Here is a 244516-nt window from a genome sequence, read left to right as displayed (position 1 = left end):
ACGGGTATCGTTCACCCCCTGCCCCGCTCCTGCCCACTGCCCCACAACCCGCCCCTACCTGTGGGAGGTGATGACAATGGTCTTGCCGGCCTTGCGGGTGCGCGCCACAGTGTCCCAGAGCAGGCACCAGGCCACAGGGTCCATGCCTGTGGACGGCTCATCCAGGAAGATGACGGTGGGCTCTCCCAGGAGGGCGATGCCGGTGCTCAACCTCTGCTTGTTGCCACTGGGGGCTGAGGTGAGAGTCCCACTAATGACTATGGCCAGTCTGCAGTACCCACCCCACTTCTTTCATTTCCCTTCACTGGTCAAAAGAGGCACAGAGGGCTGGGGTGAAAATGCAGCGGGTAATCCCTATCTCCAGCATCATGTGCCCCCTGGCCCCTGCGGGAATGATCCCCAAGTGCAGAGCCAGAAGTAAACCCTGAGCACCACTCGGTGTGGCCTGAAAAACAAAACAAAATAAATGCCAGAGAGGCTACTGGGGGTCCTCAGTGGCGGGCTGCCACCCACCTCCTGCGGCCTGGGCCCCAGCATCTGCTCTGAGCGCAGAGGCCAGGCCAATCAGGGAGCTTTCTTTTCTTTTCCTTTTTCTTTTTGGCTTTTTGGGTCACAGGCAATGCTCAGGGCTCACTCCTGGCTCTGCACTCAGGAATCACTCCTGGCAGTAGCTCAGGGGACCATATGGGATGCCAGGAATCAAACCCGGGTCGGCCACATGCAAGGCAAACGCCCTCCCCGCTGTTCTATCGCTCCGGCCCCTAGGGAGCCTTCTTGAAGGATCCTATTTGGCTATAAGGCTGACAATTTCTACGTCATTTTGGATACTGCTGGTTTGTGTTGGGGGCCACACCCAGCAGTGCTCAGGGGTCTCTCCTGGTTGTGCTCACAGGACCATATGTGGTGCTCGGGATCAAGCAGGGCGGCCTCATGCGAGCCAAAGACCTTCCCCCTGCGCTGTCTCTTCGGCCCCGCTGCTGTGTGTTGTTGAACACACAGAGCACTTACAATGTAAAGTAAGCTGCAAATGTCAATTTATGTAATCCTCAAAAGATGCAAGGGGGTGTGAAAACTGACTCGAAATGGAAAGTGGCAGAGAACGAAGAACGGGATCAGGAGTCTCCTGACAGGTACCACTGCAAGCCTCGAGGGGGCGTTGTGCACACGGCCAACAGGCAGAGCAGGCCGGCTCAGGGCTGCCTTTCTCAGGTGAGGCTGATTGCGGGGAGGATGCCCTGGCAACAGAGGCAGAGGGATGCTGGCTGCTGCCTCAGACTGCTGACCCAGCACTGCAGGAGGTCCGTAGACATCTTTGGTTTTGTTTTGGGGCCATACTTACCCTTATTCAAGGTTTACTCCTGGCTCTGTGCTCAGGGATCACTCCTGGCTTTTTGGGTCACACCCGGTGATGCTTAGGACTCACTCCTGGCTCTGCACTCAGGAATCACTCCTGGCCGTGTTCAGGAGACCATATGGGATGCCAGGGATCAAACCTGGGTCGGGGTTCAAGGGACCATGTGGGGTGCTAGTGACAGAAATGAGGTTGGCCATGTGCAAGGCAAGTGCCCTATCAGCTGTGTTACTGCTCTGGTGCAACATAATTATTTTTTAAAAGCACATACCTGTATATACACATACATATATTGTTTTTGGGTCACACCTGGGGCTTACTCCTAGCTCTGAACTCAGGGATCGCTGCTGGTGGCCCCTGGGGGACCATATGGGATATTGAGGATTAAAGTCGACTAAGGTGCATCCAAGGTAAGGGCCTTAGCAGTGGCACCATCTCTCTGGCCCCCAGTTAGCGTTTTGATGTCACACAGTTACTGCACCTTTAACAACAGATGTAAAAAAAATGTTCTAAATTCTGGGCTACAGTACATGGTCTGTTTCCCAGTGAAAGATAAAATAGGCTTTTTAGGTAGTAGATTTAGTGCTTTAGTCCTTCCTCCTTCCTGTGAGGAAAGGCTCCGACCTTTCCCATGATCTTTTCTGATGCTTCTCCCCTGGTGCTAATCCCGCTCAGCCCGAGCTGAACAGAGGGCATAGGGCTGCTGGCGCTGCTCCCAGACACTCTTTCCTGTTCTTCCCTTCAATACCAGGCCTGACTTGGGGCCTCACACACGTAAGGCAAGTGCTTTATAGCTGAGCTATATCCCCGACCTCAGATATATATTTTTATCCATATTGTCTGAACAATTCCGCTTCTGGAAATTTGTCCCAACAATACAGTGAACTGTGGCAGTAATTTTTCCCTGACAGCTCTGTAAAAGGCAGTGCAATCTGCCACCTTTTGCTACGAGCACCTCAAAATTTAACAGCACAAACCCACACTAAACATCTGATCTCACCCAGTTTCTCTTCAGGTCGGGAATCCAAGAGAGAGACTTAGCTATATGGTTCTGTCTCTAGGTCTCTCCTGAGCTTGCAGCCAAGCCATCTGCCAGGGCTGTCATTGTCTGAGGTCATTTGAGGTCAGACGAGCCACCTCCCCAATGGCACCTTCACAAGGCAGTTCACAGTAGGCTGAACACTGAGTGCTGTGAGTGCAGCTTTGGCAGGAATGTTGGTTGGTGTTTTAATTAACTTCAAGATTAAGATGAAAGTGAAACAACAGAGACATCAGGTGTCAGAAGGCTACTTGTTCATCCATGAGGTAAGCAAGTTTGTTCTGTGGCCCCACCAGTGCTGCTTGGGCTTCTCTTGGTTCTAGGTTCAGGGACTACTCTTGGCAGAGCTCGGGGGACCAGGGGCAATGCCAAAGATCAAGCTTGGTGGGCTGTGTGTGAGGAAGCACCTTACCCCGTCTCCTTCCTGACCTGATCAGAGTACGCTGTATTGGCTCACTACGGATTGTTTTCTCCAAGCCTTGAACTTATCTTAGTGAAATGACTCTAGGGAGGTCATCTGAAGCATCACCAGAACACAGAGGGCAGATGGATGCCCCTGCCGCCTAGCTTCAATCTCCAACCTTAGGCTGGGGAAATAGTACAGTGGGTATGGTGCTTGCCTTGCATGCGGCAAGCCTGGTCCTATCGCTCGAACCATGTGTGGCCCCCCAGAGCACCACCATGAGTGACCCCTGAGAGCAGAGCCAGCAGAAGCCACTGAGCGCCCATGGATGTCACCCAGAATGCCCCCAGCAGAGCCATTCTCGGCAGGCTATCTCAAAGGAATGCAGGTGGGGTAGTGGGGGTGGAGTTAAGGCAGGGGAGGATACAGATGGAAAGTGTTTCAAGGAAGAAACTGGAGTCATTTTTGCCAAGAAAACCACAGTACTGATCCCCAGTGACCCCCTTTCAATATTCACTGTGGCAGCCAGGAGTGGACAGTCGCCATACTGAGACCTGTCATCTTGATCTCTTCAGCACGTGTCCACACAGGCCTGTGTCTCCCCCCCCTTGCAAGGAAGCCTGCTTTCTGCCTTAATACGTTTCTTTTTATGTCTCTTCTCTTTCTCCTCTCACATTTCCTAAATAAAACTATTTCAGTTCACTAAAAAAAGAAAAAGACACCACCTTTATCTGCTAGCAGCAGCCTGGGGGAAGGGGCTACTGTTTGCTGAGCTCAGACATGGCCCCTGCGAGTGAAGACGATCATTTCTTTCCTGGCTGCTCCTTTTACTCCCAGCAGGGTCAAATCTTAGGCCAGAGAAATAGTGTACGGGGTAAGGCACTTGCCTTGCTCACTGCACATCCTGGTTATGTTTTTTTATTTCTTTGTGCCACATCCGGCAATACTCAGGGCTTACTCCTGGCTATCTCTGTACTCAGGGATCACTCCTGGAGGTGCTCAGGGGACCATATAGGATAATGGGGATCAAGCCTGAGTTGGCCCCATGTGAGGCAGGAGTCCTGCCTGCTGTACTATCTCTCTATCCCCTATGTAGGATAACATTGGTTTGTCCTTTCAGCCTTGCCGCAGGGAGCTTAGGTTTATTGGGTTACTCCCATCACAGTGCTCCCAATCCTCTGTGTTTATTTGTAACTTCTCTCTTTGTGCTCTGTTAACTTGTGAATATTGTTTTTCTCTTCTCCAGAAGTCCTTTGCATAGTTAATTCAGAGCAATGTCCTTTTTGTATGGACACAAGAAGACAGTCAATGCTATGCTTTAGTAATGGGAGTCAATTGACTCTGAATGATATTTTCCTCCGGGGCATCTGTTTTCTGGACCTAAGCCTCAGTTATCCTTACTTCCTAGCAGCCCCTAAGCAGGGTCCCGAAGAGGGACTGGATGGACCCAGGGCAAGTGGTGAGCTATGTGCTACCCTGGCATCGAAATGGGCCTGGCCAAAGTGCCATAATGCTTAACTATAAGTTAAGAGCATGGTCATGGACAAATTCTGTCGTGATCCAAAAAGTAATAACTAGATTCGGACAGTGCTAGGGTTAGGAAGGATTAATCTAGCCTGAGCACTGTCGTCTGAGTCTGTGGCAAGATGTTCCCAGGAGAGCAGCTCTACAAGCCTCAATGTATCTCTTACTGTGTCCAAACAAAAATAACTAATATTAAGAAGTAGAATTAAGATGTTAATTAAGTTACTGGACTGAGGAAAGAAGAAAAACACCTTAAGTGATATTTTGCCGGTGAGCAAAGGGAGAGATTTTTTGGGTCACACCTGGCGATGCTCAGGGGTTACTCCTGGCTCTACACTCAGGAATCACTCCTGGTGGTGCTCAGGGGACCACATAGAATGCTGGGACTCAACAGAACCTGGGTGGGCCTTGCAGGCAAGGCAAATGCCCTACCTGCTGTGCTATCATTGCAGCCCCCCCCCCAAGGGCTTTCTTATGACTAGATGTAGCTTCAGCACAGAGTGCAGGGAGTGAGAGAGAGACTAGAGAGGAGTTGGGAGAGAGTTGGAGAGATGAGAGAGAGAGAGCGGGGTAGCAAGATGGAGCTCAGAGAGACTAGCACGGGGGACAGAGGGAGAAGAACGTAGGAGAGTACAGGAGTAGGGGCGAGGAGAGAGAGAGCCCCAGCTGCGAGATGGAGCTTGGAGAGATGAGCGGGAGAGATAGGAGGAGACGGGAATGAGGGGCAGTGTGAGACTAGAATGGGGGACTCAGAGAGACTGAAACAGGCACGTTGGGAGAATGCAAAAAACAGCAACTGATCAATCAACCGGCTTGGCACGTGTTTCCTCCTCCGCCTGCCCCATGGCATGGGGCGCCCCAGCTGGGTGAGTGGCCTGAACCACCCAACTCAGGCAGCAAAGGAGAGGGCCACCCAGGCCTTCCCTGGCTGCCCCCGGAGATTATATGCCCCATAACATTTTCTATTTTCAGGTAGAGGAAGAGCATTGCAATAAGCTCTTAAGAGAAATATTGACCAGCTGGCAGGCTGGAAGAAGGCAGACTCATGTACTCAAGGTGATAGTCTTCTGAAAGCAACAGTCTTATTTTTTCGCTGGTGACCTTTACACCCTCCTAGTTCAGGATTCGGGTAACAATCTTATTGCAAGCCTCCTAGAACATGATTAATCAAAACATAAAAATGAATACTCTGCAACTATCTTGATCTATCTGACTTTTTTCGATACGTCCCCTACCTATTATCAATGGAAATTCCAAGTCAGCCAGCTCTGTTGTTAGACTTAATAATGCAGAACCAGAATTAGATTTAGGAAGGACTGAGAAAAAAATTGCCAGTAATAATCATCTAAGGAATTGTGTTTATTTTTGGGGGGGCGTCGAGCTACAAAAGTGTGCTCAGGGTCTATTCCGGCTCCGGTCAGCTCAGCAGTAATTCCTGGTTTGCTCTGAGGATTGAATGTAGTGCTTGGAATGGAACCAGGCACAGCCTCATACAAGGTAAGTGCCTTAACCTTAGTACTTTTGGGAGAGAATTCCTTAGTTTTCCCCTGTCAGATGTCAGGAGACATTTCAGGCTATGCTCCAGGATCATTCCTGTTGGGTCTCAGTGAATCATATGTGGTGCTGGGGACTGAACCCTGCAAGGCAGGGGCTCTAATTGCTGAACTGTTGCTCCTCTCCGAAATACTTCATCTTAAACCACCTTAAAACTTCCATCACTCCACTGCCGTGCTGCCTAGTGCATGTCTGCAAATTACTGCGCCGAGCCAGAGGCAGAGTTTACAATTCTTTGCAGACCAAGGCAGGGAGTCAACAATCGTCCTCAGCCAGAAAAGGCAAATAGTCCAGAAAGTATCAACCTCTAAGGTCTCTTAGCCAGAAGCAGACCCTGCAGCTTCCAAAGGGCTCAGCCGAAAGTCAAAACAACATTGACACACAGTTGCAATGCAGAGCAAGAAAGTGTCAGGCACATCCTAGCTGAGGGGTTGAAGAGAGAGTGGGACAGACTGGTAAGGGAGCTTAACTGGCATGAGGCCAACCTAGGTATGATCCCCAGAACCCCATATGGCCACCCAAGGCCACCAGGAGTGAATCCTGAGTGCAGAGCCAAGGAGTAACCCCTGAGCACCACTGTGTGTGGTCCAAAAACCAAAACATCCAATTTGGAGATGTTGGGGTTCCCAAGCTTAGAAAGGTGTTTAAGAAGGGAACAGCATTGGGGCTGGAGCAAATAGCACCGCAGGTAGGGCGTTTGCCTTGCACGAGGCCGACCCGTGTTTGATTCCCAGCATCCCATATGGTCCCCTGAGCACCGCCAGGGGTAATTCCTGAGTGCAGAGCCAGGAGTAACCCCTGTGCATCACCGGGTGTGACCCAGAAGGAAAAAAAAAAGGGAACAGCATCATTAGAGCAGCAGGGAGCACCAGCAGCACCCAGAAACCTGTGGTAACAGCAGCCCTGGGGCCTGCTCTCTGGGCGGCACCCCTGTCCAGGTATCTTCTCTCTTAAATCTCAGCCACTTTCGCTTCTTTGTAACTTTGAGTCTCAGGAGCCAATTTTAGGTGAGGAGGTTCAGGGCAGACACCAGCAACTGCCCTTGCCAGCGCTGCGTTCTGCCGTGATGGCTTCCCGCCCCCCCTGCCCCCTCAGCCAGCATCTGTGTGGCATCTGTGTGCTGGGGTGTGCTGCTACTTCATGGATAGTCTCAGTGACCCTGAAGGCCCAATGCCTCTGGGTTCCTGGAGTCACAGTCATGATTAATCCCGGGTAGAGGAAGTGGACGATCAGAGAGGTCAAACTGCACAGCTAAGGGTTTGGTTCAAGTTGAAAACCGGGACTAGGGAGGACTGTTGGGTGGGCGGTGGCCAGGCCATGCCCAGGGTACGAATCCCTGGTACCACCTACGGCCTCTCAGGCCCCTCCAAGAAGGTCCCTGGAGGTCTGAGCTCCGAGCTTGCATGTGGCCCACAACAGAGACAACAGACAGAACCAAAGCTGAAACTGAGTCTTCCTGACTGGGCCCAGCAGGTCTCCGCTCAGGCAGAAGGGGGTGGAGCGGGGTGGGGCCGGGCACCTGCCAGGGGGCAGCTGGGGGCCTGGGGCAGACAAGGGGGGGGAAGGGCGGAAGAGGGGGACAGGGGGGTTTGGGGAGCGGGATGCGTTTAGTTCAAAGCTGCCGCCAGGCCCTTCCCGGGCCTGAGCGGGCGTGCTGCTCTGGCCTCGGCCTTTGGCCCTTCTTTCCAGAGACCTCCCAGGTCCAAGGCGACAAGGCGCCTTCTCGTCCACGGCCTCGGCGTGCGTCTGCGGCGTGTCCGCTCCGGACCCGCCTAGGGTCGGCAGCCCTTGGGCTGTGACGCGCCCCTGGGCACGCGCCGGTCGTCCCGGCACGCAACCCGCGCCGCGCGCCCCCTGGCGGCCAGGCCCGGCACTGCGCAAGCGCGAGATCGGGGGCGGGACGGGGCGTCCCGGGTGGGGCGGGACCACTAGTCCAGAGTGGGGAGGGGCGCCCAGGGAGGGCGGGGCGTCCTGAGGAGGGAAGGGGCGTCCCAGAGCGGGCGTTCCAGAACCGGGCGGGGCTTCCAGAGTGGGGAGGGTGGTCTTGGGGCGGGGCGGGGCGTCCTGGGATGGGGTGGGGGAGGTCCTGAGGACGTGGGGGCGTTCCAGGGAGGGGCGGGGCTTTCAGCGGAGAGGCGGGGCGTCCTGCGGGGGGGGGGGACATCTCCGGGGAGGGGCGGGTCCTCAGGGGTGGGGCGGGGTGTCCTGAGGAGGGGAGGGGCGTCCCAGGGCGAGGTGGGGCGTCCCGCGAAGGGGCGAGGCGCCCGGGGCGGGGCGGGCACCCGCAGGGCTGCTTCACCGCGCACGCGCGAGTCGGCCGGCGCGCCCCCTGCTGGAGTACGAGCAGCCGGGAGCGCCCGCCCGTCGTGGCTCGCAGGTGTCTTTCCCCGCCGTGGCTGCCCTGCCGCTGTCAGCACCCGCGGAGCCGAGGCGGGACCGAGGGAGGCGACCGTGCGCCGGGTCAGCGCGCCGGCCGCCGCGGCTCTGACGCCGAGGCTCGGTGAGTGCCACCGGGCGCCGCAGCTCCCACGCTCGCGCTCGCCCCGCCCGCGCCCCGCGCCCCGCGCCCCGGCCCCGCCGCGCCCCGGCCCCGCCGCGCCCCGCGCCCCGCACCCAGATCCCCGCGCCCCGCCGCGCCCCGCCGTGCCCCGGCCCCGCTGCGCCCCGCACGGCAGCCGCTCGCTCCGGCCTGCGCGGCAGGTGCGCATCCCGCAGCGCCCTCCCTGACTCAGGGCTTTGCGGGCTGAGCCCTGGGCGTGTCCCCGCCCCAGCTGGAGCGCCCGAGGCCGCCTCCCTCCGAGGAACTTGCTTTGCCCGGCTGGGACCGTGGGGAGCCCTTTGTGCGGGGCCGGGAGCTGGGGGCGCCCCTAGCACGTTCTGACCCCGCACATGGCTGCTTGGGGCGGGGGCCTGGGACCCCGACCCGGCGTCCGCCCCGCTCACGGCCTCCTTCCCGCGAGCCGCAGAATGGCGGGGCGGGGGCGCGGGGACAGGAGGCGCGACCCTCCTGGCCTGGGCGAGCGGCTGCGACCCCGACGAAGGCTGCAGTGAGCGCAGAGAAGCTCTTTCCAGGCCCCTCCCGGACGGGTGCTCAGTGGTCAGGGGTCTGGGGTCCATGTCTGCTGCTGCGTGACTGGGAGGCCCTGCACGCTTTCTCAGGATTGGATGCCAGGGACCTCCTGAGCACTGAGACCCTGATTGGATCTTGTTGGGGTCCGGAACCCCTGGAACTCCCGCTGGATGAGGCTGGAAGTGTGGAGGCTGGGCTGGGGCGGGTAGTTTCCCCAGCAGCTGTTTTGGGACATTGGACACAACGGTTTGTGATGCTGAAGAGCCAAGGCGGTCCTCCTCTGGGAAAGAGGCTGCCAAAGCCAAACGTTTGGTTCTGATTTTGTTTTGGGGGGCCACACCCGGTTGTGCTCAGGGCTGACTCCTGACTCTGTGCTCAGGGGTCACATCTGGAGGTGCTGGGATCCAGCCTGGGCCGGCTCTGTGCAAGTCAGGAGCCCTCCCTGCTGTGCTCTCACTCAATCCTGGTCTCCTTAGGGAATTTGTTTTTAAAAACTGAACCCTGGCTTACATAGCGGCAGAGCCACACCTTTCCCTGTGGAGGGTGATCTGACCAGACCCCCAGGGAAGTGGAGGGTGGGGGTGGGGTGTGTTTCTAGGCGACTTGGGGCCTCCTGCTGCTGTGCCAGGTGATTCCATGAGCCATTTTCTCGGTCTCCCAGGGAAGGCCCAGGGGAGCCCCTGCCTGAGTTCTACTGAAGACTCTGCTGCCAAGGAGAACATTCAGAACCCCGGGGAGGTGGGTCACTGCCCCCCTGCGTGGCGACAAAGGCACTGGATGTGGCCTGCCTGGGGATGGAGCCTGAGAATGACTGAGTCACAGTCCTGGTGACATCAGACTGGAGGATAGTGCTCTGAGACCTCCAGAAAAGCAGTGTCGGTTGGGGGGTTGGGGGGGCCCAGAGGCAGACCCAGTCTTCAGCCAGGCCTGCCTCCTGCTCTGAGGCTGGGCAGGACCTGAGGAGGTAGAGACGGGGGGACACGGTGGGGGCAGATGGAACCCCAGAGACCAGACCCCTGTGGGAAGGTGTGGACTGGGTCAGGCCCTGCCCTGGCACCCTGGAGCAGTGCCAGTCCCCCGGAATGGTGGGGGGAAGGGGCTCCAAGTTGGAAAGGATTTGGAGTTGGGGGTTGATGGACCTCTGCAGGGGTGAGAGACTCTGCCTCATTACAGAGGGTGTGTGTCCCACTCTCCCGGGAATCCCTGTCACCCGCTCCAGGGTGCTGAGTTCTTGCCCATCTCCCCTTTGGGCCATGCCTTCAGCTTCAAAATAAATACTTCAGTGCTTAAGGCATTGCTCACCACTGAGCCTTCCCCAACACAGAGCAGAAGTAGCCCCTCAGCACTTCCAGGGTGCCCCCACACCCAACAACTGTGTCTGTGGATCAGCCACCCACCAGGGGCTCCAGCGTGGGCCCTGTGACACCCCTGGCCCCCAGCTCTGGGCAGGGAAGCCAGCAGTTCAGCTCGCCCTGGGCAGTGGAGGAGGCCCATGGGGGCCTGGCTGCAGCCTGCGTCCCCTCCGACAGGCTGGGCGCTGCCCGCCTCGTCATGCAGGATTCTGCACCACGGCCAGGTGCTCTCTGCTGCCCGTGGGCACTTGACTGCATCACTCACAGAGCCACACATTACTGTCCTGGCCTATTCTGGGGAGGGCCTCTGTGCTCTGTGCTCAGGAGTGGCTCTGGCTGGGCACAGGGCCTGTATGTGGGTCTGAAACTAGGACGAGGGTCAGCTACTACCTGCAAGGCGGGTGCCTCCCCCTGCGCGATCTCCACAAGCTCTAGAACTTTCATCTTTTTCTTCCTTCCCGAACCTTCCCTTCTTTTTCTTTTTCTTTTTCTTTTTTTTTTTTTTTTGAGCACAGAGAGCAGTGCTCAGGGGCTTAGTGCTCCAGGGTCCCTCCTGGGGGGGGGCGGGGTTAGGCAGCCACAGGGCTCTGCTCTTCCCTGGCCCGAGGCTAGGGAACTTTGACCTTTTGGTTTCTGTCTGCACCCAGGTGTGCTCCAGGATCGGTCCTGAATGGCACAGTCTGGATGGTCCGCTGGGTTGTCACTGCAACTTCAATATAGAAATTTTTTGGTTTTTGACTTTTTTGGATCACATCCCGTGATGTTCAGGGTTACTCTTGACTGTGCTCAGGAATCACTCCTGGAGGTGCTCAGGGGACCATACGGGACGGCGGGCATCAAACCTCGGTTGGCCGTGTGCAAGGCAAATGCCGTATCAGCTGTACTATCGCTCCAGCCCAGTATAAAAATGTTTAAAGGGACAAGAAGCAAAGTAGGCAGGATTCACGCTCTCCTGGGATTAATGGTAAAATATGTTTTGTGAACACGCAGCCTCCGCGTCTCCAGCCTCTGTAGAAACGCTGGGCAGACGGAACCCAGTCCTGAGCCTCTGTGCTCTCGAGTCCAGGAGCACAAAATGTCCCAGGGCACTGCCCAGGGCGTGAGGGAAGACAGGTGGCACAGGAGGAAGCCACTCTGGGCGAGGGGACACGTGGGCACTCTGGTTCTGGAAGCTCCAGCCTGGAAACGCCCCGCGTGCCCGTTTCCCCCCAGTCTGTCCCGTGCATATGTTGGCTCCTTCTCCTTGGAGGGACAGTCGGAGTGTGCCGGCCCAGCAGAACTGAGCTAAACAGTGGTGTAGACAGCCATCTGTGGGGAAAGGACAAGGGCTCCAGGTGGGGAAATTTCCACGAGAGAAGACCTGACTGTCCCTGTCCCACGAAGCAGCAAAGGTCAGCCTCTGGCTCAGAGCAGGTCCTGTGGGGCGTCTCCTTTCTGGACCGGGAGGTGGCTGCGGCGGTGGCTTGACGTGCCGGGGTTCCGGCTCGATCCCCAGCACCACCACATCTCCAGGTCCCCCCGTGGAGAGGCGAAAGAGAACCGATCTCCTGGGGCCGAGTGTGCAGGCTAAGACACTTGCCTTGCAGGTGGCCAGCCCCGTTTAGACCCCCTGAGTGCAGAGCTGAAACTAAACCCTGAGCATAGCTGGGTGTAGTTTACCCACCACCGTCCCCCAAAAGAGAATCCCCTTGGGGAGCTACACCTGGTGGTGCTTGGGGGCTGCGCCCTGAGGGGGTCCGCTCTGCAGAAGCTCAGCACACAGCGTGTCCCCAGATGCTACTGGCCTCCTACACACAGAATGCCATGCTGGCCCCCTGAGCCAGATTTCCTGCCCGCTAAAGTCTTTATTTTTTTTAGCTTCTGGGCCAGGCTGGAGCGATAGCACAGCGGGTAGGGCATTTGCCTTGTATGCGGCCGACCCAACCGACCCGAGTTCGATTCCTCTGCCCCTCTCGGAGAGCCTGGCAAGCTACCGAGAGAATCTCGCCCTCACGGCCAAGCCTGGCTAACTACCCTTGAAGTATTCGATATGCCAAACACAGTAACAACAAGTTTCACAATGTTACTGGTGCCCGCTGGAGCAAATTGATGAACAATGGGTGCTTAGGACTCATTCCTGGCTCTGCGCTAAGGAATCACTCTGGGGGGCGCGGGTTGTCCTACAATATATGGTGGGGGTATGACGTGGACTGGCTGTGTGCAGAGCAAGCATCTTACCTGCTAGATTATCTCTCTGACCCAGGTAAGCCAAGTAAAGCCTTTTTTTTGCGGGGGGGGCACACCCAGCAATGCTCAGGAGTTTTTCCTGGCTCTGGGCTCAGGACTCAATCCTGGCAGTCCACAGGGGACCATATAGAATGCCATATAGGATCCAACCCTATCACTTGGACTGAAGTTATTTGTTAAATTATTTAATTATTTATTCATTTATTTATTTATTGCTTTTGGGGTCACACCTGGCGATGCACAGGGGTTCCTCCTGGCTCTGCACTCAGAAATTACTCCTGGCAGTGCTCAGGGGACCATATGGGATGCTGGGAATCGAACCTGGGTCGGCTGTGTGCAAGGCAAATGCCCTACCTGCTGTGCTATCACTCCAGCCCCCTTAATTATTTATTTTTTTAAATTGAATCACAGTGAGATACACAGTTGCAAAGTTGTTCATGGTTGGGTTTCAGTCAAATAATGTTCCACTACCCATCCCCTCACCAGTGTACGTTTCCCACCACCAAATTATCATGTATGTCCCTTTACCTACTTTCAACACTCAGCTCGTGTTCAGCGTGATCATTTCCAGCTGTTATTGTCATACTGGTTCCTTCTTTATCCTAACCACCTAAAGTGTTTTTTTTTTTCTTTTTGGGTCACACCCGGCGATGCACAGGGGTTACTCCTGGCTCTGCACTCAAGAGTTACTCCTGCCAGTGCTCAAGGGACCATATGGGATGCTGGGAATCGAACTCGGGTCCGCTGCGTGCAAGGCAAACGCCCTCCCCGCTGTGCTATGTCTCCAGCCCCACAACCTAAAGTTTTTTAAAGGAGAAATATGTGCCTGTTGAATTTCCCACCATTCCTTTACCCCAGCAGCTTGCCTGGACTCCCCAGGGCAGAGATCGGTGGGGGGCTTCCTGTGGGGGCTGCTGCTTCCCCGCCTGGTTTTGCTGTTGCTGTCTGTGCATCTCACATGCAGGCGCCTCTGGGTCAGACACATTCGTGTACTTGCTGGGTCCCACCCAAACCATCGATCGAAGCACATGCCTATCGGGACGCCCATCCGACACAGGGGCGTGCCTACCACGTGCCCCCTTGTGAAGGCTGCAGATGTGTCCCTCCAGCTCGGGCCCTGCTGCTCCATCTCCACGCACATGCACACGCATGGATCACATGCAGTCCTGCCCCCACGTGCCCTGTGATGTCTCTGAGATCATCCAGGCAGACTCTCCAGCCTGTGGCTGCCACGCCGGCCTCTGTCCTTGCATGCATGCCGGCTGCCTGCCGCCCTGCTCCCAGTTCTCCGAATCTCGCGTGCTTCTCAGCCGGCTTCAGTTCCAGCAGGCGTGTTGTACTCGCTCTGCAGGCTGTGAGCTTCCGTGAGTAAGTGCTGTGCCCGGAGCCTGGCAAGGTAGGACCATGGTTCTTTCCAATACAACGGCCCAAGCTTTGCGCCGTGGCAGTATCGTGGCCAGCGAGGTTTAAGCAAGGTGTGATTATTGCTAATTGAACACTTCCCACACAGCCGGGGTGATGGTACAGCAGATAGGGCACTGGGCTGCGTGTCTGACCTGGGTTTGATCTCTGCTACCACAGATGGCTCCCTGAGCCAGCCAGGAGCCATCACTCAGTGCAGCCAGGTGTGGCCCCAAGACAAAAGAACATTATGGAGTCAGAACAGTAGTACAGCGGGTAAAGTGCTTGCCTGGCAGGAGTGATCCATAAAAGCAGAGTCAGGAGTAAGCCCTCAGCACCACTGGGTATGGCCCAAACAGGGGGGGAAGGGGAAAGTTGTGAAAAGCACTTCCAGACCCTTCAGACCTGGGGCAAGTGGCCCTCAGCTGCGACTCCAGGAGGAATTCTGTTAGTTTTATATATATATATATATATATATATATATACACATATATATATTGCATAAATCCTAAACAGCTACAGATTTGCCCAGCAAACACCCCTGAATTGCTGGCCCCCAGATCTTTCACAGCATAGGTAAGAGGGGGCTCAGGATGGTGCCCTGGGCGGCCTGACCTGTGCCCAGGAAGTCCAGAGCAGAGTGCTGGGGCTGTCGTCTGCCCTGCTCCACACAGGGACCTTCCTTCCTGCCTCACCTTCCCCTCTCTGCTGACCCGGCTTCTGTGGCAGGGCACTGAGCCAAAGTAGGGTGGGCACAGTGAGGCAGAGGGGTGCCTGCTGCAGGCAGAGACATCTCTAGAAGCTTCCAGGCCTTTCTGGGCCACATACAGCAGTGAAAACTGTTCTGCACGCGCCCATAGAAATTAGGGCACTTCCCGGAGTAGGCAGTGAGCAGAGGGAAACGCAGCTGTGTGGACTCTGCCGCCCTGAGTTCTGGGGAGCTCGGAGCAACAGGTGCCGAAGGAACACCAGGGCTGGCAGGACCCTGAGATCCTGATGAACAAGTAACTGGAAAATTCCTTCTGTGGGGAGTCCAGTGTGCTCTGGAGTGCCTCCATCTGCCCTTGCCCAGACCACTTCAGCTGTTCACTCGTAAAGCAAACACTGAACTTCTCGGCAGTCTGCGAGAATGATGCTTGACATTTCTGCCGTGAGCAAACACTCTTCAGTAGGAAAGAGAAGCTCCCTCTCCTTCCTGGCCACCATCAAGGGGTTCTGGGACTTGCTCTCATGGAGGCCAGCCTTCTCGTGGAGTGTTTGTCTCAGCAGCCCCCCCGGGCTGGGTCTGGCCAGTGGCCATCACCACTTCTAAGGGCCCCAGTGTTGAGTGCTTCCAGCAACGGACACTTCCTTTCCTTGTGTCCATCCGCTTTCGTAATCAACAAACCCTCCAGATCGAGTAATTGGGGAACTCTCCCCTTTAAGTTCCCTCTACTCGGTCGGGCACAGGGCAACAAGGGACGGGCTTAGGGTGGCCTGGAGCGGGTGTGGCTGGCTTGGCCGTGAGGGCCCCGCAGGCTCACAGCGGGGTCAGCCAGCTCTCTGGCCCCCACCTGAACGCTCCGTCCTGGTGTCCCGCTCACAAAGGCTCAGGGAGTTCCCCAGCTTGGAGCAGGCCGGCTGCCCTCTCGAAGGTGATGCGCCTCGTGTCTGTTCCGCTCCTCGATTTTCTTTTTTTTTTTTCTTTTTTTGCTTTTTGGGTCACACCTGGTGATGCACAGGGGTTACTCCTGGCTCTGCACTCAGGAGTTACTCCTGGCGGTGCTCAGGGGACCATATGGGATGCTGGGAATCGAACCCGGGTCGGCCGCGTGCAAGGCAAACGCCCTACCCGCTGTGCTATCGCTCCAGCCCCTCCTCGATTTTCTGACCCAAGAGACGCTGTGCGGTATTTCCCCGAGTTTGGTTCACACAGGTTGCCCTAAGGTGTTGCCCAGGCCCCTCCCAATGTCCTGCCTCCAGGGTCACCCCGCTGCTCTCCAGAGACCACCCCGTCCCTCCCAGGCCCAGGTCACTGCCCGCACCCAGGCTGTCCTGCCTGCCACAGGACAGGAGGGAGCTGGGGCCAGTGCTGGGCTCGATTTTTCCAGAAAGGGACTTCTCTGTCCAGAAGGCTGCTTTGTGGTTGTTTTTGTTTGTTTGCTTGTTTGTTTTTCGTTGAATTACTGTGAATCATAGAGTTACAAAGTTATTCACGATTGGGCTGGCTGGAGAGATAGCACAGTGGGAGGGCGTTTGCCTTGCCTGCGACTGACCCGGGTTTGATTCCCAGCATCCCATATGGTCCCCAAGCACCGCCAGGAGTAACTCCTGAGTGCAGAGGCAGGAGTAACCCCTGAGCATCTCTGGGTGTGACTCAAAAAACCAACCCCCTCCCCCTCAAAAACGACAAAGTTATTCATGATTGAGTGTCTTTCTCTCTTATCTTGATTGAGTTCCAGACCTGTGACGCTCCAGCACTGTCCCTTCCCGCCACCAGTGTCCCCAGTTTCCCTCCTGCCCACAGCCTGCCTCTGGCACACTTTCTCCGTTTCTGCTTTCTGACGCTGTGGATTACAGTACCGTTACCACTAGGGTGTCGTGCCTGTCACTTTACTCCTTTCAGCGCCCAGTGCTGACCAGAGTGACCACTTCCCTCTCTCCTCCCCTCCCCCCCGCCCCCCACAGGCAAGCTTCTCACTAAGGTCCAGTTTCTGCTGCCACTGGCCTTCGTTATTCCCTTCCTGTGTTTTTTGGTTTTGGTTTTGCTCTGTTCTCTTTTGGGTCACACTCGGCGATGGCAGTGACTCCTGGCTCTGAACTTAGGAGTCACTCCTGGCGGTGCTTGGAAGGACTATATGGGATGCTGGGGATTGAACTTGGCTCGGCCGTGTGCAAGGCAAACGCCTCAGCCACTGTGCTGTCACGCTGGGCCTCTGTCTCTGTCCTGCGTGTAAGATCGATCATTGTGCCCGACCCTCTCTCTCTGTATGACACGGCCAAGGCCGTTGTTGCTGCCCAGCTGGCCTGGCCAGCCCGAGGAGGGGGGTGTCCTTGTGTGTCTTCCTGCGCTGTGACCCCTCAGCCCTTTCCCATCTGCCCTTCAGCCCGTGCCTCCACCTGGTGGACTTGGGGATGGGAGCCGAGGACTCCCGGGCAGTGCTCAAGGGCCAGCCCAGCAGCACTCGGCAGGTCTCCAGAGCCAAACCCAGCAATGCTGGGGATAGAGCTCAGGGCCCATGTCCCCAGCCTGGCATTATCACCCTGCCCCCACCCTGGTGACTTTAAAGAATATGTATAATTTATTAAGTTGTGCTAATAACACTTCACACTGTCTTAGCTTTAATTTCTCTTTTGTTTTCAGCCCCTCACAGCGATGCCCGGGGCTGGTTCTCATGGCCCTCAGAGGATCCTGTGCTGGGCTTAGCTCTGGGCCTCCTGCATATCCTGGGGCTGGAGAGATAGGACAGCAAGTTGCGATCTGGGTTCCATCCCCAGCACCGCATACGGCCTCCTGAACCCTACCATTTGTGATCCGACCTTAGCTCGAATTCCCCGGCACTTTAACCAAGTAACTCCTCAAAACCCATGTTTTGTTATGTTTAAGCTGCTCTGGGGCCCCTCCTTGTGGCCGTCAGCGCTGCTCTCTGCTCTGTGCTCGTGGGTCACTCTCAGACGGGGAGTGTGGTACTGTGGGGTCTCACTGGGGCTGGCCGTGTGCGGCACAAACACCCTCATCCCTATGCCGTCTCTGTGGACCCAGAGCTGTGTCCCAGATGCTGTGTAAATCGCCCCTGGTGCTTGTCCCTGCCATGCTGTTCCGAGCACCCTTCAGTGCAGACATGTGGCTTGCGGGCCTCTGTCCGCTGGGTGCTCGGGACCACGTGGCACCAGACTCACAATAACAACCTGTAATCCCAAGTGACACCTAGTGAGGCCAGCCATGGGGCACGGACGGCAGCGTGTGCCATCTGTGGGGTCTGACCCTTTAGCTGGGTGCTGTGGGTCAGGCCGGCCTGTGCAGGCACTAAGTCACCGCAGGGCTGGCCCGTGCCCACAGCCATTGCTATTTTGATTGGGTGCTCCCAAGAGCCTCGGCTTCTGTTTCTGCTGCTGCTCAGGCTTCCGGCCTCTCTATTGACCAGGTCCAGGGACTGTACCCACATGAAGCAGATCAGAGCCTGCTAGTGACAGTGGCTGCTCACTGTGGAGGCCTCTGTCCCAGTCCTCACAGTTACAGCAGGAAAAACTGGTTCTTGGGATTTGGGGGTGGCCAAGCGCATACATCGAGCATGCATCACGCCAGCCGGTCTCGCAGGGAGCTAGGCCGGCTCAGGGCCTCTGGAGCTCTGCAGCCCATGGCATCTCCAGCCCCGGGACAGCCCAGTACTCGCCCTTGACTGAGTGCGGCAGCCATGGGGTAGGCCAGTACTGAGACCAGCCCTTCCACCTCGTGCCCTGCTGAGTCGCTCAGGCGTGCAACAGAGCCGAGCAGAAGAGGGGGCATGGCCAGTGCGGGTCGCCTCGCACACACGCCGACTCCCCACGTCTGTCTTCAGGCTGGCCAACATGGCGGTGCTCCGGCAGCTGGGCCTGCTCCTCTGGAAGAACTTTACCTTGCAGGTCAGCGGGGCCCCAGTGGGGGACAGGCAGGGGAGGCCGGGCCTGGACCCTGGGGAGGGCCCGACAGGGACTCTGACCCCCATGTGGGGGCTTCTGCTTCTCCTCCAGAGGCGGAAGGTCCTGGTGACGGTCCTGGAGCTGGTTCTGCCCTTGCTGTTCTCCGGGATCCTCATTTGGCTTCGCCTGAAGATCCAGTCGGAGAATGTGCCCAGCGCCACAGTGTACCCGCGCCAGGACATCCAGAGCCTGCCCCTGTTCTTCAGCTTCCCGCCTCCAGGGGGCGCCTGGGAGCTGGTGTACATCCCAGCTCGCAGCACAGCGGTCCAGGGTGTTGCTGAGTCCGTCCGCCGGGCGCTGGGGCTCAACCTCCGACGTGAGTGCAAGAGCCCGGCACGGGGTTTCCCCGGGATGCTGGGAGGGCGCTCGGTGGGTCCCAGGGCCAGCCCCCAACGCTGTCACACTGGCCCTTTGCTCTCCCGCACTTGGCCTTGACCTCTCGTGACCTCTTGCGGCAGAGGCAGGTGGTGGGGCATCGGGGTTGGCTCTGGCTAGAGGAGCCTTTTGCAAGCTGGTGGCTGCCTGAGTAGCCGCACTTAGGAGTGGGGGCTGACCCTGGGCCAGGGACCGGGGGTGTCAGAGGCGTCCGCATGGGGCCTTGCTGCCTGCCCCAAGGTCTTGAGAGTTGCCTGGCTGCCAGTGTCTGCCAAAGCCCGTGGTCGCCCGCCACCAGCAGTGACTCGGGCCCAGCCTTTGTCCGTCTGTGGCCTGCCGTGCCAGGAGGGCAGCTCACAGATCCTGTGTCCCCGCAGTCCGTGGCTTCCCCTCGGAGAAGGAGTTTGAGGACTACATCCGCTACGACAACCACTCCTCAGACGTGCTGGCCGCGCTGGTGTTCGAGCACACCTTTGAGCACAGCCAGGAGCCGCTGCCACTGGCGGTGAGGCTGGGGCCCTGAGGGGAGCACTCTTGGGCCCTCCGGGATGGTGCCGGCCCGGCCTTGCTGCTGTCCAGGCCTCCCGGGCACCACACCTCCAGGGCCCTCATGCCACGTGGCCGGGGACTTGGGGAGGTGACCAGCTATGAGGGCTCCATCCCCAGGGCTGCCAGAAACAGAAAAATGAAAAGAAAGTTGAATTTCCGCCGCTAGATAAATCTTAAGAGTGGAGAATGTGGCTCCAGGCTCTGCATGTGAGGGCCCCCGGGAGGCTGAGTTCAGGCCCCAGCACCCCCAAAACCCCGGTTACTGCCCAGCTATGACCCAAAACAACTACTGCAAAACATTTAAGCTTTTAATGAAAAGATTATGGCTTGGAGTGGTACGCAAGGACCAAGGCACCAGGTGGGCCCGGCTTGATATATTTTTTTTTTTGGATCACACCCATTGATGCACAGGGGTTACTACTGGCTCTGCACTCAGGAATTATTCCTGGTGGTGCTCAGGGGACCCTATGGGATGCTGGGAATTGAACCCGGGTCGACCACGTGCAAGGCAAACACCCTCCCCACTGTACTATCACTCCAGCCCCCAGGCTTGATTTCTGGCATCACTCACGGTCCCTGGGGCACAGAGCCGGGGCAGCCCCTGACACCTCCAGCCTGGCCCCAAAGGCTCTGCTAGTGACTCACACATGAAGCCGGTGGTTCTCGGTCACCCGGGGTGACTGAGGGAGCACGGCTGGGCACATGATTGGGGGCTCGGGGCCCGTGTCCCAGGCAGGGGGTTTCTGGGGTGGTCGTGGCAGAGTGGTGACAAAGGCCCGTCAGAGTTCTCCTGGACGGGACACGCGCCATGGCTTCGCAACACCGTCCCCGCCCCCATCTGACCGGCGGGTCCCGGCGTCTGCCCCGCAGGTCAGGTACCACCTGCGCTTCAGCTCCACGCGGCGGAACTACATGTGGACGCGGGCGGGATCCGGCTTCCTGCGGGACACGGAGGGCTGGCACACCACCTCCCTCTTCCCGCTCTTCCCCAGTCTGGGCCCCCGGGAGCCAGCAGCCCCTGACGGAGGAGAGCCGGGTGAGAGCCGCAAGGACACTACCGGGGGTCAGGCCGGGCAGTCCCATCAGCTGAGCTGACCGAGGAGGGGCCCCAAGGAGGGGTCATTCTCACCGTCAGCTTCTTCTGGGCTGTTCACGCCCCTCATTGTGGCCCACCGGGTCGGACCCATCGGGTCGGACCCATAGTCGCACAGCCACTCATTCAGAGCTTGTGACCCAGAGGCTCTGGGGGCTGGCACCTCACCTCCCCCTGGGGGCCACAGGAGGAGCGGGCTGCCAGGGAGTTGCAGGGCAGCAGTGCTAGTGACCGCTGGTCTCGGAAGCAGGATTGTGGGGGGTCCCTCGTGCAGGCCAGGTCCCCTGGGAACAGAGGGGGGCTGAGACAAGGGTGGGAGCAGCCGGGCCTGCCCCAGGATGGCAGCATCTGGGAGCGGGGGCAGGGAGCTGACAGAGTGCTGTGCCCCCCTCCTGCACAGGGTACATCCTGGAGGGCTTCCTGGCTGTGCAACACGCCGTGGACCGGGCTGTCATGGAACAGCACGCCAACGCCTCTGCCCGCCAGCTGCTGAGCGCACTCACCGTGAAGGCTCAGCGCTTCCCCTACCCGCCCTTCATCTCCGACCCCTTTCTCGTGGCCGTCCAGTACCAGCTGCCCCTGCTGCTTATGCTCAGCTTCACCTACACAGCGCTCACCGTCATCCGGGCCGTCGTGCAGGAGAAGGAGCAGAAGCTCAAGGTACTGGGCCGGGGCACCCCACCCAAGAGGTCAGGCTGGGGGAGCTCAGGAAGGAGCCCCACGGGCCAGGAGTGCTGAGGAGCACGCTGGACGCCCAGCAGCTCGCGGGAGGAGGATGGTGCCCTGGCTCCATGCGGTGTTGGCAGGGCCAGGCACAGAGCGCCCGGCAGCACCGACCTCCAGAATCTCCCCAGCTGTTGCCTCCTTGTAGTGGGGACCTGGGGGCTGGGCCCACACTGATTCCACTGTGCTGAGTCTAAGCCACCACAGCCAGGACAGGGAAGCCCAGACAGTACAGAGCACACACAGTGCACAGCACACACGGTATACAACACACAGTACACAGCACACAGAATACACAGCACACGTTATACAATACACAGTACACACAGCACACACAACACACATTATACAGTACACAGCACACACCACACAGTACACAGCACACACAGTACACGCAGTACATGCAGCAGGCAGTACACTCAGCACACACACAGTACACGTGCACAGCATGGGTAGGTGTTGGGTCACGGCAACCATGGCATGCAGTTGTGGCTGGCATGGCTGTGGCGGGCAGTGGCAGGCATGGGCTGTGGCAGTGTGGCCATGGGGGGCATGGCCGTGGCAGTGTGGCCATGCCAGGCTTTCGTTGGCCCCCAGGAGTACATGCGCGTGATGGGGCTCAGCACCTGGCTGCACTGGAGCGCCTGGTTTCTCCTGTTCTTCCTCTTCCTCCTCCTCATCGTCTCCTTCATGACCCTGCTCTTCTGTGTCAAGGTGAGTGTGGGTCCCGCGGCCCTCACCTGGAGTCCCCGGTCCGCAGAGCCTGCCCACCCTCTCCCCGCGCAGGTGAAGAAGGACGTGGCGGTGCTGGCGCACAGTGACCCATCGCTGGTGCTGGTCTTCCTGGCCTGCTTCGCAGTGTCCACCATCGCCTTCAGCCTCATGGTCAGCAGCTTCTTCAGCAGAGGTGAGGTGCCCTGGGGAGCTGCTGGCGGGCTCCCTCGTCTGTGGCTCGTGAGCACTGAGTGCCGAGCATCTCCAGGCAGTCTCTGCTGTCACTGTGACAGAGGCTTTCAGGCTGAGTGGGATTTCCTCACTCACCCACATGCCCAGCAGCGCCCCAGCCCCCTCGTTCCCGGGGCCCTGTGCCTCGTCCCATCAGTGGCCTCTCAAGGGGAGTCTGGGTAACTCAGCGAGCAACATGTGGTCAACCAGGCTTTCCAGACCAAGGGACAGGCCACAGTCAGCGGCACCCAGGCACCTGGCCGGGGAGCGAGGTCCCACCCAAGGCGGGGCACAGACACTCCATCTCGGAGCACTGGAGGAGTGCCGCCCCTTGCCCTTGTCTGTGAACTATAAGGGGCGCGGACGGCTCTTCCGCGAGCCCTTCTGACCTGTGGCGTTTCCTGCACTGTGAGGCCCCTCGGAGGGACCCTCTGCACCCAGTGCTGTGCCCCTCATCCCTCTCTCCAGTCTCCTCTTTCCTTCCAGCCTCCTGCTCCTGCTCTGGGGTCCCTGTCCTGCCCGCACCCTGTGGGGGGGCACGTCCACGGCAGATGTGCAGCGCGAGTCTGAGGAGGGAGCAGGGTTGTGGGGGGTGAGCGTGCGGGCGTGAGGGACCCCATCCAGGGCTGCAGCAGATGGGGGTCCCCAAGCGTAGCACCCTGACAGATAAGGTTGTGGCCGAGCCCAGCGTCCTGCTGTTCTGAGCTGTGTCCCCACGTGGACGGGTGCGGGGCCTGTAGGGACCATGGGCTGACGCCCTCTGCGCCCCTCCCCTTCTCCCCAGCCAACATGGCGGCAGCTGTGGGGGGCTTCCTCTACTTCCTCACCTACATCCCATACTTCTTCGTCGCTCCCCGCTACAACTGGATGACGCAGAACCAGAAGCTCGTCTCCTGCCTCCTGTCCAACATGGCCATGGCCATGGGGGCCCAGCTCCTCGGGAAGTTTGAGGCAAAGGGTGAGTCTGCGTGGGCAGAGGGTCAGCCCCGTGCAGCAGCCCTGCGGCCCCCAGCCCCAGGGGGCCCCTCTCACCGTGGAGCCGGGGCCCACCCCAGCTGGGCGCATGAGAGGCGAGTTCCCTGCCCACGTGCCTGTCCCCTGGGCCCATGTTTCTGCTGTGGAAAAGGTTCCCAGAGGCCTTGCTGCCACGGCCTGGCTGTTGTGCGTGCCTGAGTGTGTACCTGTGTGCTGTTTGTCATGCATGCGTTGTGTGTTGTGTGCACACGTGTGTCGCGTGTGCTGCTGTGTATATGCTGTGCATGCATGTGTGCCCACTCCTGGGGTAGCTCCTGTGGACCAGGGTGGGTGCAGGACCTCGTGTGTCCGCAGGTGTGGGCGTCCAGTGGCGAGACCTGCTCAGCCCCGTCAACGTGGACGACAACTTCTCCTTCGGGCACGCGCTGGGCATGCTGCTGCTGGACTCGCTGCTGTACTGCCTGGTTGCCTGGTACGCGGATGCAGTGCTGCCTGGGCAGTTTGGAATGCCTCAACCCTGGTACTTCTTCCTGCTGGTGAGTCCCCTGCCTGTGCCCCAAGGCCAGGAAGCACCCCCTGCCCTGTGGTCAGCGTGGTCCTCTTCGTCCCCCTCCCCGCCAGCATGTGGCAGCACGCCCGAGGCCCAACCCCAGTGCCGCTGCTCCACCCCCAAGGGCCAGGGGACACCTCGGCCTCTTCTGCTGAATGTCTCCCGTGTGCCGGGGGTATAGCACAGCCTTGCAAGGGGAAGTTCCCGATTCAGTCCCCGGCACAACAAGAAACAAAGAAAATCCAGGAGTTTCTACCCTCAGCTAATATGGGTCTCAGAGTCATGTGTGCTGGAGGGCCTCGTCCACCCTGGTCCTCGTCGGTCTGTCTGCATCTCCTGTCCCGTGCCGCGTCCCCGCCTGCCGGGCACACCCCAGCATTTCAATGTGGGGCCACATTTGACAGTACCAGGGGCGACTCCTGACTCTGGGTTTGGGGTCTCAGTGCTGGGCCTGAGCGGGCCTCCACAGCTGCCACTCTGGCCTGCCCACGGGGTTCGTATGAAAGGGTGAGCACCTACCCAGACTCCGGGACCTTGCTCCATACTGGCCGGCACTCAGCTCCCCTGCGGGGTGGGGGCACAGCCCCACATGTTGCTGCAACCCCTGTGGCGCCGTGTGCGTGTCTGCCGCGTCACGGGTCACCCCTTCCTCCGTGCGTGCACCCCACGCTCTCTCGCCTAGCCTGAGCTGAGCGGCCCACCTCTGCCCCCAGGCGCGGAGGAAAGCGCTGAATGGGGTGGAAAAAGTACCCCGGGGAGGGCAGCGGGCTGCCTTGCTTATGCCTGGCTCCAAGTGTCACCAGGAGTGATCCCTGAGCACTGCCCGAGCAGGAAACAGGCCGAGGCTCGGTGTCTGAGCGCGGAGGAGCAGCCCTGAGCAGTGGCCTTCCGCCACGTGTCCAGTGCTAGGCAGCTGCCCACCCCGCGGCCCTGACTGTTGGGGTACAGTCTCACCCACACGTGGGCAGTGGGGGCTGCCTGCAGCGTCCCCTCTCTAGCAGGGGGAGGCCCAGGAAGGGCGGCTGACTGCTGTGTCACCCCCAGCCCTCGTACTGGTGCGGAGGCCCGAGAGCAGCTTTAGGGAAGGAAGATGAGGACGAGGACCCCGAGAAAGCCGCCAACACCGAGTACTTTGAAGCCGAGCCCGAGGACCTGGTGGCCGGGATCAAGATCAAGCACGTGTCTAAGGTGCCCTGGGTGGGCCTCGGGGGTCTTGGGGACTGACTCCCATCTCCTCGCGCCCAGTTCTCCGGGGCGCTTCTGTGGGCGGTTGGCTGTGGTAGACAGAGCTGGCGTCCCACTGGGGTAGGCAATGCTAGCAGCCCCCGCCGCCCTCGCTGTAGCTATTCTGCGTGGGGAGCAAGGACAAGGCAGCCGTCAGAGACCTGAGCCTCAATATGTATGAGGGACAGATCACCGTCCTGCTGGGCCACAATGGTGCGGGCAAGACCACCACGCTGTCCATGCTGACCGGTGAGAGGTGGCCCGAGCCGCGGCCCTTGCCCTGGGGGCGTGGGGTGTCCGACAGGGTCCCTGGGTGGAGTGAAGGGCACAGGTGTGCGTGAGGTGAGTACACGCCATGTGGCTGGAAGGGTTCTCAGCAGCCTGAGCCCGGGGGCCCCCCGTGGGCCTAGGTCTCTTTCCCCCCACCAGCGGGCGGGCCTACATCGGTGGGTACGAGATCTCTCGAGACATGGCTCAGATCCGGAAGAGCCTGGGCCTGTGCCCGCAGCATGATGTCCTGTTTGACAACCTGACGGTGGCCGAGCACCTAAGTTTCTACGCTCAGGTGAGGCCCCCGAGACTACTGCCCAGCTGCCAGCCCACGTCTGGGGGTGGCAGGGACGCTGACCTGCGCCTTGCCCTGCAGCTGAAAGGGCTGTCCCAGCACAAGTGCCCGGAGGAGGTCAAACGCCTGCTGCACACCCTGGGCCTGGAGGACAAGCGGGACACGCGAAGCCGGTACCTGAGTGGCGGCATGAAGCGCCGGCTCTCCATTGGCATCGCGCTCATCGCAGGCTCCAAGGTAAGGGCTGCCGCGGGCGCCCCCGGGTCTAGCCACGGTGCCGGGCCTCACGGCCGCTTCCACCCACAGGTGCTAATGCTGGACGAGCCCACGGCGGGCATGGACGCAGTCTCCAGGAGAGCCATCTGGGACCTTCTCCAGCAGCAGAAACGTGCCCGCACCATCCTGCTGACCACCCACTTCATGGACGAGGCCGACCTGCTGGGGGACCGCATCGCCATCATGGCCAAGGGCGAGCTGCAGTGCTGCGGGTCCTCGCTCTTCCTCAAGCAGAAGTATGGTGAGCGGGCGAGGAGGGGCGGGCAGGCTGGGCAGGGAGGGCAGGGGCGGGGCCTGGAGGAAAGGGGCGGGCATAGAAGGGAAAGGGCGGGGCAAGGAGGAAGGGGATGGGGTGGGGCATGATGGGGTGTGGTGTGGGCGGGGCCAAGCAACAAGGGGCGGGAAGGTGTGGTGGTGGTTATGGTGAGCAAGGGACCTGGAAAGAAGGTGGCGACACATGGTGGGCTGGCTGGGCGAGAACTGGGATGGTGAGCAGGGGCGGGGCACGGTGAGCAGGGGCGGGGCATGGCAAGGGGGCGGGTCTCCCTGTTCTGTTCTTCAGAGTAATGGGTTGGGGGGTAGAGGCCGACCACTGAGCGTTGGTGTGCAGTCTGGCTCTGAGACCTGAATACTCAAGGTCACTTAAGTCCACTGTGACTGTGGCTCCAGGCTCATCCAGACAGGCGAGCCCCCTTAGGACCTCAGGACTGGCTACTTCCCTGCACAGCACCCTGCCAATGCCATCACTGGATGTGGCCCCCCAGGCAGTGCTGGAGAGAGAAGGCAGCCTGCACCAGGAGGACCCCGCGGTTCCCCTCTGAGAAAATGCGGGGCTGGGCGCCAGTTTTGTCTGTGGTCACTGGAACCTTGGGAGGGAGTCTGCCTGGGGTCACACTCTTGGAGTGACCTGCACCCCAAGTCCCCTGCGGGGGTAGTCGATGAAACCAGGGGCAGTAGTGAGGGCCTCCTGTGTCCCCGGATCCCTGTGTGAGGACAGGGACGGGGATGCCGGCTCACCAGGGCTCTGCGGCTATAGGTGCTGGCTACCACATGACGCTGGTGAAGGAGGCGCAGTGCGACCCTGAGGCTGTCGCCAGGCTGGTGAGACACCATGTCCCCAACGCCACACTGGAGAGCAATGCGGGTGCTGAACTGTCCTTCATCCTTCCCAAGGAGAGCACCCACAGGTACTAGGGCCCCGTGGCGCGGGCATGGACACCCCATCCCTGAGAGGAGGCACCCCACCCTGCCATGGGCACCCCACCTCGCCAGGACCCCTGGCCGTAGAGGGAAACCAGAGTTCTGCCTGCTGAGGGAAGCTGGGGCAGGGCCTCTGGTGACTCTTCTGCCCATTGTCCTCTTATGCGCTCAGTCCTGCCCGAGGCGCCTTCCCATCAGCCGCCACCTGCCCCTTTGCTAGCTCCTCTTGCCCATTTCATGGTACTGGGACCCACCTTGCTGGTGACTTTCCCCGGTTTCCTGGCTCAGAACCCCTTTTCCTCCGTGACTCCCATGTCCTGTGGGTGTGGGCTCTGCCCTCAGAGTTCCTGGTAGCAGAGATAGCCTAGGGCCCCAAGCCTGGCCTCCCAGTGGGGTCATGGGCTAGGTTGTCTGGGGGTTGTCCCTCAGCCCACACATGGCGTTATAATGTCTTTAATGGCCTTGCCAGTAGCCCCTGCCTCCTCCCTCCCCATTCTGCACAAAAGTGATTATTCAGGAAAGAATTATCTAGAAGGGGCCTGAGCGACAGTACAGCGGGAAGGGCATTTGCCTTGTACACAGTCAACCTGGGTTCAATCTTTGGCATCTCACATGGTCCCCTGAGCACTGCCTGAGTACAGAGCCAGAATAACCCCTGAGCATTGCCAGGTGTGACCCCACTAAAAATTTTTTAAAAAATCATCTAGAAAGGCGTGAAGTGGTCGGGGCTGGAGTAGCACTGTGGGAAGAGTTTACCTTGCACATGGCTGACCGGTTTTGATCCCTGGCGTCCCATCTGGCCCCCCAAGTCCCGCCAGGAGTAATTCCTGAGTATAGAGCCAGGAGTAACCCTGGAGCACCACAGGTTGTGGACCAGAAGCAAAAAAAAAAAAATCAAAACAACAAAATTAAAGAAGGGTGTGGGTGGGTCTCACTGTCGGGGACGCCTTTGCAGGTTCGAAGGCCTGTTCGCCAAGCTGGAGCAGCAGCAGAAGGAGTTGGGCATCGCCAGCTTTGGGGCGTCTGTCACCACCATGGAGGAGGTTTTCCTGCGGTCAGTCAGGCCACGGCGAGGGCAGCTGCTTCATGGGCGGTGGGGCGGAGTCACCCCCGGCAGCGCACCCTGCCCTGCAGAGCGGTCCCCTTACCCCAGCTCCCCTGCTCATCACCTCACTCTGCCCCGAGCCCCTGAAACAGCCCATGTGGGGGGCACACACCAGCGAGCACAAGACTGATCTCATCCCTTCCTGGCGCATGCGTCTGGCACAGGGTCGGCAAGCTGGTGGACAGCAGCTTGGACATTCAGGCCATCCAGCTACCTGCCCTGCAGTACCAGCATGAGAGGCGGGCCAGCGACTGGGCAGTGGACGGCCAGCTGTGCGGCATCATGGACCCGAGTGATGGCGTTGGGGCGCTCATTCAGGAGGAAGGCGGCACCTTCCAGCTCAACAGCGGGGTGAGCATCTGAGACCCTGTCTGGCCTGACCAGGGGTCTGCTTCCCAGGGGCCCAGCGAAAGCGTTTTGCTGGTGGCGGCCACTCCCGGGCACAGGGCAGCATGTGGTACTAAGGCTGGAGCCAGGCTTCACTGAGCTGCAGCCCCTTCCACACCTTCCCCGGGCCCCAGGAGAGAGTGACTGTCCCAGTTTTCTTGGAACAAGATCCCGTCCAGAGCGCACGGCCAGGCTGGGTAGGGAACACAGAATTTTCTGCAGAGTGCGACCCCCTTCCTGAGGGAAACGGCCTCGCTGTCTCTATACTTGGTGGACAGTGAAAGGGGAGCTCAGGGGACAGATTCCCATCTCCTCCCATCGTGTTCAGCCCTGGGTGGGTGGCCCTGTTGGCTGTGCAGGGCTGAGCGCCTCCCAAAGCTCGCCCCCGAATGCGGCCCTGCCCCTGGCTGCCCGCTGAGCACCCCCGCCCCCCGCAGCTCGCCCTGCACGGCCAGCAGTTCTGGGCCATGCTCCTGAAGAAGGCGACGTACAGCTGGCGCGAGTGGAAGCTGGCGGCAGCCCAGGCGCTGGTGCCACTCACCTGCATCACGTTGGCCCTGCTGGCCATCGACTACTCGGCTGAGATCCTCGACGACCCTCTCCTGAGGCTGACGCTGGGCGCGTACGGCCACACGGTGGTGCCCTTCTCCGTGCCCTCCCCGCTGGGCCAGCGATTGGCCGAGCACTGGAAGGACATGCTGCAAGCCGAGGGCCAGGAGCCCCGCGAGGTGCTGGGTGAGGGGCGTCCCTGGGGCCCAGCCCCCTGCGTGCCCACTGCCCTTTGGCCTCCTCCCCCGGGGGTCCTCAGCTCCCGAGTTGCCTTGAAGGAATGTGCTGGAAGGTTTTCTCACTTGCTGCTCTCAGGTCACTTTCTGGCCAGCTGCTCGGATACTTCATTTACTGACCCTCACAAGTCCTAGCTGGGCCGGGATTCTTTTTCTTCCCTTTTTTGGGGGGCGTGGGGTGGGTTAAGGGTGGGACCATCCCAAGGCAATGCTCCAGGTTCACTCCTGGCTGGCTCAGGCTCTGCACTCAGGAACCACTCCTGGTGGAGTTCGGGGGACCCTCTTGGGGTGTGGGCGCCTCCCCACGCTAGCCTCTCTCCAGCCCCGGCCAGGACGGGGGGGACCTTGAGCAGAGCAGGAGGCTGGGCAACTGGAACCTGGCCCCGACCACAGGGACAGTGGGCAGCTGCCCCCGGCCCCCATATCTCGGCCTTGCTGCTCTGGGCAGGACAGGGATTTCTCAGTCACAGCTGCCCTGCCCGGCCCTGCCCTGCTGGCCGCTCCTCAGATGCTCTGTCTGTCTCACAGAAATTAGAGGACCAACGTTAGGGGGACACGCTGGGAGGGAGCCCCTCCACCTGCCCTGCCAGCGCCCCCTTCTGGAACTCGAGGTCTCCAAGCGGGTAGGGCTAAGAGTGTTTGTGGGGCAGAGGAGAAGCTGGCTCGTCCCTCTGACATGGCCACCGTCCCCCAGGTGACCTGGAGGAGTTCCTGATTTTCAGGGCCTCAGTGGAAGGGGGCGGCTTCAATGAGCGCTGCCTGGCCGCGGCGACCTTCCAGACGGAGGGCGCGCGCACGGTCATCACGGCCCTGTTCAACAATCAGGCGTACCACTCCCCGGCCACGGCGCTGGCCCTCGTGGACAACCTGTTGTTCAAGCTGCTGTGTGGCCCGCAGGCCTCCCTCACTGTCTCCAACTACCCGCAACCCCGCAGCGCCCTGCAGGCCGCCAAGGACCAGTTCAACCAGTACGTGCCCGGCTGCAGCCCCGAGGGCACAGGGCTTGTGCCCGGGACTCGCCCTGTGGGCTGGGCTGCTCTTCCCCGGGGTACGTGGCCTCAGAAGCCCACCCCCCTCGGGCAGCCCTCCCCTGGTGGTGACCGGAATCTCTCTGCCCCATCACACCTGAGTGGCCCACCCCCCACCGGACGCGGTGCTTCCGGGGGAGATGAGCCCCCCTCCTGCAGGGTGGTGATGGAGGGTGGCCAGCACTACCCTCTGGGGACAGGAGATCAGGGGAGTGGTTCTCGGGGTAGTTTCCTGGGGCCAGACCCTGGGTCTCCCTGCACTGTGTCGCTCCCATGCCTGTGCCCACAGGGGCCGGAAGGGGTTCGACCTCGCCCTCAACCTGCTCTTCGCCATGGCCTTCCTGGCCAGCACTTTTGCCGTGCTGGCGGTGGGTGAGAGGGCCGTGCAGGCCAAGCACGTCCAGATGGTCAGCGGGGTCCGAGTGGCCACCTTCTGGCTGTCGGCGCTGCTGTGGGACCTGCTCTCCTTCCTCGTGCCCAGCCTGGGGCTGCTGGTGAGGGCGGTGCCCCTGCACTGGGAGGCTGGGCGGCCCCTGGCACTCGCCGGGCAGCCCTCACGGCTCCCTGGCCCCGTGGTGCCCCGCAGGTGGTGTTCAAGGCCTTCGACGTGCACGCCTTCACGCGGGATGGCCACCTGGCGGATGCCCTGCTGCTGCTGCTGGTCTACGGCTGGGCCATTGTGCCCCACATGTACCTGCTCAGCTTCCTCTTCTCGGGGGCCGCCATGGCCTACACGCGCCTCACCATCTTCAACATCCTCTCCGGCATCGCTACCTTCCTCGTGGTCACCATCATGCGCATCCCGGGTGGGCCTCCCCACCCACCCGTCCGCAGGCGCAGCGACCCACCGTGCCCAGCTGATCGCTTTCTGTCCACCCCGCAGAGGTGAAGCTGGAAGAGCTTTCCAGAACCCTGGACCATGTGTTCCTGGTGCTGCCCAACCACTGCCTGGGAATGGCCGTGAGCAGCTTCTACGAGAACTACGAGACCAAGAGGTACTGCACCTCCTCAGAGGTGGCGGCCCAGTACTGCAAGAAATACAGTGAGTCCCCCACGGCCTGCCCGGCCTCCCCCCAGCCCCCTCACCTCTGTGTGCCCCCACCCCGAACGCCACCACAGCCTCGTGTCACCCGCACCAGGGCTCGGCACAGCCCTCTCCCCTCTGAGAAGTGCCCCCAAAGTCCCTCTCCCGGCCCATACCCACCCCCCCAGCCTCTGGTCTCTGTGGGTTTCTGGGACCCCGCCTCCCCCTCCCTTCTTGCCTGCACTTGCAGTTGGATTTGGGGCCACACGCCCAGGCCTCTCCCTGGCACCCTAACTGACAGGACAGTGAAGGCCACATTTCTCTGCACAAGAGCCTTTGTTGATCTGAGATGGCACCCCCCCCATATCCTGGCCATTGTCCCCAGGGCGGCTGCTCCCCACTGGCCGGGGGGACCTTCTGCAGCAGGGTCCTGCTGGGGGGTGGGCACCTAACAGGATGCCTCTGCATCTCAGGGCTCCGTCCCTCCAACCTGACAAAGCAAACAGGGCATCGAGGCACCCGTCATTGGTCACAGCCACACGGCCCCGCACAAGGCCTCACTGTCCCCCGCACTCGGGCCTCGGGAGGCTTCTGCCAGGCAGGATGTGCTGGGTGCTGCATGAGACAGAGGTGCCCCTCTGGTCCCCCCCCACCCCCCCAGAGATCCAGTACCAGGAGAATTTCTACGCTTGGAACGCGCCCGGCGTCGGCCGCTTTGTGGCGTCCATGGCCACCTCGGGGCTTGTCTCCCTCGTCCTGCTCTTCCTCCTGGAGACCGACCTGCTGTGGCGGCTGCGTGCCCGCCTCTGCACCCTCCGGGGGGGCCGCACACTGGTGAGAACCCCTCTCCAGGGCATCTCCACCCAGATACTGGCGTTCGTCTGGGGACAGACCAGCCCCCCTAGAGTGCAGCCCGCTTCCAGCAGGAAGTCACCCCCCCAGACCCAAGGAGGCTACATGTGTCTTTTTATGGAATAATTAGACAGAGGCATATGCCCAAGCGTCCGTGCTTCCCGAGGACCAGGATGTGGTGGAAGAAAAGAACCGGGTCATGGCCTATGGACCGGGCCCCCTGCCGGACACGCCGCTGGTGGTCAAGGAGCTCTCCAAGGTGGGCCTCCCCGTCTCCCCAGGGTGGGTGTCCTCCAGGAGCCCTGGCTCGGCCTCACCCCTTCCTGGTGCAGGTGTACCCACAGCGGACGCCCCTCCTGGCCGTGCATGGGCTCTGCCTGGCCGTGCACAAGGGCGAGTGCTTCGGGCTGCTGGGCTTCAACGGGGCGGGCAAGAGCACGACCTTCAAGATGCTGACGGGGGAGGAGACCATCACGTCGGGCGACGCCTTGGTCGGGGGCTACAGCGTCTGCTCTGACATTGGGAAGGTGGGTGCACCCCCAGGCTCGGGGCTGTGGGCGGCAGGGCGAGGCAGGGAGGGAGCGGACTCAGGGTCGGAGCAGCTTCTGGAGTGTGAGAAGCCCACGGGCGAGGACCACCAAGGGCTCCCCGGGGCCTCGCTACTCCCATGCCCGACCTCCCTGCAGCAGCCGACCCTCCCCCCACTCAGGTGCGCCAGCGGATCGGCTACTGCCCCCAGTTCGATGCACTGCTGGACCACATGACGGGCCGGGAGACGCTGGTCATGTATGCGCGGCTGCGAGGCCTCCCCGAGCGCCACATCGCAGCATGCGTGGAGCATACGCTCCGGGCACTGCTCCTGGAACCACACGCCGACAAGCTGGTGCGGACCTACAGGTGTGTCCCAGCCGCGGCCCTGGCACCACCTGCCCCACACTCCTCCCCCTGAACCCCGACACAGGGGCTGGCCTCGGGGTCCCTGCTGACTCTCCGGCCTCTTTTCTGCCCTCAGCGGGGGCAACAAGCGGAAGCTGAGCACCGGCATCGCCCTTCTGGGTGAGCCCGCCGTCATCTTCCTGGACGAGCCGTCCACGGGCATGGACCCTGTGGCCCGGCGCCTGCTCTGGGACACCGTGGCGCGCGCCCGCGAGGCCGGCAAGGCCATTGTCATCACATCCCACAGGTAGGGGCGGGTCACAGGGCAGCGGGACCGGTGGTGGACGACACCCATCCGCGGCGGGGGCAGCAGCATGAGGCGTCTCCGGGCTCCGGTCACCGACGCGAAACAGCTGGCCTGAGCCGGCCACCTGCCCCCTCCCCCGAGTGGCCGATGAGGATGGCGCCGATAGCTGGGGGAGGCAGGAGCAGTCCGTGACGGCCCGTCCCCCCGCAGCATGGAGGAGTGCGAGGCCCTGTGCACGCGGCTGGCCATCATGGCGCATGGCCAGCTGCGGTGCCTGGGCAGCCCACAGCACCTCAAGAGCAGGTTCGGCAGCGGCTACGGCCTGCGGGCCAAGGTGCGGAGCCACGGGCGGCAGGAGGCGCTGCAGGAGTTCAAGGCCTTCGTGCACCTGACTTTCCCAGGTGCGTGTCCAGCCGGTCGCCCCTGCCCGCCCCCAGCGCCCCCCCCCCGCCCCGTGGGCCCTGACTCCGCCTCTCCCTGGGCAGGCAGCGTCCTGGAAGATGAGCACCAAGGGATGGTCCACTACCACCTGCCGGGTGAGGACCTCAGCTGGGCCAAGGTGAGCACTGGGGGGGGGGGGGGTCTCTGACTTGGCTGGGCCATGGGGAGTGCCGTGGGGGCGTCCCTGACCCGGCTGGCCCACAGGAGCAGGTTTTTTTTTTTTTTTTTGCTTTTCGGGTCATACCCGGCGATGCTCAGTGGTTACTCCTGGCTCTGCACTCAGGAATTACACCTGGCGTTGCTCGGGAGACCATATGGGATGCTGGGAATTGAACCCGGGTCGGCTGCATGCAAGGCAAATGTCCTCCCCGCTGTGCTATCTCTCCAGCCCCCCACAGGAGCAGTTTCTGCACTCATGAGCCCTCGGGCTTTTCCCAAGGGGGTGGGATAGGAAAGGTTCAGGGCATTGGGGCCTGGACAGGACTCAGGGTGAGTGCAGGTTTGCACGCAGGAAGCCCCAGTTTGAGCCCTGCCCCGCACGGTCCCCCAAGCACTATAGAGAGTGACCCCCAAGCACTTCCAGGTGAAATGGAAGCGAAAACCAGTCTGTACATCAAGGGCTGTCCGGGAGTGGGCTGGGTGCGTGGGCGCTGAGTTGGCACCGCCGCCCCCAGGTGTTCGGCACCCTGGAGAAGGCCAAGGAGCAGTACGGCCTGGACGACTACTCGGTCAGCCAGATCTCGCTGGAGCAGGTCTTCCTCAGCTTCGCGCACCTGCAGCCGCCCCTGGAGGCCGAGGGCCCCTGAGAGCACGGAGGGCGCGGGCCCCCGACTTCTCTCCCTGCTCCTCCCTTCAAATTGCCCCTTTCTGTGGCATGCGACGACCCAGTGTGCCCGGGGCCCAAGACCGCTCCAGAACTCATGGTCCCACCGGGGCGCGGGCCTGGCTGCCAAGACTGCAGCCCCCGGGACTGCCCAGGACTGTCACGAGGACACACGGCCCTGCTCCCTGGGCATGGGGTGCGGGGAGCCGGCTGGACCGGGGGCAGCAGAGTGCGGCTGCCTAGGAGGCCCCGTCCCGAGGCCCTGCCCACGCTGCCCACCAGCGTCGCCCAGAGGGGCCTTCAGAGGGAGGGACGTGTCCTCCCTGCCCGCCTGGGCTTCTCCAGCACGCACTGGCCGGGAGTGGACAGGGGCACCTTGCTCCTGGCATTCTGTGAGGGGAATAAAGGCTGGGAGGGGACTGGATGCACTTGAACCATGCATGGCTCGGGGCTAGGGCTCGGCGCCGTGCGGGCACTGGCAGGGCTGGAAGATTGTCCCAAGCAGACTCCTTCTTCACTCTCTGGGCTCTCCGTCTCCGGGGTCAGACGCTGTGCCCTTGTTTCCACCGTGGAGCCTCAGAGCTCCGGAGACGCGCTTCTGTCCCTGGACTCGCTGTGCAGTCCCTTCACCATGTACAAGACATGGCTCTGCACACGTGCAGGAGGCCCAGGCAGAGGCTCTGGTTTGTCGTGGGTTGTCGGGGTCCTGGCCAGTCGACACTGGCACACTGGAGTATGATCCCCCTGGGGTCGCCGGACTTATTCCCTGTAGGAGAGGGAGTGGGAAGGGGAGAAGCCTCTGCCCTGGCTCTCCACGCGCCACAGACTCCCGCCGCCACCAAGAAAGAGCCACGTGGAGGGGTGAAAGCTGGTGGTCCAGCAGCAGTCCGTTTTCTAGATCTCATACAGGGGGTTTATACATACTTTCAGGGGGCAATCCACGTGTATCACATTTACCTTGTCAGGCTCAATACAGATGTCAGTTAATGATTTGCGTCTTCCACTCTCAGGGCCAGGTGTATTAGCTCAGGCAGATGGTGACTGGTACATCCCTCATCCTCAGCCAGAGTGCCTGCATGTGTGGAGTGCTGGAGCAAGCCCCTAGGCCCCCTTAACAGGATCAGCTTTTTCTTTCAGGGGCAGGGGATTTGGTCAAAGTCTCAGGCCGGCTACTGAGACCCCAAGAGTGGGTCACACCCACCAATGCTCAGAGGTCGCTCCTGGCTCTGCACTCAGGAACTACTCCTGGCCGTGCTGGGAGGGGGGGAGGCATACAGGATGATGGGGATTGAACCCGGGGAGGCCCTGTGCAAGGCTGCAAGGCAAATGCCCTCCCTCCCCCAGGAGGCTCGGTTTGATCCCTGGCACTGCATGGTCCCCTGAGCACTGTTGGTGTGGTCCCGAAACCAACTGAAGATGGTTGTGGTCCTACCCAGCTTCTGAGAGCGATACCTGTGTGTGTGTGTGTGTGTGTGTGTGTGTGTGTGTGTGTGTAGTGGGGCCACTCAGTCCCTGGGTCCCAGCCCACAGGCGTGCGAGGCCCTGGGGGCCATTGCCCCTCCTTAGCCCACACGACGGAAGCAGAGGCATCAGTTCCTTTCCTCCCAGACACCACAGAACAGGGCAAGGGAAGGGCCCAAGAGAGCTCACACGAGGACACGTGCCTGTGCACACACATGGACATACGTAAACATGTGCGCACACATTCATGTGGACACTTGCACACACTTGCCAGACACAGAAAGGACCCTGGGAGCAGCCGTCAGCCCGTGTCCTCCCCGGCCGCACTGCAGAGACCCAGCAAGCCAGGTTGACTGGTCCTGCTCTGAGCGGCCTGGTCAAGGGGTCCCCTGGCAGCCCCAACCAGGGCAAGAGGAGGGCAGCCAGACTGCGGGGAGCTCATCCTCTGGGTGCCCTGTCTGCCCCGTTACCCACCAGAGCCGCCAGGACTGGGCCCGCAGCACGCTGAGCTCCTCCGCTGGCTTGGCTTTGGGGAAGGGCTGCTGGCAGCTGCTCACCCCCAGAGGGTCCCCAAGCCTCAGAACAGGGGTCAAGGACAAGCTTGCCACACATCAAAAACTCCAGAAATCTGGTTTAAAGAGGAGATGAGGCGGAGTGATAGCACAGTTGGCAGGGCTGGCCTTGCACGCAGCCGACCCAGGTCCCATCCCTGGCATCCCATATGGTCTCCTGGGCCACTCAGTGGGACTTTTGGTAGGAATTCCTGAGTGCACAGCCAGGAGTAACCCCTGAGCACTGCTGAGCATGGCCCAAAGGTGTCATACCCCACCACGATGAGGGCTGGAGAGACGGTCAGGCTGGTAGGGCACTTGCCTTGCCTTGCACATGGCCACTTGGGTTCAATTCCTGGCATCCCATATGGTCCCGCAAGCACCGCCAGGAGTAATCCCTGAGCATTGCCAGCTATGGCCCCCGCCTCCCCCCCCAAAGAAAGAAAAAGGAGAGAAGATAAGGGGCTGGAATGGTAGCACAGTGGGCAGGGCACTTGCCTGCACACAGCTGACTCCAGTTCGATCTCCAACCACCCCACAGGGTCCCCAAGTCCTACCAGGAGTGACCACCTCCACAGATGTCTGGCAGCCAGCTGACCTGGCTTCCCTTCCTGGCTGCAGAGCCAGAGCCTGGGTCAAGTCCCAGCCTTCTCCCACTGTCTGCTGCCTAAAAGCAGGTGCCCAATGGTGGCAGCAGTCATAGGACGCCCAGGGAGGGACACAGTGAGTAGGGCTGCAGCAGGCAGGAGGTCTCCTCAAGTCCCGGCCCCAACCTGGAGATTCCCCTCACACAGGCTGAGGGGCTCAGAGCCAAGCGGCAGGGCAGGTCCAATCCTGGCTTGAGTCAGGGGTGGGGGGGAGCCACGGTCAGGAGACCTAGGGACAGGTCATCTCTACAAACTGTTAGGCTGACTTGCAGGGCTGAGCTGGGGTAGGGCCATAGAGGTCAACCAGGTCATGCTCCAGGGAGCCCAGCCCCTGCCTCTGCCCTCCATGTGGGGTGCTACTGAGCTCAGAGGCTGGGGGGGCGCGTAGGGGAGGGACAGGCTGCCCCTCCTTGCGGCAGTGACCAAACTCCAGCCTCTCCTGCATCCAAGAGGTGCCCCTCTGGCCAGACACGAGCCCCACGCCCTGATCGCCAGCTCCCCTAGGGGAAGGGAGGCCTGGTGGCTGTCCACAGAGGCGAAAGGCGATTGAAGCCTGAGAAGCCATAGCAAAGGGATGGCTGAGGTGGGGGCAGCCTCATCCACTGACTCCCCGATCCCAGAGCACAAGGCAGGCTCTACGCATCCTTCTGAGGTCCCTGTAGCTCCCAGGACTCTGGCCCAGCCAGCTCCGCACCCAGTACCCTACAGGCCTTGACAAGCAGCTTCTTTTCTGATGTCCTCAGGCCGACTGGAGCCGACATTCAACAGCCTCAGCTACCCAGTGCCCAGTGCCCCCCCGGACGCGGTGACAAAGGGCCACGCTGCCTGCAGCAGTGAAACTGGCTTGCTGGGTCTCAGGGCTCTGGCAGGTGACAGCCAGGCACTGCCCCGTGCCGCTCGAAGGCACCTTGCCAGGAACCGGTCCAGACTGCTTTGTCCTGGGTAGCGGGGGGAGGAGGGTGTTCAATTTTTATTTTCTTGAGTTTCTTCCAAACATCCTGCAGTGGCAACTGCCAAGATACTACAGCTTAGAGCTGCGCGCGTGTCGGCCCCATGTGAGGCTCTGACCAGCCAGTGCCCACCATGGTGCAGGGCATTCACATCCGCCCGAAAACGTGGTCGCCTAGGCTGTCCTCCACAGGCCCGCGAACGCTGCTGCCCGGGAGCGCTGGTGGGCAGGTCGCCTAAGGGTGGCCTCCATTCCTGACCTCGGCTCCGCCGAGTGCCACCTGCGTCTCTCCGGCTGGCCGCAGGGCTGGGTGCCAAGCACCGCAGGGCGCTGTGCACCTGCAATGCCACCTGCCATCTTGGCTTTCTGAGACACACCCAGAGATGCTCAGGGGTTACTCCTGGCTCTGCACTCAGGAATTACTCCTGGACCATATGGAATACCGGGGATTGAACCCGGGTCAACCGCACTGTAGCACTGTCCTCCCATTTTTCATCAATTTGCTCCAGTGGGCACGGGCACCAGTAACGTCTCCATTGTGAGACTTGTTACTGTTTTGGCATATCGAATATACCACGGGGAGCTGGCCAGACTTTGCCCTACAAGCAGGGATGCTCTCGGTAGCTTCCGGGCCCTCCGAGAAGGACGAAGGAATCGAACCCAGGTCAGCCGCGTGCAAGGCAAACGCCCTACCCTATCACTCTAGCCCCGGGTCAACCGCACGCAGGCAAACGCCCACCCGCTGCACTACCGCTCCGGCCCGGCGCTGGCCCTTTAATGCGCTCCGCGCTCGGGCTGCAGCTGCGCGCTGACGTCATCGGTGCGCGCCGGACGGCGGCGCCTTCCCGCGCCTCGGCGTGACGACAGAGCGGCGCGCGGCCCGGCGGCGGAGGAGAGCGGGAGAAGTGGCGGCGGCGGGAAGATGTAAGTGGGGGTCAATCCGGTCCCATCCGAGCTCGGGGAGAGGTCCGGCGGCGGCGGCGGGGCGCATCGCGGAGCCGGCCCGCCCCCCGGCCCCGCGGCGGGCATGGCGACCGGGCGGCGCGGCGCGGGGCCCGCGGAGAGAGTGTGGCCCGGAGGGGGAGGCGCCGAGGCCGCGGCCCGGAAGTGGTCGCGGCCGCGGCGGGCGGAAGGGCCTCCGGGCCGGGGCTCGGCGCGGCCGGGGCGGCATCGTGGGCCGCGTCGCGCCCGCCGTTCGCCCTCACTGTTTTCTGCTCTCTCCGCCTGCCCGCAGACCGCCGCCGCCGCCGCAGCGTGGCCTCGCCGCTGGCCGGGGCCGCCCCGCGAGCCTCCGCACCGCTGGGCCGTGCAGGGGCCGAGTCGAGCGGGCGGGGGTCGCGAGCCAGTGCAGGGCCCCTCGCCTCTCCCAGCCGCCCGCGCTGCGCTGGCCGGGCTGCCCCAACGGGTGGGCAGTCAGGGACACCCCGTGTTGTTGGGGGAAAAGCCCCCGGGTTTTCCCCGCCCCCTTCTCACAACGAGTAACGCCTGTAGGGCCCTTGCAGACTACAAGACACATGTCCTTGTGACTACGTGGTAGGCGCTGATGAGAAAGGGGCCCAGGAAGGCCTTCCTGCCGACCCTCCAGCAGAGTCCGGTAGCGTCCGGCAGGCCACGCCCACACGCAGCGGGGGCCACAGGCAGCCTTACTGGCCAACGGCCCTGGGAGAGAGGCGGCAGTGCCCTGCGTTTCCGACTTGAAATGTCCATTAGAATGTTTGCTCTGCATTGTGAACACCTCACCTTGATGTCCTGTCTCGGTGTGCTGTGTCCCTGTTACAGGCTGTCAGGAAGGTGGGACAGGAGTTGACACTGACATCTGAGACCTTTGCTTATGGGTCAGGAGCACCGTGCTTGAAGCAGCAGCCCCCAGGAAACAGGCACCGAATGAGTTCGTAGCTTTTGAATGATCTAGTGACCCTTTATTGAGCATACTGGGCACGTGCCGAACACAGCCAAGCCCCAAGGTGTGGATTCTCACCCAGTGCTGATAGCGGCTTTATGCCTAGAGTCGGGAGAATTATACAGTACATTGCCTACCTTAGCAACACTTGATTTCAACTACATTCGGTTTATCAGTGTCCTCTGTCGCGAATCTTGATACCTTTGCATTTCCGAGTTCCGTGCGGGCGGTCTTAAGACTGACTCCCCTGTCATACCTCCCTGCTCGTGTTGACTGAGCTTCCTTTTTTCACACAACTGTCCTGTTTTTTGTACATTCCCGTGGGACATCTTGCTTACATTTGGGCTATGTTTTGATCCTGGTGCCTCTCAGTTAAATGATTTTTCTGTCATGTCCTATAAGGAAATCAGAGGCACCAAACCGGTCCTGTTGTCAAATGCCAGGCACCACACGGGGTTAGCCTGCTCTCTACAGGTGCTGGGCTTCTCTGGGTGCTGTCCAGGGCTTCTCGTTAAACGGAGAGGTCAGGCATGGGGACTGAGCTGCTGGAAACTGTGGCAGTCACCCCACCACACCTTAAGATGAGCTGGGGTCCGGGCGGGAGGTCTCGCTGAGCGCAGGGAAGGTCCTGTGCCTTTTCGTGTAGTCAGCTTTGACTGCGAGCAGATTTGTTGCCTTCTCGACTCTGAACCCTTTTATCTTGTTATTAGGCTGCACTTTGGCGTGACTTGCAATCGAGTAGGGATCATTTCTCAAACTCGAGGTAGAAGTGAGAGTTCAGATAAGTGAGGCCTCCATTGCTGCAACGCCTCAGAAGGGGAGGATGGATTTATCGGGAGTGAAAAAGAAGAGCTTGCTAGGAGTCAAAGAAAATAATAAAAAGTCCAGCACTAGGTAATCCTTCCGTGAGATTTTTCTAGTGCTACTTTGGGGGTGCTCGCTGCACGGAACCCCCAGGGGGAGTCGGCGATGCCTTGCGCTGGGCAGTGAAAGTGTCCTCTATGGCAGGACATTCTGCTCTGATCATCCTGGGGGTCTTTGGCCAGTTGGATCCCTTCGCGCCGGTCGTGCTGTTGATCCAGGGACCGTTCGAAGGGCCTTGCTCTAACAGTCCTCCTCGTGCAGGGCTCCTTCTCCGACGAAGCGCAAAGACCGCTCCGATGAGAAGCCCAAGGATCGCTCTAAAGACAAAGGGGCCACCAAGGAGTCCAGCGAGAAGGATCGTGGCAGGGACAAAACTCGGAAGAGGCGCAGCGCGTCGAGTGGCAGCAGCAGCACCAGGTGGGCTGTGGAAGGAGTGGATGTGGGGTGCTCTGATGGAAACCGGTTGAGGACCAGCCTTCGGGGCTGGTGACAGCACAGCATGCGGCATGCTTGCCTCGCACGGTCTCTGCACCTAAGTGCATAGTCAGGAGTCACCCCCAATAACAAAGCCGGCCTGAGTGCACGGGGGCACCCCCGGGGGCATCAGGCTGCATGGAACTGTCTGGCCAGCACAAGGGCTCCTGCCCACAGGGAGGGAACACTTTCTTCCCGGAGCCCGTACTGGCCACTGCTGACCCCCTGCCACCACCAGGTCGCGCTCCAGCTCCACATCCAGCTCGGGCTCCAGCACCAGCACCGGCTCCAGCAGTGGCTCCAGCTCGTCGTCGGCGTCCAGTCGCTCGGGCAGCTCCAGCTCATCCCGCAGCTCCAGCTCCAGCAGCTCCTCGGGCTCTCCTAGTCCTTCTCGGCGCCGACATGACAACAGGCGGCGTTCCCGCTCCAAGTGAGCTCCCCGCTGCCCTCAGCCCCACACTCTTCCGTCCCGGGAAGTTAAGTCCACCACGTCAGGCCGTGTCGGGCTGACAGTGCACTGTGGTCGTCCTCTGGGTACATGGAAATGATTTCGAGGTGGCATGATACATGGAGGTGTCACCCATGCAAGGCATGTGGTCTGAAATATTGAATGTTGGGGTCGGAGCCGTAGGACAGCAGGGAGGGTGTTTGCCTTGCACGCGGCCGGCCCAGGTTTGATCCCCAGCATCCCATATGGTCCCCTAGCCATCGCTTGGTGTGACCCAAAAAGCAAAACGTGATAATAAAAAAAAACCAATAATAGAATTTTGGGTCTAATTGACTGTTCCTGTTGCGGGGGGTTGTTTCCCGTCAGATCCAAGCCACCCAAGAGAGATGAGAAGGAGAGGAAGAGGCGGAGCCCTTCTCCCAAACCCACCAAGGTGCACATTGGGAGACTTACCAGGAACGTGACCAAGGTGAGGCCTCGCAGGCCTTGTGATGAGAGCTGTGGGGAACCTGGTTGGGAGACCTGGGAGACGCACCCTCAGAGGCCGTGGCAGGTGGTTTGGGGGTGGGCCTTAGTGACTCTTCCCCTTTAGGACCACATCATGGAGATATTTTCCACTTACGGGAAGATTAAAATGATTGACATGCCTGTGGAAAGGATGCACCCCCATCTGTCGAAAGGCTACGCATACGTGGAGTTCGAGAATCCAGATGAGGCTGAGAAGGCACTGAAGCACATGGACGGCGGTGAGTGCAAGGCCGGCATCCCCAGAGCTCGGCAGGGGCGGGCCGCGTCTTGGCGCTGGGAGGTCTTTCCGGAACATGCAGCTTTGCAGGGAACATGTATTAACGTAAGAAACATTCGGCTTGGAAAGCTTAAGGAGCAGATGAGTGGTTTTATGAGGTTTTCCTCTTTGTGGTCACACCTTAGTGCTGGAGGGGACTTTGCTGTGCCAGGGATTAAAGCCAGACACCTATGCCAGGGCCTTCTACTGTGCAGTCTAAGAAGAAATTTTTGAATGAGGAAATGTCCATTTCATGAGTACGGTGCTTCACAGGAAGGGGTTTCTGGATCCTGTTGAGAGTGGTGTCAGGTTTGTCACCCCAGCAGGCTTAGCATTCCCTGGGGAAGTCGCCAATCGTATCTGTGTTCAGACCCTCATGTGTGAAGCGTCTGAGTTGGTCAGAGCCGCTTTCCAGCAGCCCACCGCAACCCGGCCTGTTGCTCCAAGACAAGTGGGGCTGGGGGCAGAGAGCTAGTGCAGCAGACGAGGCCTTGTACCCTGCCGACTCAGGTTTGGTCCCCAGCACCTCACCTAGTCACCTGAGCACCATCGGGTGTGGCACCAGTCAGCCCAGCTTCGTGTCGCGGTCGGGCCTTGAGCCAAGCTGCCCCTAGCCTGACCCAGAAGCCTGGGACCTTCAGAGCTGCTTTCAGAGCTTGGCTGTTGGGAGCCTCCGTGTGCTTGGGCCACTGAGACCTCCAGGGATGGGTCTGTCCTGCTTGGCATGTCCGTCCTTGTCCTGGGCGTTGTTCCTGTGCCCGGGCAGCATTTGTGGTCAGGGCACTGTTAAGAATTCTGGAGACTTGGGCCCACGGGTGGGCATCCCAAGTTCATTGAGGTTCTGGTGAGCCTGTGGGCCCCGTCGGGCTGGCTCCCAACGCTTGACACCATCGTGTATTCTCGGTAACAGAGATGGATGGCCCAGCTGTGCTGGCAGTGGGTCAAAGGCTGCCCTGGAACTGGCTCTGCGTCCAGGTCTGTGTCTGTCATACCTGTGTGGTGCCTTGATGTTCCCATAGAGAAGAGCCGAGCCGCTCAGAGCCTTCTGCTCTTGAGGGTAAATGCTCTTGAGGCACCACTGGGTCCTCTGGGGGCATGCTGGGCGTGAGGCAGCTGCCTGATATCGATCATTAAGCTGGATTCATCCCAAAGCCTGTGGTGGGTCTAGCTCTTGACTCATGCAGCCGGGCCTCCTTCCGTGTCCCCTCCTGTCCTGAGCGGCTCTGTCCCATCGCTGTTCCTCTTGTCCCTGGCCTCCAACACTGTCTTGAGGGGCTGGCATGAATGCTGGCACCCATGTGGTTCTCCAGAGACTCGCTGTTCATGGGAACGGGGGCTATCCTAGGGTTGCTTGCCTGTCTCGCCTTCTGTCTGCCCAGCATCTGGCATGAACCTGGCTGACGGCCTCAACTCCGGAGAAAGTTTGAAATTTCATTCTTCTCTCTGGCCACACCCAGCAGTGCTCTGGGGCTACTCCTGCCTCTACACTGAGGGATCACTCCTGGCGGGCAAGGGACCCTGTGGATGCCAGGAATTGAACTCATATCAGCCCCGCGCAGGGCCAGTGCCTTACCTGCTGTATTGTCACGCCGACCCCATAACATTTCATTCTTTTCCACAGGACAAATTGATGGCCAAGAGATCACTGCCACTGCTGTACTGGCCCCCTGGCCTCGACCACCCCCTAGACGATTCAGCCCCCCCAGGAGAATGCTACCGCCCCCCCCAATGTGGCGCCGCTCCCCCCCACGCATGAGGAGACGGTGGGTGTCTGGATTCTCGGGACTGTTGGGCCCTCGTAGGTCAGTTTTCCCAGACACAGTGGGTGAGGGTGCTTTGGGGCTGGGTTAGCCTGAGGCGTTGAGAAGGCACTGGCCTCCGGGAGGGAGGAGCAGGGCCCTGCCTGGCGCCGTGTCCCAGCTCCACTGCTTCCTCGCCCTGCCGGTTCCCTTCTCTGTTGATGATGCTGGGATCGTGGAGGTCACACTGGCACCCGGTGCATGTATTAAGAGAGTAAACTGGCTTTGTGCCAGACAGGGATTGCCCCCGCTGAGAAGAAAAAAGGGATGGGTTCCCTGGCAGAAGCGTGCTGGCCTTCCTTTGCAGTGATGTGAGCTGTGTTTCCTGCAGCCTCGAGAGGGGACGGGCGGGAGAGAGGAGTAGGTCGGGCGCTTGACTTGCATGCAGCCAGCCAGGGATTGATCCCACATCCCATAAGTCCCCTGAGCATTGACAGGTTGGCCCAAAAACCAAGAGAGGAAGAGGGCAGCCTCAGGGAACCGTCCCACGTGGTATGGGGTGAGAAGGCGGCTCTCGCCAGGCCCCAAGCTGTGGAGGTCCTCTGGGGGCGCGCTGGGTGTGTGCTGGGATGTTTGACGGGCTCTTTGCTCTTCACAGGTCTCGCTCCCCACGGCGCAGGTCCCCTGTGCGCCGACGCTCTCGCTCACCTGGCCGCCGCCGCCACCGGAGCCGGTCCAGCTCCAACTCCTCCCGATAAGCAGAGCCACCGGAGCTCTGTCCCCTGTAACTTATTCCCATCCAGCTCAGTTTGTCACTTTCCCGGTGGAAAGAAATCCCTCGCTCAGGGGCAGATGTCCAAGCCAGCAATTGAGATGCGTCCTCCAGAGTTCTCTGCAGAAGCGTTGGTTTGGAGGTGCCTGAAGATCCCCTCCCGTTGTCCGGTCGGAAAGCTCCCATGTTGCTAGTTCTGAGTTTGTGGCAAAGCCACTAGAGACAGCAGGGCCGTGATGCAGCACAGCCCCCAGCCCACTGGCGCTGGCCCTCCTTCCCAGCCCTCTTTCACTCCCAAGTTAGTTGCCATAAATGGTTGTTTCCATGTGTCCTCAAACCCCCTCATGTCTGCCTTTCTCTGAAGCGGGTGAGCAGGTTGAGAGCCAGTCCTGAGGCTCAGCGAGTCCCCAGATGCTGTTCTTGGTGGGCTTGCGGGTCACCTTGGCAACATGGACATTGCTATTGCTTTGGGAGGGGTGGGGGAGGGGCGGGAAGTTATTGTACAGTCAGTACCATAAAATTTGAGTTCTGTAACTTGTAGGATTTTAGATAAAGTGTACTCTGTTGTGAAAGGATTGTGTTGATTGAATAAACCTAGGATTAGAATGCAAATAGTGCCCGGTTCACTGCTTCTGTCCCTGGGTCACACAGAGCATCCAGGGCCAGAGAGATAGTGCAGGACTTAAGGTGCTTGCCATGCGTGTAGCTGACCCGGCTTCCATCCAGCCACTCTTCCCCTGAGCACCACCTTGGTGATCCCCGGACAGAGGGAGGAGAGCATTTTCTTGGTGCCCCCCCATCCCCCAGCCAAAAAAACTTGTGAGAAACTAAAAACACTGCAGCTATCTGAGACCTATGTCTCAGTTCATCCCTGAAGATGCTTCTAGTTTCCACCACAGAGGCCCTGGTCAGACCACCTGAGCTGGCAGGCAGACAGAAGCTTATTCCCTTTATTCTAAGAGCTTCCTGTTGGGCCTGGCTGTGAACAGGTGCCTTGGTGGGCCCCATTGGGCTCCTATGGGAAATGCTCAAACAGGGCTAGGGGCTTCTAGCTGGGCAGCAGGGCGGCACGTGCATGCAGGGGACAGGGCTCTATCTGCTGTATTTCGTGGTCCTGTGAGCACCAGGGGTAGCAAACACATATACGCGTTCAAGAAAGAATTGGTGCTCACAGGGCCAGCCCCTGTGCCAGCCAGGCTGCCCCACATCCAGCTGCCAACTTTGATCCCTGGCCGCCACAAAGGAGGAGCGGTGTCTGGGAACCACCCTGGTGGTCTTCACCCACATTGCTCTGAGTGGGAGAGGACCTAGCTGGGTGCCACGAACCCTTTAGGTTCTCAACACGGGGGTTCCCCAGGTAGGGAGCGGGCCTAGCTGCTTGGGCCCCGCCCCGTAGGTTCAGGCGGGAATCGGGGCGGGGCTAACCGCTGCGGCCCCGCCCTTTGTATCCTGGCGGAGGCGGGGGCGGAGCTAGCTGCTCGGGGCCCGCCCCCGCCGCCGGGTCGACCTCTGCCCCCGCAGCCGCGTCCAGTCAAGATGGCGCTGCTGGCGGGGCTCGGCGGCTGGGTGCGCGCGCTGCTCCGCTCGGGTGCGTGGCCGCGCGCGGCTGGCGGCGGGAGCGGGCGGTGGAGCCGGGCTGGGCCGGCCTAACGGACCTCGCGCTGCCCTTCGTTCGCAGGGGCCCGGCTGCGGGGCGCGGCCGTCGCGGAGCGGCGCTTCGGGAGCCAGCGGGTGCTGGTGGAGCCGGACCCGAGCGCAGGTAGGGGGGCCCCGAGTGCGGACGGGGCGGGGCTGGGGCGCTGCCCGCGGGCCGGCTCTGTGCCGCTCGTGCAAGTTTGGCACTTCGGTCGTGGCGCGTGACGCGGCGGCCCGCACTCGGGAGCGGCCCTGGGGTCGCGGGCGGAGGGGCTCGGCCGGGAGCCGCCGCGGAGCCGGTTCCGCTCCGGACCTGGGCTTGGCGGAACGGCCGGACCTGTGACTTGGAACGCCGCCGCCGCCCGGGAACCTGGCGCCCGCTCGGGGCAGGAGGCAGAGGGCGTGCGGGCGCTGGCCTCGTCGCACTCCCATTTGTTCCCGTTGGTGCCCTCAAGCTCTGCCAGAAGTCATTCCAGGGTGCAGAGCCAGGAGTAAATGGCTCCGGGGATGGGCTTGCCCGGGTAACCCACAAACTTAAAGAGAAACAAATAGAATGTTTGTATCCAAGCTCCCGCGGGCAGAACTGTTGCAGCAGAAAGTAGATCTGCACGCCCCACGCCTTCCAGGAATAAGCCCGCGGCTCTACAGGTGTTGTCCAAAATCAACACGACGGAACAGAAAGTAGATTGGCGCCCGGGCTAGGATGGAGCCCGCTCCTTGTCTTGGCGCTGGCCGCAGCTGCTCAGGGCTCCCTCAGGAGCTGGCCTAGGGCTCAGCACCTCGTGATATTCAAGTCCAAATTAGTTTCTGCCCACTCACGGTCACCTTCGGCCCCGTTACCTTTCCCCCAATGGCTCTGATTGTGCCCCACCAGGCTCGGGAAGAGGCCCCGGGGTTTCCTAGGCGCCGCTTTCCGGGAGTGGGGCTGTGGCCGCTCAGAACTGGCCTTTCTGGCCATTAGTCATTACCTCTCGCTGAGCCACCCGCCGCTGCCCCTGCACTAACTGCGGGTGCTGAGGTTCTTGGGGCTTGGTAGCCCTGGGTGCGCCCACGAGAGCTGCCTCCCTCCTACCTGCTGGCACACACATTCTTCACTGCCAGTGTGTGGAGTCACCTGGCCCCTGGTGTTTTTAGCCTCTGTCCTGATCTGGCATGGACCTGGGGTGTCCCACTGCCCATGCCCTGGCATCCAGGGACAAGGTTCAGGGCCCTTGTACGAGACTTGGTCAGTTCCTGCACCTTTGAGGACAGAGACTCCAGAGGAAAAGACCCCTGCGGAGGAGTGTACCCCTGCAACCACCCAGGAACAGTGAAGAGAAGGGGAGCAGCCTCCCCCTCCTCAGTGCTGTGCCTCGGTGGTTGCGCTCAGGGGCTAGAGTGGGGGCTGGAGGCGCTAAGGACCAGAATACTCTACTCCCCCTCAAGGACAGCCAAAACCGGACACTTGGGTGTCCTCGCTTTGGGCCCAGACACTGTCAGGGGTGCCTCCCAGTGCTGGGTGTGACTGGCTGCCTGGCTTCGTCTGAGCAGGGGTTGCAGTGCTGAAGCTGAAGAACCCCCCAGTGAACAGCCTCAGCCTTGAGCTGCTGACGGAGCTGGTCATCAGTGTGGAGAAGCTGGAGAATGACAAGACCTTCCGGGGCCTGGTCCTCACCTCGGTGGGTTCTCCTGTCTGGATGCTCTCATGGATGGGGCCCCTGCTCCCCCAGCACTCTGGACTCGCAAAGTAGGACTGTTCTGAGTTCAGGTTCAGCCTCTGGGTGGGGAGGCGGCTGGGAGGCTGAGTACAGGCTTTGCACAGGGGACTCCAAATTCAGTGGCTCCCTGGGCTGTCAGCTGAGGCCAGAAAGCCACAGCAGGCTGAGAGCACCACAGGCTAGCCGGCCAGGAGGGACCCGGCTGAGGTGTGGAGGCTGACTTGAACCTCAGCCCACTGCGGGCGCCAGGCTGGGCTGCAGAGTCTCCCAGCCCACCCAGGTTTGGTCCCCAGGAGGTCGGTCTGGCCAGTCCCTGAGCACCCTAGGTCTGGGCTGGGGACAGCGTCCGGCCAGCTTGAGCGTGACCTAAGGGCCACACTCCCCCAGGACTGCCCTGGGATCTTCTCTGCCGGCTTGGACTTGACTGAGATGTGCGGGCGAACCCCTGCGCACTACGCAGAGTACTGGAAGGCCGTGCAAGAGCTGTGGCTGCGACTCTACCTGTCCAACCTGGTGGTCATGGCTGCCATCAATGTGAGTGCTCCCGGGCCTGGATGCCGTCACCAGATGACGGGCTAGAACGGGTGGGACCCAGGGCCTGGTCGGGCCACATTTTGTGAGTGTCCCTTGGGCTGACCTGAGCAAGTTGGGGTGAGTGAGGCCGGGTAGGGGTAGGTTGGGGCCCGCGGCCTCTGGAGGGGTCATTCTGACCACGAGTCCCTCTGCCCAACCCCCAGACTGTGTTGTGGCGCCCCCAGAGCCAGTGTCTCCCTTCCCCTGCAGGGAGCCAGCCCGGCTGGAGGCTGCCTGATGGCCCTCAGCTGCGACTACCGGGTCCTAGCTGACAACCCCAAATGCGTCGTCGGGCTGAACGAGACCCTGCTGGGCATCGTCGCCCCCTTCTGGTGAGGCTGGGAGCTGCGCCCATGCCCTGCTTAGGCTCAGAACTGCCCACTTGGACCCTCAGCAGTTGGGTGTTGCCGCAGGTTCAAGGACACCTTGGTGAACACAATTGGGCACCGCGCAGCTGAGAGCGCCCTGCAGCTCGGCACGCTCTTCCCACCGGCAGAGGCCCTGAAGGTGGGCATCGTGGACCAGGTGGTGGCAATGGACCAGGTGCAGAGCACAGCGCTCCAAGTCATGGCCCGGTGGCTGGCCATTCCAGGTGAGGCGGTCCTGCCATCCCAGCCCTGCAGCTCTGGCCGGCTTTACCTCAACCCTGCCTGCCTGGCGCTCTCTGGCTGTTTCCGTGGCTGCCTCCACTGTGCCACCCCCTTCACAGCCCTGCTCGGCACACCTGCTTGCCACAAAGTGTGGCACTATTTCTCCTGAATTCTGTCACTCACACTGTCACAAAACGCTACCCTTCTGGTGGTGGCTTTTTATTGATTTAAAGTGTAAACGCTGAGCTGGGATAAATCACTTGCCTGTCACGCAGCCAACCAGGATTTGATCCCGGGCACTGCAGGCATGACCCCTGAGCAGAGCCAGTAGTAACCCTGACCACTGCTGGGTGTGTCCCAACACTTTAATTAAAATGTTAGGGGCTGGGGCTAGTATAGCATGTACGGCACTTGCCTGGCATGCAGCCACCTGACTTTGATCATTGGCACCACAATATGATGCCCTATCCCTGAGCATTGCCAGGTGTTACCCAAAACCAAAAAATACAATGTTGTGGGCTGGAGCGATAGTACAATAGGGCGTTTGCCTTGCACGCGGCTGACCCGCTTTCGATTCCCAGCATCCCATATGGCCCCCTGAGCACCGCCAGGAGTCATTCCTGAGTGCAGAGCCAGGAGTAACCCCTGAGCATCGCCAGGTGTGACTCAAAAAGAAAAAACTAAACAAACAAAACAATGTTGGGGGCTGGAGAGACAGTACAGTAGGTAAGGCCTTGCATGTGGTTGACCCGGATTTGATTCCTGGCACCTCATATATCCCCTGAGCCCTACCAGGAGTGATCCCTGAGCACAGAGCCAGGAGTAAGCCCTGAGCACCTTTGGATGTGGCACAAAAACAAACTACAAGTCTTCTTTTTAGCTCATCAGCTATGGGGACAGGTGTATGATAGCTGAAGAGAAAGAGCGTGTGGCATGGGACAGTGTGCCTGAGTGGGTAGAGAAACTGCAGAGGGGACACACGGGGGCCGCCTCATGCCTGCTTGCTGCTGTTGGGTTTCTCTCGGTGTCCAAAGAGAACCAGGCCGTGCCCTCTCAGGCGCCCCTGTCTTGTCTGCATAGGCTTTAAGAGAATGGGGGGGGGTATCCGCTCTTATTTTCCTCCATGTGGTGCTTATTCCGTGTCCCCTTGGGATGGGCAGCCGCCAGGGCCATGCTGCAGGCTCATACCAGACCCCTCCTCCCCAGAGCACGCCCGGCAGCTGACCAAGAACATGATGCGCAAGCCCACAGCTGACCGGCTGGTGAAGCAGCGCGAGGCCGATGTGCAGAACTTTGTGAATTTCGTATCCAGGGACTCCATCCAGAAGTCCCTACAGAAGTACCTGGAGAAGCTCAAGCAGAAACGCGGCTGAGGCTGGGCCGTGGGACTGCTCTGCCACAACAGTGCCTTATACCTGCGGACCCTGGGCCGGTGCCGGGCCCTCCCTCAGGACAGTCACGAATAAAGTCCTTGGGATTCCGCCTTCCCGCCACGGGGTTGCCTGATTGCTGGACACCAGCTGCCACTCAAACCCCTCAGCACCACCTGTCCCTGAGCTGGAGGCACGTGGTGCGGGGCGAGGGAATGGGCCTTCAGGGGTGCCCCAGGGTCCACGCACACTTTTCTCCACACATCTGCTGTGACCCCTGGGAGCCCAGTGCTTGTGGCTGGGGCTGGCGCAGAACCCTGACGCTGCTGCGAAGGGTCCCTGTTGTCGTGGGCCCACTGCCAGCAGCATCTGCCTTTTGCCCAGGAGCCCACTTGGCCTGCAGGAGGCCATGCCCAGTGGTCCGAGAAAGGCTGGCTGCGGCTAAGCAAGGACATGGAGGCCTGGCACCGCCTGGTCCTGGCTTAGCCTGCTCGTTTATTGGGCAAAGCCACCTCACATCCCTCACAGCCCCGGATGTGGGTATCAGAGTCCGGTCTACGCATGGGGGACAAGGCCCCAGTGACCCCAAAGTGTTCATGGCCACTTGTCCAGGCCCAGCTGCCCCTGCCACCTTAATGGGGGCGGCTTGCCACCCTGAGTTGCTTGTGGGCCCGTCCTTATGGCCAGTGTGCAGGCATTGGCCCAGGGCATGTCATCAGGCTGTCAGTGGGACTTGAGGGTCACCTCCACAGGAAAATGATCGCTGATGGCGAGAGCCTGCAGGGCGACAGGGCAGCCTCAGGGGCCTGCTGGGAGGCCATAGTCATCCATGGTGCTGCCCACTGTCCCATCTGCCAGGACCACCCGGGGCTCTTCTGGGAAGGCGGGCTGGGAAAGAATGCCAGGTAGAAGCCCCGGCAGCATCCCCGTTACGGAGTGGCCGTGGACAGTGGGCCCACGCTGCACTCACCCGGGCCTGGTCCAGGCCAAACGCCTCCTGGAAGTCATGCACCCGCGCAGACTGTGGCTTCAGGCTCCTGCGCAGGTGGGCACCACAGACCACGATGCGGTCGTAGGCGCAGTCCGAGTTGCCCACCGTGGTGTCGGCGCTATCCGGGATGAGCCACTTAAAGACCTCGCTGCTCCGCAGGCGAATGCCTGCCCAGTCCTGCACCCGCACGTAGCTGCAGTCGGCGTTGAAGTCGCCCAAGAAGAGCATGTCCTGCGGGCGGCCAAGGAGCCCGGTTGGGGACGTGGGGTGGGGGCGCGGGGCGGGGCGGGGCCGCGGGGCGCCGGGGCTTACATCGGTGCCCCACTTGTCAATCACGTCCAGGTATACGTCATACAGAGCATCGATCTCCGCCACTGCCCGGTGAGGCGCTGCGTGCAGTGGGACTAGGACCAGCTCTCGGGCGGCTGCGGGAGGGGTGGGGCATGAGGCGGGGCGTCAGGGGAGGGGTGCTGGGTAGGGGCGGGGTACAAGGCGGGGCGGGGTGGGGGCGGCGCGTCACCCGAGCCAGGGACCGCGAACTTGACCACAAAAGGTTCTCGGCTGAAGGCGTCCTCCGGGTCCGGATACTGGTATGTGTCCGAGACGGACACTGCGTCCTTCCTGCGGGGGAGGCGCTGGGTGTGGGCGTGTGGGGCCCACCACCTGCTGCACGCCCGCCCGGCCCGCCCCTCACCTGTAGACGAACAGGTACATCTCCTTGTAGTGGTCCCGACCAAGGGGCTCACTGTTGACAAAGCTGTACTCGTGTGTGGACACACTGCAAAGACACGGGGCAGCCCGCCGTCAATGCCCCGCGCCACGCCCTGGGCTCCCGCGGGGGTCCTGACTCCGTGCCCGGCGCCACACCTGTTAATCTGCTTCATGAGCTGGGACACTGCGCTCAGGTCCGGGTCCCGCACCTCCTGCACCAGCGCGATGTCGTAGCCAGCTAGGATCTGGGAAGGTGAGGGGGCAGCAGATGCAGGGCTCAAGCAGGCGCATTCGTCCCCTGCCCCCCAGCCCAGCTGCGATCCTGCCCTCAGTCCCTAGTTACCTGTGCAATGATGTCGCCGCACGCGGGGTCCGACACTTTGCTGTCGCCAAAGCTTTGGATGTTGAAGGCTCCGATGCGCAGTGTGCTGGCCCCAGTGGCCCCCAGTGCCCAGAGAGCTGCCAGTAGCACGTGGGGCCCACCCATAGCGAGGAGAGCAGGCTGGGAGGGGCAGACCACAGGTGAGTCTGACCCACACCCCCACCCCACCCCACCCCACCCCCTTTCTGATGCGAATCTGCCCCCCAAGGCATTTCCGCCTCCAATGTTCTGTCTCCTGCTGGATGTTCTCCAACTCGATGATGGGGAAACCGGGGCCCAAACACAGGAACCCAAGGCCCAGCCAACCCCCAGCCAGCCAGCCCCTGCCCCTCACCTGGGATGTGGGTGGGGCGTGGCTGAGTTCCGGTCACAGCAGGGGTCTGAAGGCCGGACTGAGTTCCCGAAAGGCACCAAGGCACCGGCTGCCCCACTGGCAGCAGCCTGGCACTGCCACCAGCTATTTGAGGCCCTGTTCAGGGAGGGGCCGGGAAGCACAGGTCCCGCCCCTCAACCGAGTCCAACAGGGCACTCCCGGCTCCCCCGCTCCCAGGAGTCTGGGACTAGGATGAAAGGCAGCGAGGGTCCCCCCGAGCCTGCTCTCATCCGCAAGCACATCAGAAACCCCTGCTCAGCCCCCAAGAACGGAGTCAGGTCTGGGGAAAGGGACAACCCCGCCATGGTCCAGGTCTGCCCTGGCTCCGCCCCCACAAACGAGGTCACTGGGCTCTCCCTCCTGGAGCCGCCCGCGGGAACGAAGCAGCCCCAGCCGGAAAGACGAGCCGAGGCCCCGCCAGTCTCCAGCTGCTTGGGAAGAGCCAGCCCAAGAGCAGCTGGAGCTTCCCCCTTCCGTACTGGGGGCACAGCAGGGGGCTGCCAGAAGCCCTGATGGGAGGTTGAGGCGAGGCTGGTGCTGCCCCGCACGGTGGTGCCAGTCCAAGGCTGCCCCTGCCGACATCACACGCTACGGGTTTTCATGTTTTATTGTGAAGCACCCAACCCGTTTCTGTGGTCAAGTCGGCGATGCCAGGGAGGGGCCCAGGGCCTGCCCGCTGTATCCTCACCCTCCCCATGTCCCACCAAGGCCCCAAATCTCTGGCCATGTCCTCTGGGCCAGGTCCGGCGGGCGTAGGCCAGACACTTGGGGTCCTGCCCCGCTCCCACCAGCCCCGCCACCACCTCCTCGTGTCCTCTAGACAATGACCGTCTGCACCTCGAGCTGGCCCTCAGGGGAGGCGATGACCAGCTCGCCTGCGTGTTCCAGAATCTCAATGTCCTCCGAGGACACCATGGTCACGGTGGCCTGCTCGGCACCATTCGAGCCGGCTCGGGCTGTGAGCACGGTACCCTCGCTGATGGCTGAGGCCAGGGTCATGGCGACCTGCTCCGTAAGGCTCTCGGGAGTGGCGATGGTGATGGTGTCTGCAGCGCCCGCCTCCGGGCCCAGCCCCGCCTCCTGGTCCATGGTCACATTCTGCACGATGATCTGGTGGCCGGCACCTGCCTGGTGCACGAGCTGCCTCACCACCTTCATGATGTGGCTGTCCACCTCCGGCGCGGCGCCCTCAATGAGCTCTGCCGCCTCACTGGTCTCCACGTCGTCCGAAGCGGCCTGTGGACACTGCAGTCAGCCTGACTGCCCGTGCTGCACCCCCGACACCCTCGCCTGGCCCGTGCCCACCTCAATGATGTACTCCTGCGTGTCAGCCACCACGGAGGAGAACTCTACCAGCACGGTGTGCGGGTCCTCGGACAGCACGGCAGCAGCGGGGCCCTCCTCGGCCACCAGCAGCTCCTCCACCTCCAGCAGGCAGCCCCCTGCGGCACGTGCCCATGAGCGCGAGCCTCTGAGCGCGTGCCCGCCCCCAGCCCAGCTCCCCGGCCAGTGGGTGGGCGCGGACCTTTGGTGCGCAGGTGCCGGTTCAGTGTGCCGTGCTCGGCAAAGCCGCGGCCGCACTTGTAGCACTTGAAGGGCTTCTCGCCAGTGTGGTGGCGCACGTGGCGCACCAGCGAGCCTTTCTCCCGGAAGCCACGGCTGCAGAACGGGCACACGTGCGGCTTCTCCTCCAGGTGCGTGCGGAAGTGCACCTGCTGCGCGTTCTGCGAGAGACACGCGGCTCAGCTGCCTCCGCGGCGGCTGGGTGGGGCGCGGGGGTGTGGGGGCGTGGAGGAGAGCACGGCCGGCGGGGCCCACCTTGGTCTTGTAGCGCTTGCCGCACTCGGGGCAGGGGTACGGCCGCTCGTCCGAGTGCACGCGCCGGTGGCCGCGGACGTGCGCGATGGTCTTGTAGAGCTTCCCGCAATCCCCGCAGCGGAAGCGGCGCTCGCGCACGTGCACCTCCTGGTGTTTCTTGAGCAGGTAGGCCTTGGGGAAGGCCTTGCCGCACTGCGCGCAGGGGAACTGCCTCGCCCCTGCGGCGCCCGGGCATGAGGGCCTGGCCACCGCGGCCCCCGCCCCCTCGCCCACCCACCGGGAGGACCCCCGTTCTGCCCACCTGCGTGGCCCCTCTTGTGGGCTTCCAGGGTGGCTGCCGATGGGAAGGTCTCGCTGCACTGCGGGCACGGGTGGGTCCTGGGCACCGTTGAGGCTTCGCTGGCCACCTGCTGGAAGGCCAGTAACAGGTTCGGCCACAACCACAGGCTATGCCCAGGCCATGCCCAGGCAGGTGGCGCAAGGGGACGGAAGCCACCACAGCAGACAACCATCCCCGCGGCGGGCTCACAAGGAGCTTGGGGGTCAGGCCAGAGTGTGACACCAGCCTGGGCCCAGGACCCCAGGAGCCTGTCTACGTACCGTATCCACCTGCTCCACGCCCAGCAGCGGCAGTTCTGGGGTGCCCAGCGGCTGCGGGTGGGATCCTGCTGGGGGCAGGGGCTCTGAGGCACCCCGCTCAAGGACGATGCCCGAGTTCTGCATGGCCTGACGCAGCAGGTTCTCACGGCCACCCTCGCTGGCACAGCCAAGCTCCTCAGCGCCTGGGGGCTGCACGGGAGGCCAGCTGCCCAGGTTGCCCAGGTCTCGGGGGCCACCACACACCCATTGTCTTTGCTCTGGAATCCCACCCAGCCTCGCAGACCAGGTGCCAGAGCGGAAGCCTGCCTGTCCCCACCTCCGGACTGAGGCCTTTCATGCCCAGGGGCAGCTCCTGCATCTGGACGTGGACTTCGTGGATGACCGTGCCCTTGGCATCCGTCACCAGGTGAATCACGGGTGATGTGTCCATGGACTCGCCAGTCACGGATGATGCTGGAACAGTCCCCATGGGGGAGGTGCCGGGCCCTTAAAGGCAGAGACAATTGTGAAGGGCACCACCAGGCCAGCAGCAGGGTGGCCTGGGTGGGTCAGGCCCCAGGGACGGACCTGCAGGTGCCTCCTCTTTCCCACCGACCCCGTCCTTGGTCAGGCCAAAGCGGATCTTCTCTGTGCAGGGCGTGAGGGACTTGAGGTGCCGCGTCAGCGCGCCAGACTCCCGGAAGCTCTTCCCGCACTTGGCACACTTATAGGGGCGCTCATCTGTGGGGGGCTGGAGTCAGTGCTGGCGCAGCCGGGCTGTGGGGTGGGGGCGGGGCGGGCGCTCACCTGTGTGCCGCCGGTGGTGGCGGATGAGGGAGCCCTTGGTGCGGAAGCAGGCCCCGCATAGCTTGCACTCGTGGTCCTTACGGCTGCTGTGGGTGGTCATGTGCGCCTTGAGGATGCTGCCCTGTGGCGGGGGGGGGGGTGGGGGTGGGCAAGCTCAGGGGCCGGCAGGGAGGGAGGGTGAGGCAGCATCCCCGCCCCTGCCCAGCCCGTGCCTCACCGTCTTGAAGGTCTTGTGGCAGAGCGTGCAAACGTAGCGGCCATCCTCGTTCACCAGCAACCGCACGGGCGCAGGCTCGCAGCTCCGAGCGAGCCCTGGGCTCTGCTGGCCAGAGCTGCCTGCGGCCTCCACCAGCTCGCCATCCCCCGGCTCCGCCTCGGCCCCCACAATGACCTCTCGGATGTGCCCGCCACCTGCAGAGACAAGGTGCCTGACACTGGCCCCAGCCTCATGCAGCTCCTGACCCCGTGTGTGGCACTGCTCCACACTCTGGCTCCGGATCACTGTGGGGAGCCGCAGGCCCTGGGGCAGTGGACCCGGGAACATCCGGTCCTTCTCCCGCTCCGCACTGGCCCTGGCTACCATCAGGCCCACATGCTGGAGTCAGCCACTGGGAGACAGCCTCCCAGTGGGGGAGGGAGAGGCACTGATGTGGCAGTGCAACAATGTGACAATGTGACAATGTGCAAGTTAAGCTGTGAACTGAGTGACAGGAAGTGCTTTTAGAGCCTGTCTCCAGAGCTGCCAGAGCACAGCTGGGAGGGTGCTCACCCTGCAGGAAGTGGATGGGAGCACAGGGTCCCCTGAACCCGCTGGTAGTGATCCCTGAGCTCAGAGTGGGAATCAACCCTGAACACTGCCAGGTGCGGCCAAAACCAAAGCCCTGCCCTCCAGCACAGGACACAGGGCTCCTGCATGGCTAGCGCCGTCCCCAAGTGACAGAGGTGTGGCCCTCGGAACCCAGCAGGTACCTCCCGCCCTCCTGCTGTCTGGGGCTTCATCGGGCAAGGCACAGCAGGGCAGGGCCACCACCCCTCTAAGCACCTGGGACTTCTACAGAGAGGGGCTCCCTGGGGTGCAGGAGAAGCCAGGGGAGCCTAGGGAGGTGCCCCCAAGCACCCAGGCTGCCAAGTGCGGGGAGGGATGTGGGGGCCTGTGGGGTCAAGCCCAGGACACCTGCTTCCTGTTTGATGCCTCTTCCAACCCTGCTGCAGGCCAGCACACAGCGCATTCCGCACTCAACTTCCTCCCACAGGGCCAGGGATCACCACGTTCTCAGGAATGTCAGGGGCAAGGACAGCTGTCCCTTCGCCTCCACACATCTTCCTGTCCCAGCTGGATCCAAGGGTGTTTCAGGTCAAGTTCTACCTGTACCCAGAACTTGCTTCCTGTCCAGCCACCTACTTACGCACCTGCAGAGGGCGAGCCCCAGGGCCCCTGGCAGCGACCACTGCCTTCCCGCTGCCCACTCCGCCCTGGTGCCCTACTCATGCCCCACAGCCAGTGGGCACCCCTCCCACACCCCGTGAATCAGTGAGGCCGACGCGGCCCCTGCCCGCTCCCACGGACGCCAAGTTGACTTAAAGAGCCGCTGCAGAGGCTTCCCAGGCGCTGCCCGCTCATAAAGCTGAGAAGCAGGACAGGCAGGGCCCGGGGCCTCTGACCCCACCCACCTGACCTCTGAGCTGATGAGGCCGAGCAGACGGCGCGAGCTGTGCAGAGGGTTACGCACTCCCCTCTGCAGCCCGGTTCAGCCTGTCCCCCTGCCATCAGCCTGCAGGGACGGGGCCTGTGCCTGCTCACCCACGATGTCAGGAGCCTCCACCACAATGTGGGCCACGGTGATGGGCGCGTCTGGCCCTGCCGCTGCCGGCACCTACCGAGAGGAAAGGAGCTTGTCTGTGGGGCTCCAGAGCGCCGTGACAGAGCGCTGGGGGGTGGGGGAGTGGGGGGGAGCTTGTGTCTCCCCAGTTAGAAGAAAGACGTTCAGCCCAGGTCCAGAGGACCCCCGACTCTAAGGGGGTCTAAGTCTTCCCGGAAAGCCTAAAGAGGCAGCACCCTACCGGCTGCTCAGCTGGCAACAAGCACTAGGGGCACAGGGCCCCTGCGCCTTGTCCCCTCCCTGACAGAGATGATGCTGTGTCCACAGGCAGACGTAAAGCACCGTGAGCTAAGGGACCAGAGCCAGTAAACCCCCCAAGTTCCAGCTAGGCCAGCCAGCCTGCACCACCCACAGGCCTGCCCCAGCTTGCCCCCCTGAGGATGGAGCACCGGCTCCAGGAGCTGCTTCCACGCATGCCGGTGTGCACACATGCGTGACCGTCCATGTGCATGTGTGCGTAAGCAAACCCGGGGCTGCGGCGGGGGGAGGGGGCTCACCTCCTGGCCAGCCGGCAGGGCCTCCTGGGGGGCCCGCTGACAGCCCTTCTGAAGCTTGTGCTGCACAAACTCCTCCAATGCCGTGAACTCGGCCTGGCAGCGGCCACAGCGGTGCACGTCGTCCTCATCTGCAACAGGCTTGTGATCAGCCCCCCTCCCCCCGCTTGGGAACGAAGAGCCCCATCCATGCGCTCTGAACAAGGGGTACCCAGGGAAACAGGGACGGGGTGGCCATACAGGCCATACACGAAGCCGGCAGCTCAAAGCTCCTGATACCAAAACGAGGGGTGGGGAGCGGTCAGCAAAGGGACACGCCTGGCCAAGTCAGTCTGTGGACAGCAGAGGGCTGGGACTCAGGGATCTGTGTCGCGCGCCTCACTTTCCGAGTCTGTCTTCCCGTCAAACGGTGGGTGCAGAGCAGAGAGGGGACACAGAGACACAGTGGTCGGGTCTAGAGCCAACCACAGGGTGGGCATCAGTGCAGGCCTTCCCAGCCCCAGTGTCCTGGCAGAATGCAGATGACTGCCCCCATTCCAGAAAAACTCAAGATTCAAGGTCACCTGGCGGTGTCTGGCATGAACCTGAAGGGCCAATGTGGGGCCCATGGCTCACAGGCAGGTGACATGACCCCCATAAGGGTACCACTCCAGAGACGGGTCAGGAGCCGCCAAGGCGAGAGGTCTACGCCTGCCCAAAACTGCCCACAGAGTTGCCCTGCTAGGTGGTGCCCTCTGGATGACGCAGACCACATCACAGTCACCAGCCCCAGTCCATCCCATGCACCAAGGCTTGTCCCAGCAGGGCGCCCAGGTCCTGAGGAGGGCACACCTATGCCACCAACGCAGCAACCAAGATTCCCAGCCTTCAGAGCCTCACCCCGGACAAAGCATGAAAACCCTGGGGGCAAAGACCACCACCCCAACACTCCTAGCGAGGCCTTGGGAGACAAACTCTGAGGGTGGAGACCAGCGCCCTTGGAGCCCTCCACAGCTGAGGCCCTGCCCCAAGGCCCCTCCACACCCACCAGAGACCCAATGCACATCCCTGTCCTCAGGACACAGTGAGGTGGCACCATCTCTGACCCGCAACCCTGTGGTTCCACAACATAAGGAAGGTCAGGAGCACGCGGGTGCTGGGGTGGTAACTTGGTCCTAGAGGCTCCGAGAGGAGGTGCATGGCGCCAGGCCCTGGGCCCAACAGGTGGAGAGCACGGGTCGCTGCCACCCCCAACCCACTATCCCCAACGGGGGCCCAAGGCCTGGCCCCAAAGCCGAAAATCAGCCATAGCCCAGGCCCCGGCCCCAAGACCCTGCCACACCAGGCCCCGCCCCCAAACCCTCCACACCAGGCCCTGCCCCCAACCCTCCACACCAGGCCCCGCCCCCAAGACCCTGCCACACCAGGCCCCGCCCCAAAACCCTCCACACCAGGCCCCGCCCCGAGAACCCTACAAACCAGGCCCCGCCCCCTAACCCTCCACACCAGGCCCTGCCCCCAGACCCTCCACACCAGGCCCCGCCCCGAGAACCCTACAAACCAGGCCCCGCCCCCAACCCTCCACACCAGGCCCCGCCCCCAAGACCCTGCCACACCAGGCCCCGCCCCCAAACCCTCCACACCAGGCCCCGCCCCGAGAACCCTACACACCAGGCCCCGCCCCCTAACCCTCCACACCAGGCCCTGTCCCCAGACCCTCCACACCAGGCCCCGCCCCGAGAACCCTCCACACCAGGCCCCGCCCCTAGAACCCTACAAACCAGGCCCCGCCCCCCAACCCTCCACACCAGGCCCCGCCCCGAGAACCCTACAAACCAGGCCCCGTCCCCCAACCCTCCACACCAGGCCCTGCCCCCAGACCCTCCACACCAGGCCCCGCCCCGAGAACCCCCACGCCAGGCTCCACCCCAGACCCCCATACCAGGCCCCGCCCCCAGATCCTCCAGCGCACAGTCCCCGCCCCACCAGTCCCCGCCCTAGACCCTCCTCACCAGGCCCCGCCCCCGAGACCCTCCTCACCAAGCCCCACCCCGAGACGCCCCAAAACCCCCCACACCCGGCCCCGCCCCGAGACCCCCGCCCCAGGCCCCGCCCCGGGCCCGCAGCGACACGCCGCGCTGTCAGGCGGGTCCGGGGGCCCCGCGCCGGGCACTGCCCACGCTGACAGGCCGGCCGGCACCGCGAGAGCGCGGCGGGCGGAGGCCCGTGGAGGCCGCCCGAAGCCAGAGCCCCGCCCGGCCGCCGACCCCGTTACCTTCCTCGCCGAAGGGGGCCGGAAGGCCCAGGAAGCCGCCGGGCGCCAAGGCGGCCGCCGCCGCGACCCCGCCCTCACCCGCGTCCCGCCCGGCCCCGGCCCGAGCCTCTGCCGTATGCGCGGCCGGCACCCGCACTGCCATCGCGCCCTCCATGTCGCAACGCGCCGCAGGAAGATGGCGGATTTACGACCGTGTCGTCATAACAACGGGCCGCGCCGGCCGCCGGAGAACGCGAGCCCGGCGGGGCGGGGCGGGGCGGCGCGGACGGCGCGGGCGCCTGCTCGCGGTCGGGCTCGCGGCGAGGGCCAGGCCTGGCTGAGCGACTGCGCGTAGCCTCTCGAGCGCCTTGGTTTTGTTCTGGGGCCACACCCGGCTGTGCCCGGGGCTTACTCCTGCCTCTGCCCACACCAGGGACCTGATGGGATGCCGGGGATCAAACCCACGTGCAGAGCAGGCGCCCGACCCGCTGTACTATCTCCCCGCCCTTCTAAAATCCTTCATTCTTGGAGATGGAGTGGAGAAGGTGCTCTCCTGCCTCGTAGGCAGCTGCCTCCCCCACCCTCAGCCCCCTTGCCCAGCGCCTCATATGACTTGCAGAGCACCGCCAGAGTAAGCCCTGGACACTGTGAAGTGTGCCCCATCTCCCAACCCCCCCAAACGAAACCAAATCAGCTTTTTTTTAAATTAAAAAAAAGTTTTTAATGAATCACTGTGAGATGTAGTTACAAAGCTTTCATGATTGTTAGTCATACAATGATCATGCACCCATCCCTCCACCAGTGTACATTTTCCACCACCCTCACCCCACCACACCGCCTGCCTCTGGCAGACAATATAGCCTCTCTATGAAACCCAAGCACAACAACTTGTAAGTCTACAACTGTACCTCATGGTGTTTCACTAATAATAAATAACTTAGAATACCAAATATATATATATATATGTAGCCTTCTAGCCTTCTGTATATTTCGATTTGCTCGAGCGGGCCCAGTAACGTCTCCATTGGAGACTTTGTTGTTACATATGCACCTAAATTGCGCCGGTAGTGGTGTTTGTTATATTCAGTGTGCACCCATTCCAGAACTCCCACATTACTGGTGAAGGAAGCGGGACTTCATTGGCATCGCTTTCCATCGCTTTCTTCTCCCCTCCTCCAGCTCTTTCCTGGAAGGCACTAATGTTTCTGTCTCTGCTTTGTCTGTTCTGGACATTGCAGGTTAATGGGATCAGATACGATGTGACCTTTGGGTGTGGCTTCTTTCATAGAACGTAATGATCTGAGGTTGTTGGGGACCCAGTAAAAAATTGTATACGCTCTTCCCTTTATTATTTATCTATGGTGTTGTGAGGAGACTGCTCACGCTCGTTCCTGCTGCTCACTGTGGGTGACTGGCTGGGCTCTGCACACACAATAGACTTGTACCCTTTGCTGTCAGTTGGGGAGCCCCAGAGGCCTGTGCTACTGGAAACGTGCGTGTGACTGCGACCTGCTAGGCAGCCCTTGGTGCTGAGCTGTCATCCTTGGGCCCCTCAAGCACTGTTTGCCTTCCCTTCAAGTTTTGGTCTGTTTTTATTTGGGGCCACACTCAGCAGTGCTCAGGGAAGACTCCTGGCTCTGAGTTCATGGATGACTCCTGACAGGGCTTGGGGGATTATATGGGGTGTCAGGGACCAAGCCCATATGGGTGCATGTGAGGCAAATGTCTTACCTGCTGTACTATCACTCTGGCCCCTTCAAGTTTTTGTCCTCCAATCTAATAGTTAATCATAGTCTCACATGGCTGATTTTTTTTTTCTTTTTGGGTCACACCTGGCGATGCACAGGGGTTCCTCCTGGCTCATGCACTCAGGAATCACTCCTGGTGGTGTTCAGGGAACCATATGGGATGCTGGGAATCGAACCCAGGTCTGCCGCGTGCAAGGCAAACACCCTACCCGCTGTGCTATCACTCCAGCCCCTCACATGGCTGATTTGCATGCGAGAACCAATTTAATTGCATATATATGGGAAGCCCAAATACTCGAGAGGGATTCCAAAGAATAAAGTGGGTGCAGGTGCCAGTCTGAGCTACGAGACAGCACAGGGCAGGGAGGTTTTAAAGCAAGAGCTGGTCCCAGGCTGGGCAGAGACTTGCTGTTTCTTTCTGGGTTTCTGAGGCCGTCAGCTCGGGCAAGGGGACCTTTCCATGTAGATCCAACCAAGGGGGCAAGGCAGAGGGCCTGCATGCTGGCAGCCTGGTTTAGCCCTCTGTACCCCCATCCTTTGAGCACTTTCCTCTCCCAAATTTGTCTAGGTAGAGAGAGGTAGAAGTTTCTCTTGAACCAACCAAATCTCAATTACTTCTTTTTCTTTTGTGAAACAATATAGTTTTTATTGAATAAAACTTGTTTAGAAAGACAGGGGAGAGAAAGAAAGGAGGTACATGTTCAGAAGAGAACACAGGCTTCTGCAGAAGCGAAAAAACAAGCAAGCAAAGATACATAGAGACAAGTATGGAGATACTGTTCAAGAGAGGACAGGCTTGAAGAGGGGCATGGAAGCTGGCTCAGAGGGGCTAGGGGACTGTATGCTCCCAGGCATGGCCTCCAGCTCAGGACGCCAGTGACAGGTGAGTCAGCCTGGTGGGGCTCCAGAGAAGTGCCCAGGTACAGGAAGCTGAGCGCCTTCGAGGGACACAGTCCCAGGTGGGCAGGAGCTGACTGTGTGGCACAGATCAGAGCACGGCAGCCGCTGTGCGCAGGGACTGGCTCACCACAACAGGGGTTCCAGCCAAGAGATGCCAGTGCGTCTCAGGAAGTCCCTCTGCCTACCACCCAGAAAAGGCCTGGGATGACCTCTGAGAGGAGGAGAGGAGCAGAAGAGGCTGTGGAGACCTAGGAGGCTGGTGGGCTTCGGGAGCATCCCAGAGTCAGTCAACCTGAGGGTGCCCAGACTGAGGGCTCCAGGGACTCTCCCTGCTCCCTCTGGGCCACACCCAGGACTCAGAGATCCCTTCCATCTGTGCTCAGGGAACTTTGTGGTGCTGGGGATCAAAACCAGGCCTTCGGCATGAGAACTCTGTGTTCCAGCCTTAGCCTTGGGGGAAAGTTTCCCTTAGGAAGGCCCCAGGCATGTTACAGCAGAAACGACCAGACTCTATTCACAGAAGAGATAAACACGTACTTCCCGGTGTAATTAAAGGCCAAGATCAGTGAAGAGTATGAACCTTCCAGATGTGCTGAACCGTAGCACAGGGACGCGCTGTCCAACCTTTTACTGGATGGTCTGAACAGCGAGGAGCTCAGCACAAAAGGTGAGCAGGGTTGGGGCGGTGAGAGCGGAATCTGCGAGGGGCACGAATAAGGTAAAGGTAAAGGTAAAGGCCCTCCCGTTGATCGTCGATTTGCTCGAGCGGGCCCAGTAACGTCTCCATTGGAGACTTTGTTGTTACTGTGTCTGGCATATCGAATACTCTCGGTAGCTTGCCGGGCTCTCCGAGAGGGGCGGAGGAATCGAACTCGGGTCGGCCATAGGACGGGGTTAATCGGGTTTTGGTTTGCTCTAGGTTGAAAACTCCAAGTATATTCGGCGGGGTGCCGCAATACACGTTAGCACCAAGACCTCCTCGGGGTAGGGACCGAGCGCAGTCGCTGAGCCGGTCCCAGACCATGCTTCCGGCCAAGGCCTTGGCACGAGGATGCCAGCTCGCTGGAAAGGACCAGGAAGGGTCACAGCACGACCCAAGGCCGGAAGAACGAGCCACTGCAGTAACTCCGGCCCTTCCGGAGAAGGGGGAAGGATCCCGACGAGGCACGCCTGGAGATGAGCCGGCCAATCAGAAGCCGGCCCTCCCCGGTCACAGGATTCAGGGCCTCCGTCACCTAGGCTGACCTTGCGCCTCCAATGGGAGAAGCGCCTCGCCGCTCGCGTTACGCCGGCTTCCCAGGCCCTGCGAAGCATTTCCGCGGTGAGCGCGCTTCCCCGAGTCCCGAGTGGCTGCACACCAGCCAATCAGAGGGGCGCTCAGTATCCCGCAGCCAATAGCCACTCGAGGTCCGGCGCCGACTCAAGGCGGTTGGTGCGGAGCCTCCGCCGCCCACGTCCAATGGGCGGTGTGCGCGAGGCGCCGGGCCAATGAGCGCGCCGGGGGCGGGGCCGGCGCCGCGGCGGGCGGCTACGAGGAGCGGCGGGTGGCGGCGGCCGGTGGCGGCGGCGGCGGCGGCGGCGCGGCAATGGCGGCGACCGAGGCGGGCGACGAGGACGCCCGCTGCGTGCGCCTGAGCGCCGAGCGGGCCCGCGCCCTGCTGGCCGACGTGGACACGCTGCTGTTCGACTGCGACGGCGTGCTGTGGCGCGGCGAGACGGCCGTGCCGGGCGCGCCCGAGGCCCTGACGGCTCTGCGGGCCCGCGGCAAGCGCCTGGGCTTCATCACCAACAACAGCAGCAAGACCCGCGCGGCCTACGCCGAGAAGCTGCGGCGCCTGGGTTTCGGGGGCCCGGCGGGGCCCGGCGCCCGCCCCGAGGTCTTCGGCACGGCCTACTGCACGGCGCTCTACCTGCGCCAGCGCCTGGCGGGCGCGCCCGCGCCCCGGGCCTACGTGCTGGGCAGCGCGGCGCTGGCGGCCGAGCTGGAGGCCGTGGGCATCGCCTGCCTGGGCGTGGGCCCCGAGCCGCTGCAGGGCGACAGCCCCGCCGCCTGGCTGGCCGCGCCGCTCGAGCCGGGCGTCCGCGCCGTGGTGGTGGGCTTCGACCCGCACTTCAGCTACATGAAGCTCACCAAGGCCGTGCGCTACCTGCAGCAGCCCGACTGCCTGCTGGTGGGCACCAACCTGGACAACCGGCTCCCGCTGGAGAACGGCGGCTTCATCGCAGGTCCGTGCGCCCGGGCGGCGGGCGGCGGGCGGCGGCGCTCGGACCTCTGCCCTCCGCCCTCTGACCCGGCCCGGCCCCCCTCTCGGCCCGCAGGTACCGGCTGCTTGGTCCGTGCCGTGGAGATGGCAGCGCAGCGCCAGGCGGACATCATCGGCAAGCCCAGCCGCTTCATCTTCGACTGCGTGTCCCAGGAGTACGGCATCGACCCCGCGCGCACCGTCATGGTGGGCGATCGCCTGGACACGGACATCCTGCTGGGCGTCACGTGCGGCCTGAAGACCATCCTGACCCTCACCGGGGTCTCCTCTCTGGGGGACGTGAAGGACCACCAGGAAAGTGACTGCGTGGCCGAGAGGAAGATGGTACCCGACTTCTACGTGGACAGCATCGCCGACCTTTTGCCCGCCCTCCAAGGTTAAAGCTAGAGTGTCTTTAATCTCCGGAATAAAAAAAAATTGAGACTTGGTTCCCCAGATTAATAGGTGGGCCGAGAGTGTCCGCTGGGCCGGGCGGTCCCCAAGGCCCAGCCTGGGAAGCGACTGGGCACAGGCTTGTTTACAGATGTTTTAAGATGCACTTTTTCTAGCTTATCTTCCCCCTCCCTCCTTTTTTTCACGGCTGGGGCCCAGACCCAGGGGCTCTCACGCGCTCTGCCACAAACCCTGCCCTAAGATGCACTTTTAAGCGTGAGGTCCTGGGCTCTGGCTGCCAAGGCAAGGGTTCTGGGAACCTTTGGGGCCTGCTGGTGCATCTGAGGTGGGTCCAGGGGATTCCCTCATGATTGACAGCTCCAGCCGGGGAGCAATCCCCAGGGGCCTGAGAGGAGGAGGGCCAGTTCTTTGCCCCATGGTGCAGGCCGCTGGGTGGAGAGATGCGGGCCTCTCAGCAGTATTGCTTTGGGTGTCAGCCTCAGCCATCATGTGCAGTGACCCTAGGAGACCTGCACCCAGCTCCAGGGCAGCACATGGCTAGGAGGGCTTCTAAGCTCCTGCCCAGTTCCAGCTGCCCTCCAAGGAGCTCGGGGCAGTGTGAGTACCAAAAAGCTCTCCAGCTCTTAGAAGTTTGGTGTGTTGGTGGAGCTGACGAAGCCCGGTCAATAGCTGTGCTCTGGCTGAGGCCAGGCAGCCCTGAGAACAGGAAGTGCTTTTCCAGGGCCACTGCTCTTCCTGACCTCAGTGTCCCGTGGGGGTGGGGACTTAGATGCCAGCAGCTCTTGCGCCACCTATCTTGGCCCCAGCTCCTTGTTGGTGGACCATGGAAGGCTTGGCAGGCACCACCTACATGCCCAGGGTTCTTGGCTGGAGGCCTTGGGCTCGATGCCCAGCTGACCCACTGCACTCCAGGCAGACTGGGGAGCAGTTCCTTCGCTGCCTCTCCTGGCGCCGTGGCCTGCCCTGGTGGCTCTGCATCTGGGTCATTCCCCGCTCTCCTGAGTCCACAGAGCAATCATGGGTGTCCCGGGGCCACAGTGTCCAGCTGGCCTCCAGATTAGGGCATGCCAAGTAGCTGCACGGCTCTGGGAAGTGGGGTGGGGGCGGGGTGGGGGCTGGCCTGTGGGACCCACAGGCAGCGGCCCATGGGCTGGGCGAGGGTCCTGCAGCTTGCTGTCCGCCTGCCCTTTGCACTGTGTGAACTCAAATGCACATTAAACTTCAGACCCTGTGGTTCTGGCTGTCTCCTCTCTGCAGCGCGTGGATGGGGTGGGAGTGCCCAACAGGTCTGCTCCAGGGCTTGTTCTGGAGCTGGGATGTGGGGTACAACTGCGGGGGACCCACAGCAGGCAGGACAGTGGCCTTCCAGGAGTCCTGGCGGACCTGGGGTGCCCCTGGGGGAGCAGAGGTGCAGAACCCTCTAAGGGGCGTTCACGGAATGTGCCTCGAAGGTCCTGTGCCCAGAGCAAGCCTGGGCAGGTCCCATCCCTGCAGGTCCCACCCCCCGCAGGCCCCGCACCTGCTGGCACAGGGGCCTGGGGACAGCGCTGCGCTCTCCCTTAGGGATCAGGTGGCTGGGAGGAGGTAGTGCGCCCCCTTGGCTGCCTCCTGGTGAGGGGTGCAGACAATCGTGCATTGTGACCTGGCCGAAGCATGGAGCGGGGGAGCTGCCTTCCAGTGCCGGGGACCCTCTCGGGGGCCGGGGATGTGAGCCCGCCCCTGCCTCTGGCCCCACAGGCACTCCCCCAGGGGGAGAGCCGGCATGGTCCCAGGGGCTGGACAGGCCGAGGCTATGGTCTGCTGCTGCTGCTGCTGCTGCCGCCGCTGGCCGCCGCAGGGGCTGTGGCCGGGGGACTGCTTGGCTTCGAGCATGGGCACCCCAAGGTGAGCACTGTGGCAGCACAGGGAGGGGAGGCGTCCCATAGAACCAGATTGTACTGGGGAGCAGGGTGGGTGGGGGAGGGGTGTTCCTAGCCTGCAGCAGGGCCGGGGGGCAGGATGTCACCCCCCACTCCGCTGACTCGGCCTTCGCTCTCAGCCACTGCTACAGGTGCCCCATGCGAGCCCGCTGCACCCCCCGGGTCCCCCAGCCAACCAAACTGCCCAGGTGGATGTCACCCGCCACACCGCAACCATCAGGGGGACCCCAGCGCAGAGCAACCGCAGCTGGGCCGTGCTGCTGGACGGGCGCAGTGTGAGTGGGCTGGGGGGCAGGGGGCGAGGGCTGGCCCTGCCTTACCCACCTGCCTCCCCAGGGCTGCGTGTGCTACCGCCCAGCCGAGCACCCGGCCTGCTTCCTGCGCCGCATGGAGCCGTGGGACCGTGCGACCCTGCAGCTGCTGCTCAACACCTCGGGGGTAAGCAGCGCCCACACAAAGGGGCCTGTGTGTCGCGGGCGGGCTCTGGTTTCAGGGGACAGGCTGCTCTGTCTTCCAGGCCAAGTGGCTCAGAGCAGCTGGGCAGGGCTGGCCGCGCGCCCACCTGCGCCTGCTCTGTAGGCCCAGGGCCCCCGCGGCACCCAGGCCCCCCGCCACACCCGGGAGCTGCTGGAGGTGCTGGGGAACCGCCGTGTGGACCCTGCCCAGGCTGGGGCGGCTGTGCGGCACCTCTGCGCTGACACCCCCGTTTACTGGGCCCGGCGAGCAGAGGGTGAGTTGGGAAGGCAGCAGGGCAGGAGCAGGAGCTGGAAGCCCGCGGGGTAACACAGCCCCCTCCCCAGGGCCCCAGGAGCTGCGGCTGGTCTATCTCTGCATCGACATCTGCTTCCCGAACAGCGTCTGCGTCTCCGTGTGCTTTTATTACCTCCCGGACTGAGCCGGGCGGCCCAATAAACCCCACCGCAGTCAAGGCGCTCTGTGGCCTGTGCACACGGGCGGGGGCCGGGCTAGCCCAGCACGCTGTCGTTGAAGGCCAGGCACACGACGGCTTTCTGGTGGCCGCCATACTCTCTCTTGATCTCCCCTGTCTCCACACACCAGAGTCGGGCCAGGTTGTCAGATGAGCCTACGAGAGGGGCGGCAGCTCAGGGCGGGCCCAGGGCTCCCCATCCCAGCCAGGGGGACAGGCTGGACCCGACCGGGGCAGGACTCACCGGTGACGATGTACTGGGAGTCCCCCGAGAAGGCGCAGCCCCACATCCAGCCCCGTGACGACTCCCCGGGGTTGCCGCTCCGGATGCTCAGCTCCGTCATCAGCGAGAAGTTAGACGTTCTCCAGACCTTGCACGTCTGGTCCGCTGAGCAGGTGGCGAGGAGGCTGGGCAGGGTCAGCAGGCGTCACTCCCACCCGAGCCCGTCCTGGGCTCCCCGCCGCTGCCCCCGTCCCCGGACAAGCCTACGTGGAGTCGGGGCTGAAGCGGCACTGCAGGGCGTAGCGGCTGTGTGCAGGGATCTTGGTCTTTGGGATGAGCTGCGTCACCTCGTCCCCAATGCCCCCCGTCAGGTTCCACACATAGCAGTTTCCCTGGGGGCAGCGAGCCTCGCTCTGACCCGGGCCAGGGAGGGCCACAGGGACCAAGGCGCTCAGGGCTGCCCCCCAGGAACACCCCCATGCCGGGAGTGAGGGACCCCCCCCGGAAGGGGGTGATGCTGGCCCAGGGAAGCAAGGGGTGAGGTGGGGACGACCCACTGCTCAGAGCAAGGGAAAGGCTGCAAGGGCTGAAGGGGTTCTGAGGACAGACAGGAGCGCATGGACCAGAAAGAGGCAGGACACTGACAGGAGAGGGAGAGGCCGCGAGGGCAGGGCACTGCCCCCACTCACGCTGCTGTTGACAGCCGCCATGTAGCTGGCGTCAGGGTCAATGTGGGCGGACGTGATGGACACCTCGGGCTCAGGGATCAACTGTTCGTTGTGGTCTGTCTTCAAGTCCCAGATGTGGATGGCGCCACTCTGGTCGCCCACAATTAGTTCAGCCTGGGGTGCGAGAGACGTGAGGCAGGACCGGCCCCTGCCCCAGGGAGGACGGAGTGGGGCGCACACCCCCCTCACCTGGTTGGGGTGCAGACACACACAGTTAATGGGCGCGTTCACCTGGAAGATGCGCTGACACTGCAGGTTCCGGGACCTGGGGCAAAAGACACGGGCTCCAGGGCACTGTCCCCTGTGGCCAGAAGCCGTGGTCACCCCAAAGGGGCGGGAGTCCCGAGCCAGCTGGCCCCACCTGAGGTCCCAGATGCGGGCGGTACAGTCCTCCCCGCCCGTGTACATCCAGCGGCCGTCCTCGTGGAAGCCCACAGATGCAATATTCTTGTTGACTCCATCGTAGCTGATGATGGGGTTGGGATTATTGGAGTTGAGGTCGTACATACGGATGTGCTGGTAGCCTAGGGCACAGCAGGGGGCACTGAGCACTGCGTGGGGGGCGGCGGGGTGGCCCCTTGGGCGCGGGGTGGGGTGGACGTACCTGCCGCTGCGATCATGCTGCGGTCCGGCGTGATCTCCAGTGCATTCACCTGCTGTGTGTGTTAAGGAGGGTGCCAGGAGGGTGCGGGAGGGCGCTGCGGGGACTGGGGCGGCCCCCCTGCCCCCCGCCCCCCCAGTCGCGTCCCCAGGATACGGAGTCCTGGTGCTGCACGGTGCGCGTGCAGATCCCGCTGTGCGCCTGCCAGAAACGCACCGTGTGGTCATAGCCCGCCGTGGCCAGGATCACCGGGTCGCTGCCCACCGTGCCTGGGGACGCGTTCATGCTGCGGCCCGGGAGCTCACGCGCAGGGGCCAAGGGTCAGGGCATCTGGCGAGCGGCAGCTCGCTCCGCCGCACGGGACCGCGGTGCCCGGGTCGGCAGCGTTGTCGCACCCGGCCGAGAAGGGGATCGCGGCTCGGAGGGCTGCGGGGACACGGCGGCGGTCAGCTCGGGGGCGCCCGGCCCGCGCTGGGCGGCGTGGCCCCGCCGGATGCCACCCTGCCCGCGGCCGGCAGGGGGCGATCACGCGCGCGCCGCGCTGCCGCAGGGGCGGGCCGCGCAAGCGCAGGGCTCGGGGCGGCCCGGCCGGCACCGCCGGGCACTGCGGCTGCGCACGCGGCGGGGCGGGGGGCGCCCTGCAGCGCCCCCCGAGCCCCCGGGTCCCGTTCGCCCGCCCGGCGCCGCGCGGCGCGCCCGCCCGCCCGCCTGCCGCCACGCCCGCGCCCGCGCCGCCGCCTCCGTACCTCACGCGGCGCGCGCCGCCCCGGCAGGACGACGAGCCGAGCGGGAGCGGTTCGAGCGTGCCGAGCGCAGAGTCATCGATGGCCCGTCCCGCCGCCGCGCCCCCTCCCCGGCCCGGCACCTGCCCCGAGCCCCGCGGGGAGTGAGCCCTGAGCACGGAGCCCGGAAGCAGACATGGTGCGGCGCAAAAACATTAAAAAATTTGAAAACGTTACTGGGAGTTCGTTTGAAACATCACCCGGAATTCACTTACACCGAAACGCCCGCGGGGCCTGGGGCACGCGAATTCCTGGACGTGCCGACGGTCCCTGAGCATCGCTGTGTAGCTCACAAACAAAAGCCACTCATCTTCCTCTGCTAATGGCAACCAGATCTGACCCCTGTGACCCTCCCAGCGGTGTCCCTAATGTCCCCTCTGCGGTCCACCCTGACCCGGAAAAAAGTCCTTGGAATCCACCGTCCCACGTCCCTCCCCCCTTGTCCTGCAAACACAGCCACACCCCCTTCCTTCCTCTGGCCCCTTGAGCCTGGCCAGGAGCACCACCGTCCACTCAGGCCTGAGACCCAGCACCTTCTGCACCTTCCCCTCCTCTCTCCTTCCTGCCATCCCTCTTCTATCCCCCTACAGAGCCATACGCCCCTCCTGGCCCAGCTAAATCCCGGCTCCAACTCAGGGACTGCTGGGCACTGAAAATGTCAATGCTGCCCTGGCAAAGCGCCTCAAAGCTCCTTCTCTCTTTCCCGCTGGGCTGGCGCCCTCTGGAGACAACTCTGGTCTCTGCCTGTCTCACTGGTCCAGGGGTGACCCTACTGGGTTGCAAATTCCTTCTAGTATAGACCTCAAAAGGTCACAAGAGGTGCCAGATAGTACAGAGGGTGGTGATAGTACAAGGGTGCTTCAATCCCAGGGTGCACCACACCTGGCCCCCCAAGCCCCACCAGGAGTGATTCCTGAGCACAATCAGGTGTAGCTAAAAAAAAAAGAGAGAAACCCTGAGTCTGACTCCTGAGAGCACGCAGAAGGCCCCTGCACCTGGAGCGTTGCCATGTTGCTCTCCAGACCCCCAGCTCTGGTCAACCGCAAGGACAGTCTGTTTCTGGTTTCTCTTCGACTTGGGGGTCACACCTGGGCTACTCCAGCTGAGTGCTGGGGTAGGGGGTTGCTCCTGCAGTGCTTGGGGACCTTTACTGAGGATTGGAACTGAAACTTCTGCATACAAAGTTTGCATCTTAGCCCAGTCCTGAGAGGCGCCTGCCTGACCTCTGCCTTCAGTTCAGGATTGCTCATAGACGTGGAATCCCACGGCCTGCGGGTCCTCTCTGTTCATGTCTGAGGTCACAGGTATCAGCATGAGGGTGCTCCATTTATGGCCGAGCAGAATTCTGAGCTAGGTAGACTCTGGTGAGCTGACTCTGCGGGCAGTTTACTCTACTGCTGCTGTGGCCTCCTGCCCAGACATGAGTGTCTTTCCAACGGCTGGAGAGATAGTACAGCAGGGCGGGCAATTACCTAGGTTTGAAGCCCAGCATCCCATATGGTACCACATGCATCTCCAGGACTAATCCCTGAGTACAGAGCCAGGAGTAACCCCTGAGCATTGCTGAGTGTGACCCAAAAAGAAAAAATGTTTTCCCGGGGCAGGAGAGATTGTGCAGCAAGCAGGACGTTTGCTTAGATACGGCTGACCTGGGTTTGACCCCCAGCATCCCATACAGTTTCCTGAGCACCATCAGAAGTGATTCCTGAGTGCAGAACCAGGAGTAAGAAGCCCTGAGTATCACCAGGTGTGACCCCCCAAAACAAACAAAAATAATCTTTCGGGTGTCATAGTATAGCAGGAAGGGCATCTGCCTTTCACTCAGTCAACTCAGGTCTATTCCCCGTTACTCTATACAGCCCTGAGTCCTGCCAGGAGTGATCCTGAGTATAAAGTCAGGTATAAGCCCTGAGCACTGCTAGGTGTGGCCCCCAAACAAAAACAAATCTTTTCCTGGGGTCAGAGCGATAGGACAATGGGTAGGACAATGCACACAGCCAACACAGTTTCAGGCCTTAGCATCCCGTAGAGCACCACTAGGAGTGATCCCTGAGCACAGGACAGGAGTAAGCCCTGAGCACTGCCGGGTGTGCCCTCCCAATAGATATCTTTCTCTTTTTTTTTTTTTTTTTGCTTTTTGCTTTTTGGGTCACACCCGGCGATGCTCAGGGGTTACTCCTGGCTCATGCACTCAGGAATTGCTCCTGGCAGTGCTCAGGGGACCATATGGGGTGCTGGGAATCGAACCTGTGTCAGTCATGTTGGCTGCGTGCAAGGCAAACGCCCTACCCGCTGTGCTATCATTCCAGCCCCTTTCCCTTTTTTGTTTTGGAGTCACATTGCAATGCTCAGGGCTTACTCCTGCCTCTGTGTTCAGGGATCACGCTTGGCAGGCTCAGGGGACTATATGGGATACTGGGGATTGAACCCTGGGTTGGCCACATACAAGGCCAGCGCCCTCCTTGCTGTCCTATCATTCTGGCTCTGTCCTCAGAGATCACTCCTGGGGGGCCATACGCTGTGTCAGGGATTGAACCCAGCTTGGTCACATGTGAGACAAATGCCTTCCCAACTTCCGGCCCCTCGAGGTATCTTCTCATTGTTCTAGATTATTCTAGGGTGGACCTGCCAGCCTTGTCGGACCCTGTGTTTAATTTCAAAGGAGCCTCCAAATTCTGTGCTGTTGGCCTGCACAGTGCAACAGCTCTCCACTGACTGCTGAGAAGACTTGGCTGATGGGACCCAGGTACCAAGGGCCAGACCTGAGTCCTCTGCCTTCTACATCGCCCCAGGCGCTGGCTGTATGTGTCCCCATGGCGTGACAGGCAGGGGCAGGGTCCCAGTGACATACTGCACAGAGCCAAGCAGCCGAGTGAGGCTGCAGCTACGGCAGTCCCCTGGGTGGGTCTCTTGTCAGCCCCTTTCACACCTGAGGGGCTGGGAGACCTGTGGAGTGCCTGGCCAGGCAGAGCAGGAGGGCAGAGGCCGGGGCCAGCTGGGAAACGTGCACTGGTGGAGGGATGGGCGTTGGAACACTGAACGAACAGCTTCGTAAAGATCCATCTCACAGTGATTTAATGATAAAATCTTAAAAAGAAGGAGGAAGAGGAAGAGGAGGAGGAAGAGGAGGATGAGGAGGACGAGGAGGAGGAGGAGGAAGAGGAGGAGGAGGAGGAACGGCCTCAGCAGTGGGGTTGCACAGCCACCAGCGACTTCAATGGAACCCCACGATTCTGCTAGCTCAGTGGCCTCCTTGGGGGCCAGGCGTGACTTCCTGAAGGGCTGCCCGAGGCCCAAGCCTCTGCATCCTCATCGTGGCCAGAGCCGCGGGCTGCATGTCCCCAGCCAGGCGGGAGCACCTCTCAGCTCACAGCCAAGATCAGGGCCTTGCCCAAGGTCACTGAGTCAGTCAAGGATCCAACACTCGGCCCAGAGTGCTCCTGTGGTCACCATCCCCACCCAGTCAGGAGCAACCCTTGAACTTCCCTGCCTGGTAGCTTCAGCCCACTCCCAGGGCCCTCCCCGCTCCCGGAGGTGACTGTCTGGGGTCTGGCACAGGAGCTGCAGCAGGCAGGAGGCCTTAGTCCCCAGACTTCGTCCCTGAACTCTCCTGGCCGTGGAGTCTGTCAAGATGAAAGGCAGAACACAGCGCTTTATCTCATTTAACAGCCTACATGTGACCTGCAGCGCTTCCCCAGGCCCAAGGATGCTTCTGCACATGGCTGACCCAGGTTCATGGGCCCCAAAGCCCCACCAGGAGTGATGCTGAGCACAGAGACAGGAATAGCCCTGAGCACAGTTGGGTGTGGCCCCCGAATAAAAAAAATAAAGTGACAGTCCTAGAGGACTTAGCAGGAAGCAGAAGGGACCAGCCAGCACAGACCCCGGGCTCCGGCTCAGCCTGAACTCTGGGACCTCAGGGTGTCCTTTCACCACACTGAGCCTCAGTGGCCTCACCTGTCAGCTGGGTCCCAGTGAGCAAGTCCAAGCTTGTCTGTTGAGCAGCTGGTGTGGACCCAGGTCCCACTCTGGGCGTGTCAGCCCCCAGGAGCAGGAGTGAAGTCTGGAAACTTCCCCAGACCCTAGGGTCATCCTGCAAGTTTCCTCCTAGACCTACTGGCTGGCCCAGGGCCACAGAGGGGTCGGCCATCCTGTGACCCTCCAGGGGGTGCTGGTCTGCGCCCCTGCAGTGAGGAAACCCTCCCCTGACCCTCTCACCCCCTCTAGGTGAGCCTGGCTTGGGATGGGGGAGCAGAGGGCAGCGCATAGAGCAGGGCTATCCAGTCTGGCTGGGGCCTGCGGGGTGTCACCCGCCTCGGTGCAGGGGGCTGGTGCAGGGCTGAACCCCTCTCTGGGGTTGCACCTCACTCGTCCTGGGGGGTGGGGAAGCTGAACGCGGTGGGCAAAGGCGGGGGGGCCGGCTTGGGTCGGCGGTTTGGGGTTCAGCCCGAGGCTGCCCGCGGGAGAGCGCCAGGCGGCAGAGGAGGAAGGTGGGGGGCGGGGGGGCGCGGGTTGCGGGTTCCCTGACACCGAATTCATTAGTGGGAGATCCCTGTTCGCAGCCCTCACACCTCCCACGGAACCCCGGGCCAGAGATGCCTGCGAGCGTGCGGGGGGCCGCGGGGCGCGGGTCTCGCGCCGGGCCCGCGCCCGCCAGCCCCTCCCCCGCGGGCCTGCAGCCTCTGGAAGCCGCTCCCGGGCTCGGCCCCGCGCGGACGTCGGGGTCCGGGTCCGGCCCCCGCGGCGGGTCCCCGCCCTGCGCGACGCGCGGGGCCGCAGCGGCCGCACGTGGGGAGGGGGCGCCTCGGCGCGGGGTGCGCGCGCGGGCGGACGAGGTCAGCGCGGCCGGAGGGGACCCAGGCGTCCGGGAGGCGGCGCCAGGTGCCGCGCCCCCGCCCCCGGGCCGCCCCCCGCCCGTGACGCGCTCCCCGCCCCCTCGGCGCCGGGCGCCCGAGCCGAGCCGAGCCCGAGCACCGCGCGGGGCGGCGGGCGCGGAGGATGCGGCCGGGGCCGCGGGGCCGCCGCCGCTGACCGCGCGCACGGGGCGCTCGGGCGCAGCCTCATCGCCGCGCCATGGGGAAGGAGCAGGAGCTGGTGCAGGCGGTGAAGGCGGAGGACGTAGGCACCGCGCAGCGGCTGCTGCAGAGGCCGCGGCCCGGGAAGGCCAGTGAGTGCGGGGCGGCGGGGGGCGGCGGGGGCCGCGGCGCGCCCCGGGCAGCTCCCGCGCCCGGCCCCGCACCCCTGCGGCGCCGGGCAGGGAGGGGGAGGCGGGCGGGTCCCCGGGGGCGGGGCGGGGCCAGCGGCGCCCGGACCCGCCGCCCGCGCCCTCGCTGCCCGTGCTGCGGGCACGGCCGGCCGGGCGCCCCCAGCCCCCGGCGCCCGCATCCCTCCGTGCCGCCCCCCGCCGCGGCGGGCTGACCGCGGGAAGTCCGGGCCGGGGCCTTTGAAGGGCGAGGCCGCCGCACCCCGCCCTCGCCGCCGCGGCCGCGGCGCACGGGGCCAGTGGGCGGCCAGGGCGACCCCCAGCTGACGGCCCCGTCCGCCGCCCTCCCGCGCGTGTTGATAGACGCTCCGCGGGGAAGGGGGGGCAGGACCACGCTGGGGGTGTGGCTGCCCAGGCGTGGCCGGCCCGGGCCGCTGACTGCCGCGCCGGCCCAGCCCAAGGTCGCCGGCCCGCGCGGGCGGAGCCCCCGACAGGTGCGGCCCGGGGCTGGGGGCACGCGAGGGCTGCGGGCCCGGCGGTCAGCGGCCGGGGAGCCTCGCTGGCGGGCTTCCCCGAGAGACGGGGGCTGGGGCGCCCGGGCCGGCGGGTGCTGGGCGGTGGGCGGTGCGCGCGCCCGGGGCCCCCTCGCGGCCCCCTCTGCCGGGCCTCCCCGGGGGGCGCCGGGATGGATGGATGGGCGTGAGGACGGCCAAGTGCGGCTGCGCGCTGCGGCCGTGTCGGGGCACCTGTGCGCGCGGGCCGGCGCGGCGCCGCGGCCCGCGGGGTCTGGGCGCCGCCTCCCCGCCGCTCCCCTCCCTCCGGGGTGGGATGCGAGGGGGCCTGTGAGCGTGGACTCGGCCCCCCGGCTTCCCCTGCGGTCGGCCCGCAGCGCCCCTGCGCCCGGGGGCGGGGGTGCGCGCGGGCTTCGGCTGCCCTGCGGCCCGTCGCTGGACCCGCACGCCGTCTGGGCCAGCTGCGGCCGCGCTGCAGGGGAAGGATGCCCGAAATGGAGGGCTTCTAGGCAGAGGCGGCCTGGACAGCGCCCGGGAAGCAGGTGGCGGGACGCGGGATGCAGGGAGGCGAGGCGCCCCCTAGTGGCCGCGCTCCCGCGCGCAGTGACGGCCACCCGCGGGGTCTGGGGACCCACAGCGCTCTTGGGAAGTGCAGTGACCCAATCCTCAGACGCGCTGGCCTGAACAGTGGGGCCGCAGGTCGGGGGCTCCTCCCCTTCCCCGCCGGCGCTCACAGGGGTCGGGGACCTTTCCCGGTACTTGGGTCTCCACCTGGTCTCGTGCCGCGCCCCGAGGGTCGCTGTCTGGGCGGGAAGAGCACCTGGCCTGGTGCGCCGGCTCCGAGCTGACTCACAGGGGCGGGTGCAATAAATCAGACGGAGAAATCCCTCCATGGATTCGCTCGGTTGTCATGGCAACGCTGGCCTGCTTTGGAGTAAGATGTATTTTGATTCAGCGAAGTACAGCTGGAGTTTGGGCCCTGGTGGGGCGTCCAGCGCTATCCCCATCCCCAAGGCCCCCCCCACTCCTGGGGTGTCCTGGTGGCCTTTGGGTGTGGGGTTTCCCGGCAGCCGCCCCAGCCTCTGCCAGCACGGGTCTCGCCCCACTCACCCCTACAGCATCTGTCCTTGAGGGAGAAGAGTGCTCCCTGGGAAGCTGCCTGCCTTCTAGCCTGAACCCACCCTGATTCCCCGCAGGCTTGTGGCCCCCAATTGCCTGTCGCATAGGGCGCAGGGGTGGCCTGGCTGCTGGAGGGGCAGGGACAGTGTGGTGAGGGGGTGGCCTGAGAATGACTGCCAGGGCATCAGGGGAGGGGGATCCTCGGGGCTCTGGCCGCTGAGAGGGCAGTGGCTGAGAGGGGCCAGGTGACAGCATGAGAGCAGGACATGGACTGTTTCCCCCGTGAGGGAAGAGAGGCCGGGCTGGGGGGCTCCCTGAAACCCCATTTGCCCCTCTCCTCCCCGCAGCCCCTCCTGAATACTCCTATCCAGGACACTTGCCTCGCAGCCCAGCTGCTGTTCCAGAAGCTTCCCAAGGGGCACGCACTGGCCCCCTGAGGCTCTCTCTGCTTGGAGCAGTTTTCTGGGGGGGGGCATCAGCAGGGTGTCCCCTTTGCGGAGACCCTCTCACTTGTTCCTGCTACGCTCTGGGCATCTATTCCTAGTGGCTCCAAGGCCTGCAGTGCCGGGCAGGGGGCAGGGGGCAGGGGCCCTGGCTGAGGGGCCTGCCTGAGGTACCTTGGGGAGAAGAGCTACAAAGAGGGAGTGCTGCAGAGCTGCTGGGGGGACATCAAGTGTGGAGTGACCCCGTGCCCTTCCAGCACAAAGTTGTGTCCAGGAGATTTGCAGTGAGTGACAATGTGGGGTGCTGGGTGCAAACACCAAGGACCCGGCTGGCAGCACCAGGGTCGAGACCCACCTCAGCCTGAGGGCGGGGTGAGCAATTAGCTGATGCCACTTCCTGTGCACTGAGGGTACAGTTCATGGAGCCCTGAGCTTTTGCAGATCTATGATGGAGTATGGGGGTATTTTTATATTAGCGGGCCCCTCATTGAACACATGACATTGGGCTCGAGGCAACAGGAACAAAGTACAGGGGTCACTGGGGGTGAGGTCCCCACTCCCCGCAGAGCATGCAAAGGCCCTGAGGCAGGGGGTGGTGGGGCTCAGGCACCAAAGGATCTGCAGGAAGAGGATACAGGGCTTGTGCCCCCGCTGTAGCTGGTGAGAAAGCAGGGGGGCGATCTGAGGGGCAGGGGGCAGTGTGTTCAGAGGCCACGGCATGGGCACTGGCCTGGGGCAGCTGAGAAAAGGGAAGGGACAGGGGCATCTGAGGGCGCCAGAGGCAGCAGAGGATGGGCACCCTGAGCCCGTGTGGGGGGCGGAGAGCATGTAAGGAAGCCCCCTGCTGCAGAGGGTGGGGGCGGGGCTCCTGTCAGCTAATGTTAGTAACCACCAGTCCCCGTGATGCTCCGCTTCCCGGGCGAGCCGCCCGCCCCTTGTTCTCCTGGCGCAAGGCTGAGGCTCGGGTAGCCGAGGAGCCCCAGGAGGGTTTGAATTCTGCCCATCAGACCCTGCAGGCCTTGCGGCTTGTGTGGGACCCTCGTTTTTCCCCGCCACTGCCACCCCAGCTCGCCACATAGGGGCTGTGCTTGCATCACCCCTGCAGGTCTCGACACCCTCCCGGGGCCGTCCTCCAGCCCCTGCCCCCACCCAGGTCCTGGGCCTGCACAAAGGGGCTTCTGTCCCGCAGCCCCTCCCTCACGGAGCGGCTGACCCACAAACGGGTTATATAACCGGGCCCGGGCTGGCAGGGGCTTGGCCAAGTCTGCCTGGCCCGGTGCCCACAAGGAGAGGGTCGGCGGGCTCTCTCCACTGGCAGACAGCTGCTGGAGGCCCTGAAGGGACGGTGGGTCGCCTGACCTCAGGCCTCGAGCCGGACACATGCAGTGGTCCTGTCCAGGCGACCCCACAGAAGGACCCACCTCATGTATCATACTTGCTGGGCCAGGCGGCAGGGCTGCCTCTGGAAACGCAGCTTCTGCCTCAAAGAGGTCCCGTTTCCTGGTGTTCCAGTCTGCCTGGGCTACCCCGGCCCCATCTGGGTTGTCCTCAGACTGGCCGCTCGCTCTTCCCACGGGCAGGTGTTGGGCTGCTGTCTAGGGAGTGTCCTGCATGTGTGAGTGTGGCCTGGACTCAGCCCAGCAGGGACAGGCTGGCCGGAGCCCGGCCTGCGACCCCAAAGGCACAGGGACCCTTCCGATGGGAGGGGGAGCCAGAAGCTGGGGACCACAGGGAGCACATAGCGTAGGCCGGGTCCCCTCATCCCGACGCCTTCCCTCCCCCCAGAGCTCCTGGGTTCCACCAAGAAGATCAACGTCAACTTCCAGGACCCAGACGGGTGAGTCAGCGCAGGGGGAGGTCAGGCTGTGGCGGACCCCAGCTCAGGGGGGAGGTCTGGCCCTCCCCTCCCCTGCTGGTTTTCCTGCAGCTTCTCTGCTCTACACCATGCGGCCCTGAATGGCAACACAGAGCTGATTGCCCTGCTGCTAGAGGCCCAGGCCGCCGTGGACATCAAGGACAATAAAGGCAAGGCTGCAGGGCCCAGCCGGGGGAGGCAGCAGAGGGGACCCCCTCCTGTGAAGTTTCAGGCGTCTTTGGGTATCTGGGTATCCTGGAGCAGGTGGGGTCACCACCAGGGCTGGCTCCTGACCCATTCCCCCCGCAGGCATGCGGCCCCTACACTATGCGGCCTGGCAGGGCCGGAAGGAGCCCATGAAGCTGGTGCTGAAGGCGGGCTCAGCCGTGAACGTCCCCTCGGATGAGGGCCATATCCCCCTGCACCTGGCGGCCCAGCACGGGCACTACGATGTGGTGAGGACAGGCACGTGGGGGTGGCTGGGCGTGGTGCTGGCTCTGTGCCTGCTGACCTTGGCGCCCGGCCCCTGCCCACAGTCCGAGATGCTGCTGCAGCATCAGTCCAACCCCTGCATGGTGGACAACTCAGGCAAGACTCCGCTCGACCTGGCCTGTGAGTTCGGCCGCGTCGGGGTAAGTCTCTCCTGTGGGCTGGGCTGGGCTCGCTGCTCTGCCCCCCCCAAGACCCACCCCCGCGAACCTTGCCCCTCCCTCAGGTGGTACAGCTACTCCTGAGCAGTAACATGTGTGCAGCCTTGCTTGAGCCTCGGCCCGGAGATGCCACAGACCCCAATGGCACCAGTCCCCTGCACCTGGCGGCCAAGAATGGCCACATAGACATCATCAGGTGCGCGAGGCGGGCCTGGTCGGGGCGGGACCGGCAGCCTCAGGGAGGTGGCTGGGAGGTGGTCAGACTTCTGGGGGCCCTGACCACCGAGGGGGCGCTGCAGGGGCCCTGCGACTTGGCGGGGTGACCCTGAGGAGAAATGGACCACCTCCAAGCCTCAGTTTCCCCATCTGGAACTAGCGCGGCACAGCGGTGCCCGCTCCCGGGTGAGACCAGAGGATGACCTGCCCCTGCGCCTGCCAAGCGCCGTCAGAATCCAGGGCAGGGAGGCAGGGAGGGCCCTGTGGCCCCCAGGGCTTGGGCCTGGCAGGGGCCAGCTGGCCGGAGGGCTCTGGCTGGAAGGCCCTGCCGCCGCCCCCTGCAGACTCCTCCTCCAAGCGGGCATTGACATCAACCGCCAGACCAAGGCGGGCACGGCTCTGCACGAGGCAGCACTGTGCGGCAAGACCGAGGTCGTGCGGCTGCTGCTGGAGGTGAGCGGCACCGGTGGAGGCGGGGCCTGTGGGCAGGCGGGGCCAGCGAGAGTGTGGGGCGGGGCCTTTGTGGGCGGGGTCAGCAGAAGCTCGGGGTTGTGGGTGGGCTGAGCCAGTGGAGTCGGTGGGCGGGGCCTTGTGTGGGGCGGGGCCGGGGGTGGTCCTGACAGCCTCAGCCTCTGCTCTGCAGAATGGCATCAACGCCCATGTGAGGAACACCTACAGCCAGACTGCGTTGGACATCGTGCATCAGTTCACAGCCTCGCAGGCCAGCAAGGAGATAAAGCAGCTCCTGAGAGGTGTGGTGGGCCTGCCGGACGTAGGTGGGCCGGGCCAAATGGGCCGCACTATGCGACTGGGGTTCTTCCTGTGTGTCCCCAGAGGCCTCGGCGGCTCTGCAGGTGCGGGCGACCAAGGATTATTGCAACAACTACGACCTGACCAGCCTCAACGTGAAGGCCGGGGATATAATCACAGTAAGGGTGCCCCAGGGTGCACAACCCCCTGGAGCTGGGCAGTGGGGCATCTTTCTCAGCACACTCCTGTCCTCCCTGGCAGGTCCTCGAGCAACACCCGGATGGGCGATGGAAGGGCTGTATCCATGATAACAGGACAGGCAACGACCGCGTGGGCTACTTCCCAGCCTCCCTGGGCGAGGCCCTGCTGAAGCGAGCAGGCAAGGACCCCTCCAGACTTGCACATCCCATGGGTAGGGTGGGACTCGGGGGAACAGCCGCAGCCCTCACTTGGAAGATTCCAAACTGCCCCACACCTTGAATTCAACTTCTGTGCCAAGGTTCTTGTACCTGCTTTCCTGCGGTTGGGGGTGAGACGGTGGGGTGCAGCTGATGCCAGAGGATGTGTGTGGGGACCCTCTTTCCCTTTTGGACAGGGGATTCATGGAAGGATCTGAGAAGTAGGGGGGAACCAGGTGTGCAAATGTCCAAGGCAGGGAAAGTGCTATGCACCAGAAGGGCACCCACGTGCCCATACAGCTGGTGCATCGGGCACCGGACAGCCCCGAGGAGCTTCAGAACTGGGGCATGGGGATCTGAGACACCTTGACAGTACCCACTCCTGCTGCACCCACTGACTATCTGGAGGTGGGGGGTGGGGCATCTCCCTAGGGCAGCAAGGTGCTCTCCAGAGCTGTGGGTTCCACTCCGGCCCTGATGGGCTGAGACTCAGGGAGGCTGCTGGGCACGCAGGTTCCCGAGCAGGGGCTGAGCCCAGTCCACCCCAGGGAGGCAGCTCGTCGGGGCCCTCTGCACCTCCAGAGGAGATCTGGGTGCTGAGGAAACCTTTTGCAGGTAGGTGGGGCGTCCCGGGGGTGGGGGCAGCCGTGCCTCCCCAAGGCAGCACCTGGCCAGCTCCCCGACGTTGCCCCCTCACACCGGCAGGCGGGGACCGCAGTGGCAGCGTGAGTGGCGGGGCCGGGGGCCGAAGCACCGGGGGCCACGCCCTGCACGCGGGTGCTGAAGGGGTCAAGGTAGGTGGGATAAGGTGGACCTGGCGGGGGCAGTGAGTGGGCTAGGCCAGGAACGCACTGCCAGCCAGTCCGTATGGTCACAGCTCCTGGCCACTGTGCTCTCCCAGAAGTCCGTCTCCGAGTCCAGTCCCGGGGACAGCCCTGTCAAGCCTCCGGAGGGCTCCGCAGGTAAGAGGGAAGCTGCAGTCCCCTGTTGTGTGGGGGTGGGGGTGCCCCTCCACCCACCCACCGTGCCCTCGGCCCCCCAGGTGCCGCCCGATCGCAACCTGCAGGGACCCGTGCTGGGCAGGTCTATGCAGAACAGTCACCCAAGAAGCTGGAGCCTTCGTCAGAGGGCAAGGTACAGGCCCCGGGCTGGCAGCGGGCTGGACAGCGCAGCCAGGGCCGTGGCCTGCCAGACCCCGTCCTCTGTCTGTGTGTGTCGGTCTGTGTGGCGTGTGCAGGGCATGCATGTGTAGGCATTGTCTATGCTGTGGGCTGTGCGTGTCTGGGAGGAAGCGTGTCACGGGCCTGTGGTGGTCGTCGCAGTGTATTGAGTGTGTGCGGGCACGGCCAGTGGAAAGACTGTGTGGGACGAGCAAAGATGAGCAGAGCTGTGCATGTGTGCGGGGTGAGCATCCGTGCATGTGTGCGTGCATGCAGGGTGGGTGTCCGTGCGTGCGTGCGTGTATGCGTGCGGGGTGGGTGTCCATGTGTGCGTTCCTGCGTGCAAGCATGCCAGTGGGGCGAGCGCTGGATGAGTGCACAGCTCTGGGCAGGCCCCCTGCGGGGAGCCAGGGCTTCGCCCCTCCCAGGGCGCCCCCAGAGCAGGCAGGGGGGACAGTCAGGGAGGACTGGCACTGGAGCAAGCTGGACCCTCACGGTGGAGAGACGAGGGCCGAGGCTGCAGGGCGGATGGTGCTGGCGGCGGCGGCAGCGGCGGCGGCGGGACGTGGACCGCGGAGGACAGGACCGCGGATGGCGAGGCGAGCAGGAGGCGGCACTGCGTGCAGGGGCGCGGGGCGGCGAGCCTGCAGCCGGTGCCTTGTGTCTTCCAGAGCGCCGAGGCCGTCAGCCAGTGGCTCGCCACTTTCCAGCTGCAGCTCTACGCCCCCAACTTCGTGGGCGCGGGCTACGACCTGCCTACCATCAGCCGCATGACCCCTGAGGTGAGCGCACCACAGGCCCGACACCTGCTGTGGCCGGAGCCTGGCCCAGCTGCCTGTTGACTGGCCTCTCCGCTTAGGACCTCACCGCCATTGGGGTCACCAAGCCAGGTCACCGGAAGAAGATCACAGCCGAGATCGGCGGCCTCAGCGTGCCCGACTGGCTGCCCGAGCACAAACCCGTAAGGCCCCCTGCACCCTGGGGGTGCCCGTGGGCCGGCGGCTGGCAGGCGGGCACACAGGCTCTCCTCCACGCCCACCGCCGGGCTCAGCAAGCTGCCTGGACAGACTGTCCAACTAGGCACCGGGACTGGCCTCCGGGATGGGGCGGGGGCTGTGGGGTTGCCAGGAGAGGACAGACCCCCTTTGTGTGACACTGCACCGGGTATAGTTTGGGGCACACACCTTCACCTGCGTGGCTGGGCTGGCCCTCTAGGACCAAGTGTACCCTGTGGGGCTGCACATGTGTTGTGCAGCTGGGAGAGCAGACCCAAGTGGTGCAGACACAGGCTGCCCGTGTGCGTGCGAGAGGCGTGTGCAGAGGGCCACGTGTGTGTGTGAGGCTTGTGTAGCAGCTGCCTGCATGTATGTGTGAGGTGCCTGCTGACACGGGAAACAGGCTGCAATGTGAGTGTGGCATGGAGGGTTGGCAGTGCCCGTGCTTGGCTGTGGTGCGGCTGTGCCTGTCACGTGTCTGGCTGGCAGCACCGTGTGTCTGCGTCCATCATGGACACTGTGTCCATGGCTGTGTCCCCATGGACACTGTTCCCAGGGTGGCTGGGATGGGGGAGGTGGTGTGGTCATCCCTTCTATCAGTGGGGTCCTGAGGGTAGCGTCGCTGTGAGTGTGGCACGTGTGTTTGTACATGTGTGTGCCAGTGTGTACATGTGTGTGCCTGGCCCCTGCCAAGGCTGCGCTGTCTCCCAAGCTGACTGCCCGCCCGTCCATTCGTCTCCTTCTGTGTGTCTGTGCCGGGCTGGCCAGTGCCCCTGTGGAGGGCAGGCTGTGGCTGCCAGCTGGGGCTGCCCTCCATGTCCCTGCCCCAGGCTAACCTGGCCGTGTGGCTGTCGATGATCGGCCTGGCCCAGTACTACAAGGTGCTGGTGGAGAACGGCTATGAGAACATTGATTTCATCACGGACATCACCTGGGAAGACCTGCAGGAAATTGGCATCACCAAGCTGGGTGAGGCCACTTCTGGTACCGCCCCCGCCTGGCCCCGCCCCCACCCTGTGCCTGACTCCGCCCCACTTCTGGCCACGCCCACTGTCTGCCGCACCCCCCGCGTCTGGCCCCGCCCCACTGCCAGCCCCCTTGCCCATGGCCACGCCCCCACTACCTGTCCCGCCCTGCGCCTGGCCCTGTCCCACTGCCGGCCACGCCCCGCCAGCTACCGCTGGCCGGATCAACTTTACTCCTGATGACGCGTCCCCCACAGGACACCAGAAGAAGCTGATGCTGGCAGTGCGGAAACTAGCAGAGCTGCAGAAGGCAGAGTACGCCAAGTATGAGGGGGGGCCCCTGCGCCGGAAGGCACCCCAGTCCCTTGAAGTGATGGCCATTGAGTCGCCGCCGCCGCCTGAGCCTGCTCCTGTGGACTGTCAGTCTCCGAAGATGACCACCTTTCAGGACAGCGAACTCAGCGGCGAGCTGCAGGCGGCCCTAACCGGCCCTGCTGAGGGCGCGGCCGCTGCCGCCCCCAACCACCTGCCGCCAACCCCCAGGGCTGCGGGGCGCCCGGAGCCCAGCCTGGGGGGGCGGGCACGGCATATGAGCAGCTCCCAGGAGCTGCTGGGCGACGGACCGCCGGGGCCTGGCAGCCCCCTGTCCCGGAGCCAGGAGTACCTGCTGGATGAGGTGCCAGCCCCCAGCACCCCACCCAAGGAGGCTCGGCCCAGCCGCCATGGCCACAGCATGAAGAGGGCCAGCGTGCCCCCAGTGCCCGGCAAGCCACGGCAGGTCCTCCCGCCTGCTGCCAGCCACTTTACGCCCCCCCAGACACCCACAAAGGGGCAGCCAGGCTCCCCCCAGGCGCTGAGGGCAGCTCACACTCCAGCGCCAGCTACTGCGAAGGTGAAGCCCACCCCCCAGCTGCTGCCCCCCTCTGAGCGGCCCATGTCTCCCCGCTCGCTGCCGCAGTCACCCACTCACCGGGGCTTTGCCTACGTGCTGCCTCAGCCCGTGGAGGGTGAGGCGGGGCCACCTCCGCCCGCGCCCGTGCCCACGCTGTGCCTGCCCCCAGACACCGACACAGAGCAAGGGCGGCCCAAGAAGCGCGCCCACAGCCTGAACCGCTACGCAGCATCTGACAGCGAGCCTGAGCGGGACGAGCTGCTGGTGCCCAATGCCGCTGGGCCCTACGCCACTGTCCAGCGGCGCGTGGGCCGCAGCCACTCTGTGCGGGCACCCGCGGCCACCGACAAGAACGTCAACCGGAGCCAGTCCTTTGCAGTGCGACCCCGGAAGAAGGGACCCCCGCCACCCCCACCCAAGCGCTCTAGCTCGGCCATGGTCAGTGCAGACCTGTCCGATGAACCGGCGCCGGATGCTGAGGCTGAGGGGGCCGGGCCAGATGATGGCCGGCTGGGGGTGCGGGCACAGCGCCGGAGGGCTAGTGATCTGGCGGGCAGCGTGGAAACAGGCAGCGCGGGCAGTGTGAAGAGCATCGCGGCCATGCTGGAGCTCTCCTCCATCGGGGGTGGGGTCCGCGCGGCCCGGAGGCCACCAGAAGGCCACCCTACACCGCGGCCAGCCAGCCCCGATCCGGGTCGTGTGGCCACTGTACTGGCCTCAGTAAAGCACAAGGAGGCCATTGGGCCAGATGGCGAGGTGGTCAGCCGGCGCCGCACACTCAGCGGGCCAGTCACCGGACTCCTAGCTACTGCCCGCCGGGGCTCCGGGGAGCCGGCAGCCCCCACCGATCCTGGGCACTTTGGGGACGATGGTGCCAGTCGGCAGCGGCCTCGCGGTCCAGCCAAAGGTGAGGCAGGCGGTGAGGGCCCACCCTTGGCCAGGGTGGAGGCCAGCGCCACTCTCAAGAGGCGCATCCGGGCCAAGCAGAGCCAGCAGGAGAACGTCAAGTTCATCCTGACCGAGTCTGACACGGTCAAGCGCAGGCCCAAGGCCAAGGAACGCGAGGCAGGCCCGGAGCCGTCCCCGCCGCTGTCCGTGTACCAGGACGGCGCGGGCACCCTGCGCCGCAGGCTGGGTTCCGAGCAGGTGGCGCCCCCAGACCTGCCCCCGCCGCCGCCGCCGGCGGAGCCTCCTCCTGCCGACCTGCTGCCGTTGCCCCCGCTGCCCCCGCCGGAGGGCGACGGCCGGAAGCCTGCCAAGCCTCCCGTCTCTCCCAAGCCCGTCCTGGCTCACCAGGTGCCCAAAGGCCAGGGTTCGCCCGCGCCCGCCTCCAAGAAGGTGCCACTGCCTGGCCCTGGCAGCCCAGGTGGGTGCTCGGGAACTTCCGCGCTCTCGCGGTCAGGGGGATCGAGGGGCGCGGAGGCTGGGCTCGCCCCAGATCCTGTCACGTGCCTGCTGGCCCGGCGCGGGACGGAGGCGGGGGGCTCCGGGAAGGGCCAGCGGCTGCCGCAGCCCCCGCCCGGGGGTGTAGGCGAGGGCGAGGACTCCCGGCTCCGGGCGGGTTTGCGTGGGGGCGCGCGCCCTCTGGCGGCAGCCGGGTTTCCCGCGCCCGGTGCCGGCCTCGGTCCAGGTGCCAGCCTCGCCCTCTCCGCAGAGGTGAAGCGCGCCCACGGCACGCCGCCGCCCGTGTCGCCCAAGCCGCCGCCGCCGCCCACCGCGCCCAAGCCGGCCAAGGCCCCCGCGGGGCTGCCGTCGGGCAGCGCCAGCCCGTCGCCCGCGCCCTCGCCGGCCCGCCAGCCGCCCGCCGCGCTCGCCAAGGCGGCCAGCACCCCGCCCTCGCTGAGCGCCAGCCCCGCCAAGCCCCCGTCCCCGGGCGCGCCCGCGCTGCACGTGCCCGCCAAGCCGCCGCGCGCCGCCGCGGCCGCCGCGCCCCCCGCCGCCCCCGACGGCGCCTCTCCCGGGGACAGCGCGCGCCAGAAGCTGGAGGAGACGAGCGCGTGCCTGGCGGCGGCGCTGCAGGCCGTGGAGGCGAAGATCCGGCAGGAGGACGCGCAGGGCCCGCGGTAGGCGCGGGCGGGCCCCGGGGCGTCCGAGCACCGGGGGCGGGGGCCGGGCGCAGACGAGCGCTCCGGGAGGGGGCGGGGGCGGGGGTCCCGGTGCGGCCGAGAGCTCAGGGAGGGGTCCCGGAGCAGCCGGGCCCGGCCGCTCACGCGCCACCCCCGCAGCCCCGCGGCCCCCGAGGAGAAGAGCACGAGCAGCATCCTGGACGACATCGGCAGCATGTTTGACGACCTGGCGGACCAGCTGGACGCCATGCTGGAGTGAGCGGCGCCCCGCCCCGGCCCGCGCCCCGGCCCGCGCGCTGACCCTTACCTCAGGACGGGCACCGGGCGCGGCGCGGCCCAGCAGGCCGGGCGGGCCCCGCTGGCATAAGCACAACGCGCGGGAGGCCGGGCCCGCGCCTGCGAGCGTCCCTGTGCGAGCTGCGCCCGCCCCTGGCGGCGCCCAGGGGCACAGCCGCCGGCCGCCCCCCTCTGTGGCAGAACACAGGCCTAAGCCCAGCACAGAACTGCCCAGTGGGAACCGCTGCCAGCCGCTCCAGTGCAGCACAAGGGGCCGGGGCCAGGACCCCCCACCCCACCATACCCTCCAGAATATAAGCTATCAAGAGTATTAATTTATTGGGAATCAGCCGAGGCAGGTTTCCCCAGAAAAACAAAAGGTATAACTTTAACAAATATATATTTAAAGAAAGAAATTTATTGACTCTATAGAAAACCATTTACCAACGGGAAGGGCGCTGGAGTCCAGCCGGGAACGAGCCCGGGAGGCCCAGGCTGGCTGGCTGTCCACCCACGCCCCCTCCAGCAGGAGCGACCAGTCCCGGGCATGTAGTTTGTCTGCCTCGGCCCCTCTGCTCCCTCCTGGTGTCCATGCATCTGGAGAACTCGAGGGACGTGCCTTGACCCCACAGGCTAAGGCCCCCGAGCTGGGAGGCAGTGGTGGCGGGCGCTCTCCTGACAGGGTGCCGAGGGCTGCACCCCAGCTTTGGGCAGTGCTGGCACACACTCCTCGCTCCCGGGGTCCTCCCTGGCCCTGCACCATTGCCTGCTGGCCCGCCTGCCCTCAAGTTCCCCAGGAGCTTCCGCTCGTGTCCAGGCTGTCGTGTGGTCCTTCCCGCCCGCCACCCCAGTGCTGCCTGGCCTGTTGTGTTTGCTGATCCATGTGTGTTGGGAGCAACTCTGACCTTTCTTAACAAAAACAAACCAAGAACACCTGAAAGCAGCTATTGTGATGTGGGAGGGGAGAGGGCACAGGCCGGGGGCCTCTGGGTGCGCGGGCCCTGCCAGCTCCACGCCTGGCACTCTGAGCAAGCGACGTGCCCCCCGTCCCGGGCACAGCTGTGGGCTATGAATAAACAGCAGAAAACTGAGCTTCCTGGCTCACTTGTTGGGGACTGGGGTTTGAGAGGGTGTGAGGGTGGCTGATGTCCTGGTTTTGGAGGATGGGACCCCCCAGCCCCCGCCCCTCGCTCAGAAAGCCTCTCCCCTGCCCCAGTTCACATAGCCTCTCCCCTGCCCCAAGCTCGCACAGCCTCTCCCCGACCCTGAGCTCAGCCCACTCGTGGCCACAGTCTGTGCAGTTTATTCCAATCAAGAGTAACCAAATCTATATACAGTCTAAAAACAGTAGAAAAGGAGTATAAAGGCCCGTGGTCCACCTGGGGTGGGGATGGAGTGTGGGTCGGGCCAGCGTCGTACCTGGCACCGACACAGGGGCCTGGGCAACTTCCCTGCAGCAACGGCGCAGGCCAAGCAGGAAGCTCGCCGGCAGGCCTGGGCCCCTGTGTGGCCATGCTGCGGGCAGGAGCGGGTGGGCTCCAGGAGCCAAGGCTGCCGGCGTCCTGATCAGCAAGTCCAGACCTGCAGAAGAAGAGCACTGTTCCTGGTGCCAGCACCCCTGCCTGGGCTGGCACCTATGCCCCTTGTCCCCCCCACCCCCGCAGCAGTGCTCTGGGTGGCCCTCACGCCCACTCCGGCACTGACCTTCACAGTGCTGTCCACCGCTCCCGAAAAGAGACGGCCTCGTGACACAGCCAGCGCTGTCACGCTGCCCTGGTGCCGCAGCAAAGTCTGCGTGCAGATCATGTTGTCCATGCTCCACACCTGGGCAAAGGCACGAGGTGTGTGAGGGTTGGCCTGGCCGCACCGCCCACCCCCCACGGGCAGGGACATACCCTGAGAGACCGGTCATAGGATGCACTGAAGACTTTGGTCTGGTCAGGGGTGGAGATGACCGCCAGGGCGTACACGGTGCCCACGTGGCCCGTCAGGGTCCTCACCTGCTCCTTGGACTCGATGTCCCACACCTGCAGGCAGACACTGGCTGCTCAGAGACGGGACGGAGGAGCCCATGAGGGCGCCCGCACCCCAGCCCTGCGGGCCCGGCCTCACGTGGATGAGGTTCTCGTAGGTGCCACACACGATGTGATGATTGGTCACCGCGATGGAGTACACGCTGCCGCCAGACGTCTGCAGGACGTGGATGCAGTCCAGGGTGCGGATGTCCCAGATCTGCAGGGACAGGCAGCGTGGCACACTGAGCAGGCCCCTTGGCGGGGGCGCCCTGGGCACAGCTTCCCGGGGAAGTGGTACCTTGATTGTCTGGTAGGAGCCGCTGTACAGGTAGCTCTGGGCGGCCACCAGGGCCCGCACCCAGTGGTTGAGGCCGGTCAGCTCCTTCTTCAGCTTCAGCTCGGTGCCCACAATGTCCCAGACCTGTGGGGATGGTCTAGTAAGCGCGGGCAGTGCGGGCCCTGGGGCCCCGGGGACACCCACAGCCGGCCTAACCTTGATGGCCTTCAGGGAGCCGCTGAAGAGCATGTTGTGGGCCGAGACCAGCGTGCACACGGGGTTGTCGTGTGCCCGGATGGTGTTCACCTTCTGCAGGTTCTGGATGTCCCACACCTGTGGAGGCCAGCCACTCAGTGCAGGTCTGGAGCCCCCCGCCTGGTGCTGGGAGCCCCCCACGGCCCCGCATACTCACGATGATGGTGCAGTCCGCGGAGCCGCTGTACAGCTTGCACCTGGGGGAGCGAAGCCGGAGCCTTGTGCCTGGCCAGCCCGAAGCCACACTGGCCACTGAGCACTGCTGCTGATTTCTGGCCCGGACTCAGTTTCCAAGCTCTGGCCCCTCCCTGGTGCCCGCCTGGCCTTCATCTGATGGGGTGGGCAGTGGCCTCCAGCAGGAGGAAGGACCTCAGCTCTCAGCCTGCCAGGTGATGCGCTCTCACTGCCACTGCCTGCTGCCTGCCCCCCCCTCAGGCCTCCAGAGATGGAGGGAGGCCCGGCCTCACTCACCCCTGGATGCAGAGTGCCAGCACGATGCCGTCGTGGCCCTCTAGTGTCTTCTGGCACTTGTAGGTGGTGCAGGTGTCCCATACCTGCAGAGACCGAGCGGGGTCAGGGGGGCACCCACGGGGCACTGGCAAGCCTTCCTCCCTCCCCGGCAGGCCGTGTGCAGAGCCCCCACCTTGATGGTCTTGTCAGAGGAGCCGCTGAAGAGCAGGTCCCCCATGGAGTAGACGCAGAGACACCACACGGGCCCCTGGTGGCCCACGAAAGTGCCCTTGCATTTGAAGATCTGCTGAGGGTCGTAGGCTGCGGAGAGAGGGCGGGAGCTGGGGAGGAGCCTCGGGGAGCCGGGGGATGAGGGGAGCGGCCCGGGGCCCGTACTCACAGCCCAGGATGCCCATGTTCAGCCTCGCGTTGATGTGGGACAGCTCATCCTGCGAGGTCAAGTGCAGAGCGAGGGCGTGGGCGGGGCGTCCCTGGTGCGGCCCCGCCCCTTTCCGTGGCCCCACCCACTCACGTTCAGCATGGACGCGTCCCTCCGGAACTCCATGAGGTCCTCGCTGAGCTTGCTCTGGTTCTCATCCAGCACGTCTGCGCCAGGGAGAAGGCGTCAGGCGCCCACAGGCGGGGTGCTGCCGGCCCCCGCGCCCCCGGCCCCCGGCACTGACCGAACTTGAGCTCCAGGTTCTTCTCCAGCTGGTCGATCTTCTCGGAGAGCTTGCCCAGCATGGAGCGCAGGAAGGCGATCTCCTGGTCCTTCTGCGCCAGCGCCACATGCAGCTCGTGGAAGCGGTCGTCCGTCTGCTGCAGGAACTCCTTCAGGCCCTCGAAGCGGCACGTCTCTAGATGCGTCTCGTACGTGTCCTGGTTCCCGATGAACGTGCACCTGCGGGGCAGGACAGCTGCTGCACGGCCGCGGAGGCCGGGGGGTGCCCAGGATGCCGCCCCCCTCCCGGGCCCACTCACCCATACTTGGAGTGGGGGCACTTGATGTGCTCGCACTCCTTGAGGTGGGCCTCCAGGTTCATTTTGAGCAGGGGCGGGCAGCTGGGGTTGTTGGGGCACCGCACGGGCCGGTAGTCACAGCTGCCCTCATGGTCCCTGGGGGCAGAGTAGGGGCAGGGCCTTAAGCGCCCAGCGTGCTGCGGGGGGGGGGGGGGGGAAGGCACAGGCAGTAGGACACTCACTTCCGGGCACTGAGCTTGATGGTGAAGGGGCAGCCCCGGGGGTCCACTTCGAAGACAGGGGGCTTGCCACTGCCAACGCTGCGGCACCCGTGCCTGCAGTGGATGAAGAGCTCCCCAATCTGCTCAGCCACTGCGATGTTGTTCACCACCACGGTCAGCTTGGCGTTGTCCACGGGGCACTTCTCTGTGGGAGGCAAGTGGTGCAGTCCAGGCTTGGCTGGCCACCTGTGGTGTGCGGAGCCTGCCGGGGGTCTGGCTGATCCCCAGGTACCCGCCAGGCGGGCTGCAGGCTGAGGGCAAGGGGGACTCGGAAGGGCGGGGGCCCGCCACCAAGGCCAGAGGCAGAGAGAGGACAGGGCAGGTCTCAGGGGCCTCCAGCCTGGGTACTCAGTCGCGCCCCCCCGGGTGGGGACCTACTTACCTGACTTCAAGGCACATCTCCGACAGAACGTGTGCTGTGGGGACAAGGGCAGACTTGGGGTGCTGCACACCGCCCCACCCACCCGCCGTGCCCACCCACGGGGTTGAAGGCCTTACCCCGCATGTGGTGATCACGGGGTCCTTGAACACACCACAGCACAGCTGGCAGCACAGCTTCACCGAGGGCTGCTCGGCGAACACCAGCGGCTCCTAGGGGCAAGCAGAGCTGCCGAGGGCGGGGGCTCGCCCAGAGGTCTCCCTTGGGCCCCCTGGGGCTCCCAGCCCTCCCCACCAGTCCCAGAGTGAGGACGGGGGACAGAGAACAGGCCCGGGTGCCGCCCCGGCGCGGGCACCTACCGGCTCCGGCACCTACCGGCTCCTCCTCCTCCTCGGGCAGTGAAAAAGTGGAGCGCAGGGACATGCTGGACTCCGAGTGCAGAGAGCGGACAGAGATGGCCGAGTCGGAGCGGCGCGGGGTGCTGATGGGGGGCTGCAGCGAGCGGCCGCACTCAGCCCCGCGGCCCAGCCCTGCAGCCCGCCGCCCCCCGCCCGGCCCTCTCGGCCGATGGAGGACTTCCTGCTATTCAACTGCCCAGGACACACTCCCGGCTTCCTGCTTCCCGTAAGGGAGCGCGGCTGGCCCGAGCAGGACATGGAGGGGACGGAAGGTGGCTGCAGCCTGAGGGCCTGGCCACCCGCACCCAGCAGTATCCCAAACCCGCCCCTCCAGAGGGCGTCCTGCAGAAGTCTCCGCGGGGGCCCTGGGCCGATGCTGGTGAAGGCCATGAGTCCGGCTCATGGGCAGTGCTGGGAGTCAGGCCGAGTGGGCTCCGCGAGCACCTGAAGCTGACTTATGGGGGCACCCGGGCAGAGCTGGCAGAGGCTGAGTGGGCGCTTGCCGCATGGCCCAAGTGACAGAAAACCCTCGGCTGCGGGCACACCTACCATGCCGTCGTCCTCGTCCCGTGGTGGGAAGGTCAACGTGCTAGAGGAGGACGGGGTGCGCCGGTGCTGCTTGTATGTGGTGCCGCCGTCGGCTGCCAAGAGGGGCAGGTCACGCGCGAAGCCCACCCTCTCTGGGCGGCTCTTCTCTCGCACCACCCCAGCACAGGGGACCCAGACTCACCTTTGCTGATGGTGGTGACCGTGGAGAAGGCCGGCCCAAAGGTAGTTTCCATCCTGGTGCTGCTGCGGGAGGCTGGACAGGCGGGCGGGCGAGGGTCCCCCCCAAGCTCCACTGAACGGTTTGCGGCACTTGCCGCGGGGGCAGTGTCTGAGCAGGGCCCAGAGAGGGGTCCTGGCGGGCCACCCTGGCCTCAAGCTCTGGAGACCCTCAGCGACCCTGCAGGACACGGTCATTACTGGGCTGCTTGGGCAGTGTCCCCAGCAGTACGACCCCCAGCGCAGTGCGCACACACCAAAGGGGCTCTGCAGAGGCACTGGGGGGTGGGTGCGCCTGTGCAAGGGGCAGTGGGCGGGAGCAGATAGGACCCCCGGCCGCCTGCTCTGCGGTCAGAACCCCAGGAAGTGTGACTCCTGCTCCGGGAGGGGCCCAGGAACTGCTTTCTGTCTCCACTGGGTGGTAAGAGGCTTGGGGCGCAGTTCCAGCACCTTCTCCCTCAGACCCTCGGTGCCAGTTCACATGCCTCACAACCTGTGTGGCTGAAGTCTCAGAGCTCTCTCCAGCTGCCTCCCGCCCGGGGTGCGGGCACTTGGGCGTCTGAGCAGCGGGAAAGGGAGCATGAGGGCACCCCGAGATGACCTGGACTCGACAGCCGTAACAGTTGGGTACTGTGGAACAGCGGGCGTGGGGGGGGGGGGCGAGTGGGGAACAACAGCGGGGTGGCAGCAGGCAGCAGCTGGGGGTGCCCCAGGATCCAGCTGGGGCCCAGCGCCCCCATCTGTACACCGCGACCTGCCGGGAACTTGCAGACTAAGTGCCCGGGATTGAGCAAGAGGCTGGGCCTACACGCCAGCTGTGTGTCGCAATACTGTCTCCCCTGCGTCCTGGGCACAAGTCCCAGAACCCAAGTCTGGGCCCAGCACCCGAGGGTGTGTCCTGGAGGGGCCACGACCCTTTCCCCCCCACACAAGCTTGTGCAGGTGATTTCAAGGAGGAGCAGAGGAGAGCTGAAGGGGGGCACAGGATGGGGGAGACAGATAGAACCTTCCCAGGGCCCCACCACGGAGCTCTGCAACCCCTCCCCCACAGGTGTGGACAGAGCTCTCAGGCTGGTGGACACACACACACACACAGTGCCGTGACACACAGAACACACACAGACCCCCCACATACGTGCAGTGACACACAGTACTGTCACACACAGACACACACACAGAGTGCAGTGGCAGTGATACATAGACACACAGTGCAGTGACACACAGACATAGAGACAGTGCGGTGCACACAAAGACACACACAGCACAGTGACACACACAGTACAGTGATTCACAGACGGAGACACAAAGTGCAGTCACACACACAGTGCAGTGACACCCACAGTGCAGTGACACACACAGACACATAGTGTAGTTACACACAGTGCAGTGACACAAATACACAGTGCGGTCTCTCTCTCTCTCTCTCTCTCTCTCTCTTTCACACACACACACACACACACACACACACACACACACACAGAGCGCGGTGACCCAGCCTAAGGGCTGCCTGCCATTCTGCAGCCTGGCTAGGTCCCCGGACGTCTCGCCAGCACCCCATCAGGCTGTGGGTTAGCGGCTGCCGGGAATGCCCCAGGCAGAGCTCCTGGCCACCCCAACACCCCTCAGGCCAGCCCCAGGCACCGTCCAGCCACCTCCCAGTTCCATGAAAACAGGCCCTGGTTGCCATAGCAAAGACAGACACACACACAAGGACTTTTCCGTCCTAAACAGGATCCCCAGAGCTCCATCCCTGCGCGGCTGGGATGTCCCCATCCAGCCCAGGTGCAGCTTCTCTGGTTCAAGCCCCTCCTGCTTAACCCTCACTTGTCAGGGAGAATGGGTTCCTCTCCCCTCTCCCACCTCTGAGCCGTGACCCCGGAATATAGCCAGTGTGCCCCCCACAGCAAGCACCATCCCAGCCTGAGGTGGTGCCGGGAGGGGTCTGTGGCAGGGCCGCGGAGGCAGAGGCCTGAGCCTGGGAATGAGGAAGAGGAAGGCACAGGCTGGGTGGCAGCCAGGGGCGGGGCCCCCAGGAGCAGGGGGTTCTGACAGAGACCCTTCTTCCCAGCAGGGTCCCCAGGCCCTGCCCCCTCCTCTGCTGCCCCCCACAGCCCTCAGCCTGACCCTGTGGCCAGTGCTCACTTGGGGCCCCTGGCCAACTGGCGACTGTGCTCCTTCAGCGACCTCCCAGTTGGGCTGCTAACTCCCACACCACACTGGTGCCCCACAAGAACGCTGGCACCCAACAAACGCATGTACTCACACACACTGGCACCCCAAAACACACTCACACACATACGGGCACCCTAATACACACTGGTCCCCCAACACACACACTGCACAGACACTCCTATACACATCACCCCCCACACACACGCGGGTGAACACACCGGCACATACACACTGGCACATACACGAACTGACACCCGAATCCACACACTGGGCCCCTACATACACACGCACACACAGCGACACCCCGATACAGGTGTGCACACACGGGCACCCCCGCGCCAGGCAAGCCCCCAAGGCCCCTTTTCTCTGCGCCCCGTTCCTCTTTTGCAAGCACCGGGTCACTTCCCGGGAGCTCGCCGGCCCCTCCCTCCGCTCCAGGGGACGGTACCGGGGCGACTTTGCTCCTAGCAGACATCTAGGAGCGTCCGGAGACGTTTTCGGGGGTCGGGACAGGCCGGGGGGCGGGGGTTCTGGTACCTGGGGGGTGGGACGCGGGCGGGCGCCGGGCACCCCGCAGGGCGCAGCAGAGAACACCGGCGAGTTACGGACCGACCCCGCTCAGCCCGGCGCCCGCCCCACTCGCAGGGGCGCGGCGAGGGGAGAAGGCCAGAGCGCGCCCGGCCCCGACGCGCGGACACTCACCCGCCCGCGGCCGCGGGGAGCAGCGGCGCCACCCTCCCGCTCCATCGGGACCCTCGGCCGCCGGCCGCCCAAGGGCCGGGACGCGCGAGCCGGAAGCGCCCACGCGCGACGCCCGCCGGGACTTGTAGTTCGCCGCGAGCCGGGCTCCGCGCGGCCTCTCCCCGAGCCGCTCTCCGGAAACTACGACTTCCGGCCGCCATGACGTCGCGGCGCGGGATTGGGACCTTCGGAATCGCTCTATGTTGCAGATCGGAGTCTGGTTGGCTGGCGAACCGGTCGCTCACGCTGAGGCTCAATGGCCTCGCAGAGGGCAGAGCTTCTGGCCCCTGACCGGAGCGGAGCGTATCAGCGGCAGGCAGGGGCGGTACTTCTGGCGGCGCTGCCCAATCAGAGAGGAGAGCACTTTCTATAAAGGCTTGAACTTGCTTCCCAACGCTCTTTTCGCGATCTTGCTGGGGTTCGGTGTGTGTTCGTGTGCAGCGCTGCTAGAGAATTGTCGAGCGGGCTGTGTGCCTCAGAAGGGTCGCCTGATCCCGCGGGCTAGCCAGGTTGCCAAGGGCCACCCTGGGCTTCAGCTCCCAGTGGTCCTCAGCGTTGCACGCGGCCCGAATCTGGCCGATCTGCAGGTAAGGCCGGGCGCGGCCCGCTCTCCCTCCGTAGCCAAGCCTGTGATGAATTGCTTGAACTTCTGACACCTCGTATGAAAACTGCACGTGCAGTCTGATTATTTTGCAAAACTGAGGCTTAGGTGCGCTCTCCTGGGAGGGCGGGGTGAAGGGGCTTTTTGCGGGCCATGGGTGAATGTTTCAAGCTACAGTGAAATGCTGTCTGATTTACAGGCTGTCAGTGACCAGGCTGGAGACCTTGGACCGAAATTAACATCAGTGCCGGCCGGGCCTTGCTGGTGAGACAGTAGTTGGAAGCTGAAGAGGAAAAAAAAGATTCGTCCAAGACCTATTTTTTGACTTTTTGGGCCACACCTGGTGATGCTCCTGGCTCTGCATTCAAGAATTACTCCTGGCGGTGCTTGGGGGGGATGCTGGGGATCGAACCCAGGTCGGCCACGTGCAAAGAGAAACACCCTCCCCCCTGTACGATAGCTCAGGCCCCAACCTATTTTATACCCTGACCTCAAGAAGGGAGGTGGTAAGCCAGCCCACAGGACCAGGGCACATGTTTTGCCGGCTGAAGGCCTGGCTTTGGTAGCTGGCACCACTATCCAAGTGCAAAGGTACCCTCTGAGCTGAGCAGTGGCCTGCTTGCCAACCACAACCCCGTTCCCAAAAGAGGTGCCATCACTGGGTAGCAAGTTGGGAAGATGGGAACTGGGTGGGATAGCTAACCCTTTGGGACACGTTCTGCAGAACTGGTTGGTGTAAGGCCACGGAATGGAAGTGCCCGTTGTAGTCCGGAAATGGGCCTGTTGGTTACATCATTTTGCAGCTAATCTTGATCATGAAGAGAGGAAGAATGGGGCTTGAGTGATAGGAGAGTGCCTATGGCACGTGCCATCCACGCCACTGACACGGGTTCCACTACACACACTAGCACCCTGTATGGTACCCCGAGCCAGGCAGAAGTGGTCCCTAAGCACCGTCAGCTGTGGCCCAAAATCCAAAAGAAGAAAGATCGTGCTTTGAGATGCCTGGTGTCAGAATTGGCCCGGGAAGTACAGTGGCTGCAGGGCCTCTGGCTGTTCTGGCCCTGGCGGGTTACGTGTTAGGAAGGCCTCAGCGGGACACTCCAGGGATGTAGGGTTTCAGATGTGCCCTGGAAATTACCCGTTTTTCTTGGTGGTGGTAGGGGTGGTGTTGGCTCACCCAGGGATTCTGGACTACCTCTGACTTTGCTCCCTGCTATACTGGTTTTAACTTGCAAAGCAAGCAGCTTGCCCCTGGACCGTGCTGAGAGGTGGCCAGCTGACCAGGACCATGGCCTTTGGGAGTCCCATGAGCCAGTGCTGCAGTGTGGACACACCTATAGCTCCAGCCCGGTCGCCTCCAGGAAACACCTGTAGATTTGCTTTGCTTTTTGGGTCTTACCTGGGAGTGCATGCCTACTCACTGTGTGATCTCTGGTCCCCAGGCCTTGTTTTAAGGAGGTTAAGGTCCCATTTCCCCCAAACCAATGCAGTTACCTTCGGGGACTTCCAAGGCTTGCTAGTTCAGAAGGGTGACCTAGTCACCAGCTGTAAAGGGGGAAGAAAAACTTCAAAGCTCCAAGCTAGTAGGGAAAGTAAAAGCCTCTGATCCTTATTGGCCTGGCCAGACCCCAGAGGCTGCACAGGTACAAAGGCTAGGAACTGGGGGAAGAAAAGACTTGTTTTATGCAACACTTAGGAGCTATTAAACAGTCCCAGGAGCCTGGGGCTGCCAGAGCCTAGACTTGTTAAAAATACCTTCTCTTTGCCCTGAGAGGAGTACTGATGGCTTGAAGGCTCTTGGCTTCCATCTCTGGACCACATGGCCCCTTAGTTCCACTGGGTGTGCCCCCCCCATTTAAAAAAATGCCATTTGTTGCAAATGAACCTGGAATTCCAAAACTGGTTTGTATTTGACTGGGGTGTGGGGGGGTGTTGATAATGGGTGCTGCCATAGTCTGGTTAAAGTTGTGGCTATATTTCTGGGTGTTCCAGTGGGTCATTGAGTTCTTTCCATGGGGGCAACGGGGTTGGGAGTCTTCATCCACCAGCCCGGGTTGCAGAGGGCTTGGGCTGCAGCATTGCCCATTTACCGAAAACAACAATACTGTTACAAACAAAAAGTAATAAAAGTTTGCCATGGTCATGGCTTACCCACTGCATACAAGTTTTATTTCTTGGCTTCTGTTTTCTGGGTCATCTGTCACAAGTCACATGAAAACATCCACGGGGCGGGGGGGGGATGGCTGTTGTTGGGGGTGTCCTAGTGCTCAGGCCTGAGGGACCCCCAGCACAGTGTTCCCAGCAGTATTGCCGGACGTAGCCCCCACCAGAAGAAAGGTTCATAGTGCGGAAAGGCCAGCACTGAGTGCAGAGCTTGGAGTAACTGTTCTGCCTCCCCCCCCCACACAAATAGCTCACCCTGTTGGTGCCTAGCCAGATTAGGAGGAGTCCTCGGACACTGCCTGGCAGTCGGGAAGCTGAAGCTTGTGAGTCTGGTCTGGAAAAGGGTACCAGGTCTTCCTACAGCTGCCTTGGTCATGCATGAACTGGCAGCACAAGAAAACAAGTGCTGCTTCTCCCAGACCCCAGGTGTGAGGAGGTCATGACCTATGGAGTGAGCCTATGCCCTGGACCTTGTATCTTCCCCAGGGACTGTAGCCATTTGCTTCCTGGCATTGCAGGACAGTGTGTGCCCCAACATTCCTTTGTTGATATTTTTTTCTGCTTTGTTTAATTCTCCTTACTATAGGAAAGCACAGAGGCTGCAGAAGCTGCCCTTGGCTCCCTGTCTAGGGAGCTGTAGTCCTCATACGTTTGCATTCCTCTCCCTTGACTGGCCTCAGTGCCCCCGATCAACTGATTGATCGTTCAAGCAGCATCTGGCAACCGAAAGTAAGTACAGGGTCGGAGGGGAACCAGGAAAGCTAATGTTGCACCAGACCTGCATATTTTCCCGGAAGCCAGAGCTGTCATCTAACCACTACGGGCAATTCGGTGTCGCAGGAGGACGGGTATCTTGATGTCCTAAATTATCTGACAAGGGCAGCTGGTCTGCCATTGAAGGAACTGGTCATGCGGTGCCTTCTTGAGAGGGTCCACAAGTATTGTTACTGGTTTGAGCCTAGGAGCAGAGATCAATTTGATCCAAAGTTATGGAAAAAAGTAGGAAAAGAGTTGGGTCGTGCACATTAGAAAGGGCACTTGATCCCTGCAGATGAGTGGGGTGTGAATGGCGCAGTTACCACCGCCCTGGTACTTCTCCAGCCCAACACTGAGTTGGAAGAGGCTCCTATTTTCCCTTCCAGTCCTCCCGCTTCTGCAACGGAGCTATATGCTCCTGCAGTCAAGGTGGGTAGTGTAGAGGGACCTTCCGGGCAGTGTAGAGGGACCTTCCGTTCAGTTTGGGTCTCGGGCTCTACAGCCTGCCGGCTCAGCAGTGCCTCCCCTACCCCCAATTTTCTACCAGAATAACTCAGAGGAAGCTCAGTCAGATGAGGACAGTTTTGATAAGTCGGTCGCTGACAACTCCATTGCTAAGGAATTACAGAAAACTCAGCAGGATATGGATTTGACGCACAGAGAATTAGATAGAGTCACCAAACATTTTACAGTGCACAGAACTTCACTCTAAGATGATGGTGATCCCTGACCCTCCTTCCTACTCTCTCTTGCCCCCTCTACCTCCTCTTACCAAAACAAAGGGGCAGACTTTGCTTCCCCGCAGGTTTATAATTACCCCGGAATTACACCTCATGATGTGGGAGGCAGAGCCTCCCTCTCGGAGAGTGAACCCTGCGGGGCAGCCTGATGGTCAGCTTATGCCACTCCCAGCTATCCGTGGCTGTAATGCTGAAACTGGTACATTTGAGGGAGGTTAAAAGGATGAACAGGAATCACATTTTCAGTTGGGGCTGCTGCTTGTGAAGCCGAAAGCCGTACAGCTCTCCCGGTGGTTTGGAAACAGCTTGAACCGGTCTGGATTGAGTAGTGGCCCTTGAAGCAAAAACTTGAAGCCTTACAGGAATTAGTTAGATTTAGAATTAGTTGGATTTAGGACACACTGTCCTCAGTTCCAGCCCTTGGAGTTCACTGGTGTTTGTTCTCAAGAAAAAGAAAGGAAAATGGGGAATGCTGACGGATTTAACAAAGTTAATGAATGCATGGAGCCTTTGGGACCTTATAGCCTGGGTTGCCAAATTTAGCCCTGATACCCAAACAGTGGAATATCATAGACTTAAAAGACTATTGACACCATCTCCTTAAGGGATAGAGACAAAAATTTGCTTTCACTGTACATTTCCTGAATAAGGAATTGCCCACTAAAAGATATGAATGGGCAGTCTTTCCCCAAGGAATGATGAGTTGCTCAACCATGTGTCAATATTTTGTTAATCAACTGTTAGACTTAATGAGGCAGAGATACGCTAATGTTGATTTGCAGTTTTTAAAGATTGATCCAAGAACTAGAAAAAACTAGAATCTTGGGGCTTAAAACTTGCAGAGGATAAAATTCAACTGCAGGTCTCTTGGGAGTTTTTAGGTCAGATTATTTGGGAAAATAAAATCACACCCCAGAAAGTGCAAATTCGCAGAGACAATTTGAAAACTTTGAATGACTCAAAAATTGTTAGGCAATATTAACTGGCTGTGGCCCTCATTGGGGATCCCCACATAGACTTTACAAAACCTATTTCAAACTTTGGAGGATGCCACTCCCCCCCCCCCGCCCCCCAACAATCTGCGACAGCTAAGCCAAGAAGCAGGACATGAATTGAAAGTCATTGAGGATATTATTAATCAAGCCCAGTCGATTATTCCAAAGCCCTCTGTTTGCTTCTTCTCCACGCTGTACATTCTCTTACTAGAATCTTGGTACGGGATGGGAAACATTATTGAATGGAGGTTTTACCCAATAAGGCTGCAAAATCCTTGCTCATATATTGCCCAAATAATCACTAAGGGAAGAAAAAGCCAGACAGATAACTGGACATGGCCCAGAGGAAATTATAGTTCCTTTAACTAATGAACAAATTAAGACGTTGTGGGAATTAGGTGATGATTGGCAAATTGCTTGTTCTAATTATCTGGGAAAAATTCATAATAGTTTCCTGAAGCACAAGATATTTCAGTTTTTTTAATTTACCAATTGGATTTGGCCTAGTATTATAAAAGCTGAACCAACAGACTCAGCTGCTACATTTTCCACAGATGCCAGTAAAGATGGCATGGCCGCATACACTGACTGAAGTACTAACAAGAAAACTACTAGCCCGTATAAGTCAGTGCAGAGACATGAATTGTTTGCGATTATCTCCCTATTACAAAACTCTGTAACAGACTCTCAGTGTGCAGCCTGGACTGCTAATCAGATATTGACAGTGGCTCTGCCTTTACGCAACTCAGAGCTCAAGTCTTTATTCAAGTCTTTGCAGAAGATCCTCCGTGAAGGAAAGTGACCGTTGTATGTCACTCACATCATGCCCACATGGGGCTCCCAGGACGACCACAACCGCAGGACAGTGACCAGGCTGATAAATTAGTGGCTTTGGTCCTCACTACCAAAAGCTTTCGTGCTATACATCATCAAAATGCTTAAGCACTGAAAGAAAAATATGCCCTTACTTGGGATCAGGCTAAAGGAATTATTCGACAGTACCCTACTATGCCAAACACAGTAACAACAAAGTCTCCAATGGAGATGTTACTGGGCCCGCTCGAGCAAATCGACGATCAACGGGAGGGCCTTTACCTTTACCCTACCTGCCAGGCCATTAATGCGCCGCATATGCCCACTGGAACAAATCCTAGTTGAATGCCCCTCATCAAATATGGCAGATGGGTGTGACTGTGGTCTCAGCCTTTGGTAGGCAAAAGTATGTGCGCCAGCCCACTCAGTCACACGTATCACTGGAATTCCTTACAACAGTACAGAACAAGCAGTCATCAAGGGGGCTGATTGTACTTGGAAGGAAATGCTACTTAAACCAAAAGGGGGAGTTTTTACTGATTCCTCAGACAGCAAAAAAACCCGGAGGAAATAAGTTCTCCGGAAAAACAAGCTCCAATACAATTAGAAATAGCCCTGAAAAAAATAATTCAAAAATGTAAAATCCTTTCTAAGGACCTAGTCTCTGGTGATTGCCTACAAGGCTGAATAGAAAGATGAGGCCAATGGGGCCAGAGTGATAGCACAGCGGGTAGGGCGTTTGCCTTGCACGTGGCCTACCGGGTTCAATCCCCAGCATCCCATATGGTCCCCCAAGTACCACCAGGAGTAACCCCGGAGCATTGCTGGCTATGACCCAAAAAGCAAAAAAAGAAAGAAAGATAGGGTTGAGGTTTTGCTTTTATTTCCACAGATAAGGAACATTTCTGGTGACCTACCAAGAGACTCAAACTTCTCCATGAACCACAACAAGAGGCGACAGATGAGACAGCTACAAAACAGAATGGAAAGACTTCGAATCAAGGATCAGAATCTGGACAGAAAAAAACGTTCTTGGCGTGATGCCTCCTGAACACCCAGCAAGCAGCGATGCCAACTAGCCGTGAAGAAGTATTGCACAACCCTAGCACACAGGAAACTTCTGAGGCCTACAACAACGTTGTCATAGTTTACTTTGCCTGCATATTAACAAAAGCGCTTTCTTGACCCACTTTTAACAAGCAGGAAACAGGCTGGTCAGGCTGGGAAATGGGGGCAAGGTTCCCAATTGGCCGACGGCTAATTTTGCCCTCAGGACTACCCCTTCCCTTTCTCAGTCCATCAGTTTTCTCCCTGCCATTCTTGATGGGTCAGAACAATCGATCAAGTAAATATGTGTGCACATGTACATGTGTATTTGTAGTCAGTCTGTTATCTTTCTGTGTGTCTGTGTGGAGGACTCAACTGCTAGAGCCAGGTTAAAATCAGAAGTAGAAATCCTTAAACCTGGGCAAGCAGCATCATTGAGAGAGGTCAGAGTGATATGCAACCCCGCAGTTTAAAAAGTTTAGGTGTTGGGGCTGGAGCAATAGCACAGTGGGTAGGGCGTTTACCTTGCACGCGTCCGACCCAGGTTCGATTCCCAGCATCCCTTATGGTCCCCTGAGCCCTGCTAGGAGTGATACCTGAGTGCATGAACCAGGAGTAACCCCTGTGATCGCTGGATGTGACCGAAAAAGCAAAATAAAAAGTTTAGGTGTTTTTGGAACCTGTTAGACTAAGTTTAAGTTTCTTATCAGAATGTTGAGCCTACAGAGAAATTGAAATTCTCAATCTAAACTTCTTAAAAAATTGTAGAGGATCGGTTGCAAACATTTATATCGATGATTCTGTTGTAATTATAGATCGGAGCCCTAAAAGTTATGCTATTCAGATGGACAAAAGAGGAATGAAAAGGAAGCCTGATACGGCAACTTGAAGGTGATCAATATATGGGTGCTGTATCACATGACACTATTGGGAGAATGGAGAATTTGCCCCCCCAGCACCACTCCAGCCAGGATCTGCAAAACAAGTTCATCTTTGGAAAATTGGGTCTGCTCTATATGAACTTGCATCTTGGCAGGCCCACCAAAGTAAGAACAGCACTACTGAGGCGTATTTCAACAGAAAGCTAACCTGCCCTGTCTGAGCTTGCGTGCCTCTTCCTTATGTGATCTTAAAAGGAAAAATTAATTGGGATAAACATGAAGGAGTTATTTCCTGCAGACAGTGTTCTACGCTTTCTTCTATTAACCCATTTATGAGAGTCGTACAGGGAGAAAGCTTTTGTTTCCTTAGGGCCCAAATGGTGTCTAGGTGCCGGTGACTCTCCATCGACCCTGGGGGGAGAATCCGACAACCTGAGTGCTTGGTCAACTGCTCATCCGCCTCTCCCGACGGACCAAGAGATTCCTGGGCCTGCTCATCGCTAGTGTCCTGGGGATCATCGCAGTGACAGAGACGGTGGTTGTGGCAGGTGTGGCAAGGGACACAGACTGCAGAATTCGTCCAGGAGTGGCACGAGAATTCTGAGAAATTATGGACTGCTCAAAGGCATATTCTCTGAACTGCAGGCCAAATTGGCTGATATTACTCCAACTATTACTGTGCTTGGAGACCAGTTAGCTAGTCTCTGCTGACAAGTGAAACTTGTTAAAATGTGATTGGAATGCTACTTCATTTTGTATAACTCTTGTTCTGTATGTTGAGACAGAAGTTCCATGGGATAAGGTTAAAAAACGTCTGTTGGGGCTGGAGCAATAGCACAGCGGGTAGGGCGTTTGCCTTGCACGCAGCCAACATGGCCGACACAGGTTCGATTCCCAACATCCCATATGGTCCCCCGAGCACCGCCAGGAGCAATTCCTGAGTGCATGAGCCAGGAGTAACCCCTGAGCATCATCGCCGGGTGTGACCCAAAAAAGAAAAAAAAAGTTTGTTAATACATAAAAATGTAACAACTGCTAGAATGCTGGATTTACAAAGTAAGATACATGGTATATTTAAGGATCACCTCCTTACTCTGGGGTCTTCAGAACTGGCAAGGGATTTCTGATGGTTTAAGTTCTCTCAAGTCTCTGGCCAGCATTCAGCAACTGCTGGGAGGATCTGTGGGAACCGGTGTTCTGTGCTTGGTCCTTAAGTTTAAGCAACACAAAGTTAAGATCCAACAGAGATAGGCAGCCCAGGTTGTTCATAAAAAGGGGGAGATATTGGTGCCTAGCCAGGTTATAGGATGAGTCCTCGGAGGCCGACCCGCAAGTGGGCAGAACCCTGGACCCCACTTTCCCAAGTGGGCAAGCAGCGGCTTGTGAGTCCGACTGATCTGTGAAGGGTTAACATCTCTTCCCTCAGCTGCCTCAGCCTGACTCTAACTCCTGGCAGTGCAAAGAAGCGGCTTCCCCCTTCCCACAGATCTCAGACCCAGCTTGGCTTCCCCCTTATCATATCACCCCAGGTGTGAGGGGTTATGACCCACAGAGCCTGCGTGCTCAGCCTCGCATTCCTCCCCAGAGATTGTTGCCACGTGGTTTGCAGGCTGGACAGAATAGTGTATGCTTTGATGTCTTGATGTTCCTCCGGCAACCTTCATTTTTTCTCTGTTAATGACTTCTCTGTACTGAATTCATTAGAGTTGTATGCGTAGGAAAGTAAACAGAAATAAATGGCGTGAAGATGCTCAAAATCTGTGGACTGCTCAGACGAATTGACTGTGAGATACAGGATGAATTAGCTGACGTTACACAAACTGTTAAGTTACTTGGAGACCAGTTAGCCAGTCTGCCCACTAAAGTCTTTAAAATGTGATTGGAATACTACATTTTGTATAACCCTGTACCATATAATAAGACAATTCCCGTGGGAGAAGGTTAAAAAACACCAGATAACGCATAAAAATATGACACCTAAAGGGCTGGAGCCATAGCACAGCGGGGAGGGCATTTGCTTTGCATGTGGCCGACCCAGGTTCGATTCCCAGAATCCCATATGGTCCCCCAAGCACTGCCAGGAGTAACCCCTGAGCATCGCTGGGTGTGACCCAAAAAGCAATATATATATATATACATATATATATGTATATATATATATACATATATATATATCACCTAAAATATTGGAACTACAAAGTAAAATTCATAGCACATTCAAGGATCACCTCTGTGCTCTGGGATCTCCAGAAGTACAGCAAGGGATCCCTGATGCCTCAGCTCACTAAACCCATGACTGGGATTGAGGGACTGGTCGCAGGGTCTGGGAATAGCTGTGCTGCTGCTGACATGGTCTTGTGCTTTTATTATATTTTTGCTGTTTGGGTCACACCCGGCGATGCACAGGGGTTACCCTTGGCTCTGCACTCAGGAATTAATCTGGCCGTGCTCAGGGGACCGTATGGGATGCTGGGAATCGAATCTGTGTTGACCCCATGCAAGGCAAACGCCCTACCCGCTGTGCTTTATTTTCTATTACTGCTTCCAGAAATACAAGATTGAGTCAACAGGAACAGGCTGCCCAGGTTATGATGATGGACAAAATCCATTGTAGACAAGAGGGGAGATGTTGATGTCTCGCCAGATCATTATCACGAGTACTCAGACGCTGCCCCACAAGTGGGAAGCAGAGCCAGGACTCCCCTTGAACTAAGTGGGCAAGCTGAAGCTCTTGAGTATAACTGACTGACCTTAGTGCAACAGCCCCCCCCCCCCATACACACACATCCACGATGCATGGTGCTCTCTGTCAAACAGTCTCTAGAAGTTTTCCAGACAGGCACCACCTTTATTTGCCAGGACTAAGTGGTGTGGGACTCTGCTGCCACTCTGAAGAGTGTGGTGGCTCTTGGCAGGCTGGGAGCCAGGGGCTTGGGCACGAACGCGTGAGATGAGGTGAGGCCCTGTGCCCCTGCACATTTCTGATGGGGTCAGGCACTGTGTAGTGGGGGGTGGCTCTAGGCCCCACGAGGCAGCAGCGGCCTGGGTAGGGACTCAGGGTCTGCAGCACAGCGTCCCCCTGCCCTCCCTCTTGACGTAGTCATGCAGCCGGAAGCGGGGCTCGTTGGGGGTCTTCGTGGAGCGCTGCTTCAGCTCCCTGTGGACAGAGATGGCCTTGGAGCTCTGCCCCCTCGGAGAGGCCTCCGGCCCTTGCTCTGGGGCTCCCTGACTTACTTGGCGATGGCCATAAAGGCCAGGTCCACGTTGAGGCCCGACTTGGCGCTGGTCTCCATGAAGGGCAGCCCGTACTCCTGCAAGGGGCGACTGCCAGCCAGGACGGCGGGAGGGGGCAGCCCGCGCCCCGCGCTGGAAGGGGCCTCCCACCACCCCTTGCTCCCGACTCACCTTGGCCAGCTTCTCCCCATCCTCCCTCCTGACCACGTGCTCCTGAACAGAGTCCACCTGGCGGGTCACAGCCAGGTCAGAGCCAGCCTGGGTGTGCCCCCCACCCACAGTTCCGGCCACCTACCTTGTTCCCCAGAAGCATGATGACTGCGTTGTGCTGGGCGTACTCCTGAATCTCCGCCAGCCAGGCCTGGGGGCAGAGGGACAACAGCAGGCAGTGGGCTGGGCACCCACAGATGGGACCTCAGCAGCACATGTGCCAAGGCAGGTGCCTGGGCTGGGCTTGGGGAGCCAAGGTCGCCCAGGCCCTCCCGCCCCACCGACAGGAGGCTGACCTGGATGTTGTCGAAGGAGGCCTTGTTGGTGACGTCATAGAGCAGCAGAAGGGCTGGGGAGAGACTCGGTGAGGAGACCCGGACACCCACATCCCCCGGTCCCCTCATCGGTGCCTCCACCCCCGGCCCCGCACGCCCAGCTCACCGTGGGCATCACGGTAGTAGGCATGTGTGACGCTGCGAAAGCGCTCCTGGCCCGCTGTGTCCCAGATCTGCTGGGCAGATGGACTGGCTGTCAGGGCTGCCCAGCGCCCCCATGTCCCACCCCGCCCCACCAGCACATCCCTCACCTGCAGCTTCACCTTCATGCCGTCCACATCCAGAACTTTGTTCTGGAAGAGAGGAGCCCCCTGAGTGCCAGTCCCGGGCAGCTGCTGGAGCACCCCTGGTCTCACATCCCCTCACCGGCCAGGCTCTACTACTCCCCCATTGTCCAGGTGGCTACACAGTCCAGCCTGATGGACTCGATCCACACCATTCTCCCCTACTCACCGAGTGCCCAGCACAGCTCCTCCAACCCCTGCTGCCCCCATGCCCACTGCCACTCTTGGCCCTGCCCTTGGCCCCTGCATTCTGCACTTTGTAGCACCTGCCCAAGCCCCTTACTGAGCCCTGAGCCTCCAGTTCTCTGTCCACAGTGGGGTGAGCAGGGGCAAGCACTGCCCACCAGCCTGGCGACAAACCAGTTACAACTGGGCACCCTGCCTGGCACAGTGGGTGCCGTAGGCTCTAGGACCCCCACCCAGGGCAACCACCCCCAGAGGGACCAGAACCCAGGATTCTGCCTGCTCCGCGGAGGACGCTCACTTGGGTCCAGGCTGGAGTGACCCAGCTCCTGCTGACTCTGCCCCTCCCTTGGCCACTGTTGTCACTGCTTCTGGGTCTCCGGGGAACCAGTCACCACCATCTGCCAGGCTGGGGGACACCCAGCCTTCCTGGCCCCCAGGACAGAAGTGTGATGCGAACAGCCTGCTTCCCTCATCACCTGCTCCAGAACCGACTCACACCTCCCCTTCCCACCCTGAGGTGCAGCTCCCGGGGCTGGAGGAACCCCTCCCCCAGTCCTCACCCCCACCCACCCCCACCTTCTGAAAACTGGGTCTAATTAAAAGGTGAGAGGAAAAATTGCATCTCTGGGCGGAAGCAGTGCCCAGCACCTTAGCACAGACGTGGGGGTGTCGGCGGCATCTGAACGCCTGCTCGCTGGGGCTGTTTCAAACAGGGCACGGAGGCAGGCAGCTAAGGCCCCGCTTGGTGCCACCATGGGACAGGGGTGAGCCAACTGCCCGGGGAGTGGTGGGGGAACCTGTGGGGGTCAGCCTCACTCACCCGGAAGTCAATGCCCACAGTGGAGATGAAGGTCCCAGCCAGGAACGCACGGTCCTTGAAGCGCACCAACAGACACGTCTTCCCCACACCTGAGTCCCCCACCAGCATCACCTGGGCAGGCAGGAAGCAGGGAGGTGTGGGGGCAGGAGCGAGGGACGCCACAGTCTCCGCTGCCCTGGACACCGCCCGTCCACCTCTAAAAGGTTCTGCCCCTTCTCCTGAGCCAGTCTGGATACACCAGTCTATTCCAGGCGCTCCCAAGCCCCACCAGGCCTGGATATGAGAACTGATGAGGACCGCTGAGGGTCAGGCTGCGGGGCAGCTGGGACCCCTTGAGAAATCTGTGGCACTCGGGATACCCGAGGCTACTTCCGATCCCAGCAAGACTGGGAACGCGACAGACGAAGGTCGGATCCTGACGTGGGAAGGGCCCGGCCAAGTGCCTGGCGGGCAGAGGATCAGGGTCTCTGGTCTCAGCCCGGCGGGCTTCCAAGGGCCCCCCAAACCTCAAGAAGGTCCCACCTGCCGCCCCCGCCCCCACTCACAAGCCTCAGCCTCGGTCTCGCCCTGCCCTGGCCCCCCAACTGCAGCCCCCTTCCCGAGGCGCATCCCACCCCAACAGCGGCAGGCGGCGGGGCGGGGAGCCGGGCCGGTCAGCGGCCGGGAGTCCGCGCCGGACAGCAGCGCGGACGGAGGCTCGGGGCTGCGGCCGCCGCCACCTGCTGCGCTCCGGGTGGGGGCGGGGTGCCGGCTCACCTTGAAGGCGACGTCGTAGAAGTCGCCGGCGCCGCCCAGCGAGGGCCGGCCGGGCTGCGGGGGGCCTCCGGACGGCCCCTGGGGGCCCGCGCGCCCTGTCCCGGGGGGTGCCGCCCGGGGCCCGTTGGCCGCGGGCAGCGCGGAGGCGGCGGGAGTGCCAGCCCCCTTGCTCTTGGGGGTCTTCTTTCTGGACATGGCGGGCAGCCGCCTGGCCCCGGGCCGCCCAGGTCCCCGCTCCCGCCTCGCCGCACCTGGACCCGAACCCGTCCCGCGGCGGCGGCGGCGGCAGCATCCCCGGCCTGGCTCTCCGCGCCCCGCCCCGCCCCCGCCCCGCCCCCGCCGCCCCGCGGCCGCAGCCACTCAGGCCCGGCCTCCCTCCACCGCCCGCCAATGGCCGCTCGGGGGCGGGTGCATGTAAATTAGGCGGGGCGGGGCCCGTAGCGGAGGCGGGTTCTCCGCGCCGGGCCCGCAGCCGCCGCCCCGCCCCGGACCCTGCGCTCGGCTGCCCCTGCCCCGCGGTGGGTACTCTGGGGTCCTGCCTCTTCTTAGCCCTCGGTGCCCCCGAACCCCTGGTCCGCCCCTGCCCGCTCCAGTTGAGTTCAGCAGGCGGACCCTAACGGGGTCAGCGCACGCAGCTCGGGTTGCCAGGGCCGCGGGACCCCGGAGCTGAAACCTGAGGGTCCTGGGTGGCGCGGGGGCAGGGGGGCGTCCCAGCCTGTCTTGGGGGTCTTCTTTCTGGCCGTGGCTGGCGGGACTCCGTGCACCTCGGTGGGAGTCTGTCTCAAGGAGTGGAGAAAGAAGCTAGATTCGGATGGCCGCCTGTGCTCTCTGTGCTCTCCCCCGGGGTCTCGGCTCCGACCTGCACCTCCACCCAGTGTTGGGGTTTGGCTGTTCCCTGACGCAGGAGCCCCATGGATGGGACTCTGGGCCCAGTGTCCAGAGGGAAGTCGAAGCCCAGAGGGCAGACCGGCGGCCGGTGCAGCTCAGGTGAAACCCCATCCCACCCAGGAGAGCCCAGGAAGGCCTCCTCCACACCCCATCTCACCCCCTTCCTTCTTGCTCTCAGATCCCACAACTTCCAGGCCACCAGAGGCAAGTGTCATCGGGGTCTGGAGTGTGGCATTACCCACCCCCTTCCCAGGGCCTTGAGGCTCCAGGATTCCCACCCAGGAGGCCAACCTCTGAGCACAGCCAGGGCATGAGAGCCAGTGACATTTAGGGAGTACTTGAGCTTAGGCTTCAAGCAACACGGGGGAGAGGCCGGTGTTGGGGTGACCAGAGAAAGCAGGGGCACCTCTGAGTCCACAGGAAGGCTGAGGGGAGGGTGCTGAGGCCCCCAGCCTTGGCCTCAGGAGTGCGAGACGCACACCCAGGTGTGGGCCCTGCCCCTCTCAGGCCTGCGCTGCGCCTGCCCCAGCCTGTTCCTGGGCTGCGCACAGAGCCCCTGGGTGCCTCTCTGCCATCTGTGTCCCCCCGGGCAGAGGCTCCCTGGGCACAGGAAACAGCTTGTCTCGGTTGCTGCCATATCCCTGGCAGCTGGCTCCTAGCCTCAGTAAACAGCTCCTAATGCGAGAGAGACTCCAAGAACACACACGTCACTCTGGGCGACACGTCACTGCTCACCGGACAGGCCAGCAGACAGGCCTACAGGGGTGCGTGGGGCAGGGCCTGGGACCAGGCCGGTGGGCAGTGCCTACAGGGGCGCAGGGGGCAGGGCCTGGGGTCTGGGTTGGGACTGGCGAGCATGAGACCCTCTGCAGAGAAACAGAGAATTTCTCCCCACGGGCCAGGGGAGAAAGTGCCAACACTGGCAGAGCACTGTTGGGCAGAACCAAACCACAGGACTTGGGGCGCCTCTGGGCGGGAGGTGGTGGCAATGCCCCAGAGCGTTTTCCCCGGGACCCCACAGGGCAGTGCATCCCATATTACCATCACAGGACAGGCTGCGCACGGAGAGGGGTGGTAGAGGTCTTGCTGGGTCCTGGCTTGCTGTGTGACTCTGGGCAAGTGGCCTGCCCTCTCTGTGAACTGAGGGGGTGCGAGGAACAGCGCTCCATGGAGGTCCCTTCCTGCTGATGTTCTATGAAACCTGGTTGTGGAAGTTGCCATGGAGACAGCAGCCGGGAACCGCAGCCTCACTCATGTGCCTCCCACCCCAAGTAGAGAACCAGAAAGGCCCAGAAAGTGGCTGGTGCCAGAGGTGCCCCTTGCCAGGTGCAGAATGCCACTGACACGCCCCCCACCTGCAGCCGGAGCCTTTCCCTGCCAAGGCCCCGCAGCCATTCAGGTACCCTTCCCAGGAAAGGAGCGATGCCTCGTGACAGACTCAGTCTCTGCAGCCCTGCTCCCTGGGACCCAGACAGCCAGCGGGGGCAGGAGGGCGTAGGGGGAGGCTGGACAGAGCCACCAGTGTGGTATTCAGAGGCTGCTCTGGGGCCAGGGACAGCTCAGAGGGCTGGCACATGTGTGCTCTGCCTGTCTCAGTCCTACACAGTCCCATAGCACTGCCAGCGGTGGCCCTGAGCACCCCGGGGTCACACACACACACACACACACACACACACACACACGTGCACACACACCCGCACAGGGAGACTTCCTGTGGCAGGAACAGGCCCAGTGCAAAGTCATGAAAGGAGCCACATAGCCATGGCAACCGGGAAGCATGGCAGTGCTTGCTGACATGCCCGCGAGAGTATCTGCCTGCCCCTGCCCGCTACGGTGCAGAGGGTAAAGGCAAGAATGAGGAGCCCGGCCTCCCAGCGCTGTCCTTCCGGGTACCAGAGAACCTGCTGGGCTCCGTCCCATCTCCTCAGGCCAGACTCAAGCCGCGCTCGGGAGCCTAAAGCTCCGGGGCGCTCCAGGCTCAGGTCGGCACAGCGGGAGACTCTGGGAAAACCGGTCCCCCGCGGTCGACTGGGTGCTCCCCGGTTCTCCGTGGCTGGCAGCCACAGCCCTCCGGTTGCCGGAGCCTTCTCTACCACCGTCACTCTCCCTCCGCTCCCCCGGGGTAACCCACAGCTGTCACCCACCTGCATCACACCCAAAGAGGCCCCCGGCCACACAGATGGCCCCATCCTGGTATCTCCACTCCGCTTGAGTTTTCTGTTAGGGGTGGGCCACACCTCGGGGCTCAGGGGACATGCGGGAGGTCCTGGCTGGGGCTTCTGTCTGGCGGTGCCGTGGCCGGCAGAGCCTGATGTCACGGGCTGCGCCCCTCCTTCTGTTCCTGTCCAGCACTGGCTGTGAGCCTTCACGAGCGCGGGGACAACGCTGGCATCGCACCGGCTCATCTTCGGGTACACAGATCTACAGGGAGAAGCCGGCAGTGCGGGTCCCATCTATCCACAGGCGCAGGCAGAGGGAGGTGGTGCAGGGTCATTGGCTGCTTCATTCCTTGAGTCAGTTTTTTAGTTTTGTATTTTTGTTTGTTTGAGCTCTCTTCTCTTGGGAATTTTTCCTAGCAGTGCCGGGACGCATGTGGAGTCCAGTGGCGCAGCCTGGTCAGCTGCGTATGGCAAATGCTTTTCCTGAGTGCTAGCTCTCCACCCCTGGTTTCATGCTCTAATGTGTAATGATCTTCTCTAGATTTCAAAAGCTTAGACATAAGTTGAACATAATTCTTGTGATTTTTCTCCCTTTCTGTAAACAAATCTTTGTTCTTCTTAAGAGTTTAATTCAGGGGCCAAGAGCCGGCAAGGTGCTTGCCTTGTACATAGCCAACTCAGGTTCCATATGGTCCCCACACAATCCCACAAGTGATTCCTGAGTGCAGAGCCAGAAATAAATTCTGAGTATTGCCAGGTGTACGCCCCCATTTTTTCAAGTTAAATTCAAGTTTTGTTGGGGCTGAATAGTACCTACAGCAAGGCACTTGCCTGGCATGCACCATATGTGGGTCTGACCCCTGGCATCCCATATGTTCCTCCAAGAACCACCAGGAATAATTCCTGAGTGCAGAGCCAGGAATAAGCCCTGACCACCGGGTGTGACCCAAAACCAAACTAACCAAAAAGTTTAACTCAGGTTTTGCTTTTATTTTGGGGTGAGCAGGGGACTTACTCCTGCTTCTAAGCTCAGGATCACTCCTGGTGGGATGAAGATTGAACCCTGGTTGGTTCCATGCAAGGCAAGTGCCCTCCCTGCTGTCCTCTCCTTGCTCCTAACCCTGGATTGGGCATGTGGTATGAGTGGGTGAGGGGCTCCTTCCCCACTCACTATCTCTCATCTCTGTGGTCTTGCTTCTGCCACCTGCCTCTCCTCCATGTCCTGGATATTTCTCAGTCTTTTTGGGTTTTTGATCCCTTGAATATTTTTTTAATTATTATTATTACATATTGGGGGTTGGGGTGGCACAGACCACCAGGAAGTTTTTTTATTTCATTTTATTTTATTTTATTTTGTTTTGTTTTTGGGCCAAACCCAGTGGTGCTCTGGGATTACTCTGGCTCTGGAATTGTTTTTGGCAGGGCTTGGGGGACCATATGGGGTGGCAGGGATTGAACCTGGGCTGGCTGTGTGCAAAGCAAGAGCATTACCTGCTGTACTATTGCTCTGGACCCACCAGGGTTTTGTATTTTTTTTAAATAAAATCCCTTTTGATTTTAACCTAACTCTAACATTTGAGTACTCAACAGACAGAAGAAGAACAACAAACATCATATGTAGAAAGAAAACATCACATATACATGTGTACACATATATACTTGATCGATCAAAAAACTGATGGACTGAGAAAGGAAAGGCAGTCTCCAGGGTAAAAATTCCCTGTCGGCCAATTGGGATTATCCCCCGTTTCTTAGTATAACTAGCCTGTTTCCTGCTTGTTAACATTGGGTCAAAAAAGCACTTCTGTTACTAGAAAGCCAGCAAAATAGATTCAGTGGCTTCGTGCGAGCCTCAGGCAGCCGCAATTGAACATCTGAGCTCACAAAGCAGTGCAGAGTAGTGATAAAGGAAGACCTCACAGAGAGAAGAGCAGCAGTGCTGGCAGATGCGGCAGAAGCTGGGAAAAGCATTCGTAACACCCGCCTGTCCTTCGCCAACTACAGGACCAAGATGACTGCCCTCCGACGTCCTGATAGATCTATCACATCTTCCAGAAGGGCAATGAAGAAGATTATCCATGTCTTCTACTCGGATCTCTTTGATAGCCACGTCCACCTGCCCACATACCAAATTCCGCAGGATGGATATGTCGTTCCCAATATTCTCCCTTCTGAAATTCGACATGCCATTTCGTCAGTAAAGAAGAGAACAGCACCCAGCCAGACAAGGTCAGACCTGGACACCTGAAGAACATGCCGCCAGTACTCATCAATACACTGGCTTGGCTTTTCACATGCTACCTGTCTGAAAGTAAGGTTCCGTCCCAGTGGAAAACCAGCAAGACTGTTCTACTGTACAAGAAGGGAGACATCCACGACATTGGCAACTATCGCCCGATCTGCCTGTTGTCTGTCGTCTACCAGCTGTTCACTCAAGTCATCCTGAATAGGATTGGTAAAACACTAGATGAAGGACAACCATGCGAGCAAGCCAGGTTGCAAAAAGGATTCAGCACGATCCACCATATCCACACTATAACCAAGCTCATTGAGGTTTCTCAGGAGTTCAGGATGCTGCTCTGTCTAACGTTCACTGATTTAAAGAAGGCTTTTGATTCTGTTGAGACTGAAGCAGTCGTCGAGGCCCTAGCCAAATGGGGCATTCAAAATCAATACATCAGGATCCTCCATGAGCTGCATTATGGATTCACTACCAGGATTTCACCATTCTACAAGGAAGTGATCATCCATGTCAAGATAGGGTTTCGGCAGGGTGATACCATTTCGCCGAAACTCTTCAGCACCACCCTCAAGAACGTCATGCAACGACTAGAATGGGAAGAAATGAGAAAGACGGTCGGCAACTACACCACCTCTGCTTCGCTGATGACATCGTTCTAATAACACCAAACATTAGCCAAGTGGCACAAATGCTGGCTGACTTCAGCCATGAGTGTGGAAAGGTCGGACTATAGTTGAATCTCACGAAGACAATGTTTATGAGAATCGGTCTCGTTCCTGACATTCCATTTGCTCTCAACGGAACTAACATCTCCTAATGCAACAGTTATGTGTACCTAGGTCGAGAAGTCAACATGACAAATGATCTGGCACCTGAGTCGTGCAGGAGGAAGAGAGCAGCTTGGAACGCCTTCAAGAGCGTCGAAGAAATAGCTAAGAGGACCTCTGGCTTCGGGCACATCTCTTCTATTCCACTGTTTTTCCTGCATTTTTAATATATGTCTCAGAGACCTGGGCCCCACGAAAACAGGATGAGAATGTTATTTGGGTCTCCCAAAGAGGAATCGAAAGAGCTATGCTTGGAGTATCACACTTCACTCAAGTGAGAGAAAGAATCCGGAGTTCTGATCTCCGTCAACGATCAAGAATCAGGGATGCTGTTTCATTTGCCAAGGTGTCAAAAATCAGATGGGCTGGACACATAATGCGATTTTTTTTTTTTTGCTTTTTGGGTCACACCCAGCAACTCTCAGGGGTTACTCCTGGCTCTGTACTCAGGAATGACTCCTGGCGGTGCTTGGGGGACCATATGGGATGCTGGGAATCGAACCCAGGTCGGATGCGTGCAAGGCAAACGCCCTACCCGCTGTGCTATTGTTCCAGCCCTGCGTAATGCGATTTGGAGACGACCGCTGGACTAGAGCCGTTACCGACTGGATTCCACGGGACGTCAAAAGATTGCATAGCCGCCCACCTACAAGATGGTCATACTTCTTTGTCAAGACCCTGAACAATTGGTTTGAGGCGCTTTGTGTTCCTGGAGCGAGCAGATACCATTGGGCTATACTAGCATGTGACAGGGATGAATGGAGACATTACTGGCGCCCGCTCGAGCAAATCGATGAGTAATGGGATGTCAAGTGATCAAGTAATAAAATCCCTTGAGGGGGCCAGAAAGATAGTACAACAGATAAGGTGCTTGCCTTGTATGCGGCTGGCTGACCCAGGTTCAATTCCTGGCAACGTCTATGGTCCCCTGAGCACCACCAAAAGTGATCCCTGAGTTCAGAGCCAAGAGTAACACCTGGATGTGGCTCAAAAAAATTAAAAAGCAGGGGCTGGAGTGATAGCACAGGGACAGCGGGTAGGGCATTTGCCTTGCACGTGGCCGACCCGGGTTCAATTCCCAGCATCCCATATGTTCCCCTGAGCACCGCCAGGAGTAGTTTCTGAGTGCAGAGCCAGGAGTAATTCCTGTGCATCGCCGGGTGTGATCCAAAAAGCAAAAAATAAAAAAAAAATTATTTGAGCTACTTCCATTGATACAAAGCCAACAAAACCAAAAGCAGACATTTGTTGGGGTCAGACAGATAGTATAGTGGGGGAGGGTGTTTGCCTTGTATGGAGCTGATCTAGGTTCAAACCCCGGCGTCCTATATGGTCCCCTAGCACCACTAAGAGTAATTCTTGAATGCAGAGCCAGGAGTAACCCCAAAGCATCGCAGGGTGTGGGCCCCCCAGAAACCCAAAGCCCCCCCTAAAATCTGTATACTCCTGATTTTGGTTGACACATGACAGTGCTCAGGCGCTACTCTCAACTCGGTGCTTGGGCTTGTGTCCGGCAATACGTGGAGGACAGGCCAGTATGGTGTCAGAGTCAAACCAGGTCCCAGCCTTGTTAATTCTGCAGCCGCACCCCAGGGTGCTCGTGCTCCCTCTCAGGCAGCCCCACTGCCCCCGCCAGGTCAGGTGGAAAGGGCACGGAGTGCTGACTGACAGGGGCTCGCAGCGGTGACACCGCCATCAAGGTGCCCGAGCTTCCCCTCATGCTCCCGTTGCCATGGGTGGGGGGCTCTCAGCCATCTCCCACCCTTGGCCCCAGGCTGGGCCCTGGAAGCAGGGCGGCCGCCGAGCGAGGACCGCGATCGCCTCCAGGGGGCGCTGTTGCCCAAGAGCACCTCCTTGCCAACCCTTTCCCAGGTGGTGCCCCACAAGTCCCGCATACAGGACTGGTTTGTACTCTTTTGTTTTTTAATTTAAATTAGTGAAACACCATGAGGTACAGTTGTAGACTTACAAGTTTTTGTGCTTGGGTTTCAGTTATACAATGATCAAGCACCCATCCCACCACCAGTGCCCATTCTACATCCCCACCAATCCCAGTATCCCTCCCACCACCCCCTCGTTTGTACTTTAGAACTAATTTTTAACTCTAGTTTAGGTAACAGGGCTGTTTATTTAGCCTGGGGAGATGGAACACTCAAGATTCACACATGCAAGACATGAACTTTGCACTGCTAGGAATAATTCCTGGCCCCAAGACAAAAAAAAAAATAGCACTGTCGCACTGTCCTCCTTTTGTTCATGGATTTGATCGAGCGGGCACCAGCACCGTCTCCATTGTGAGACTTGTTACTGTTTTTGGCATATGAAATACTCACGGGTAGCTTGCCAGGCTCTGCCTCCGGCGGGATACTCTAGGTAGCTGCTGGGCTCTCCGAGAGGGGCGGAGAAATCGAATCCGGGTCAGCCACGTGCAAGGCAAACGCCCTATGCGCTGTGCTATGGCTCCAGCCCAAGACAAAAAAAAAAAATCAGCCCTTCTGGGTTTTGTTGTAAGCTGTGTCCTCACTCTGGCGAGGGTTCTGAGCATCGCCTGGGTCTGGGCCGCCGGCTTGTCCGAGGCCCTGGTGAACACGATGGACTCTTCCCCGCCCAACCAGCCCCTCCTCTCTCTTCCCTCGGATTTCCCCATTCGTTTTAGGCCGGTTCCTAAAGTTACCGTTAGCTGACAATCAAACCTTTGCTTCCAGAATTCACTGAAATCAGACTTTTCTCTCTGTTGGGTAGCACTGGCGTATTTGGTGTGATGTCTTCCCGCGGGCCACAGGACCCGCCGTCCAGGGCCAACGCTGCTGAGGGTCGGGGCGTGGACGCTGTTCCCTGCCGGGACGCCGGTGCGCGCGCGAGGGAGCCGGCGGCCTTCCTGGAGGCGCAGTCCGCGGGACGCGGGAGCACTCCTGGCGGACCTGGACCAGACGGCGGGGAGGTGCTGGGTGCTGGAAGCCGCCAGCGGGCTCCCCCGCTGCCCAGTCCCGGGCTGGACCCGATCCGCGACGTGATCCCGCCTCCGCCGGGCGTGCTCGACCGAGAGTCGCGGGGGCACGGGGCGCGAGGCGCGGGGGTCGCAGCGCTGGCGGCGTCTCACAGCGCCGGGCAGCGAGAGGCGCGGGTTCGGCCGGGGGGCGCAGGAGCGCGCGGCCCGCGAGCGCCGGACCGTCCAGGACGACAGCGCGGCTGGGCGCGCGGGGCGGAGCCGCGGCCGGGCCCCGCCTCCGCCTGCCCCGCCCCGCCCCGCCCCGCGCTGGACCCGCCCCGCCCGCGGCCCCGCCCCGCGGCAGCAGGGGGCGGAGCCGGCGGCCGCCGCACTGCAGCGCGAGCGCCCGAGCTGGCGGCCCAGCACCCCGAGCGCGGCCGGGCCGAGCGCCGAGCGGGCGTCGTGCAGGAGACAGGCCGCGGCCGCCGCCGGATCCCGCCCCGCGCCCCGCCATGTCGCCCGCGGGCCCCGCCTGAGCGTCGGCCGCTGGCGCCCGGCGCCCCGGGGCCCGAGCCATGCGCGCGCTGCCCTGACGATGCCGCCCGCCGCGCCCGCCCGCCTGGCGCTCGCCCTGGGCCTGGGCCTGTGGCTCGGGTCGCTGGCGGGGGGCCCCGGGCGCGGCTGCGGCCCGTGCGCGCCCCCCTGCCTGTGCGGCCCAGCGCCTGGCGCCGGCTGCCTCGCCAACTGCTCGGGCCGCGGGCTGGGCTCGCTCGGGCCCGCGCTGCGCATCCCCGCCGCCGCCGCCGCGCTGTGAGTACCGGCTAGGCCGCGGCCTGGCCCCGGGCCGGGCAGCCCCGGGCAGCGAGAGCCCGCTGGGCGGCGGGGATGGGAGCGGAGGCCGACCTGGCCGGGGTGTCTGGCAGGAGTGTCGGGGGCCCGGGCCAGGGCGGGCGGGAAGGCGAGTGGCGCCGGGTCCGGGCCGTGCGCGCGTGTAGGGAGCACCCGTGGGCGCGGGCTGCCGCGGGCGGGGCCCCGCTGTCCTGGGCGTGCTGGCTGCGGAGGGCCTGGCTGAGTGTCCAGGGAAGGCCCCCTCCTAACCGGTGACAGGACGGTCACAGGTGGAGCTGGGCGGGATGAGGGGTCCGAAGCCGGAGGCTCTGATTGGGCTCTCCCTCCTGGGGCTGATTATTTATTGGGGACCTCTCTCGCAGCTCGGCACCTGGGCGTTCCCGTGTCCCCCGCCCCTGAGAGTCCAGCGCTCAGGGCCTGTCACACCTGGGGCTTCCTTTGGCCCGGTCCTAGGGTCAGCCTGCAGAGGAGTCTGGCTGTCAGGGTGCAGGTGGGCGGCTGCTGTGTAGAGAAGCCCCCTGCCTGCAGTGTCCTCTTTTTCCTGAGACCACCCTCACCTCTGGGGGATGGGAACTGCTAGGAGGACAGCTGCCCCTGATGGGGCCCTGGGTCTGGCTGCGTGTTCCGGGGCTTGAGGATGGAGTGAGCGTGGGGGCTGGGGACTGCATTTCTGCTTAGCGTCCGGGCGGTTCGTGCCCTGTGGGAAAGCAGGCATGGCGCCTGGGCGTCCCTCCTGTCCACCTTGCTCTGGGGTTTGGGGAGCTGCTGGCCCTCGGCAGCCCCTGGGGTGCGACCGGCATTCTGTGCGGGAGGGGCAACGCTTAGCCACCCCCCTTACTCTTGGCATGCTCAGGAACCAGGGAGAGTGCCTGGGACCGAACCAGGCTTGGCCACGTGTGAGACAGGCGCCCTGCCAGCTTTTCGGTCTTCGCTCTCCACCCCAGAGGGGATCTTTGAAGGCAGGACTGGGGGCGAGGACCCTTAAGAAATAGGGCCCGAGTGCTGGCCCCTGCCAGTCCCTCCCCAGCATCACCTGGCCCCCAGAACCTCCAGCGAGTGACCCCAGTACAGCCAGGGCCTCTGGCTGAGACTCCTCGGGCCCCCCAGTCTGAGCAGGCGATGTCGCCAGCCACTGCCACCCCTCTCAGGGATCATGCCTGGCAGGGGGCCTGGGGACCTGTGTGGTGCCAGGGATGCAACCTGGTTAGCACCCTGCCGGGGTCCTGAAACTTCCTTTCAGTGCGGGGAGTCCACACTGGTGGTGCTCAGGGCTGACTCCTGGCTCACGCTCAGGGATCACCCCTAGCAGTGCCCAGAGGACCATATGGGGTGATGGGGACCAAAACCAGGTGGGCCGTGTGCAGGGCCAGTGCCTGCCTGCCTTGCTGTCCCACACTTGTTAGTGTGGCGATGAGAGTGGCTGGGTGGGCCTGAGTGGGCTGCCCATCGCCTGTGGGCGTAGCAGCTGGTCCTGGTTCCGAGTGGGCTCTAGGCCCAGTGCGGGCTGCCTTCCGGGGTGTCCGAGACTTGGAACTCCTGTCACAAGTCCCAGGTGACGGCCATGACCCAGTGGAGCTGGGCAGAATGAGGGGGGCTGGCGGGGGCTCTGCTCTGGCTCTCCCACCGGGAACTCATTGATCATTTATTGGGGGCCTCACTCCCAGCTTAGCCCCTGGTGTCCCTGCGTCCCGGCCCAGGAGTCCAGCGCCCCGGACCCATCCCACCCAGGCCCTGCTCATCACGTGTGTTTGGAGGCTTCAGGGGTGGGGCACAGCAGAGGCCCTGTGCTTTAGTTACTGTTTGGGGTACAGCTCGGGCGCCCTCCAGGGTCCCCTCACATGGCTGGCTCTGGCCTGTTTGCTTTGGGGCCACATCTGGCTGGTGCTCCTGGGGTGTCTCTGCCTGGCGGGTGCTCTGCTGCGCCCATCCCGGCTCTCTCCATGGGGAGAAGCCACACAGAAAGGGGCGGGGTCACTTTGGAGGGGCTGCTGCACCCACTTACTGGGGGACCGCGGGCAAGGAGGCCGTCACAGTGCCTGGTGGTGGGATCCAGGCCTCGGTGCTGGTTGGCGCGCCCACCCAGGGGCTCCCTCCTGTCCAGAGCAACCCCATGCTGGCATGGGGGCAGGAGAGGGCTAGGAACGCAGCTTCTGCCCCCTGCAGCCCCCAGTGAGTCAGCGCTGGGAGCAGGGTGGGGATGGGCGGTGGCTGACGAGGCCGGTCTGGAATGAGGCCGCCATGGTTGCATAACCCCGGGCTCTACGGAGCCTTGCGGGGCCCAGCTCCGAGACCCCCGCTGTCTATTCCCCGTGGGTGCCCTGCATGGCCCTGACAGGGTTGTCCCGGGGCGTCCCATTCTCACACCACACGCTGCCCCCAGCAGGGGCCTGACCCTGCCCTGCCCACGGCTGGCTCCGCATGGAGTCCGTCTTGGGCCCCCTGCCGGCATGTGGTCAGGGGACCCAGGCCCCTCCGGTGAGGCCCTGGAGCTGGGGAGTGGGGCTGTGTGGGCTGGCGCGGCTGCTGTGTTTGTAGGGCCCCAGCAGAGGGCTGGACAACTCAGCTCATCCTGTCACCTGAGCAATGGCCTGACCCCTTGGGTGCCGCAGGCGTGAGACTTGAGGCCAGCTGTCCCCTCCACGATGGCTTTGCCCACCCGCACAGTGGGCAGCTCCCCTGAGGAGCTTGTGGACAGGAGTGCAGTTTGCCTTCTGGAACTCTCTGCCACGGCTGGTGCCAGCCCTGGGAACCCAGACGGGCCCAGCCGCCGCCTGCTTGCACACTCGCCGGCTCAGAAAGGAAAACATTCGTGGGCAGGTTCTGGGGCTCAGGTCTGGGTGCCTTGGGGGGCCCCCCTTTCCAGGAGCATGACGTGTCCGTGGAGGGGGCTCATGGCTGTGTCCTGTGACGCTGGACAGAAGCTCTGTGGGGTGGGCAAGAGTCCCAGGGTATGTGGGCGCCAGGGGCTCCTGGAGAGGCTCCAGACGCAGCAAGAACCAGCTCCCCGCCAGAGACCTGGGCCGACGGGGCTCCTGGTGGACACCCCAGGCTCCTCAGGGGCGCGTCTTCCTGCCAGGACCCCCGGCCTGGGGCCCCACAGAGAGGGCCTGGCCAGCTCGCCTGCCGTCAGCCTGGATTCCGGCCCTCAGCCTCACCGTTTCCGCCACTGGAAGCCAGCCTGCCCACTCCCGCGGCTGCCGCCGCCGTAAATAGAAAGGAATGAGCGGAGGGAGGCTGTGAGGCCAGTCTGGCCCTGGCCCCTCTGCCCAGGCGGGGGGACCTGCAGGGGTCCCTGCCCTGGGGGGCCCAGGGGAACCCCCTTCTCTGGAGCCTGTGGAGGCACAGGGGCCCTCGGCTTGGTGCGGCCCTGCCAGAGGGAGGAGCCGTTGGCTTGCGCACGGGTTATGTAACAGCTGCAGGGCCCCCCACACCGCCCGTCCCTGCTCCAGCGCCAGGGTGGGGGTGCTGGCCTCGGCCCCCGCCGCTGACCGCATGCGTCTGGAATGTGCAGACGCCTCCTCGGGGGCCCCCAGACCCTGCCCGGCATCTGGTCCTGTGTGCGGGCACCCTGCCACACCCCTCCTGGGCAGAGAAGGAAACTGAGGCACTCCCGCCCCTGCAGCCGCTGCTCGTCACCCCTCCTGTTCCCACCACCCACACTCTTGGCCCTGCTCACCCCACCCCCACTGGGTCCCAGACAGGCTCAACCTGGGGGGAACAGCCAGTGTCCATCATGGACCCTGCTCTTGTGGTATCCCTGCCTGGGGCTGGGGGCCGGGCGACAGGGCCATCCTCCGTGACCTGGCAGGAGTGCCCTGTGGGGTCTCGCCGGTCTGGGGTGTCAGGCTGCATGAGGGAGGTGTTCTCGGGGCAGGGGTGGCCACTGTGGTCTCCCAGGACAGTGATGGCAGATGCAGGTGGTGACGTGCAGTATGGGGGGCGACGCTCTCAGGAACCCCCTCCCCTGCCCGTTCCAGGGCAGAGTCCCAGAGCCAGCCCCTGCAGGCTCCTGCTGCTTGGCCCAAGCCCGCCATGGGGGGCTGGTGGAGCTGAGCCTCGGTGCCCCCACTCACCCTGCCGCGGGCACCACAGGCACTCCTGGACGCCGGTACTCTGATTTTTCCAGAAAACAGGATGTGGGATTTGTGTTACCAATTTTCCTTCCTCACTCAGACTGGCCTGGCTCCCTGGCACCTTGTTGCTTCTGCTGGCCCTGCTGTCCAGCACAGCCTGGCCATTCTGTGTGCAGGGTTGGCTCCAGTCTGCCCCTTCCTGCAGGCGCCTCACTCCACTGCTGGCTGGGTGGTCGTGGTCTCCTTGGGTGGGGCACTGCAGAAGGATACTGCCCTGTGCACGCCCATTCCTGCACACCTGTACCCGCACACCGGCACCTATACCCATACATGATACATGTGCACACCTGCACCTGTAACAGTGCATGTGCACACTTGCACCTGTACCCACACACTTGCATACCTGTACCCATGCACCTACACACCTGTACCTGTATACTCACGCACCCGCACACCTGCACCTGTACCCGACATATACACCTGTACCTGCACATGCGCGCACCTGCAACTGTACCCGTGCACCTGCACACCTGCACCTGTACCAGCACACCTGCACCTGTAACCATGCACCCACACATCTATACCTGTACACACACACACACAACCTGAACCTGTACCCGCACACCTGCACACCTGCACCTCTGTCCATGCACCCGCACACCTGCACCTGTAACCATGCACCCACACATCTATACCTGTACACACACACACACAGCCTGAACCTGTACCCTCACACCTGCACACCTGTACCTGTACCCGCACACCTGCATCTCTATCCATGCACCCGCACACATGCACCTATATTCGTGCAACTGCACACCTGTACCTGTACCTGTGCACGCACACATCTGCACTTGTACCCGAGCACCCGCACACCTACACCTGTACTCGCGCACTTGAACACCTGCACACCTGCACCTATACTCATGCACCCGCACACCTGTACCTATACCCACACACCTGTACCCTGTACCTGAGCACCTGCACACCTGTACTCGCATACCCCCACCTGTACACCTGTACCTATGCATCCACCACACACGCACCTGTACCTACACCTGCACATCTGTCTGTGCACATCCACCACACAAGCATTTGTACCTGCACTTGGGCACCTGCACACCTGTATATCTGCATATCCACCACACACACCTACACCTGCACACCTGTACTTTGCACCTGCATACCTGTCTTGACGCACCCGCACCTACTCCTACCCATGCAACCGCACCTGCACACTTGTACTCATGAACCCCATCAGCACCTACACACCTGTGCCTATGCACCCGCATCTGCACACCTTTACCCATGCACCCACACCTACCCACCTGTACCCACACACTTCACCCGCACCCACACCTGTACCCATGTACACACCCATACTTGCACACTTGTACCCATGTACCCATACCTGCACACCTGTACCCATACACCTATAACTGCACCTGCACACCTGTATCTGTGCATCTGCACCTGTGCATTTGTACCTCTGCACCCATCCATCTGCGCACCTGCACCCATCACCTGCACCTGTGCACCCATACTCCACGCCCACACCTGGGCATGTGCACACTTGTACCTGCACACCCACACCATACAAGTACAAATGCATCTATACTCATGCATCTGCAGCAGCACACCTGTACCAAGCACCCACACCTACACATCTGTATTCATGCACCTGCACACCGGTCCCTCTGCACCTGCACCTGTGCACCTGTCTCTGCGCATCCGTGCACCTGTACCGTGCACCTGCACACCTGTACCTCTGCACCTGCACCTAACATACCTGCATCTGTGTACCTACACCTGCTATCTGCCGGGCCTGGAATGAGGCACACCCCTAAGCATGATGTCCCCCCACCCCAGGTCATGTGGGGATGCTGCCTGGCCCCCTTTTTCCTGCACATAGGGCAGGGGAGGCTAGGGCAGCCAGGACAGGTGTTGCCCCAGCCCCCAATGCTTCTCCACTGCAGCTCCTGGAAGCCATGTTCCACACAGAGGTGCCCCGTTCACAGGAGGAAAGGGCTGGCATGTACCCATGCAGTGTCCATACACACGGTACATGTGCATAGATATATACGGCACCCACACAACCACATGGTGCCCACACACACAATGTCCTCACACACACGGTGTCCTTACACATACATGGTGTGGTGTCCTCCCACATACAGTGTCCTCACACACACGGTGTCTGCACACATGGTGTCCTCACACACATGGTGTCCTTACACACGGTGTGCTCTCACACATACATGGTGTCCTCACATACATGGTATCCTCACAAACACGGTATCCTCACACACAAAATGTCCTCACACAGTGTCTTCATACACACAGTGTCCTCACACACAGTGTCCTCACATACACATGGTGTCCTCACACACAATGTTCTCAGACATACACGGTGTCCTCACACACGGTGTTATCACACACACACAGTGTCCTCACACACAGATGGTGTCCACACACACGGTGTCCACATAGCATCCTCCCCCCAACACATTGTCCTAACACAAATGGGTCCTTACACATACATACAGTATCCTCACGCACGGTGTCCTCACACACATAGTGTCCTCACTCACACATGTTATCCGTACAATACATGCTCACAGTATCCACCCCCCCCCCAGCAGTCATGCATGTACATAATCATCCGCGTGCATACATGAGTGCCCTTGAAGCAGGCATGTGAGCCCACGACACCCACGCACACAAAGGCATTTCATGTGTGCCTCCTGGACATGGCTCAGGCAGGCAGGGCGAGGCTTGTGGGCCCCCCTAGTGCCCCCATGGCCACCCAGGCTCTGGCAGTGGCTCCCAGGCCTTCTGTCCACCAGCGTTTCTCCAGGCCCAGGTTTCCAAAGCCCCTCGCTGCCCCCGGGCCCTCCTGCTTCCTGGGTGCTGCTGGTAGCTGAGGCTGTGCTCCTTTCTGGCCGCCATGCCCGTGCGTCTTTATGTCTGCCTGTGTGCCGTGTGGTGGGGGTGCCGTCACTGTGCCTGCCTGTCTCTCTTGGTGGGTCTCTGCTGTGGCGCCTCAGCTGGCAGTAGCCTGGCTGGCTGGCACACTGGATGGGCTGCTGGGTGGCAGGGGAAGTCGGGGCAGAGGGGGCCAGCTCTCCTGCCTCAGTTTCCCCAGAGCCGGGGCTCGGCGTGAGGTACCCGGTGCATGTTCTGACCTTGGCTTCTGCCTGCAGGGACGTCTCCCACAACCTGCTCCGGGCACTGGACGCGGGGCTGCTGGCCAACCTCTCGGCACTGACAGAGCTGTGAGTCGCAGCCGGGGATGCACGGGAGGGGCCCGGCCTTTGGCTGGCGCTGAGCCACTCTCTTTCCAGGGACATCAGCCACAACAGGATCGCGACGCTACCGGAAGGGATATTTGCTAATTTATTTAACTTAAGTGAAATGTAAGTGATGTCGCTCCGGGGCGGGGGTACCCTGGCTGGCCAGTCGGTGTGCTGGTGGGCCCCGGTCCCCCCGTCCCTATGTGAGGCTGGCGCCCTCCTGCCATCCACAGACGCCTGGGCGGGAACCCACTGGAGTGCGACTGTGCACTGGCCTGGCTGCCGCGCTGGCTGGCGGAGCGGGGCGTGCGCGTGCTGCAGCCCGAAGCGGCCACCTGTGCTGGCCCCGGCCCCCTGGCCGGACAACCATTCCTGGACCTCCCGTGGCTGGACAGCGTGTGTGGTAAGTGGATTGCCCGCTGGCTGGGAGACGAGTGTGGCCCCTGCAGCCCTCACCGACCCCACTGCCCCTACCCCCAGGTGAGGAGTATGTCGCCTGCCTCCCGGACAACGGCTCGGACACCATGGCCATGGCGGCCTTCTCTGCTGAGGGTGGCGGCCCGCTGGCCCCTGAGGCCTGTGGGGCCATATGCTTTGCCGCAGGCCAGGACCTGGCTGCCTTCTCCAAGCAGGGCCAATGCCTGTGTGGGTCCACTCGGCGCCTCAACGCCTCTGCGGCCTGCCTGGCCGTGTGCTCTGGGCCCCCAAGCCCGGGGCCGACCTGTGGGGGCCCCACCCTTGTGCAGCAGCCCTTCCCCGCCTCCCCTGGGGCCGCCCTATTGGGGCCCCCCGGAGCCCTGGCCTCGGGCCAGCCTGCCGACTTCCACGTCACGGCCCCGCTGCCCATCTCGGCCGCACATTGGGTCTTTGGGGACGGCAGCCCTGAGGTGGGCATGGCCGGGCCCAATGCCACCCACTGCTACATGCTACCAGGGCGCTACCAGGTGTCAGTGCAGCTGGCCCTGGGGGTAGGGGTGGTGCGGCTGGCCACCGAGGTGCAGGTGGATGCAGTGCCCAGCGCTCTGGAACTGGAGTGTGTGCCCACCGTGCGCAGTGGGGAGTCCCTCGAGCTGCGTGTCCGGAACCGCGGTGGCACCGGGCTGGAGGTCACCTACAGCATCTTGTCCATGAGCGAGCAGCCGGCCCGAGGTGGGACTCCTCCACTCTCAGGGCCGCGGGTGGGGGGGTGGTGCGGTGGGCGGCCCTGATGCCCGTGTCTGTCCACAGTGGTGCATCCATTCTGCCCCCCTGACACCGTCATCTTCCCCGACAACGGGCACTGCTACCGCCTGGTCGCCACCAAGGCCCCGTGGCAGCAGGCACAGGAGCTCTGTCACACCTGGGCTGGTGCTGCTTTGGCCACTGTGGACAGCAGTGCCGTCCAGGACTTCCTGGTCTCCCAGGTCACGAGGTGCGGGCCCACTCCTATATTGGCAGGGCACATCTGGCTCATGGGGCTCGGGGGTGGCCGCACCCTTGCACACAGAGAAGGGCTGGGCCTGGCGGTCCCTCCCTGTGCTGGGTAGCCGTGGGTGCCTAGTCTTCGGGTGGCGCCTCAGCCCGTGGGGCCTGGCTGTGCCCAGCTGCAGCTCAGCGCCCTGCAGCGTGGGGTGGGCCTGCTCAGCACCTGCCCCGTGTTTCCCAGGAGCCTGGATGTTTGGATCAGCCTCTCTGCAGTGGGCGGGGTGGGGCGGGGGTCCGAAGAGCAGCCCTTCAGCCTGGAGAGCTGTCAGAACTGGCTGCCCGGGGAGCCGCACCCCGCCTCCGCCCAGCACTGCGTGCGCCTCGGGCCCGCTGGCCAGTGCAACACGGACCTGTGCTCAGCGCCACACAGCTATGTGTGTGAGCTGCAGCCCACAGGTACAGCCCTGGTGGGGACCAGCCGCGCCCCCAACACGGGCAACCACGGGGACAACCAGCGGGCCAGCAGTTCACTGCCGTCTGCCCTAGGCCTCGTGCAAGACGCAGAGACCCTCCTCCTGGGAGCCCCTAGTGGGCAGCTACAGGGACCCCTGAATCCGCTGACCCCACAGGAGACCCTCACAGCCCCCCAGGATCTTGTTGAGGTGGGTGGTCTCCCCGTGCTCGGCGGGATGGACGGGGAGGAGCGTCTCCAAGCCTGTGTGGGTGGGGGCTGTCAGGGGTCAGTACTGAGCCTCCCCAGGAGGGCGGTGGGGTGCGGAGGCAGGTCTGTGCTAACCCTCCTTCCCTGCAGGTAATGCTCTTTCCTCACCTGGACCTGGGCCTGCGCCGTGGTGCCTTCCTCACCGCAGCTCAGCTGGGTACCCAGGAGCTCGGCCGGCCTGTCCAACTGCGGCTGCAGGTGTTCCGGCCCATGGGGGCTGCAGGTGGGCGCGGTGTCCCTGCATGCAGCCTGGGCTCCAGGGGCAGGGAGGTCCCTGCCCAGGATGGCCCCTGACACCCCTTCTTTCCCTTGGTGCCCCAGGAAACAGCAGTGAGCCCGGCAGCGGGGCAGAGCTGGGCCCTACATGTGCGCCTGAGGGAGGCCAGTGCCCCGGTGCCTGCCACACCAGGACCTGTGCCAATGGGTCCCAGCCAGGACCGGGATTCCCGGGGGCCTCCTGCGCACTGTGGACAGAGCTATTTCTCTCTGTGCCAGCCGGGCCCCCCGCTCAGTACTCGGTGAGCTCCCACCTTGTCCCTCCTTACCCCAGACACTGCCCAGCAGGTGTCTCTGGCCTCTGAGCCTCTGCCTCCTCCTGGGACCCTATTTGTCATGTGCTGGCCCCTGTGGGGAGTGGCCACCCGGCACAGCATCTCCTCTGCCTGCAGGTGACCTTTCGGAACCAGGTTGGCCCCCTGCTCCCTGGTGACCTCCTGGTCCTTCAGCATGATGCCGGTCTAGGAACCTTCCTGCACTGTCCCCTGGAATCTGGCCCGCCGGGCACCCAGGTCCCTTACTTCTCTGCCAATGCCTCGGACTGGCTTGCCCACCTGCCCAACCAGCTGGAGGCGGCCCCAGCTGGCTCTGTCTGCGCCCTGCGGCTGCTTGCGGCCACAGAACGGCTGACCCCACTGCTGGGTGCTAGCCCCAACCCCGGGCTCCTGCGTCCTGGGCGCTATGAGGTCCAGGCCACTGTAAGCAATGGCGTGTCTCGGCACAACCTGACCTGCGGCTTTGACGTGCTGTCCCCAGTGGCCGGGCTGCGGCTGGTCCATCCCACCCCCCAGGACGGCCGCCTCTATGTCCCCACCAATGGCTCAGCTTTGGTGCTGCAGATAGACGCAGGCATCAATGCCACGGCCACAGCGCACTGGCCTGGGGGCAACGTGACTGCACCCTTCGAGGCCCCATGCCCAGCCACTGCTGCCGCTCTGGTGCCCAGCTGTGCCCTTGAGACCAACTCGACCCTGTACTCGGTGCTGCGGCTGCCTGGACTCAGCGTGGGCGAGCATGCCCTGGAGGTGCTGGTGGAGAGCGGCATGGGCAGCAAGGCCCTGAGCCTGCGCTTGTGGGCCGAGGAGCCCGTGTTGGGCCTCCGTGCCACACCCAGCCCTGAGGCCCGCGTGCTACAGGGCGTACTGGTGGTGAGTGCTGGTGCCCAAGGTTCCAAGTGGGGAAGCCACCCTGGAGCGGGGACCGCTCCCGGCCCCTGAGACATGCTGGCTCCAGGTGCGTCCTGTGAGGGGGCCCGCAGCCACCTTGGAAAGCCCCCCAGCGTCCACACTGCTCTGTGGCCTTCGTCCTGGTAGACGCCTTTCCCCTGCCTCAGTCTACACACGTTCACCCCTGCTCAGGCAGTGACCTTGGTAGAGGCTTTGGGGAGGGCTGCAGGGGGACTGGAGTGGGTTAGCCCTTTGCTACTGGTAGCAGCTCTCTGAGGACACAGGCGAGAGAGCAGAGTGTGACCAGGTGATTCCCCAGCACTCCCCTGAGTCTGGTGAGGGGACCCAGCCAGCGCTGATCACCGTGTCTGTCTGCAGAGGTACAGCCCCACGGTGGAGGCCGGCTCCGATGTGATCTTCCGCTGGACCATTGACGACAAACAATCCTTGACGTTCCACAATGTGGTCTTCAATGTCATCTACCAGAGTGCTGCGGTCTTCAAGCTCTCGGTGGGCAAGGCTGTGGCTGGTGGGGCCGGTGTGGGCAGGTCTGTGGGTAGGGCTGTGGCTGAGGGGGCGTGGCTGGGGCCAGAGGGGGTGGAGCTGTGGTGGGCGGGGCGGGGCAGGTGGAGGCGGGGCTGTGGTGGGAGTGGCTGGTGTGGGTGGGGTTGTGGCTGATGGACCGGTGGGGGTGGGGCTATGGGCGGGACTGTGATAAGGGCGGGACTATGGCTGATGGGGCCGGAGGGGGCGGGGCTGTGAGTGGGGATGTGGTGGGTGGGGCTGTGCTGATGCTGGGTTCCCTGTGGCTGCTGGGTGTGCGTGTTGGCCTGTGGGCAGGGGTGGTGGAAGCCCTGTGGGGTGCTGGGCCTTACCTGTGCTTTTCCCCCAACTATGCTCTCAAGGACTGCTCTGGTCACGGGTGAGTGCAGGGCTGCGTCTGCGCCCCCCTCCCCCTCCCCACAGGCCCTGCTCACACTCACTGCCACTGTCTCTGCAGCTGACGGCCTCCAACCATGTGAGCAACGTCACTGTGCACTACAACGTCACTGTGGAGCGCATGCACAGGATGCAGGACCTGTGGGTGTGGGCCGAGCCGGCCGTGCTGCCCCCCAACGCCTCTCTGGCCCTGGGAGCGCGTGTGCTGGTGGACTCGGCCGTGGAGGTGGCCTTTGTGTGAGTGCCAGCGCTGAGCTCCCTGCCTCCCCCACGCCCACCACAGCTGCCCCACTCACGCCCCACCCTCTGCTGTGTAGGTGGACCTTTGGGGACGGGGAGCAGGTGATCGGCCAGTTTAAACCTCCGTACAATGAGTCGTGCCATGTCCCGGACCCCGCGGTGGCCCAGGTGCTGCTGGAACACAACATCTCACACTCTTATGCAACCCCAGGTAAGCATGGCCTGCTGGCCACCCTCGCCCCTCCCAGCCCTGCACCCCGTGACCGCAGTCTGCTGTCCTGGAATTAGACCCTTTCTCCGTCACTTGAGCCCGATTTGTGGGGAAGGGGGTGACTGTTAGCCTCGCCCCCTATTACAACCCCCCACCCCCACGGTAGCCTTCCCTACCCTAACTTGATAGGGTCTCACACATGCTGTGGCACCCATGCTCAGGACAGCCCCAGGGTCTGGTGTCCTGCTTGCCCTGGGGGGCCCCCAGGCAGAGAGGGGTGGCCCTGCCCACCCACACTGGCCTGTCCCCAGGTGAGTACAACCTGACGCTTCTGGTGACCAACTCCTTCGAGAACCTGACACAGCAGCTGCCTGTGAGTGTGCGTGCTGCCCTGAGTGCCGTGGCCGTGGCCGTGAGCAGCACGGTCCTGGTGGCGGGCCGGCCTGCCACCTTCTCACCACATCCCCTGCCCTTGCCCGGGGGCGTCCACTACACGTGGGACTTTGGGGACGGCTCCCCACCTCTGACACAGCTGCAGCCGGAGGCCAACCACACGTTCCTGTCACGCGGTGTGTACCACGTTCGTCTGGAGGTCAGCAACGGGATCAGCCACGAGGTGGCTTGGGCTGAGCTCCGCGTGTATGAAGCGCTGCGCGGCCTGCGTGTGCACGCGAGCCCAGTGGTGGAGCAGGGTGCGCCTGCCCTGGTCAGCGCCAGCCTGCAGTCGGGCGACGCCGTCACATGGACCTTCGACATGGGGGATGGCACGGTGCTGTCGGGCCCCCAGGCCACCGTGGAGCACGTGTACCTGCGGGCACAGAACTGCACGGTGACCGTGGCCGCGTCCAGCCCCGCCGGCCGCCTCACCCACAGCCTGCCCCTGCATGTGTTCGTGCTGGAGGTGCTGCGCATCGAGCCCACGGCCTGCATCCCCACGCAGCCCTGCGCCCAGCTCACGGCCCACGTCACGGGGGACCCTGCCCACTACGTCTTCGACTGGACCTTCGGGGACGGCTCATCCAATAGCACGGTGAGGGGGAGCCCTTCGGTGACCCACAACTTCACCCGCAGTGGCATCTTCCCGCTGACGCTGGTGCTGTCCAGCCGCGTGAACAAGGCACACTACTTCACGCGCGTGTGCGTGGAGCCTGAGCTGGCCAATGTCACCCTGCGGCTGAAGAGGCAGTTCGTGCGGCTTGGGGATGAGGCCCAGCTGGAGGCCCAGGCCTGGCCGCCCTTCCCTTACCGCTTCACCTGGGACTTCGGCGCCGCCAACACCCCCAGCCGTGTGGGGGGCCCTGAGGCCACGTTCACCTACCCAGCCCCTGGCTCCTACCTGGTGACGGTCACTGTGTCCAACAATGTGTCAGTGGCCAACGACTCGGTGCTCGTGGAGGTGCAGGAACCTGTGCAGCTCACTGGGATCCAGGTCAACGGCTCCCACGTGCTGCAGCTGCAGTGCCCCTACCTGCTGTCGGCCGTGGGCCGGGGGCGCCCCGCCACCTACCTGTGGCAGCTGGGGGATGGCGCGCAGCTCGAGGGCCCCTCCGTCGTCCATTCCTACCACAGCACTGGTCGCTTCACCGTCCACGTGGCTGGCTGGAACGCGGTGAGCCGGGCCGAGGCCAGCCTCAACGTCACGGTGCAGGCGCCTGTGCGGGGCCTCCGCGTGAACGCCAGCCGCACGGTCGCGCCCCTGAACGGCAGCGTCAGCTTCAGCACCACCCTGGAGGCGGGCAGCGACGTGCGCTACTCGTGGGTGCTGTGCGACCGCTGCACACCCATCCCCGGGGGCCCCACCATCTCCTACACCTTCCGCTCTGTGGGCACCTTCAATGTCATTGTCACCGCCGAGAATGAGGTAGGCAGCGCCCAGGACAGCATCTTTGTCTCGGTGCTGCAGCCCATCGAGGGCCTGCAGGTGGCAGGCGGTGGAGGCTGCGTGCCTACGAACCACACGCTACAGCTGCACGCGGTGGTGGCCGAGGGCACCAACATCTCCTACAGCTGGACGGCCCAGCGCCCTGGGGCCCCCACCCTGGCCGGCAGCGGCAGGATCTTCTCGCTGACAGTGTTGGAGCCGGGCACCTACCACGTGCAGCTGTGTGCCACCAACCTGCTGGGCAGCACCTCCACCAACTGCACCGTGGACTTCATGGAGCCCGTGGGGCGGCTGGCTGTGTCCGCCTCCCCCAACCCAGCAGCGCTCAACCAGACTGTGGCCCTGTCTGCCACACTGGCCAGGGGCAGCAGTGTCCTCTACACCTGGGACCTGGAGGACGGGCCGAGCTGGGGGACCGCAGGCCCGTCCACCACCTGTGCCTTCACTTCCCCAGGCCTACACCAGGTCACAGTCACGGCTCAGAACCGGCTGGGCTCTGCCAATGCCACCATGCTGGTGGCGGTGCAGGTCCCTGTGGGTGGTCTCCGTCTCGGGGCCAGTGAGCCAGATGGTGGCTTCGTGGCTGCCGGCTCCAGCGTGTCCTTTTGGGGCCAGCTGGCCTCGGGCACCAATGTGACCTGGTGCTGGGCCATGCCAGGGGGCAGCCAGTACGGCCAGCGTGTTACCATGCTCTTCCCTAATGCTGGGATGGTCTCTGTCCGGCTCAATGCCTCGAATGCCGTCAGCTGGGCCTTGGCCGAGCACAGCCTCACAGTGGAGGAGCCTGTGGTGGGTCTTGTGCTGTGGGCGAGTCGCAAGGTGGCCGAGCCCGGGCAGCTTGTCCACTTCCAGGCCCTGCTGGCGGCCGGCTCTGCTGTCAGCTACCGCCTGCAGGTTGGCGGGGCCAGCCCTGAGTTGCTACCCGGGCCCCACTTCTCACGCAGCTTCCGCCATGCTGGGGACTACGTGGTGAGCGTGCAGGCGGAGAACCATGTGAGCCGGGTGCAGGCGCAGGTCCGCGTCTCCGTGCTGGAGGCCGTGACTGGCCTGCAGGTGCCCGACTGCTGCGAGGCCGGCATAGCCACGGGCACGGAGCGGAACTTCACAGCCCGGGTGCAGCAGGGCTCGCGGGTGGCTTACGCCTGGTACTTCTCGCTGCAGAAGGTCCAGGGGGACTCGCTGGTGATCCTGTCGGGCCGGGAGGTCACCTACACGCCGGTGGCCGCGGGGCTGCTGGAGATCCAGGTGCGGGCCTTCAACGAGCTGGGCGGCGTGAACTGCACACTGCACGTGGAGGTGCAGGACGTCATCCAGCAGGTGGCCCTGCATAATGGCCGCTGCTTCACCAACCGCTCTGCCCGCTTCGAGGCCAGCACCAGCCCTGGGCCCTGGCACGTGGCCTACCACTGGGACTTCGGGGATGGGGCGCCGGTGCAGGACACGGAGGTGCCCTGGGCCGAGCACACCTACCTCCGGCCCGGGGACTACCGCGTGCAGGTGAACGCCTCCAACCTGGTGAGCTTCTTTGTGGCGCAGGCGGCAGTCACGGTGTATGTGCTGGCCTGCCGAGAGCCCGAGGTGGATGTGGCCTTGCCACCGCAGGTGCTCATGCGGCGTTCCCAGCGCAACTACCTGGAGGCCCACGTCGACCTGCGGGGCTGTGTCACCTACCAGACTGAGTACCACTGGCAGGTCTTCCGTGCTGCCCACTGCCAGCGGCCCCGGGGTACCGCCCAGATGGCCCTGCCTGGTGTGGACACCAACCGGCCCCAGCTGGTGGTGCCACGGCTAGCCTTGCCCGTAGGCCACTACTGCTTTGTGTTCATGGTGTCATTCGGGGACACACCCCTGGCACGGAGCATCCAGGCCAACGTGACGGTTGTGGCTGAGCGCCTGGTGCCCATCATTGAGGGTGGCTCCTACCGCATCTGGTCCGACACCCACGACCTTCTGCTGGATGGGAGCAAATCCTACGACCCCAACCTGGAGGACGGGGACCAGACGCCCCTAAGCTTCCACTGGGCCTGTGTGGCCTCGACTCAGGTGAGTTGTGGGTCCAGGGACTGGCCACTTGCTCGGAGACCTGCTATATCTCCAGTACTGTAGGGCTCTGGTCCTTGTAGGGACCTCTGCCTCCCTCCTGACCCCTCCCGGGCCCTGGCCCTGCCCTCCTGTCTGCAGAGCAGCGCTGGCGGGTGTGCCCTGAGCTTCGGGCCCCGTGGGAGCAGTGTGGTGCGGGTGCCACGGGAGCGGCTGCGGCCTGGGGTGGAGTACACCTTCAACCTGACGGTGTGGAAAGCGGGCCGCAAGGAGGAGGCCACCACACAGACGGTGAGGCCCAAGGGGTGGTGTCCAGCGCCCTCTTGAAGTGTAGCAGTCCCCCGACTCCTAGAACTGCGTGTGCTGCCTGGTGCTCTCAGCCCCTCCCTCCCCTCAGTGGTGGGCCCTAAGCTGGTGCTGGGCAGGGGCGGGGAATCCTGGCAACGGCCTCTCAGTGCCTCCTAGGCACAATGAGTGGTGAGCAAGACCCTGGAGGTCCATCACTCAGGAGCGGAGAAAATGACCCCTGGCCACAGGCTCTGCTTGCAGGCCCCCTCACAGCACTTTCTGGCAGGGGGGTCCTCTGGCACTGGGCACCGCCCCTCTGAGCCTGCTGCCCGGCAGGTGCTGATCCAAAGCGGCCAGGTGCCCATCGTGTCCCTGGAGTGTGTGTCCTGCAAGGCGCAGGCCGTGTACGCCGTCAGTCGTAGCTCCTACGTGTACCTGGAGGGCCGTTGTGACAGCTGCAGTGGGGGCCCTAAGCGAGGGGTGAGTGGGGGACCCGCTGGGGGCTGCAAGGCTGCTTCAAGGCAGTACGGGGCCCTCACCTGAACTATCCCCGTCCTTGCAGCGCTGGGCTGCCCGCACCTTCAGTAACAAGACATTGGTCCTGGATGAGAGCAGCACATCCACGGGCAGCTCAGAGCTGCGGCTGGTGGTGCGCCGGGGAGCACTGCGGGACGGTGAGGGCTATGTCTTCACGCTCACGGTGCTGGACCAGACGGGGGAGGCCGAGGGCTGCGCCTCCATCCGCCTGGCAGCCAACCGCCCTCCACAAGGGGGTTCCTGCCGCCTCTTCCCGCTGGAGGCTGTGCGCGCCCTCACCACCGAGGTGCACTTCGAATGCACAGGTATGTGCAGATCAGAACCAGCGGCCTGGGGGCGGGGCCCAGGAAGGGGCGTTGTCTGGCGGGCTGGTGCAAGGGCATGGTATGGGAGGAGCAGGGGCACGGTTTGTGGAAGGAGCTGTGGAGTGGTGGGGGCCAAGCCATGGGAGGGGCGGGTCAGAGCAGGGGATGGAGGGGCCGAAGAGGGGCGGGGCCAGAGCAGGGAGGGCGGGACCTGGGAGGGTACTGTGGAAGGGACAGCATGGTGGCCACGCTGGAGGGGCGGGGCTGCTGACCCACTCTGTTTGTGGGGCCCTCAGGCTGGCAGGATGCCGAAGACGCCAGCGCCCCCCTGGTGTACGCTCTGCTGCAGCGGCGCTGCCGTGAGGGCCACTGCGAGGAGTTCTGCATCTACAAGGGCAGCCTGGCCACTTACGGGGCTGTGCTGCCTCCTGGCTTTGCGCCGCGCTTCCTGGTGGGCCTGGCCGTGGTGGTGCAGGACCAGCTTGGCGCCGCTGTGGTCGCTCTCAACAGGTAAGCTGGGCAGAGGAGGGGCTGGTTCCCCAGAAGGAGGCGCCGGCTCACCCAGCCTCCCGCAGGTCTCTGGTCATCACCCTGCCAGAGCCCCCCAACACCGGGCTCGGCGTGCCCCTGGGCCTGACCCCCTGGCTGCACAGCTTGGCCAAGGACATGCTGCCTGGGCTGCTGAGGCAGGCAGATCCCCAGCACGTCATCGAATTTTCGCTGGCCCTTGTCACCGTGCTCAACGAGGTGGGTGTGACCCCACCCTGCCTGCAGCCCCTACCCGACCGCACTTCCCACGGGGCCTTTGCTGAAATGGCTCCGTGGGCTGAGGTGCTGACAGTGTGGTTGGGGTGGCCCCTGACGGCTCCGGCTGCCGCCCACAGCACGAGCGGAGCCCGGTGGCAGCGATGGAACCAGAGCATGAGCAGCAGCTCCGGGCCCAGATCCGTGGGAATGTCACCGAGATGCTGGTGTCCCTGCGGGTGGACACTGTGGACGACACCCAGCAGATCGCGGCCGCCTTGGCCCAGTGCACGGTGGGGGTCTGTCCTCTGTTGGGTGGCACTGCGGGTAGCCGTGGGTGGATGGCCAGCAGGGAGAGGCCTGCAGTGGGCTCCTCATGGGGTGCCCGGCCGGGTCTGGGGGGTCCAGAGAGCAGGAGTGAGGTTCCGGCCTGCTGGCATCGCCCTGCTGTCCCCAGCTTCTGACCATGCTCGTGACCGAGCCCCCGGGGCCAGCACCCCGCTCAGTGCTGCCCGGCCCCTCAGGTGTCCGGTCTGGGCCTCGTGTGCCGCTCGTGCCTGAGGAAGACACTGCAGAAGCTGGAGGCCATGATGAGCGTGCTGCAGGCCGAGACAGACGCAGGCACGGGCACGCCTACGGCCATCGCTGACAGCATCCTCAACATCACAGGTGAGGAAGGGGATGGGGCCGCGGGCCCCCTGCTGCGCAGGCTGACGCCCTCCTGCCCCCCCCGCCCACAGGCGACCTCATCCACCTGGCCAGCCTGGAGGCACAGGCCCCCCAGTCCCCGGAGCCGGGCCCCACGCCACCCTCGCCATCGCTGATGCTGGCATCCCACGCCTACCGCCTGTCCTCAGCGCTCATGCGCATTCTCATGCGCTCCCGCGTGCTCAATGAGGAGCCGTTGACCCTGGCGGGCACTGAGATTGTGGCCCAGGGCAAGCTCTCGGACCCGCGGAGCCTGCTGTGCTGTGGCGCTGCCCCAGGCCCCGGCTGCCACTTCTCTATCCCCGCGGCCTTCAGCGGTGCCCTGGCCAACCTCAGCGATGTGGTGCAGCTCATCCTGCTTGTGGACTCCAATCCCTTCCCTTTCGGCTTCATCAGCAACTACACGGTCTCCACCAAGGTGGCGTCAATGGCCTTCCAGACACGGGCCGGGGCCCGCATCCCCATCGGGCAGCTGGCCTCGGAGCGTGCCATCGTGGTGAAGGTGCCCAGTACCTCAGACCAGGCTGCCCGCAGCCAGCACAACTCCGCTGTGTCCGCTATTGTGCCACCTGGGGCCTCGGTCGGTGCCATGGTCACCCCCGAGAACAGCAGCCCAGAGGCTGGGCTGCATCTGCGCCTCACCTACGAGCTGCTGAACGGTAGGGGGGTCCCCGGGGGACTCCAGCAGCCCAGAGGGGTCTCCCTGCTGGTGAGTGAGCCAGACTCTGCTGTGTCCCCAGAGCTCTACCTGCCCGAGGAGCCGGAACCCTACCTAGCCGCATACCTGCACTCGGCACCGGGCCCCAATGAGCACAACTGCTCGGCCCACAGGCGGATCAGTCTGGAGGCGCTGCGGGGTGAGGACCACCGGCCTTACACCTTCTTCATGGCACCCGGGTGAGTGGACACATGCAGGCAGCGCCATGGAGCAGGGGGCAGTGGTGCCCTTCGACTTGGAAGCAGTGGCTGGTGTAACCCTCACACCTCCAGGACCCGGGTTCCCGGCGAGAGCTACTACCTGAACCTAACCAGCCATTTCCGCCACTCGGCACTGCGGGTGTCACTGAGCCTGTACGCGTCATTGTGCCAGTACTTCAGTGAGGAGATGATGATGTGGAGGACGGAGGGCCTCGTGCCTCTGGAGGAGACGTCGCCCAGCCAGGCCGTCTGCCTCACCCGGCACCTCACGGCCTTCGGCGCCAGCCTCCTCGTGCCCCCGAGCCGTGTGCACTTCTCCTTCCCGGTGAGTGACTGGGCCCGGGGCGGCCAGGCAGCCGGGGTTCCACCACCACTACCGCCCACCTGGCCCTGATGGCTGTGTCTGCCAGGAGCCGCCCTCAGCCACCAGCTACGTGGTCCTGCTGACATGTGCCGTGTGCCTGGCCACCTATGCTGTCATGGCGGCCATCCTACGCCGGCTGGACCAGCTGGACGTCCGCCGGGTCCGCGTCACCCCATTCTGCGGGCAGGGGGGGCGCTTTAAGTACGAGATCCTGGTGAAGACCGGCTGGGGTCGTGGCTCAGGTAAGGGGCTTGGCAGGGGGCACTGCTGAGCTCCACGTGCAGGAGCGCCGGGCAGTGGCCTGGACTCCTGACGGTGGCCAAAGCTCTCATGCCTCAGCTGTGGGCCACGTGAGGGAAGGTGCCAGGCGGGGCTGTGTAGCTGGGGCAGCCTCCGTGCCCAGCAGCCTCCTCCCCCTGCAGGGACCACCGCGCACGTGGGCATCATGCTGTACGGCGCCGACAGCCGCAGTGGGCACCGGCACCTGGACGGGGACAGGGCCTTTCACCGCAACAGTCTGGATATCTTCCAGATCGCCACCCCACACAGCCTGGGCAGCCTGTGGAAGATCCGCGTGTGGCATGACAACAAAGGTCGGACACGTGTGTGGGGCCCGCCTGGGGCCCGCCCCAGCTCCTTCCCGCTTCGGTCCCGCCCCTCTCGCTGCAGCCCCGCCCACCTCCCGCTGAGGCCCCGCCCACCTGTGCCCCTGCCTCCCTGCAGGGCTCAGCCCCTCCTGGTTCCTGCAGCACGTCATTGTCCGGGACCTGCAGAGCGCCCGCAGCACCTTCTTCCTAGTCAATGATTGGCTCTCGGTGGACGCCGAGGCCAACGGGGGTCTGGTGGAGAAGGAGGTGCTGGCAGCAAGTAAGGCCCAGCCTGGTGGGGGTGCGGGAGGGTCCTGGCCAGCATGGCCCTGCAGCTCTGCCCCTTCCCCAGGTGACGCCGCCCTGCGCCGCTTTCGTCGTCTGCTGGTGGCCGAGCTGCAGCGTGGCCTTTGTGACAGGCACATCTGGCTCTCCCTGTGGGACCGGCCAGCACGGAGCCGGTTCACACGCGTGCAGCGGGCCACCTGCTGTGTCCTGCTGCTCTGCCTCTTCCTGGGCGCCAACGCCGTGTGGTATGGTGCCATAGGTGACACTGCGTACAGGTAAGTGCCCAGGGGGCCGGGGGCCCCTGCCCTGCTACCCCCTTACCCAGGCGCCACCCCTCTCCCCCTTCCCAGTGCCCGGCCTGTGTCCAGCCTGACCCCACTCGGCGCGGAGACTGTGGCCGTGGGCCTGCTGTCCAGTGTGGTCGTCTACCCAGCCTACCTGCTCATTCTCTTCCTCTTCCGGATGTCCCGCAGCAAGGTGGGCTGCCCCCTGCCCCCTCATGCCATCCCTGGCACCACAGGCTCCAGGAGCACCACCGGGTGTGCCCTCAAGCCCCCTGCCAAACGAGACGATTGGGATGTGTGTGGGGTGGCCATGGTCCTTGGGCACAGACCTTGAGAGCATTGGTGAGATGCCCAGAGGCATAGAGGACACGGTTCCTCCCGGCCCCAGCCCCTGAGGCTGCCGCAGGGGGTGCAGCCGTGGTCGTCCCCTCTTCCCTGTAGCCCCTGCGGGAGGTGTGAGACTAGCCATGGGCTAGTCTCCCGAGCACTGAGTGGCCCCCACCTCTGGCTACAGGTGGCAGGGGGCCCGCGTCCCCTCCCTGCGGGTCAGCAAGTCCTGGATGTGGACAGCTACCTGGACTCGCCAGTGGTGGACACCTCCTTCCTTGCGCTCCCGGGGCTCCGGGCAGAGGTGAGGTGCCCAGGGACTGGCAGGCTCCTGCCGGGCTGGGGGTCCCGCCACTGGGCACCAAGGCCAAGATTGACTGTGCTTCTCACCAGGCCTTTGCTACACAGACAAGAGGCAGCTTCTTCCTGGATGACTCTAAGAGGTGGGCAGCCTTGGAGAGGGCAGAGCCTCACAGATGCGCTGTGCCATGCTGGCCGCTGGGGGTCATTCCCAGGGGGAGTCTTTACTTGCGCATTCCCTGAGCCCTGGCCCTTTCCCTACAGCGTGGTATGCTGGCCAGACCTGCTCAGAAGCCCGTCCACTGTGGGTAGCAGCCTGCCACAGCCAGCCCGGGGCCCCGCCTCCGAAGGCCTGGCCCTGACAGGCCCCCCCTTCCCTGCAAAGTACTTCTCAGCCTCAGGTGAGCGGGGTTGGGGGGTCCCCAGTGCAGCCCAGAAGGTGGCCTCCCTGATAACCTGCTTTCTCTAGATGAAGACTCAAGCTGGCAGAGCCTGACAGAGCCTCGGGATGCCCATGGAGACTCAAACCTGCTCCCTGGCCTGTGAGAACCTGGCCTGGCCACCTGCACCTGGGGAGGCGGGTGGGGGTGGGGCGTGCCTCTGCTGGGGTCTCCCTGGGCACAGTTGCCATGTGGTGATGGGACAGAGCCGAGGGCCATGGTGTCCCTGGGTTGGGGGCAAGCCTCGAGCTCTCGAGGACAGGCTCATGCTGCTGTCACTGGCTGCAGGTGCTGTGCGCCTGGGGCCCCAGCGGAGCCCGAGGACCTGCCGCAGCCCGGCCCGACCCTGGTACAGTCCCTGCCTCCTCAGACAGGTAGGTGCCCCCCGCTGCCCCTCCTTCCCCAGGCCCTGGTCACCGCCTCATCATCTCTCTGCCCTCAGGGCCAGCTGAGGGTCTGCGGAAGCGCCTGCTGCCCGCCTGGTGTGCGCCCCTGGCCCACGGGCTCAGCCTGGTCCTGGTGGCCGTGGCTGTGGCCGTGTCGGGGTGGCTGGGCGCCGGCTTCCCAGCCCACGTGAGCCTCATGTGGCTGTTGTCGAGCAGCTGCAGCTTCCTGGCCTCGTTTCTGGGCTGGGAGCCCCTTAAGGTGAGTGGCTGCCCGGGCCCTTCCGCGGGGATGGCCCGGCAGCCAGCTGACACCCCTCACCCCCAGGTCCTGCTGGAGGCTCTGTACTTCTCCCTGATCGCCAAGCGGCTGCACCCTGACGAGGACGACACGCTGGTGGAGAGCCCGGCGGTAACCCCCGTGAATGAGCGGGTGCCCCGCGTGCGGCCCCCACATGGCTTTGCGCTCTTCCTGGCAAAGGAGGAGGCCCGGAAGGTCAAGAGGCTGCACCGGATGCTGAGGGTGAGGAGGGTGGCCTGGCACCCCCATCCCCAGCCCTCCCCGCAGCCTTGCTGACCCCAGGCTTATCCTGCAGAGCCTCCTGGTGTACATGCTCTTCCTGCTGGTGGCTCTGCTTGCCAACTATGGAGATGCTGCCAGCCACAGCCATGCCTTCCGCCTGCAGAGCGCCATCAAGCAGGAGCTGGATAGCCGTGCCTTCCTGGCCATCACCAGGTAGGGCACAGCACGAGCCCTGAGGGTCCTCTGACACCAGCTGGGTGCCTCTGTGACCCGTGTTTTGGCAGGTCCCAGGACTTCTGGCCGTGGATGTCCCAGGTGCTGCTTCCCTTCGTCCATGGGAACCAGAGCAGCCCGGAGCTGGGACCCCTGCGTCTCCGACAGGTGCGGCTGCAGGAAGGTGAGCTGGGGTCTGCCCTGGCTATGTTCCCGGCCAGTCTCCAGACTCAGCTTCGGTTTTCTCACCCAGAGTGGCTGGAAAGGGCTTCAGAGCTGGTCCTGGCACTGGGTACACACTGAGTGTCTGGCCTTGCCTTCCAGCCCTCTGTCCACACCCCCTGGGCCTAGGGACAGGCTCCTGCTCAGCGCCTAGCGGGGGCTTCAGCACCGGGGACTATGGCCTTGGCTGGAGGGACGCTGCCCCCAACAGCTCTGAGACCTGGGGCTATTCCCCACCCGATCTGCTGGGGTGAGCACAGGGGGAGCGGCCAGCCCCAAGGTGCCTGTGCCTGCAGGGACAGCTCTGACAGTGCTGCCCTCCTGCCCACAGTGTGTGGTACTGGGGCCACTGTGCAGTGTACGACAGTGGGGGTTACGTCCAGGAGCTGGGCCCCGGCCTGCAGGAGAGCCTCGCACGCCTGCGCTTCCTGCAGCTCCACAACTGGATCGACAACAGGTGGGTGATTCCCGCGGTGCCCAGTCCCTCGGGGCACCCCAGGTGCCCTTCTGGGTCCAAGCCGCCAGCCCTTCCCTCTGTCCCTGTCCCCCATCCACCAGGAGCCAAGCGGTGTTTGTGGAGCTCACGCGCTACAGCCCGGCCGTGGGGCTGCACGCTGCTGTCACGCTGCGCCTCGAGTTCCCGGCGGCTGGGCGAGCCTTGACTGCCCTCAGCATCCGCCCTTTTGCACTGCGGCGTCTGAGCTCGGGCCTGTCCCTGCCTCTGCTCACCTCGGTAAGCCCCACCCCACCGGCCCACGTCCGACCCCATCCCGCCTCTGGCCCCGCCCCTTCGCCCTCAGACCTGGCCCCGCCCCCGGCAGCCCCTCGTCCCGCTCCCGACCTGGCCCTGCCCCTTTCCATTGGCCACGCCCCTCTCCCTGGCTGTGCCCCCGCCATGGCCTGTCCCTACCCTGGACGGCCGTGGCCCCGCCCCTGGCAGCCCCTCGGCCCGCCCCCGACCTGGCCCTGCCCCTTTCCATTGGCCACGCCCCTCTCCCTGGCTGTGCCCCCGCCATGGCCTGTCCCTACCCTGGACCGCCGTGGCCCCGCCCCTGGCAGCCCCTCGGCCCGCCCCCGACCTGGCCCTGCCCCTTTCCATTGGCCACGCCCCTCTCCCTGGCTGTGCCCCCGCCATGGCCTGTCCCTACCCTGGAGCCCCTCGTCCCTCCCTGATCTGGCCCTGCCCTTTCCATTGGCCACGCCCCTCTCCCTGGCTGTGCCCCAGCCATGGCCTGTCCCTACCCTGGACGGCCGTGGCCCCGCCCTTGGCAGCCCCTCGTCCCTCCCTGATCTGGCCCTGCCCCTTTCCATTGGCCACGCCCCTCTCCCTGGCTGTGCCCCCGCCATGGCCTGTCCCTACCCTGGACCGCCGTGGCCCCGCCCCTGGCAGCCCCTCGGCCCGCCCCCGACCATGGCCCCCGCCCGGCCCCTCGCCCCTGGCCTGCGCTGACCGCCCGGTCCCCAGGTGGTCTTGCTGCTGTTCGCGCTCTACTTCTCCGTGGCCGAGGCGCGCGCCTGGCGCAGGGAGGGCCGCACGCGCTGGGCGAGGCCGGTGGCCTGGGCGCGGTGGCTGCTGGTGGCGCTCACGGCCACTACGGCGCTGGTGCGCCTGGCCCAACTGGGCGCCGCTGACCGCCAGTGGACCCGCTTCCTGCGCCTGCGGCCGCGCCGCTTCACCAGCTTCGACCAGGTGGCGCAGCTGAGCGCCTCGGCCCGCGGCCTGGCCGCCTCGCTGCTCTTCCTCATCTTGGTCAAGGTGAGCGCGCGGGGCGGCGGGGGCGGCGGGGGCGGCGGGCGCGCGGGGCAGCCGCCTGACGCCCCTCGCCCGCAGGCGGCCCAGCAGCTACGCTTCGTGCGCCAGTGGTCGGTGTTTGGCAAGACGCTGTGCCGGGCGCTGCCCGAGCTGGCAGGGGCGGCCCTGGGCCTGGTGGTGCTGGCCGCGGCCTACACGCAGCTGTCCGTCCTGGTACGTGGCTGGCCGGGGCGGGCGGGGCGGGCGGCGCCCTCCCGGCTCCTGACCCGTGCCCCCCACAGCTGGTGTCGTCCTGCGTGGACTCGCTGCGGAGCGCGGCGCGCGCCCTGCTGGTGCTGTGCCCCGGCGCCGGCGCCCCCGCGCTGTGCCCCTCTGAGCCCTGGCGCCTCTGCCCGCTGCTGTGCGCCGGGCTCTGGGCGCTGCGTGCGTGGGGCGGCCTGCGGCTGGGCGCCGTGCTCCTGCGCTGGCGCTACCGCGCGCTCCGCGGGGACCTCTACCGCCCGGCGTGGGAGCCGCAGGACTACGAGATGGTGGAGCTCTTCCTGCGGCGGCTGCGCCTCTGGATGGGCTTCAGCAAGGTCAAGGAGGTGGGTACGGCCCAGTGGGGGGGTGAGGGACGGGCCCTGGGCGCCGCGCCCCAGGGAGCAGCTGGACTGACCGAGCCCCTGTGCCGCCCCCAGTTCCGCCACAGGGTCCGCTTCGAGGGGGTGGAGCCGCTGCCCTCGCGCTCTTCCAGGGGCTCCAAGCTGTCCCAGGACGAGCCTCTGGCCAGCGGGGGCTCGGACGCCTCATGCCCCTCCACGGCCTCCAGCCAGCTGGACGGACTGAGCGCAGGCCTGGGTCGGCTGGGAGCCCGTGGGGAGCCTGAGCCCTCCTGCGTCCAGGCTGTGTTCGAGGCCCTGCTGGCTCAGTTTGACCGCCTCAACCAGGCCACAGAGGACGTGTACCGGCTGGAACAGCAGCTGCAGGGCCTGCAGGGGCGCAGGGCTGCGGCCTCCCCTCCGGGCCTGCGGCCGGCTCTCCCCAGCCGGCTGCCCTCGGGCCTCAGCAAGGCCTCCTTCTGGGCCAAGAACAAGGTCCACCCCAGCAGCACCTAGGCCCCGGGCCCACCACTCAGTATTAGCTTCTGCCGCCCGCAGAGCCGCTGCACACAGCCTGAGCGCGCCTGTGGGCCTCAGCACTTTAGGGGCCACGCGGCCAGCAAGGCCAGGGCCCCACCCAGCAGTATTGCACTCAGGGCCCAGCCTCTGAGACGCTAATTTATTTCCTGAGTCCTCAGGTCCAGTGGGCTGTGCCCACTCCTCCTCCTGGGCAGACCCCTCCTCGCTAAGGATCCAAGCCCCAGGGAGGGACCCTGCACCCCTCCCCCCTAAATTATTACCTCCTGTGCCCCTGCTGAGTGCCCGCACCTCCAGCTGTCTGTGTGTCTCTGATCTGTAGGGGAAAGGTGTGTGTTTCTCATCGGTGGCTGCTGCCAGGGGACCCCTGGGCATCACCTCGGGCAGGTGCTGAGGGCCAGTGGGGAGTCGGAGCAGTCACCCCAGAGGCCTGCTGGTGTCAGGCCGCACCAGGACGGGGCAGAGCCCTCGGGGCTGGCTCCCGGGAGCCCACAATGCCCTGCCCCCCCCCTCCGACGCAGTCAATAAAGGACTTGGCTGAGGCTCCGCTGGTCTGGACACCCTGAGTTGGTCTCAGGGCTTTATTCCACCTGGACTCACACTGCCCAGGACACGGTGGGAGATGTCCCCCTGGGACCATGTGGTCTTACACGAACTCCGTGAAATCGTCCACGGAAGAGATGAGGCGCTTCCGCTGGCCTGTCTCGTAGGGGGGCTCCGGGCTGGGGGTCGGGGCCTTGGCGTGGCCCGGGGGCTGCAGCAGTGGGAGGCCGGGGGTGGCCGAGTGTGCTTCCTCGCGGAGCTGGGGGTGACATGATGTGCCTGCCTGAGCTGGTGCCCAAGCTGCCCCCCTGCCCCTGCCTGCAGCGGCCCCCTGCCTACCCGGTGGCGGAGCCGCTTGATGTGGCGAAGTCTGGTGATCCACTTGGAGGGGTAGATGTCCGTGGGGTCCGAGCGGCTGTGGTGCACCTGCGAAGCCATCTGGAGGGACGGGGGGGGGGGGGGGAGGCAGGGTGAGCCAGCCTGCCCCCTCGCTCAGGCCAGTTGGCCTTCCTGTCCCCACCTTCCCCCTTGCCCAGCCCCCGTCGGCCCTCCTGCTCCAGCCTCCCCCCTCGCCCAGGCCCCATAGGCCCTCCTGCCCCAGACTCCCCCACTCACGTTGGCATGCAGTGCCATCTGGCGTGCCACGAAGGACAGGTTCCGGTCAGACACGATCTTGGCCATGCTCGTGTCCACGAGGCCCTCCATGTCTGCAGAGAGGCAGGTGTGACCCAAAGCTCAGGCTGCTCACCCCGCCCCCCCGCCCACAGCATCACCTTTTCTGCACTGCAGGGTCACCAGGTTACACTCATAGTCCAGGGGGGTGATGATCACATGCACGAAGTTGAACTGGCCCTGCCCGAGCAAAAGGGAGATGCTGTGACATGCGGCCCAGGGCCCACCCTGCTACTCAGAGAAGTGGGCACGACCCCCACCTGGGCCTGGGCTGCAGGGGCCACCCCTCACCCGGATGGTGCCCAGCTTAAAGTCCTCGCCAGAGTCGTTGTACACAATGGACACAAAGTCGTTGCCCAGGTGACGCTTCTTGTCACAACGGTGCCTGTCCCCGTCCTTGGTGGGCATCAGGGTGGCGATGTGGAAGACGGCTGTGGGCAGAGCAGGGCGCTGAGCAGACCCCCAGCAGCCCCAGGCCCTTCCCCCAGAGGGGCCTCTGCACATACCCTGCATGATGTCGTCATGCCAGCAGTAGGTGAACTGGCCATCCTCGCCACCCACATCCAGGCCCCCCAAGTAGACCTTGTCCGGCTGGCAGTCCTTGAGCTCAATGAGCTTGCCCAAGCCCATGAGGAACTCGGTGTACCGGTAGGAGCCGTGTTCATTGGACAGGATGGCCAGCTCGTTGGTGCTCTGCAGGGTACACAAAGGCAAGGTGGTCCTGTGCCCTCTGCCGCCTGCAACTCTGAGCTCCCCACCCCAAGCAGAGCGGCAAGGCTATGCCTGTGGGGTGACAGTAGGCATGGGCGCCTCGTCCAGCACCCCCGCCCGTGTGACCGCTCTGCTCACCTGGCCTTCGCCCACATACAGGACAGCGATCTTGTGCGTGTCATAGGAGGGTATCTGGTCCAGGAGTTGCACAGAGCGCTCGAATGACTGTGGCAGAGCATCGGCCTGAGACGGGTCCCAGGCGCCCACCCCCGGCAGGAGACCTCCGCGGGGCCACCACACCTCCTGGGCTTGGGGACCCCGGGCAAGAAGGCAGGTGTACCTCATTTGGCAGAAGGATGGGCTTGTTGGACTCGTCCCCAAAGAAAGGAGAGTGGTAGAGCTGCAGGAACACAAAGCTGCAAGGCCGGGACACTCAGACCCTGTCGCCGTTCCCAGGTCACTCAGAGCCTGGCACTGTCCCCCGGGACACTCAGACCCTATCACCGTCCCGTGGGATATTCAGATCCCATCACTGTCCCCTCCTACAATGGACCCAACATGCCCGCTGTCCCCCAGGATAGACTGCAAACCCTGCCCAATGCCCCCTCCCAAGGTTGGACTCTGAGCCCGGGCTCACCTGGGGTTGATGCCTGGCACCTTCTCGGTGTTGCCAGCCCCGGCCCTGCCCTTGAAGGAGTCTCTGTCGGCCCGTCTGCCCCTGCGGGACGGGGCTGAGTCGGAGATGGTGTAGCCACGGGGTCGCAGGCCACTGGGGGAGCGGGGGCAGCTGGCAGGTGAGGGCCCCTCGGCAGGTCCAGGGCCGTGGCTCTCTCTGCCTGAAGCCAGCCAGGGGGCGCTGGGCCCGTCCAGGGTCCCTGACTGGGAGCGCGCCTTGGCCTCCGGGCTCAGGCGGCCCCCGCCAGCCTTGTCCCCAGGACCCCCAAGCACGTCCTGCAGCAGCTGGAGCTCGGGTGAGGAGCTGGACTTGCTGAGAGGCTGGGCCGGCTCGAAGGAGAGGTCAGCAGAGGGCCGGGCGCCCTCGGAGGACACAGCCCGTGCCATGGGGATCCCGCTGGCGCTCTGCTCCTCCCCGCGCAGCGACTTCTCCTCCTGGCTGGACGTGGAGGACGACTACAAAGGGGGACACAAGCTTCGTTGGGCTCCTGGCCGCTCCCAACAACTCGGGTCAGCCCTGGGGCGAGCCAAGGTGCACTGACCCCGGGATACCCCCAGCAATCACCTGGCCAGCACTCACCCGGCTAAATGGTGTGGAATGGCGCCCATGCCCGTCCGTGCCCAGTGCCATTCCCAGGTCCTCCAGCCCAGGGGGCTCTACGGCCAGCATGCTCTCGTCTGGCCCACCCTCCTCCAGGACCACAGCCGAGTCTGGGGAAACAGAGGCAGCTGGGGACACGGGCACATGGTGGCCTGCCCCAGAGAAAGCAGAGGAGCTGCTGGTTGGCAACAGACACCCGCCCAGGGGCCAGGAGAGGCCGCAGCTCCGTGTTTGTGCCCAAGGGTACAGTGCACTGGCCAAAGGCTTGTCCAGGCCACAGGCCGAGGCTGGCAGTACGGGTGCTGGAGAGCGGTGTTGGCCAGGGCACCGTGCCGCCATCACAACCCTCGGGTGGAGCCCTGCCCGGCAGCTCCCGGGCCTGTGAGAGGCTCACCCGTGTTGGACCGCGGTGGAGGTGGGGGCTTGGCCGAGCCGGCTGCCGGCACCGACAGTGACTTGTAGAGCGCTGTGTCGCGCCGCTCCTTGAAGCGCTCGGCGGCCATGAGGGCGTTGGAGAGCTCCTGCAGGGGCATGCTGGTGATGTCGGATGAGAAGGGGCTCAGCGGGTTCTCCAGGCTCATGAGCCAGCTGGTGTTCCCTGCGGGCACAGACCCCTCAGGCTTCCGCCCTGCTCCGCGTGGAGTCGCAGCCAGGTCTTGGGGCGCCCCACCGACTCCAGTGCACCCTCTGGAGGACGGGCTGGCCGAGGGCTGGGGAGACGCGCCCCCACGTACCCGTGGGCCTGCGCACCAGGATCTCCGCCCAGCCTTGGGTCAGCAGCGGCACGTAGGCAGCCAAGCTCGTCCTCTCCTTCTGCGCGGGCTGGCGGGCAGCGGCAGGGGCGCTCTGCGGTCCCGCGGGAGCAGGACTGCCTGGGAAGTGGGGGGCTGGGGCCTCCAGGGCCCCTACGCGAAGGCCGTGGCCCCCTGAGGAGGCAGCGGGAGAGCGGGTGAGCTGGCCTGTCCAGGCACACCACCCACACTGGCCACTGTCCCCACCAAGCTGCCCGACCCCAGTCCGGCCCCCCCACCCCCCACCCCAACCCGGCTCACCAGACATGGAGCGGACGCGGTCGCGGGCCCCTCGGCACACCTGCTGCCCAGCCTGGGACTCCAACTTGGCAGGTGCCTCCTTCGTCTGCCGCACTTGCATGCTGGGTCCAGGGCTGCGGGCCAAGAGACTGTGAGGGGCTGCGGGCCGAGAGACCCTGAGAGGCTGCAGTGCCGGGCGCTGGTGGGGGCGGGGCAGGGGCGCCTCACCTCAGCTCAGGGCTGCCCTGAAGCTCTCCCGCGTCCAGGCCCAGCAGAGAGCGAGTCCCGGCACCCACGCTGGTGGTCACTGTGACCAGCTTGTTCCCCACCAGCCAGGTCTTGGTCCTGCCACCGGCCAGGAGGAACTCGCCCACGGGGGACCTGCGAGGGCGGCACGTCAGTCCCGCCCGGCAGGAACCGCCCGCACGGCAGACCCTGCGCCCACCTCTTGGGCACTGCCGTGAAGTTGGAGAACACATATCTGGCCATCATGTCCAGGCACGTCTCCGTGAGCTCCAGGTGCAGAGTTTTCAGGTTGTCATCGGCCTGGGCCATGGAGTTCTCGTCGGCCGACCCCAGGCTGGCACTGGTGAGGGACGTCTGGATTCTGCTGGGGGGACAGGCCATGGTGGTGTGGGGCTGGCAGGGCACAGGCACCGACCACCACGGCCAAGCTCAAGGCATGCAGGTGCTGAGGCCACCCAGCCACAGCAGCACCCTGGGGAGACGCCAGCCCCGGAGCAGAGGTGGGGACGGCAGTGGCCAGTCAGGTCATGCACACACGCAGCTCACGCACGCACCGAGATTGCATTCTGCCCTCAGGCCTCGTCGTGGGGGCAGGCCGGCCCTGGCCACGCGCACCCAGTGACTCGAGGGTTCACACAGGGCAGATCCTGATACCAATTTCGGAGTCCTTGGTTATGGCTATCAGAGAATTTGCTAGAATGGCCTCACTGACCATCTACCTGCCCACCCTAAGCTGCCCTGGACAGAGGCGCCCTAAGCCCTGGCCAACCTGACACCACAGGGCCCAGGCCCAGGAGACACTGGCAGGCGAGGGACACCCAGGAACCCAGCCTGGCCCCAGACACAGCAGTGAAAAGGGGGACGAGGCCCCCCTCTGGCCTCCCCCAGTCCCTCCCGCTCCCCAAGGAGCTGGCTCCGAGTAGCAGCTCGAGACTGCTGGAGAAGGTGCAGAGCAGCCCTGGTGGGCGGGGGCGGGGGTCCCCAACCTACGGCCTCCACTTCGGTGGAGACCCCAAATCCCAGGGCCAGCCGCAGAGCAGCGCGTGAGGCTGGGGACAGAATGCAACCTTCCCCTCACCGCTGCGGGCTCCGGAGAGGCCCCTGCGCCCAGGCCCGGCTCCAGCCCCGGCGCCGAGGTCATGCCAGCAGCCCCATGCACACCCCCCGGTGCCCGCCCGGCAGAGCCCACTACCTGCGGACCACCTGCTCGGACACACTGATACTGCGGCACCGGAAGGCCTCGGCGGCGCAGCTCTCCGGGAGCTCTTTCACGGGCGGAGAGTGGCTCAAGCCTTGTCTGGGGGGCCTGGCTACCCTCAGACTACCAAGCCCCCGAGCCCAGCCCCCGAGGAGCGCAAGCGCGTGGAGGGAGGAGGAAAGGTCACAGGTCACAGGGTCAGGACGGAGAGCCATGGGGGGTACAAGCCCATGCCAGAGGCCAGTGAGCAGGGAGAAACAGAAAACAAAACGCGTGAAAATACATCTCATGAACACAGCGGGGAGGCTGCGCGCGAGGCACCCTGACTGGGAACGGACGGACGTGCGAACCCCACCTGGGGCAGCCCCCGCAGGAGCCAAGCTGAGCAGCAGACTCCCCTCGTCCCCAGAGGCTGGTCCCGATGGTCAGCCAAAGGGCCAGCCTGCAGCCCCCACACCCCCGGCTGGAGAATGGCAGGGACAGCCAAGCGCAGGGCAGTGGGCAGGAGGGCTTCGCACGGAACGCAGCCGGACAAGGCAAGTCCTCTGGCGAGCGGGGGCTGGGCACTGACCAGAGGCTGGGGGAGGGGCACCCTGACTCCGTCCTCCCGAGTGGTCCCATGCCCGCCCCCACGCCCGCACCTCTTGGGCCTCTCATTGAGGCTGGTGCTCCGCGCCCTGAAGCTGTCCTTCTCTGGGGTGTCGTCGAACGACAGGAGCACGTTGGACCGCAGGCCCTGGCATGAGGCAACACGCAGCCCTGGGCAAGGCTGGGCGGGCGCTTCTCCCGGCCACGCCTGCTGACTCTGCCCACGCCTGCCCAGAGGGAGCCCCTCTCCCCCTCTGCAGCCCAGGCCGCATCTACCTTAGTGATGTAGGGGACAAAGTCCTTGCGGAAGGGCAGGCGGCAGCGGATGAACCACATGGCGATGACGTGGTGGGCCAGGCACACGATGTACTGGTTGAACCTGGGGAGCCGGGGAACGCGCGGGAAGCTCAGGCCCCAGACTGGGGTTCGGGGGGCCGGCAGGACTTCCGGGGAGGCGCCCGCCCTCACGCACTCACTTGGAGGGGTTGGTGTAGGGCAGGGAGATGGCGAACACGCTGGCGTACTGCTCGGCGGCAAAGTTCCTGTAAAGGTGCGGCAGCCTGGCCAGAGCTGGGACACAGGTGACAGCCATGAGGGGGTGCCCGTCACAGCCCAAGCCCTGTGGACCCCCAGGCCCAGTCTCCAGGCGAGCCCCCCGGCAGTTCTCTGCACACTAAGTTCTCTGCACACCTAAGGTCAGGACTGCAGAAGGGAGATGCCCACGCGAGACCACGGGCGCTGTTAGGAGCCAGTGTGGGGGTTGGCCCGACATCCCTGGCACTGTCAGCAAAACACTGCCAGTCGGATATGTCGGTCTCCCGAGTACCATCCAGGCCATACCCCCCAAAACAAGCACACGCAGACCAGGACTGGAGACAGTACACCGGCAGGACACCTGCCCTGTGTGGCATCCAGCGCTGACACGCAAGATCCCTGAGCTCAGAGCCAGGAGCATGCCACGAGCACTGATGCGTGTGGCCCAAGCACAAGAGCAAAGGACCGGGGCTCCCTGAGGACAGAGAGGCAGGCCCACACAGCATGAAAGCTGGGCCATGCGCAGGAGGCGGGCACCGCACTCACCTCCGAGTCCAGTGGGTGCACATGCACGTACATGTGCACAGGTACACACGGCACACACACGACACATGCACAGACATGCCCAACACCCACTCACTGGACAGGAACTCGAGCAGTGGGACGGCCATGCTGGCCGTGGCCGAGATGTGAGTGAGCTTCACCACCAGCACGGGCAGCGCCTTGATGATGACGTCAGGCATCTCCACGCTGCAGATGGCCAGTGCTACCACGCACTGGCTGGCACAGCGGAAGATGAGGCCTTGCTCCAGGCAGTAGACGAGCTCCCGCTGGGGGACAGGGAAGGTCAGCTGAGGCCCGCACCCCACCCCCCGGAGCTCTGAGAAACCGCCTCCGACCTGAGAGCCACAGTGGGGTGGGACGGACACCTGCCAGTCAGCGCTGGGCCCTGGTGCAGGGTCCCTGGCACAGGACAGGCTGGGCCATGGCCTCGATCCTGGTCCCCCGGCCCACACGTGACCTTGCACGGCTACCTGACAGTGGCCGCCAGGAGCATGCGGGGCTCTATCCAGCAGGAAGCTGGCACGGCCAGAGCCCAAAGCGGGTAGCAGTGTGATGCCGCCGACATGCCGGGGCCCTGGCAGGCCCACCAGACCCTCCATCCCACCTGGCCACGAGCCCCTCCGGGCTGCGCGGAGGGCAGGAGGGTGGAAGAGGAGGGTGTAAAGGCCCAGGCAGCCCTGCCGACCTGACCCTCAGGGCCTCAGCCTCTGGGTGCAGGTAAAGCGACACCTGGCGCTGATAGGGAGGGGAGGGACAGGGGCCAGCCACAGCCAGGCGTGCCATCTGCGCCACCACCACCAAACGCAAGCGGTCACCACCCAGCACCTCTGCCTGATGGCCAGCCCAGCTCTGCCCGGCAGAGCAGTCTCCTCCACAGGCTACGGCCTGTGCTTAACCTCGTGCGTGCGCGTCTGTGTACCCAACCGTGTGTGCGTGTCTAGCTCCCACATCTTGGCCACCCTCCCCACCTGGTCCGGGGGCTGCCGGGGCCTGGTTCCCACGCACCTGTCTGGCCTTGTCCAGGTAGTCGTGGTAAGAGATGAGCGCGGTCAGCACAGGGACCACGGCCAGGTGGAGGTCGGTCCTAGAGAAGCCTTCGGGGGTGCCGCGAAGCCGCTCCAAGGTCTTGGGGCCTGAAAGCTAAGCAGCAAGTCCCGGCATGCAGGGCTGCAGTGCCCCGAGGGAGCACCACAGGGCTGCTCCTGCCGCCCCTTGGGCACTGCCAGGGGTGCCGCGAGGAGGAGGCGGGGCGCCAGGCCCCTCAAGGACACCACCCTCTCCACCTGAGAGCCAGGAAGGGAGACGGCCTGGAGGCCCACGGGGTACCATGGAGCAGAGCGCCGCGGAGAGCTGGTCCACACTGCACGGAGACGTGAAGACGAGGACCTTGTAGCGCAGTGACTCGGGCAGCCGGCTCAGCACCAGTTTCAGCACCTTCCAGTCCGTCTCCTGCGGGCGGGCAGGCCTCCAGCACCTGCGCCCTACCCCCTGCCCCTTGCCCCATCCCTGCCTGCCCATCTTCACACCCCTCAGGATGGCAGACCCTCGCGCGAGGCTGAACAGGTGGCCAGCAGTGGGCGGCCACAGCACCTGCCCAGGGGGGAGCCAGGGTCCACACAGGCCCAATGCACACCACAGCATGGTGACCTTGTGCCGGCAGAGGTCACAGGCCCCAAGGGACAAGGCAGAGGGTCACTCCCCAACTGTCTGCCGGCCACACCAGTGAGGATACCTGCCCCCGGGCTGCAGCCCTGATGTCACAGGGGCCAAGAAGGCCACCGAAGCGTCCCTGCTCCACCCGAAGCCCCCAGACCCCAGAGCAGCCCGTGCAGCCGCCCACCTGCTTCAGGCACTGCAGCAGGGCCCGGAAGAGCCGGGCATATGGCAGGGAGCCCAGGCGCACAGCGGGGCCTGCAGGAGTCACACCCGGCGGCCCGGAGGGCGGCGACAGGGGGCCACTGGCCTTCTCGGAGCCCCTGTCCGGCTCCCTGCGGGTAGAAAGGAGGAAGTGGTGATGGAGGCTTGCATGGCGGGCAGGGGCAGAGGCGGGGCCAGGCCCACACGTACGTGGAGTCGCAGAGACAGTAGGGACTGAAGCGCACGGTCCCGTCCTTGCCGGGCAGGCCCAGGCGGTGCAGCGAGTCAGCACGAAGCAGCAGCAGAAAGTCAAAGGCCTGTGGGAAGGGAGGTAGCTGAGGCCGAGTGCACAGCCACGTCGCTCTCCTCCAGCTTGGGGGTCCCTGCAGACGCCCACCCGTAGCCCTGGGGCAGCCTCTCCCGGGCCCAGAGACACCCGCCGCGAGGGTCAGGCGAAGGGGTGCCGGGAGCCCAGCCCCTGCCCTGCCAGCCATACCTGCAGCCGGATGCTACTGGCGATGGGGAGGGTGTAGCTGCACTTGTAGTGCTGCTGCAGGTGGCCGACGAGCAGGTCGTACACGCGCATGGCGTGGCTGGCCGGCAGGCAGTACAGCTTCGTCTGCAAAGCAGGGCGGGTGAGGCCCGCGTGCCACCCCAGCCCACCCCAGCACAAGGACACCCCTGAGACCAGGCAGCCACAAGGCGCCCTCTGTATCGCCCCTTTTCCCAGCACCCCAACTCACCGCAGCCGGCCACCCTCCCCACAGGCAATGCCGCCCACTCTGGGCAATGAAGCTGGACGCATCCGCTGGGGGGAAACCCGACCCCCTGCAGCACCCCAGGCAAGCAGCTGTACTCGAGCCTCGGATGCTAGCAGGAGGGGGATGGTGGCGCCTGCCCCCCCACCACAGAAGGGGTGCAGCAGCAGCCCCAGAGAACAGGTTGAAGCCCCCTGCTCCAAGGTATCGCATGACCCAGCACCTCGCACTGACTCAGAAAAACCAAGGCCCTGGTTGAGCCAGGTACAAGCAGGCAGCGGCGCTGGCCACTCCCCTAGCCCAGCCCCAAGGGGCCGGCCCCGGGAACCAGAGCCCAGAGCTGGCAGGGAGGGGGCAGAAGGGTAGCGAGCGCCCACGGGTAAGCAGGAGCTGAGCCAGCATGGTGGCCCCCGCGCACCTGCAAGATCACCAGGAGCCCCAGCACCGCCGTCTTCACGTCCTCCAGGGACGCCGAGTATGCGGCCACGTCCCTCTCCTCCAGCTCGGGGGGCGCGGAGAGCGGGCGTGCCATCACCTGGGAGAAGCCAGGAGTCAATCCCTGGGGGCCAATCTGTCCCCCAGAATGACCCCCACCTCCGGGCGGGAGGAGCCACGCGAAAGACCTCTCAGGCGTGGGGGCGGGCTCTGCGCCCACCTTCTCAATGATGTCCAACAGGCTGTTGAAGTGGTGTGTGTGGCAGCCCTCGGCCAGGTCTACCAGCAGCTGGGTGGCCAGCTTTCGGACCTGGTGATCCCGGTCCTCGGGGATGTGGCACAGCTGTGAGATGACCACAGAGCTGATGAGCTCCTCCTGCATGGAGAGAGGCCATGAGCGGTGCCCGGCGGGCCCCAGGACCCAAGCTGTCCTGCCCATGACGGAAACGCATACGCGCGAACTGGCTGGAGAGACTGAAGAGGGCGCCGAAGCAGGGTGGGAGTTCCAGGGAACAGACGTGGGCCTGGGCAGGAGGCACAGGGTAGGAGCACGGGGTGCAAGCAAGAAGCGGTGCCAGCCAGGAAGGGTAGGGGAAGGACCTGTGCAGGTCACCAACTCCCAGCCCTGCCCCACCCCACCAGCCGTGCAGGAGAGTCAGGGAAAAGGCCAGATAGAGGGAGGACAACAGGAAAGACAGTGGGCAGATGGACAGATACGAAGCGGACCACTGGGAGGGTGCGTGGCCAGACAGCTGGTTGCGAAGAGGGTGGACGGACACAGCAGGCGGCAGACAGTGGACAGACAGGTGGGTGAAAAGGCAACAGAACAGCCACAAAAACCTGCCACCAGGCACACCAGCCAGACGCACCTCGTAGAACTGCCGGTTGATGAGCAGCACGAAGGACAGGACGTCCAGCACCTTGATGCGCACAGCACTGCGGGGCTCCTGCCTGGGGACAAGGACGCTGCCAGGCGCTGCCAAGGGCCCAACCCAGAGCGTCCAGGGCAGAACTATGTGGGGCAGGTACTTGGTCCCGAGGCAGCTCCACAGCGGGGGAGACGCACAGGGGGGCATGGGGGAAGACACATGGGGGTGTGGAAGAACATACGGGGGGGCGTGGGGGAAACATGGGGTGTGGGGAAGACACATTGGGGGTCGTGGGGGAGACGCACGGGGTGGAGTAGGGGAGACGCACGGGGGGGGCATGGGAGAGATGCTCGGGGGGCGTGGGGGAGACACACGGGTGAGGCGTGGGGAGAGCTCCCGTCTAGTAGAAACAGCCCCTGCAGGCTCCCCGCCGAGCCCCGAGGCACCTGAAGAACCTGTCCATGAGGGCTTGCAGGCTGTGGACCCAGCCGTCCTTCGCGGGGTGGATGGACTGCGCCCGGTAGGTGATGAGGTTCAGGAGTGAGGACTCCTGGAAGACAGACCAGGTCGGGCCCACTCTGCAGCCCCCTCCCCTGTGCCCCACAGGACTGGCAGCTGCAAACACCCTGGGCGTCCACACCAGAGCCGTGGCACAGGGCTGGCCTGTCTGGCGAGAGCTGCCTGCCGCTGGGGAGTACATGCACCAGGCTACAAGTGTGCAGATGGTGAGGCCGGTACCCGTCCCCACCCAGCAGGGTGCTCACAGGCCTCTGGCCCGCGTATCTCTCCACCAGCTCGAAGTATCTCTCGCGCGAGCCGTGGAACTCGTTCTGGTCACAGAGTTCCTCCACCGTGGTCAGCAGGTCGTGCACGATGGTCCTGAGCTCCGGGCTGTCCAGGTCCTACAGCACAAAAGTGATGGCCAGCTCCTCCGCAGGGCCCATGGCAGCATTGGCCACCGGGGACAGTGTCCTTCCCACTGGTCTGACCCTCTGCAGCCCACAGCTCCGGGTCCCCCAAAGGCCCGGCTCTCCGCTGACACCAGGCATGCCTCCTTTCCCTGCAGCCCGGCGGGGGCTGGGCAGTCAGTGCTGGCCTCCAGAACAGCACGGTGGGGCAGCCAGCCTGCTTGGCCCATGGAGCTCCAGTGTCCAATCCTAGAGCCACAGTCCCCCAAGGACCAGCAATACAACCCAAATGCCAGGGCTGCTGGGGTGACCTGGCCGTTCCCCCGAGACTGACCCACCCCAAAGGCCCCCTGGGAGGCCTGACCTGCAGCTGCTGGAGCAGGCGCTCCATGATGCTCAGCAGGATGTCCCAGGTCACAGCCTGCAACTCCCGCCGGTACTTCTTGGTGAGTCTGGTGATGGAGAGGACGATCTCATAGGACACGAGCTCATTGGGGCAGGTCATGGCCTGGAACACGGGGGTGGGGGACAGATGTGGTCACACAAAGGACACCCCCACTGCTCAGGAAGCACAGTGCTGCAGACCCTCCACGGCCGGGCGGGGGGGGGGTCCAGCCAGTGTCAAGTGACATCCCCCCACGACACAGGAAGTGCTGCGGCTCTGGATTCCCGCAGATGCTCACGCTGGCCTCTGCGCGGGCGAGCGGGACTGCCCAGAGAGAAGCATCAGAGGTGGCCTGCGGGACTTAGGCCGGGGTGAAACTCAGGTCTGCTTGAGGAAACTTCCAGGAGCCTCAATCTCGTGTCCAGCTGGCAGCCGGGGCCGGAACTAACGCCTGGGCGCCGCCCACCGCACCGGTCCCCCAGGCGAGCTCCTGGCCACAGACGCCGACTCACCTCGTAGAAGGATGGCAGCACGGATGCCGGGGAGTTCCTGAGCGAGTAGAGGCGGTGCGCGCCCCACAGGGCCATGCCCACGAAGAACACAGCGCCTCTCAGCAGCGGGGCGTCCTCCATGTAGGCCCTGCGGCAGCCCAGAGGCAAGGGGCGCCACTCAGACATGGCCTTGCCCTGGGCACAATGGTGCGCAGCAAGGGCAGGAGCTGAGGGCTGGGTGCCCGCCTGCCAGGCAAAGCCTCCCCAGAGCCAGGGAACCCAAAGCGGCACAAGGGGCACCACCCGCCTCCGCGAGGCAGGCGACCAGATCTGTGCGGGGCAGCACGGGGCCACCCGGGGCGCCCCAGCCCAGCCAGGAGGGGCCGGCGCCCACTTGCCTGTCCTCCATGATGTGGCACATGTTGCAGATGGCGCTGTGGCCCAGGTGGGTGCCCAGGAGGTTCCGCATCAGCTGGCAGACGGGGCAGCGGCATCAGATGGGCACACCGCACCCGCTGTCCACCCACCCTCCCGCCTGGCCGCCCAGCCGCCAGGGCAGCACCTTCCAGCAGGGCTCACACAGCTCCTTCACATTGATGGTCCGGCAAAGGGTAACGAGGAAGAGTGGGAGGCTTTCAGCCGGCAGGCAGTTGTAGCAGACCACGGCGTCCAACACCTGCAGGGACACCTGCGGAGCCCAAGAGGGTCACCTCGAGGCGTGCCAGTGAGAGTGGACACCCCAGCCTCCACCCCACAGGCGACCGGGACTGCAGGGCGGAGCAAGGCCTGCCCCCGTGTGGGAGAGAGGCCTAGGACGTACGGGAGGACCCGGCCCTGCAAACAGTCACTGACCTCGATGTCCACGGGGGACACAGTCTGGACGCAGAGCAGGCAGATCATGCTGTGGGGGAACAATGGCGTCAAGCTCCCACCTGGGCCCCCCACTGCGGGCACGGCACCCAGAGGCCCAACCCGCAGCACACAGAACTGGACACAGAAAGCCAAGCAGGCACCCGTGAGCCACGACGAACCACACCCCAACAGGCAGAGGCCAGCGTGTCCACCCTGCTTACTGAACCATAGATGCAATGTGCTCATCCAGGTAGCAGCTGTTGAACTTGACCAAGTTCACAAGCACCAGAAGGAACTCGGAGGACAGGCCGACGTCCATCCACTGCAGGACAAAGTCGGCTGTGGGGAGAGCAGACGGGGCCCAGGAGGTCAGCATGGCCCCGGGAGGCCCGGGTCCAGCCTGGGCTCATCTGAGGACGATCTCTGCCCATCGCCCCCACCCCCCGCCCCCGCTGCACGCGCTCCCAGCTGCAGGTCCGGGCCATGCTCGGACCAGCCGCCTCCCTCATCTTCTGCAGTGAAACTGCACTGCAAGAACAGGAGGGGCAAAGGCCACCAAAGGGGCAGTCAGGCCAGGTCCTAGAGGAGGAGAGCAGGTGACCAGGTGAGCCCCAGAACCCAACACCACCCCCGGAAAGGCAAACCTGGGCCAAGCCCCCAGGACAGAGCACCTGCCTGTGGTCACTCCCAGGACACCCAGGATAACCCAGATGCGTGCAGCTCACCAGTCATGCTATGAGTCAGACGAGCAAGGTTTGGGGTCAAGAGCCGCCAGGGACCCAACTCGGGTGCTCCTGCCTGCGGGCTGGGACCACTAACCCCAAGTCACTACCCAAACGCAGCTCTGAGATCAGGGGCCTGTCTGAGGGTGCAGGTGAGCAGAGACAGCTGGTCCAGCTGCCCCAGGGGCATCCTCGGCCCTCTAAGGCCTGCAGTCTATCCCCGCAGCCAGCACCCACCCAGCTCCTCTTCCAGGTAGGTGATGTGTCGCCCGTTGTCTGTAAGCGCCTTGAACACCTCCAGCCTCTCCGGGAGGTCTTCATTGGACGGGTAGTCCTTGATAACTCTGAAGAACAGTGCTCGGAGCACGCCCAGGCGGTCCCCCTGCAGACAGAACCACGGGTGGGCAGGGCCCAGGCCCGCGGACCCAGCAAGCCTAATAACATGGCAGGGTGAGGCAGCAGAGTGCTGGCGAGGGGAGCAACTGAGGCTCATGCTGGCAGGCAGCCCTGGGCCTCCATCCAGCATCCCCTGGGGGACCAGGGGGCTCTCTGAGCAGCGGGGCAGGACAGCCAGAGGAGCAGGTGGGGGGTGGGCCTGGGGCCAGCTGCGGTGCGGTCACCCTGCAGGAAGCCCCCAACATCCCAGGGCATGAGGAAGGCAAGGAGTCAGGGCTCAGCCCACGGCCTTACCTGCCCCTGCACCACGGCCTTGAGCAGAGTCAGCACCGCGTGCCGGGCCTCGGGTGGCCGCTCCGGCTGCAGCAGGTCAGCAACGGCCTTCCAGAGTGCCTCCACAGCATGCTGCCGGCAGAGGGGGCCTGAGCAGGGCCCGAGGGGGCCATGGGAAAGCGCCTGCTTTGTGTGCCACCAGCCGGGTTCCCTCCCTGGCACCACGTCAGGCTCCCCGGCCCTGCCAGGAGTGACCACCGAACACAACCGAGAGCAAGCCTGAGTGCTGCCGGGCGTGGTGCCCCTCCCCCGACACAGAACAGACTGACAGAGCCTTGGACTCAGAACTCGCCCCCGAGCCTAACGTCTGTGAAGTGGAGAGGGATGAGCTCCAAGTGCTCCAAGCCCGGCCTCAGCCCACAGCAGACCCCGTGCCCCCTGGTCCCTGCAGATCTCCCTGGGGCGGGCACCCAGAACCCACCCACAGGCCCCACTCTGGCACCACGCACCTCCGGTTCTGCTGCTTGGCCGCTGAGCTGTGTGCAGCACGGGGAACCTCCCACACCCATGGTGGAGCCAGGCCCCCTGCCCACGGCACCCCTCCCACATGCGACCAAACCCCTCGGACTGCCCGCACCGGGGCTCTGCACAGAACAGCGCAAGCAGGGACTAGAATGTTCTGAGACCTACACCAACGCTCAACTTGCCCCCCTCTCATCACACTGCAGCAGGCCACCGAGAGCAAGGACAAACCCAGCCGTGCCAGCCCCCCACACTGAATGGCCACCCTCCCACTGAGAGGCCCGTGTCTCTGGGCACCCTGGGCCTGGCCCCCACTGAACAGCCAGCAGGCAACCACTCACCAGAGCCCCCAGCCCCTGCAGCTCCCCGGCTGCTCCAGGGTGTTTCCAGAAACTTCCTTTCAAGTGGAGCACATCAGCTCATTGGCCCCCTCGGCCCCTCTCCCGCAGGAGAATACACCCACCTCCTCAAACTTCTTTGTCTTGGCAACTTCGCAGATCTGCCCTATCACCCGGATGCGGTTGTTGAGGCCACATTCAACGCTCAGCTCCTGGAGGCAGAGCAAAGACCGCCTTACCCTGAGCAGGGCCCCAGGCCAGGAGCGGGGGGCACGGGGGAGTGGCAGGCGGTCAGGAACAGTGCCAGGCCGCTCTGTCTTCAGCGACCATCTCAAGGCTACAGGACTCGCCCCATGAAACAGTGTACGGCTGTGAGCACCCCACCCCCGCTGTCCTGCTGCCCTGTGCAGGCTCCTGCGGCCACTCGCTGACCACTGGGTTCCCAAGTTTCCACGCTCGCTTATTCTCGTCACGGACCCAGCCGTGCCGCTATGTCCAGTCCCGGGTGCCAGTCCCAAACTCCAAATGCAAACTCTCGCACGGGGCCAACAGGTGTGAGACACGGGGCTGGGCACTCTGGGGCACCCCTCCCTGGCCTCTCCCTGCACCCGTCACCCCACGCACCCGCAGGATGTCCGCCGTGACCACGAACTCTGTCTGCTTGCCCTCAGCCGAGCGGGGGTGCTGGCGCGAGGGGCCCAGGCCCAGAAAGATTTTGAACTTCTCCTTCAGCCCCGAGTCTTTGCCCGCCGGCTTGGCCATGGGGGCAGGCAGCAGCGGGTCTGCTGCGAGAGAAACAGGCCCATCACCCCGGGGTCCCGACCCCAACACCCGACATCTCGACCCCCAACACTGTGACCCCCAAAACCCAACACCTCGACCCATGACCCCCAACCCCCAACCACCGACACTGCCACCCCCAAAACCCGACACCTCGATCCCGCGATCTCCGGCCCCCAACACCACAACCCCCAAAACCCAACACCTCAACCCCCAAAACCAGACACCTCGACCCCCGACCCCCAACACCATGACCCCCCCAAACCCGACACCTCGACCCCCACCCCCAACACCCTGACACCGCGACCCCCGACCCCGCGAGACGGCGACCCCCAACACCTGACCCCGCGGCCCCCGAACCGGAGCGCTCGGCGTGGGGGGCGCGGCCGGCCCCGTGCAGACGCCGCCCTCGTCGGGGCCACGCCGGCTCCGGGACCCCGAGCTCGGGCCACACCGCGAGCCGCGCCGGCGTCCGCGTCCGAGGCCCCGCGAGCCACTGACCCGCGCTGCGCCCGCCGCGCGCCCGCCGCCCCGGGAGAGACTAGCAGCCGCGGCCCCTCAGCCCCGCCGCGGGAGCGCGACCGGCACTTCCGGCGGTGGGCGGGGCCGGTCCGCGCGGGGCTTGCTGGGATTCGTAGTTCCTTGTTTAGGGTGGGGGCGATGCTCAGGGGTTACTCCGGGCTCTGCACTCAGGACTCATTCCGGGCGGGCGCGGGAACCACACGGGATGCCGAGGATCGAACCCGGCTCGGCCGCGGGCGGGCAAGAGCCCCCGCGCGGCTCCGGCACCTGAGAGTCATAGTTCTGGGCCGCACGCGTACGCGAGAGCCGCCCGGTCACGTGACGGGCCGCGGGGGCCGCCGGGATATGTAGTCCGTGCGGCATGCGAATCAGGGGTTTGAGAATGCTGACCCGCGGCCGGAGCCGGGAGTCCGGGGTCGCGCCGCCCTGGACGGCAGGGGCGGCTACAGGTAGCACCGCGGCCGCGAGAGGGGCGGCGGGGAGCCGGCGCCTGGGGGCCGGGCGCTCGGAGCTTGGCTCCGAGCCCCGCGCGCCGAGACCCACGTACGGCCCGGGGTTTCCGCCAGCTCCCTGCATGCCGAGCTAGGGTCTGGCGCCTGCCCTGCTCCCCGGCTCCGCCGTGCCGGACTGAGTGCGCGCGCTCCCCGCCGTCCCCAGGGTTGTGGAGAAGGCGGTGGAGGTGGAGAGGTCGGCAGCCAGGCACGTGCCCACGGAACTGCTGAGCTGCGCCAGAGACCAAACGGGGTCCCTGCACCGCGGGCGTGCTGCAGAACTTGTGCAGCATTTGCCCGAGAGAGCCCAAATGTGGGGGCTCTGGGAAGACCCAGGGTATCCCAAACGAGACCCAGGGAGAATGGGACGAGATGAAGCTGCGGACGTGCCGCAGGAGTTGGAACTCACGCCGAGTTCCCGAGTGGAATATGCACTCACTGGGTCTCAGAGGGTAACCTGGAGAGAAGGCCGCCCCCTGAGTCCTATTGCTCCTGGGTGTGCTCTGAGGTCAGTGGTGGAAGGCTGGTTGACCACTCTGGGAGCACCCCCAGCTGTGGCTGAGTCCAGGCGTGGTCGGAGGCCCTGGCAGGGGCAAGATCCCGCTGTCCCCTCGCGCTGCCGACTTCACCGAAGGGACCTCCGGACACCTTTTGCAGAGGCGCAGGAAAGTCACGGCCCAAGGAAGCGCCCACAGAAGACACGGACACCAGCACGTGTGGCCTATGAGGTGGTGGAGGGGGAGAGCGGAGCGGCTGCCGAGACCCCAGCTGCGGACACTCCGCAGGGCTGGGAGCCGCCGCACTGGCGGCAGCAGCTGGAGAACATTCGCAGCATGAGGAGTGGGAGGGACGCGCCCGTGGACCAGCTGGGCGTGGAGCACTGCCATGACCTGAGTGTGCCTCCTGAGGTAGGCGGGGCCCCTCTGCTCGGTGACCAGCCCCCGGGTCCCCAGCAGCTGCACTGAGCACTCCCAGCACCCCGCAGCCGGTCTGATCCCAATCCACAGAGTGGGCTTCTGTGGGAAACAGGCGTCCCGTCAGCCTGCCCGCCCGTCCCCATCCTGGGGTAGGCCAGCTGCTGTCCACTTCCAGACACCTCTTGGGCAGAGCACAGGAGCTGTTGAGGGGGGGCAGGGCACAGCAGGCCCAGCCCCACCCCCACCCCGCCCCTGCAGGTGCGCAGGTACCAGGTCCTGCTTTCACTGATGCTGTCCAGCCAGACCAAAGACCAGGTGACCGCGGGGGCCATGCAGCGCCTGCGGGCGCGGGGCCTGACGGTGGCCCGCATCCTGCAGACCGACGAGCACACGCTTGGCGCGCTTATCTACCCCGTGGGCTTCTGGAAGGTGAGGCCCTTCCTCCGCGCCACACTTCCTCCTCCTCCCCTTCTCCCTCGGCCCGCCCTTCCCGGGAGGCCACAGCTCCCCACTGTTTACGCTGCACAGCCAAGCTGGGTGCAGGCTGCCGGGTGGGCGGCCGTCAGCGGGCAGGCGGGTACTTCCCCTGCTCCGGAGTGGGCCGAGGCTGCCTGTCAAATGGGACTGAAATAGCCCCGGCCCACGGGATGGGAACCCCCCAGCTGGCGCACCCAGGGCCTCCTCTCCTTGCCGCGCAGTGACGGGCACCGTGGTTCCCTCCCGGCCATGTCCACCTAGTGTGCCCCCATTCCAGAGCAAGGCCAAGTACATCAAGCAGACGACCAGCATCCTGCAGCAGCGCTACGGCGGCGACATCCCTTCCTCCGTGGCCGAGCTGGTGGCCCTGCCAGGGGTCGGGCCCAAGATGGCACACCTGGCGATGGCTGTGGCCTGGGGCACTGTGTCAGGCATCGGTGAGTGGCACACACACCTCGGGACCCGAGACCTGGTCTTCTCCCTGACTTATGCTCAGGGCAAAGGGCAGCCCCCAGATAGGCCAGCACCAGGCTCCGGCCTCCCCCCGGCTTGCACTGGGCACGTTAGGTGGGTGAGAGAGGAGGACCAACGGGCTCTGGGCTCTGCAGCAGCACTGCCTACAGCCATGGGGCAGCCCAGGGTACCGGGGAAGGCTTCCTGGGGAGGGGGCACTTCTGCTGAGCACTGGAGGGGGGCCATGCTCCAGGTGAGAGCAGCATCGTGGGGTGGGAGATGTTGGCAGCTAGAGCCCAGGCTTTGGCCCCCAGTGCCATGTGGTTCCCTCTGCTCCCCTAACACCATGGGGTGTGGCAGGGAAAGAGAACAGAGGAACAGCAGCTGCTTAGCTGGGACCAGCACAGGTGGGGGGACCCTGGACTGAGGAGGGCCGCAGGGATGGGCCTCCCACTGTTTCTGCCAGGGCTGGGGCAGAGGAGATTCCGGTTCCAGGACAGGCCGATAGTAGCAACAGGGAAGCCAGACAGCCCACCCCTCGGGGCCATGTCCCCTCTCCTGCTTGGGAGGGCCCCATCCTCTTCCCTGCTCTGGGAAACTTGTCTCCTTCCCTGCTCAGCGGTCGACACACACGTGCACAGAATAGCCAACCGGCTTGGGTGGACCAAGAAGTCAACCAAGTCTCCAGAGGCGACCCGCACTGCCCTAGAAGAATGGCTGCCTAGGTGAGGGGCCGCGCTGGGGAGGCTTCCCTGGAGGGGTGTGTCCAGGGAGGGCTGGGCCTTGCTCCCCGCACTGATGTGGCCCCGTCTACAGGGACCTCTGGGGCGAGCTCAACGGGCTGCTGGTGGGCTTCGGGCAGCAAGTGTGCCAGCCAGTCCGCCCACGCTGCCAGGCCTGCCTCAACCGGGCGCTGTGCCCCTCAGCCCTGCAACCCTGACCGTCGCCCGGTGCCCGTGCTGGAACCCCTAGCAGTTTGCAATAAAGCCCAGGATTTTGCACACTTGGGTCTGCAGGCTCGCGCCCACACTCACACCTGCGCCCTGATCCCAGCCACGGGGGTCCTGGAGTGGGGGGGGGGGGGAGATGGAGGGGATCTCCGACATTGCTCGACGCTTCCTGGGAGGTGCTTCTAGGCCCAAGAAGGCTGGAGAGGCGCCTCCGGCCTCGGACACCCCCCCCCCAGCACAGTCCCGAGAGGACCAGAAACTGAGGAAAGCCTGTTTATTCCAAGGGCGCGCATGCGCTATGGCTTACAAGGCAGCCGGCCACGTGGTCTGGCAGAGGCGCGGAAGTTGGCCGGCCGTGGAGCCCAGCAGCTGGGGCCCTCCGGGGCAGCTCCTCTGGCCTCCCTGGGCTGCCCCGACAGGGACGAGGGGCCTCTCCAGAGGCTGCACCAGCTTCCGGTCCGGCCTCCATCCTTGGCCCCTTCAGGCCAGACCCCGCACCGAAAGGGTGTCGGGATGACGGAGCATCCTGGGGGCGGGCGGGGCAGTAAGTGGAAACATGTGGAGCTCAAGCTCTTTGGGGGGGTAAGGGAAGCAAAAAAAGATTCCTCCAGCCACAGGCACTGCCCTGCAGGACTCCCTCTCCAGTCCCTCCTCTTCTCTCTCCCTGAAGTCCCCCAGCCCCTTCCTTCCCCCCCCCCACCCCCAGTCCTTCCCCCGTCTCTCCCCGCTCCATCCTTTCTCTGGCTGTCTCTGGCGTGTCAATCGATTGGGGCCTCCCCCCACATCTGGCTGCCACATTCCCCAGGACCCCGCGAGCCACAAGCAGCACAGGCTCACGGGGTAGGAGGCTCCTGGGCGGAGTAGGGGACCACATGGCTTCTGGGGGCGCCGCTCCAGTCTCTGGGTGTGCAGGGAGGAGGCGGCGCAGGAGGAGGGGCTCAGAAGTTGCTGAAGATTTCGCGCTTCCGGTTCCAGTCCATCTGTGGCGCCCGCTTGTTGATGCGTGTGGCCCGAGCCTTCTCCTTGGCCTCGGCAGCCGTGGGGCTCAGGTGGAGGCCACTCTCCTGAAAGGGGTCGTGCTTCCACATACCGCCATCCTGGGGGGACACGGTGGCCAGGGTCTTGAGTGAGCCCCCAGGAGGACCCCGAGATGGCCCTGCAGACTGGGGTCTCGCAAACACACCGTGCTGGGACATGGTAGGGGCTGGGCAGGCAGCCACCCCCCCAACCCCACCACCCCCACCCATGCCGGGCAGGTCGCTGGGGATGGACGTGCTGAGCACTGCTGGCCCGAGGGTCCCCAGACGGGCAGGTTTGGGGCCTGCCAACCAAGCACTGCACACACATGTAAGGTGCACTAGCTGTACATACTGTGCCCACACAACACGTACAAGACACTACATAGCATGTGCGGGATACACACCATCCACATGCAGGGCATGTGCCTTCACAGCCTGAATGCAGGTTCACCTGCAAGCAGCATGTGTACATGTGTACACATTCCACATACACACCCAGTACAGTTGTGCACAAGCATGTGCAAAGTGCAAACATAGACGCACACATGTGCTTGTGATGGTGGCCATGAACACACACCCACCCGTGGATGTGCTTGTCAGCCTACATGCACACTGGTTGCACTCATATGCATAATTATCCATGTACACATGCTAGTCTGCTCACATGCGTGTTTATTCATGTGTACACACAAACATGTAGATGATACTCACGTTTGTGTGCACACATGCATGTCTGTGTTCACACACATGCTTGTGTGCACGCACACACATGCTTATCCATGTATACATACCTGGCCTGCACTCATACACATTTACGTGAGTTCATATATGCATGCTAGTCCATGTGTTAACATATACACATGCTTTAGCGTGCATTCACACATACGTGCCTTTCCATGCATTCAAGTATACACATTACACATGCTTGTCCGTGTGTTCACACATAAGCATGCCTGCCCATGCGTTCACACACATGCTTATCTGTGCGTTCAAATACATGCGTGCCTGTCCATGCATACACATGCTTGTACATACATGTACATACACATGTGCCTGTCCATGCACTGACATACATGTTCCTATCCATGCGTTCACACATGTGCCTCTCCATGCTCGTACACACGTGAGCAGCAGTGCTACACTTACTCCTCTATCAGCACCAAGCCCCCACTAAGCCCCAGGGCTGATCTGCTCTGGGCACTTGGGCCCCAAAGGTGTGTCCAGGGAGTGGCAGCTGCCTGAGGGGTTGCTCCATGGCGGATGGGGAGGCCAAGGCCTCAGACCATCCGACTTGCAACCGACAGGGTGTCAGGACCGTGCCCCGCCTGTTAGACCGGGGAGCGATCCATGAGGCCGGGTGCCCAGCCCCGCCCAGGCGCCCTCGCCCCTTACCTGGCTGGTCCCGTTGGTGGCTGGCGATGGCAGAGGCCCTGCGGGAACAGCACATCAACAGCTGCCGCCCCGCCCACCGCCACCCCGCCCCTGCACAGCCCCCGAGACCCACCCTCCACGTGCTCCTCCGTGGGCGTCACCCGCAGCCGCTTGAAGTGCTCATCCGTCTCAGGGTCCACCACGAGCAGCCGGGCCTCGTCCTCCCGTGCTTTGATGCTGGCGACCACCTCTGCATGCCGCAGCCCCTCCACATTCTCCCCGTTCACCTGCGCGGGCAGAGTGGGGGTCGGCACTGCCGGGCACAGCCCTGAGCCCCCACGCCACCCAGCCCAGCGTGACATCAAATATTCATCAGCGCTGTCACCAGCTGGCAGCTCGGGTTCCAGCGTCTCCCCAGACACCTGGGGACACCTGGGGACGGTACCTCAATGAGGCGGTCCTGGGCACGAAGGCCGGAGTGGGCGGCAGGCGAGCCAACGTCCACGGAGCGGATGTACTGGCCTGGCCTCGACTTGTCACTGTGCAGGTTGAAGCCGTAGCCCTGGGGGCCCTTGCGCAGGTGACACAGGCGCGGCCGCAACTCCCGAGGGGGCCCGTTGGCATCCTGTGGGTATGGGGGGGGGGGGCTGCAGCACCCTCACAGCAGGTGGAGCCCCGTGTCGCCTCCTGCCGCCCTCCCCCCCCCCCCCCCCCCCCGCCTCAGTTCCAAGCTCAAGCACCATAGGGACCAGGAAGGGGGCGGAGGGCAGCCGGAGGCGGCCGGGCCCAGCCTGCTCTCCCCACAGCCCTTGGCCTTGTCCACAGCCGTCCTTTCCCCCTGCTTGTTGCTATCACCAGGCCCTGTCCCACCGAAGACGTCCCCACAGTCCCCCCCCCCAGCTGTCCCTGGGCGCTGCCCCCAGGCTGGCCTCATTTGTTCCCTCGGGGCTGATGGCCCTGGCCTGCCTGTTTACTTTCACATTCCAGAGAAGGCCAGGCTGAGGCTCCCAGCCTTCCTGCTGCTCCCACGGAGGCCCGCGCTCCGCCCCAGGGCCCTGCCTCACTTTACCTCTGGCATCCTGCAGCTGCGGCTGGGCGCACTCTCGGCCTGAAGGGTGGCAGAGCTGGGTGACCAGCGGCTACCAAGCTCTGAGTGACAGGCCGGGACCGGGGCAGCGGGCAACGGCTCGGGTTTCCAGGGGCTGGGCGCATGCAGGCGTGGGGTGTGGGGGTGCTTCCTGGGGCCTCCACTCCGCCCCACCACTGCTCCCCGCGCAGCTCCCGAGAGCAGCCAGATCCCAAGCCTACTGCCGAGAGCTCTGGGCAGAGCTGAGGGCGGGTGCCTGGCCTGGCGCTCGCCTTCCTGTCTGTGAAGAACACCCTCTTCCTGTCCAGCCTTGGCCCTCCCCCGGGTCCCTTCCCTGAGCCCCTCAACCTGCTGGCCACCACTCAGGTCCCGAAGTGCCCCAGAGACGTGCCCCTTGGCCCCGGTGGCTAGGCAGGGGCTGGGAGTGGCCCCGAATTCCAGACCCCCAACTCCTGGGTGAGGCGGGCAGAGCCAGCCGTCGGGCCCCTTTCACCCCCACATGCGAGCACAAGTGTGCCCAGCCCCTGCCCTCTGGGACCCAGGCGGAAGAGGACTTGGGGTCGGAGTGACCGTGCCAGTGTCCACCCCACGTATCACAGCAGACCCAGGCATCGGGCCACAGGGGGACAGGCTGGGGCGCAGGAGGTGGCGTGGGACCCGAGGGCGAGCGCATTGCTCGCATTCCTGCTCTCCCCTGCTCCTGGCTCCCCCGGCACTTCCTGCCTCCTCCCCAGTCCCAGCTCCGCTCCTCTCCGCTCCTCTCCTCTCCTCTCCTCTCCTCCCCTCTCCTCTCTTCTCCTCTCCCCTACCCTCCCCTGCCTTCCCCTCCTATCCCTGCCCCTCCCCTCCTCTCCCCTCTTCTCTCCTCTCCCCTCTTCTCGCCTCTCCCCTCCCCTCCTCGGTTCCCAGTGCACCCAGCCTGCTGCCACCAAACAGAGACGAGCCGGGGGGACCCCGGGGCTTCGGTGCTCCCCGAGAGTGACTCACAGCCCAGAGAGAAAGGCCCCTTGTTCAGGGCCTGGCCTTCGCAGAGCAGCCCCCGCAGTCCCTCTCCCTGCCAGGGGCACAGCTGAAGCCTATGTCTGGGGTCCTCTGAGTCCACCCCGGCCCCTGCTGACCTGCACAGGACCCTGCATCAGGGTCCGTGGAGGGGCACTGGGGCCCGGGGCGGGTGGCGGGGTGGTCCCAGAGCGGGCCATGCGTAGTTGGCGGCGGGCGGCGTGTCCTGAGCTCTCAAGCCAGCCTGGCTCTGCAGCCCATTTATTCCGCTCCCCCTATGGCCCGGGCTCCCAGGGGATGGGTGGGGACTGGGCTGAGTCACTGGGGGAGTAGGGTGGTGGCTGCCGAGCCCCCTCCCCTGCCCAGGCCCCAGCCGGGCGCCTGCCGCCTGCCCCAGCCGGTTTCCGTCCAAGAGAGGAAGGAAGGAAGCGCTCAGGAACCCCACCCTGCTCCCAGGACCCCCACCCCAGAGCAGAGGCTGACCGGCTACAGGGCCCGGGTGGGGGGGGTGGGCTGAGCTGCTGGGCCCGGGGCTGGAGACGCTCTCTGGCATCCCCCTCAGGAGCCAGCCCACTAAGTCACTGTAACAAGGCCCGGACCCTGGGCCCCTCCCCCTGTCCCCCACAATGTCCACAGACACTGGGCAGTCACGTCCCCCAGCCCCAAGGCAGGCCGGCACCCCTTCTCCTGCCCCTCTTCAGTTCCCTGCAGGTCCCCAGGGAAAGACTAAGGAGGGTCACATCAGCGGGGACCCCGGCTTTGTTCCTCTAAATAGACCATGGGAGGAAGTTGCTCCTGGGCGTCCCGAGGCCCGAAATAGCGGGAAAGGCCGCCCTGCCCTGCAGATAAGGGGGGTGGAGTTTCCACAGGAAGGTGAGCTCAGCCCTGCCCAGGCCCACCCGCAAGGACTTTGGGGGAGCTTCCTGGGGGGGGGGGGCCGCTGCCTGGCCAGCTCACCACCCTGGGGGCCGCAGTCAGCCTCTGGACCTAACACAGGCAGGAGCACCTGCCATCAAGTTTTGAACTGCCAGACACCGGGTATCTGATACAGGGATTCAGGGACCCACACCCAGGAATCCCGGCCCTCGGGTCCCAGGCATCCAGCCCACGGACAGACTGTCCCCCAGGAGGAAGGCATGGCAGGGGATGGCAGGGGCAAGGCAGGGCTGGAATAAATGCTTCGGGCACTTCCTCCTGCCTCTGGCAGGGCCACCCAGGGCAGCTGTTGGGTGGGGACAGGCCCTCCCTGGTCCAGCATTTGCCTTCCACCCCAGGACCAGCCCCTCGGACAGACTGGGCTGCGCCGACACACGCAGAGCAGGACGCCGGGTCCTTCAGGGCTCCGGCAGGGGGACACCCAGGCCGCCTCCCCATGCCTTGGGGCACCAGTGTAGGGCAGGAGGGACAGACTTCCAGAGATGCCAAAGGCAGGGACAGCTACCCAGGCCAGCACAGGGCCCCACGGCAGAGCACAGCCTACCTTCTGGCCGGTTTGGGAGCCCAGGCTGCCCGCCTGCACCCAGTCCAGCTTTGGCTCCCAGGGGTCGTGGGCCGGCGGAAGCCCCCGCTGGGCCATGTCCTCTGTGCAGGTCAGCTGCCGCCGGCGGAGCTCCTCATCCGTATCCTTGTCCACCACCAGCAACCGGGTCTGGCCCTCCACGGCCTTAATCCTCTGTACCACCTGGTGAGGAGCGTGAGCAGGTCAGGGTCGGCACCTTGGCAGGGACATGCACGCGACACCACCCAGGCAGGCGAGCGCCCGTGCCGGCCACCAGGGGTGGGCGGTTGGACCGAGAGGCCTGCGGCTCCACCCCCCACCCCCAGCTCCAGCAGTGCCCGCCCTGCCTAGGGGCTCCTGACACTCGGGCTGAGGCCTTCCTGGGCTTCAACCCCAGAGGGTCTCCTGGAAGAGGCCAACTGCCAGGCTCGGCTGCCCACCCGTACATGTGCAGGCCGGAAGCCACCCGCCGCTCCGTGTCCCTGGGTCTGGGTCTGGCATGGAGGGACAAGGGTCCTGCTGGGCACCTGCTAGGGGGTCTGTGCCCTCGTGCTTCCAGCCTTGGCCCTGCCTCAGCAACAGGCCCGGACCCGGGCTGCGGACCAGACAAGCCAAGCTCGGCCCCGCCATTCCCGCTCAGGAGCCCGTGCTGGGCTTGGGCTGGTAAGTGGGAAAGAGCCCGGTGGGGGCACGGGTGCCACCTGCTGTGACCTTGTGGTCACCTGCCTGGGGTCAGGGGAAGGGGAACACGGGAGCTGGGGTGGGGCGGGCAGGGGCGAGACGGGTGCCAACAGCTCTGTCCCCCTGCCCTCCTCGACTGGCCGGTCTCCACGAGACCTGTACTGCTGCTCCTGCCTCAGGGGCCCCAGCCAGGCCCCCAGCCTCTCAAGCCCTAGACAGGGTCCTCCCTGCAGCCGCTGGGCACAGTGGGAGGGCCACAGGCTCTGCGTGGAGAGCTCTCAGAGGCCGGACGCTGGAGAACCCTGCGCCTCCTCCCTCGGCAAACAGCCTTATCTGCTCGACACTCTGGGTGGAAGGGGAGCTAGACCTCGGAAGGATGGACAGACAGACAAGGACCCCGCCAAGAGCCAGCGGCGTGGGTGGCGGGAGGCGTGGCCCTCGGCCGAGGACCCCAGCTGAGGCCGGGAGGCTGCAGGGCCCGGGAGAAGGCCCCTCCACCCCCAGGCTCCCCCACTCCACCCCGCTAGGGCCAGCCTCCCGGTCAGCTCAGGCAAGAGGCAGCCCCAGCGAGCCAGCGCTGTGCGTGCGGGCAGCGGTGGCCGCGGGGGAGAGCCGCCCTGGCCCCCGGGAGCCCCCAGAGGACCGCCCACGGCCCACGGAGGCCGTGACCGGTGGCCGCCGAGGCGCCCCCTCCGCGCGCGGGACCCAGCTTCCTGGGGGGGGCGGCCACGTCCGCAGCCCGCGCGCCCCGCGGCGGGCCCGGGCGGGGGTCGCGGCGCCGGCGGGGCCCACCTGGTGGTGCGTCTCGCCCTCCACGTTGACGCCGTTGACCTCGACCAGGCGGTCCCCGGCGCGCAGCGCGGCCGCCTCGGCTGGGGAGCCGGGCTCCACGCGCCGGATGAACTGGCCGCGGCGGCCCTTCTCGCCGTGCAGGTGGAAGCCGTAGCCCTGCTCGCCGCGCACCAGGCGGCACAGGCGCGGCCGCAGCTCGGGCGCGGCCATGGCCCGGCCCGGCCCGGTTCGGCTCGGCTCCGGCTCCGGCTCCGGCTCCGGCTCCCGCAGCTCCCGGGGGCTCCGGCCGCCCCGGCGCCGCCCCCGCTCCGCCCCCGCCCCGCCCCGCGTGCCCGGCCGGGCCCCGCGCCCCCCGCGCCGCCTGCCCGCCGCCCCCGGGCGCGGAGCCGCTGCCGCAGAGCCCCGGACCGGCCGGCCGTCTCCGGTGTGCGCGCCCGGGGGCGGCGCGGGGACCCCACGCAGGGGCCGGGGCGAGGGCCACGTGCCGTCCCGCAGACCCCGCCCGCGCGTCGGCACCAGGGTTGACCCCGCCAGCACCCCTGGCATTCTGGCGACCAGGGGCCCGCGGCGACAGAGTGGCAGCTGGCCTCCTTCCACCTCCCCCAAAGGTCAGCACCTCCACTGCCCCCACCAGGCCCACGTCTGCTGAGCGCTCCTGCCCCCCAGGAGCTTCCTGGGGGAGCATCCCTGCCTGAGGGCCATGTTGGAGGTCAGGTGGAGGGGCCTGCGCAGGACACCATGTGGCACCCCCCAGGCAGCCTGGACCAGGGCGATAGAGCCCAAGTGCTCCGCTGGTCCTCCTGTTCTGGAATCTTCTCCATCCCTCCGCACAGACAGCTGGGCTGCAGGCTCCAGCCCCCAGCACCCACTGTACCTGATTCCACAGGGTCAGGTAGAGCCAGCCCAGACAGTTCCCCAGGAGGATGGTGGCCCTGTGGGCGCAGGCTCCCAGCTGCCCACTCATGCCTTCCTCCTGCGCAGCCCCCCTGCCCAAGCCCAGGACCTGCCTCTGGGCAGCCTCCCGGGTCAGGGCCCCTTGGGTGCCCACACCCAGCTGCTGCCACTAAAAGCTGTAGCGTGGTAGCCCCCATGGCCCCTTCTGTGCTCCCAGCACCTGCCTGGCTGGCCACCACTACCCTCTGCTTGCCTGTCTAGCGGGTGGCATCCGGCCCAGACTGACCCAGTGGTGCTGCAGCCCAAAGCCTTGTGCAGGGGTTCAAGGCAGTACAGGCCCTGGTCCCGTGTCAGGAGAGCAGGATCTGGGCCCCTCTGTAAGACAAGCCTGGGGCTGCACAGTCCCTGGGGGACCCCACATGGCAACACAGGGGCCTCCTCACAGCTGTGTGGACCTGGCGTTAGGGGGGAGGGCTCAGTCAGGGGCCTGGAGCAACAAAGGAGCCGTGTGGAACTGTGGGTCACCCCAACGAGTGGCTTGACAATGGCTTTATTCAACTGCATGTGCATGGTGCAGGCCCCTCTGGAAGAAGGGTGGCCATGGGAGATGCCGTGCCCCCCCCCTTCCTGGGGAAGGGTCCGAGTAGGCTTTCAGGCTAGACACTCAGTCCTGCCTCAGGGAACTGACTGGCATTCAGAGTTCTAACTTGTCTCTTTTGGGGCTCATTGTTTCTTTTTTTTAACTGGAGAAGCACAAAAGGAGTAGAGGAAGTAGGGGGAAAGGTAACACAGTAACAAAGCCAGAGCCTCCCGAGAAAGGCAGTGGGGAAGGCAGCAGGAATGACAGGCCTGAGGGAGTAAGTGGGAGAGGGAGGACCAGAGGGTCCGGTCAGCGCAGGACCCCTGGAGGGCCTGCGGGCTGTGGTGCCGGGAGGGGTGGGGCCAGGGGGAGGAGAAGGCGGGCAACGTGGAGAGTCAGGGGCTGCCAACCTGGGGTCCCTGGGATGGGTTAGGAAGGTAATGGGGAGGCTGGCAGGTAGGAGGCACCTGGGAGGTGACCGGAGGTCCAGGTCGCTCTTCTGCACCATGCAATGTACACAAACCTCAGCGCTGCCCTGGCCTCCCCAGCCACCAGGGCCTAAGGGTGGGATGGGGCCCCCCTGGAGGTGTGGCCTAAGGGTGGGTTGGGGCCCCCCTGCAGGTGGGGCCAGTTAACAGTGGACACCCTGTTAATGGCCTACCTAATGGGTGTTAATGGCCTTGCTTAGGGCCTCCTCCCTCAGGCAACAGCGGGTGAGATCAGCGCAAGAGCCCGAGAAATGTCCACTGCAGAGACCCAGGCTCGAGGGAAGCTGCAGTGGGGAGCTGGGGGCGGGGGGAGCACCTTGCGCCCGGCTCCACCCACCTCCAGCTCCCACCGGGCTGTGGCCGAAGGAGCAGCCATCCAGCGCCACCTGCCGCCTCTTGGGGGCATTGACCCAGCCCTGCCCCGGACTGCGGCAAAGGCTTGGCACGCGCACCCCACCCGCACCCCCCAGCCTCTCTGTCCAGCAGGGAGAGGAAGGCAGCCCAGCCGGGAGGTCCTCGGGACCTACACCTGCCTCTCTGGGCTGCAGCGGGGCCCCAGGGCCCCAGAGCCAGGAACTGAGGGGGAATGTCCTGTGTGAGGCTGACTCTGGTCCAGTCCCTGGCACCATTTGGTCCTTGGAGCATCAGGCGCTACCGGGCCGAGCCATACCACCCTGAATGCTAGTAGGGCTCAGTGAGTCCAGGAGAGGCGGAGCCGGAACAGCTTTGCTGATCCAGCTGGGGCCCTGTGCTGCTGTGGGCTGAGTGCTCGGTGGTCCCAGTTCTCACAGGCTGGGAGGGGAGGGAACAAGAATGGGGACAGGCCAGCCAGCGGTGGAGCCCAGAGTTCGGATTTCTGGCCATTACTGTGGGGACCATGCTACGCACGCTGAGGTTCCTGGTGACTAGGGCACAACCCCGAGCTGAGCACAGGGGCAGCAGGGAGAAAGGATGGGCAGAGACAGAGTCTGCCACTGTCTGGTCACAGTGTAGCTCCTGGCGTGGGGCCTCCTGTGTGGAATCAGGGTTGGAAGAGGGGCTGGGGAGTACCGGGGTGACAGGACACTGTGGGAATCCAGCTGGAAACTCCAAACTGCCGGGAAGGGAACAGGAGGCCCCTGGGAGGCGAGAAGGTGGACACTCCTGGTCCCCTGTCTGTCTTTCAGGGTCAGCAGCAAGACTTTGCCCCGCCCCGCTCCCGCCACTGTGGGGGGGGAGCCGGTGAGGGGAAACCCTAGGACCTAGTCTGGAGCCCCCCCCCCCCAATCAGAGGTACTGGAGAAGGAGAAATGGGTAGAGGCCAGGGTAGCGTCCCCTCTGGGATGGGACAGACACCGCGTGGCTGCAGGACCATGGGAGGCTGGATCAGAACACACAGAGACGGTGATGGCAGGTCATGGGGGGGCTTTATTGAGCGCCAGCGGGCTGCAGGCAGGGGCAGCACTAGGACAGGGGCATGGTGGCCCTCGGTGCAGACCAAGGCAGCTCGGCGGGCTCCGCAGAGGTTCTGGAAAGAAGAGCAAGGGGTGAGGATGGGCGGGGGGCAGGTGGGCTCCGATCCGGGGGCCCCTTCCCCGCCCTCCTACCTGGCCTGCTGCTGCTGCGGCCCGGTCCAGGCAGTGACGCGCGGGTTGCGACCCGCCCCGACGGGCATCCCGGGCCCCGAAAGCGCATCGCGGGCGGCGGGCCCCGCCACGGCCGCCTCTCCCGCCGGCGCGCCCGGTCCGACAGCGCGACGCCAGACGGGAGGAGCGCGGCGCAGGCCCAGGAGCAAGCCGGCCGCGCGCCCCACCGTGTGGAAGCGGGGGGTCGCCGCGTGCTTGTACCAGGCGTCGGCGGGCTCCGGGGGCAGCTGCAGTAGCAGCAGCAGCGCCAGCAGCAGCGCGCACGCCGGGGGCCGCTGCATCTCCTGAGCGGGTCTTCGCAGGACCGGGAGGCTGCGGAGCGGGTGCCCGCCGCCGGGCTTTAACTGCAGGGGGTGGGGGCTGCTCGCACCAGCCGCGCCGCTGGGATCCCCAGGACGGGGGCGGCGCGCAGCAAAGCCGCGTCCCTGAGCGGCCCTCGAGTGGAGCCTCCTGGAGCGCCCCCGCTCCCCTCCTCCCCGCTAGAGGAGGGGCTGCCAGGAAGAAAAGTGGGGCCCATGGGGTGTGGGGAGAAACATGTGCCCTCTAGCCAAAGCTGTCGATGGGGGGCAGTGGGAGTGCCCCTCCGCTGCACTCTGGCCCATCCCGCCCTCCCCCTCCAGCTTGGTGCCAGCCGCAGGATGGGTGTTCGCCTAGCCACTCTGGGGGGTCTGGCCCTCCTCACCCCAGTCTGCTGGCCTCCACCCAGCGCCCCCATGACGCCAGCACCCTTTCTGCAGTCAGGCCTGGGGCTGGTCCTGTCCACCAGCTCAGGATGGCATCCAGCCCCCTCTGTACTGGCCACTACTTGACCTTTCTTCTGAACCTCACAATCTCCTACTCATCCCTTCACAACTCTCTCAACTCCCAAAGGTGCTGACCTGAATCCTCCTCACCCCCACCCTGTGTTACCCGGGTGCCTGCCCGGAGGAGGCAGCCATGAAGGATACCACCCCCATGCCAGACTTGGCATCAGAAGCAACTTATTCTTTTGTTTTTGCTTTGGGGGCCACGCCCAGCTGAGCTCCGTGCTCAGGGATCACTCCAGGTAGGATTGGGGAACCATAGGGGGTGCTGGGGATCAAACCCCAGTGGGCCATGTGAAAAGCGGTTCCTTGCCCACTTTGGGTCTGGCCCAGAAACAGCTTATTCTGACCCCAAGAGGAGTCCTGGTCCCAGTTGCAGTTGGGGACCCAGGAGGTCACCTGTCGGCCCCATGTTTGGAAGGGCCACTGGGCTGGGTGGGCACTCGGAGCCTCCTCCTGACTCCTCCGAAGAAAGAAGGGTGATTCAGGGTAGGGGACACAGATCCAGAGAATTTCGGGTGCAGAGGATAGGCCTTCTGGGGCATCCCTGGGACGGGTTAGCAAGTGGGCAAAAGGCCTGCACGATGGCATGACGGGAAGGTCAGCAGGCAGCAGCCAGCCTCCTCGCCCGGCCCTGCATGAGTACAGGTGTGCCCAGCACACTGGCCTCTGTGACTTAGCAGGTGTTGGCCCCTCCCGGAGGGCACTTGGACCACCGTCTCTCACTGCCACCAGAAGGGGACTTGCCCCTAACTGTGTACTCACAGCCAGGGCCTGGAGTGGGTGGCAGGGGGCAGCCAGGGCAGGAGGGCGGGGGGGCAAACGGGGAGCAGGAGGGAGGCAGCCAGGGCCCGGGGACGAGGGGGCTGGGGGAGGGGTGGGAGCAAAAGCACTGGGGGACTGGGGTGGGGGCAGGAGGACTGAGGAAGCTGGGGGCCTGAAGGGTGCTTGTACCCAGCCGCCCCTGCTGCAGGCCTGCTCCCGGGGGCCCTCGGGCTGGAGAGGATCCTGAAGTGTAAGTGCGTGGGCAGCGGGCACAGCACGACTGCATCCTCCAGGGACCCGTGCAGCCGCCCCCTTGCTGCCAGGAGACCACAGGCACACAGGATCGGGGGCTGTAGGGGGCTCAGGAGAGCCGGAACCAGGAGGGCTGTGGGATGTGGGAAGGGGGTGCCAACTTGGCTAAAACGGAGGGGAGTGAGTCACAGTTGCCCAGCCAGGCTGCAGGCAAGGACAGGGGTGCCAGACTGTAGTGAGACAGTGTCTGTAGTGGGGGACAATGACTGTAGTGAGACAGTGTCTGTGGTGGGGGACAATGTCTGTGGTGGGGGACAGTGTCCATAGTGGGGAACCATGTCTGTAGTGGAGAACCGTGTCTGTAGTGGGACACAGTGACTGTAGTGGGAGACAACATCGTGGTGGGACACAGTATCTGTTGTGGGGAACAGTGTCCATGGTGGGGGACAGTGTCCGTGGTGGGGGATAGTGTCTATAGTGGGACACAGTGTCTATAGTGGGAACCAGTGTCTGTAGTGAGGGACACAGTGACTGTAGTGAGGGACACAGTGACTGTAGTGGGACACAGTGTCTCTGGTGGGACACAGTAGTCTGTAGTGAGGGGTATAGTGTCTGTAGTGGGAAACTGTAGTGAGACATAGTGTCTGAGGTGGGACACAGTCAGTAGTGAGGGACACAGTGTCTGTGGTGGGGGACAGTGTCTGTAATGGGACACAGTGTCTGTAGTGTGACATAGTATCTGTTCTGAGGGACACAGTGTCTGTACTGGGAGACAGTGACTATAGTGAGACACAGTGTCTGTAGTGAGACACAGTGTCTGTAATGGGACACAGTAACTGTAGTAGGACACAGTGTCTGTGGTGGGACACAGTGACTGTGGTGGGACAGTATCTGTGGTGGGACACAGCATCTACAGTGAGGGACAGTGTCTGTAGTGGAAGACAGTGTCTGTGGTGGGACAGTTGTCTACAGGGACCCTTCTTGGTCACAGGCAGCTTGGGGTCCCTTTGTCAGGATTTCCAGGGCGCTCTGTTCCTATTCCTGACCACAGGCCTGTGTGGCCGCCTGTGCTGCTGTATCAGGGTTCTCCATCGCAGCACCCGGGACATCTGTGGGGAGCCCTGTGTACTGCAGAGTTGGAGTTGGGTGGGTCCCTGGCCTTTCCCCAGTTATATGAGCAGAGTAGGTCCCCAGCTGTCTGCAGGTCAATGCCTGGAGCTGCTAGAGGGGATGTCGAGGCACCAGAGTACAGAAGGGGGCTCAGAACTGCAGGGCCCAGAAACCTCGGAGGCTGGGAAAGGGTCAGGCCGCTACTCGGCGGAGTATCTGCCCTGGGCGCAGAACCTTTACCCCGCAGTGAAAACGGACATAAAGACTAGGAGATGGTCCTGCCTAGTGCAGAGCGCCCAGCGAGGCTAGTCTGGCTGGCTCTGGGGGGCTACTCCTGGCTCTGTGCTGGGGGTCACTCCTGGCGGTTTTCTACAGATCATGCGGTACTGGAGATGAAACTGGGGTCTCAGAAGTGTTTGGTCCTTTGCTCCGTCTCCCCAGTCCCCTGCAGTCCAGGCTGGAGACTGTGCTCCCAAACCCGAAGAGATGAAATCCCCCGTTGTCCTGAGTCCCCTGATCGGCAGGGACAGAGAAGAATGGGCCACTCAGCACCATGGCCTCCCCTCACTTCCCCAGGACATAGCCCAAAGGTCCCAGTCTCCAGGCGCTGGGTCCTCGCACCCACATGCTTGCATGCAGGGGGCCGTAGGGGGCGGCTGGTGGCAGGGCATCTGCAGGCTGCGTGCTCTGTCCTTTGGGAGAGCCATTTTGTGAGCGGCTCCAAAAACCGAAGCCCTGGAGGAGTGGGGGTTCCCAGTGGCTCCGCACTTGCCCACTGCTTCCCACGCCCCGATCTTGCTCTCAGCTCCACAGGTGGCCCCAGACAGCCTGCACGTCCCTCTGGCCTGCCCCTCAGGGGCCGACTTGTCCTCGAGCTTCTGGCAGGGGCTCAGGGTGGATGGTTGCCAGGGCCTCAGCTCTCTGCCCTTACGTGACTTCTCCAGGCAAGGAGGAGCTTTCCCCGGGGAGAGAAGTGGGTCCGGAAAACATGCTTCCCTCCGAAATGCAGGGACTGTCTGGGTCCTTTAGTCCCACCGTTCCCCGCTGCCTCCCTTATTTTGTTAGCGTTCTGATGTTGGAGTCCCTCCATTTCTGGTGTGCCAGGGTGTGGAGGTCGCGCAGTGCTCAGGGCCAAACTGGCAGCCTCACCCCTGGAGCTACAGCCCAGCCTCTTGTGGCTCCGTCCCCAGGAGCCTTCCAGGCCTTGGTTCTCTCTGGTACCTGGACTGGAACACGGTCTCGCATGCCCTTCCCGCTGCCCTGTGGCTCTGGCCCCGCAACTCTACCTGGGAGTTGCTGGCTGGAGTGGGTTTCACTGGGACACGGGGCAGCACAGGTCCTGCACCGGGAACGATCCGCACCCTGCGGAGGGAGACGGAGTGGGCTGGAGCCCCATCCCTGCAGCCTCCTCACCCCCTCCTCAGGGTGGCTTCCCACTGGGATATTCTCCTCCTCTCCCTACTCTGCCCCCGGGTTTTCTTGCCTGTCCGCCTCTGCTGTCTGGTCAGGGCTGAGGCGAGGAGGGGCGCTGGGGGGACTGGTCAGCAGCCCGCCCCGTAAATGAGGCGGACAAGGTCTGCCCCGGGTCCCCAGCGGGCAGCTCTGCTCGGCCCTGCTGCCCGTCGGCTTCCATGCAATGCTGTCTCTTTCTCGGGGGTCCTGCAGGGCGCGACCCCGCCGCGGCACGCCCACCCTGGCAGCCCCGAGGCCGCCGGGCCGTGCAGGGGGCACGAGGGGTCTTGGCCAAGACGGCCGAGCCGGCCTGGGGGTCGCGGGGTCCGGTTCGCGCGGGCCACCGATAGATAGGAGTCTCCCATCAGGCGGTGGCCGCGGTGGCCGTCCGCCCGGCGTCCCGGGAAGCCGTCTCCCGGTCCCCGACGGCCCTAGCGCAGGAGCCGCGGGGCGGACCGGAGAGAGGAACAGGAGCGGGCGCGCCGCCGGGGCCGGCTAGAGCGCCCGAGCGCGGCGGCTACGCTCTAGCCCGCACCTCGGTAGGCGGAAGCGGCAGCGCGCGCGGCTTCCGCCGGGCGGGGCGGTTGCGGGGCGGGTCGTGACGTCGCCGGAAGGGGCGGGGCCCGCGGAGCCAGCCGCGCCGCGCCGCGCCGGCCGGGAGGGGCCGGAGCCGGACCATGGCGGCGGTAGCCGCGGCGGCGGCGGGGTCCGAGGGGCGGCGCGCGGCCCTGGAGGCGGCGGCGGCGCCCCGAGCGGGGCGGCGGGAGCTGCGTGCTGTGCTGCGGAGACCTGGAGGCCACGGCGCTGGGCCGCTGCGACCACCCGGTGTGCTACCGCTGCTCCACCAAGATGCGGGTCCTGTGCGAGCAGCGCTACTGCGCCGTGTGCCGCGAGGAGCTGCGCCAGGTGCGGGGCGAGCGCTGCGGGCGGGCGGGCGGGTGCCCCCCGCGCCCCACCTGCCCGCCGGAGGAGTGGCCGCGCGCCCCGGAAGTGCCGGCCCGGCAGGGATGAGGCCGTGGGAGATCCGGGAACCTTGGCCCGGGCGGCCCCGAGAGCACCTCCCCGGTGCCAGGCGGCCGGGCCGGCGTGGCATGACGTAATCCTCCCGGCCAGCCGCCCCGCTCACCTGGGGCTGCCCGGGTGTGACCCGAGCCGGGCTCCCGCTGCTCGGCCCTGCGCCAGCGGGAAGGTGCCCCGTGCCCACCCACCTCCGCCTTGCCCAGGTCCTGCTTCCTCTCGCCCGCTCCCGGGCCCTGGGACTCCCTTCGTTGCATTCTGGGGGAGGAAGTGAAGGAAGGGCCGGGAGGAGCGCCCAGGGCCCCCTGCTACAGACCCAGTTTGGGTGCCAGCCTGGCTCTGTGGCTGGACCAGTGTGGGGGCCTGGGCAGAGGGGTGTGTCTGGCAGCCCCATGGCCTGGCACAGGCTGGAGGGGGTCGGGAAGATCTGTGCCTCAGGCTCTGCTCAGTCGGCTCGGGGGTGACCGTGCCAGGCTGCACGCTGCAGTAAGGTTCCAGCACCCCGTCCACCTCCTGGGGGCCAGCCCTATGCTGGTCAGAGGCAGGGACGTGTTGTCAGCTCCCAGCTGCTGGAGTGGCCACCGGCGGTGGCAGCTCAGCATGTGGGATGCTCACGTCGCTCTGCCACTCAGCGCTGCGCCTGCAGCTGCTCGGGGACTGGGCGGTGTATGAGGGGTGGCCGGGCCGTGACCCTGCATGCCAGGGCGAGGACGGGCCTTTGGCCGATTCGGGGGTGCTGGGCTGGCAGCTGTCAGTAGACTCGGGTTCCTGTGGCCTTCCCACATCCCCTGCCAGGGCTGTTCCATCCCACACCTGGGTCCAAGGGAGTGGAGGACAGGAGCTAAGGTCTAGACGGGTCTGGGCTGCCCTGAGGGGAGGCCTCGCCCAGACAGGGGAGACATGGGCACCAGGCAGCTCCCTGCCTGCTCAGACTCAGCCCCACTCCCCTGCCTGGGGCCTGCCTGCCTTGCTCGGGCTGCATGGAGTCCGAGCCCCCAACTCTTCGCTCTGCTGTGGGGGCGGTGTCCACTCGGCCTGGCCTGCCTGCACATGGCCACATCCGGGCCTTTGGGGCCCACCGTCCTGCATCTGAGCTGAAGCAGGTGACCTTGATGTGACCTTTCTGCGCTGAGGGCAGAGCTGAGGCCACCGGTCAGGGCACCCTGCCTGCAGTCCTGGGCCAGGCCCAGTGCTGTGGGGATCCCTCTTGGCCTGTTGGGGCTACGGGTGCAGTGGACGGGCTCAGTCTTGGGCGGTCAGCGGTGGTCCCTCACTTCCCCATGACTGTGCCAGCACTGGCCTGGCCTTGCGGGCGGCGGTGGGGCTGGGAGCGATGGCGCTTACCACCGCTCCGGGCCCAGGTGGGTGTTCGGGAAGAAGCTCCCTGCCTTCGCCTCCATCGCGCTCCAGCAGCTGCAGCACGAGAAGGCCTACGACATCTACTTTGCTGACGCGAAGGTGCTGGCCTTGTACAGGTGAGAGGCAGGGGCAGAGGGCTGGACGCCACCTTCCGTGCGCCCGGGCAGGGCGGGGGCAGACGGGTGGATGCAGCCCCGTGGCCTCTCATGTGCCCAGGCAGTTGCTCCAGCACGAGTGTCCGCGCTGCCCAGAGCTGCCGCCCTTCAGCCTCTTCGGGGACCTGGAGCAGCACATGCGGAAGCAGCATGAGCTCTTCTGCTGCAAGCTGTGCCTCAGGCACCTAAAGGTGGGCCCGGGGCTCCCACAGGTGGGGGCCACAGGCACCGCAAGGCGGGAGGGCAGGGACAGACCCTCAGGGGGCCACCACGCCTGCTGCCTTCTGCAGATTTTCACCTTTGAGCGCAAGTGGTACTCACGCAAAGACCTGGCCCGGCACCGGATGCAGGGGGACCCCGATGACACCTCGCACCGTGGACACCCCCTCTGCAAGTTCTGTGATGAGCGCTACCTGGACAATGACGAGCTGCTGAAGCACCTGCGCCGGGACCATTACTTTTGCCACTTCTGTGATGCTGACGGTGCCCAGGACTACTACAGGTGTGTGTGCATGTGAATACAGGTGTGTGCATGTGAGTACAGGTGTGCATTGTGAGAGTACAGGTGTATGCGTGTGAGTACTGGTATGTGTATGTGAGAGTATAGGCGTGTGCAAGTACAGGTTTGCACATGTGAGCGCAGGTGCACGTGTGAGTGCTGGTGTGCGCATGTGAGTACAGGTATGCGCGTGTAAGGATGCAGGTGTGCGCATTTGAGTGCTGGTATGTGCAGACTACAGGTACGAGCATGTGAAAGTGCAGGTGTGCACGTGTGTGTGCAGGTGTATATTCGTGAGAGTGCAGGTGTGCGCGTGTGAGAACAGGTCAGGTGTGTGTGCATGTGAGAGTATAGGTGTGTGTGAGTACAGGTGCACGGGTGTCAGCACATGTGTGCGTGATTACAAGTGTGCGTGTGTGAGAGTACAGGTATGCGGTGAGAGTACAGGTGTGCACATGAGAGTACAGGTGTGAGAGTACAGGTGTGTATGTGTGAGTCTACCACTATGTGACCGCAGGCATGTGCGAAAGCATAGGTATGTGTGTATGCACATATGTGTATCAGGGTCCAGACTATAAGGCATGTGCGTGTGCAGCTGGGGCCCCGGGAATAGAGTAGGGGGTGTGTGTGTGCCACTCAGAGGGACCTCGACTGACTTGAGGGGTCGGGGGGACGTGCAGACCGTGGCGGGTGTGTGGGGTCAGCTGAGGCTGGGGCTGGGGCTGGGACTCCTGCACCTCCAGGGGCTCAGTCTGGTGGGTCCTAACCCCCGGCTGCCTTGCCAGTGACTATGCGTACCTGCGCGAGCACTTTCGGGAGAAGCACTTCCTGTGTGAGGAGGGCCGCTGCAGCAGTGAGCAGTTCACGCATGCCTTCCGCACCGAGATCGACCTCAAGGCCCACAAGACGGCCTGTCACAGTCGCAGCCGCGCCGAAGCACGCCAGAACCGCCACATTGACCTGCAGTTCAGCTACACGCCGCGGCACCCGCGCAGGGCGGAGGGTGAGAGGGCCCTCCTGGCGTCCCTGCGGTGATGATGCCCCAGAGCCCTGAACCGCGGGAGCAGGGGCCCCGGGTGATGGCCCATGTGCTGGCTGCAGGGGTGGTCGGCGGTGACGACTACGAGGAGGTGGACAGGTACAACCGGCAGAGCCGTGCGGGCCGGGCTGGTGGGCGCGGAGCCCAGCAGAGTCGCCGAGGAAGCTGGAGGTACAAGAGGTGGGAGGCCTCCCTTGCACACGTGATATTCTCGCCACCGCGGCCGTGCCTGGGAGGAACCTGGGGGTGAGGGATCAGAGGACTGTGCCCCGCACATGGCCCCATGCACCGGCTAGCCTGTCGGGCACGCCTGCCCTGCCTGAAGAGCCACCCTCCCCAGGGAAGAAGAGGACCGGGAAGTGGCCGCTGCCATCCGGGCCTCGGTGGCTGCCCAGCAGCAGCCGGAGACACGCAGGAGTGAGGACGGCGAGGAGGCCGCACCGCGGGGCCCGGAAGAGTCCCGAGGCCCCCGACGGCCCCCACGGACTCAGGGTGAAGGCCCAGGTGAGCCAGCCGCCCGGGGACATGTTGGGTGGCCTTGAGCCTTGTCACCGGGGACTGACACCCCAGTGGGCCGTGACACAGGATGGCTCCCCTTCCCTGTCCTGCAGGCCCCAAAGAAGCCTCCCCAAACGGACCCGTGAGCCAGGAGGCCTTCCCAGCCCCCGGGCCAGCCCTCGTGAGGTGTGTGTGGGTGCTGGGGGCAGGGTGTGGTGACCGGGTGGGTGTGGCCGGGCTACTGACCCCTACTCGCCCCGGCTCAGTCCCCTCGTGCCAGCCCCTGTGAAGCTCAAGGACGAAGACTTCCCCAGCCTCTGCGCCTCCACTTCCTCAGGCCTGGCCCCCACGGCGGTCTCCGCTCCCGTGGGGCTGGCTCTGGTGTACCCCGCGCCCCCCCGGGGCAGGAGTACCTTCCAGGAGGAGGACTTCCCCGCCTTGGTGCCCTCGGCCGCCAAGCCCAGCCCTGCCTCCACCAGCCTCCTCTCTGCCTGGAACAACAGCAAAAAAGGGGTCCAGCCCAGCCCCGGGGGCCTGGCGGCCAGGAAGGCTGGGAAGGGGTGCAAGGGCGGGAGGAAGGGAGGGCCGGGCCCTACGGAGGAGGAGGAGCCCCGGAGTGTGCCCCTCGTCGGGGCGGGTCCCATCCTGCTGGCCCCAGGTTCCACCCCCTCTTTCACCAAGGTGGGCAAGAAGAAGAAGGTGGGCTCGGAAAAGCAGAGTGCCGCCTCGCCCCCCCCAACCCCCCCTGACCAGGCGTCAGGGGCTGAGCACCCCACCTCAGCGCCCCCTGGCAGAGCTGAGGGGTCCGGAGCCATCATCGTCAATGGACACACAGAAGCACCGACCCTGGCCCGAAGCACCCCCAAGGAACCCCCTGGGCTCCCACGGCCCCTGGGGCCCCCACTGGGCCCCACCCCTCAAGAAGACTTCCCAGTACTTGGTAGCCCCTGCCCGCCCCGGATGCCGCCTCCCCCAGGTAGGGCACCGGGCTCCCATCTGCTTGCAGGCATCTGGGCAGGTGGGGGGTGGGAGCGGCCCCCGTGGGCTGGGAAATGGGGTGCGGGTGGGTCATGCTCTGGGCCTGCTCCCTCCTAGGCTTCAACACTGGGGTGATCCTGAAGAACACCCCACCCCCACCAGGGCTGGTGCCCCCTGTCAGCAAACCACCACCCGGTTTCTCCGGTCTCCTGCCCAGCTCCCACCCCTCCTGTGCTCCCAGCAGCAGCACAAAAGCGTGAGTGCTGGTGGGCCAGACCCTGCCTCTGGGGACCGGGGGAGGCGGGCGCTCTGTGAGGCTAGGCTTCCATGGCTGTACCCCTCACCCAGGTCTCGGCCACCGCCTGAGGCGCGGGCCTACCTGGTCCCTGAGCACTTCCGGGAAAGGAACCTGCAGCTCATCCAGTCCATCAGGGACTTCCTGCAGAGTGACGAGGGACGCTTCAGCCAGTTTAAGAGCCACTCGGGGGAGTTCCGGCAGGTGAGTGGCAGGGTATGGCAGGAGGGCCGGGCTGCAGGGGTGGGGCTGGCCGGCAAGGCTTCTTCTCTGTGGCAGGGTGTCATCTCCGCGGCCCAGTATTACAAGAGCTGCCGGGACCTGCTCGGGGAGAACTTCCAGAAGATCTTCCAGGAGCTGCTGGTGCTTCTGCCTGACACGACCAAGCAGCAGGAGCTGCTGTCAGCCCACGCAGACTTCTGCGGGCGGGAGCGGCCGCCCGGCACCAAGGCCAAGAGGAATAAGAAGAGTGCATGGCAGGCCAGCAGCCGGCAGGTGGACCTGGCCTGCTGTGTGTGTCCCACGTGCCGGCAGGTGCTCGCGCTTGGGGATGTGGACAGCCACCGGGCGCTACACGATGCCAGCGATGAGGACTTCCCGTCCCTGCAGGCCATGGCCAGGATGATCACGTAGCTCCTGCTGCCGTGCGGCCCCAAGCAGCGTGCTGAGTGCCGCCACCGTCGCCCCTGAGTGCCAGGCGGCCACCAGCTCAGGCTGCTCAGCCGGCCAGCCTGCAGGGGTCTGCAGGAGCTGCCTCCCTCGTCCTCCCGGGGCAGTGGTGGGCCGGCCCAGACACGGCGCCCCGTCCACAGTGCCAGAGCCAGAGGCTTCGGCACCAGTGCCCTGAGCAGGACGCTGCGGGCTCACCGGTGCTGGAATCGATGCTGAGTGTGTTGTGTAAATGGGTAGCTGTTTCACGGTTCCAGAATGTTCAGGATTAAAAGCAGACACAAAATTGTGCTACTTGAAGTTGAACCTTTTTGAGGCAAGCTGAATCTGGGATCTCAAATCGCCTCTGATCTTTTATAAGACAGTTTATCTTCAAATAAATTTATTTTGCAATAATGCACATGCTGGGTGTTCTGAGCTTCTCTGCCTTCTGAGCTCATAGCCCAAGACCCGTCAGCAGAGTCTGGCCCTGCAGTGGAGGACGGCCCGGGCACAGCCTGGCCTGGTGCCACGGCCTTAGGTGCTATGGCTGGGCTTCTGCCCCCTGTCCGGGAGCCAGTACCTAAAGAGAGACTAGCCTGGTGGCTCAGAGGGTACAGGGCATGTCTGAGAGGTGTCCTGAGTTACTGAATCTTGGGAGGAGGGCGGGAGGGAAAGCACAGCAGTTGGGGCGTTCACCTTACACACAGCCAACCTGGGTTTGATCTCCAGCCATGTCAGCTGCTTTTTAAAGTTACATGTGTTCCACATCGAACCCAGCGATGGCTTTGGGCACTGGTTCCTGAGAAAGTTCTGTGCATGGCCACCTGTGTCCGTGTCAGGAGCCTCTTACTGGCAATCATTGGAACCTGGAGAGGCCCAGTGCCCGACGACACATGTAGCAACCCAGCCGCAGTGAGGGAGGTTTAAAAACCACTGCGGAGGGTCTGCTGACTCAGGTGCCTGATGTTGCTGCAGCAGAAACAGGTGGAGACAGCGCGGCTGCGGGGCGGGGGAGACAGTGCGTCCGCACCTTCGTGTGTGTTTTCCTTCATTGAATTGAGGGCCACGCTAGGCAGGGCCAGACCTTATGTGGGTTAGGAAACCTGGGCGTGAGCTGCCAGGAAACAGGAAACCCAGTGCTCTAAGCTGCCCCTCTGGCCCCAGGGCTCTCACCCATGCTGGCACCGAAGGCTCTGCCACATGTCCCTGCCCAGGCTTGATTCCCAGTCCTAACTGCCTTTGAGTTGTGAATTTTTCCCTTTAAAATGTCTGCAAGGCTGGGGCTGGAGCAATAGCACAGTGGGGAGGGCATTTGCCTTGCACGCGGCCAACCTGGGTTTAATTCCCAGCATTCAATAATGTCCCCTGAGCACTGCCAGGAGTAATTCCTGAGTGCAGAGCCAGGAGTAACCCCTGTGCATTGCCAGTGTGACCTAAAAAGCAAAATAAATGCCTGGCATGCAGTCAACCCAGGTTTGATCCCCAGCACCCAAATGGCCTTCTGGGCCCAGCAGAAGCGATTGCTGGTTGTAGAGCCAAGACTAAGCCCTGAGCATGGTCATGTGTGGCCCTGCGCACCCCTCCCAAAAGTCTAAAAAACAGGCTCAGAGGATTAGTATCTTGCATGTGGCTGACTAGGGTACGATCCCCAGAACTTCATATGGTCCCCGAGCCCCACCAAGAGTACAGAGCTCCACCAGGTGTGGCCCCAAAACAAAAACGTGTGAGAAACAGGAACACACAACCCTTGTAAATGAGACTGAAGCACAGCAGAAAGCGGACAGAGAGCTGCGAAGGCAAAGCAGCACAGGACAGCCAAGGACGCCAGGGCAGGTGGCCGGTGAAGAGGTGTCCGACAGGAAGGAACACTGACCTGCCAGCATCACTGACTGGAAGAGGACACACAAGCCTGTGTGATGACGCCGAGTGAGAGGGAGCTCAAGATCACACATTCACGTGGAGAAAGAGCAACAGAAAGAGAACCTGGAGAGATCAAGGGTGTATGGGGGAGGGGGTGCAGCCTCACATCCTGCTGACCAGGACCAGAGTACTGTCAGGAGTGAGCCCTGAGCACCACCGGGAGTGGCGAGAAAGCCAGTACTCAATGGCTGCAATCACACACGCATAAAGACAGATCAGAAGTTCCCAGAGCCCAACTGGGGCAGCAGAACTGGGGGACACCTGTTCCATAGGTGCAGGGTCCAGAGCAGATGGCAGTGACAGCTGTACAATACTGCAGCTGGAATTAATGCCACTGGACTTAACGCCTAGATGTGAACTGCCAAGGTTTACTATGTGTGCACAGACCTCTGAGATGTTTGCTTGTGGATCTACACAGACAGGAAGTCACAGTGAGAAGGATGCATCTACGAACCGCAGGTACCGATGAGTCTGCTTTTATTTAATTTTATTATTATTGGTTTTTTGCCTCTTGGGTCATACCCAGCGATGCACAGGGGTTACTCCTAGCTCTGCACTCAGGAATTACTCCTATAGGTGCTCAGGGGACCATGTGGGATGCCGGGAATCGAACCTGGGTCAGCCACCTGCAAAGCAAATGCCTACCCGCTGTACTATCACTCCAGATCCTGAGTCTGCTTTTAAAGAGGGTCACTGGGCCGATTTCTTGCTCTGCAGGTGTGTGGCCCCAGGTCCAACCCCGCAGCACCAGAAAAGAAACAAAACCCCAAAACCTCAAGCAGAGGAAGTATTATCAAAGAGCCCTGGTTGTCCAGAAAACGACAAAGGGGGCCTCCTGGCAGCTCAGCCTGGCGGTGCATTTCCCAGGTCCAGATCAGCCTGGCAGGGGTGGGGCAGAAGTGACGCCACAGCAGACCCATTTCCAGTCTTTATTGTAAAGAAGTTGCAGTTGGAACAGGGGTCACTGAAAATACACAATCACAGATTGGTCTTTCAGAAGAGGAGAGGAGAGGAGAGGCTAATATATACAAAAATTGTAAACATGTTCATTTAATTTCCACGCGGAGTGGCCTACATGACACACAGGCTGTCATTCCACCATCACTGCAGCAGGACATTCTGAGAATGAAATGTGGCAACGCATTTGGGATCACAGGATGTGGAAAGCCAGCTTCAAGCAATGCATGAGCGGTCAGTGACGCACAGAGGGTGCGGGGGGGGGGGGGGGGGTGTCGGGGTGGGGCTTGCACGAAATGGCCATCTCCTGGGTGTGGGCAGCTGGAGCATCCAGGCGCACTCTGCAGGAGGGGCTGGTCACACCTCGTGACTCACTAGACATGCTCTATCTGCAGGCTGGGCCAGGCCTACAGCTATCACATGGTGACTGCACAGCCAGAACCGTCCACCCAGGCCAGGGCAAGCAGGTGCCACAGAGGGGCCGTTTGGGGATGAACTACTGGGGACACCTGGACACTAGACCACAACACGACATCAACAGGGCCAGGCTATGGAAGGGAGCCTGAAGGGCGTGGACAGAGCCTGTGGCTGGCGGGGGGGGGGGGGGGGGGGGGGGGGCGCACCATGACAGGAGGGAGGACAACCACTACCCGCAGGAACGTGGGAGGAAAAGTGACCACTGGGGAGGGGCTGGGTCCCTCTTCTAGTGGGGTTAGCCCCGACCTGGCTGTGGAGGGCGACTGGACAGAGCCCTGGTCTGGCTGTCTCCTAGGAGGATCCCGAGACCCCAGACACTGCCCAGGACTGGACTGGCGCTTCTCAGGGCTTTAGGCCTGGGCCTGGCAAGTAAGGGCCTGGGCGGACTTGTGGGGAAACTCAGGCAGCCTGCAGGCCACCTCCTCTTTGGCCCAGGGGGCCAGGGAGCCTGTGCTGACCAAGCAGCCTCTGATCCAGGGCCGGGGTCTACTGGCCACTAGTAGGCAGGCACCTGATAGCCTTTGGGGCTGCTGTCCAGCGTCTCGGTGAAGGGCGGGCTCTGGTAAGTATCCGTGCCCTCCACACCGCTGCCCACCGGGTACCCGGGATAGGCCTGACCCGGACCCGCGCCCAGCTGCTCGGTGGCAAAAAGCGACATGTCGGTACCCAGGCGGAACCGCTGCAGGGCCTTCAGAGTGAGCGCCACCTGCGGGGGACGCGGGGTTAGGTGGGGCGGCCCCCTCCCCCGGCCCGCCCGCGCGCCGCCCCTCCACGCCGCCCCCCCCCAGCACTCACCCAGCTGAGGATGGAGAAGAAGCTGAAGGCGATGGCGGCGCGCGCAGCATCCCCCGCCTGCGTCGGGCCGGGGCCGGGCGCCGTGCGCTGCCATTGGTTGGTAAGGAAACAGAAGCCCACGAACCACAGGAAGGACCAGAGCCCTGCAGGTACCGGGCGGAGGGTCAGGGGGAGGCCACGCCACACGCCGCAGGACCCGCCCCAAGGAGAAGTCCCGCCGAGGCCCCGCCCACACCAGGCCCTCCTGCTAGAAGCCGCCCACCGCCCCGCCGAGGCCCCGCCCACCCGAGGAATAATTTTACCGCAGGCCCCGCCCACCCCGCTCTGGAGGGAGCGCCTCGGCGAGGCCCCGCCCTACTGAGGCCCCGCCCACAGCGGGCCCGGCCCAAGCGAGAAGCCGCCCGCCGCAGGCCCCGCCCATCCCGGAGAGGCCTCGCCCACACGAGCAGCCGCCCGCCGCAGGCCCCGCCCACCTGAGAAGCCCAGGTCCAGCAGCACCGCGCGGCGGCGGTCGCGTACGCTGCTGATCTGCTGGAAGCGCAGGTCCAGCAGCAGGAAGGCGGCGCAGGCCAGGAAGGCCCCGAGGCCCAACGCGACGCCGAAGCGGCAGGCGCCCGCGTTCCCGTTGAAGACGCAGCGCAGCTCGGGGCCGCTGTCGGCGTTCACGTAGCCTTCGTTGACTATGGGCCCGAAGACGGCGATGGAGAACACCTGGGGGCGGCGGGGCGCTCAGGCCGCGGGGAGGCCCGCTCCTTCCCCGCCCCCGGCCGAGGGGGCGTTGTCAGCCGGCACCACTCAGGGAGCATCTTCTGTGCCCAGAAAGGCCTCAAACTGCGGCCGCAGGGGCCACGGAGACAGCCCCACGCTGGAGCGCACGTCCCCTGAGCACCGCCAGGTGCAAACCCGAGTACTGAGCCAGGAGCAGCTCCCGAGCACTGCAGGTGTGGCTCCATAACCAAAAGACAAAAACCCTGCAGCTCTGGTCTGTTTTAGCTCTTAGAGCCTCCTCCCAAACCACGAAGCGCCACAGTTCGTTCCCCGATTTGGACGGGGACAGGGACCCCAACAGGTGACGTGCGTTTGAAGCTGGGGACTCTGCACTGCTTGGGCCAGGGAGAAGGGACAGGAGCGTCATTCTCCCGGCGGTGGCGCTGGGCATGTGGGGGCCTTGCAAATGGGGTGGAGCTGGTGAGCTGTGGGGGACAGGAGGATGGGGCTTCCCAATGCCCGTCAATGGTTCCACGTAACTACTTATTAACGTGGCCGCTGGTGTCTGGGAGCCAAAGGCAACATGTTGACCTCAGCATCCTGTGCGCAGGAGCTGGGAGTCAGGTCAGCTGTGGCCCGGGGTCCCTGCGAACCAGACGCTGGCCTTAGCAGCCCTTTTTCTAAGGCAAACCCTGTGGTTTCCACTTCTCTCCCGCCCCAGCTCAAAACTTCTAGGGGACATGGAGGCACACGGGAGGCCTATCTGTTCCAGAAGGCAGGGGTCCCGGTTCAGCCCTGGCACCACCCTGGTCCCCGTGAGTAAGCAGGGCTGCCAGCACCCCTCCCGTCTCCCGCCTGGGAGGTGGAGCAAGCAGCCTAGGGGGCGGGATGCCCCTGCCGGCAAAGCTGCCCTCAGTCCTGCCTCCCACACCACCTCCGGGAAGCGCTCCCCTCCTGCAGCGGCACACGGAGCAGTCTAGAAGCCCCGAGCAGGCAGGCCCGCTAGCTCCTGGCCCGGGCTCGCTCCCTGCGCTCGCCGCCAGAGAGATCCGGGAAAAGGCGGCTAGGGCTGCCAAGGGGCTTGAGGGGGACCCAAGGAGAATTGGGGATGGGGGCGGCCGGCGATGACCTTTCAAGGTCCCCGGCGGACGCCCTGGCCCCTCCCCCTCCAGCAGGTGGGCGCGCCCTGCCGGTGACGTCACCCAACCTGCGGCCGGCGGGGGAGGGGCCGCGAGGACGGGGACAGGGACGGGGATAGGGATGGGGATGGGGGCAGGGGCGGCGGGGTCGGGGGGGGGGGGGTTGGGTGGGGTGCGAGGCCGGTGGAGCCGGGCCCGGGGCCACTCACCCAGGACGCGACCCGCAGCAGGGTCTGGGGCCGCAGCGCAAAGCTCACGGGGTCCACGGCGGCTCCCGCGCGGCCCGCGCCGAACGAGGCTCCCTCCATGGTCAGCACCAGCGAGCCGCGCGCCCTCGGCGTCCTCTGTCCGTCGGTCCGTCCGGCCGGCCCCGCCTGAGGCTGCCCGCGGCTGCTGCCGATGCTGCAGCCGCCGCCGCCTCGCGGGAACGCGCGCCGGTACGGTGGGAGCGCGCGGGGCGGGGCGGGGCCGAGCCCGCGCCCCCCGCTGGGTCCACGCGCGGGGCTGGTGCCTCCGTCCGCCACGCCCACCTCCCGCTCCTTGACCGCCGCCTCCCCAGCAGCATGGGGCGAGGTCCCAGCGCCCCCCGACCGTCTCTGCTCATCCCAGCGGGCGCGGGCGGACCTGGGTTCCAGCCTCTGGGGGTGGCAACCGAGTCTGAGAGTCCCAGTGGCCCCCTACTCCAGGAGAGGGGAATTGGCCCTGGTGCGTGTGCCAGCGGTGGGTTCCTGCCATCCCCTGCCCTGGCTTCCTACTGCGCTGAACAGGCAGAGGTCAGAGGGAGCCCAGCTGGCTTGAGGGAGAGGTGAGGGGAGCATGGGAGGGTCAGTTGGGTCAGAGAAGCCTGCATTTGGGGGCCCAGTGCTGGGCTCGAGGCTCCGCCCGCAGGCCACGGCCTTCAGGAGGGAGTAAGGATGCGGATCCAGGCCCCTGAGGACTGTGACATGTCTCAGAGCCCCCAGATGTCACTCAGTACCTCTGGCCTCTCAGGAACTCTTCCAGCTACATCATGTCCCCATTTTTCTAAATTTGGGAGCCACACCCTCGGGTGCTGGCTGTCAGCAGTGTGAAAGCACCCTACCCACCTGTGCTGTCTCTGGCCCATCCTGTCTCCTTGTCTAAGTCCATATTGGCACCTAAAAAAGCAGCCCTTTGGCCGGAGAGAGTACAGTGGGTACAGTTTGCCTTGCAGGTGGACCACCCAGGTTCAATCCCTGACATCCCATATAGTCTCCCAGGCACTGCCAGGATTGATTTCTGAGTGCAGAGCCAGAAATAAGCCCTAAGCATTGCCAGGTATGACCCAAAAATCAAAACTCCCCCTCTCCCCAAGTCCCATCTCGGTCTCATCTCCCAAGAACACTTGAACCCAGGCCATCTCTCCACTTCCTTTGCTCCAAAGGCAGTTCAGACCTCCACCTGCCCCCTCCTGAACTTGAAGCCTAACTTCTTGGATCCTGCGTCTTAGCCTGGACACCATGGGAGCCTGGGAATTCAGCAGGAAGCTAGCTGTGAGGGCTGGAGTGTGGGCTTGGCAAGCATGAAGGTGGGTTTGTGTCGTTCTCTCCATCCCAGAAGCCAGAGGCCTCATTCCATGGCCAGGATCGTGACTCCTGGCAAGCACCTGTGGGACACCAAAACACTGGACTGTGGGTATGTCCAAGAGGGCATCCCTAGACGTGCTCGAGGACCACAGGCCTTAGCACCACACCCTGCTCTGCAGTGCCCAGGGAGCACCACTGCTGCCGCCAAGGTACAATCAGGTCATTGCCAAAATGACAAGAAGGGAAGTGGATGGCAGGAAATGACACTTTATTGGGAGGGTGGGGCTCAGGGGAAAGGAGTTGTCCAGCACCCTGTCTGCAGGGGCCCACCAGGTGACAGCAGCTTCACATCACAGGCAGGCACAGGGTGCTGCTGCCCCCTGGAGGTCAGGTGTGAGCAGGACAAGGCCCCTTCACATTTCTCTGGCTGTCTGCCTTTGGATGGTCCCTGCCCCATCCAGTCTCCCTCACTGGGTCCCCCCTCCCGCCCTGCTGAAGCAGCAGTTGGAGAGATGTCAGGTCCCACCAGTCTTTTCCCTGCCCTCCCAGTTATGGGGGGTCTGGAGGCTGGTGCCCTGGGACCCTGGCAAGCCCCTTTGCAGGCCCCCCTCTGCCATCTGTGCCCGTCCCTGAGGACTGGAGGGGCAGCCGACGGCCTGAGGTTCCTCAAGGCTTCCTAGGCCTTTTCTCAGATCCAGAATGAGAAAACGGTTCCAGGAGGCTGTGGACAGTCTGTGCAAAGAGGACATCACCTAAGTCCTGCCCAGCTGCCCTGCCCTGCAAGGGCAGAGGCCAGCCTCAGCCCCTGGCACGCAGCCCAGCCAGGCCTGTAGCCGTGTGCGTGGGGCGGAGGGCGAGCAGGACACCACAGCCTGAGTGGCAGGTGCAGCCCCTGGTCCCCGGGCCTGAACCCAGGGTGCTGGCTCTCACTGTGTCCGGGGGCGGCCGACTGACACAGGCTGGCTGTGGCTGAGTACTTTAATTAGCTCCCCACCCCAACCCGCCAGTGACGACGCCCCCTAGTCGCAGGAGCCGTCCTTCCAGCCGTCCCGCCAGCGCTCGTCCACCTGTGAGCAGTCGAAGTCTGGCTTGCCCAGCTTCCGGTTCACCTCGTTGTGCAGGCGGCACAGCCACTGCGTGAAGCGGGCCCGCGAGCGGGTGTCGGGCTGGTTCCTGTAAATCCTGGGGGGCGCAGAGAGGATGAGGAGGTGCCTCTGCCCCGCCAGCCGTGCCCGGGCCCTCCCCAGGAAGAGAGCTCGGAGCAGCTGCCCGCAGGCTCTGGCCAGGGAGGGGCCGGGCGGGAGGAGGTTTACAGCCTCGTTAATCGCAGGGCGCGCCCGGGGATCACCCGCAGCCCGGCCCGCGGGCGGCAGCGGCCGCAGCGGCCTGAGGCCCCACCCTGACGCCCACCGCCAGGCCCCCGCGGGCGGCCCACGTGCCGCCGCGCTCACCTCTTCCTGATGTCCTCCGCGCACTCGTCGCACGGGTAGAACTTGGAGAACAAGTGTATGAACTGGGCCATGTCCTGCTGCTGCTCGCGGGTGGGCGCCTCGGGATAGTAGGCGGCTAGCGTGTGCAGGACGGCCCAGCTGTGGCGGCCCAGCTCCTGGCGGTCCTCAGGGCAGTCGTCTCTGAGCGTGCTGTCGCGCTGCGGGGGGAGGCGCCACGTCACCGCGCGGCCCCGCGCCCGGCCCCGCGCCCCGCGCCCGCCCCGCGCCCACCTTGCGCTGCGTGCGCATCCACGTCTTGAAGTCGACGCAGGCCCGGCACGGCCGCCTCCGGGCGGCGTCCGGCGCGGCCGCGGGCTCGGGGGCGGCCGCCGCGCCCGGCTCTCGCCGGCCCGCGCCCCGGCCGCGCGCGTCCGTGTCCAGCTCGTCCGGGCCGTCGGGCCGCGCGCCGCCCGGCAGGAAGGAGAAGAGGCCGCCTCCGCCCGCGGGGCCCTGCCCGCCAGCCGCCATGCCGCAGTGCCAGCCGGGCCAGCGCGGCCTCCAGCTCGGCCTCCAGCTCGGCCTCCAGGCCAGCGCGCGCGCCGCCGCCAAGGCGCGGCTGCACGAGCCAGGGCGCGCGGGCGCGGGCGGGGAGGCGGGCGCGGGCGCGGGCGGGGAGGCGGGCGCGGGCGCGGGCGGGGGCGGGGGCGCGGGAGCGGGGTCCGCCCCGGAAGTCTGGCTGCGGGCAGCGCGGGCGCGGGCGCCGCTGCGGGTCCGCGTGCGGATCGGGCTGCGGGAGCGCGCGGCGGGCGCGGGCCGCTCCCGCTTACGCCAGTAGAAGAGGAGGGTGTGGTGGAAGCTGCGCCGCGGCCGGGCCGCGGCCGCGGGCTCGGGCTCGGGCTGGGGCCGGGGCTGCGCCCGTGCGGCCGCCCGCGCCGCCCCCATCGCTCCCCTGGCCTGTCCCCTGACCTGCACCCCGTCTGGCGCGACCGGGGCCGACTCTGAGCGCTCTGCCCCGCGCGCCCACCCGCCGCCAGTGTTGCCATGGCAACGCGCGCGCGGCCCTGAGCGCACAGAGGAGCCGGGTCCTGGCAACCGCTCCCAACGGCCGGACGGCGCGCGTCGACCCGGGCCTGCCGGGTGCCGGGGCAGGGCTCGTGCCCCCCACACCGACTGGCGATGGCAGAGGGACCCCGTGCCTCCTCCGAGGGCGGGGGCTTCACGGAGTGGCCCCTAGCCACGCGAAGACCGCACCGACCGCCTCACTGGGATTCCTCTTTGCCTTGTCACATTCAACACCACGCGCAGGATGGCTCCGGGTAGTGCTTGGGGACGCTCAGAGGGTGCGGAGGGTCGAGCCCAGTCTGGCCGCTGCAAGGCAAGCCGCTGTACTCTGACCCGGGAACTCCAGGGATTGGCTGGTCCGGCCGGGCACGGAGGCGGACCTCCAGGCCTAAGTTACAGCCTTATGTCTGAGGTCCTGGCGCCGAGTGCCAGTACCCTGCACCGAGAAGAGGGCAGGTGTCCCGGGGGCGGGCAGCAGGAAGTCTGAAGGCCAGGGTGTCATGACCGGGGAGTGGATCTCACGTGAGGAACATGTCGAGGCCGGGCAGGTGAGCACAGGGGCCACAGAAGGAAGTGAGTGGATCCAGGAATACTGGGTGTAGAACAGCACGCCCACCTGCCGAGTCTCCAGGAAGGTGGTCTCTGGCCTAGCCCAGGTGCAGCCACTGCAGCTGCCCACACTCCCCATAGGAGGCCCGGTACCAGTCTGTTGCCCACATCCAAACCAGGGAACCTGAGGGCTTCAAAGCACCAGGGACACACTACGGGCCCTGGGTGGGGGGGATGGTGCCCCAGAATAAAAGTGCTGTTGGGTTGGTTTGTGTGTGTGTGTGTGTACACCCAGCCTTCCCATGCCCCATCTCCAGCCTGGGGAAAGGATCTCTTCGATCCAAAGGTTAACCGTGCAGCCACTGTGAGAACCGAGTTCAGGGCACCCGAGGCCCTGACTGCAGTGCCTTGAGCTTGAGGTGCACGGGTCCTACCGCAACCCCAGGGGCCCACCCTATGCAAACCCAAAGCATGCTCTTTGCCCTTCATTCTTTTTATTTTCTGGGACCACAAAGTCAGTGCTTACGCCCGAGACTGCAGCCTGCAACGCGCCTGCCGTAGCCAAGGCCTGCCCACCTCTGTCGCCGTCCTCCCAATCCCTGCCTCAGTCTCTGTGGCTTCTGCTCCCAGCTGGTTGGTGGGTCTCAGAGTCTCTGGGCTGAGCACCTGATTGTGGGGGCCAACGCGGCACTCCAAGGGTTTCAAAGGCTTGCCCCAGGTGGGTTTCCAGCCCCTCCCCATGGCTCCTGCGCAGACCAGCAATGGCCAGTCCCTGACACCCAACATCTGCATACATGGCGGCCCTGGTGCGCACCAAGCAGCCTCAGGTCAGCACTGAGGGCAAGTCGTGTCCCTGCATGTCCTCAAGAGTTCCCCACCTCACACCTGTGCTCCAGCAAATCCCTGCGGAGCCCCCCAGACGCCCCCCACGGCCTTCCCTCGCTCCCAGGAGGGCTTGCTGCAAGTCTGACGCCCTGTTGCTGGCTTGTGGGGGCCGCACGGGCTCCCGCCTGGTACATCTGTCTGCTGGATGCCTCGTGATCCTGGACGCGGCTATGCCACCCAGCGGGTGCGGCCCACTGGCGAGCTGAAGCGGGATGCAGGCACCTCCTAGCCTGTGGCAAACGAGCAGCAGACAGCACCTCTCCAGCCCCTGCCTGGAAGAGGTGGCTGTGGGCAGGGCTGAAACGGGGCAGCCCCCAAGGGGCACGAAGGGGCACGGGTAGGAGACAGCCCGCCCCCCCCTCCCCAACCAGAGCAAATCTGGACCACGGAGTGCGGGAGGCAGCAGCGCCCCACCCGGAGCTTTAATGGGCCCGGTGCCAGCACACAGGGGTGGCCCACCTCTGCAGTGACCCCTGGCAAGGCCCGTGTCTGCGCCTCAGAGGCTCGGACCAGCAGGGAGCGGGGCCAGCTTCATGTTGCGCCACAGGAAGTCCAGGAAGGTGGCGGCCTGCAGTGTCCGGCTGAGCCGCTGGAAGTGGCGCTCTGCGGGGACAGTGGCGAGTCAGCCATGCCCGGAGCTCGCGGGCTGTCCCCTCCCCGCCTGCCCGCCCGCAGGTACCTGTGTAGGGCAGCAGCGCCTCCAGTGAGGCCCGCACGCCATCGTAGGCCAGCAGCTCCTCGGGGTGCTCGTGCCGCAGCAGGGTGCCCAGCACGGCCTGGGCCTCATGGCAGTGCCGCGCATTGGTGTTCCACGTGACGCAGAAGCGCAGCAGGGCCTCTGCGAGCAGTGGACAAGGTCAGCCCCGTCGGCCTGGCCCCGCTGGCCCCGCAGAGCCCGGGCCCTTCTAACCTTTCTGGTCCCGCCGCAGTTGGAGCACGGTGGCCTCCAGCTTCTCATTGGCCTCGGGGTCCCGCCGGATGGCTGCGGGGGAGACACGGCTGAGCCGGGGGCAGGTGCGGAGGGAGCCTGGGGAGCCCCGCCTGGCCCTGCCACTGACCCTGTATCACAGTCAGCACGGTGTGGGGTCGGTCCAGGGAGATGGCCAGGCCCAGCGCCCGCAGAAAGCGTCGCTCGTGGAGCAGGTTGTCCAGCTCCTGCTGCCTGTGGAGGATTCAGGGGCTGCTGTGTGCCCACCTCACCCCGACACGGAGGGCCACCCCCTGCCAGGGACTCACCTGAGCAGCTGCTCTTCACGCGCGGCCTGCTCCTGGGCCTGCTCCTCCTCGGTCACATCCTGGGGCCACATGGGGGGTGGGTGTCACACCCACGCCCTGAGGCTGTTCCCCCCTCCACCCCCCGCGCTAGCCCACCTTCCAGAGGATGATGCAGGAGTCACTGGCGCCTGTGAGGGCGCGGTCGTCCAGCCGGCTGCAGTGGAGACCCCAGACCTTGTCCTCGTGGGCGTCCAGCGTGCGCACACACTCATTGTTCTTGATGGTCCATAGCTTCAAGAGTCCGTCGGAGCCGCTGGGCGAAGGGTGAGGGGCGAGTCAGTGCCAGCATCCCCCTTCAGCTCACCCCTACCAGATCCCCATGGCCCCCTTGCCTCTCACCTGGACAGCAGCTGCGTGCCACGGCTCACAAAGGTCACCCTCAGCACAGAGGCATCGTGGCCCTCAAAGGTCTGTGCAGGCCAGGTCAGGCATGAGGCCGGGAGGGCGTGGGGGCACAGGGGCACGGGGCCAGGGGGCGGCGGGGAGGTCGGGAGGGCATGGGGGCCAACCCCCCAAATGAGGGCACCATACCTTCAGGCAGCTGAAGTCCTGCAGTGCCCACAGTTTCACGGTGCCGTCAGCCGAGGCTGTAGCCAGCACCTGGTCCATGGGGGAGAACTGGACACACCAGAGGCCCCGCCGGTGGCCCGAGAAGACTCCCAGTAACTGGCACTGCGGCAGGGCCCAGAGCCGGGCCGTGCGGTCCTGGGAGCCCGTGGCCAACAGCTTGTCGTTGGGGGCCACGGCCACACTGTTGATGTCCTGCAGTGAGAGGTGCAGCTGAGGCCCTGCCCCCGCTGCCCACCCTGCCCCACCCACCTAGACCATGCCACCTAGACCATGCTGACCTTGGCGTGGCAGCGCTGTGTGGCCTGGGCCTGCAGCGGGATGGGGCTGCCCTCCTTGGCTGTACCCCGGGACAGCAGGGCTTCCGGGAGGGGCCAGAGCTTCACGGTGCAGTCCTGGCTGCCCGTCACCAAGAAGGACTCCTTCAGCCTGAGGTCCAGGTGGGGAAGAGGCCAGCTGAGCCCCAGCCAGTTGGCCATGCTCCAACCGGCCACTCGCTCTCACCCTCCACACCCAAGGCTGCCTCTTGGGCCCCCCTAGGGCTGCCTCAGTACCTGGAGCAGCAGATGGTGCCCACGCTGTGCGTGTGCCCAGAGCCCTGTGCCACACAGGCCACGCGGCCGGCTCTGTCCATCCTCCAGACACGGATACTCTGATCCTGCAGACAGATGGGGGTGAGGCAGGGCCGGCCCAGGCACCCCCCTCCACACACACACACACCCCTCCTGGGCCTCACCTTGGCACAGCTGGCAAAGAGCCACCCCTTCCGGAACACATCCACAGCCAGCACGATGTCTGCGGGTGGGGAGAGTCAGGCTGGGAGTGGGGGTGGGGCGGGTCCTGGCGGGTGGGGCGGGGGCTCACCCGTGTGGCCGTGTAGGATCTGGCAGGCCGAGGTCCGCAGCTCGAACACCTTGAGGCAGGGGCTGTTGGAGGCCACCACGATGTGAGTGTCCTCGGGCCCCAGGAAGCGCACGTCCAGCACCTCCTCATTGTAGCCAGCGAACTGGGGGCGGAAATGGGGCCCATGAGGGGAGGGCACATGGGGTGGCCGTAGGCAGGGCCAGGTGAGGGAAGGGCGGGCGCACCTGCTTCTGCAGTCTCAGGGACCCGGCCTCGTAGAGCAGCAGGTCGTGGTCGGCAGTGGCGCCCAGCAGCAGGCCCGCGGCAGGGGCCAGGACGCAGTGAGTCAGCACCTGCCCAGGGCCCGCGGCCCGGACCTGCGTGTGCACACACCGCCCAGACGCCGCCTCCCACACGCGCAACACGCCTGTGGGGACAGGGGCCGCTGAGACCAGCGTCCACGGCTCCCTCCCCTGCCCACCGTCCGCCCTCGCCCCACGCACCTTGGTCACCCGCGGTCAAGAAGTGCAGGCCGGTGGACGTCACGCCCAGCTCCGGGGCCGGCCCGTCCGGCAGCAGCACAGCTGCCTCCACAGTCTGAAAAAGGGCAGGTCAGGGGCAGCAGCCCGGCCCCCCCCCCACACCCTGGGCCCCCCCAAAACCCGCACAGCCCCACCTCAAACACAGGCACGGTCCTGGTGGCCTGGTAGCTCCGCAGGTCCCACACGACACAGATTTTGTCACGGCCTGAGCTGGGGGCACAGTTCGGTCAGTCCTGTCAGTCCCCAGCCCGGCTGCGCCCCGCCCTCCCGGGAGCCTGTGTCTGACCTGAGCACGCTGTGGCCATCGGCACTGAAGCTCAGGGAGGTGACGGCACTGTAGTGGGCGGAGAGCGTGGCCAGGCAAGCGCGGCCCTGCAGGCACCACACGCGGATGGTGGCGTCGGCGGCCGAGGAGAGGAGCAGCAGGCGCGTGGGGTCTGGGTGGAAGGCCACCAGGCTGCAGGGGGAGCGGGGTGAGCCAGGTCCAGGGGACCCCGCCCCGCCGCCCGGCCCCCCTACTCACTGCACCACGCCAGGGGAACCCCGAAAGTGATGTGTTCCGTATTGCCAGACGACGTCCCAGACCCTCACGGCCCCGTCACAGCCACCTGGGGGTGCTTTGGGTGAGCCGGAAGCCCCGTGCCAGGGCCCACCAGCCCGCCCGACCCACCCTCCTGGTCAGCAGTACCTGTGGCCAGCAGTGTGGAGGTGGGGTCGAAGGCCATGCTGGCCACAGGGGCGGTGTGCAGGGCCTTCCACAAGCGGACCACTCTGCCCTCTCGCCACGCCCACTGGGCCAGCAGCAGTGCTCGGCTGGCCGTCACCAGCACCTGGGGTGGGGTCACAACTCAGCAAAGGGGGGCAGCCCCTTCCCACCTCCCATCCCAGTCTCCTCGAGTCCACACTGCACGGACCTGATCATCGGGGCTGAGGTCAAAGGCGGTAATGTCCTCCTGGTCCTCCTGTGGGAAAGAGCACAGAGTGTGGGCGCCCTGGCCACTCGCCCACCCACACGCTAGGTGCAAGAGGCCAGAGTGAGCGCCGGCCACCCGTCCCCTGCCCGCCCGCCGGCCGCTCCGCACCTGCTCCAGCCCCCGCAGCACGGCCCCCGAGGCCACGTCCAGGACGTTGACTCTTGTCCCGCAGACGCAGAACAGGTGCTGCCCCGTCCCGTCCAGCTGGCAAGAGGGGGGGTCTCAGCCTCTGCGGCAGCTGGGCGTCCCCACTCCGGCCCCGGCCCCGGCCCCGGCGGTACCTGCACCTTCCCGCCCTTGTAGAAAGGCTCGATCTTGCGCTCCACCGCGTAGCTGGGGGGAGAGCAGACGGGGTCGCAGCCGCCCGGGAGCTGCCCTCTCGCCTCCACGTGCAGCCCCCTGCCCGGTGACCCCCGCGGACACCCAAAGACCCTCCCACGCGGCCGCGTCGACTGACTCACTTGGCCTTGAAGCGGCCCGCGCCGGCCCCCGGCTCGGCCATACCGCCGCCGCCGCCTCGTGAGAACCGCCGTGCGCCCCGCACTTCCGTCGCGCGACGATGACGCCACTGCTCCGTGACGTCATCGCCGCGCGCGCCTTGGCTGGAGCGCAGCCGTCCCGGGTTCGATCCCCGGCACCCCGTATGGTCCCTGAGCTCCGCTAGCGGTGATCCCCGAGTGCAGAGCCAGGAGTCAGCCCTGAGCATCGCCAAGTGTGCCCCCAGGACCCCCCCAAAAAGGCTGGGAGGCCGTGACGAAGGCATTCGGCGTTGCGGCTCCGGCTCCGGGTCAGAGGTGGCCAAGTAAACCTGCTTTTTATGTCTCGTCTTTGGGTTCTGGCCACACCCGGCGGCGTTCAGGGGCTTCTCCTGGTCCTGTGCTATTAGGGAACCGTTTGGTGCTAGGGGTCAAACTCAGGCATGAGGCCAAAGAAGCGTTGGGCTCGGCCCGCAACTCTCCCGGAATCAGCGTTAGGCTTAACGCTGGCTCCTGCCTCCGAATCGCGAAGGGAGCAGCCTTGGCGGGGCGCCGGTTCTGATAAACACGCAGATACACTGAATCAGGTAACATCTGATGTTTATTGGGCAGTACACCGCGTGCCCGGCGCTCTTCCAGAAATGGGTCAGACATCAGCGACTGGACAAAGTGGGCACGGTCAGGAATGACCTCGGGGGCAGGGGACTTGAAGAACAGCTACTCAACTGGGGTGGGTGCTCAGGGCTGCCCGCCAGGCCCTGAGCTTCCACCCCCTCCCCAGCTCCTGTGGGCACCCGCTCCCCTCTGTCTTCTGCCTCGAAGTGGACGGGTCAGCGGATATGACAAGGACGAAGGCCTAAAGGTCTATGTGGCAGACAGGGCCCTGGGCTCCGCATTTATTTACCCCTCTATGCGCAAGGAACCTGAGCCCTGGGTCCCCACCTCAGCCTCGGGGCTGCCTTCAGCCGCGGTCACAGCCTCTGGTGGGACCTCCCCACCCACCACCTGGGCATCCTCCTCCAGGAATTCCCCCAGCTGGGCCAGCTGTCGCCGCAGGAGGCCGGTGGCGTGGTGCATCTTGCGCGTGTGGCGTGCCAGGTAGAGCAACAGTCTGCGGCTGCGCTCCTGGCTCCGGCTCCACGCCTCACGCAGATCCCGGTAGCAGTTGTGGCGCCCACGCTCAGCTGGGCCCAGCATGGCTCCGCAGCCCAGGGGGCAGCGCTGCTGGGCCGTGAGCGGGCAGCTCTGCCTGTGCTCCACCAGGGCCCCGCGTGGCACCCGTGCGGCGCAGCCCTCGTTGGGGCAGGCCATCAGCTCGAAAGGGCATGAGTCCTGGTGTCCCCGGCGGTGGGCCAGAGGGCAGGTGACCAAGCAGCCGGCCTCAGCGTTCCTGCACTGGGGGAGTAGGAGAGCACCGTGTGGGCCAGGTGGGGTGGGCACTGCCCGTTAACTGCCAGCTTGGTGCCACCTGGGCAGCCCCGGGGCACAGTGGTGGTGAGGGATTGCTGGGAAAATGCTTGGGAGTGGCAGGAACCATTAATGCCAGAGGGACCAGGTTCTGGAGAACAAAGGTGTGGTCAGATTGTTGAGCTATGGCAGGGAGCCCCGTGCAGCCGCACGGCAAGCTGTGGGCCAAGCGGCCAGGCCTGGCGTCCTTGCCGTGGGGCTGAGCTACCTTGACCTCCAGGCGGCCTATGGTCTTCCGGAGTCTGTGCACATGGACCATCTTTCTCTGCTTCACCTCCTCCCTGCAGCAGGGACACGTCTTCTGCCTAGGAGAGTCGGGGTGTGGGACACAAGCTCTCCATCCAGCTTGGGGGCCTGAGCGCTTCGGAGACAGCCTCATGTCACAGCGAGAGGCAGCCCACACTATCTTAGGGTCCCAGGCCTGGCTCCTAGACCCCGCACTGCCCTCCTGGGGTTGCACACCTGGCCAGCCAGCGGACGATGCACTTCTTGCAGAAGACATGGCCGCAGGGCAGCCTCACGGGCCTCTTGAGAACCCCATGGCAGACGGAGCACAGGAAGTTGTAGTCAGGGGGGCTGGCGAAGAGGTTGAGATCGTACCCGCCACTCTGCAAGGCAACTAACTGGATTAGAACCGACTCCACACTCAGCCTGGACCAGCTCCAGGGGGGTTGGGGATGGGGAAGTGGACACCCCGAGCCCAGGTGGGGGCCTGCGCCAGTACCCACTCTGAAGACCAACCCATCCTCTGAAGCCTCCAGCAGCCCCACAAGGACCTTCCCCTGTCTGGGGCCTGCCCACCCTTGGCCAGTGATGGGCTCTGCCCTTCTCCACTGGCTACCCAGAGTGGGCCAGGCCAAGGCTGATGGCTCACCATGCTCCAGATCTGGGGGGCAGCTCCACTGAGCTTAAGGGCAGGGGCGGCTCCATTTCACAGCCTGGGGCAGCTGACCTCACAGTGGCATTGTGTGGCCCCAGCCAACCACAGTCGTGGTCAGGCCCCTGGCACCGCTGGCTCTTGCTATCTCCCCTTAGAGGGCAGGACCGCCAAACAACAGGCCCCAGAAGCCCTGCCTCAGGGGCGATGGCCACTGATCTCCCAAGCACAAAAGCACGGAAGGGAGGCTCTGGTGGGCAGCCAGGTGGAGGGCCGTCCACAGTCTAGGGAAAAAGGGAAGGATACGACGCTGCCCACATGCGAGGCCGGGGTTAACCACTCTCCAGCCCCACCCTCGGGTGTCCCCCGGCGCACCAGTCACAGGGCACCCACATTCTAACCCGGGAGAAAGCAAGGCGGGAAGACTAAGAAACGCGCAAGTTCAGCACCAGCAAGTTTATTGAAAATGGGGGGCGGGCCCCTCCCCCGCCCCTGCTGCGCGGCGCTGGTGGCGGCTCTCGGGGTCCGACGGTCCGAGGATCCGAGGTTCCTGTGGGCAGAAGGCGGGCGGGTGAGCGGGGGCTGGGGGTTGCGCCGCCGGGCGGGGGCGGAGAGTCGGGGCTCCGGGGGTCGAGCCACCGGCGGGGGAGGGCGCGGAGGGTCACGCAGGGTGCTGTCGGGGCCTGGGTTTCACCTCCCCACACCGAAAGTGGGCGGTGAGCTGAAGCCCCAGTGCTCTGGGCGCCGAATCTCACCCGTGGCCACGGGCGAGGCCGCGGGTGACTTTCAGCGGGCGCCGTGGAGCCGAAAGCAGCCTTACCTGCAGCCCGAGAGGCGGCAGAGCCGGCCACGCGGCCATTTATAGCGACTTCCGGGACCCGTCGCTGCAGGAACCGACGCGCAGGCGCACGCCGAGGCCGCCAGCCAATCACAGGCTGTCTCCGGGTTCCGTGGCCCCCGCGGCGGAGGCGTCGAGATCTCGCGGCATTTGCAAGACTATAAAAGGCCTCTCTCGCGAACCCTCTCTCTTCTTCTCCACGAAAACACGTGAGTGCTGCTGCGGTGCTTTCGGCTGCGCGCGGCCCGGGGCGGGAATCCGCCGACATCCGCGCCTGTGGGAGGGTCCGGGCACTGTCGGCCGCAGGGTCCACTCAGGGGCCGTCTCTTGTCTCTCTAGCAAATGGCGGATGACGCCGGTGCTGCGGGAGGGCCCGGAGGCCCGGGGGGCCCCGGCATGGGAAATCGCGGCGGTTTCCGCGGAGGTTTCGGCAGCGGCCTGCGGGGGCGTGGCCGCGGCCGTGGACGTGGTCGCGGGCGCGGCCGCGGGGCCCGTGGAGGAAAGGCCGAGGACAAGGAGGTAAGTGGCGGCGCCGGTGAGCGCGCGGGCAGGGATTAGCAGGCCGGCCGCCCGCCCACCCGCCCGCCGTGTCTCCCCAGTGGATCCCCGTCACCAAGCTGGGCCGCCTAGTCAAGGACATGAAGATCAAGTCGCTGGAGGAGATATATCTCTTCTCGCTGCCCATCAAGGAGTCGGAGATCATCGACTTCTTCCTGGGCCCGGCGCTCAAAGACGAGGTGTTGAAGATCATGCCGGTGCAGAAGCAGACGCGCGCCGGCCAGCGCACTCGCTTTAAGGTGCGGCCCAAGGGTCCGGGGGGTGGGGGGGATTCTCCCAGCTCTGCGTGGTCGCGCTTGCTGCTCCGCGCGCGGCCTTCGTCATCGGGAGATACAGTAAGGGGACCCCGAGGCCCGGGCCGGCCGCCCCGTGGCCGCCTCTCCCTCGGGGGCCCGACAGCCACCGTCCGGAGTGGTTGGGTCATCGGGCGGGCGCGAGTCACCCCTTGTCTCAACAGGCCTTCGTCGCCATCGGGGACTATAACGGACACGTGGGTCTGGGGGTGAAGTGCTCCAAGGAGGTGGCCACTGCCATTCGGGGGGCCATCATCCTGGCCAAGCTCTCCATCGTGCCCGTGCGGCGAGGCTACTGGGGGAACAAGATTGGCAAACCCCACACCGTCCCTTGCAAGGTTAGCAAGGCTGGGCAGGTGTAGGCGGGGGCGGGATGGAGCTGAGCTCCCACCCAGTGTCCTCACCCCTACTGCCCCCTTCCAGGTGACAGGCCGCTGTGGGTCAGTGCTGGTGCGCCTCATCCCTGCGCCCAGGGGCACTGGCATCGTGTCCGCCCCAGTGCCCAAGAAGTTGCTGATGATGGCTGGGATTGACGACTGCTACACCTCAGCCAGGGGCTGCACTGCCACCCTGGGCAACTTTGGTGAGTGACACGTGGCCTCAGCTGCGGTTGACCCCCTCCCCTGCGTGCTTGGCCTGACCTCTCCTCTTTGCAGCCAAGGCCACGTTTGATGCCATCTCCAAGACCTACAGCTATCTGACTCCAGACCTCTGGAAGGAGACCGTATTCACCAAGTCCCCGTATCAGGTACTGGCAGCCCCACACCCCAGGCGTCTCCCTTGGGTGGACATCTGCCCTGCTAACATCTTGTCTCCTGCAGGAATTCACGGACCACCTGGTGAAGACCCATACCAGAGTCTCTGTGCAGAGGACCCAGGCTCCAGCAGTGGCCACCACATAAGCTTTTAAATAAAGCCAAATTGACAAAGTTGACACTGCCTGTGTTTTTATTTCTCCTGGAGACTAAAAGTTTCATTCTGTTTATTGGTCATAATAAGAGAGGCAGGCAGGTGCTCAGGCTGCAGCAGCCTCCTTAGCTGCTTTCCTCTCCGCCAGCATCCGTTCCTTCTGCTTGGCCAGGCACTTCCTGGCCGAGTAGTGGGCCCCCAGATCATGATCTGTCAAGAGAAAAACAAGCACAAGCTCTAGCCACACCCGGCCAAAGCCGATGGGTAGGGTGCAGGGTGGGCTTACTCACAGCGGTCCTGGTAGGCCTTGGCCACTTGGGTGAACTGCTCCAGCTCCTTGGCACAGTTCTGCCTGTAGCTCTCCCCCTCCCTTTGCTGGCAGGCCTTCATCCTTTCCTGGATTATATTGACAATCTCCTGATCCACTTTGCTTAAAAGGAAAGAACAGTAGGTGGTCATCAACGATATGAGACCACCTCCCGACCTATGGGGGTCTGAAAAGGTGGCGGGGACTTACTAATCCCGTCTCCACTGCATTTCTGCCTCGAACATGCAGAGGATGTCCTTCTCTGCACACTCGGTGATGTCAGGCACGCGCCGGAACTGCCGGTGGTAGTAGTAGTACCTGTTCTTCGCATGCTGCCGCTCAATGAACTCTGCAAACAGAGCCGCTCGAATGTGGGGCGCCCCAGGGGAGGGTGGGCAGGGTCCCCACTGGAGCCTTGTTCCTGATGTGCTTCTCAGGGTGGCCCACGGGGCTGACCACCTGCAGAGTCCTGACCCTTGCTCTGCGCGGCCACCCTGATGAGGGCTCCGGGGTCCTGCACTTCGATCCCCCTAGACACATCCCAGCAGGGAGACCACATCGACGTCCCCAACGGTGCGTTCCAAGAAACCCCTGCAGACAGTGGCCCCGAAGCAATGGCCGGGCTGCCGCGCCTGACCAGGCCCTGCGGTCCCGCAGCCTGGCTAAGCACCCAAAGCCGGCGCTGTTGCCGGAACTGCGGGCAGAGGCGGGGACGGGGCGCCCCGGAGGCGCGGATATATGGTCACGGCGGGGTGGGGGCGGGGAGAACGCGCGGGGGGCCCGGGGGTCCGGACACACCACGGCAGGCCCCACACGGCCACCCTTCACGCCCGGGGCCGGGGGTCGCCGCGAGCCCCGGGGGGGCGTACCTCTCACGAGGGTCACGGGCCGGTCCACGAGAAAGTCGAAAGCCTTGGTCAAGTAGGTGATGGGGTTGGGCAGCGCGGTCTGCGGCGCAGGCGCCGGCGTGCGGCGCGGCGGCTCGGGGTACACGTCCTTGTCCCACTTGTCCGGCATGTTGGCGGCGCGCTGCGGACTCGGCGGCCAAATGCTTGCCCGGTCCGGTCGCTGCCCGGGAGCTGTGGCCTGGCTCGCCCGCGCAGAGGACGCCCTTAGGCCGCCGCGCGTGCGCAGGACAGCCGCCGCCGCGGGGTACTGCGGGGCTTGTAGTTCGGCCGCCTCCGCGGAGCATCATGGGGCTTGTAGTTCGGCCGCCTCCGCGAAGCATCATGGGGCTTGTAGTTCGGCCGACCGGGTGACTGCTGGGATAGAATCCTGGTGCGGGTAAAACCCTGTTTGAGACTATGACCTCCTCCCTCGGTCTCGCGTCCTTGGAAGCCTGCCCGGCGCTAGCGGCAGAACTCTAGCCCGCAGTGCAGGAATCCGAGAGCCCTGCGGACAGCCTCAGGAGACTGACACAGAAAGACGTGACTTTCCATTTGGTCCCCGCCTTGCACACAAGTGACCCGGCATTCCATATGATTCCCCCCAAGTACTGCTGGGAGTAATTCCTAATGAAGAGCCTCAGCCTCGGGTGTGGCCTAAAAATAAAAACAAATAAACAAAAAAAGGGCCGGAGCAATAGCACAGCAGGTAGGGCGTTTGCCTTGCACGCGGCCAACCTGGGTTCGATCCCCGGCATCCCATATGGTCCCCAAGCACCGCCAAGAGTAATTCCTGAGTACAGAGCTAGGAATAACCCCTGAGCATCGCTGGGTGTGACCCAAAAAGAAAAAAAAAAAGAAGCTCTGGGACTGACCAATCTCCAAGCAAATGTGTGTATTAGCCCCAAACCCAGAAACAAATAACAGGGTTGAGAAGGGCACTTTGTGCACCAAGAACCATGCTGGTGCACGAAGTTCTGCCCTCTGAGTTCCAAAGGGGCCGTTGGCCACTCCCGGCCACAGCACGGCCACCTGCAAGTACGCGGGAGTCAAGGGGGCAGTCCCTGGAGGATGGGCCCACGCTCAGCAACATGCCCTGGGTGCAGTGAGTGTCACGGTGACCCAGATGAGCCCTGTCTAGCATGGACACAGAGCAGGTCAGGGACCCCCATGGACATGTACCCCGTATAAGACTATAATTGCCAGAGTCACCCCTGAGCACCATAATCAGGCAGCTGTTTACGGTCACGGCGCCGCCAACATGCCGGACAAGTGGGACAAGGACGTGTACCCCGAGCCGCCGCGCCGCACGCCGGCGCCTGCGCCGCAGACCGCGCTGCCCAACCCCATCACCTACTTGACCAAGGCCTTCGACTTTCTCGTGGACCGGCCCGTGACCCTCGTGAGAGGTACGCCCCCCCGGGGCCCGCGGCGACCCCCGGCCCCGGGCGTGAAGGGTGGCCGTGTGGGGCCTGCCGTGGTGTGTCCGGACCCCCGGGCCCCCCTTGGGGTCAAAGGGAGATTCTTGCCACCGTTGTTCAAACCTGAAGCCCCAAATTCAAGTTCCTAAGAACCCTTCCCCTGTTAGAGTTAGGCCCTGGGTATCGTCAGGGCCCCACAACTCTTGGGCCCAGGTTCATAGCCCTCAAGACAGGAGAGAAATGTCCTCGATGCTGTCCCAGCCAATAGAATAGGCCAAAATCTCCCTGTAATTAGAGAAAATTCCCCACGAGGTGAGGGATTTACCCTCTGACCTGGGAGGGACACAGCAGACATCAAATGACAAGAGCACACACACATCAACACATTTCGACACAGGCATATATGTATACACAGGCATGCTGACATGCAGACATAGATATGCACACATGCACACACAGGCATACACAGACACAAGCATGGAGACATAGGCATGCATACATGCATACACAAGCATGTGGACATAGGCATGCGCACACATAGACACAGGCATACACACACAGATAGGCATGCACTCAACAGACACAGGCATGTACACACGCAGATACAGCAATGCACACACACAGACACAGGCGTGCACACACACAGACACAGGCATGCACACATGCAGACAGGCATGCACACATACAGATACAGGCATGCACACACGCAGACACAGGCATGTGCACATGCAGACACAGGCATGCACACCCACAGACATAGGCATGCACATACTCAGACACAGGCACATACACACGCAGACAGGCATGCATGTACACAGACACAGGTATGCACACATGCAGACAGGTATACACATGCAGACACAGGCATTCACACACGCAGGCAGGCAGGCAGGCACACAGACACAGGCACGCACATACGCAGACAGGCATACACACGTGCCAATAGGCATGCACACACACAGACACAGGCGTGCACACACAGACACAGGCATGCACACACACAGGCATGCACACACAGGCATGCACACATGCAGACACAGGCATGCATCCCCCACTCCCCCACCCCTCCTACACACAGCCCCATGCTCCTGGCCCAGGGCTGTGCCCACGAGGTGACTGGGCCTCCTTCCTGCCAGGTCTAAATCTGGGCCCTGGCTGCTGCGCACTGGCGGGGCCATTCTGTGTGTGTGGCGGCTGGCAGGGAAGACCCTTTCCTTCTCTCTGCGCTGTCATGGTCAGTGGGTTGGGGCCGGAGTGGGTGCTTTCTGGGGCGCAGGTGGGCTCCCCAGTGGGAATGCCTGGGGCCTCTGGGGGGTGGGGCAGGGCCAGGGACTGCAGGGCTCGGGTGGAGGAGGGGGACATGGACATGGGGGAGTGGGTTCTGTTGCACCCCAGGACACGTCCCTCACAGGGGTCCAGGGGCCTCAGCTCACTCCTGGGGGCTGGGCTCCGGGACCGCCCCTGCCCCAGCTCTGCCTCCCACCTCCAGTCCCACCGGAAGTTCTCAGCCCCTCGGCATGGGCACCTGGGCTTTCTGCCCCACAAGCGGAGTCGCCGGCATCGGGGCAAGGTGAAGACGTGGCCACGGGACGACCCCAGCCGGCCGGTGCACCTGACCGCCTTCCTGGGCTACAAGGCGGGCATGACACACACGCTGCGGGAGGTGCACCGGCCGGGCCTCAGTGAGTGCCAGGTGCAGGCCAAAAGGGTGCGGGCTGGGCGGGTTCTCGGAGCCGCAGCTCGGGAGGGCAAGAGGCCACCTGCAAGGGAGCTGCTGGAATTCTGACCCTCGAGGGTGAGCCCCGTTTACCCTCCAGACAGGCTTTGTCATGACACCCGGACAGGCTTTGTCATGGCACCTGGTTTTCAGATGAGGAAACTGAGGCACAGCAGTTCAGAAACATGCTGGTTGCCCAGAGAGGAGGGGGAGGGTTGGGCAGTGCATGTGCCCCGGGCAGACAGGACTTAACAGGCTGGGCCTCAGGCAGGAGACCAGGGTCCGTCCCCCCAGCACCACACGGCTCCCTGAGCACTGCCGGAAGTGACCCCGAAGCTCTGAGCCAGGAGGAGCCCCTAAAGCACCACTAGGTGTAGTACAGACACACACATGCACATACACACATATACACATACACACATACACCACACACATAAACACATATACACACATATACACATACTTACACACATGCAAATACACACATGTACACATACATATACACATATACACACATGCACATACACACATATACTCATATACATATACATACACACGCATACACACACATACACACAAATAACCCCAAACCCAAAGATAAAACAAAAGGTGGCTGCTACAATGCACTTTTTTGTTTGTTGGTTTGGTTTTCTTTTTGCTTTTTTGGGCCACACCTGGTGATGCTCAGGGCTCACTCCTGGCTCTACACTCAGGAATCACGCCTGGCAGTGCCTCAGAGACCATATGGGGTGCAGGGAACTAATCTGGGTTGGCAGCGTGCAAGAGTAACGCCTACCCCCCCCCCCCACACACACACACACTGTCCTATTGCTCCAGCCCCAATGCAGTTTTATTTCCGGGTTGCTGAAGATGGGTTCTAGGGCCGGGGGTCACTGAGGAGGTGCTGGGGACGCTGATCAGCCCTCAAGCCGTCACTCTGCCCCCCACATCTTTTCTGTGCACCCCAACTCCCCGTGAGGGCTGTGATACACAGCGCCACCCGGGGCTGTGACACGGCCCTGGTCCCGCCAGCCCAGCCTGCTGCCCTGGGTCACCGTGTGTGTCCCTGCTCCCACCGTCCGCCCTGACAGCCCCTCACCTCCACCAAGGCCCCAAACCCCGGCTTCAGAGGGGGCATTTTGAGCTGTGCTGGTTGAAGGAGGCCCCTGTTGGCCTGGGGCGCTTGGCCATCCGGTCCCCAGGGCTTCTCAGACAGCTGGGGTGACCCAGGACAGGCTGGCCCGGCTGCCAGGACTCTCACAGGGGAAGAGGCAGAGTGGCAGCTGCTCTGGGCAAGGGCAGGAGGGACTGGGCGGAGGGGGCTCACCCCTCGCAGGGTCAAACTTGTTCAGTGTGCTCTCTGGTGTCACCCAGAAATTTCCAAGCGGGAGGAGGTGGAGGCGGTAACGATTGTGGAGACTCCGCCGCTGGTGGTGGTGGGTGTGGTGGGCTACGTGGCCACCCCCCGTGGCCTGCGGAGCTTCAAGACCATCTTTGCAGAGCACCTGAGTGATGAGTGCCGGCGACGCTTCTACAAGGACTGGTGAGGGGGGCAGGGGGAGAGGAAGCGAGGAGGGAAGAGGCAGCAGATGTTCTCCTCAGGGGTCTGGGGAGAAAGTCAGGGTGAAGGCAGCAGTGACTCGGGCTCCCCAAGCCTGGGGGAGAAAGGCCACTCCCAGGCTTGGGGCAGGAACCCCTGCTGCACCCGGGGCCGCCTTAGCCTCTGGGATGGCCTCCCCACCTCGGCCGCGCCACCTCCTGGCCACCATTTCTGAGGAGTGGACACGCTCCTTATCTCGGGCTCTGGGTCCTGGACCTTGGGATGGGGCAGTAACTGCCTGTGGGCAGCGGGACATGTCCTGCACTTCCCTGTGGGTCAGCGCCCACAGCGCCCCTCCCCGCTCCTGCTCTCTTAACCCCAGGGGGCAGAGAGGGCACCCATTTTACGGAGGAGGAGACTGAGGCCTCCGGATCCGGGGCCCTGGGTAGCCCCGGGAAGGCAAGGGGGAGGGCTCCGGTCACGCTGAGCGCTGTGAGCCCCACAGGCACAAGAGCAAGAAGAAGGCCTTCACCAAGGCCTGCCGGCGGTGGCGGGACACCCAGGGCAAGGAGCAGCTGCAGAAGGACTTCGCGGCCATGAAGAAGTACTGCAAGGTCATTCGCGTCATTGTCCACACCCAGGTCAGCACCACCCTCCCGCTCCCCAGCGCTGTCCAGGAGGCAAATGTCAGCCTAAAAATACACAGGCCTCAGGCACAGGCCCAGAGGGCTGGGCAGTGGGTGCTGCCACACAGGCTCTGCAGACAGCCACTGCCGGTGGGTCTGCAGGTGTGAGCGTGACACAGCCGTGCCCCAGATTCTGGAATGATCCACACGCAGCCCAAGGCCTTGTGTTCCCCACCACTGCGGAGATCCCTGAGGCCTGGACGAAGCCAGGGCCTGCACCAGCCTGGGTCTAGGGTGGTGGCCAGACCCTGCCCCACTCCACCCCGCCCCCTCCTGCCAGGGTCTGGACGCCCGGTCGCCTTTCAGTGCCACCAGCTTCAGGGTCTTTGACTGCTGTGCTGGACCCTGGTGCAGTTTCCCCCCCCCCCAGCCCCTGCAGCACCCAGACCCCCGGGCGCCTTTGGGAGGGCACTGCTCACTGTGCGCAGGGGTCCCTAACCCGGGCGGGTTCCCACAGATGAAACTGCTGCCCTTCCGGCAGAAGAAGGCTCACATCATGGAGATCCAGCTCAACGGTGGCACTGTGGCCGAGAAGGTGGCCTGGGCGCAGGCGCGCCTGGAGAAGCAGGTGTCGGTGCATAGTGTGTTCAGCCAGAGCGAGATGGTCGACGTCATCGCCGTCACCAAGGGCAAGGGTGTCAAAGGTAGGGGGCAGGCGGCCGCAGGGGCCTCTGGCCTGGCCTGCCATTCAGCCCTGGCTCCTCCTGCCACCAGGGGTCACCAGCCGCTGGCACACCAAGAAGCTGCCCCGCAAGACCCACAAGGGGCTGCGCAAGGTGGCGTGTATCGGTGCCTGGCACCCCGCCCGCGTCGGCTGCTCCATCGCCCGGGCGGGCCAGAAGGGCTACCATCACCGCACGGAGCTCAACAAGAAGGTGCGCCCCAAACCCTCGCCCAGCGGGCGTGAGGGGCCTCCTGCCACTGTCCCCAAGACCCTGTTCCTTCACAGATCTACCGCATCGGTCGGGGGTTGCATATGGAGGATGGGAAGATGGTCAGGAACAATGCGGCCACCAGCTACGATGTGACTGACAAATCCATTACGCCGCTGGTGAGGCCGGCAGCGCCACCTGCCAGGGGGGTCTCCAGAGCTCAGTTCCCCCCCACGTCATTGAGCAGCCTGTAGGAAGGCCCTGGGCATGGAGGAGGGCAGGGGGCGGGCGACGCCACCTCCCCTGCTTGAGCCGCATCACCTGCAGGGTGGCTTCCCCCACTATGGGGAAGTGAACAACGACTTCGTCATGCTCAAGGGCTGCATTGCGGGGACCAGGAAGAGGGTCATCACGTTGAGGAAGGTCAGTGCCTGGGCCTGGGGGAAGGAGGGGGGGAAAGAGCGCTTCCAACCGCCCCTCTCCTGTGGCTCCGCAGTCCCTCCTGGTCCACCACAGCCGCCGGGCGCTGGAGAACATCGAGCTCAAGTTCATCGACACCACCTCCAAGTTTGGATACGGCCGCTTCCAGACAGCACAGGAGAAGAGGGCCTTCATGGTGAGCCAGGGACGCACCCACTCAGACCGGGGGTAAGCAGGCGGCCACGGTGTCCTGAGACCACCGTGTTCCCAGCCACACTCGCCTGTCCCCATCAGGGTCCCCAGAAGAAGCACCTCGAGAAGGAAAAGCGGGAGACGGCAGGAGATTTGTAGGCTGTGGCCCCGGGACTTGCAGCGCCCCCACCTGTCCCTGTTTAATAAAGGCCGGGCAACTCTGTGTGTTGTACTTTGGGTCCCACGCGCTGATGTCCAGGGGTAACTCAGGGATCAGCCAGCAAGGCCAGCGCCCTCCCCTCTGGACTATCGCTTGGACCCCTGCCTGCTGCTTGGGGCTGAGTCACGGGTGGAGGGTGTGAGGAGGAGGGCGCGGGGAGGAGGGCACGGGGAGCAAGGTGCGCAGAGGAGGGCGCCTGGAGGAGGGTGCAGGGAGGAGGCGCCAGAAGGAAGGTGTGGGGAAGAGGGTGCGGGGAGGACGGCGCCGGGAGGAGGGCGCGGGGAGGAAGGTGCGGGGAGTTCGGCGCACGGGGCCCAGCAGCGACTCTGCGGCGCCACCTGGTGCTCGGGGCGGCGTGGCAGGGGGCGGGGTCGGGCGGGCGGGAGCAGGGGCCTCAGCGCGGACCGGACCAACTCTGCGCGCCCCCCGGGCCTCTCGGGGCGGAAGCCGGAACCCGCGTCCTGCGGAGACATTGGCTCTGGGGAGGGGCGTGGCCCCGCGCTCCGCGGGCGTGGCTCGGCGTACTGGGGCACGATTGGCCCGCCGGCGGGGGCGTGGCGACAGGGCTCGGGCGCGGGGCGCAATTGGCCTCCGGAGTGGCGGGGGCGGGGCCGGCTGGACGGCTGCGGGTCGCGGGCCGCGGGCTCAGAGTCTGCGGGCGCCGCGCTCCGGGAGCGCCATGTCGTTCTGCACCTTTGCTGGGGGCGAGGTTTTCCAGAACCACTTTGAGCCGGGTACGACTCGGGGTCTCCCGGTTCCGATGTGCCGTGGGGGTGTGGAGCGGAGCGAAGGAGCGGGAGTGGGTGGAAGGGAGGAGTCGGGGGTCCCGGAGAGTAGGGGGCGCTACGGGGGCAGCGTCTCTGTGCCTGGGACCGGCTTTGGGATTGTGCGTGCAGTTTGCTTGGGGGTGGGGATCACGTGGCAAATCTGTAGGACCAGGTTCATGACCAGGGTAGTGTCCATCAGCTGTCACGTAGGAGCAGTGTTGGAAAGGGGTGCCAGGGTCGCGCCTGCGCTGAGCCTGGGACCTGCTCCAGCTGTTCCCCCTGCCCCGTCCGCCCTTCCAGGGCCGCGACATGCCATTGGCCAGCACAGACCATTCTGTTTAGAGAAGTGTGCTGGCCTGCTGTCCGTGGGCCAGATCAGCACCCGCATCTGTCCAGGTCCTGGGCTTGTGTAATTCCGAGTGAAGCCAGTGAGTCTCATCACTGAAATGTATTTTTACCTTGTTGTTTTATCATATTAGGTGACATGGTTGCAACAGGGTGTAAGTTTATTGTACTGATGTACCAAGTTTCCTTCACCATCACCGTTGCTCTATGTTCCCTCTGCTCCTGTCTTTATGGGCCCTGCCCCCTTCAGCTAGATATTGAAGTTTGACCCCAACATTGTGGGAGGGAGCCGGGTCACTGAAGTGTGACAGGACAGCAGGAGGGATTGGTGTGGGCCAGCCCTCACCCAAGACTCCAGGTGGCCCTGGAGGTCACTCCTGTGGGTTGTGCCTCCCGGTCGTGGGCTGAGACAGATCAGGATCTTCTGGGTGTCACCCTGGGGGGTTGGGCTGTGTGGCAGCCTTTCCAGAACCATGTTCAGGCCTCAGGTGTGGCCCTGGAGCCTGTCCACAGCAGCTTCTCTCCTGGTTGTGCCTCCTTTGGCTCTCAGCCAAGGCTGGGCTGGACAGTGGGTGAGAGTGAGAGTGAATCTGTAACACCTTCTCCTCCTCCCCCCCAGCTTCCTGTGTGATTCTGTAATGACCCCTCCTCCCCACATCTAGCTTCCTGTTCTGCAAGTGAGTTTTGCAACCTTTTCCTGAAGAAAAGTCATCTTGGGGCCAGACTGATAGTACAGTGGGTAGGGCACTGGCCTTGCACTTAGCCAATCCGGGTTTGATCCCCGGCATCCATATGGTCCCCGAAGCACTTCCAGAAGTAATTCCTGAATGTAGAGCCAGAAGTAACCCCTGAGCACTGCCCTGTGTGGCAAGAAAAAAGAAAAGTGACCTGTGTGTGTTGGGGGGCATACCGCTGGTACCTCACAGTGATCTTTGGGGGCAGGTTAATGCCTGCCCCTCCTGCTCTCCTCTCCCCTGTGACTATTCTCTTCCTGTCTGAAGAGCGGCCTGTGGCCGTCCACTCAAACTTGGCTGGACGGACTGAATGCCACTGGGCAGGGAGAGCTGGTGGAGGCGGTGGCTTCTGTGTCCCCTTCTCTCAGCCAGCTGCCTGCCTGGGGCTCACCCTGTGTGTCGCCGTCGCCTTGACCTATGCTGGTCTTGGGGTGGACACGCCAGCATGTCTGCTCCCGCCTCTTGCCCACCTCAGGTGTGTACGTGTGCGCCAAGTGTGGCTACGAGCTGTTCTCTAGCCGCTCCAAGTATGCCCACTCATCCCCGTGGCCAGCCTTCACCGAGACCATCCATGTCGACAGTGTGGCCAAGCGTCCTGAGCACAACCGGCCCGAGGCCTTAAAGGTGGGCGTTTCACCTGGGGCTGTTGGAGGAGGCCTGGGTGCTGGGACCCCCATTCTGCTGCTCTGGGGCGGAGAGGAACCGGGCAACCTTCACACGGAGACCTCTGCCGTGCCCATGCCTCACAGCGGGATCCCCTGTGCCCAGGTGTCCTGCGGCAAGTGTGGCAATGGCCTGGGCCACGAGTTCCTGAATGACGGCCCCAAGCGCGGCCAGTCCCGCTTCTGAATCTTCAGCAGCTCGCTCAAGTTCGTCCCGAAAGGTGAGCTGGCATGCAGGTGGGCAGCGAGCATGCCCAACTCTTGGTGCCACCCGACAGGGGCTGTCAGCCACCAGAGGGCCTGCTTGGTTCCAGTGCCGAGGCAGCATGCACTCCCAGGGGACATCTGAGTGGTCGCCCCAGAGGGTTTGTCAGGGCCTTAGTGGAACGGAGGGGCCACTCCTGGCTTCTCAGCCTCCCCGAAGGCCTCGGGCCTGCCAGGACACACACACACACACACACACACACACACACACACACACACACACACACAGTGTTCCTGCTGCGCTGCCCTGGAGTGAGAGCTGTTTCTCCAGCCTGGCCCTGAATTTTACTCGTTCAGCCCCACTCTGCAGCTCACACAGGTCGTTGCTGTGTCTCTACACATGGCCGTCAGCTTGACAGTTCAGATCTTAGCTCTTCCCTACAGGTCCGGGTTCCTCTCCTCACCCTGGCTTTGCCCTCTGTGTTCTGGGGCTGGGCGAGGCAGCAGGTGCCATGCAGAGAGGAGGCTGGTGTGTGCGGGCAGGTCTGGGCCATGTGGGCAGGTCAGGCCTGGCGGGCTGGAATGAGTCTTCTTTAGTTCTTTGTCCTCCATCTGTGGAGGAAGAGGGATTCGGCTCTCCTACAGAGGTCAGGGAAGAGAGGGGTACAGCAGGCGGGAAGCCTCATTCCCCGGGCGCTTCCTCTCCTCTCTTTCAGACCAAGATGCTTCTACCTCCCAGGGACAATAGTGGGCGAGCACTCCACGTGGCCCTTTCTGCCACCTCCAGGGATGCACCGTGGACTTCAGACAGAGAGGGAGAGGAAGAAGGTGTCTGGGCAGCTCGGAGATTCTCAGCTTGCTCTCCTGGGGATGCTCCTATCTGCTGCCTTGTGCTTCCCCATCGCACAGGCCTGGGCACTCCCCAGCCCTGGGCTGGCTTTGGCCCTGAGTGGCAATGTGCTCTCCACTTCACTTCTTTCCCCCTCCCTGTCTGTCTGGACCCCCAGAGTGGGGCCCCTTCCCAAGCCAGACCCTGGCCTTCTCCACGCTCGCACCTACCTCCCCCTGACCCTGAAAGAGAAAGCAGATGAGGCACCTGTCGGCTGCCCCAGCCCTGTCACTGCATGACCTGTTCTGGTGAAACCCTCAAGCAGCCAGAGCGGTGAAGATCTGTGACCACTGGGGATGGCCAGGGAGGGGTCCCGAGCCCTTCCTCAATCTGTGCGGATGTGGCTTGCCTCATCCTTGCACCACCACAGCCTTGCCTGCCGGATGCTGCGCCCCAGGCCTGGGGTCCCAACATTGCACGTGCTCACTGTGGTGACACTTCAGCGTCCTTCTGGCTGGGGTCCTTTCTAGAACCATCATGAAATCAGTGCATTGCACCCTGGCTGCCTTCTTTCCTAGCGACGTCAGGAGGGCCCCTCCCCCTCGGCCTGGCTCTGGGCGCTGCGTGGGTTGTGGGGCCTCCACCGCAGCGGGGACTGTGCCGCGGCCATCAGCCCCAGTTCTTACGTTCCGGCCATGACTCCATACAACCTTCCACGGGGGTGAGCATGAAGACGGTCCCTCCAACCTTAGGTGGGGGATTCGTCCTCCTGTCCCACCAATCCCCGTGACGGCCCACCACTAGCACCGGCGTGGTGTGATGGAGCGGGACCGCCGGCAGGGGGCGCGTTTCACCCCGCGCACGCAGGCGCCGGGGCGGGGATTAGCGGGCTGCAGTACAGCCTAGCGCGCCAGTCCCGGTCCGAGCCCCCTGATGTCCCGGCAGCCCCGCCCCGCAAACCGGCCCAGCTGAATCTCGGTCACGCACAGCCCCGGCGCCCGGTGCCCTCGACTCACCCGCCCACTTTGCGAGTGCCGGGCACAGCGCCTGCGGTGACTCTCTTGCGGGGCTTCAGGGAAAGTGACCCAAAGAGACCTTGGTTCTCCCGGGGCTCTTTCCCAGAGCGGCGGTGGGAGCGGCGGCGGTGGGGCAGTGTGCCCAACTCCTGCTGGGGCACTGGACACCTGCGGGGGCCGCGCAGCCCCGTACCCTCCTGGCAGTCCCCCACCCGCAGGGGCCTCAGTCCCGCTGGCCGTCCCGTCTCCACCTCCAGCTGGTCCCTCGGTGATGCTCGGGGCTGCACGCTGGTCCCGAGGGCTCACTGCCCTCCCCTGTGCACAGGCAGCTCCTTCCTGGGTTCCTGAGTGCGCTCGCCCACCTGCCACATACCGAAAGGGCAGTCCCCGCCCCAACAAGAGAACCCCAGCCTGCTTTCTACCACCCTACCCAGCGCTCATGGCCCTGGGGCAGTGCAATCGTCGGTGCATGGACTCCAGGCGCTGCACTAAGACCCCCCCAGGCGCTGCACCAAGATCCCCAGGCCCGAAGCCTTGGTGGGACCACAGGGGACACCACGGGGTGGGGTGGGCTTGCTGGGAGGCATCACGTTTCACCCCCAAGCTGCTTGGCTTCTGGGCACCGGTGGGTGCTGAGCAGTCGGCAGAGGCCCCAGCCTGGGCCTGGAGTCTCGGCGCCCGCCCTTCCCTCACGGAACTGGTTCCTCCCGCGGTGCGGGGTTCGGGTGTGCCTGCGTCGGAGGCGGTCCCCGGCCGCCCAGGGGAGCAGCTGTCACGCGACTGTCACATAGGTGGCTGAGCGCGTCCTGAGTGAGTCCCTGGCTCCCAGATGGATATTGGAGAGCCTGCCTAGTTCCAGCCCCAGGGAATCGGCCTTCCAGGAGCGGGTCCTACAGGCACAGGGTCGCTTCAGTCTGCGAGTGGGGGTCGGGACCAAGCTCCGAGCGGGGCGTGTCCGTGGGCGTGGACTGCAGGCCCCGCCCTTCCCGCCGCTGGATGCCCAGTGCCTAGCAGAAGCCGCGCGTCTGGCCCCGCGCCGAGCGGGCCGGGATGCGCGCCCGGGGCGCTCTCCTGCCACCCCCGGTCCTGGGCGCCGTGCGGCCCCATGGCAAATAGTGGCGGCCTGGACGGCGGGGCCGGGCTGGGCCAGGGCGCGGGGTCCGCGCTGAGGGCGCCCCGTGCTCCGGTGCTGCTGGCCGCCGTGGTGCTCGGCGCCTACTCCCTGTGCGCCCTCCCAGGCCGCAGCCCGCCGGCTGCCCGCGCCCCCGACCCCGCGCCGGCCCCAGCACCCGCCCAGCCGCAGCGCGCCGCCGGCACCTCCGGGGCGTCTGTTCTGCCTGTGGCCAGCGGCGCGGGTCGCCGGCGCTTCCCGCAGGCTCTGATCGTGGGCGTTAAGAAGGGCGGCACGCGCGCGCTGCTCGAGTTTCTGCGGCTGCACCCCGACGTCCGCGCGCTGGGCTCCGAGCCTCACTTCTTCGACAGGTGCTACGAGCGCGGTCTCGCCTGGTACCGGTGAGCGCCGGGGCCCTCCCGGACCCGACCCTGGGCCCTGCTGTCCGGGTTTTACTAATGGAGGAAGGCCGCTGGCCAGAGGCTCCGGGCAAAGCCTTGGTTGGGGCCTGGGGACCCAGCCGAGGGCGCGCTGGGGAGGGCGCCCTAGCATGGGGGGAGTCTCTCCTGTCGCTAGGCCTCTGCAGCTGACTCCTGTCTCCCACTCCCGTCGCGCCTCCTCCAAGTGTCCCCCGAGACGCCTACAGGGAGCAGGGGCCCCATGGTGGTGGGGCCTGCGGAAAGTGTGCACTACAGGACGGCAAAGGCAAGGGAGTCGTTGCATGAACGCCCCAGCCTGTTTCTTTAACTGCCCGTCTCTCCAGTGTCCTTAGGGTGCAGTTGGGTTGGGGGGCACAGCACCTAGGGCAGCTGCCTGCCTGTTGGCTCCCCTCCTTCCGGTGCGGCAATGGGGGCTGTGGGGCCTCCTGGGCATACTCCTTGCCTCTCTGCCGTCAACCTCAGGCCCAGGCAAGATCAGGGCGTGTGTGTGAGTGTGTGATCAGGCCCCAGCCTCCAGCCCCGTTCTGCTTGTTAGTGTTAGTTTGCATGAAAACCACACCTGGATTTAGGGGTGTCTGGTGAGCACAAGAAGAGAACCCCACTCTGATGGTACCCATGGGGGTTCTGGAAGACCTCTAACATCCCTTGCCTCAGGAGGACCCTGGGGTGGGGGCGGGCCTCATTCCGGCTCTTTCCCTAGCCCTCCCCCTCTAGTGCAGGAGTCTGCTGTGGGGGTGGGGCTGGTGTCACCATCCCCCACCCAGTTGCTGGGACCCCTGGTTCTAGGCAGGGTCCCTCGTGGGGCCTGATCTCAGGTCGGTGGCCCCAGACTCCAATCTGCTGCACTTGCAGGCCGCGGTGGCAACAGACGTGCAGTGTCTCTGCCGGGGATCCATGCTGCGGGGCCAGGCAGAGCTGCAGTTCGACCAGCTTAAGGAAAGATGGGGACCCGAAAGGATCAGCGAGGGCTCCTGGCAGGAATGCTGAGGAAGGGTCCTGCGTTTAGAGAAGCCCTTTGGCAGGGCAGGCTGGCTGGCTGTGAGCCGCAGGGAAATAGGGACCAGATGGGGAGGGAAGGGTGGCGGAGGCTGGTGAAGTTGTCAGATGTTCTCTGCAGGGTCAGAGTCCCCTTCCTCTGCTCTCCTGCAAGTCTGGGGAGCCTACCTGAGCCCCACACTTGTCTCAGCCAGTTGGAGGGCCCGCCTTCCCTGTAGGGTCCCCCAACCCCCTGCTCCCCTCCTCATTGGTGCCAGCAGGAGGTGGGGAGGGGGTGTCCAGGCCCTCAGGGCTGGCAGGAACTGGCGGGGGCTTCTGAGGGCAGGCTTGCCACCACAAGCACCCTCGTCAGCTTGGACCCTGTCTCCTGAAAAGGGTGCCCCCACTGGCCTGCCGCTGCACCCACCTGGCTCAATTACCCTGAGCACCCCAGGCTTGGGCACACTCTGGCCCCACCTGTAGGGGCTTGAGTCTGGGCCGGTAGGAGTGCGTGCCAGTCAGCTCCAGCTCAGTTCTGGGACAGATGGGGGCATTTGGGCAGCCCCCCTCCCGTTCCTGCTCCCCACAGCTTGCTGCTGGCTGTTTGCTCAGCTGCTCTGAGCCTCTTCCTCCCCACCCCCACCTGGCTGCCAGGTGTAGGGAGGGCGTCATGTCATGAAGCTCAGTCTCCCTGGCCGGAGCAGTGGAGGAGAGCTGCTGTGGGATGGGGTCTGTGCCCAAAGTGAGCGATACTCAGATTAGCCAGGGTGGCCAGTGGGCTCAGCACAGCACCCCTTCATGTCCTCCCTGGCATTGGGCAGGCCTGAATAGTGAGACCAGAGGGACTGGGAGCAAGGGGGACCACTCGGTGTGGGGAATACTTACCTGTAACAAGAAAGGGGCTGAGGGACAGTGTGTGCAGGCCCACATCCAGGCCTTGGAAGTTTGGGGCTTCCTGGGTAGGGACCCCCTCACATCCTCTGTCCCGCAGGAGCCTGATGCCACGCACCTTAGATGGGCAGATCACCATGGAGAAGACGCCCAGCTACTTCGTGACACGAGAGGTGCCGGGGCGCATCCATGGAATGTCCCCTCATACCAAGCTCATCGTGGTGGTGCGGAACCCTGTGACGCGTGCCGTGTCCGACTATGCACAGACGCTGTCCAAGACACCGGGGCTGCCCAGTTTCCGTGCACTCGCCTTCCGCCAGGGCCTGGGTCCCGTGGACTCGGCCTGGAGCGCTGTGCGGATCGGCCTGTACGCCCAGCACCTGGTGCCCTGGCTACGTTTCTTCCCGCTCTCCCACTTCCTCTTCGTCAGTGGGGAACGCCTGATCAGTGACCCGGCCGGCGAGGTGGGCCGCGTGCAGGACTTCCTGGGCCTGCGGCGTGTGGTCACTGACAAGCACTTCTACTTCAACGCCACCAAGGGCTTCCCTTGCCTCAAGAAGGCACAGGGCAGCGGCCGCCCCCACTGCCTGGGCACATCCAAGGGCCGGCCACACCCCCGCGTGCCCCCCACTGTGCTGCAGCGCCTCCGTGACTTCTACCGGCCCTTTAACCTCAGGTTCTACCAGATGACTGGCCAGGACTTTGGCTGGGACTGATGGGTGCCAGCCTGACCTGTGTGTCTGCTCCTGGCCAGAGGAGGTTATTGTGGGAGTTGTTGACAAAATAAAGTTTGGATCCATGTTCTTGTGTGTGGCCTGGGGGGCTGTCCAGGGAAAGGCACATCGTAGCCCTCGTCCCCTATCCCTTGCACCATTGGAACTGATGAGCCAAGGGCTATACTCTTGAGTCAGGCACTTGCCCTGGTCACATCATGGGGTGACTGAAGCTGGACTGTGCAATGGGCACAAAGGTCAGCCCGGGCCACTCTGAGCCCCTTCGTTGTCCCTGGCATGGTGTGCTGGTGGGCAGGGCGGGACACAGAGGCTGAGCACTGTGTGAATTCACCCTGGCCGGGTGTCCAGTGAGTGGGAGTACCTGCCCGGTGCCCATCCCATACCCCAGGCCCAGCTGTCCCAGTTCTCAGTGCTTTACGGCTGCCCTGCCCCCACAACCAGGCAGGATTCAATGCCCAGCTGCAGTCCAGCTGCTTGAATCTGGCCAGAGGAGCAGCAGGGGTGCCGTCTACCCACCCGCCCCAGGACAGCAGGCACCCCTTGGGAATGACCACAACATTATCTGCTCAGCAGTGCCCACAGCTGTCCTGACCACGACCTCCTGAGGCCCTCTCAGGACTGCCCTGGCTTTGCGTCCAGGCCTTGGTCCATCTCCCACAGGGAGGTGATGTCAGAGCCCTCACCCTGCTCTGCCTCACCCAGCCCCTCATCCCTGCTCTACTTCACTCAGCCCCCTCCCCCTGCTCTGCCCTCACTTAGCCCTCCTCACCCCTGCTCAGCATGATTCTGCATAAGGGCTTGTAGGGACCATAAGGCTGGAAGGGACAGCTCCAGAGTAAACGGGATTAATCCTTCTTTGGGAACATTCCAATTCCCGATCCTTTTTCTTCCAGAAGGACGGATTCCTGATTGCATGGAAATGCCAGCCCGACCTTTGTGCACTCTTTGCCCCAAACTCTGCTGCTCTGGGCTGTCCATACCCTCAGCTACACCTCTTCCTGCCTCCAAGCATTCGAACATGCTGTTCCCTGCTTGGTGCCTTTCCTTGCAGGTCTGAGCACAGCAGCTCTCTGAGCCCCTGATTCAGGGACTTCCTGACACAGGAAACCCCTTCTCCCTTCTGGAAGTTTCTGGGGCACAGAGATGTGCAGGCCCTGGTTTGTCTTGCTTTAGGGTCCAGACCTTGCTCTGAAAGCACTTCCTGGGCAGGAGGAGGAGGCCTGGCTGCCTGGGAAAAGCCCTTCCTGCCTGCACCAGTGCCAGGGGCCTCAGCATACACAGAGGGCAGATGTGCTGGGGCCTCCGGCTGGGAGTCATCAGCCTTTAATTAAAGTCTCAAATTGCTTCCCCAGATGCTCAGTGGGTTTTCCATGTTGGAATGTTCCAGATGGAGCAAAAGTGCTGATTTAATTACTCTCTTCCTGTTCCAGAAGGCCTAGACTGGAAGAGGGTGGGTGGGGTCCTTGGGGGTCCCAGTATCCAGGATGGGGGTTGGCAGAGCTTAGAGGGCTGCTTCTAGCCCAACCCTGTCCCTCTGGACCTGGGTATATGGCAGCACTGGGGCCTGGGGGTCCCTTCATCAGGGTGAAGCTACTCTCTGGAAGGTCTTCCCTCTGTAGGTTCCCTACCTGGAAGCCCCCCTAGTTCATTCTTGTGACAAACTGTCCAGTCCCCCTCCAAATGTGGGGGTTGGGGTGCAGAACCCTTTCTCCCTGCTCCATACCCTCCCATGCTCCAACTCCCTCCTTCCCACAGAAGCAGGGGGATATGTTAGGGGGTGCTCCAACCACAGGGAGCTGGGAAGGTGGGGGCTCTCTGCACCCCCCCAAGATGGCAAAGGAACCCTCTGGTTCCTTTCCTATACTTTCTAAAAGTTTTCTGTGAAGTAGGCTGGGCTGACTGCTGGGCACTTGTACTTTCTGGAGTTGAAGTGAGTTGGGGGTGGGGTATGGGCCAAGGGGTGAGTGGGGGTCAGAGGTCTCAGACTTGATAAAGAACATCCCTTTCATCCTCCTTCATCCAGCTCACAGCCTTCACAATCCTGTGGCTACAGGGGGCCAGTGTCCCCCCAGAGCTTCATCAGGAACCACTGCCTATAGGAACTCCTCCTGAGGCTACCCCTGCCGCAGGGACATGAGAATATTCTGGAACTTGGAGCTACCCCTGAATCTAACAGGAGTAATTCCTGAGAACAGAGCCAGGAATAAGCTCCGAGCACTGTTGAATGTGGTGGCCCCCTCAAAAATATTCTGGAACTAGAAATAGGTGGGGTTCTGGGGTTCTAGTCATGTATAAGTACACAGAAGTGTCTGCTTTAAGTGGCCTGCTTGCTTTCAATTATTTCTATGAAAAGAACATTTTGCAGGAGGTTTGGGGGCCACAACTGACAGTGTGGAGAACCAAAAAAAGATTTTTTTGTCTTTTTGAGTCACACCCAGCTATGCTCAGGGTTACTCCTGGCTCTGCACTCAAGAATTACTCCTGGTGGTGCTCGGGAGGCCATATGGGATGCCAGGGATCAAACCCTTGTCGGTTGCATGCAAGACAAATGTTTTCCCCCCGTACTATTTTCTGGCCCCTAACAAGGATCTTCTAGAATCTTTTCTTCAATTCATCCCTACAAAGCTGAACTTTCTAAGGAAGTTCTTTAAAAATCTGAAGTTAGGGATCAAAGTGATAGAGCAAATAAATCATCCGCCTTGCATGCGGCCAATCCAGCTTCAATCCCTGGCATCTCAGATGGTCCCCTGGGCATTGCCAGGAGTAAATCCTGAGCACTTGCCTAGTGTGGCCCAATCCCAAGCCCCCTCCCCCACAAGAAGATAAGGTCAACTGAAGGTCACTGAGGGTGCCCACAGCAGAGGTCCAGGAGGCTCTTCCACTCCTCTGGCCCCCCCTGCTTTCTCCCCTGCCTCTACCTGGTCTAGGGAGCTCTCTGCAGACTGGGCCCCAGCACCCTGGTCAGAAGGCCCTCCTGCCTTGGGTCTCATGATACACGGCAGGCCTACCTTAGTTTCCTCAGGTCAGGATGTATGGCAGGTCTTAGTTTCCCTTGTGCACTGGAGCACTGCTCTGGACCCCTGCTCTTGACCCAGGGTCAACCATCCAAGGAGAGTCTGTCCACGGCGAACGAGAGCTGATCTCGGGGCCTGAAAAGGACATGTCAGGGCTGGGGGTGTGCGGAGACTTGGACACTAACCTGTGTTTTTTGGGGAAAAGTGTCCAGGAACTGTGAGTCCCAATCTTGCTGTCTGGACCCTGCCTGCAGGATGTCAAGCTGTGGGACACATTCAGGCCCCCTACTCCATGGGGAATTCTGAGAATCCCGTGGACAGCAGGGCAGGTGGGCACAGAGGGCTGGTGTGAGGGGCAGGAGAGGCCCCCAGAGGTCTGTGTCCAGAGGCTCTGCCCCTCAGCCCCGTGGCTTGCAGAGAAAGGCGCTCTCGGGACGGGCATGGTGGGTAGAGTGCTGAAAAGATCTTGTGTGTCCTGTCCTCCCCCGGGAGCAGTCAGTCCGGCTTTGTTTTCTGTGCTTGGGGACTGGGACTTAGGGCTTCCTCCTGACAGTGCTGGGACTGGGGTCGCTCTGTGGTGTCTACCTGGGGAGACCCCTACTGGCTCCCCTGGAGCTCCCCTGCATGTGTGCTCAGGGCAGCACACTAGGGTGAGTGTGGGGGTGTGGGGGTTCCCTCAGCTCTCTATCCATGTCTAAGACAGGAACCACCTTCAGGCTCAGAGTCCCATCTGCAGTGACACTAGGAGATGGTGGGAAGGCTGCCACCGTGGCACTGCTGGCTGTCAAGAGGAGAAAGGGCACAATTGCCGGGAACCAATTACAGCAGGGCCAGAGGTGCCATCGACCACCGCCAATCACTATGCTGCCATCTGCCCTCTGGTTCCCCTTAGGGACCTTTGTGAAATGTCACTTTTGTGCCCCTCCTGAGCCCGAGTTCAGTTCCCAGAGCCATCAGCCAGGGAAGTGAACTGGGGAACAGAAGCCACCTGTCCCGACTGCACCAAGGCGAGCTTGGACAAGGCTGAGGAAGGAACCCAGCAGAGGCAGGGGTGAAGACAGCTCAGGGGTTCGACCCATTTTCAACCCATCATCTGCAGCCCAATTTTCCCCCAGCACCTTCAGCTCCAGCCCCGCCATCCTCAGCACCTCTGTCCCCAGCATTGCTGGACTGTGTCTAGCAGCAGTGCTATGTCACAGGGCTGTAGGTTTTGCTGGGAGTGGCCCTAGGATCCTCCTAGGCCAGCTTGGGAGCACCCCTCACCAAACCAAGAAGGATAACTTTCCTTCTTAAGTGGCCATGTAATGGTCTCTGCCCTTTCCTGCTGCCCTGCCGTGCTCTTATTAGTCACCTTTGTTTTTATTTATGTTTTGTTTTGGGGCCATACCCACTGGTGCTCGGGGCTTACTCCTGGCTCTGCATTACTCTTGGTGGGACTTGGGGGATCATATGGGATGCCAGGGACTGAACCCAACTCAGATATGTGCAAGGCAAGAACCCTACTCCCTGTACTATAGCTCTGACCCATGTTATGCACCTTTAGCCATGAGCCCTTCCTCCCAGTGACCTGTCTATTGCTGGGTGGACTGAGCATATGTCCCAAATTCTGACCATCCCCTCCCCAAGTCTTTGGTATCTGTGTCCCCTGCTGTCCTGTCTAACCTGTTCCTCTCTCTCTCCCCGCCATGGCATAACTTGAGGACAGCACTGTGAAAGATTTGGCTTCCTGGGGGGTACCTTCAAACTGGGGAGAGACCTCTGGGCAAGCAGCAGAGCGAAACGTGTGGTCTCTGGAATGTTCTACAGTGTACCTTGACTGAAGAGAGCCTGAACCTCACTGCTTGGCTTCCATGACAGGTTGGCATTTGATTCAATGCTCCTGGGAAGGGCAGCATTGCCTTCTAGAGGGTTCCAAAGCCAGGACTGTCAATGTAGTCTGTGTGACCAGGATTCTGAGGTCCCTTGGGACATGCATACTACCTCTTGGGGCTAGGGGAGGGCGGGCCAGTAGGTCTCTCAGATCACTGTTTACTTTTTAAAAAGAACAGCTTGGACTGGAAAGATATTACAGTGGGGAGGGCGTTTGCCTGGCATGTGACTGACCCAGGTTTGATCCCCGGCATCCCATATGGTCCCCAGCATCTCATAGGTCCCCCAAGCACCTCCAGGAGTGATTCCTGAATGCAGAGTCAGGAGTAATGACTGAGCATCACCGGGTGTGACCCAAAAAGCCTGCCCCCCCAAAAGCATGATTTAAACATTGAGCTGAATCATAGATTTTAACGCATACAAGTCAGCGCTCAGGGACATACTCACAACATTGTGAACCTACCACCTCCATCGGTTCCAGAACATTCCATCTAGATCCAGAACATTCCTTCAACCCTAGAAGAAAAGTTAGATGACTTTTGTAGGCATTATCACAAAGTTCACTTTTCTTCTCTGAGAAGCCAAGAAGGATGGTGCTCCTGGTTCAGGGAGCCAGCACTCCTGCCAGACGCATCTGGCCATGGTCTAGTGAAAAGTGTCAGGAAACCAGCCATCAGAACCTGGGATAGCAGTGAGATTCAGATGCCATTTTTTTTTGTTGTTGCTGTTTTGCTTTTTGGGTCATACCCGGTGGTGCTTAGGGGTTACTCCTGGCTTTGCACTCAGGAATTACTCCTGGCGATGCTCCAGGGACCATATGGGATGCTGGGATTCGAACCCAGATCAGCTGCATGCAAGGCAAATGCCCTACCCACTATGCTATCACTCCAGCCCCTCAGATGCCATTTTTAATGTTTCATTTTGGTATCTGAAAGCAGGGTTTTACTGACTCACTGTGCGTTCCAGGTCACATAGAAGAATGTACTTCTCTCTCAGTGCACCTCCAGCGAATGGGACATTAGAAACACTTTAACTATATTGCAAACAAGCAAGCACCCTCAGTCTCCTGAGATGATTGTAGTCTGCGGTTGGTCCTGTGTGCTCTGTGTGTCTCGTGTCCACAGTTAGTCCTGTGTGCTCTGTGTGGTTTCGTGTCCCACAGTTGGTCCTGTGTTCTCTGCGTGGTTACTTGTACACTTCCACTTCTCAGAGAATCTGGAGGTGCTGCTCAGACCCCTCTGTTCCCCGATAGCTGGTGTACCAGCTTGGATGCTGTCCAGAAGGTCTGGAGACACCTGCCATAGGTCTTTTCCAGGAACTGAGCCTCTTGCTGGTGGAGGGCATGAACTTGGGCAGGAGTGAGTGCCAGGCCTCAATGCAGGCATCAGAGGCAAACCAGCTCTGAACAGCAGACTTGGTGGCTCGAGTTAATTTATTATTGATAATTCTCGAATCTGGGAGGTCTGCTGAGAGTTTATAATCACAGAGTGACTACTGAGGACATAGGGTTGATTCTAGGGCATGCAAACAAGATAATAAAACCAAGCAGAAAAAATTTAGACAAAATGTCTCTAAGGATAATGATTAAGTCTATTTTCAAAGAAGTCTGTGAAATTACATCTGCTTTATATAAAATGAGTGGACATAATGGTTCCAAAGGAACAAAGTCTCAGGAAAAGACACAATCTTCCCACTCTTTAATTTTTTGCTGTTGTTGTTGCAATGTCTGTAGCTAGCACACTTGGTTGTGGGAAGCACTGGGGATCAAGCTCATGGCTTCACACAGATGGGGCAGGCACATTGACAATTGAGTCATGTCCTAGACCTTAACAACATTTTTTTTGCTTTTTGGGTCACACCTGGCGATGCTCAGGGGTTCCTCCTGGCTCTGCACTCAGGAGTTACTCCTGGCGGTGCTCAGGGGACCATATGGGATGCTGGGAATCGAACCTGGGTCGGCCGTGTGCAAGGCAAACGTCCTACCCGCTGTGCTATCTCTCCTGCCCCAACAACATTTCTCTTATTATTGTTTTTGTCTGTTTGGGGGTCACACCTGGCTGCTCAGGGGCTCATTACAGCTTGGTTCGGGAATCAAATCTGGACCTCCTATGCTCAAATTCTGTGGTCATCCTATTATGCTATCTCTCTGGACCCCCAGTTTCTTTATTTTTTTTTTCATTTTTTATAATTTTATTTATTGAATCACCCTGAGAGCAGTTACAAAGCCTTTGGTTTTAAGTCTCAGTCATACAATGAAACACCCGTACCTTCACCAATGCCCATTCTCTACACCCAAAAACCCCAGTATACTCCCATCCCACACCCTCCCCCTACATGTGGGGCAGATGATTTCCACATTACTCTGTCTATACTTTGATTACATTCAATATTTTGACACCAGACTCACCATTATTATTTGGAATTTTACCCCAACTCTCAGATCTGCTGAAAAGGCAACAGTAGACAATTTGTTTTCTATTGCTAGTTATAAATAACATATGATGTCGCGTGGCTGCAGCAGTGGCCACGTGACTTTGAAATTCTGAAATTTTAACAGTTAAATCTGGAGGGCGTTCGCCTTACAAGCGGCCAACATGGCCGACCCAAGTTCGATTCCTCCGCCCCTCTCGGAGAGCCCGGCAAGCTACCGAGAGTATTCGATATGCCAGACACAGTAACAACAAAGTCTCCAATGGAGACGTTACTGGGCCCGCTCGAGCAAATTGACGATCAACGGGAGGGCCTTTACCTTTTACCTTTACCTAAATCTGGAGGGATTTCTGCCAACCTGCTGGGTTCCGAGATTTGTTCCTGAGTCTCTTGGGTCCTCCAGAGGTCACTGGACAGTCAGGTTTGGGCCCACAGTGACGAGACATGCGTGTCCTCACGGGATGGGGGTGGAGCAGGCCCTTTCCTCCCCATCCCAATGAGACCCCAAGTCAACGTCCACAAACGGCCTCTCTGGCTCCTGATCTAGCTGCTTAATGGCCATGATCCCAGAGACTCAGAAACAAATCTTGAAACCCAGTGGCTTTTGGCAGAAATGCGTCCGGACACCGCAGTAGGTTACTGTCACCATGCCACCCCAGGGGGGAAAGGGTGCTGTCTCTCCACCTGCTCCCTCTTGACGGCTTGGTGGCCGCCATCCTCCAGAGGCCATTGGATAGTCAGGTTTGGGCCCGCAGTGACAAGACACACGGGGCCTCATGGGATGGGGGTGAAGCTAGCCCTTTCCTCCCCGTCCCAATGAGACCCTGAATCGCCATCCACGAATGGCCTCTCTGGCTCCTGATCAAGCTGCTTAATGGCCATGATCTCAGAGACTCAGAAACAAATCTCAGAACCCAGTGACTTTTGGCAGAAATGCGTCCAGACTGCAGTAGGTTATTGTTGCCGGGCCATTCCAGGGGGGAAAGCATGCTGTCCCTCCGCCTGCTCCCCCTTGGCAGCTCGGTGGCCGCCATATTCCAGAGGCCATTGGACAGTCAGGTTTGGGCCCTCAGTGATGAGACATGCAGGGCCTCATGGGATGGGGGTGGAGCCGGCTTTTTCCTCCCCATCCCAATTCGCTGCCCACAAATGGCCTTTCTGGCTCCTGATCAAGCTGTTAACGACTGCCAGGGGGAACAGGCCAAGGCACGAAACCTATTCCCACGTGGGGTGGCCCAGCACCAGTAACCTACTGCAGGGACTGGATGCATCTCTGCCAAAAGCCGTTGGGTTTCGAGATTTGTTTCTCAGTCTCTGGGATGATGGCCATTAAGCAGCTTGATCAGGAGCCAGAAAGGCTGTTCTTTGGCGGTGAGTCGGGGTCTCGCTGGGGTGGGGGGAAAAAGGGCCGGCTCCATACCCATCCCGTGAGGCCCCACGTGTCTCGTCACTGCGGGCCCAAACCTGACTGTACAATGGTTTCTGGTGGATGGCAGCCACTGGGCCGCCAAGGGGGAGCAGGCAGAGGGACAGCACCCTTTCCCCCCTGGGGTGGCCCGGGGACAGTAACCTACTGCGCGATCCAGATGCATTTCTGTCAAAAGCCGCTGCGTTTCGAGATTTGTTTCTGAGTCTCTGGGATCATGGCCGTTAAGCAGCCAGAGAGGCTGTTTGTGGGTGGCGATTCGGGGTCTCGTTGGGACAGGGAGGAAAGGGCAGCTCCATCCCCATCCCATGAGGCCCCATGTGTCTCATCACTGTGGGCCCAAACTTGACTGTCCAGTGGCCTCTGAAGGACGGCAGCCACCAGGGGGAACAGGCCAAGGAACGAAACCTATTCCCACCTGGGGTGGCCCAGCGCCTGTAACCTACTGCAGGGACTGGACGCATTTCTGCCAAAAGCCGCTGGGTTTCGAGATTTGTTTCTGAGTCTCTGGGATCATGGCCATTTAGCAGTTTGATCAGGAACCTGAGAGGCCATTCCTCCAATTATATAGCTGAGTCGGAGGTGGTTTGTGGGTGTGTCTCCCACATATCTAGCTTTTGGCTGTTTACTTTCTTGGTAAACTTTGCCCCAAGGTTTTGGGGTTTGGCCAAAGGCACAGCAGCTATTTTGGGGTATCTGGAAGTCTGAAGGTGCCATCAGGCTGCTGATGCACTCGCCTCATAGGTACAGATTGGCCTGCTGGTGGCATCATACCCCCACCCCCAGTTTCTTTAAATTGATGACAACAGTGCAGAGATTCAGTTCGCCTGGAGCAGATCGATTTTCAGAAAACTTGAAGAGGTTTTGCTGCATATAAATCTGAGAATTTCCTGCTGGAAGTTGCGGGAAATGAATTCAGAAAAGTGGAAGCTAGAGAGACACTCTAAGTAGTTGCTGAAATTAGGACCAAGCCCTATATTATATTCTCTTGTTGGCAAAGTATACCTGGGACACAGAACAGGACAGATGATCTCTTGGGGTCTGACGGGCACTGATTTTCCCTAGGGGGGAGCACCCCTGCACCCTGAAACATCTCTCAGCTTGTGACTTTGCCTCCAAAACTTGCATGTGGGAAGCTGGAGGAGGGGGCCAGAGGGATGAGTTTCCATGACCCAGACACATGAGAACCAGTCTCAACTTCTCCACCCCAGTATCAAAAGGTGGAAGAACACCTTTTGTGACCTTTGAGAACTTGCTAGGAAATCATAAGGGATGTTTTGAGTGAAAAAAAATTGGGGAGGTGGCAGAGAAATAGTACAACAAGATAGTACAAAAAGTAGGTACCTTGCTTGTGGTTGACCCAGATTTGATCCCTAGTATCCCATATGATCTTGAGTACAGAGCCAGGAGGAATCCCTGAACATCACTGGGTGTGGTCCCAAAACAAACAAAAAATAAATAAAAGTACTGGGCTGGAGAGATAGGAAAGTGGGCAGGGTGCTTATCTTGCACACAGTCAACTAAGTTCCATCCCTGGCATCCTACAGCATTCCCTGAGCCCTACTAGGAGTGATCCCTAAGCACAGAGCCAGGAGTATGACCTGAACATTGGTTCCCCCAAACAAAACAAAACAAAAATGTGCCAGAGATATAATACAGTAGGCAGGACCCTTGCTTTACATCTGGTTGACCTGAGTTTGATCCCTGGTACAACATAGAATCCCCAAACATTTCCAGAAGTAATCCCTAATTTCAGTGCCAAGAGCATGCCCTGAGCACTGCTGGCTGTGGTCCAAAAACCAAGAATAAATAAACAAAAGTTCCTAATAACAAGGTAAGATGGCACATTGCCCAGCAGTAAGAAACATACTTTATATGTGTGAGACCCCATACATGATCCCTGCCCCCATACCAGGCCACTGGGTATGGCCCGGGGGGCGGGGCAGTGGTAAGCACCATGGTGCTGTGATCCTCAATAATTTTTTTGTTGTTGTTCTTAAAGTGGGTGGGTAGGGCAGCCTAGTACCTGCTACAACGTGCCTGTGTTCTCCAGCAATTCCCCCAGAGCATCGGCAAAAGTCTTAGAAGCAACATTTGATGTAGTAAGGCCCTCCTGACCTGGCTTCCAGACTGGCCCTCCTCTTGCATTTAGCTGTCCTGCCTCCCGCCTTTCCTCTAATGAAAAACTGCTTTGGTCTCTTAGGACACTGACATGTTTCAAGATGCTTAACTCAATAGAATGTTTCTCATTTTGGGGTTTCTGATTTCCTCCTGATTAAGTCACGCTCTCTGTGCCTGCTGGTAACCCATATAAGCAATGCCTCTGTGGGGGTTTTCAGAGAGGAAAGGTTATTTCTTATTTTTTTATTTTTTGGAAGTCATTCCTGGTCAGGGGACCAGTTAGTGCCAGAGATTGAACCTGGGGTTCCTGCATGCAGAGCTGGTACTCCAGTCCCTCAGCTGGGGTCAGCCAGCTTTGTGCCACTGTGAGTGGCCTGCCTCATGCTGACCATTTATTATCATGAACGTTGCTGTTCCTGGTTCCTCTCTGGAGACAGTCTGGATGCAGAAAACTAACCTCTGGCTTCAGAAATGGGATGTATGAATACTTTGGGCTTGGGCCAAGAAGCACTATTTCTAAGATCTTCAGAACTTCTTAGAATATCAAAGATGTTTCAAGTTTTATAGATGTTGCAAACCTCCTATCTTATTCAAGAATTTTAATCTTTAAGCATACTCTAGCAATAGCTCAGCGGTAGGGCGTTTGCCTTGCACACAGCCAGCCCAGCCGAGCCAGGTTTGATTCCTCCGCCCCTCTCGGAGAGCCCGGCAAGCTACCGAGACTATCTTGCCCGCACCGCAAAGCCTGGCAAGCTACCAGTGACGTATTCAACAGTAACAACAAATCTCAAAATGGAGACGTTACTGGGCCCGCTCGAGCAAATCGATGAACAATGGGAGGACAGTGACAGTGACAGTGAAGCATACTCTATGTAACATATTTCTGAAAAGTCTTTCTAACGTATGTATGAGGCATTATTTTCTTTTGTTTAGGGTTACACCCAGATATTCTCATGGTTGCTCCTGGCTTTGCACTCAGAAATCACTCCTGGTGGTGCTCAGGGTACCATAAAGGACACCAGGGGTCGAACCTGGGCTAACTACCCACAACGGAAGCACCTTACCAGCTATACTATCTCTGCAGCTCTATATTAGGTGTTATTTATGCTGAAATTTTTTTTGGGTCATACCCGGTGATGCACAGGGGTGACTCTTGGCTCATGCACTCAGGAATCACTCCTGGCGGTGCTCAGGGGACCGCCAGGATGCTGGGATGCTGGGAATTGAACTCAGGTCAGTAGTGTGCAAGGCAAACGCCCTACCCACTGTGCTATCGCTCCAGCCCCTATGCTGAATTCTTTGAACTGTGATCAGGTGTGATTATTTCAATGCCCTCATATTCCAACAGCACACTCAAAATAGGAGAAAGTATTTGCTAAAGCCTGGTGATGTCATATCTGGTTGGACATGTTCTTATGTCCCTATCTCTCTTGGGGGAGACTGTTAGGGTGGTGGGCTAAGTGGCCATACATACAGGCAACCCCAGACTTCATAGGGAGGCTTTGGGAGGCTGCCTGGCAAATGCAAAACTGTGACACATTTTATCACCACTCATGAGGTTTGAGAGAGGTTACAAAAGACCCCAGAATAGTGGCTGCTACTAAATGACAGCACGTGATCATCCACTGATCTGATTATTCAAAGTTTCAAGCTAAGCAGGACTTGGAGTTCACAATGCTGTCTCCACAGCCCCTGCACCCCGTTAATATTCACAGCAGTTGGCATGTGTGTATTTGGTTAATAGGCCTATATTATTCCAGGTTGACCAAGATCCAAGTTCACTCTGGCTCCCTACTTTCCCCCATGCCCACTTTCTGAGTAGACTCTGTCTAGAACACACACTTTTTTCTTTCCAGCTTTCAAAAGAAGGAGGCTGTTGGCTGGAACAATGTATTGACTTGGTGTCCGATAGTCTTGGTAACAGGATGAGGACCCAGGTGTCCTGCAGTGCCCTCTTCCTTGGCTCTGTCTAAGGCTTTCCAATGACTGGGAGAGCTATGAGTATAGGGGTGTGGAACAGAATTTTGCAGAACTTTTGGGCAGATGTTGTTTATCATGTTTTTTTCATGCCCTGTACATAGAACTATGTGAAAAATTCCCCTTCATATCCAGAGGAAAATAAATGAGCTAACTCTTTGTCTGTTCTCTTTGTTGGAGAATAAGAACACAGAATCCAGTGTATTTTTTCATGTTACTGAAAGCTAGGAGAACCCATCCTTGGCTCCTCTCAAGCACCCAGGAATGACTTCATCTGCTATTTGTGTACGGCGGCTCCATTGTGCTTTACCATTCATTCTTTTATGTGTTCCTATTAACTTGTGAGTGCTTACGCGCCTGGGACCATAAGGGAGAGAAAATGCCCTAGAAAATGACCCTGGTTAGGGCACTTTAAACCACAGTTTCTCTCCCAGTGTAGAGGCTGGAAGTCTGAAATCCAGGTGTGGGCAGGGCTGGGTTCTTCCAGAGGTTTTCTCCCAGTCCTGCTGCCAAAAGGCAGCAACTCCCATTGGACTCTGTTAGCCTGTGGCCTACTCCATTCCTATTGTTACTGACTTATTTTTATTTTTATTATTAAAATTTTGGAAGGCTTTTTTTGGGGTACACCTCAGCAATGCTCAGAGGTTACTCCTGGCTCTGCATTCAGAAATCAGTTCTGGCTTGGGGAACTATATGCTGGGGATGCTGAGGGACCGCATTCTAGGCAAATACCCTACCTGCTGTTCTATCGCTCCAGTCACACTCACTTATTTTGAGACAGAATATTAATTTTTAGATATAGCCCCAATATATAAAATGACATCACCTTAACTAAGTAAGTCTGCAAATACCTTATTCAAAAATAGCCATGTTTTGAGGTTCTGGGTGGACAGCATTTTTTTTTTTCTTAGGGTTGGAAATAGGTAAGTCCTAAATCAGAAAAAAGATTAGTCATCAATGGGCTGGAGCAATATGTAGCAGGTATGATGCTTGCCTTGCATGTTGTCAACCTGAATTTAATCACCAGCATTCCATATGGTTCCCCAAATCTCTATGAGCGATCCCTTAGCACATAGCCAGGAGTAAGCCCTCACATGGTGGGTGTGGCCTCAGCCTCTAAACAAAATCAAACCAAAAACCAAACCAAACAACAAAAATCACAGGTGTGGGACCTGAGAGACAGTATAGTGGGTAAGATGCTTGACATAGTTTCAATCCCTGGTACCACACAGGGTCTAGTAGCACTCTCAGCAGTTACCCTGGATTCTCCCCTCGAATTCCTGTGATTTTCCTGGGCTCTCTATACTCAGAGATGCCACTGGACAGGTTTTTAATGAGTACACTCTTTTCCAAAGCTCTCCCAACTTCCCTCAATCTTTCATCTCAAAAATAGACTTTTGGTATTTTTTTGTTCTGTTTTTTGGGTCACACCTGGTTTTGGGACCAAAACTGTTTCACTCTTTTTTTTTCTTTTTTGCTTTTTGGGTCACACCCGGCGATGCTCAGGGGTTACTCCTGGCTCATGCACTCAGGAATTGCTCCTGATGTTGCTCAGGGGACCATATGGGGTGCTGGGAATCGAACCTCTGTTGGCCATGTTGGCTGCGTGCAAGGCAAACGCCCTACCCGCTATGCTATCACTCCAGCCCCAAAACTGTTTCACTCTTTCTGTCTTCTTTGTGTTCTCACTTTCTCCAACAGCTCTTAAATTGCTTCATTTTTACCCCTGTATCATAGCAAGTTCTTCCAACCCCACTTCAGCTTTACCTTCCTTCTCTTCTTCAAATGTTTGCAAAATTGTATACAAATATCTGTAAATTCAGGTACAAACTCCATCTATTTGAAAGTGGACCAATCCCTCCATGAGTGAGGAGTGGGAAATAAGACCAGTAATACATCTATTAGTATTTCAGCTCCTGGGAGGAATGTTGTAATCACAGGTTCAACTTTTAGAAAATATATATTGTAATTAAATTTAAAAGGTTACCTTGTAATTTATTAAGGTAATTGTCAGTCTCTCCCATGATTCAGATAGGTAAAGACAATTTCTCTATTTCTCCTGGCATCCTTTGTTACCTGCTCCTGACAGCTGGCATGCTCCAGAGAGGTGACTGGTACAGCGTTTTTCTTCTTCGGACTAACAGCGATTTCAGCTCTGAACTCTGTTCATGCATCTTGACTTTCATTAAGTATCAAGGCTGGGCAATCCTTGCCTGAGTCCAGAGCGCGTCCATCTGAAACTGACAAATGAATTTCCTTGTGAAGAGCTCCCCAAGATTACAGAATTGTTATTGCTGTGAAAAACACAAGAACGAACCGTTTACACGGTGGGCGAGCATGTGCACGTGTGGCGTGTGTGTACATGCGTGTGTTTGTGACTACACACGTGCATGCCTGTGAACCTTTGTATATGCATGTGGTGTGCACGCATGTGCGCACGTGTGCGTGTGGTGTGCATGCCTGTGTGAGCCAACTCACAATCTGAGCCCCCCATGACACATCCCAGAGGGCTCTCAGGTGCTTTCCAAAGTGGTGGCGTGTGTGTCTCAGGCAACGCCTGCAGCCGCGCGGGGTTGCAAGGGTTCATCTCTTTCGGCTGAGCGGAAATGAATG

The 244516-nt window shown here is 62.8% G+C and overlaps 25 protein-coding genes, 1 long non-coding RNA gene and 3 other non-coding genes across 39 annotated transcripts; 16 read left to right on the top strand and 13 right to left on the bottom strand.

The window, feature by feature from the left end:
- The first annotated feature begins 8190 nt into the window (after nucleotides 1–8190).
- On the top strand, nucleotides 8191–34756 carry ABCA3 (ATP binding cassette subfamily A member 3). Its single transcript, XM_056135216.1, has 31 exons — nucleotides 8191–8371; nucleotides 18459–18522; nucleotides 18631–18895; nucleotides 19332–19459; nucleotides 20374–20539; nucleotides 20997–21256; nucleotides 21917–22033; nucleotides 22106–22226; nucleotides 23049–23222; nucleotides 23594–23775; nucleotides 24834–24977; nucleotides 25133–25262; nucleotides 25424–25578; nucleotides 25660–25815; nucleotides 25885–26095; nucleotides 26891–27041; nucleotides 28010–28108; nucleotides 28324–28510; nucleotides 28984–29281; nucleotides 30026–30299; nucleotides 30649–30853; nucleotides 30946–31165; nucleotides 31243–31401; nucleotides 32045–32217; nucleotides 32366–32494; nucleotides 32568–32762; nucleotides 32945–33132; nucleotides 33248–33418; nucleotides 33629–33819; nucleotides 33904–33977; nucleotides 34534–34756. The coding sequence occupies exons 2-31, from the start codon at nucleotides 18469–18471 to the stop codon at nucleotides 34663–34665; spliced, it is 5109 nt and encodes a 1702-aa protein (XP_055991191.1). The 5' UTR covers nucleotides 8191–8371; nucleotides 18459–18468; the 3' UTR covers nucleotides 34666–34756.
- A 4348-nt stretch (nucleotides 34757–39104) lies between these two features.
- On the top strand, nucleotides 39105–45396 carry RNPS1 (RNA binding protein with serine rich domain 1). 4 transcript variants are annotated; one of them, XM_056135256.1, is made up of 9 exons: nucleotides 39169–39214; nucleotides 40070–40178; nucleotides 40901–41084; nucleotides 41316–41471; nucleotides 41767–41958; nucleotides 42343–42445; nucleotides 42569–42722; nucleotides 44382–44523; nucleotides 45158–45396. In XM_056135256.1, the coding sequence occupies exons 3-9, from the start codon at nucleotides 41014–41016 to the stop codon at nucleotides 45255–45257; spliced, it is 918 nt and encodes a 305-aa protein (XP_055991231.1). In that variant the 5' UTR covers nucleotides 39169–39214; nucleotides 40070–40178; nucleotides 40901–41013; the 3' UTR covers nucleotides 45258–45396. The 4 variants fall into 4 exon arrangements, with proteins under 4 accessions (XP_055991234.1, XP_055991232.1, XP_055991231.1 ...); XM_056135258.1 differs by having other exon boundaries at nucleotides 39188–39214; nucleotides 40070–40254; XM_056135257.1 differs by lacking the exon at nucleotides 40070–40178 and having other exon boundaries at nucleotides 39109–39214.
- A 1351-nt stretch (nucleotides 45397–46747) lies between these two features.
- On the top strand, nucleotides 46748–51259 carry ECI1 (enoyl-CoA delta isomerase 1). The gene is made up of 7 exons (XM_056135263.1): nucleotides 46748–46859; nucleotides 46950–47030; nucleotides 48437–48564; nucleotides 48991–49137; nucleotides 49387–49508; nucleotides 49590–49768; nucleotides 50973–51259. Exons 1-7 carry the CDS (start codon nucleotides 46808–46810, stop codon nucleotides 51137–51139), a joined length of 876 nt encoding a protein of 291 aa, XP_055991238.1. The 5' UTR covers nucleotides 46748–46807; the 3' UTR covers nucleotides 51140–51259.
- Nucleotides 51260–51578: 319 nt separating this feature from the next.
- DNASE1L2 (deoxyribonuclease 1 like 2) lies at nucleotides 51579–53566 on the bottom strand. The gene is made up of 8 exons (XM_056135264.1): nucleotides 53555–53566; nucleotides 53182–53340; nucleotides 52995–53083; nucleotides 52822–52905; nucleotides 52648–52748; nucleotides 52440–52552; nucleotides 52107–52358; nucleotides 51579–51913 (listed from the first exon to the last, which is right to left on the bottom strand). Exons 2-8 carry the CDS (start codon nucleotides 53323–53325, stop codon nucleotides 51860–51862), a joined length of 837 nt encoding a protein of 278 aa, XP_055991239.1. The 5' UTR covers nucleotides 53326–53340; nucleotides 53555–53566; the 3' UTR covers nucleotides 51579–51859.
- Nucleotides 53567–54184: 618 nt separating this feature from the next.
- E4F1 (E4F transcription factor 1) lies at nucleotides 54185–61597 on the bottom strand. Of its 2 annotated transcripts, none has more exons than XM_056135225.1 (13): nucleotides 61426–61597; nucleotides 59175–59302; nucleotides 58599–58671; nucleotides 57015–57208; nucleotides 56798–56918; nucleotides 56579–56731; nucleotides 56328–56497; nucleotides 56012–56200; nucleotides 55713–55821; nucleotides 55412–55629; nucleotides 55119–55317; nucleotides 54899–55035; nucleotides 54185–54829 (listed from the first exon to the last, which is right to left on the bottom strand). In XM_056135225.1, exons 1-13 carry the CDS (start codon nucleotides 61577–61579, stop codon nucleotides 54410–54412), a joined length of 2265 nt encoding a protein of 754 aa, XP_055991200.1. In that variant the 5' UTR covers nucleotides 61580–61597; the 3' UTR covers nucleotides 54185–54409. The 2 variants fall into 2 exon arrangements, with proteins under 2 accessions (XP_055991200.1, XP_055991201.1); XM_056135226.1 differs by having other exon boundaries at nucleotides 55713–55818.
- Nucleotides 61598–65590: 3993 nt separating this feature from the next.
- Nucleotides 65591–66744, top strand: PGP (phosphoglycolate phosphatase). The gene is made up of 2 exons (XM_056135249.1): nucleotides 65591–66278; nucleotides 66372–66744. The coding sequence occupies exons 1-2, from the start codon at nucleotides 65639–65641 to the stop codon at nucleotides 66695–66697; spliced, it is 966 nt and encodes a 321-aa protein (XP_055991224.1). The 5' UTR covers nucleotides 65591–65638; the 3' UTR covers nucleotides 66698–66744.
- A 1618-nt stretch (nucleotides 66745–68362) lies between these two features.
- On the top strand, nucleotides 68363–69536 carry BRICD5 (BRICHOS domain containing 5). Its single transcript, XM_056135111.1, has 5 exons — nucleotides 68363–68593; nucleotides 68748–68903; nucleotides 68965–69093; nucleotides 69232–69358; nucleotides 69429–69536. Exons 1-5 carry the CDS (start codon nucleotides 68363–68365, stop codon nucleotides 69521–69523), a joined length of 738 nt encoding a protein of 245 aa, XP_055991086.1. The 3' UTR covers nucleotides 69524–69536.
- Nucleotides 69486–71469, bottom strand: MLST8 (MTOR associated protein, LST8 homolog). The gene is made up of 8 exons (XM_056135245.1): nucleotides 71265–71469; nucleotides 71112–71163; nucleotides 70869–71031; nucleotides 70697–70772; nucleotides 70469–70621; nucleotides 70047–70171; nucleotides 69801–69964; nucleotides 69486–69712 (listed from the first exon to the last, which is right to left on the bottom strand). The coding sequence occupies exons 1-8, from the start codon at nucleotides 71391–71393 to the stop codon at nucleotides 69594–69596; spliced, it is 981 nt and encodes a 326-aa protein (XP_055991220.1). The 5' UTR covers nucleotides 71394–71469; the 3' UTR covers nucleotides 69486–69593.
- A 5368-nt stretch (nucleotides 71470–76837) lies between these two features.
- Nucleotides 76838–89390, top strand: CASKIN1 (CASK interacting protein 1). Its single transcript, XM_056135292.1, has 20 exons — nucleotides 76838–77057; nucleotides 80953–81004; nucleotides 81095–81192; nucleotides 81332–81477; nucleotides 81559–81654; nucleotides 81738–81868; nucleotides 82233–82341; nucleotides 82532–82640; nucleotides 82723–82817; nucleotides 82900–83017; nucleotides 83550–83651; nucleotides 83742–83830; nucleotides 83914–83998; nucleotides 84079–84170; nucleotides 84868–84978; nucleotides 85056–85157; nucleotides 86022–86160; nucleotides 86414–88414; nucleotides 88703–89111; nucleotides 89274–89390. Exons 1-20 carry the CDS (start codon nucleotides 76964–76966, stop codon nucleotides 89371–89373), a joined length of 4278 nt encoding a protein of 1425 aa, XP_055991267.1. The 5' UTR covers nucleotides 76838–76963; the 3' UTR covers nucleotides 89374–89390.
- Nucleotides 89391–90677: 1287 nt separating this feature from the next.
- Nucleotides 90678–98190, bottom strand: TRAF7 (TNF receptor associated factor 7). Its single transcript, XM_056135227.1, has 20 exons — nucleotides 98045–98190; nucleotides 95136–95351; nucleotides 94955–95046; nucleotides 94383–94499; nucleotides 94127–94219; nucleotides 94011–94044; nucleotides 93590–93773; nucleotides 93369–93503; nucleotides 93071–93288; nucleotides 92920–92993; nucleotides 92788–92836; nucleotides 92581–92708; nucleotides 92409–92491; nucleotides 92095–92134; nucleotides 91899–92015; nucleotides 91704–91826; nucleotides 91503–91622; nucleotides 91286–91417; nucleotides 91095–91214; nucleotides 90678–90971 (listed from the first exon to the last, which is right to left on the bottom strand). The coding sequence occupies exons 2-20, from the start codon at nucleotides 95185–95187 to the stop codon at nucleotides 90957–90959; spliced, it is 1926 nt and encodes a 641-aa protein (XP_055991202.1). The 5' UTR covers nucleotides 95188–95351; nucleotides 98045–98190; the 3' UTR covers nucleotides 90678–90956.
- A 324-nt stretch (nucleotides 98191–98514) lies between these two features.
- On the top strand, nucleotides 98515–105464 carry LOC130042997 (uncharacterized). The gene is made up of 3 exons (XR_008795302.1): nucleotides 98515–98670; nucleotides 98884–98948; nucleotides 105047–105464. It is a non-coding gene; the product is annotated as an uncharacterized LOC130042997 (long non-coding RNA).
- LOC130043034 (small nucleolar RNA SNORD60) lies at nucleotides 98708–98790 on the top strand. The gene has a single exon (XR_008795307.1). It is a non-coding gene; the product is annotated as a small nucleolar RNA SNORD60 (small nucleolar RNA).
- A 3642-nt stretch (nucleotides 105465–109106) lies between the features above and the next one.
- On the bottom strand, nucleotides 109107–112199 carry RAB26 (RAB26, member RAS oncogene family). The gene is made up of 9 exons (XM_056135269.1): nucleotides 111908–112199; nucleotides 111152–111262; nucleotides 110113–110154; nucleotides 109968–110034; nucleotides 109823–109875; nucleotides 109612–109677; nucleotides 109488–109544; nucleotides 109317–109393; nucleotides 109107–109239 (listed from the first exon to the last, which is right to left on the bottom strand). Exons 1-9 carry the CDS (start codon nucleotides 112100–112102, stop codon nucleotides 109137–109139), a joined length of 771 nt encoding a protein of 256 aa, XP_055991244.1. The 5' UTR covers nucleotides 112103–112199; the 3' UTR covers nucleotides 109107–109136.
- A 9333-nt stretch (nucleotides 112200–121532) lies between these two features.
- PKD1 (polycystin 1, transient receptor potential channel interacting) lies at nucleotides 121533–148844 on the top strand. The gene is made up of 46 exons (XM_056135210.1): nucleotides 121533–121762; nucleotides 129078–129149; nucleotides 129219–129290; nucleotides 129401–129570; nucleotides 129648–130316; nucleotides 130395–130578; nucleotides 130813–131027; nucleotides 131118–131233; nucleotides 131383–131515; nucleotides 131614–131810; nucleotides 131961–132716; nucleotides 133113–133244; nucleotides 133735–133910; nucleotides 133991–134124; nucleotides 134436–138049; nucleotides 138188–138337; nucleotides 138671–138814; nucleotides 138897–139176; nucleotides 139473–139686; nucleotides 139752–139923; nucleotides 140061–140213; nucleotides 140445–140589; nucleotides 140661–141287; nucleotides 141369–141525; nucleotides 141619–141871; nucleotides 141957–142152; nucleotides 142333–142503; nucleotides 142634–142777; nucleotides 142850–143060; nucleotides 143136–143262; nucleotides 143584–143700; nucleotides 143790–143839; nucleotides 143961–144097; nucleotides 144166–144238; nucleotides 144425–144510; nucleotides 144579–144781; nucleotides 144848–145042; nucleotides 145116–145255; nucleotides 145327–145439; nucleotides 145580–145727; nucleotides 145809–145934; nucleotides 146036–146210; nucleotides 146943–147233; nucleotides 147309–147443; nucleotides 147512–147817; nucleotides 147911–148844. Exons 1-46 carry the CDS (start codon nucleotides 121548–121550, stop codon nucleotides 148325–148327), a joined length of 12711 nt encoding a protein of 4236 aa, XP_055991185.1. The 5' UTR covers nucleotides 121533–121547; the 3' UTR covers nucleotides 148328–148844.
- Nucleotides 148845–148954: 110 nt separating this feature from the next.
- TSC2 (TSC complex subunit 2) lies at nucleotides 148955–165308 on the bottom strand. 5 transcript variants are annotated; one of them, XM_056135211.1, is made up of 40 exons: nucleotides 165142–165308; nucleotides 164643–164729; nucleotides 163679–163789; nucleotides 163226–163370; nucleotides 162488–162605; nucleotides 162267–162315; nucleotides 161977–162102; nucleotides 161813–161886; nucleotides 161436–161562; nucleotides 160903–161046; nucleotides 160395–160532; nucleotides 160077–160180; nucleotides 159631–159712; nucleotides 158982–159137; nucleotides 158745–158861; nucleotides 158065–158187; nucleotides 157779–157885; nucleotides 157552–157699; nucleotides 157038–157160; nucleotides 156717–156851; nucleotides 155788–155977; nucleotides 155090–155183; nucleotides 154890–154992; nucleotides 154667–154761; nucleotides 154020–154148; nucleotides 153027–153191; nucleotides 152810–152962; nucleotides 152603–152715; nucleotides 152285–152476; nucleotides 151945–152148; nucleotides 151530–151660; nucleotides 150912–151405; nucleotides 150615–150690; nucleotides 150413–150499; nucleotides 150070–150256; nucleotides 149855–149994; nucleotides 149665–149743; nucleotides 149507–149598; nucleotides 149231–149329; nucleotides 148955–149150 (listed from the first exon to the last, which is right to left on the bottom strand). In XM_056135211.1, exons 1-40 carry the CDS (start codon nucleotides 165277–165279, stop codon nucleotides 148995–148997), a joined length of 5331 nt encoding a protein of 1776 aa, XP_055991186.1. In that variant the 5' UTR covers nucleotides 165280–165308; the 3' UTR covers nucleotides 148955–148994. The 5 variants fall into 5 exon arrangements, with proteins under 5 accessions (XP_055991186.1, XP_055991187.1, XP_055991190.1 ...); XM_056135212.1 differs by having other exon boundaries at nucleotides 153027–153188; XM_056135215.1 differs by lacking the exon at nucleotides 152285–152476.
- An 878-nt stretch (nucleotides 165309–166186) lies between these two features.
- On the top strand, nucleotides 166187–169145 carry NTHL1 (nth like DNA glycosylase 1). The gene is made up of 6 exons (XM_056135262.1): nucleotides 166187–166268; nucleotides 166968–167218; nucleotides 167486–167656; nucleotides 167982–168141; nucleotides 168777–168882; nucleotides 168974–169145. The coding sequence occupies exons 1-6, from the start codon at nucleotides 166202–166204 to the stop codon at nucleotides 169095–169097; spliced, it is 879 nt and encodes a 292-aa protein (XP_055991237.1). The 5' UTR covers nucleotides 166187–166201; the 3' UTR covers nucleotides 169098–169145.
- A 690-nt stretch (nucleotides 169146–169835) lies between these two features.
- On the bottom strand, nucleotides 169836–176814 carry NHERF2 (NHERF family PDZ scaffold protein 2). Of its 3 annotated transcripts, none has more exons than XM_056135246.1 (6): nucleotides 176555–176814; nucleotides 175064–175264; nucleotides 171943–172122; nucleotides 171631–171784; nucleotides 171519–171556; nucleotides 169836–170228 (listed from the first exon to the last, which is right to left on the bottom strand). In XM_056135246.1, exons 1-6 carry the CDS (start codon nucleotides 176762–176764, stop codon nucleotides 170046–170048), a joined length of 966 nt encoding a protein of 321 aa, XP_055991221.1. In that variant the 5' UTR covers nucleotides 176765–176814; the 3' UTR covers nucleotides 169836–170045. The 3 variants fall into 3 exon arrangements, with proteins under 3 accessions (XP_055991221.1, XP_055991223.1, XP_055991222.1); XM_056135247.1 differs by having other exon boundaries at nucleotides 169843–170204; XM_056135248.1 differs by lacking the exons at nucleotides 175064–175264; nucleotides 176555–176814 and adding an exon at nucleotides 173703–173823.
- An 8386-nt stretch (nucleotides 176815–185200) lies between these two features.
- On the top strand, nucleotides 185201–191432 carry ZNF598 (zinc finger protein 598, E3 ubiquitin ligase). Its single transcript, XM_056135109.1, is given in 13 exon segments — nucleotides 185201–185268; nucleotides 185270–185431; nucleotides 186902–187015; nucleotides 187116–187245; nucleotides 187345–187556; nucleotides 188339–188556; nucleotides 188655–188772; nucleotides 188933–189096; nucleotides 189204–189276; nucleotides 189357–190066; nucleotides 190186–190324; nucleotides 190417–190567; nucleotides 190643–191432. Coding segments are annotated over 13 exon segments (2613 nt in total). The 3' UTR covers nucleotides 190997–191432.
- A 3064-nt stretch (nucleotides 191433–194496) lies between these two features.
- SYNGR3 (synaptogyrin 3) lies at nucleotides 194497–197454 on the bottom strand. Its single transcript, XM_056135272.1, has 4 exons — nucleotides 197220–197454; nucleotides 195637–195874; nucleotides 195164–195306; nucleotides 194497–195074 (listed from the first exon to the last, which is right to left on the bottom strand). Exons 1-4 carry the CDS (start codon nucleotides 197316–197318, stop codon nucleotides 194865–194867), a joined length of 690 nt encoding a protein of 229 aa, XP_055991247.1. The 5' UTR covers nucleotides 197319–197454; the 3' UTR covers nucleotides 194497–194864.
- Nucleotides 197455–198820: 1366 nt separating this feature from the next.
- Nucleotides 198821–200588, bottom strand: GFER (growth factor, augmenter of liver regeneration). The gene is made up of 3 exons (XM_056135280.1): nucleotides 200276–200588; nucleotides 200006–200202; nucleotides 198821–199736 (listed from the first exon to the last, which is right to left on the bottom strand). Exons 1-3 carry the CDS (start codon nucleotides 200510–200512, stop codon nucleotides 199574–199576), a joined length of 597 nt encoding a protein of 198 aa, XP_055991255.1. The 5' UTR covers nucleotides 200513–200588; the 3' UTR covers nucleotides 198821–199573.
- Nucleotides 200589–202879: 2291 nt separating this feature from the next.
- TBL3 (transducin beta like 3) lies at nucleotides 202880–207222 on the bottom strand. The gene is made up of 22 exons (XM_056135224.1): nucleotides 207143–207222; nucleotides 206963–207014; nucleotides 206790–206885; nucleotides 206622–206669; nucleotides 206396–206537; nucleotides 206231–206315; nucleotides 205994–206164; nucleotides 205842–205917; nucleotides 205669–205762; nucleotides 205411–205592; nucleotides 205187–205328; nucleotides 205059–205117; nucleotides 204877–204980; nucleotides 204604–204751; nucleotides 204287–204517; nucleotides 204095–204165; nucleotides 203852–204008; nucleotides 203717–203775; nucleotides 203539–203642; nucleotides 203391–203462; nucleotides 203160–203318; nucleotides 202880–203083 (listed from the first exon to the last, which is right to left on the bottom strand). Exons 1-22 carry the CDS (start codon nucleotides 207181–207183, stop codon nucleotides 202977–202979), a joined length of 2400 nt encoding a protein of 799 aa, XP_055991199.1. The 5' UTR covers nucleotides 207184–207222; the 3' UTR covers nucleotides 202880–202976.
- Nucleotides 207223–208057: 835 nt separating this feature from the next.
- Nucleotides 208058–210360, bottom strand: RNF151 (ring finger protein 151). Its single transcript, XM_056135108.1, has 5 exons — nucleotides 210322–210360; nucleotides 209981–210051; nucleotides 209087–209461; nucleotides 208833–208929; nucleotides 208058–208552 (listed from the first exon to the last, which is right to left on the bottom strand). Exons 1-5 carry the CDS (start codon nucleotides 210358–210360, stop codon nucleotides 208058–208060), a joined length of 1077 nt encoding a protein of 358 aa, XP_055991083.1.
- On the bottom strand, nucleotides 210173–210296 carry LOC130043036 (small nucleolar RNA ACA64). The gene has a single exon (XR_008795309.1). It is a non-coding gene; the product is annotated as a small nucleolar RNA ACA64 (small nucleolar RNA).
- Nucleotides 210361–210577: 217 nt separating the features above from the next.
- RPS2 (ribosomal protein S2) lies at nucleotides 210578–212124 on the top strand. The gene is made up of 6 exons (XM_056135261.1): nucleotides 210578–210858; nucleotides 210939–211136; nucleotides 211355–211528; nucleotides 211614–211773; nucleotides 211847–211938; nucleotides 212012–212124. The coding sequence occupies exons 1-6, from the start codon at nucleotides 210682–210684 to the stop codon at nucleotides 212090–212092; spliced, it is 882 nt and encodes a 293-aa protein (XP_055991236.1). The 5' UTR covers nucleotides 210578–210681; the 3' UTR covers nucleotides 212093–212124.
- On the top strand, nucleotides 211168–211298 carry LOC130043033 (small nucleolar RNA SNORA64/SNORA10 family). Its single transcript, XR_008795306.1, has one exon. It is a non-coding gene; the product is annotated as a small nucleolar RNA SNORA64/SNORA10 family (small nucleolar RNA).
- Nucleotides 212121–213514, bottom strand: NDUFB10 (NADH:ubiquinone oxidoreductase subunit B10). The gene is made up of 4 exons (XM_056135282.1): nucleotides 213276–213514; nucleotides 212617–212755; nucleotides 212390–212529; nucleotides 212121–212309 (listed from the first exon to the last, which is right to left on the bottom strand). Exons 1-4 carry the CDS (start codon nucleotides 213421–213423, stop codon nucleotides 212206–212208), a joined length of 531 nt encoding a protein of 176 aa, XP_055991257.1. The 5' UTR covers nucleotides 213424–213514; the 3' UTR covers nucleotides 212121–212205.
- Nucleotides 213515–215867: 2353 nt separating this feature from the next.
- On the top strand, nucleotides 215868–220355 carry RPL3L (ribosomal protein L3 like). The gene is made up of 10 exons (XM_056135235.1): nucleotides 215868–215945; nucleotides 216201–216393; nucleotides 217803–217971; nucleotides 218474–218609; nucleotides 219112–219298; nucleotides 219369–219529; nucleotides 219604–219705; nucleotides 219854–219949; nucleotides 220023–220142; nucleotides 220241–220355. The coding sequence occupies exons 1-10, from the start codon at nucleotides 215943–215945 to the stop codon at nucleotides 220295–220297; spliced, it is 1224 nt and encodes a 407-aa protein (XP_055991210.1). The 5' UTR covers nucleotides 215868–215942; the 3' UTR covers nucleotides 220298–220355.
- A 581-nt stretch (nucleotides 220356–220936) lies between these two features.
- On the top strand, nucleotides 220937–224455 carry MSRB1 (methionine sulfoxide reductase B1). Its single transcript, XM_056135289.1, has 4 exons — nucleotides 220937–221092; nucleotides 222680–222828; nucleotides 222973–223087; nucleotides 223787–224455. The coding sequence occupies exons 1-4, from the start codon at nucleotides 221038–221040 to the stop codon at nucleotides 223816–223818; spliced, it is 351 nt and encodes a 116-aa protein (XP_055991264.1). The 5' UTR covers nucleotides 220937–221037; the 3' UTR covers nucleotides 223819–224455.
- Nucleotides 224456–225938: 1483 nt separating this feature from the next.
- On the top strand, nucleotides 225939–229048 carry HS3ST6 (heparan sulfate-glucosamine 3-sulfotransferase 6). The gene is made up of 2 exons (XM_056135244.1): nucleotides 225939–226427; nucleotides 228433–229048. The coding sequence occupies exons 1-2, from the start codon at nucleotides 226021–226023 to the stop codon at nucleotides 229046–229048; spliced, it is 1023 nt and encodes a 340-aa protein (XP_055991219.1). The 5' UTR covers nucleotides 225939–226020.
- The last annotated feature ends 15468 nt before the right edge of the window (nucleotides 229049–244516 follow it).

Source organism: Sorex fumeus, unplaced genomic scaffold (assembly GCF_029834395.1).
Source record: "Sorex fumeus unplaced genomic scaffold, SorFum_2.1 ptg000110l, whole genome shotgun sequence".
NCBI classification, from domain to species: Eukaryota; Metazoa; Chordata; class Mammalia; order Eulipotyphla; family Soricidae; genus Sorex; species Sorex fumeus.
This window is presented reverse-complemented; position numbering and strand designations above follow the sequence as displayed.

Bases quoted from the DNA above. Each gene is read 5' to 3' on its own strand.
- PGP (XM_056135249.1), top strand. From the start codon at position 65,639: ATGGCGGCGACCGAGGCGGGCGACGAGGACGCCCGCTGCGTGCGCCTG. The intron at 66,279-66,371 runs GTCCGTGCGCCC...CTCGGCCCGCAG, and splicing joins GAACGGCGGCTTCATCGCAG to GTACCGGCTGCTTGGTCCGT.
- NHERF2 (XM_056135246.1), bottom strand. From the start codon at position 176,764: ATGGCCGCGCCCGAGCTGCGGCCGCGCCTGTGCCGCCTGGTGCGCGGC. The intron at 172,123-175,063 runs GTAGGCTGTGCT...CCATACCCACAG, and splicing joins GCTCCCAAACCGGCCAGAAG to GATGCCAACGGGCCCCCTCG. The intron at 170,229-171,518 runs GTAAGGGGCGAG...GGCTCACTCAAG, and splicing joins CCACCAACGGGACCAGCCAG to ACCCTGGCCACCGTGTCCCC.
- NDUFB10 (XM_056135282.1), bottom strand. From the start codon at position 213,423: ATGCCGGACAAGTGGGACAAGGACGTGTACCCCGAGCCGCCGCGCCGC. The intron at 212,756-213,275 runs GTACGCCCCCCC...CTCTGTTTGCAG, and splicing joins GCCCGTGACCCTCGTGAGAG to AGTTCATTGAGCGGCAGCAT. The intron at 212,530-212,616 runs GTAAGTCCCCGC...TTTCCTTTTAAG, and splicing joins ATGCAGTGGAGACGGGATTA to CAAAGTGGATCAGGAGATTG.
- ABCA3 (XM_056135216.1), top strand. From the start codon at position 18,469: ATGGCGGTGCTCCGGCAGCTGGGCCTGCTCCTCTGGAAGAACTTTACC. The intron at 19,460-20,373 runs GTGAGGCTGGGG...TCTGCCCCGCAG, and splicing joins AGGAGCCGCTGCCACTGGCG to GTCAGGTACCACCTGCGCTT. The intron at 28,109-28,323 runs GTCAGTCAGGCC...CGTCTGGCACAG, and splicing joins ATGGAGGAGGTTTTCCTGCG to GGTCGGCAAGCTGGTGGACA.
- RPL3L (XM_056135235.1), top strand. The intron at 219,530-219,603 runs GTGCGCCCCAAA...GTTCCTTCACAG, and splicing joins GCACGGAGCTCAACAAGAAG to ATCTACCGCATCGGTCGGGG. The intron at 220,143-220,240 runs GTGAGCCAGGGA...TGTCCCCATCAG, and splicing joins AGGAGAAGAGGGCCTTCATG to GGTCCCCAGAAGAAGCACCT.
- MLST8 (XM_056135245.1), bottom strand. From the start codon at position 71,393: ATGAACGCGTCCCCAGGCACGGTGGGCAGCGACCCGGTGATCCTGGCC. The intron at 70,172-70,468 runs GTGAGTGGGGGC...CGCTGCCCCCAG, and splicing joins TGGCGGCTGTCAACAGCAGC to GGAAACTGCTATGTGTGGAA. The intron at 69,965-70,046 runs GTAGGCTTGTCC...GACCCTGCCCAG, and splicing joins CGCTTCAGCCCCGACTCCAC to CCTCCTCGCCACCTGCTCAG.
- E4F1 (XM_056135225.1), bottom strand. From the start codon at position 61,579: ATGGAGGGCGCGATGGCAGTGCGGGTGCCGGCCGCGCATACGGCAGAG. The intron at 56,498-56,578 runs GTCCGTCCCTGG...TCTGCCTTTAAG, and splicing joins GAAAGAGGAGGCACCTGCAG to GGCCCGGCACCTCCCCCATG. The intron at 55,036-55,118 runs GTCCGCGCCCAC...CACGTGCCGCAG, and splicing joins CCGGCACCTGCGCACCAAAG to GGGGCTGCCTGCTGGAGGTG.
- TSC2 (XM_056135211.1), bottom strand. From the start codon at position 165,279: ATGGCCAAGCCGGCGGGCAAAGACTCGGGGCTGAAGGAGAAGTTCAAA. The intron at 159,713-160,076 runs GTGCCTCGGGGC...CCTTGTCCCCAG, and splicing joins CTCATGGACAGGTTCTTCAG to GCAGGAGCCCCGCAGTGCTG. The intron at 149,151-149,230 runs GTAGGCAGGGGG...TGTCACCCCCAG, and splicing joins TCAAGCGGCTCCGCCACCGG to CTCCGCGAGGAAGCACACTC.
- CASKIN1 (XM_056135292.1), top strand. From the start codon at position 76,964: ATGGGGAAGGAGCAGGAGCTGGTGCAGGCGGTGAAGGCGGAGGACGTA. The intron at 81,005-81,094 runs GTGAGTCAGCGC...GTTTTCCTGCAG, and splicing joins AACTTCCAGGACCCAGACGG to CTTCTCTGCTCTACACCATG. The intron at 83,999-84,078 runs GTAAGAGGGAAG...TCGGCCCCCCAG, and splicing joins GCCTCCGGAGGGCTCCGCAG to GTGCCGCCCGATCGCAACCT.
- NTHL1 (XM_056135262.1), top strand. From the start codon at position 166,202: ATGCTGACCCGCGGCCGGAGCCGGGAGTCCGGGGTCGCGCCGCCCTGG. The intron at 167,657-167,981 runs GTGAGGCCCTTC...CCCCCATTCCAG, and splicing joins ACCCCGTGGGCTTCTGGAAG to AGCAAGGCCAAGTACATCAA. The intron at 168,883-168,973 runs GTGAGGGGCCGC...CCCCGTCTACAG, and splicing joins CTAGAAGAATGGCTGCCTAG to GGACCTCTGGGGCGAGCTCA.
- RNPS1 (XM_056135257.1), top strand. From the start codon at position 41,014: ATGGATTTATCGGGAGTGAAAAAGAAGAGCTTGCTAGGAGTCAAAGAA. The intron at 41,472-41,766 runs GTGGGCTGTGGA...TGCCACCACCAG, and splicing joins AGTGGCAGCAGCAGCACCAG to GTCGCGCTCCAGCTCCACAT. The intron at 42,723-44,381 runs GTGAGTGCAAGG...TCTTTTCCACAG, and splicing joins ACTGAAGCACATGGACGGCG to GACAAATTGATGGCCAAGAG.
- BRICD5 (XM_056135111.1), top strand. From the start codon at position 68,363: ATGGAGCGGGGGAGCTGCCTTCCAGTGCCGGGGACCCTCTCGGGGGCC. The intron at 68,594-68,747 runs GTGAGCACTGTG...CTTCGCTCTCAG, and splicing joins TCGAGCATGGGCACCCCAAG to CCACTGCTACAGGTGCCCCA. The intron at 69,094-69,231 runs GTGTGTCGCGGG...CGCGGCACCCAG, and splicing joins GCGCCCACACAAAGGGGCCT to GCCCCCCGCCACACCCGGGA.
- HS3ST6 (XM_056135244.1), top strand. From the start codon at position 226,021: ATGGCAAATAGTGGCGGCCTGGACGGCGGGGCCGGGCTGGGCCAGGGC. The intron at 226,428-228,432 runs GTGAGCGCCGGG...TCTGTCCCGCAG, and splicing joins CGCGGTCTCGCCTGGTACCG to GAGCCTGATGCCACGCACCT.
- GFER (XM_056135280.1), bottom strand. From the start codon at position 200,512: ATGGCGGCTGGCGGGCAGGGCCCCGCGGGCGGAGGCGGCCTCTTCTCC. The intron at 200,203-200,275 runs GTGGGCGCGGGG...CTCCCCCCGCAG, and splicing joins GGATGCGCACGCAGCGCAAG to CGCGACAGCACGCTCAGAGA. The intron at 199,737-200,005 runs GTGAGCGCGGCG...TGCGCCCCCCAG, and splicing joins GCGGAGGACATCAGGAAGAG to GATTTACAGGAACCAGCCCG.
- ECI1 (XM_056135263.1), top strand. From the start codon at position 46,808: ATGGCGCTGCTGGCGGGGCTCGGCGGCTGGGTGCGCGCGCTGCTCCGC. The intron at 47,031-48,436 runs GTAGGGGGGCCC...TCGTCTGAGCAG, and splicing joins GGAGCCGGACCCGAGCGCAG to GGGTTGCAGTGCTGAAGCTG. The intron at 49,769-50,972 runs GTGAGGCGGTCC...CCTCCTCCCCAG, and splicing joins CCGGTGGCTGGCCATTCCAG to AGCACGCCCGGCAGCTGACC.
- RAB26 (XM_056135269.1), bottom strand. From the start codon at position 112,102: ATGTCCAGAAAGAAGACCCCCAAGAGCAAGGGGGCTGGCACTCCCGCC. The intron at 110,035-110,112 runs GTGAGGGATGTG...TCTGCCCAGCAG, and splicing joins GCATGAAGGTGAAGCTGCAG to ATCTGGGACACAGCGGGCCA. The intron at 109,678-109,822 runs GTCAGCCTCCTG...CTCTGCCCCCAG, and splicing joins CCTCCTTCGACAACATCCAG to GCCTGGCTGGCGGAGATTCA.
- RPS2 (XM_056135261.1), top strand. From the start codon at position 210,682: ATGGCGGATGACGCCGGTGCTGCGGGAGGGCCCGGAGGCCCGGGGGGC. The intron at 211,137-211,354 runs GTGCGGCCCAAG...TTGTCTCAACAG, and splicing joins GCCAGCGCACTCGCTTTAAG to GCCTTCGTCGCCATCGGGGA. The intron at 211,939-212,011 runs GTACTGGCAGCC...TGTCTCCTGCAG, and splicing joins TCACCAAGTCCCCGTATCAG to GAATTCACGGACCACCTGGT.
- TRAF7 (XM_056135227.1), bottom strand. From the start codon at position 95,187: ATGGAAACTACCTTTGGGCCGGCCTTCTCCACGGTCACCACCATCAGC. The intron at 92,135-92,408 runs GTGAGTGAGGCC...TCGCTCCCCCAG, and splicing joins CTGGCACTCTGCATCCAGGG to GTGCAAGCTGTACAGCGGCT. The intron at 91,623-91,703 runs GTACCACTTCCC...CTGTCCCTGCAG, and splicing joins GCTCCTACCAGACAATCAAG to ATCTGGGACATCCGCACCCT.
- PKD1 (XM_056135210.1), top strand. From the start codon at position 121,548: ATGCCGCCCGCCGCGCCCGCCCGCCTGGCGCTCGCCCTGGGCCTGGGC. The intron at 139,687-139,751 runs GTAAGCTGGGCA...AGCCTCCCGCAG, and splicing joins GCTGTGGTCGCTCTCAACAG to GTCTCTGGTCATCACCCTGC. The intron at 142,778-142,849 runs GTAAGGCCCAGC...CCCCTTCCCCAG, and splicing joins GAAGGAGGTGCTGGCAGCAA to GTGACGCCGCCCTGCGCCGC.
- DNASE1L2 (XM_056135264.1), bottom strand. From the start codon at position 53,325: ATGGGTGGGCCCCACGTGCTACTGGCAGCTCTCTGGGCACTGGGGGCC. The intron at 52,749-52,821 runs GTGAGGGGCGGG...CCTCCCCCGCAG, and splicing joins ATGTACCTGTTCGTCTACAG to GAAGGACGCAGTGTCCGTCT. The intron at 52,553-52,647 runs GTGACGCGCCGC...CCCCTCCCGCAG, and splicing joins GTTCGCGGTCCCTGGCTCGG to CCGCCCGAGAGCTGGTCCTA.
- RNF151 (XM_056135108.1), bottom strand. From the start codon at position 210,360: ATGGCCGCGTGGCCGGCTCTGCCGCCTCTCGGGCTGCAG. The intron at 209,462-209,980 runs GCCCGCCCCCCA...CACTCTGGGTAG, and splicing joins GCAGCAGGGGCGGGGGAGGG to CCAGTGGAGAAGGGCAGAGC. The intron at 208,930-209,086 runs GTGTGCAACCCC...CGACTCTCCTAG, and splicing joins ATCGTCCGCTGGCTGGCCAG to GCAGAAGACGTGTCCCTGCT.
- SYNGR3 (XM_056135272.1), bottom strand. From the start codon at position 197,318: ATGGAGGGAGCCTCGTTCGGCGCGGGCCGCGCGGGAGCCGCCGTGGAC. The intron at 195,307-195,636 runs GTGGGCGGGGCC...CGGTACCTGCAG, and splicing joins GCTGGACCTGGGCTTCTCAG to GGCTCTGGTCCTTCCTGTGG. The intron at 195,075-195,163 runs GTGAGTGCTGGG...CGTCCCCCGCAG, and splicing joins TCTTCTCCATCCTCAGCTGG to GTGGCGCTCACTCTGAAGGC.
- TBL3 (XM_056135224.1), bottom strand. From the start codon at position 207,183: ATGGCCGAGCCGGGGGCCGGCGCGGGCCGCTTCAAGGCCAA. The intron at 206,538-206,621 runs GTCCGTGCAGTG...ACCCCACCCCAG, and splicing joins ACCTCAGCCCCGATGATCAG to GTGCTGGTGACGGCCAGCCG. The intron at 205,763-205,841 runs GTGGGGCTGTGC...GCCCTTTTTCAG, and splicing joins GGACCGTGCCTGTGTTTGAG to ACTGTGGAGGCAGCTGTGCT.